At 54.4% G+C, this 258,003-nt stretch overlaps 4 protein-coding genes across 14 annotated transcripts; 3 read left to right on the top strand and 1 right to left on the bottom strand.

Annotated features, from left to right (window-relative positions):
- Nucleotides 1–3,568: 3,568 nt before the first annotated feature.
- Nucleotides 3,569–20,566, top strand: FLCN (folliculin). 6 transcript variants are annotated; one of them, XM_079906020.1, is made up of 12 exons: nt 3,569–3,631; nt 7,732–8,004; nt 9,299–9,445; nt 10,392–10,613; nt 11,450–11,610; nt 13,195–13,286; nt 14,770–14,945; nt 16,314–16,427; nt 17,171–17,294; nt 18,305–18,436; nt 18,550–18,655; nt 19,316–20,566. In XM_079906020.1, exons 2-12 carry the CDS (start codon nt 7,756–7,758, stop codon nt 19,515–19,517), a joined length of 1,725 nt encoding a protein of 574 aa, XP_079762146.1. In that variant the 5' UTR covers nt 3,569–3,631; nt 7,732–7,755; the 3' UTR covers nt 19,518–20,566. The 6 variants fall into 6 exon arrangements, with proteins under 6 accessions (XP_079762146.1, XP_079762144.1, XP_079762141.1 ...); XM_079906018.1 differs by having other exon boundaries at nt 3,578–3,631; nt 7,729–8,004; XM_079906015.1 differs by lacking the exon at nt 3,569–3,631 and adding an exon at nt 3,695–3,770 and having other exon boundaries at nt 7,729–8,004.
- Nucleotides 20,567–31,011: 10,445 nt separating this feature from the next.
- PLD6 (phospholipase D family member 6) lies at nt 31,012–62,545 on the top strand. 4 transcript variants are annotated; one of them, XR_013825133.1, is made up of 3 exons: nt 31,012–31,444; nt 60,413–61,497; nt 62,478–62,545. XR_013825133.1 is itself a non-coding variant. In XM_079905904.1 (2 exons), the coding sequence occupies exons 1-2, from the start codon at nt 31,030–31,032 to the stop codon at nt 52,569–52,571; spliced, it is 420 nt and encodes a 139-aa protein (XP_079762030.1). In that variant the 5' UTR covers nt 31,012–31,029; the 3' UTR covers nt 52,572–52,637. The 4 variants fall into 4 exon arrangements, 3 of the variants coding, with proteins under 3 accessions (XP_079762030.1, XP_079762028.1, XP_079762029.1); XM_079905904.1 differs by lacking the exons at nt 60,413–61,497; nt 62,478–62,545 and adding an exon at nt 52,567–52,637; XM_079905902.1 differs by lacking the exons at nt 60,413–61,497; nt 62,478–62,545 and adding an exon at nt 33,803–39,156.
- MPRIP (myosin phosphatase Rho interacting protein) lies at nt 48,957–180,051 on the bottom strand. 3 transcript variants are annotated; one of them, XM_079905901.1, is made up of 24 exons: nt 179,592–180,051; nt 144,401–144,478; nt 142,422–142,487; nt 98,073–98,224; nt 93,463–93,547; nt 88,150–88,369; nt 86,479–86,992; nt 82,830–82,971; nt 81,917–82,021; nt 80,355–80,411; nt 79,256–79,324; nt 76,817–76,906; nt 72,822–72,931; nt 69,927–70,482; nt 68,237–68,353; nt 61,932–65,654; nt 59,075–59,222; nt 58,289–58,406; nt 57,018–57,177; nt 55,806–55,925; nt 55,052–55,138; nt 54,384–54,546; nt 53,256–53,341; nt 48,957–49,627 (listed from the first exon to the last, which is right to left on the bottom strand). In XM_079905901.1, exons 1-24 carry the CDS (start codon nt 179,712–179,714, stop codon nt 49,556–49,558), a joined length of 7,161 nt encoding a protein of 2,386 aa, XP_079762027.1. In that variant the 5' UTR covers nt 179,715–180,051; the 3' UTR covers nt 48,957–49,555. The 3 variants fall into 3 exon arrangements, with proteins under 3 accessions (XP_079762027.1, XP_079762026.1, XP_079762025.1); XM_079905900.1 differs by lacking the exon at nt 61,932–65,654 and adding an exon at nt 52,731–52,791 and having other exon boundaries at nt 86,833–86,992; nt 179,592–180,044; XM_079905899.1 differs by lacking the exon at nt 61,932–65,654 and having other exon boundaries at nt 86,833–86,992; nt 179,592–180,044.
- Nucleotides 180,052–229,246: 49,195 nt separating this feature from the next.
- TNFRSF13B (TNF receptor superfamily member 13B) lies at nt 229,247–256,463 on the top strand (the record flags this gene model as incomplete). Its single annotated transcript, XM_079905330.1, has 5 exons — nt 229,247–230,798; nt 246,921–247,058; nt 249,558–249,803; nt 255,747–255,932; nt 256,243–256,463. The coding sequence occupies exons 1-5, from the start codon at nt 230,738–230,740 to the stop codon at nt 256,461–256,463; spliced, it is 852 nt and encodes a 283-aa protein (XP_079761456.1). The 5' UTR covers nt 229,247–230,737.
- Nucleotides 256,464–258,003: the final 1,540 nt, after the last annotated feature.

Below are 258,003 nucleotides of genomic sequence, written 5' to 3'. Positions count from 1 at the left end.
CAACTGGCCAGCGGTTTCTCTCCACAGCAGTGGCTTTTGAAAATCTTGGGTCAAGATGAGTGGCCTCGTTTGTTACTAGAAGTGAGCATGAGACCCCACATGCTGAGCAGATGTTGCCTGGCACTGCCTGAGTCTCGTTTTTGAATAGTTACCAGAATCTGTTTGCGTGAATAGTTAAGATAGCCTCAGCCATTCCTTGGAGTTAATTCTCAGCAGCAGCTCCCTTTGTGAACACGTTCACTTATGAATACCTGTAGCATTTTGATGGTGCCTGAAGATGGTGAGCTTGCACCTAGGCAAGTAGGGCAGTTTCTGAGGTCCAAGGATGTAGCCTGGGGTTGGTGTTCATTAGTGGACCTACTGTTTCTCTGTGGACTCTTAAAGTGTGTCTTTTCATGGTGCTCTCAAATGTTAATAAGTACTCCAGATTAACGAGAATAACTGATCACCTTCAGAATTCAGTACTTGCGTTATATGTGTTTCTATTTGTATCGGTGCCCAGTGGGAACCCCCCCGCCTCCCCTCAAAGGGACAGTATTCAGCTTCTAGTCTAGACTTTATTAGGTGAGTAGCTTGGTCTGCGGGGCCTCCAGTTTGAGATATACTGGTATAAGGTATTCTTTAAAGAAACATCTGGTTGCATGTTTTTGAAATGACAGTAGATGTTTTCTGAGCCAAAGAATGGTACTAAATGGGCAATAATGGAATTTTTCTGGCCTGCATGGAAGGCACCTTCTTTACTTTGTTTAGTAAGTACATCGGAATCCCAAGCAAAGCTGGATAATAGAACATTCCTGGGAAGAATCCTAACTAGCCCTAGTAACAGGATATAATGCCTGTGTCATCTAACCAGGGACAAATGCTTTTACTTTTCTAGTACATAATTTAGCAGAGGGTCTTATAAACCTCTCTTAGCTTTTTAAGCGTGGCATTCACAGGTGGACCGTCCTTGTTCACATTCCCTCCTCTGTCTATGCCAATGGTCAACTTGTGTTCTAATTCTCTTCTATTGCTTGCTTTTCAAAGATGCAGTTTTGGATTTGTAAATTCTAAGTTTCCGGGTTGCAACTTGAAACAGTAGCCAATTTGTAGAAGAAAACTGTTATTTGCATGTAAGCCTGAGCAGTTGCGAAGGGCCCAGAGAAAATAAATGACAGGGTAAATCAGATACTTGTGAATGGGGAAATATGATGGCTACTCTTTTTAGGCAGTTAAATTACTTAACGGTGGTGCACAAAGACAAAATCCTATCTGTATCTTGTTCTAAAATCAAAAGCTGAAACCAGAGAACTTTTGCTAATTGTAAAAGGCATTTAATAAGCCTGTATCCATAATGGACTGTTAAAGTTTATTATTAGACTAAAAAGTAGCTGCTTGGGGTTTAAGAAGCAGCTAGTATTAGATTAAAACACAAGCAAGCTATCAGTTGAATTCTAATTGGGGAGGGGAATTAATTTTTTTAAAGTTTCCTGAAAGTGCTGTGATAAAAAATGCAAAATAAACTGTAGGGTTTTTTTTTTTTAATAAGAGATAATATTAGACGACTAGTAATTCTTGCCTTGCAACTGGCCGGACACCTTATACGCAGAGTTGACTGTCTAATATCCCAAAACCTCAACGTGATATACAAGTCCTGCACGAGTTCTCCTTCTGAAATATTACCCATTACTTGCTTGCTGCCGTTCAGCAGCTGGACAGGCTCCCAAACTGTTATACATATCTAAAAATCCAGGGAATGTTGTCTTGGTTGCTCCAAGAAATGAAAGCTGAGATTATTATTTATTCTTATAACAGGGAACCAATTATAGTACCCTTAAAATAATGACACGATTAAAAGTGTTAGATCCAACCTGCCTACAAATAAAACATACCTCTTCCTTCTGAAACTGAAAACTAATTCAGGGACATGGTGGTTTTGACTCAAAGATAAAGCCCAGCTGTATTCTATAGCTACACAAGGGCATATGTTAGGGAGAGTGCACCTGAAAACCTCAAAGGACATTTTCACAGTGAGACTTTTACTTTTCTCTCTTCACTTGGCTCTGTGGTCTTGGCAACTGGCATCCGTGAAGCACCCCCTCAGTCTGGATGCTCAGCTGTCAATACATCCCCAGTAAAGCCCCTTCGTTTGGCAGTAGGAAGGCAGAAAAGCATCAAGAAATCTTTAATTCTGATTGAGCCCATTTCAGTGATGGAAAAACATGTTCTGGACTGTAAATGCCAGGCAAGAGTACATCCAACACTTTTGGTAACATTTCTTAACGTTCCTGTTATGGGATAGAAGCTCTGAGTTTAGCATGGTATTTCATTTAGTTGAGCATTATTGGGGAGTATTGCCACCTATACTTTGTGAACATTGCTGCTGAGTTTTGATCGCCTTTCCCACTGATAAGGTGGGTTACATTTTCTGACCTCTGACATGTCCCTTTTGTTGAATGTCCCTAAAAGTTTATCCTCTGAGTCAGTTTAATTAACCCTTGGTACAATTCACTAATTCAAGGAATTGCCCTGTAGTTGTTACTTTTAAACAGATTTATAGATTTATTTGAGAAAGCACCTCCAAAAGTGGTGCTGTCAAAGATATTAATGGCATAAATGGGGTTGAGCTGCCGTCGAATGCGCGTTGAGTTTTATTGAAAATGTCAGTGGTTGAATAAACCTTCCTTCACTTGGGACCTCCATTAGCCTATCATCATGGAAATAAGGATAATCTGATCAAGATGGTGTCCTCCAGTGACAAACTGAGGAAGTTAATTCCTGGAATTAAAGTTACAAAATGAAAAAGCAATTTTTTTTCTTGGCTTAAAACCCGACTAAACCAATGTTTCAAGAACAACTACCACTAAGAGAAAATGGGAAATAACAAGATTACAGTTGTTGGAAATGTTTTCTTTTACAAGTTGGAAAGGCACAGACATACTAGGAGGCTGCAAACATTTCTGGAACCTTTCCACTAAGGCTTTCAAAGAGCATTTGGCAAACTCAGTAAAATTCATAAGCCAGAGAGAAGCGGCCCCGCAAGTCAACCAGCAGCCCTCGGCCACGTCACATCACGCCCTGAGGGCTTTCGGACTGACCTCTAAGTACACAGGCTGAATAAAAGGCGCCCAGGTTCAAGAAGATTATCACTCGATAACTACGTTTTTTTAAAAAGCTTGACGCGCTGCTGGGTAGGGAAGAGAGGGAGCCAGTCGCGCATGCGCACCCCACCCCGCCTTCCCCGGCGTCGCGCAGTTCGTGCGTCACCGGGCGACCGTCTCCCGCCCCGCCCCCTGCCCGCACGTTCCACCGAAGACTGGTTCCAACGGAAATTTAATGAAAACCAACGGTGAAACCAAAAGGAATTACAGCGTCATTTATAACGTCGCGACGTTCTCTTTCTTTCTTCCTTCGGTGTGGACTGGGAGTCCTAGGATAGATATATTTTTCCTCAAATCTCTTCAAAAACTTTTAATTAAAGCATCCTTCCCCCCTTCTGGAATGGTTTCCTCCGCTGCCCCCGCCCACGCGGGCGGAACCACTCCGGGCTTCTCGGTGGGGGCACGGGCTGGGGCGGCGGAGGGCGTCGGGCAGCTGTTGCAGCGTTCCGCCGGACTTTGGAGCTGCCGGGCTCGTGCTGTCTTCCCGGGCTGTGAGTCTGGTGGGGCTCCGCGCGCCTCGCGGGGTGGGGGCGTCGGACGGCCCGCTCCCCCTCCTCGGCCCGGGCGGTGGTACCTCCCGGCCGAGTCACGCGCCCCGAGGCGGGCGCGGCGGATCTGTGAGGGTACACGGTGAGGAGAGCCACTTTGCGGACCCGGAGGGAGGCCGAGAGAGTGGGGAGGGGGGGAAGGCCGGATACCCAGGAGCGGGGCGCGGCGCGACGCGACGCGACCTGGAGCTTGGAGCCAGGGCGGCTCCCCGGCCTGTCCGGTCAGTCGGGCCGCGCGGTCCAGGGCGAGGGGGGCCGAGCCCGCCGGCCGGGGAAGCCGGGCTGAGGGGCGGGATGGCAGGGTTCGGCGACCCTGGAGCTGAGGGGGCGACCAGTATGGCGGGTACGATCGGGCGCGGCCTGGTTGCGGAAGGGGTGGGTCGCGGTGGCCGGAGGCACTGGGTCCCCAGCGCGGGGATACTTGGCAGACCTGCGGGGGCCCTCGGAGTGGCCGGGGGACCCGGGTCTCCGAGAGGACATGCTGAGGCGCCCGGCTACCAGTGGTTGAGTGACAGTGGCGCGACGCCGCGGTACCTTCGGGTGTCACACGCCTGTCCCCCGTGCACGAGGCCGGGCCGCCGTCGGGGAGCTGCAGCGTGTGTGATGCGGGTCGAGAGCTGCCGGGCTCAGCGCATCCTTAACCTTCCGTGGTCCTCGGGCGGACCGCAGTGGGGTAGAGGGACCCGGGCCAGGGTGCACCGCGGGAGGAGGTCGTGCCCACGTCACTGTCGGCGATGGGAGGGGGCGTGGACAGGACCCTGCCTTTCAGGGTGTAATGTTGAGCCTGTCGGGCGGGGGAGGGTTTTTGCCTCTTGGTTTCTGGAAGGCTGGTTGGAAAGGAAGGACTGTTGGGCATCCGGTAGAGAGAGATGGGAATCCGAGAGTGAGTGGAGACCCGGCCTCATGCTGCCCGAGTTCGGGTGCCATGGGCCGTAGTTCCCTCCCAGGCCTGTGGGGCGCAGCTTTAGGCTAGTGCCGAGAGAGGTATTTGGACCTGTCGGAGGTCACCTGGCTGCTCGGGGCTGGAGACAGACGTTTTTCCGCGTGCGCAGGTCTGGAGAGCTAAGTTTTATCTAGGCTGTGGCACCCCTGATTCCAGTAGTCAGAACTCTTGTCAGACAGGAGTGCTTCCCATTTACAGCAAAGTAAGAGTAGCCTGTCCCACGGGAAGTAGCTTAGCAACATCACCTCTGCTCTCTCCTTTCCATGTAAGGGTGGGCCTGTGGTCGGAAGGGCTAAATGGGCATGACGTGGGTGCTGCCCCCTTATAACCAAGAGCAGGAAGGATGAGGACTTTATATTTTTAAATATCTTACGTTTTATATAGACATTTAAATATAAATATAAGTACCTGTATCACAAGGGCTCCTTTACGAAACATGGCTGTAGACTTTGACCACAACATCGGCTTTCCATCGCTTGCTGCTTACAAGGCAAGTGGCCTGCTGAGCCACTCAGAACCACATCCTCTGTGTGATGTTCTCACTTGAGATTGGCTGTAAGCTGCTTGCATTTTTTTTTTTTTCCCCATGCCCACTGCTCTTAGAATTGGCTCTCATTTTTTTCCTTACCTAGAAAGCGTCAGGTCTTAGAGCTGAGGTATTGACCGCTGTTGCAGTGCCTGACTCGTTTGGAAATGACCTTGCTGGCTGTCACCTGGGCGGGGTGGTGGCTGTTTGGTCCTGCTGGGTGTAGAGGTTCGTGTTGACATCATCCACAAGCATTCCCCTTTCTGTGGCAACAACTGTCCTCTCTCCAGGCAGCTCCTAAATTCACTTGTCTACCCCCCATCAGTTTGGTGCCCACTGTGTGTCGGGAGCTGAGAGAGGTGGCTGGGTGTGAGCACTGCTGAGGGTCCTCTCTGAGCAGAGGGCGTGCAGGGAGAGGCCGCGCGCGCAAGGAGCGAGCCGCTGGAGGGCTGGGGGCGGCGTTCAGGGCCTTCCTCACCGGCCCTGCCCTCCTGGCCCTCTGCTGTTAGAATCTCCATGGAGCTCAAGGTCTTCCAGCTAAATGTCCTCCTGTCTTAGACTGTCTTCTGTCCCACTGCTCAGCTCCCTCCGGGAGCCCTCTGTGCCCTGGCCCGCCATGGCCTCCAGCTGCCCCTCCTATCCCCTGTCTGACCCCCAGATGTCTCCTTTGGGTTGGCCTCTGCCGCTCCTACTAGCCTGTGCGGGCAGGTGGGCGGCCCATGTCAGCTGAGTGGTTGACCGCAGACATCGGGTGGTGGCAGAGCGAGCAGGCGGGTAGCGAAGTGGCTATGAGTGCGGCCGCCAGCGGGAGGCCTCTCGAGGGCCCGTGGAGGGACCCGCCAGGCCCGGTGGGCGAGGGTGCCGCTCCCCGGGACCCGCTCCGCGGACTCCCCGCCCCCGCTGTGCGTGTTCACACTGTCTGCTGCCTTGCCTCTGTCGTCTGGGTTCAGCGTCCCAAGCAGGTGCCTCTGGCTGGCCAGGCCATGCTCAGGCCTGCGCCTGCCGACCAGGGGGTGAGCACAGAGCATGTCTGACCTTTGATTCTGTAATGGGGGCTGGCGTTCTCCAGTGGATCCTGCCGGTGTCCACTACACAGTCAGACGTCAGTAACTGAAATTGTCCTTCACTGTTTTGAGCACGGCTGTCCAAGAGAACTTTCTGTGGTGATAGAAATGGCCCTCCCACGGTCTGTGCTGTCCGTTTAAAATGGTGGCCGCGAGCCGCATGTGGCTGGCGAGACAGGAGGGGGGCTCTTCATCGTCGTTAATTTGGATCTGAGCTGCCACACATGGCTCTTGGATGCTGTGGTCTGGAGAAGACTTGTTCCCACTTTAGCCTGGCTCCCAGGCCCTGCTGTGTCACACGTGTCACGTCGGCTGGGCGGTCACTGTCCCGCCTCTGTTTCTGCACTACCTGCTGGAGCCCAGTGGACAGACGCCCCACCTTTAAGGTTTCCCCGCAGAGGGCAGTGCGCCTGCGTTCCCGCTACGCCCTCCCCGCCCTCTGCTGCCCTCCTCTGGGGCGATTTTGCTCACGTGGTCTCCGGCGTGATACTGGACTTCACCTCACTGCCTGTCCTCCTTTGTCATCTTGACCAGCTCTTCCTCCCTCCCACGTCTGAGCTCTGGGGCCTAGGTCCCCCAGCCCTGGCTGCCCCACTCCCATCTCCCATGGCCTGTCATCATCATCTCCACTGGAGGCTTAGTAGGCGCTGCTCTCGGCCGTCTTCTTCCATCCCCCACGTCCCCCGCTTCCTTCTTTGTGCTCTACAGTCCGCCCGTGAGCAGCGTCTGCATATCTCTTTGGGACGCACTCACGCTCTGAGGGTCCTTAGCGCTTTCCCCCACCCACCCTGGCCCAGGCCAGCTCGCTTCCCTGCGTCCGCCCTGGCTCCTGCACAGTGGCCAGAACGACCTTTTAAAATAACAGTCTAATTTATTGTGTTTCTCATCAGAACCCACCAAAGGTTCTCTGATCTTTGAAGAAAAGTTCAGGGTCTTACCATGGCCTAGAAGGGTCCCTAAAATCCACCTCTTGCTTGTCTTCTGCCCTCACCCCCCGGCTCTGCAGACATTCAGGCCCCGTCACGGCCTCTCCTCAGCCCCCGTGGTGCCCTCTGTTCCTTCCGCTGTCACCTGGGAATCCTTTTGTCCGAAACTACATCCCCCCTCCTCCAGTGTTTCTCTGTCCTGGACCCCTGTCCTTGTCTCCCTAATGCGGTCACCGCACTAGAGGAAGCGGTGTGTGTGTGTGTCTTTGTGTGTCTGTGTGTCCGTCCCCATCTGCCCACCTCGTGGCCCTGCCGGCACAGTCCTGACTGAAGGGTTTCTGTGTGATCCCGCATTAAGTTTCCCCTCCTCTTTGTCCTAACTCCTTGTGGACAGGGACGGTATCTGCTTTGTGTCCCCTGCCGCCGATGCAGTGCTGGCCCAGAGTGGGTGCTGGGCAGTGCTGCCTGGCTGGGTGACCTGCCTCTGCTGGACAGAAGCCCATTGAGGACAGCAGAGGTCACTGGGCTCTGGAGCCGGCAGGTTCTGGGGCTAGCTCATGGCATTTCCCTCCTCTCCCCAGCAGGCCTGGCACAGTCTCCAGGGCGCCATGAACGCCATCGTCGCGCTCTGTCACTTCTGCGAGCTCCACGGCCCCCGCACGCTCTTCTGCACAGAGGTCCTGCACGCCCCGCTTCCGCAAGGGGCGGGGAGCGGGGACGGCCCCGGCCGGGGCGAGCACGCTGAGGAAGAGGAGGGCGGTATCCAGATGAGCAGCCGCCTCCGCGCCCACAGCCCGGCGGAAGGGGCCAGCGCGGAGTCCAGCAGCCCGGGGCCCAAGAAGTCGGACATGTGCGAGGCCAGTGTCTCGTGGGGCGTTGGGGGCGTTTCTTCTCCGCGGAGGCCGCGCGCCGTGGGCGTGGCCTCACGGGCGCCGCCGGAGCTCGGGCTTGACCTCCTGGGGGTGGACAGGAGGCCACACGCCGTGGGCCGTGTGGTGTGCGCTTGCTGCTTTCCTTCCCTCCGGTCCTTTCCCTGCGTCCCAGCTTTAGCTTGTTCAGACCACCCTGGGCCAGCCGATGCTGGCCACCACCGTGGGGCCTGCCCTTTCGGCCTCGCCTCGCTCACTCGTGTCCACGCGCTGCCTTCTCAGCTCCCGTCCGTCAGTCTGGCGTCCTCCTCGCAGGCACCCTGCCCGCTTCGTGAGCTCTGGGGGATGAAGGTTAGGTCCCCGCACCAGGCGGCTGCTTCACCCGGAGCCCTGGGTCGGGATTGGAAATCAGGGTGGCATTGGACCTGTCACTACAGGGTGGACAACAACCCAGCCGTGTTAGCCTCGTTCCGCTGAGAAGCAGTCGCTGAGCTCGAGCTTGACTGGTTCACTGTGAGGGATCGAGGGTGGGGAGCAGAGGTGGGGAGGGCCCTCCGCTGGGAACGCCGCTGCCTGTGATGGAGAGGCAGGCAGGAAGGAGGCCTGCGCGGTGGGGGCCTTGGGGGCGGGTCCTTGAGCTGGAACGGCCTTGGGAGGCGTCCTGCATCGCCCAGGGAGGGGCTGGCTCCGGGGCCTCTGTGCGCAGTCCCAGGTTGGGGGCTGCCGCTGGGGCTCACAGCATTGGCGCCAACGTGACGGTGGCTTCAGAGGGGCAGCAGCCAGGGCCGCCGGTCCGGCCCCTTCCCCATGGCAGGGGGTCTGAGCATGTGTTCTCAGGCGGCCACGCCAGTGCCAGAGTGTGGCAGCCTCTCTTGGCACGAGGTCCCTGCCAAGTGGTCGTGCCCGGATCGAGGACGGAGGCTCCGGGCCTCAGTTTTGCCACCTGTGAGGTGGGGATTCTTCCGGTAACTGTCTCACAGGTTTGCTCCTTGGATTAGGTGAGGTGATGGGTACAGAGCTCTTCGGGATCCCTGCTGCATAAGTGCCAGTAGATGAGGTCCAGTGACCTCTGTGTTCAGTAGATTCGATGCCCTCTGACGACCTTGGTGATGTGTGCATCCTGACTTTCCTACTCGGGAAACACGGAAATCCTCAGTCAAGTATAACTCTAGGAGCCGGTTGTTCTTATGTGAAAACAGATTGAATTTTCTGCTTGAGATTTGCATAAGAGTCAGCAAGCATGTTGCTGGCTTACTGGTTTTCTTCCCTTTCTCGTGGGCAGGGCTGCCGGTCACTTGCAGCAGGGCATCCTGGGTACATCAGCCATGACAAGGAGACCTCGATCAAGTACGTCAGTCACCAGCACCCCAACCACCCCCAGCTCTTCAGCATCGTCCGCCAGGCCTGTGTGCGGAGCCTGAGCTGTGAGGTGAGCACCCGTGACCCGGGGCCTCTGCGAGAGTCGCTCACGTGCGCGCCAGCACGCCCTGAGCAAGCTCGGTGTCGGTTACGGGAAGGAAGGCAGACGGCAGCCCGGAGACGGCCGGGCAGGTCCTGGAGTGAGTCACGTTGCACCCTGGTTCGTTGCTAACTTACCATTTTAAGCACCAGGCTTTCATTATTCGTTCTTCGTGGACGTGTTGCTAAGGTGTGAAGTGTTTGTAGGTGTGTGGCTCCCATCAGATGTCAGCTTCGTGTCGTCTCTGTCACGTCAGAGCCTCAGTGCTCATCACGTGCTCTCTTAGCCGACCGAGGCGTGAGTCTGTGTTTCTAAGACACGTGGCTGCCGTTGTCGAGTTGTCTTAGCCTCTGTGTCTTTGTCACAGAGTTCACAGTCTAGTCGCTCACACTTCCTGTCACTGCCCCACTTGATCGTCCTCACTCACTGCTGCCATGTGCCCGCCTGGCTGTGTCCCTGCTGGTGGGCAGCTGACCGTGTCTGGTGGGGTTGTGTGTAAGAGTGGGTGTGGTGTGAGGGAGACCCAGTTCTCTCCTACACATAACATATGCAGATTTTTTATTACGTGGACTCTGCAGTGGCTGTTTTGACTTGCCAGTTCTCTGGTATGTTCCAGATGAGTGATGTTGGCAAATCTGAGCCTGGGGTAGATGTAATACTTGTATACGAGTTATTTATGACTCAAGGTAAGAAAAATTAACGAACCTACTGGTCCTTGGGTTTCATGGTAACGAACGTTCTCTTTAGGAAGTTCGGTCACGGGAGAGATGAGCAGAGTTTTCCTTTCTCATCCCTGCCCTTTCCACTCTCCCTGTAACTGATGCTGATTAATTAGCGCAGAAAGAAGAGTGAGCACGAGGGTTTGAGTGCAGAGGTGCAGAGGGCGGTGTCCTGCAGCGCTGTCCTTGTGTCCCAGGTGTGCCCCGGCCGCGAGGGCCCCATCTTTTTTGGGGACGAGCAGCACGGCTTTGTGTTCAGCCACACATTCTTCATCAAGGACAGCCTGGCCCGGGGCTTCCAGCGCTGGTACAGCATCATCGCCATCATGATGGACCGCATCTACCTCATCAACTCCTGGCCCTTCCTGCTGGGCAAGATCCGTGGGATCATCGACGAGCTCCAGGGCAAGGCGCTCAAGGTGGCCCCGAGGCAGGGCAGTGGGCGGGGGGAGGGAGGGCTGTGTGCGAGGGGCCAGGAGCAGGGCAGCGTTCCTGCCTGGGGGTCCCCTGGCCGCCGCGGAGTCGGAGTTGCGGCGATAGGCCCGGGGCCAGCCAGTCCTGCTGGCTTCAGTGTCTCTCTCGAGTCTGTCGTTGTCTTGCTTCTCGCTTGGCTCTGCCTTTACTGCAGTCAGAGGCCTGGTTTGATCCCCGCTGTCTCTGCTTCCCCTGACCATCATTTCAGCAGCCTGTCCACTAGTGGTGTGACAGACCTGCACCTACCATGCATCTCCAGCCACGGCCCTGCATCTCCAGGGCCGCCCAGGATAGGCCAGTGGTGCTCTGGGAACAAACAGTGCTTAAGCCCCAGCAGCGTGTTTATGTCCATCGCAGGCAAGCAGGGGTCTGCGCGCTGTGGTCAGGCTGGAGTGGTGTTGCTGCCCAGTTGCCTGCTGGGGTGCACAGGTGGGGCTGGAGGCCAGGCTCCTCTCCCCCATCGCAGGAAGTGGTCACGTGTCCCACCCACACAGGGTCTGAGCAGCAGAAGCCCCCCGTGCCTGGAAACGGGGGTGCCTGGAAAGCGCAGATGCCCCCTGAGCCCCGTCACGTGCCGAAGAGTCGGTGTCGGGGAGGCCGCAGGAGAGACTCTTAACTGAGCCTCTTGTCAGGTGGCTTCTGATCCAGCGGGGGGACAAAGCTGTTCTCTTTGGGATGAGACCCGGGGCCCTTCTTTGCTCTTGGCCCAGAGAGCAGACTGGGGCCTGGGCTGCTGGCTGCTTTTGTCGTTAAGGGTCTTTCCCCTTCCCCTGTGTGTCAGGTGTTTGAGGCGGAGCAGTTTGGGTGCCCACAGCGTGCCCAGAGGATGAACACTGCTTTCACACCGTTCCTGCACCAAAGGAACGGCAACGCTGCCCGCTCGCTGACGTCCTTGACGAACGATGACAGCTTGTGGGCGTGCCTGCACACCTCCTTCGCCTGGTAACCAGACTCGGTCTTCTCGTGGCCACTGGGGCATTGGCTGGACTGTGCCCAGCTTGGGGGGGACAGTTGCTGACAGGTCTGTGCTGTGATGCGTGAGTCCTGAACTGGGTTCAGTCCTTCTCGCCTCTGAGTGCGTGGAAGTCGCGTTAAGGTGGAGCTCCCTTCCCAGCCATAATTTTAAGGTGAAGTTCCTAGACCAAGACCAGTGGTCTCCCTTATTGTGAGCAGCAGTGAGTGCTTGTCTCGCACAGCACTTGTGAGTCAGGACTCAGACAGGGGCTGAGCTGGGCCGTTCTGGCCCTGGTCCTTAGGCGGAGCTGCTGTCGTGTGAAGGCTGGGCTCCTTCGGGGCTGGCAGGTCGGTCTGGCCGTGGGCGGGAGGCCTCTGCTCGCCACGGTCGTGCGGGTGATCCGGGGAGAGCGAGGTGGGCTCTGCTGGCTCTCACGACCCAGCCTCAGCAGCACACGGGCCCTGCCTGCACCTGGTTGTTAGAAGTAGCTCAGCCTAGGCGGGAGGGGAGGACCGGGCCCCGCCGTTGGAAGGGAGGAGTACCGACAGATTTCTGGACATACTTAGAAACCACCACAGTCTGTCCTCCGGCCACAGGTTGTTTCTCTTCCTCCCACTGCAGGATATGTTCCTTCCAAAGACTCCCCAGATTCTCATTCCTGTGCAGCATCACCTAAATCAGGTCCTGGTGTGGGTGACGTTCCTCACATATAATCCTTGAGTGCAGCTTCTGAGAACCTGCAAACTAAAGAGAAAAATATTTGTCTCCTCCACCTGGCAGACAGTTCCTCTTATCTTTTAGAAATTATTATTATTTTGCATTACACGGGCCTCTCACTGTTGTGGCCTCTCCCGTTGCGGAGCACAGGCTCCGGACGCGCAGGCTCAGCGGCCATGGCTCACGGGCCCAGCCGCTCTGCGGCATGCGGGATCCTCCCAGACCATGGCACGAACCCGTGTCCCCTGCATTGGCAGGCGGAGTCTCAACCACTGCGCCACCAGGGAAGCCCCTAGGAATTATTTTAATTTGGGAAAATTTCAGACAGACCCAAAGTATAATACTACAAGGAACTTCACCCCCTCCTACTTCAGCAGTTAGCGACCTTTCACTGATTTTTCATCTGTCCTTCACTTTTTTTTTTCTGGAATGTTTTTTAAAGCAAATCTTAGTTGTACCACTTCAACCAGAAACCCATTATCACATGCAACAGAATGGACTCATTGCTTAGCATCATCCAGTCCAGTCCATGTTCACGTTTCCTGCTTTGCCTCCGAGTTGACTCTGGCATTGGGACCAGCGCACCACCACACAGGCGCGGATCGTGCCAGGCCTCTTAGTCTAGAGCAGCGCCTCGTGCGTCTCTGCCCCAGCCTCCCTGCCTTTTGTTAGAGGCCTGGGCTGTGCGTCCTGTAGGAACCCCTGTGGCTGATCGAATCCTCGTGGTGGTTCTCAACTCGTTCTTTTATGCCCATGTTTTCTGTAAGCAGTCGTTAGCTCAGGAGGGTTGATTGGCTTCAGGTCTAGTTTTCCTTTTGGCGAGAACACTGCATAGGTGGCACTGTGTTTCCCAGGCTCCTGAAGGCGTGCGGCAGCCGGCTGACCGAGAAGCTCCTGGAAGGCGCGCCCACTGAGGACACCTTGGTCCAGATGGAGCAGCTGGCAGGTGAGCTGGGAGGTGCCTGTGCTGGGAGCCTCTGCCGGCGGTGGCCTGGGGTCGGCCCGTGCTTAGCTCCCCTCTCCTCCATCCCAGCAGAGAGAGCTGGTGGAGGGGGCCCCAGGAGCCGTGTCTACAAAAGCTCGCCCTTTGCTCTTCGTGGCTTTATTGTGATTTCCTGCCTCATCTTCCCTGACAGTCACGTGTAAGAGTCTGTCTGGGCAGGTTGGGAAGGACCATCCCCGGGGCTGTCGCTCTGGAGAGGTGGGTTGAGTGAGGCTTTTGTGTCCCTATCGTACAAGAAGCACTTACTCGGCCTGTCTGGATGGGGACCTGCTCTCTGCTCTTCAACAGTAAAATGGTGTCCTTTAGTCGGACCCGAGGTTTTCATCAGGGCGGTGGTTCCCAAGCCTCCTGAACTGGGCGGCCCTCCCCAGGTTTGCAATCAGGTCTCCACATCTGGGTGTTCTACGTAACTGCCCAGGGTTGTCTGGGAGTCTGCTTTTCTTTTGGAGATGGTTGGATTTTCAGTGACATAGGTCCAGGATCTCAAATGTGGGGCGGGGTGAACGAGATTCATGATGCGTCTTGTGTGTCCTCTGTTACAACGTGCTTCTTTTTGCAAACGATTGACCTGAACAAGCTGGAGCTGTTTGGAACTTGTTCCTGTCGTCCGGTGACCTGCACCTGAGCAGGCTTCCCTGCGAAGGGGAGGGTGGGCGGGTTCATCAAGGGCAGGGCTCGCTCAGAGAAGACAGAAGCGCGGTCCACTTCCGCGCCCTCACAGTACGGTCGGCCCGGAACCATTTATCGGAGCGATGACACGTTTCTAGGTTAGTGACGGTGGCAAGGGCAGTCTGCTGGTGAGATTTATTTGCATGGAGAGCTGAGTGCGTCGGGGGAGAGGAGTGCAGGCGTGCGGTGCTCACAGTCTCGTCTTGGGTCGTATTTTGGTCACAGGGTGAGCATAGGGGTTCAGAGCACACGCTGCAGCCTGTACAGACCTGCCTTCAGCTCCAGGCTCCAAGATGTGTGTGTCCTGTGCGCACAGCAAGGCCCCTTCACTCGAGCTGTGCAGTGAGGATGCTGCATTCCTGGGGTTGTCGTGACGATGAATTCAGATAGCAGATATTCCTTTCTGTAAGACGGGGAGAGCAGTACTGACCCAGGGCAGGCGAGAGGATTAAAGGACAGAATGTGTGGACATCTTTAGGGGAGCGCCCACACACTGTTAGCGTCCTTAGCGCTGACTTGACTTTTCCAACCGGCAGTGGACAGAACATAGCAGACTGAACACTCCTGGCCCACCCCAGGACTCCAGTGGCAGCAGGTAGTGTAGACAGCTGGTCCGAACCAGAAATCAGTAGCCTTCTGGCCGGTTTAACCACGAGATGCCTTGGGCTGAAGTGATCGTGTGCAAAGACTTGCATCCAGAGAGCGAAGGAATCTAGGGACGCACATTTCGTAACTGAATTTGTTGTCTGTCTTGCAGACTTGGAAGAGGAATCGGAAAGCTGGGGCAGCTCTGAGGCTGGAGAGGAGGAGAAAGAGGGGGCCGAGGGGCGGGAGCCGACCAAGTGCCCAGCGGATTCGTCCTTGCTCTCAGACTGTGGAAACTGGCAGCCCCGAAAGCTCTCTGTCTTTAAATCCCTTCGGCACATGAGGCAGGTAGGCGATAGAGAGGTAGAGCCCGGATCAGAAACTCAGGACAAGAGCCCCGTCCTCTCCTTCTGGCTCATCTCCATCCAGCACGCCTTTTCCTTTGGGTCTGTTGTGTTCAGGGGTGACCAGGAACCTTCTTGGTGGGTGGCTGAAGATGACAGGGGGCATCTGGGGTGTCTTAGCCCCAGGCTCAGTGAGGATGCAGGGCGTTTCTCTAAAGAAAGGCCCAGCGGCTGGCGTCTCATGGTTCTCTGATCTTGTCATTCTGGAACCTTCTAAGGGAATTGAACAGCATCGTTGGTTTGCACACAGCCTAGATGCTTTGCAAATTGAAAACGGTGGCCTTTCTTACAAAGAACTGGAAACAACCTGAACGTGCGACCCTAGGAGTTGCATCCGCGGGAGCCTGCACCGCGGGGGGGCGGGGCGGGGGCGGGGCTGCTCGCCGCACGGGAGGGCAGCGGGAGTGACCGCTAGATCACGAAGCAGGCTGGCCTTTCGTAGACCCTCTCTCTGTTTACTTTTACATTGAGCATGAATTCTATCAGAAAACAGTTATTTTTACTTTGGAAAATGAAGTAAAGCCTGGTTTACCAGCAGGTGTTCTGTGGGGCTTTGGGGTGAAAACCATTCATTTAAATCGTCCTTGATTTGGCCGCAGTCCTTGTTGATTACAGTGGGTTACAGCTAATGTGGATTACAGCTGGAGGGGATCTTGAATTCCACCGGAGGTGGGAGTCCTTGGGGGCTGGTAGGGTTTGGTAAAAGGCAGTGTCACAGCCACCTCTTTTTTTCTGGCCATTTTCACAAGCCCTAAGACAACAGGCTGAGCTCTTCTAAAATGTCAGTGCCGCGGAGTTAATTGGAATTGATTAAAGCAGGATAAAAACAGGACAGATGAGGAAGTCACAAGCCCTAGATTGAGAGACTCACAGCCCAGAGGACATGGTTAGAGCCGGGGCTCCGGACGGGGGTCCACTCAGCGGGCGGCCCTGGGCTGCCGGCATCTGGACCGAGCTCTCCCTCGGTGCTGAAGACTCACAGCCCTGGCTCGCTCTCAAGCGGTTAGGCCAAAGTTAAGGGTGTAGAGAGAGAGGGTACGTGTTGCAAAAAGCTAACACTTCATCTGCTTCAAATCTTTAAAAATGGGATTGGGGAAAAGATCTTGAAGTGTACAAGAGCCCTGGGGTCGGACCTTCAGGTGTGAGCACAGGGCCATCCCTCCTCCTGGTTTCGGGCACGTCACCCAGCCTCCCCGAGAAGATAGGTGACTTCCGCTCTCCTGCCCGTCTTCCTTCACTCTACGGAGAAAGTTTCTAGACGAACACACAAATAACTTCCTCTGGACAGAAAGCAGTGCACCGTGTTTTTCAGGTCCTGGGTGCCCCATCTTTCCGCACACTGGCCTGGCACGTCCTCATGGGGAACCAGGTGATCTGGAAAAGTAGAGACGCAGACCTTGTCCATTCAGCCTTTGAAGTTCTTCGGGTGAGAGGATCTGCGTTCCTTTGTGTTTTGTGGCAGGACGGTATTGGCCCAGTGGGTTTTTAAAAAACCTGTTAAGATGTGCCAGAGCCTCGTTGCAGAGGTTCACGCCTGAATCTAAGACCTGTGCTTTTCTCCACTGTTAAAAATGGTATTCATCTGTGCTTTCACTGCCGAGGGCCCAGGTTCTGTCCCTGGTCAGGGAACTAAGATTCCACAGGCTGCGCAGCGCGGCCAAAAAAAAAGGTAGTCATTTTTGGCTTTCATTTCGAGTGAGGAGTCTGTGCTGTCCTGACAGACTGATCACTCTCCCATCCGCCCTTCCCCAAGCCCCGCATCCCTTTGAGAAGCCACCTGTGCCACAGAGGCGGGCCTGGGTCCCCACGTGGTCCTCTGCACAGAGCCTGATCGACGGGCTGGCTGGAGTGCACGTGTGGCGTGCTGTCTCCGTCCCACAGGTGTAGGGGGTGCCAAGGCCCAGGTCCGGCTCTAAGCGTGTGTGCATGCCAGCCGTCTGCCTGGGCCCGTGAAGGTACAAGACGAAACAATCTCCCAGACAACTTAGAATCCCTTTGGTGGGTGAGGGAAGAGACGAACGTCTGTGAAGTCGGAGAATGATGGAAGAGTTAACCCTGCAGAGCGGGCCGGGATGCGAGGGCTCTGGACCGAGCTGCAGGGGGCTCGTGGGGTGTGGGTGAGGGACTCGGGTCGGACAGCGCTCAGCTCTGGGTTGTTCCGTCCTTCAGACCATGCTGCCCGTGGGCTGTGTGCGCGTCATCCCTTACAGCAGCCAGTACGAGGAGGCCTACCGCTGCAACTTCCTGGGGCTCGGCCCCCACGTGCAGATCCCTCCCCACGTGCTGGCCTCAGGTACGTGCCGCGCGTCGGTCCGGGCTGAGCCCCTGCATGTCAGGGCTCAGAAGTGAAACCACGTGACTGGACCTCAGCTGTGGGTTTGAGGACGATGCCTGCTGGCCTCAGGCGGGAAGACCCACGTTGCAGGACCAGCTTTCCCTGTGGCGTTGGCTTCTAGTGTCTGTCTTGAAGATGGGTGAGGGTTGGGCTGGGCTGCTCACTGGGGTGTGGCTCTCTGTGGGGCGGGTCCCAGCCCTGGGCCCTGGGGCAGCTCAGGGGGCGCTGGACTGAGCCTCCGCCTCGTGGTCTTCCTTCCTCTCTGTTCTCCTGTGTTCATCTGCCTGAAATCCATCCCCGGTGCTCATCAGCTCCGTGGCCCTTGCTCTGCCCCCCTCCGCCCTCAGGACTGACTGACAAGCTTACTGCTCTAGACAGAGCCAGGAAGCTGATCGACATCCCTCATTCTTGGTCTGGGGGGGTCGGGAGTCAGTACATCCCTTTGTGGGTGCACATCCCCGCATCTGGCACGTCTAGGCCTCCTCCAGGCACATCTGTGAGAGCGGTGGGAAGGTTGATCACAGAGCTGTCACCCTCTCAGCAACCAGGCTGGGCCATGAGTCCAAGAGGCAGTGTTCAGAACACAGGCTCTCGTCTCAGAGATGGGCTTGATATTGTTACCACCACTAGCCATGTGACCTTGTGCAAGTCACTTAGCTTCTCTGAGTCTGTTTCCCCATCTGTAAAATGGGTTGTAGCGGGGCCACTCTCCCAGGGCTGGTTGGTATTAGACCAGTGGAGGTATACGCAGTAATTTGTAGTGATATAATACAGTGCGTTATTAGTTTAACTGAGTCAAAAGTGAACCCTTAACTCTTCACAAGCTACCGAAGATTTTAGGTGCCAGTGGTCAGCTCAGGCGGCTGGAGTTTTCCCCAGATGATCTGAGATGATTGGGAGCTGCAAAGGAGGGGCTTTGTCCCGGGGTGAAGAGCACTTGACGGGCAGCGTGTCTTGTGTCGCTGCAGAGTTTGCTGTGGTGGTGGAAGTGCACACGGCCGCCCGCTCCAGCCTGCAGCCGGCCGGCTGTGAGGACGAGCCGTCCCTCAGCAAGCACGAGTTTGTCGTGACCAGTGGGAGTGCTGTGGCCGCAGACCGAGGTGGGCGCCGCTGAGCAGGGCCTGCTCTCCCCCCGGCGAGCGGGCTGGGGGGCGCTGAGGCCGCCCCTGCCCTCCCCGTGCTGACCCCCCCGCCGTGCCCCGCTTGTCCCCAGCTGGCCCCACCATCCTGAGTAAAGTGGAAGCAGCTTTGACCAACCAGAATCTGTCGGTGGACGTGGTCGACCAGTGCCTCGTCTGCCTCAAGGAAGAGTGGATGAAGTAAGCGGGTGCCACCTCGGCCCCTAGAGTCTGTGCTTTCAGGGGAGGGCTGGGCTGCCGGCAGCAGGAGAAGCAGGAGCCGTGGCCAGAGACAGAGGTGAGGCCGTGGCTGCTGCGGGAGGGGGTGTGGACAAGAGATGCAGGGCTCCACCACGCGCTGACCTGGCTGGGTGGCCTGGAGCAGGTGAGCCCGCACCCCTGAGCCTCAAGCTGCTCTGTGCTCTCCAAGGGAGGCAGTTATTTTGATGCTGAGTTAACTTAAGAATTGGAAGGTCGGGGAGCAGATGTTCCCTCCTTATTAAGCAAGTTACTGTATTTCCTCCCGCCTTCTTAGTAATTTTCTGTCAAATTTAATCAGTCAAACACTGTTCTGATTTCAGACAGTACAATGGCGCCTAGGAGCCACCTGTCCCTTTTATGAATGGGAGGAACATTTGTCTTTTTAATCTCCCTGTTTGGCTGCACCAGCATCAGCAGCGGTGGGGAAACGGGAGACCCTGGGTGCAGGCGCGAGCCGCCGCTCTGCTGTGCTGCCTCTCCTGTCTCAGTTCCCGCTGTGCCTGCCGAGCCGTTGCTGGTCTTGAAGCCGTTTAGGCCCCAGGACCAGAACTCTGCTGACGGTTCTGCGGTAGCTGAGTGTTTGGTTTTGGTCTTCTGCAGCAAAGTGAAGGTCCTCTTTAAGTTCACCAAGGTGGATAGCCGGCCCAAAGAGGACACACAGAAGCTGCTGAGCATCCTCGGGGCGTCCGAGGAGGACAACGTCAAGCTGCTCAAGTTCTGGATGACAGGCCTGAGCAAGACGTACAAGTCGCACCTCCTGTCCACGGTCCGCAGCCCCATGGCCTCAGAGCCTCGCAGCTGACCCCGTCCCGGGACACTGTGTCTGGGTGGGCCTCCCGGGACGCGGTGACGTCCGTCCTTGCCGCGGAGCTCGGACACAGGTCTGTGATGGCGTTCTCAGGCTGTCCTCCCGTTTCCAAACTGCTGGCATGAAGCTGTTTCCTAGTAAGGAGTGGAAACTGTTGGGGCTGAACTTTGCCCTCTGTGTGGGATGCGGGCCTGGTGTAGTTCTTGGCACCATCCCACAAGCTATTTGAATTGCTCCAGCCCTGAAGGGGGCAGTGAGAGACTTGTGACAGTTAGTCCCCTGCATTCGCGCACCCCTGGGAGAGAAGAGCGTGAGGAAGGTGTGCAGCTCGTGCCTCTCATGGGTGCTGATCTCAGAATTTACAGGGAAACGTGTCGGGCCAGCTCCGCCTGGGGTATCTTAGCCGCAGTGTCATACCCTTTCTTGAGGTTGAACCTTTCTGTTCTCAAGTTCAGCAAGGGTTTTCCAGGTAGTGCATGCATATGTGAGTTTTGTGAATTTTCAGGTTATGTTCTGATCTGTAGTCATCGTTAGTAATCTGGTTTTAAGTTAGGGCTCCGGGAATGCCTTTTGGGGTGGAGTGGATGTTTTCCTCCTCTTTGGATCATCTGGAATTCGTGTTCTGAAGTTACCTGATGACCAAGTCTTCTGGCCGTGCTCTTCTGTGGTTGCTTTGAAATTACCCTGTAGCTTGAGGACGAGCCCTGATCTTTTTTACACAAAGAGGATACTTTGCTGAAATGTCAGATGGAGTCGTTTGGCTGGCCTGGCTCACTGGATGTGGAGTTGAGAAGCCCATCATAGTTTTATTCCATATCACTTTGCCCTCTATTGCTTCTTTAAACGTTTACATTTGGCTGCAGTTAAGTTTCAGAGTATGGTAGTTTAAGACTGGTTCATCGCCCCTGTGTACACTTTTAATAAGGATTCATGGTTTGGAAGGATTTTCCGGTAATTTTGCTGATTTGTTTATAGTTTTTTGTGTTTAATTTATATTTAACAGGAAGACCATGTTTATATGACTAGGTATCTGTATCATGCAAGAACATTGAAATAATAAAGATATATTTTTATAAACTGTTGACTACATGGTTTTATTGGTTTGATACCTCAGATTTTCTTGGGATCAGTCATAGAAAATAATATGTTTAAAGTAACACCAGTGATATAACTATTTTGGAACTCTACTCTCCTGAAGGCTTACAGTTTCCAGGGGAAGCCGTAGTAAACAGTTGTAGCTCTTCGTACAGGTGCAGGTTCCTGTGTCCCAGCCCAGCCCCAGGGCAGGGCAGTTGCAGGTTCCTGTGTCCCAGCCCAGCCCCAGGGCAGGGTGTACACGTGTTCTTGGGGCAGCTTGCAGGAGCAGCGTGGGCAAAGAGGATCCTGTCCTCTGAACGTCAGGGCTCGACGCCTCATCGCCGACGGCTGCTTCTGACTAGGGTGCAGACGAAGCGGGGGCAGCCACTGTCGCTGCGCCTCCCTCTCTGGATGGCAGCCTCTCCCTGCTTCATTTTTGCCTTCCACCTCTCAGGAGCCAGACATTAAAGAGTAGGACACTCAAAAACAATTGCATGTATGAGAAAATTGAAAAGTGACTGTGCACATCCAGGGAAGGGCTCAGAAAAAACCTGAGAAAAACTGAAGTTTACATCTCCAGCTGATCCCTGGCAAAGAGCCTACAACAGTAAAAATAAATAACAAACCAGTAAACGCTGGGGAAGGGGGAGAATCTGATTTCCAGAGTTATGCTATTATTAGATTTAAATGTCCAGTGTTCAGCAAAAACAACAACAAAATCACAAGGCATATAAAGAAACAGGAAGGTCTGTTGAAAGGAAAAAAAAGAATTCAGCAGAATCTGTCCGTGAAAGAGATTTAATGGCAGACATATTAGCCAAAGACTTTAAAACAACTGTTAAAGATGCTCAAAGAACTGAAGATGTGGAGAAAGTGAAGAAAATGATGTGTGAACAAAATAGAAATATCAAAGAGAACCAAAAAAAGAAACCAAAAATATGGAGCCGAAAACTGCAGTAACTGAAGTGACAAATTGGCTAGAAGGCTTTAAAGACAATTTGAGCAGGCAGAAGAATCAGTGAACTTCAAGATAGGACAGTGGAAGTTATCGAGGCTAACAGAGCCTAAGAGATCCACGGGACACCATCGGAAGGACCAACATATGCATCGTGGGAGCCTGAGAAGAAGAAAGAAAGAGGCAGAATATGTGAATAAATAATGGCTGAAAATTTTCCAGATTTCGTGAGACACATGAATATAAACATACAGGCATACCTTAGAGATTGTGAGTTTGGTTCCAGACCACTGCAATAAAGCAAATATTGCAATTAAGTGAGTCCACACGAATTTTTGGTTTCCCGTTGCGTATGAAAGTTATGTTCATACTATACTGTGGTCTTTTAAAATAAATTTATTATTTACTTTATGGCTGTGTTGGATCTTTGATGCTATGCGCGGGCTTTCTCTAGTTGCAGCGAGCGGGGGGCTACTCTTCGTTGTGGTGCGTGGGCCTCTCCTTGTGGTGGCTTCACTTGTGGAGCATGGACTCCAGGCACACAGGCCTCAGCGTTTGTGGCACGTGGGCTCAGCAGCTGTGGCTCACAGGCTCTGGAGCACAGACTCAGTAGTCGTAGTGCATGGGCTTAATTGCTCCGCAGCATGTGGGATCCTTCCGGACCAGGGCTCGAACCCGTGTCCCCTGCAATGGCAGGCAGATTCCCAACCACTGTGCCACCAGGGAAGTCCCTATACTGTGGTCTATTAAGTGTGCAATAGCATTGGCTAAAAAAATACTGTCAAAAAAATCCTAACCATCGTCGAGCCTTCACTGAGCTGTAGTGGTAACATCAAATATCACTGATCACAGATCACCAATTCAAATATGATAATAACGAAAAAGTTTGAAATATTGCAAGAAACAGCAAAATGTGACATAAGAGACATGAAGTGAGCAAATGCTGTTGGAATGATGGTGCCAGTAGACTTGCCTGATGCAGGGTTGCCACAAACCTTCAGTTGGTAAAAAAAAAAAAAAAAAAAAAAACCAGTATCTGCAAAGCACAGTAAAATGAAGAATGGCCTGTACAAGAAGCTAAACAAATTCCAAGTAAGATGAACTCCAGAAGATCACAAGACATGCAGTCAAACTTTCAAAAGACAGAGGGCAGACAGCAGAAGCAAGAAGAACTACAATTCTATCGCTTCTCGGCCTTTTGGCTAAGATCAAGTGAAGAAGAACTACAATTTCTGCAGCCTGTAGAGGGAAAACCACATTCACAGAAAGATAGACAAGGTGAAAAGACAGAGGACTTGGTACGAGATGAAGGAATAAGATAAACCCCCAGAAAAACAACTAAATGAAGAGATAGGCAACCTTGCAGAAAAAGAATTCAGGATGATGATAGTGAAGATGAACCAGGACCTTGGAAAAAGAATGGAGGCAAAGATCGAGAAGATGCAAGAAATCTTCAACAAAGACCTAGAAGAATTAAAGAACAAACACCTAGAAGAATTAATGGACAAAAAGACAGAGATGAACAATACAATAACTAAAATGAAAACTACACTAGAAGGAGTCAATAGAATAACTAAGGCAGAGGAGCAGATAAGTGACCTGGGAGACAGAAAGGTGGAATTCACTGCTGCAGAACAGAATAAAGAAAAAGAATGGAGAGAAATGAAGACAGCCTAAGAGACCTCTGGCACAACATTCAATGCAACAATATTCGCATTATAGGAGTCCCAGAAGGAGAAGAGAGAGAGAAAGGACCTGAGAAAATATTTGAGGAGATTATAGGCGAAAACTTCCCTAACATGGGAAAGGAAACAACTACCCAAGTCCAGGAAGCGCAGAGTCCCAGGCAGGATAAACCCAAGGAGAAACACACTGAGACACATAGTAATCAAATGACAAAATTATTGAAAACAAAAAGGGAAAAAACAACAAATAACATATAAGGGAACTCCCATAAGGTTAACAGCTGATTTCTCAGCAGAAATTCTACAAGCCAGAGGGGAGTAGCATGATATATTTAAAGTGATGAAAGGGAAGAACCTACAACCAAGATTACTCTACTCGGCAGGGATCTCATTCAGATTCGTGGGAGAAATCAAAAGCTTTACAGACAAGCAAAAGCTAAGAGAATTCAGCACCACCAAACCAGCTCTACAACAAATGCTAAAGGAACTTCTGTAAGTGGGAAACACAAGAGAAGAAAAGGATCTACAAAAACAAACCCAGAACAATTAAGAAAATGGTCATAGGGACATACACATCGATAATTACCTTAAACGTGAATGGATTAAATGCTCCAGCCGAAAGACAGAGGCTCGCTGAATGGATACAAAAACAAGACCCATATATATGCTGTCTGCGAGAGACCCACTTCAGACCTAGGGACACATACAGACTGAAAGTGAGGGGATGGAAAAAGATATTCCATGCAGATGGAAATCAAAAGAAAGCTGTTGTAGCAGCACTCATATCAGAAAAAAATAGACTTTAAAATAAAGAATGTTACAAGAGACAAGGAAGGACACTACATAATGATCAAGGGATCAATCCAAGAAGAAGATATAACCATTATAAAGATATATGCACCCAACATGGGAGCACCTCAATACATGAGGCAACTGCTAACAGCTATAAAAGAGGAAATCGACAGTAACACAATAATAGTGGGGGACTTTAACACCTCACTTACACCAATGGACAGATCATCCAGACAGAAAATTAATAAACACAAGCTTTAAATGACCAGTAGACCAGATAGATTTAATTGACGTTTATGGGACATTTGGGCTTCCCTGGTGGCGCAGTGGTTGAGAGTCCGCCTGCCGATGCAGGGGACACGGGTTCGTGCCCCGGTCCGGGAAGATCCCACGTGCCACGGAGTGGCTGGGCCCGTGAGCCATGGCCGCTGAGCCTGCGCGTCCGGAGCCTGTGCTCCGCAACGGGAGAGGCCACAGCAGTGAGAGGCCCGCGTACCGCAAAACAAACAAACAACAAAAAACACCTAAATAGACATTTCTCCAAAGAAGACATACAGATGGCCAAGAAGCACATGAAAAGCTGCTCAACATCACTAATCATTAGAGAAATGCAAATCGAAACTACAATGAGGTATCACCTCACACCAGTTAGAATGGGCATCATCAGAAAATCTACAAACAATAAATGCTGGAGAGGGTGTGGAGAAGAGGGAACCCTCTTGCACTGTTGGTGGGAATGTAAATTGATGCAGCCACCATGGAGAACAGTATGGAGGTGCCTTAAAAAACTAAAAATAGAATTACTGTATGATCCAGCAGTCTCACTACTGGCCTATACCCAGAGAAAACCAGAATTCAAAAAGACACATGCACGCCAATGTTCATAGCAGCACTATTTACAATAGCCAGGTCATGGAAGCAACCTAAACGCCCATCGACAGACGAATGGATAAAGAAGATGTAGTACATATATACAATGGAATATTACTCAGCCATAAAAAGGAACGAAATTGGGTCACTTGTAGAGATGTGGATGGACCTAGAGACTGTCGTACAGAGTGAAGTAAGTCAGAAAGAGAAGAACAAATATCGTATATTAATGCATATTCGTGAAACCCAGAAAAAAGGTACAGATGAACTGGTTTGCAGGGCAGAAATAGAGACACAGATGTAGAGAACAAATGTACGAACAACGGGGGAAAGTGGTGGGGGGTTGTTGGTGGTGGGATGAATTGGGAGATTGGGATTGACATATATACACTAATATGTAAACAATAGATAACTAATAAGAACCTACTGTATAATAAAATAAAATTCAAAAGACAATTAAAAAAAAACTTTCAAAAGAGCAAATCTTGAAAACAGCAAGAGAGAAGTGAATCCTCAGTACGAATATCTGCAGAATTCTCATCGGACATTTTGGAGGCCAGAAGACAAGGGGGTTGATATGTTAAAAGTCTACAACAAAAAAGTCAACCGAGAGTCCCTATCCAGCAAATCTGTCCTTCAAAAGTGAGGGAAAAATCAAGACATTACCAGATAAAAGCTGAGAGGTTTGTTGTCATTAGACCTGTCCTGCAAGAACTGCTCAGGGGAGTCCTATAGGATGACATGAAAGGACACTGGACAGTACCTCAAAGCCCTATGGAGAAATAGAGATCTCAATAAAGATAAATACATGGGCAATTATAAAAACCAGAATTACTATAACAATGGTTTGTAACCATACTTTTTGTTTTCTATAACCAAGAAACATACCTTTGAAGAAAAAAATATTAATGTGAAAGCTTGTGTTACTGTAACTTTGGTTTGTAACTCCAAATTGTGTTTTCTACACAGTTTAGGAAATACATTGAGAAGAATTGCTAGTTTCTGTTTTGTGGCACATGATGTATAAAGATGTAACCACCAAAAGGGGTGGGACAGAGCTGTAAAGGAGGAGCATTTTTGTTATTGAAGTTAAGCTGCTATAACTTCAAATTAGAATGTTATAACTTTAGGATGTTAAATGGAATGCTTATGGTAAACACAAGGAAAATGGCTACAGAATATATGGAAGAGGAAGTTAAGAAGGAGTTTAGACAGCTCACTGCCAAAAAACAGAAAGAAAAGGAGACAGGAATGCAAGAAATGAGGAACCAAAAAGCTATAGGGCATACAGAAACATAGGCTGTAAGTCAGAAACGTTTACAAGAGACAAAGAAGGATATTATATATAACAAAAGGCTTCTGTATAATAAAGTACAGCAAGAAGTTATAACAATTATAAACACTTAACATAACTAATGACCATCAAAATATATGAAACAGAAACTGAGAGAATTGAAGGGAGAAATAGTTCTACAATAATCGTTCTACCCCACTCACAATAATGGATTAAAAAAACAGAAGATAAATAAGGAAGAAATACTCAGGGGATAGTCCTATAGTCCTTTAAACACCACAATAAACCAACTAGATCTAACAGACATTTACAGAGCACTCCTCACAACAGCAGCAGCACACACAGTCTTCTCAAGTGCACTTGGGACATTTTCCAGGATAGACCATAGGTTAGACCTCAAATTAAATCTCAGTAGATCTTAACATATAGATATCATACAAAGTATCTTCTCTGACCACAAGATGAAGTTCGAAATCAATAACATAAAACTGGAAAAGTTACAAAATTGGGGAAATTAAACAACACTTTTTTTTTTTGAGTATAGTTGATATACAATGTTGTGTCAGTGTCAGGTGTACAGCCCAGTGATTCAATTGTACATGGACATATATGCATTCTTTTTCAGATTTTCTCATATAGGTTATCACAGAATATTAAATAGAGTTCCCTGTGCTATGCAGTAGGTTCTTGTTGGTTACCTATCTTATATACAGTAGTGTGTGTGTGTTCATCCCAAGCTCCTGATTTATCCCTCCCCTCACGTTTCCCCTTTGGTAACCATAAGTTTGTTTCTGTTTTGTAGATATGTTCATTTGTGTCATATTTTAGATTCCACATGTAAGTGATATCATATGGTATTTGTCTTTCTCTTTCTGACTTACTTTGCATAGTATGATAATCTCTACGTCCATCCATGTTGCTGCACATGGCATTATTTCATTGTCTTTTATGGCTGAGTAATATTCCAGTGTGTATATGTACGACATCTTCTTTATCCATTCCTCTGTCAATGGACATTTAGGTTGTTTCCATGTCCTGGCTATTGTAAATAGTACTGCAATGAACATTGGGGTGCATGTATCTTTTCAGATTATGGTTTTCTCAGGATATATGCCCAGGAGTGGGATTGAAGGATTATATGGTGATTCCATTTTAGTTTTTTGTTGTTGTTGTTGCGGTACGCGGGCCTCTCACTGTTGTGGCCTCTCCTGTTACGGAGCACAGGCTCTGGACGTGCAGGCTCAGTGGCCATGGCTCGCAGGCCCAGCCGCTCTGGAAGATGTGGGATCTTCCCGGACCGGGGCACGAACCCGTGTCCCCTGCCTCGGCAGGTGGACTCTCAACCACTGCACCACCAGGGAAGCCCTCCATTTTAGTTTTTTAAGGAACCTCCATACTGTTCTCCATAGTGGCTGTACCAATTTACATTCCCACCAGGAGTGTAGGAGGGTTCCCTTTTCTCCACACCCTCTCCAGCATTTATTGTTTGTAGACCTTTTGATGATGGCCGTTCTGACCGGTGTGCTGGTGCCCACTGTAGTTTTGTTTTGCATTTTTCTCATAATTACTGATGTTGAGCATCTTTTCATGTGGTTTTTGGCCATCTGTATATCTTCTTTGGAGAAATGTCTGTTTAGATCTTCTGCCCATTTTTTGATTAGGTTGTTTGTTTTTTTGACATAGAGCTACATAAGCTGTGTGTATATTTTGGAGATTAATCTCTTGTTGGTCACTTTGTAAACAATACACTTTTTAAAAAATTGATTTTATTTATTTATTATTTTTGGCTGCGTTGGGTCTTCGTTGCTGTGCGCAGGCTCTCTCTAGTTGCGGTGAGCGATGGCTTCTCATTGTGGTGGCTTCTCTTGTTGCGGAGCACGGGCTCTAGGCACGCAGGCTTCAGTAGTTGCAGCACGTGGGCTCAGTTATTGTGGCTCGTGGGCTCTAGAGCGCAGGCTCAGTAGCCGTGGCTCATGGGCTTAGTTGCTCCGTGGTATGTGGGATCTTCCCGGACCAGGGCTCGAACCCGTGTCCCCTCTATTGGCAGGCATGTTCTTAACCACTGCAGCACCAGGGAAGTCCAACAACACACTTTTTTTTTTTTTTCGGTACACGGGCCTCTCACTGTTGTGGCCTCTACCGTTGCGGAGCACAGGCTCCAGACGCACAGGCTCTGTGGCCATGGCTCACGGGCCCAGCTGCTCCGCGGCATGTGGGATCTTCCCGGACTGGGGCACAAACCTGTATCCTCTGCATCGGCAGGCGGACTCTCAACCACTGCGCCACCAGGGAAGCCCCAACAATACACTTTTAAACAACCAATGGATCAAGAAGAAATTACAAGGGAAATTAGAACAAATGAAAATGAAAACACAACAAAATTTATGGGATGCAGTGAAAGCAGTGCTGAGGAGGAAATTTACAGCTACAAATGCTTATATTAAAAAAGAAGAAAGATCTGAGGTCAATAACCTAACTTTACAACTTAAGGAACTAGAAAACAACAAACTAAACCCAAAGCTAGCAGAAGGAAGGAAATGATATAGATTAGAATAGATTGGAAAACTTAGTATTTTTTGTTGAAAAAAACCTCCTGTTTCTTTGCATGTCTAGTAGGCTTTGGTTGACAACTGGACATTTTTGATAATAGAGTGTAGCAACTCTGGACTTTATTTTTCTGAGGTGGTTGTCCTTTGGAAACTTACCTGGACTTAAACTTCAGCATCTCTTCCCCTGCACTCTGCAGCCACTGGTGTGTCTGCTCGTTTTTTTAAGATTATTTTTATTTATTCGTAGGGGTCACCCCTGAGTCTTTCTAATGTGGTAGTCAGCAGTGATTTTGGTTTAACCCAAATACTCTGAGCCTGTAGGCCTCATACCCTCTGCTGATCAATCTGGGTTGGGGAATGCTTTCAAGCGCCCTTGGCTTTCACTTTTCCCCGTGCTCTCCTGGGTCTCTCCCACTCATACGTTGCTCCCCAGTTAGCCAGGCATGTGGGGAGAACGTAACTCAGCCCTTTTATGGTTTTCTCACTTCCAGGATGTCTGTCACATTTTTGACTGATCTGCTGCTTGCCCTAACTTGGACTGCCTCTTGGGCTGGTGAGGCTGCGTGTTTTGATCATTCATTCACAACTGAATCCACCATTTTTGGCCAGCACAACTGTAGGTTTCTGCAGCCAGTCCCACATTGGTAAGACAGCTACTTTTTCCAACCAGGGTTGAGGGGTGGGTTTTGAAGGGATGGGAGCCTCAGTCCACAGGGCCACGGACTCCTCCTGCTCCTATCCTAAGCACCGCCGGGTTTTAAAAGCGAACACTTCTCATTTTGATGTCTGCCTTTGCGGTATTTCCAATGCCCTGAAGTTGTTGTTCTTGACCATTTCCCCCAGTTTTATGGGGGTTTTTTGGTTTTTGTTCTTTGCTGCACCGCGAGGCTTGTGGGAGTTTAGTTCCCTGACCAGGGATCGAACCCGGGCCCTCAGCACTGAGAGCTCGGAGTCCTAACCACTGGACTGCCAGGGAAGTCCCAATTTGTTTGTTCTTTGCAAGGAGGAATTGAGCACCTCTTTATACTGCCGTGACAGGAAGTCCTTCTTCTCATTCTTTATTATCATTTCAAATGAAGAAAGTGAGGCTCAAAGAGATGAAGCCACTTGCCTGAGGTCCTGCAGTTAGGAAGCAGGGGAGCCAGAGTTAAACTCAGGAACTCTATTAAAAAAGTTTTATTTAAGCCACGTAATTTGACAAGTTTTACATACGAATATGCCCGTGAAACCATCACTACCACCAAGATAATAAACATATCTATCACATGTCTCTTTCTAATCCCTCCTGCCCTTCCCTCACCTCTAGGCAACCAGAGATCTGCTTTCTGTCACTATAGTTTGCATTTCCTAGAATTTTATATAAATGGAATCATAAGTCTGTACTCTTTTTTTCTGGCTTTTTTCAGTCAGCATAATTGAAATCCGTCCATGTGGTAGTATATATCAATAATTTATTTCTTTTTATTGCTAAATATTCTGTTGCATTAATATGCAAAAGTTTATCTGTTGACGGACATTTATGTTGTTTCTAGATTTGAGTTATTACAAGTAAACCTGCTCTGAACATTTGCGTACAGGTCTTTGTGTGGGATACGCTTTCATTTCTCTTTGGTCATACCTAGGAGTGGGACAGCTGGACCATATGGAAGGTGTGTGTTTAACATTTTAAATAAACTTTTAATTCAGAATAATTTTAGATTTACCAAAAAGTTTCAAAGATAGCATCTTCCATTATTGTAATTCATTTGCCAAGGTGAAGAAACTGACATTGGTACATTACTATTAAAGTCCAGACTTTATTTAGATTTCACCAGTTTTTTTTTTTTTTTTTTTTTTTTTGCGGTACGCAGGCCTCTCACCACCGTGGCCTCTCCGCTCCGGATGCGCAGGCTCAGCGGCCATGGCTCACGAGCCCAGCCGCTGCGCGGCATGTGGGATCGTCCCGGACCGGGGCACGAACCCGCATCCCCTGCATCGGCAGGCAGATTCTTAACCACTGCGCCACCAGGGAAGCCCCTGTGGGTTTTCTTTGGTTGCCTCCTGGGTCCTTTGGGCGTTGGGTGCGCAGGCGCAGTGTGGGCGGGCGCACGTAGGCGGCAGGCGGGTGCGCAGGCGCAGTGGGCAATGGGCGCCGAAAGCGCAGGAGCAAGTGCCCCGGGGCGGAGGGCGCACGTGGCCCGTGGACGGCGGGCGCACAGGCGCAGTGGGCGATGGGCGCTGAATGCGCAGGCGCAGTGGGCAGCGGGCGCACGTGGTAGGCGGGGCCTCAGACGCCAAAGGCGAGATGGGGCCGTTACGCTGGCAGGTGGTGGCTGCTGTTGTCGGAGGCCTCGCGCTGGCCCTGGAGGCGCTACCCGCTGTGCTGCGCTGGCTGTGGGCCGGGCGGCGGCCGCCGCGGCGCGAGGTGCTGTTCTTCCCGTCGCAGGTGACGTGCACCGAGGCCCTGTTGCGGGTCCCGGGTACCGCGCCCTCGGGCTGCCCTTGCAACCTGCCCCACGGCGAGAGCTCGCTGAGCCGCCTGTTGCGTGCCCTGCTGGCAGCCCGCGCCAGCCTCGAGCTCTGCCTGTTCGCCTTCTCCAGCCCGCAGCTGGGCCGCGCAGTGCAGCTGCTGCACCAGCGCGGGGTGCGCGTTCGCGTGGTCACCGACTGCGACTACATGGCCCTCAGTGGCTCACAGATTGGGCTGCTCCGCAAGGCAGGTAGGCCGGGCGCGGGGCCTGGGAGGCGGGAGGCAGAGCCAGGATGGCGTGGGTGTTTGGGGCGGGGGCCTGAGGACCGGGGAGACCCTCTCGCGTCCCCTGGCGGCCTTGCAAGGTCTGGGGAAACTCCAAGGTCTCCTCAGGAGCTTCTGTGCAGAGCGTCTGAGCCCGCAACCTGGGCGACAGCCCCGGGAGGGGCCGAGGCTGGAAGCAGGTCTGCCAGCAGAAGCTGGTCAGGGCGCAGGTGTGCAGAGAGGCTGCGTCTGCTTAAAGACCAAAGGGAGGAAAAGGCTTTTCCCCTTAAACTCGTTAGTGAATTTCGTTTTGGAGCTTCTGAAATGAATTTTTTTAAATTTATTTTATTTTATTTTTTGAATGCGTTGGGTCTTCGTTGCTGCGCGTGGGCTTTTCTCTGGTTGCGGCGAGCGGGGACTACTCTTCGTTGTGGTGTGTGGGCTTCTCATTGCGGTGGCTTCTCGTTGCGGAGCACGAGCTCCAGTAGTTGTGGCTCTCGGGCTCTAGAGCGCAGGCTCAGTAGTTGTGGCTCTCGGGCTCTAGAGCGCAGGCTCAGTAGTTGTGGCGCACGGGCTTAGTTGCTCCGCGGCACGTGGGATCTTCCCGGACCAGCTCGAACCCGCGTCCCCTGCATTGGCAGGCGGATTCTTATCCACTGCTCCACCCGGGAAGCCCTGAAATGAATTTTAAAAATACACTACAACGTGGAGCTGAAATGTTTAGTTGGTGACAGTTAATTTGTTTCTCAGGCTACAAAATGTCAGGGAAGTCAGGTCTGTGGCCGGCCTGCCTCTCTCACTGGAGTGGGGACAGATGAACCCGGATGTGTGAATAATTTTGAAGACGTTCTAAATTCACATCCTGCCTTACCTGTGAATTCTGCTTCCTCCTCCTGCCTCAGTGTGACGTTGTGTCTTGCGTGAGCTATTCGGAGTCTGAACCTCGTGCCCGTCTCTCGATCACTGAGGCACCCAGAAAGGACATTCCTGCATCAGCATCTGTTTGACCTGTCGATTCTGGTGGCCGCTGTGGCCGAAAGACGCGTGGGGCCTTTAAGAACTGTCCCGGCTGCTCTCAGCCCAGCTTGCACGGGCCTCTTGCCCGCTCTCCTGATGGGAACGCACTTCAGTCTTCTGCTGCTTTTCCGTCTGCTTCCGCGTGGGCGGGGTTGGAAACCTAGTGTGAATGTTGAGGACCGTTGGCTTTCGCTCTTCCTGGTAGCCGTGTGTTGTCCTGATCTGTTGGCTCTTTCGATGGGGAAACTTGGCTATGTTTCGGCATAGCGGTTTTATTTTGTTTAGGTTTTTAGAGAACCGCAGAACCTCGGGTTTGGGAAGAACCTTAAAGGGCCCCGCGACCAGACCCCGTCTAAACCTTGATACCCCTCTGAGGGCATCCAGGCCGTCGTTTGTCACTCCCTGTTGAACCGGTCTCTCTGTGAGCCTCTATTTGCCTGGACCGGTTCCAGGCTCTGGGGAGACACTGCTGAACGGTGGGAGGCTGACTGCAGCAGGAGTCCTGAGGCGCCAGGAAGGGTCAGGAGATGTCGCAGGACAGCTGCCCGCGACGTGACACGCATGAGGGCCCATGCTGTCGTGTGAGGAGTGGCAGGCGATCCTGTGGTCGAAGGTGGGAGTCACGAGGAGGGGCTGCCGGGTGCACCTTGGGCTCCGTGGCTCCAACAGGCAGAGAGGCTGTGCGAGCGGGGTGGTCACAGGGCCAGAGCCACGGCTTCAGGGCCAGGGCCCGGTGTCTCCTGTGCTGTTCCCTCCCTCCAGGCTTGTCCCCCTTACAAGGTGCTGACTGAAGGGGATCTGCTTCTGGGCCTGAGTGAGACCTTAGGGGCAAGTGAACCCAAGCAGATGGGTTTTGCGCCAGTCACCACTGGATCGTCCTGGAACCAGTAACTGAAGGATGATGCGGGTCGTGTGCCCTGGCGGGGGTGGGGAGCCTGCCCCGGATCAGGGGCTGGGAACAGGGCCTGTTTCCAGAGGAACTGAGTCACGCGTCCCTGCTGCCACCCGGCCCTCGGCTCTGTGGTCCCCCCACCCCGATGCCTCTGTGTCCTCCACGCCTCCTCCTGGGGCTGGTGGGGCGGGTCCCTGCCTGGCTCAGCCGCCGTCACCATCCAGACGTGGTGGTGCCCGCGAAACCGGACACGAGCGCGATCAGTCATGTGAACACATCCATGCTGCAGAAGGAGCCTGAACTGTAGCGATGGGTGGTGAGAGGAGGGGCTGGGGGGAGGGAGCGAGGGGCCCCCGCGTGGGGGTGATGAGATGGAGCGCCCAGCCGGCGGCTCAGTCGGGGTGACAGGCAGCAGTGACGTCTCACTTTTTGCAGGGATCCAGGTCCGGCACGACCAGGATCTGGGCTACATGCACCACAAGTTCGCGATCGTGGACAAGAAGGTGCTGATCACTGGCTCGCTGAACTGGACCACTCAGGCCATTCAGAGCAACCGGGAGAACGTGCTCATCATAGAGGACGAGGAGTGCGTGCGGCTCTTTCTGGAGGAGTTTGAGCGCATCTGGGAGGAGTTTAACCCCACCAAGTACACCTTTTTCCCTCACAAAAAGGGAAGTCGCTGAGACGCCTGCACGTGGGGAGGTGGGGCCGGCGTCCCTCGAGCTGGAGCGACCCTTGGGGGCCACGGCCACATTCCTGCTAGGAGCTGCGCGCTTCCGGGGCCGGAATCCCACGTGTTGTGCAAGGAAAGCCAGTCCCGTTAAATCCTCCTTTGTTAAACGGTACAGTTTCCTAGAGAGTGTTGGGGTTTACGAGGAAGAGGCCGTGCTGTGCAGCGCAAGGGCGGGCTTTTGGACCGGGTGCCGGGTGCCTCCGTCAGGGTTGCGCGTGCAGGGAGGGCCACCACCTCGTCACGGAGGCCGCGCCGAGCCCCTTGCCTGGTTCTGGGGCCTCCCCGGCTTCCCCTGACCCGTCGGTCCAGCCCTCGGGCCCCTCAGTGCTCCCTCAGCCCCCATCCAGCGGGCGGAACCTGGATGGCCAGAGGTGACGGTCCCTCCCTCCCTGCTGCCTCCAGCTCCTGGGGGGAGGGGCGGGGGATGGCACGGCGAGGAGTGGCCGTCATCCTTGGGAATCACTCAGTAGAAGGGATGAGCACTGAGAGCTTGGCGCCTGGCAGCCCCTGGTGTGTGTAAGGTGAAGTGAGCAATCGTAACACGTGGAAACAGGAGTGTCCAGAAGCTGCTCCCGTTTCCACGTGTTAGGATTTTAATTTTTAGCATTCTCACATTCGGAGAAGTTAGGCTGTGTGTGCATTTAGAATTGACCTTCACCGTGACACTCGTGGCTTTGCTCAGTATCACCGAGGCGAGGCGGGTCCCGGGGGTGGCCTCACTGGGCTGTCCTCGTTCCCGGGGCAGGGATGTGACATGTTTGAACTGTCCCGGAGGCAGCTCCGAAGACATCTGGACAGCAGTTGCTCTCTCCTGTCGCTCAGGCCCGGTGGGCACCCCTGGGTCTCCTCCCTCATCTCCCGGCCCCTGGGGACCCCTCCCCCACATGGCATGTTCCTCTCGATTTAAAGTTACCTCTGACTTAGAGTGTCAGATACGTAAACCCGAAACTTAGCTTTCCTTACTTAACCAAAGCTGTATTCTCAGATTGGAAGTCACAGACATGGCTTCACAGTGACCGTGTTTCTCCCGAGCTGGGCCTGCCGCCTCGAATAAACGCGCTCTCCCCTAGTCGACTAGCGTTGTGTGTTTCTGCCTTTTGTTCATTCGAATGGCGGCTACTTATTAAACAAAACTTCTTTTGGTGGTGGTGGTGGGGGAACATCCAGCTATTTAGAAACCGTTGGCCAAGGCAGGAGCCTTTCGAGGAGTGAAGATTTGGGGATGTTGCTTGGGGGACCCCCAGTGTCTTCCGAGTGTCCGCCCGGCCCGCGTGGGGCCTGCGCCTTCCTTCCGGAAGCCGGCAGTGTCCGGAGTCCCAGCACTGTGCGCAGCGGACCATCCAGCCCCACCATCCAGGTTGATGTTGCAGAAGTTGTGAAATGAGCTCATCTCACGTAGTCTTTTACTTAATGTAGTTTTATTTATATTGTTTTAGTTATTGTTATCGTAGCGGTGGGAATTTGAATCGGAGTTAATCAAGTCCCAGATTAACAGCCTTTCTGAAAGGAAAACATTTTCTCTGAGGGCCTTGGTGCTGACGAGGCTGCAGCACTGAGATCAGCCTCCACTTTGGAGGCTGTTCTGTCCCTTGAGGGTGGGTGACCATACGAGGTGACCAGAGCCCCGCTCTGACGGGAGAGGCGTGAGGAGGGGCAGCTGGGCTGGGGGCAGGGCACAGGCCGGCGTGTCTGGTTCTCCAGGAGAGCCAGAGGGGGTCGCGGCCGAGGCTGCGTGGTTCCCGGGTCTCCGGGTTGTGGAAGCAGGTGGGTGGAACCGTCGGTATTTTCGTGATTCAGAAGGTAGTTCAGGCCGAGTCAGTGGCTTGTGCGGAGCGGCAGTTGTCTGGGGGCTCATCCAGTGATGGGCAGGCGCACCGACGAGACCCCCAGAGGTGTGGCTGACATCGGCGGGCAGAGGACACCAGGAGTGACCTGAGCACGGAGGGGAAGAGGCCGGGAGGGGACTTGCGTGGCGTGTCGTCCGAAGCTGCACGCTTTGTCCACAAGATTCTGTCACGAACGGAACCATTACAGGAGGGAATCAACCCCCAGGAGGCTTGGCGGTTGCTCCCTAAGAGGCATCGAGGTCAGCTCCCCTCTTACTGCCCCCCGCCCCCGCCCCACAGGCTCCTGGCCAGCCTCGTGATTTTGGTTCAAAGTCGTCATTTTAACTACGGGGCAGTGATGCAGCTTAAACCTGACAGGCAAAGTTAATTAAACATTGGCACAGTTAACGTGTAAAATATTTTAAACTCATGCAACCCTTGTGGTAAAAAAAAAAATGTCCTGGTAGTAGTTTGTCCCGTAGCTGTCAAATACACGAGAATGTTGGGTTCAAACAATGCAGTTCCATTGTATTTAAAGCACTGTATTGGTTGTACTGAAGTGTTTTTTTTGTTTGTTTTGCGGTAGGCGGGCCTCGCACTGCCGCGGCTTCCCCCGTTGCGGAGCACAGGCTCCGGACGCGCAGGCTCAGTGGCCATGGCTCGTGGGCCCAGCCGCTCCGCGGCATGTGGGATCTTCCCCGACCGGGGCACGAACCCATCGGCAGGCGGACTCTCAACCACTGCGCCACCAGGGAATCCTCTGAATTGGTTTTTAACGCAACTGACTAGTTTAAAAAAACACTTCATTCAGATTCACATACCATAAAACTCATTCTTTTAAAATATGCAGTTCGGTGTATTAACATTCTATTAAGAGATTATCAGTTATTAGTGTATTAACAGAGTTGTTATTTACTACATTACCAGAGTTGTGCAGCCATCACTACTGTCTGCTTTCAGAGTGTTTTCTTCGCTCCAGAAAGAAACCCCGTTTCTGTGGATTTACCTGGTGTGGATGTCTTACATAAATGGAATCCACAACCTGTGGTCTCTGGTCTCTGCCTCCTTTCCCTGAGTGTAGTGCTGTTGAGGGCTGTCCGTGTTGTAGCAGGTGTCAGCATTTTACTTCTTTTATAGCTGAATAATAACGCATTGTATGGACAGAACACATTTTGTTTCCCTGTTTGTCAACTGATGGACATGGGGGTTGTTTCCACCTTTTGTCTGTTACAGATACGATGCTGTGAACATTCACATACGCGTGTTCGTGTGGGCATGTTTTCGTCTCTCTTGAGTGTATACCTAGGAGTGGAATCGTTGGGTCATGTCACTCTGTTTAACCATTTTAGAAACTGCCAGACTGTTTTCCAAAGCAATTGAATCATTTTACATTCCCACCAACAGTGTATCAGGGTTCCTTTTTCTCCACATCCTCACGAACAGAAAGCTATTATTTGACTTTTTAAAAAATTAGTTTTAAAAATGGAGGTATAATTGAGGTACAATATTATGTAAGTTTCAGGTGTGCGACAGTGACTCACAGTATTTAAGGGTTATATTCCATTTGCAGTTATAAAATATTGGCTATATTTCCTGTGTTGTACTAAATATCCTTGTAACTTATTTTGTACATTGAAGTTTGTACCTCTTAATCCCCTACTCTTATCGTGCCCCTCCCCCTCCCATCTTCCCACTGGTAACCACTAGTTCTCTAGATCTGCCTCTTCCTTTTTTGTTATGTTCACTAGTCTATTTGATTTTTTAGATTCCGCATATAAATGATATCATACAGTATTTGTCTTTCTCTGTCTGACTTAGTTCACTGAGCATAATATTCTCCAAGTCCACGCATGTTGTCGCAGATGGCATTAGTTCATTCTCTTTTATGGCTGACTAGTCTTCCATTGCATATATGTACCACAGCTTCTTTAGTCATCTACCTGTTGATGGACACTTAGGTTGCTTCCATATCTTGGCTGTTTTAGATAGTGCTGCTATGAGCATTGGGGTGCGTGTATCTTTTCCGATCAGTTTGTTCATTTCCTTTGGATATGTACCTAGGAGTGCAACTGCTGGGTCACATGGTGGCTCTATTTTTACTTTGTTTAGAAACTGCCAGACTGTTCTCCATAGTGGCTGCACCAATTTGCATCCCCACCAACAGTGTGTGAGGGTTCTCTTTATTTCACATCCTCACCAGAGGGTGTTATTTGTGGTCTTTTTGATGATGGCCATTCTGACTGGCGTGAAGTGGTATCTCATTGTGTTTTTTTGTTTTTTTTTAGTTTATGTATTTATTTTGGGCTGCGTTGGGTCTTCATTGCTGTGCACGGGCTTTCTCTGTGGAGAGTGGGGACTGCTCTTCATTGCGCTGTGAGGGTTTTTCATTTCAGTGGCTTTGCTTGTTGCGAGTACAGGCTTTATGCATACGGACTTCAGTAGTTGCAGCACCTGGGCTTGACAGTTGTGGCTCAGGGGCTCTAGAGCGCAGGCTCAGTAGTTGTGGCACATGGGCTTAGTTGCTCTGTGGCACGTGGGATCTTCCCAGACTGGGGCTCAAACCCGTGTCCCCTACATTGGCAGGTGGATTCTTAACCACTGACCCACCAGGGAAGTCCCATCTCATTGTGGTTTCAATTTGCATTTCCCTGATGGTGGACGATGTTGAGCATCTGCTTATGTGCCGGCTAACCATCTGTGGTTTTTATTTGTAAAAAAACTTCTGTTCAGGTCTTCTCCCCATTTTTTAATTGGGTTGTTTGCTTTTTTGATGTTGAGCTGTATAAACTGTTTATATTGATTATATTTTGCATATTAACCCCTTATCAGTCATATCATTTGCAAATATTTTCTCCCATTCAGTAGCTTGTCTTTATGTTTTGTTGACGGTTTCCTTTGCTGTGCAGTTTTTAAGTTTAATTAGGTTTCATTTGTTTATTTATCTATTTTCTGGGGCTGCGTTGGGTCTTTGTTGCTGCTGTGGGCTTTCTTTCGTTGTGGCGAGCGGGGGCTACTCTTCATTGCGGTGCGCGGGCTTCTCATTGTGGTGGCTTCTCTTGTTGCGGAGCACGGGCTCTAGGCACGTGGACTTCAGTAGTTGTGGCACGTGGGCTCAGTAGTTGTGGCACACGGGCTCTAGAGTGCAGGCTCAGTAGTTGTGGCGTATGGGCTTAGTTGCTCCTTGGCATGTGGGATCTTCAGGGCACGAACCCGTGTCCCCTGCCTTGGAAGGCGGATTCTTAACCACTGTGCCACCAGGGAAGCCCCATTTGTTTATTTTTGCTTTTATTTCCTTTGCTTTAGGAGACAGATCCAAAAAAATATTGCTACAGTTTACATCAAGAGTATTCCACTTACGTTTTCTTTTAGGAGTTTAATGTTTTCTGGTCTTACATTTAGGTCTTTAATCCATTTTTTAAAAATCGAATTATAGTCGATTTACAATGTTGTGTTAGTTTCAGGTGTACATCAAAGTGATTCAGTTATATACATATATACACATTATATATTTTATATGTATTCTTTTTTACATTTTTTCCATTATTTGTTATTACAAGATATTGAATTAGTTACGTGTGCTACACAGTAGGTCCTTGTTGTTTATCTATTTCACATACAGTAATGTTTGTTATTCCCAAACTCCCCTTCCCCTTTGGTAACCATGTTTGTTTTCTGTGTCTGTGAGAGTATTTCTGTTTTGTAAGTAAGTTCATTTGTATCATTTTTTTAGATTCCACATATAAATAATATCTTAAGATATTTGCCTTTCTCTGTCTGACTTACTTCACTTAGTATGATAATCTCTAGGTACATCCATGTTGCTGCAGATGGCATTATTTCATTCTTTTTTTTAAAAAAATACATTTATTTACTTACTTACTTCTGGCTGCGTTGGGTCTTCGTTGCGGTGCGCGGGCTTCTCACTGCGGTGGCTTCTCTTGTTGCAGAGCATGGGCTCTAGGCACACGGGCTTAGTTGCCTCGTGGCATGTGGGATCTTCCCAGACCAGGGATTGAACCCGTGTCCCCCTGTGCTGGCAGGAGGATTCTTAACCACTGTGCCACCAGGGAAGTCCCTCATTCTTTTTTTATGGTTGAGTAATATTCCATTATATATATGTACCACATCTTCTTTATCCATTCATCTGCTGATGGGCATTTAGGATGCTTCCATGTCTTGGCTATTTAAGTAGTGCTGCCACAAACATTGGGGTGCATGTATCTTTTCGAATTAGAGTTTTTGTCTTTCCAGATACATGCCCAGGAGGAGGATCATATGGTAACTATTTTTAGTTTTTTGAGAAACCACCATACTGTTCTTTATAATGGCTGCACCAGTTTACATCCCCACCAACGGTGTAGGGGTGTTCCCTTTTTTACACATCCTCTCCAATAGGTCTTTAATCCATTTTGAGTTTATTGCTGTATATGGTGTGGGAAAATGTTCTTTCGTTCTTTTACATGCAGCTGTCCAGTTTTCCCAGCACCTCTCTGACTTTAATGATAGCCATCCTATTGGGTGTGAGGTGCTGCCTCAAGTGTGGTTTTTTCCTTGTATTTCCTGGATGACTAATGGTGTTGAGCACCACCATGTATTTACTGGTCTTTTATATATCGTCTTTGGAGAAATGTCTATTCAGATCCTTCACCCATTTTTTAAATTGGGTTGCATTTTTATTGTTGAGTTATAAGAGTGTTTGTATATTCTGGATATAAGTCCCTTATCAGAAGTATGATTTGCAGATATTTTCTCCCATCTTTGGGTAGTCATTTCACTTTCTTGCTAGCATGGTTTGCAGCATATATTATTAATTTTGGTATAGTTCAATTTATCTGTTCTTCACCTGTTTGTGCTTTGGTGTCTTAACTAAGGAACCAATGCCCAACCCATTGGTGACAAAGATTTGCTCTTACTTTTTTTCCTGAAAGTCTTATATTTAGGTCTATGAACCATTTTGAGTTATTTTTTAAAATATATTTTCTTTGAACTTTTTTTTTGAATATTTATTTATTTGGTTGTGCTGGGTCTTAGTTGCAGCAGGCAGGCTCCTTAGTTGCGGCCCAGCTGGCTCCCCAGATGCGGCACGCGGGCTCCTTAGTTTTGGCATGCGAACTCCCAGTTGAGGCATGCATGTGGGATCTAGTTCCCTGACGAGGGATCAAACCCGGGCCCCCTGCATTGGGAGCATGGAGTCCTATCCACTACGCCACCAGGGAAGTCCCATTTTGAGTTAATTTTTGTATGTGGTGTGATGTAAGGGATCCGACTTCATTCTTTTGCATGTAGGTAGCTAGTTGTCCCAGCACCACTTGTTGAAGAGAATATTTTTTTCCCTACTGAATGGCTTTGACACCCTTGTCAGAATCAGCTGACTGTAAATGTAAGGGCTTACTTCTGGGTCTCCGTTATCTTCCATTGATCTGATCTGTATGCCAATACCACACTGTGTTGATTACTGAAGCCTTGCAGTGTGTTTTGAAATCCAGCAGAATGAGTCCTCCACCTTTGTTCGTCTTTTCCAACGTGCTTTGGCTGCTCCAGGTACCCCATACATTTCCCTATGAACCTTAGGATCAACTGATCAACTTCTGCAGTAGCAGCTGGGATTTTGATAGGGATTGCCATGAATCTGTAGGTCAAATTGGAGAATATTGCTATTTTAACAGTATTCCATCTTCCAGCGCATGAACATGGGATACTTTTCAATTTATTTAAATCTTCTTTAATTTCTTTAAATAATGTTTCATTGTTTTCAGTGTGCAAGTCTTACACTTCTAAAATGTATTTGTTTCAGATTATTTACTAGTGTAGAGAAATGCAGTTGGTTTTTGTGTGAGTCTTGTATCCTGCACACGTGCTGAGCTCATTTATAGTTTTAATAGTTTTTTTTTTTTTTTTTTGGTGGATTCCTTAGAACTTCTTCTATGCAAGATCCTGTCATCTGCAGGTGGAGGTCGTTTTACTTCTTCTTCCACATGGATGCCTTTCCTTTCTCTTCCTAACTGCTCTGGCTAGTCTCTCAAGCAGTGTTGGACAGATAAGGCGTGAACAGACATCCCTGTCTTGCTCCTGATCTTAGGGGGAAGCTTTCAGTGTTACCATTGAGTGTGATGTTAACTGGGTTTTTCATAGTTATCCTTTATTTATTTATTTATTTATTGGCTGTGTTGGGTCTTCATTGCTGCGCATGGGCTTTTTCTCTCCAGTTGTGGCTAGCAAGAGGGGGCTACTCTTCGTTGCAGTGTGCAGGCTTCTCATTGTGGTGGCTTCTCTCGTTGTGGAGCACAGGCTCTAGGCACATGGGCTTCAGTAGTTGCAGCGCGTGGGCTCAGTAGTTGTGGTTCACGGGCTTAGGTGCTCTGCAGCATGTGGGATCCTCCCAGACCAGGGATCGAGCCCCTGTCCCCTGCATTGGCAGGCGGATTCTAACCGCTGCGCCACCAGGGAAGTCCCTGTCCTTTAATATTGAGGAAGCTCACTTCTGTGCCTAGCTTGTTGAGTGTCTTTACCACTTTTCCAAATGCCTACTGGCTTTTAAAACTGCATGTACATAGCTTTAAAAAAATAGTGTTAAAGCTGTTAAAACACCATTATATTAGACCAGTGTCCTGAAACTATGCTTTGATAAAAATAATTTTTTTAAATGGGTGAAAAACAACTGAAACATCTTTGAACAATTGGAATAGTACTGAAAATGTTTACGTGTCTGTACTCAAGTTGATTTTTGTCAAGTTTTACAGATTCCACAAGTTGATTTCTAATAGGTAGAGTCAGACTTGAATTTGTTTGTGTTTATCTGAGTAAAAGTTTGGATTCTGCAGTCATTGTCACGTTTTACTCCAAAGGTTGTGACAATATTGGGGGGAAAAAAAGTTTCTTATTTTAAATTTACTTAGTGGGTCACAACCAGAATTTTACAAAATGAAATGGGATAGAGACGTCAGTGTGTGTCCTAGGAAGGGTGCATTATTTTGTGAAATGTTGGATTGTGGCTGGGGTGTATGTTTGTGCGTACTGGGTCATGATGAAAAATGCATTTTCTTTTTTCTTCTTTTATTTTTATTTCTTTTTAAATTTTAATTAATTAATTAATTATTTTTGACTGTGTTGGGTCTTCGTTTCTGTGCGAGGGCTTTCTCCAGTTGCGGCGAGCAGGGGCCACTCTTCATCGCGGTGCGCGTGCCTCTCACTGTTGCGGCCTCTCCCGTTGCGGAGCACAGGCTCCAGACGCGCAAGCTCAGTAGTTGTGGCTCACGGGGCTAGTTGCTCCGCGGCATGTGGGATCTTCCCAGACCAGGGCTCGAACCCGTGTCCCCTGCATTGGCAGGCAGATTCCCAACCACTGCGCCACCAGGGAAGCCCGCATTTTCTTTTTTAAACAAAAAGTAAAAATATTGTAAGTAAATCTACGAATGAAGGGGTAGGTATGGGGGAGTTATAGTTCTTTTTCTTGTATTTCTTATTGTCTTTTTGGCCCCCTGAAAGTTTCTGTAACAGAGCCAATGTACCTTAATTAGATTATGGATGTAAAATATTTCTGACTCTTCGTTGTGTGTGAACATGTGAAATCTCCTGATTTTAAAGTGTTGACAACTAATCCAGACACTTAAAAAGCAGGTTTTGTACAAGTAGCACCAAAGCTCCATCATAAATCTCTGGGCTCCTGACCAAGCCCTCTGACTTGTGACCTAAACGCCTGTTTTGCGTCATGTCCTTCCGTTAAACAAAACCTCGTTTACAGCATGCCAAGGGTGATGCAAAAATAGTTTATTATGATATTGTTTATGTAAAGTTAGGTAATATTTACAGTAGAAATGATCAGCTACATCCATGGGAATCTAGCATGTCACACAAAGGAATAAATATTTTGACAAGTAACACTTCAGTTGTAGTGAGCAGTTGATCAGAAATTTTGTATTTAAAAAGGAGCCTCAAACTAAACCGTAGAAGTCTTGAATTGTCAGAGAGCAGCGAGCTGACCAGGCCCTTCTCTTCAAGAGGCCCCTGCAGTCCCACGGGAGATGGGCCCCCTCCTGGGGGCCGGGGGGGGGCACGCGGTGGGTCTCCATGCCACTTCAGCCTGGCGAACATTATGTTAGTACAGAAATTAAACGCCCGTTAAAATTATACAAGCTTATTCTTTGAACATGTACCACCCGTGAAAAAGTAGCTGTGGCAGAAGTGATTGTTGCTGTGAATTATTCCCGAACTTGTCACAGTAGAAGCAGCTACCTACGCTTTTCCACTTTGTTCGTATGCTGCCCCCGCCCAGCCAGCAGCTAGGCATAGTATGCTTTCGTCTCAAGTAGCTGGATTGAGACATTCACCCTGATAGAAGAGCATATCTGTGAGAAAGATCACTGAGGATTCTAATTGTTGAGGAGAAACTTTACGTTTTATAAATATTACTTAGGAAAAGTCTTAATCGCTTAACTGGTTTTGAATCCTAACAGTAAGCCAGTAGATATGTTGTTAATGCTAAAGGTAAATCCTAAAATCCATTTTAATTGGTTTTGTGATACAAGCATAGCACAGGAATGAAGTTAGTGCTCTTCGTAATCTATTTCTAGCTTTCTATAAAATAAAACTGAAATGTGCGACGTAGCTAGCTGTAAAGGGGAGAGGGCGGATGGCTGGAAACGTGATGGGCAGCACGCGCCCGTTCGTCTGAAGGCTGCTCTGCGTGAGCTCAGACTGCCCTCCCGGCTCATCCCACAGGCCTGGATGGTCCAGTTCTCAAGTACGCTTGCCAGCCTGACGGGCGCACATCATAGAATAACAGCCTTACGAGTTCTGCAGCGTCCAAGCCGTCACACAACAACCCGGTGCTTGGCTGGACTCCCACGCAGCCCCCAGTAGGTGGCCACAGGTCACTGACTTAGACGCCAAGGTGCTGGGTCTCCTGCAGGTCCCCAGTCACTGTGTGCAGGGCCCGGGCAGGAGCCCCTCCTGTGTTCCTCCTCCTCCTGATTTTCCTCAGCACTTTGAACGGCTCTGCCAAGAATGAGGAACAAGTACAACCGAGATCTTTCAGGGAAAAACAAAACCACCTGTTAAACGGCCAGAGCTTTATGAAAGGTAACACAAGTCATTAAAAACACTTCCTTGTAATGTTGAGTGGGATTCAGTGTTGTACCCAAAGCTGTTCGTCCTATCTTAGAAAGCAATGCTTGTATGAGGAAAAAAGAAAAAAACCCACAGACTTTGTCACAGAAATCCATGCAGTAACTTCTGAGTAATATTTACACTGCTTGCTCTGAATAATACCCGGTTTTTCTAAATACAGAGGACCTGGGAGCTGCACGGGGTGTGCGGGGTCCCGTGGGCCCTGGAAGGAATGGACACAGTGTGTCTGAGCTGCTCTCGGGGACACAGGTTTAGGCCTGCTCTTCTGAGGGTCTTCTGTTGACAGACCTCAGGGAGGGGAGACTGCTTCCCTTTACAGAGAAACAGGAAGAAACCCACCGTTCTCAAAAGGGCAGAAGAACGAGACCGGTCTTCTCCAGTCAGACAAAACTTGAGAGACTGACAGTTCATCTCCATACTGGGTTTCTGTCCTGTCTTCCTATCAAAGAACCCAAAACACGTGGTTTCTGAGACCTCACTTAAGGCTGCTGCTTATTTAAGTTTTCAGCTGTGGAAAGTATGGCCTTGCGAAAGTGTACACACGTGAAAATACACAAAACTAAAGTGCAGCCCCGCCTCCTGAGAGCAGGCTAAGGAGGGCCGGGCTGGGCCTGCTGCGGCGGGAGTGTCCCTAGCGTCGTGCGCTCAGTGCCGAGAGCAGGGGCGGGCGCTACGTCTCACCTGACCTATGGTGAGGAAGACCTTTCCCAGGCTTGGGAGTCCGACACCTGCGCTCAGGCCTCTCAGCGCCGTCCAGGATCCCCTCTCAGGATGGCGGGATGAAGGAGCGCCCACGATCACAGGTGGACAAGATGGGTGTGCAGATGCCTGCAGTGAAAACCTCTGGAAGAAGTCGGTTCTCAGCAGCACCTCCCAAGTCTTCTAAGGGTGGGGCTGCAGCACCAGGGCGCCGGGACCCTCGTTAGTTTCGGCTGAGTGGAGGAAATGCTAGGGCAACAGGTAAAAGCTGTTCATAAAGCAAATTCCTAGTCAACATGAAACACCAAGAGCTCACTGTCCAGGACTCTGGGGTGTGAGACATTCCGGAATACTGCAGTTTCCAGAGGAGAGAAGCTTCCAGTTAAGGTGCCAGATCTTTTTTCCTTCTAGTATTTCATTCTTTTTAAGTATCATACTACACACTTTCCAGTCCTTTGTAAAACTCTGGCAACAGTTAAGTTTCCTCCCCTTTCTAGGTGATAAAGGTGTCTAGTATTTTTGTTTTATGAAATTGCGTCTTGAAAGTAAGCTTCTTGAGAATGATGATGAGCAAACTTCCTTTCAGGAAAGAGAACTGCTGGCGGGCTGTGTTCATTTTACTCTCTAATGGAAAACAGCTTTGAGTCCCTGGAGAAGACCACGTCAGGAGCGAGCGGCGGCGGGAAGCCTGGCTCGTGGTGCTCCGGCGGGACGCCGCGTCCTCAGGGAGGAGTGGGCGTGAGTTCCTTCGCGAGGAGAACGCGCACGCCTGTCTACCTGCTCCTCCCAGCGGGGGACACCCCGGGGCGCCCGCGCAGGTCTCACCGGCTAGAGCTGGGGGACCCTGGCACCTGGCTGGAGAGGAGGTTCCAGGGTGAGCGCTCACCATACAGGCCCCTCGGAGGGGGCAGGCACTGTGCCGCCTCACCCAGAGGATGTGGAGGGGGCTGCCAGGCGCAGCGATGGAAAGATGGTGTTTCCCTCGCAGAGAAACGGCATTAAATAGACGTCTCTGAGAGTGCTGACGCCGTGGGTCTTGTCTCGTGGCCTCATCTGTCAGAACTGCTCTCAGGCAGCTCCCTCTCTTCCTGAGCCTGGCCTGAGCATGAGGCCTCGGTGCCCAGCTGTCGGGTCAGTGAGCCGCTGCCTGCGTCTGGACACCGTGAACGACAGGCTGCCCGTGACTGGCCAGAGGCTGGGCCTTCCGTCGTCCTCGGTCTCCGCCGGTCACCCCAGCACAGCCATCGCTTCATCCCAGAAAGCCACGCTGGCTCTCGCGCCATGGCACAAGCCCGCGAGGCACTCTGCGGCCAGCACAGTCACCGGAACACTGGCCTCAGACCTGCTTAGGCCCCGGCAGCACGTCGGAGCAGAGGAGGCCGCGAGCCCGGCGCACGTACCCTGCAGTGATGCAGGTGTTCACAGAGCCGTCAGGTGGTGTGAGCCTGTCCAGCCTCCCGCTGGCCTGTCGGGCTCGGCTTAGCTGCAGGTGCTCGCAGGTCCCAGATGCAGGAGAAACGTTTACAGGAAAATATCACTGCTGTGAAGAGACGACCCAGGGAACCTTTTCCTCCCTGGGGACGTGGGGACGCTCCCCATGCTGGGGGAGTGCCGGGAGCACCCTGGGCTTGCGGTCACCTGCGCCTCCCTGTCCACAGCCCCCCGAGGGCCTGTTCTCTGCCAACGCAGACACCGGCTCAACCTCCGCATACGTGTTCTTCCTCCCTTCTGGAGTGCGGCAGCTGAACTGCTGCCTGGGAGCTTGGGTGCTCGCAGGGAGAGTCCGGAGGACGCTGCGTGCCGGGGGCTGAGGTGGGACGGTGAGATGCAGAGCAGAGACCCTCGCCGTCCTGTCCTGCCTGCTCACGCCAGCCCGAAGCTCAGACCTGGTTCCGAACCAGGCGGCGGCCGTCACCACGTGCTGCTGCCCAGCACTGCCGGGGTCGCTGCTCGGCTGGTTGAGCTCTCGCGGTGCATTTCCTGGCCGCCTCTGCCTGCAAGCCCCGGATGCTGCTGCCGCCACCTGTTCCCCAAGATTCCTGAGGGCAGACCTCAAAGGACAACTGAGGAAGACACGTGAATAAAATGCTCTTTTGACCTAATCAGGAGCACTGCACAATCCAAACGCTCACGTCTACGGGCAGACGAAACCCAACTCTGTGCGCGGACCCTGCCCTTCTGGGAGGGCCGGAGATCCCCCCAGGGGCAGCACAGGGCCAACCCGGCCTGACGAGGTGCCTGCTCGGAGGAGGGACACGAAGCCACAGTCATGACACCCGAAGAGCCGCCCGAGCCTGGCAGAGGCCCGCCCAGCAGATCCCCAGGGCACCTGTCACACTGCCCTCGACGACACGCTCACAGACCATTCTGGAGACAGCGCCAGTCTACATGGCGGGGGTGTCTGATGCCAGAATTAAAGGAGCTAATGTTCTCTGCTTTTAAAGACGTGGGAGGATAGCGGCGAAGGAGTGACTGGCGTGGTGGGAGGCTCTGAACAGCTTGTGAGCAGGGAGGGCCCCCTGCAGCCAGGAGCCCTGAGACCATCCAGTGGGAAGACGGCACGGGAGCTGCACTTCTTACACACCCCAGGGCCTCTGTCCTGCCCTTCCAGGACTTTCTCCAAATGACCTCGTGCGTTCACTTAATCTAAAAACTGAGCAAGATGATTTCTACGTTCCACGCCCGAAGCACCCACGTACCCGAGACAGTGGTGCTCACCCAAGCAGCGAGGCCAGGAGGCCTTCGCCCCCGCGCCCGGGGTTGGCTCCCACCTGGTGGGCTTTGTTCACACTCCCCACCCTAACGGGATGAGGAGTTTTCATGGGGCCGTCATAGAACCCCGATTTCAGAGGTTTTCAAGAAGTGCTGTGGAGTGTCTGGTGGCGGTTAAAGAGTTGTTACTCAGACCACTAAGGAAGCAGAGCCGTCGGTCCAGGCCCGGCGCAGGCGCCCCCAGTGCCGCAGGGCCTGAGACCTCAGGTGAACTGAAGGAGGCTTAGGAGCACGTCACGAATGGCCAGTTCTTATCTGGTTCCAACATCTGCTCTAACCTCGGCTTAACACAGGGTCTCCTGTCAACCGTATTCTGAGGGAAAACTCTCTTCATTCTTTGTGATCACAGGTCAGCATCTACCGAGTATGAAAGGACCAGGGTTCCTGGTGACCAAGAAAGAAGCGAGCGTAGGAAGGAATGAGAGGGGCCTGGTTTTGTGCAAGATTTAATAAAAAACAAACAAAAATAGGAATGGCTGCTTTCAACATTTTCCAGGTTGTGAAAGGTTTACCACGAGTATCTGGGGTGTGGTTCTAAGCGGCATTAGTGGAACAAATACAAAATGCTGTCCTCCTCTGAAGCCCAAAGGTGGTACATCCAAGGTTCTAGGCCACGCTCCCCCTCCCCCGCAGGCTACCAGCTATCCGCGCTGGGACCGCAGCGCACGCCTCCACGCCTCGTGGCCGGTTCTCTCCCAGGGACCCGCCCGGGCCCTGACCCCACCGCGCACTGGGCGAGACAGAGCTAGCTTATCGCAGGCTGCTGGGCCTTAATACTGACATGAGCGCGGGGGCGATGGGGGAGAGCCACATGCGCTCGGCCCCTCGGCTGGGCTGGTCGTAGAAAACCATGGGGAAAAGCTTCGGTAAACACAACAGGGGTGATGTGAGCAACCCACAGACCAGTCTCTCATGCATCCATACCACAGTTACTGAGGGCGATAACGACGATAACGATAACAGAAATCGAAGGTACAGACGAGGGTGGCGGCCGCGGGCCAGGGAGGGTGCGTCTGAGCTGCGTGGGAGCAGCTAGTCGCGCTCCAGGTCCCTGGACTCAAAGAGCTTCAGGCGATCTTGCACCGTCAGGCCTTCCTTCAGACTCTGGTGGAGAAACAGACAGGCCGTTAGCCAGCGGCCCCGCTTGGCACGGGCTGCAGTCCGGCGAGAGGCGCGGCTCGGGGCTCCCGGAGGGTTAGTGGGCGTGCTAGAAGGGCCACGACCCCCGAGGTGGTGGTGTTACTAAATGAGAAGGAAACAGAAACAAGACCGACGCTGAGCTTAGGGCTCTCCCGACAAGCAGGGAGCAGACCAGTGGAGCGGGAGAGGAGCCCTGCTAAGAACGTGAAGATGCCCGCTACGTCCGCATCCACGTCCGCTCTCTCGCGACCGCAGGCTGGCGGCACCTGCTGCACCGATCACAAACCCTGTTGGACTCTCACTGCCCCGGGGATTTGGGAACGTGGCGGTGGGAACATGTCGGTTTGTTTTACTGAGTCTCTGAGAACGGAAGCCCATCCTTGTTCATGTGGGACCTCGGCGAAGGTGGGGGACAGAGGATTTCCTGCTTTACTCTGGGAGGCTCTTCACAGAGACTTAATTTCTGGACGAGAAAAGGAGCATCACCTCAGAGCACGACTGGGAACGAAGGTGCCTCGCTGCCATCGGATCTGCGTGGCAAGTCCAGGCTTCACTGAGGCTGCGGAACCGGGGCCGGCCCACAATCAGCAGGTGAGACCGAGCCGAGCCTCCCCCTCAGAGCTGACCCGCGTCCCCTGGGGCCCCAGCTTCACCCAGGACAGCTCTGCCTGCCTGTATTTTTAATTTGGATGCCACTGGTCAGAGGAAGAGGACCAATCCACGTCCCATGCTGACATCCATTAACACACACGACTGCCTCACGTGCTCTCGGGACTCTTCCCAAGTGCGCCTGCTTCAGGTCAGGGCTGCCACCTACACGGCTGCTGTCTACACGGCAGCCAGGCTCATCCGGGGGCTGGGCCCCGTCACCTGCCACGCTGCACCGCTTTAGTTGGGGACTTTCCCTTGGGTGGCAGCAAACCGCCACTGCTGAGTCCTGAGGGACAGAGATTTTCCCTCCGCGCACTGTCACACACGCTTGGTGATCATCCCTGCTGTGCAGCCGCTCACCACAGCTGTGGGGGCGGAGCCTGAGAAGACCCCGTGCTGCCCCACACACCCAGCATCTCCGTGACCCCACGCTCAGGCCGACCAGGCGGGGGCCTCCGGGAGGAGCCTGGGAAACGTCCTCTCTGGTCTCCATCCCAGAAGAGCCCAGCTGCTCTTAGGCAACGAGCTTTCTGACGTGATGGGGGCTGAGCCTTTCTGTCCTGCTGAGGGAGGCAGGTACAGAGACAACACACGTGAAAAGGTAGACATCTGTATACATCAGACCCTGTATCAAAAAGCACCAGTGACAGGTTGTTTTTGGGCAACTTAGTTCCCGTCTTCCTGTGGGAGGTTCCACGGTTTCCAAATACAATCAATCAGGAAAAAGGGCAGCACAGAGCTGTGCAAGTGTCCGTTGACAGCACGTTACAGGCACAGCATCACGGCTGGTGTCCCCGAGGGTGGACCATAAGGGCCCCAGCTTCCTCCTTGGGCCAGCAGGGCTGTCCCCACACACCGAGAGCATTGCTTTTACGTCGCAAACTTGGCAAGCCAAACTCGGACTCAAACGAACACAACTCTGGGAAACCCTGCTCCTGGGCTTCCTCCCCACACTCATCTGGGTCCCGGCCTTGCAGAGAGCCGCAGGCAGACCCTCGTGGGTGTGCCTGATAGTTTCCTCTCTCATTCCCGGCCTCTGCTTTAGCAAGCTGCTGGCCAGCGTAGAAGCCGCCATCTACACGGCCGCACATGTGTGCCAGCACATCTCATGGCCAAAGGCCCTTATTGACAGAGATGTTTCCACTGATCTTCTGGCCCTTTGCCAGAGCCCAAAGTACTGTGCAGCTTGTGGGATCTTAGTCCCCCGACCAAGGATCGAACCCAGGCCCCAGCAGTGAGAGCGCCAAGTCCTAACCACTGGACCACCAGCAGATTCCTGCAAAGCACTTTCCCTCCCCCCGACACACGGTCCGCCTGATGGGGCGGGCTTGCTGGAGCAAGGCTTCCCTGGAAGGGCCCTAGCAGAAGTGTTTGTCATTTTACAGGCAAAAGGCCCAAAGCACTCACGGTGAACTTGCAGCAGCTACAGTTCAGCCTCAGATAGAAGTAAAAATCATCAACAAGAAAACCAAGAACACGTTTCCCTTTTGCTAAACAGAATGTTTTCCACGTTTAAAGAAAAAAGCCCGAACTAAGTTTTGAACAGGCTTAAACGTTTCTGGTGATAAGTGAGCCAGGACTGTAGGGAAATAAACATATCAAGTACAGAACTACTTGGATTTCCTTCCGTAAACTCTCCCTAAACCAAACCCCTCAGCCCGCCAAGTGAGCCGGGCGCACCTGCCAGCGTCCCGTTCTGAGCCCTTCCTGCTGTCCTCAACTTCCTTCTCAGAGGATCAACGAGATCAGGTCAGCCGAGCTGATAAACCCACTAGGGAATGAGTGACTCTGTGCCCCGGATGCCTGGGCCTCGTGGGAGTCGGGAGCGTCCAGGCAGGGTCGGGGTCAGACAGCCTGATGTTTCTGAGCCAGCGCTCATTCAGCCCCTGCTTCCCGTCTTTGGAGGCGCCCGGGGTCCTCAGGGCTGGCAAACGCTCAGCCCCAAGCGCTCGCTGTACTGAGTGGTTTCCGGAGCTGCGTGCGCGAGGTATCAGCTCCCTGGCTTGCTGGGCTCGGGCCTCCTGAGCCTGTTAACAGGGCGGGGGGCGCGGGGCGGGGGCACTTCAGCAGTGGGTGGCTCTGTCAAGTCTGCTTCCCGACGGAGGGCAGCGGTGCCCCCAGAGAACGTGAGCGCACACACCATTCGACATGCATGTGACGGGGCCGAGATGCTGGCCCCACGGGCAGCCCACCAAGCTGGGGGGAACTCCCCTCTGTTAAGAGGTTACAGTGCAGTTAACTCCCCAGAACAGGTTAAGAAACTTCACATGGATCGTGTATGTGCCGGCTGAAGCAGGAGGAATGAAAGTGACCGGAAAACAAGGAGCTCGCTATGGAGGTGTGAGCAGTGTGCATGCAGGTAGCACCCCCTCGAGGGCGGCGGGCGGGTGGGTGGTGGTGAGAGTGGTTTACCTACACGACAAGGGACCGGGAAGCGGGTCGTTTCAGTTATCCCATGAGACCTGCTCAATTACGGACTGTCGGGGGAAAGAGCACAAAACAAAAGACACACACACGATAAATCCTAAATGCAACGTGCTGGTCACCCCCACCCTCCAACCCACCTTCCCACAGAGGGGCACGTGGGGGCGGAGGGCACACGCTGGGGGGGAAGGGGCGCGGGCAGCTTTGTCTCTCGAAGGCAGCTGGCGTCAGCATGAACTAGGGACATGCAAGGAGCAGTCCAGATGGGGCAGGACCGACCCAGCAGGGCGCCGGTCTGAGGGGATTCACCCGAGCCCTGCTTGCTGTGGGCCTGGCCCTCCGCTGTCGCTGGCAGGAGATGGTCCCCCTGCTGGGCGAGGGACACACTCAGTGCGAAGCCCCTGGAACTGGCCCAGCAGGCTAAGCGTGTGGGGCCAGTGAGTTCTGGGACCCTGGGGACCCTCTGCTGTGGCCCTAGGTGGGCTCTACGTACACAGGGGCTGGACCCCAGACTCACCTTGGACCTGATGCTTCTGAGCTGTCGGCTGACGCAGGATCTGTCTTTCTTCAAGAAGTCAGGGTTGCTTTTAGACTTCATTATATCTGAGAAGACAAGCAGACCCAGTGCCTGTTTTGTAAACCCCCTGGGAACAGACTTGGGCTTGAAGGCTTCCAAGGCTTATCATCCTCACCCACACGTGAGACGTTTCCTTCAACAACCCACGAGAACCCCAAACAAAGAGCTGTAAAGCACGAGATCCTTGGAACAGTTGTGGGCGCTGGGAGACCTGGAGGAGGCAGGCGAGGCCCCGGGCCAGGCTCCTCCCCGTTGGCCGGCCGCAGCACCCGTTGCCCCTGGGCTGCTGGGCACACCTGCCGCCCTCCTCCTCCTGAGAGCCCCGGGCTGCTCAGGGTTTTTAACTTCCCATACTTAACGGCGCTCTCCCTCACTTGCTGAGAGCTGTGCAGTGACCTCACGGTTCAGCCCCCCACCGTGGAGGCAGAGCCAGCTCTGTGCTCCTGTGCGTTCAGAAGGGTCACAGGCTGCACGTGCTCACTCCTAACCCTAAATCTCCCGGCCCCCAGACGACTCCTCGGAAGCAGCCAGTGTCACCATCCCGTCCCGGGTCTGATTTGAGCTTCGCTGCACATGGCCTGCCTGCCTTCGGGAAGACCTGTAACGTGCCCGGCCAGCAGCGATGCAAACTGGCGAGGAGGGATCCTTGCCGGCCGAGAGGAAGCGGGTAGTGAGCTAGGGCATCTCTTCAGTAGGCGGCATCCCCCCATCCCCTCCCCCCATGGCCTTCTGCAGATTTTATAGTAAACCCCCAGGATCAATAACCAGCGAGAGCTGCTTACGGAATGAGTGAATTGTTCAGGAAAATGGGGAACACAGCCGGCTGTCACTGTAAACACACACCCCGAGGTATGACTGTCCCTCAGGGCAACCAGTGCAGCGTCGGAGGAGAAGGGCTTCCCAACCAGGAGGGCCCGAGAGCCGGGCGCCTACCACCCCTGCAGCTGTTCCCTACCAGGAAGTTAGTCTGACACAGAAAAGGACCCCTCTGCTTGAATCAAGCGCCAGCAGCTCCAGGACTAAATCGGCGCGAGTTACTGAGTCAGAATCCAGAGCTGGAGGACTCACCGTAGCCGGACACGGGGGTGTGTTCCGGTGACCTTTCACCCAGTGCGTCGGTCGCGGCTTTCAGCTGCTCCTGCAGCCTGCTGACGTCACAGTCGGCCTTCGCCCTCACGATGCTGAGCTCTGTGTAGATGTCCTTGTACTTGTCACTAGCGTACTTCTTGTCCTTGGGGATAGAAGGGCAAAGAGCAGTTACAGCCAGGCTGGGTGGCCCATGCTCCTGGGGCCAGAGCGCTTCGGGGGTGACTGGGGATGGGCCCGGCAGCAGAGAAGGCAGGCCAGCCCCCGCCTTCCAGAGGCAGAAACTGGACACAGAGTGGAACAGGCACAGCAGGGCCCCGGGCTATAGCCAGGCTGGCGCCGCCTTGAGCCCCGAGGACCTCTGTGTGGCTTCAGGCTGGAAAACCCCTGTGCCTTGGATCTCCTAAGTGACTTGGCCTCCAGGAGCGCCCTCAGGAGGCAACAGTGTGCCTGGGTCTCGGGTCCCTGCCCCAGCACGTGGCGGGCACGGGGACAGCCCCTTGTTCCTGCCGCGCCCACCTGCAGGCTGCCATTCTTCTCGTGGAAGCGAAATCTACTTCAGAGCTGCTACATGTGACTCTGGACACGCGTGGCCCCGCCCCATCCGGAGCCCATCCCCCAGGTCCACGGGTCCCGGGGACGTGCGTTACCCGCAGCGCCGTCTGTAGCTCATCCTTGAGGGAGCTGATCTCCTGTTTCAGGTACTGAATTTCTGACTCCTTGACCCGCAATAAGACCTAGAAAGAGAAATTAAGAGACTCACGTTCGGGAGCAGAGGGACGGCCAGGGCCTCGGAAGCAAAGACTGAGCCACACGGAGGACTCGCCTCCACACGCCGGTGGGCAGGCAGCTCTCTCCCGGTCCTTGTCAGGAAGAAACGGCCGTGACCCCTCCTGACCCGAAAGCCTCATCCTCAGCCCGGGAGCTCCTGGCACAGAGCCCAGGAAGGGGTCCTGCAGAGACCTCAGGTCAGCCTCTCCCATCATTTAGGAAGAGATGGTTTCATGAAATTTTAATTGAATGGGGAAAAAATCTAAGTGCTTTCCTAAAAGAACACCTTATACATAAGAAGCAATCATTCTGACTTAAAAATGAACTTTCCTGATCTTGAGTAATACAGCCTTAAGAATCTCAAGCAGCTGCAGTGTTCACAGTTACTCAGTTTCATTTTAGTTGGTCAGTGTTTGTGACGTGGTGGAACAGAGGGGCGGAGGGCAGGTGAGTGAGGATGGGTTAAAGGTCCCTGTGGCCTCGTGAGGGGTCCCACGCTGCCTGGCAGCTAACTCTTCTCTTTTGCGTCCTGGCATGACTCAGGTCTTTCCAGGTTCTCCCCCTCTTGCTGCCCATAAGCTAGGGGCTTGTATGGTGTGAGCTGGTAAAGAGGGACCTGGCTCTGAGCCGTACCTCTAACTCATAGGCGTCCTTGCCCTGCGTGAGAGGTGAACCAGCAGCCTCGCCACCGGCGTCCCCGGTCAGCAGCGTCCGTAGCCGTGAGATTTCAGCAGCCAGGCGGTTGTTCAGCTCCTGGGGGACAGCAACACAACCAAACAGGGTGCTCTACAGAGCTGTTTGACCACGAACACAGGGCGCGGCCAGGGTAGCATGCAGCACGGGAGGCCTGCAGCGGTGCCTGTGCACGGTGGCATCTCAGAGTCAGTGTGGACACCCTTGCCAAAGCCATTTACACGGCCCAATACTTTTGTGGAACTGCAGCTGCAGGATCCATGCTCCTCAGCCCCTTTCTGTCACCGTGACTAGTGTTAATCAGTTCCAGGATTTGTGCTCCTGAGTTTCTGCAGGATCAGGACCTCCTGCCACCCTCACCACTCGCTTTCTGTACCTTCTTTCCAGCCAGCAGGTGGTCGTCTTAGGCCACCGCAGTGACCAAGCAGAACCAGTCCTGCTGGAGTGTCCCCCACATATGGGCAGCTGTGGGCCCACAGAGGCCTCGAGCCTGGGCCAGGCCGACGTGGCTGTCTCCTCAGTGCGGGGGGAGGACGAGGGGTCTTGTACCCACAGAGAAGCTTTTTTGAAACTAGACCTACCTTGAGCTGTTCCATTAGCCAGGATTTTATATGTACCCTAGTTTCCTAAGGAGCAGGCACATTTTTGTTTTTTTTTTTTTTTTGCGGTACGCGGGCCTCTCACCGCTGCGGCCTCTCCCGTTGCTGAGCACAGGCTCTGGACGCGCAGGCTCAGCGGCCATGGCTCACGGGCCCAGCCGCTCCGCGGCATGTGGGATCCTCCCGGACCGGGGCACGAACCCGCGTCCCCTGCATCGGCAGGCGGACTCTCAACCACTGTGCCACCGGGGAAGCCCAGGAGCAGGCACATTCTAAGAGAATAATCTGACAGAATCAAATGCGAGCAGGGTATGGTCTTGACTGGGAGGTGTTTAAACACGGTCCCAGCCGTGGGGACGGGAGACCTGGACCCGTGCCGCCCAGCAACCACGGAGGAGGAACAGACATCTCGGAGCCTCCAGACCCCAAGGCCAGCGGCCAGCTGCAGAGCCGGAGGGGCTCAATCCCAGCAGCTGCAGGGAGCTCCTGTCCACACCCCGGTGATGCCAGACGTCGGGAGATGCCTGCAGGTTGGGGGCCCAGTGCGGCGCACCTGGTTGTGGGCGTTGAGCTCCTGGTTCTCGCGCTGGCACTGCCGCAGGGCCTGCCGCTCGGCCTCCAGCGCCTGGGCCAGGTGGGCGTTCTCCAGGCACTTCTGCGAGTACTGCTCAGAGAGGACCTCCAGCTCGCGCTGCACAGACTGCAGCTCCTCCCTGGGGAGAGGGCACTGCTCACTCCTCTGCCCTCGCCCCAGGGCCCAGGCCTCTAAGAAGCTCAGAGTCCCCTTCGCGAAGCCTCAAGGATGCCGAGACCCACACAGCAGAGCGACCGCGAGCAGAGCCCTGCACCTTGTGGCCATGCAGCTCGGCGGCTCCGTCCCTGTGCTCTTACCAGCAGTCGAAAAGCCCCCACGGGCGGCACTCCTCTCCCAGGGTCAGGAGAGGCCTCACCCACGCACCCCAAAACACGCTGTGTCAGAGAGAGGTCAGACCTGGGACCGTTTCTAGCACTGTGCCAACTCGATCCACGTTCAGAAAACCAAAGCCTCGTGACGTCGTTCTCGGCCACCCTGGACTTGAGAAGGGCTGGTACTGTGGAACCGACACCCCCTCCAGCCGAGGTGAGCTGCTCCCGGCCACCTGCCCACCCACCTGCTCCCTGACTGCACTGCACGGGAGCCCGGGAGAGGAGAGACCCTGACTCTGTGCGTTGCGGAGCCCCATGAAGGCTGGCTCTGCACGGCCCCTGCAGCAGCCAGTCGAGGCGCTCCGAGTGGTGCGAGTTCCACTGAGGGCAAAACTAAAGAGTGGCCGTGCTGGTGAACGCTCCCCATTCCCCTGCCTCTGCAAAGAGAACTGGCACACGCACGTCTTAAAGACGTAGGGGTCGTGGCCACTTCTGCCACGCACAGCCACAGAGCATCTGTGTCATGCGCTACACCGCGTCCCCTCCCCACGAACTCCTGAAGCAGCAGCAGCTGACGGACAGAAGGAATCTGGGGTAGCCTCTGAGGTCGGCCCTGAAGATCCGACAGTATTTATAAAATCTCCTCTGCCACGTCTTATTCTTTACATTTTAGTAACTCGTTTCTGTCTGACTCAGTAACAGGAGCCCACTTGGGCCATGAGAGCAGTGGTTCGCTGACCCCCAGGTTGGTGCTGGGCCCCTCAGGAAGGAGGCTCTGAGCAGCCTCAGCGCCCACGGGCCTCCACCTGCGCCACCCTGGGGACCCGAGTCTCTGTGGCTCTTACAGGGAAGGTGCCGCCCCGCCCCCGAAGGCCCTCCCTCCGGCCCTGCCCGCAAGGGCCACCTCCGGTGACTCACAGGTACTGCCGCTGCAGGGCATCGATGTCCGCATTGACACTGCTGATCTGGGACCGCTGGCTCTTCTCCAGCTCCCGTTCCATCTCCTCGCGGTGGGCATTCTTCATGGCTTCGATGGCTGTGGACAGGATGTGGCCCTCAGCACCCACGGGCTTGGGAGGTGAGACCGACAGGAAGGCGGGACATCCCCCCACTGCTCATGCCAGCCCATTGGCAGTTGGGCCGGGAGGATTCCCGGGGAACTCCCCCATGAAAGGGATGCAGGTGTGTTTTTTTCTTGATGTTAACAGAAAACCAAACTGATTCAATAAATGTCAATGTTAAATCCAAGTATGAGTTTGTAGGACAAGCAGGCTTTCAGGCTAGGCCTGTTTTCTTAGTGCCGAAATCACAAGCACCGCAGGATAGTTACATGAACGGAGGGGACACAGGCCAAAGGCCCAGGGCTCAGTCCGGACGCTCTGGGCTCTCACGGACCAAGGGCCGCGGGCAGAGGTGTCCGCTGCCAGAGCAGTGCCAGCAGACGGGCCGATGAGACCAGGGCAGCCCCTCACAAGCACCAAGGGTGCCGGCGGCCACGGAAAGCGGGAGTGCTGGCGCGGGGCTCTCGGGCTCTCAAAGGGCTCCTCTAACAAGCCTTTCCCCCAAGAGAACTGTCCAAGAATTCTCGTGGGTAGCAAGGCTTCAATCTCAGCCGAAAGACGGTGAGAAGGCCAGTCACTGCTCAGAGCTGTGCGATCAGCTCAGGAAGACCCTGCGGCCCGTCCCGGGGTTAGCGGCTCCCACCTGAGATGGTGGCCGCGGTCTCCTCAGCCAGGAGGCGGTCTTTCTCCTCCCGCAGTTTCTCCAGTTCCCGCTGGTGCTGCCTCTGCAGGTCTTCGATCTTCTTCTGGTGTGTTTCTTCCATGGCTGCAAACCCTCGCTCGCACGTGGCCTGCAAGGTGCACAAGAGGCTTTACGGACTTTTCTTCTGCTATTTACTGAACAGACCTCAGCCCTGCCCTCCAGGCTCCTGGCACAGAGAAGGTGCTCTCTTGAGCTGAGCCCCGCGCCAGCTGTCTGGAGACTCACTCTGCTCCTGCGTGTGTCATGCTCCCAGAGCATTTAGAAAAGGGTGCCTGATTTCTGTGGTTGTTGTGCATCCCATTTCTCTGTAAAAGAGTTGGTATCGTGGGCAGGAAAAGGCCGCAGTAGAATTTAAAATAGCCAATCCTGGACCTTTGTGGACCGACAGGAGGGGGAAGGACAGAGTGAACGGGCAGAGGCTGGCCGTGTCTGGTCTGAGTTTCATGGGCATCAAGCACAGTCATGAACAGTAATGTCTTTGTCAGCCGCAGGGAGGCAAGGCCATCCTGTGAGTGACGGGTAGCGGGTAGCCCAGTGCACGGAGCCAGGGGGCCCAGCCCTGCCACTGCCCAACTTGGCCGCCCTCACCGGGTCACTGAACCTCTCAGGCGTCCGAGAAAATTAGGCTAGGGTGTACAACTTTTCCTTTTCCTTTGGAAGGAGTACAAAGAGGGGGCACTAATTAACGAGTGCCTCTGCTAACTGTACCGAGACCCACGACGGAAGAGCTGCTCTCCAAACCTGTCTGTGCCTCGCTGCAGCCTGGCTTGGTGTTTGACCTAGACGTGGGTGTGGGGAAGGACACAGGCATGACCCAATAAGAAGGGCTCAGACCACCCCACACCCCCTCACTGTGTAGTAGCCCAGGCCTGGCTTATCAGTTGGTCTCACTGATGGGGTGGGTATGAGGGGTGGTCTGTGCAGCTGTTCTGTGCGTGGAGGCACATTTCTTGTCTAAATCCCTTGGAAGATCTGTTTCAAAGTAGGGATCGCGCCTTTCACTGATCCTTAAAAACTGGAAGAATGTGGCCACGTTAATTCCAAACCCAAGTATCCTGTACTTGCACATGAATCAAGGAAGGGTACCAAGAAATCCAGCCTCCGTGTGGGCACCTCTGTCTCAGCCCCCACGGTGACTGAGAGGCCCTTCTGAGACTCTCCAGTCAGTATTTTTCAAACTCACGGTCAGAGTCTGGACTTCCCTGCGACAGATCTGCTTCACTGGGGAAGTGGTCTTAAGTGCTGTGCACCACTCACGGGGCGTTTTTCTTCTTGCAGGGGCTCCACCTGGAAGCTGCTGTCTCCTCTCACTGCCCTCACACCCCGGGACACTGGAGGGTCCTAGCGCTGCCCTCTCACATGCTGTGGTTCAACGTGGACTCTTGGTTAACACATAGCTGCAAGGTCTTAGTTTGATTTGAGGGCTTTAGAATAAAGATAAGGGTCAAAATTCTTCCTACAGAAACACTAAGGTGTCTTTAAAGACTGGCTGCTTCCTTGGAGAGTATACGTGTTTAAGAAACAATCTAATTTTTAAGGCAGTAAGTAATCCCTGGGATCAATCAAAGTTCCTCGGCAACCACTGTGCGGAGTCGTGAGAAAGAGCACCAGCCTTCAGCTATCAAAAGAGGGGCCCTCAGGCCAAGACCCCAGTCTCCCTGACCTCGGCAAAAATCTGCACAAGTAACAGCTGTCAGCCGGGCCCCAGGAGAGCGGTTTGGTTGTAATTTCTGCGTGTCTCACAGGGCCCAACAAGAATAGGCACAGGACAGAGGCCGCCGCCCACAGCAGGCAGCATCCAAGCCCCAGCCTGCATCACTGCCGGGGCAGAGCCTGCCCCCAGTGTCAGCCCAGGGCTTTCCTCCCTCCCGGGTTCGTGCCGATGGGCGTGAGAGCCAGGCTGGGCCTCGTCTGAGTTTCCTGCTGCGCAGACGCGCTGGGTGTTGTGGGAAGCGGCCGGGAAGTTACTTTCAACGCGGCACTGGTATGCGCCGGCCGCACGGGGACTGTGTGGCACTTTCCAACAGCCCTTGAAGCTTCCTTGGGATCCAGAATGGCCTTCAAAAGCTTTGCACTGACTTGGAAACAGCCTGGCAGGCACTAACGGCCCGCCTGCTTGTCGCAGCAGCGCCGGGCTGCCCTCAGGACTGGACGCACTGCCGGCTCACAGCTGGAGGACGGGGCTGGGGACGGAGGGCACGGGAAGAGCCTGGCGTCTACTGGATGCAGCTCAAGGGATGGCGAGAAGCCCGAGAGGATGAAGCCCAGAGCCCAGGCTGCCCTGATGGCTCCACACAGCCCAACGCCCCAGGGCCCGAAACGTCACCTTGATGGGCCAGGGCCTGGGAATCCTGTCTACCAAGGTGGGTGTGAAACGGGGTCGGGGTGTGGTGGGAAGGTCACTTCTCAAAACCCCTGGAGCAAATAAGGCTGTGCTCCCTGTAAGAGCAGCCGTTCCCACCAGACGTCTGTCCCCACAGAACTGGGGCGGGGAGTGGCCCTCAACACCCCACTGCAAACATTCTAGCCTTTGGGAAGCCCAACTCTGCTCTCCTAGGACAGCAGGAAGAAGAGGACCCTCCCCAGGTCCAGGTCTGCACAGCCTGGAGGTGGGGGCAGTGGGGGAGCTTCCCCACCACCCTGCCTCGCCAAGCCCTGCTGGGACCCCACCGCAGCCAGTGGGAGGTCAAGCGGGGAACAGCCCATCAGCTCCTTCTGCTGTTCGGTGACTTGGAGCCAAGAACCGTGTCCCAGCTCCGCCTGCACTGGACGCCCCCCGACCGCTCTGCTTCGAAACCTTGAGGCTCTCAAAGTCCCTCTGGCGCTCTTCCCGCAGTGAGGCCGCGCCACCCGCCAGGTCCTTGTGCTCCAGCGCTTCCCGCAGGACGTCCACCTGGGCCTCCAACTCCTGGATGCGCCCCTTCAGCCCCATCATGGAGTCGGCCTCCCCCTCAGCTGGCCGGCTGGAGGACGGGGGTCCGTGGGCTGGTGGGGCGGCAGGGGGCCGCCCCTGGTAGTGGTGCAGGGTCTCCTGCAGGCACCGCAGCGTCTGAGAGTAATGCTCCTGCAGGGCCCGCAGCTCCTCCTCATGGATGGCCTGCAGCTCCCTGATCTTGAGCTGGAACTTGTCCTCCAGGGTCTGCACCTGGTCCACAGGCTGCCTCTCCAGGTCCTGCCTGTCCCCCGCCAAGGCATCCAGCTGGCTCAGGACCCTGCCGCGCGCGGTCTGCGGCGCACCCTCCGCCCGGCTCAGCCGCTCCCCTGTGTAGCTGACCTTCCACTCCTCAAACCACCCTCGTGGGGCAGCCAGGCTCTCACGGCGCTCACTCTGCCCCTCTTCCAGACGCCTCTGCTGCTGGCCCAGCTGGGCGACCTTGGTCTTGAGCTCCGCGTTCTCCCGTTCAACGATGGCGATCAGCTCCAGGTACTCGCTCTTCTGCTTGCGGAGAAGCCCCTCGTACTCCTCCCTCAGGGCCCCCACAGCGTGCTCGTGCTCCTGACAGGAGGCCCCCCCGCCCGACCAGGACTCCCTGTAGCCCCGGAGCTCCTTTTCATACTCCAGGCGGATCCTGCAGGCTGTGTAACACACCTGAGCCTGAATAATCGCATCTTGAACTAATAAGGAAGAATACTGGCCGAGGCCTCCCAGACAAGCGCTACGGGAGAGATGCCGGGATGCCTGGAGAAGCTTCTGACAGTCTCGCACTGCCTCCACAGAGAGAAGTGAGGTTAAAGTGGCAGAGATCTCTCCCAAGAGACTGGCCTTATCCTTAAGCTGCAGGGCGAGCTCTTCCTGAATAGCAACCAAGGCCCCAGAGCTCTGGCTGGACAAGGGACAGAGAGCCTGCGAGCCAGCTGGGTCCGGATGACTTGGTACTTCTTCTGGCAGGCTCCCAGTCCAGGACACCTGGACACCATCTCCGGCACCTGCTGGAAGCTGGAGGGTTTCCGAGACCTGCAGCATCACTCTCTCGAAGTCGGGTGTCTGGTAGGCCCCTAGGATCTCCCCCAGCATGCGCTTGTGCTGCTGCAGGGCTGCCTGTGTCCCCTGCAGGGTCTCCTGGATGCTCTGCAGCCTGCGCTGGAGGGACCCCCTCACCGAATGCACGGCAAGGCTGAGCTCCGCCCTGACCCACGTGGCGTCGGCCAGGGCAGCGACCGGGGCTGGCGGGGCGTTTGGCCGCCCACCTCCCGAGGCACTGGCTGCCTCTCCGCCCAGCGTCTCCAGGTGCCGGCTCAGGGACTCGACCTGGCTCCAGAATTCTCCATCCACCAGCACCTTCTTGGCCCAGGCATCCACTGGGGCCCCAGGACAGGCCACGGTACTTTCGGACTCCAGCGGCCACTTTCCGGACTGAGAGATCTCGAGGAACACGTGCGAGATATCGGAGGTGGTGTTCTTCAGTGAGTCTGCTATCTGGTCTATCAGCGTGGCTTCCAGAGCTATCTGATCAGAAAGGAGCTGGAGCTGCTCCTGGTCGCTCAGCTCTGGCAGGTATGGTGGCTGCCGTGAGGTCGCTTTTTCTTCCTCCGAGAAACCCGCCTCCCCTGTGGGAGGTGGCTGGTGACACAGGGCCTGGATGGCACCGACCAGCAAGCTTTCCACGCCGGCCAGGAGCCCTGCCCCCGCGTCAGCCGGCAGCGACCGCAGCTGTTCCCGGCAGCTTTCCAGGCAAGCCAGGGCCTGGCTGTTCTTCACCCGGAAGTCACCGAGCTCCTCCACGTGGTTCTCAACCACCTCCGCCCTCGCCTGTCTCTCCTGCTCCAGCTGGGAGGCCAGCGCGGCGACCTGGAGCAGGCTGGCACGGAGCTGCTCGCGCAGCCGCGCCTCGGTGCCAGCCCACTGTTGGTGCAGAGCGAGCAGGGCCTCCTGGCTCTGGCCCTGCTGGCTCTCCAGCTTCACTGTCACATCTTTGAGCTTCTCCTCGGTGACGTAGAGCTTGGTCTCCAGGGAGTGGATGATGGACAGGTAGGTGTCCGAGTCGCTGGTCGCTGGGAGCGAGCTGGGGGTGGCCTCCGACGACATGCTCTCCTCCGAGGGTGAGCGGTCCTGACTGGTGTCAGAGGACGTGCTGCTGGTCCAGGTCCTCTCAGACCCGTCAGGGTGGGTGTACTTTTGGCACTGGATCGTGGAGAACCGGATTCTTTGCCTCTTAAGGCCCGGTGCTCCCTGGTCGGGCTTTGAGGTGCTCTGCAGGTGCCCCTCCCTGTCGGACACTTCTGACCTTGGGGGCACTGGGCTCTTCTCTCTCCTGGGGCTGCTGTCCCTGTGCTCCTCCCCCAGGGCAGCCCCCGGAGGCGCGCTGGCAGCCTGGAGCTGTGGGCCCGAACGCGCGACGCCGTCCTCCTCCTCGGCTTCTTCCAAGAAGCTCCGTGGCTCCTCGGCGTCCTCTGAGGACTCCCTGGCCTGGAGCTTCACTTCTGTTTCCTCTAAGCTGCTCCCCAAGACAGTCATCTTAACCAGCACATCCTGGAGATCCCGCTCTTTCCTCGCCAGCGCCTTCTCGTGCGTGTCCTGGATGCACCTCAGCTCCTCCTCCTTCTCCCGGAGCCGCGTGTGCGCGCCCTGGAGCTGGCTGGCCACCCTCCTGTAGGAGCGCTCCAGGCTTTGGTAGTCAGCCTCCCTCCCCTTCAGCTTCTCCTCAAGCGCAGCCACGTCCCCGTCGGACAAGGCGACACGGCCCATCAGCTCTTGGAAGCGCTGTCGGATCAGGTCCCGCTCGTCTCGGAGGCTCTGGACGTGCTCGGCCAGCTTCTGGATGCTGGCCTCCTTCATCTCCAGCTGCTCCTCCAGCCGGTGCACCACCTCACTGCCCTCGGACTTGGCACTCAGCTTCTCCTTCTGCAGGACCTCCATCTGCTGCTCGTGGTCCTGGAGCCGGTCCTCGAAGGCGCTGGCCCTGTCCTCTGCCTCCTTCAGGCTCTGCAGAAGCTCCTGCTTCTCCCGCTCACAGCTCCCCAGCAGCAGCTCGTAGTTCCTCTGCAGCTTCTCCTCCATCAGCCTCTGGGCCCGCTCGCTGGCGCTGAGCTGCTGGCTGAGGTCGGCGATGCGCTCCTGCAGCCTCTGCACCTCCTTCTGCCGGTCCCGCTGCAGCGCCTGTTGCCTCTCCAGGTCCCGCAGCTCCTGCGTCCTCCCCAGCAGCAGGGCCTCCGCGCTCTGGAGCTTCCGCTCGCTGGCGCGCAGCTGGGCGTTGAGCGCGGCTTCGCTGTGCTGCCGCTCCTCCAGCTGCTCGCGGACCTTGTCCTTCTCCAGCTTCAGCTCGCCCTGGAGCTTGGCCAGTGCCTGCTCCTTGATGGTGAGCTCGGCGGCGGCATTGCCAAGCCGCGCCTGGAGGCTCCGGATCTCGGCCTCGTGGTGCCGGATCGCGTCCTTGGCCTCCCCGTAGCTGCGCTTCAGGGCCTGGATCTGCCGCGTGATGAGCTCCTGGCGCTGGCACTGGGCCTCCAGCTCGCCGTGCAGATCCTGGTTGACTCTGTGGAGCCTCTGCCAGGCGCCGGACGGGGAGGTGGCCACTTCAGTCTTAAAAAAACCGATGAAATACGGGTTAGTAACACTCGGCCTCCCAGTTCTGAGTGTCACACCTCTGGCCAGGGTCAACCACAGAAAGGCTCCTTGGTGGGTCTGCCTTTTATCCTCTGCACAATTTTATTTTCATTTAAAAAAAAGAAAAACACCTAACAAATCGTCTGTTTTTTTTTTTTTTTTTGGTAAGTAGCTGCTTCCAGGTAAACAGAAAACATGGACATTAACATTCAAAACAGCTCTAACCGAACAGCTTCTAGGAGAAATAAACCAAACAAAACTGAATAATGGAGCACACTGATAAGCAAAACGAAGACTGAGGGACGAGAGACTCCAGCAAGAGGGACGGGCAGGAGCAGAGCAAAGCATCCGTTTGTTTGTTTTGCAAAACAAAAGGCACACAGCTCCAGACCACAAACCCCACCAAAGCGCAGGACCGGTGACGACGCCACTTCCTTCTGGGACAGGGGAGAAGGAAGGGAGGCACCGCTGGCGGATGTCAGCGAGGTGACATCCGAAACATTTTCCTGTGAGAGGTGGAGCCCGTCCTCTACAGTAACAGGAAGAACTAATCTCTACCTGCAAGAAGACAAAACGAAGGGGAAAACGCAAACCATGGAGTGAAATATGAGAGTTAACAAAACAAACAAACCTTTGTGGCATATTCAAAATAAGAAAGTGAAGCATGCAGAAAATAAAACACAATTGGAACAAAACTCCCCGAACTAAAAGGCACGCAGAGCAGACAGAACTAATGAACGCAGGAAAAAAGAAGAACGTGAAAGGAGTGAGGACAGCTCAGCCTAAGCACTGGCCTGCCTGTGGCTCCCTCCAGGTGTGCTGGTGGGGAAGCCACAGATGTGACACTCAGTTACGGTAAGTTAGACACTCCACGTCCACACCCTGCCAGCTCCTCCCGGCCATCGGCGCGGAGCCCACCCCCAGCTGCAGATCCTTCTCACCCTTAACCCCAAAGCCCCTTGCTCATTCAGACTTTTGATAATAAGAATTGTCAAAGCACATAGGGAGGTTAAAAGTAAACTGTCCTTTGACCTGGCGGGGAGGTGTCAGCGTGTCAGCTGACGGATGGGCTTCAGTGCGGGCTCATGCAATCGTCCAGGTCAGACACAGGACAGGGTAGTAATGTTCGAACTCTGCTGCCAGGATTTTTACCACCTGGTGTGAAATGAGTGCGTGTAGGATGGCGGCCCAAACCAGGGTTTAAAAAGATGCTTCCCAAACCTGCGAGGTCTGCACAAATGACTCAGAAAGCCCCGGAGTGAGACATGCAGGAAAGAGGGGTGCCCCCCATCACCAGGTTCCAGTACCTCAAGAGTCTGAACTGGGCATGGCGACAACTATGGTTGAAGGGCTAAGGAGGAGGGTCCAGGGGACACGGGGTGCCCAGGGCCATGGCCAAAGCTTAGGGGGAAAGGAAGGCAGAAGAAACGTGCCACAAAAAGGGCATGGAGAGAGGTAGGAGGGCAGACTCCGCCCAGAAGATCCACTTGGACCAAGGAAGCTAGTGTGCTGCAGTCTGGAAATGCTGATGCATTTCACAGAGATTCTGGGTCCTTGAGAGTCTGAAGAGCCCTCGGGGACGAAGTCTAGGTCTACACAGGCAAGGAGGCTGATGCTGCAGGGGAGGGGCGCCGCGGGTTCTGGTCAGTGCAGGACCCTGACTTGAACGCTGTGCCTTCAGCCTTGGCCAAGAGCTCGAGTTCTCCGTCCCATCGCCCTGTCTTGCTTTCCCCCCGGCACTCATCTGTGAATCACCTCTCCCCACTGCACATTGGCTGAAGGGGCAGGAGAGTGTTGTTTTATACCCCAGAACTAGAGCAGGGCCTGAAACGCTGCGGAAGAGTTGGCTCACGTCGGCCTGCTCCATCCAGGTGACCTCCTGCCTGACAAGATGCCTGTGGCATGCCCGCTGCTGCATGGGGGTGGCGGGGGGCGGCACTCTGGCACAGAGGCCTCTGCAGGAAGACGCTAGGTTTGGACTCTCAGCTCAGGACTCAGGCTGCTGCCCTCCCTCCCCTCCACACCACTGGGCAGGCTGGCTCAGGGCTGGGCGGCCATGTTTCCCCCTCAAACTTCAGCCTAGGCAGAAAGTAAGAAATGGGCCACTAGGCTAGTGGTAACAGTCCCAGGCTGCCTTGTAGGTGTGGTACAGACACGGTCAGGGGCAGGAAACCAGTTCTAGCTCTGCCATGGGCATGTGGCTGTTACTCAAGTTCTTAAATTTGTAAAATGGGACTAATGCTGCCACTGTGAAAAAAGTTAGAAACAACATGCAAACGTGATGTTGATAATAAATATATATTGGACTCTTTGGAAGCCAAAGAGAAAGACTACTACCGAAAACATCTAAATAACCCTTCGACGTAGAGGGCTCAGGCAGATCCTCCAACTTGTTGCACAAGGAGGAGACCCAGGCAGCCCACTGCCCAGGGAGCCCGCTCCAGTGGCACAGAAGTCCAGAGGCCTGGCACTCAGTTTTGCACGTTCCTAGCCTGCCTGGGTCCTGCACACTGAAGCCCGAGGGCGCCTGGAGGGCCGTGGCGGCCCCGCAGCCCTACCTGTAGCACATAGCCCTCCCGGGCGCTCTGCTCCCGGCCCAGAGCCACCCTCAGCTGGTCCTGCAGCAGCCGGTTCTGCTCTAGAAGGTCTGAGGCCTCCTTCTGGCTCTGCTCCAACTGTTGGCAAAAAGACACACGTTTTTAAGCAAAATGGCGGTAACAGGAGCAGCAGCATGGCACGGGCGCTCGGTGGCGTGCCCAGTTCCAGCTGGGCTGGAGCTCAGTGGCGCCTCCGAGGGCCTTGCAGGCGGCCACACCTGGGTGGATGTGCTCGTCAGGTCTTCACCCAAGGTTCCAGCTCAAGCTGTGAATCAACCTGGGCAGCCACGTAAGCTCCACACCTGCTTGAGGATCCACCAGGTGCAGACCCACCAGGAAATGAGGACTTCGTGCCCCTGTCAGAGGGAAGACTGCCCACTGGGGCCTTTGGGTGTTCTCAGCGTGGCCAAGCACGCCCGTGCTGCCCCAGGGCAGGCCTCACGCCAGGCTCGACCTTGGCTTCTGGGGAAACCCTGTTTGACCAGTTGGGTACAATGGATTTCATATAAAATTCTTTTTGTGAGAAGAGGTCCTCAAGAGTTGAGCTGCTTCACACTCTTGCTGTCACTGGCTGTGAATCCAGCCGTCACCCGTCTGCCCCCTTCTGGAACCTTACCTACGTGCCCTCAGCTGCTGGGCCGTGGCAAGCAGGGAGCTGGGTGTGCAGCAGACTGTGCTGACCGGCACGCGGACCTTGGTTTTCAGACCTTGCTGTCTGAAACAAACTCAGGGTCCAGTGTGTGGCCTGCTGACTTGCAGGCTCGTTTTGGCTGTTTAGAGCAACGTGAGTTTGAACTGTTACTCTTCCACATCTTGCCTCTATTACTGTATTAACAGGCATAGAAAATGGAAAAAACTGGGAAAAAATCCAAGTGTTGATGCTAGTGATAAACGTCAGCCTCGTGAATCTAACCAAATAAGAAGAGGATGAGAGGTGGGCAGGCCAGTGGCCAAGCTGTGATTTCGTCAGCCACCCAAGTCAAGCGCACACGTGAATCGCATCCTTGAGGACTCCTGAGAGGCAGCTGGAACTCCACCTCCTTGGCCGTGGCACCTCTGCTCAGACTCACAAACCCACGGCCCAGCTTCTGCAGATTTGACTTCTGGGCGCTTCCTCATGAAGGGAAATGTCACGTTACCAAGTGCAGGGACCGCTCACCCACCTCTGCATCCGGAGGAGGCTCGTGCCAGGCCCCCCAGCAGGCCCGTCCTGCCCCCAATACCTAGAATCAGCGCCGCCTCCTGCTGCCTGCCCCGCACCCATCAGGTCTCACTGAGGGTCGCAAGGCTGCCCAGTCCAGACAGAAAGCTAACTCTGTTCACATGTCTCTTCTGCCCCCAGCCTCTAGTGCGTGGCGGAAGCAGGGCAGACGGGGCCCCACCTGGCCTGCAGCCCACCCGCCTCATCTCTGGCACCTCTGGCTCTCAGTGTCAGCGCCACTCCTCTGGTCTCCAGAAGGGTCCGGTGCCCTCCCTGCCACCCCCCACCCCAGCGTGCCTCAGGCCTGCACTGCGCTCGGCGGGGAGGCGGGGGGGCTGTCGCGTGTCTGTCTGCCTGAGGGCCTGCAAGCTCCTGGGGCGGGTTAGGCACAGCGGGTGCCCGGGAAGGTGGCTGCACGGAGCTGCCCTGCCCATGCCGCCCGGCCATTACCTCCTTCTCCAGCACAGAGGTCAGCTCGGGAGTGGACAGTCGGTCGCTTCCATCCTCAGAGGACAAGTGCAGGGGGGCGATGGGCACTTGTTTCTCCTCCCGGAGAGGGGTGGTCTCCACCTGATGCCACCGCTGCTCGATCTCCACGTGCACGTTCTGGGTCCTGAGGTCGGCGGTCGCGGGCGGCCCCGGGCCCCGGTCGACCTCCATGCGCAAGGCCGTGTCGTCGATGCTGGGCCCGTCAGCCACGTCCACCGCCCCAAAGCGCTTGCGCCGTTCCTCCCGCCGCCGCGCACGCTCCCTCTCCAGCTCGCCGGGCTCCGCCTCGGGCCGTGTGGTGGCAGGCCCCGGGGCGCTGGCTCTCTGCTGGGCCAGGGCCTGCTGGATGGGGCGGAACTCGGCCCAGTCGAAGGTCTTGGAGCGGCCCTCCCGCCTGCGCTCACGGGCCCGGCTCCGCTTCTGCTCGGGGTCTGGCTCCCCGGGCTCCCCGTCCTGCTTCTCCCGCAGCCTCGTCTCCGAGGGGGAGCTGCTCCGGTCTTTGCCCTGCGGCAGCGAGCTGGGGCGGGGGAGACAGTTGGTCAGGCGGGGCTCCCGGCGACAGGGCCCAGCTCCCTGCTGTCACCACATGCCTTTTTCTACGCGGCTGTGGCTCCCACAAGGAAGGGGGAGACTCTGCCTTGACTCACTGACACGTCTGTGGACGGAACCCCAAGTGGCACTGAGTGGTGACAGCAGAAAAGGAGCCGCAGACAACAGCCCAGAGGTCTCCCGCAGGATGATAATGGGGGGGCCGCGAGCCCCTTCAGGCTGCGCCGGGCACGGCCACACCCACACAAGGCCACGTGGGAGGTAGACCCCACGGCACGCAGGCACTGGGCCGGCGGTGACGGAACAAGCGAGACCAACCACCGCTTCCCTCGAAAGGCTCATGGGTTTTTAAAAAGCAGGTATGTAACACGGTCAGGTCTGTGTTTTAAAAAACCACTCTGGGTGGCTGGCGTGACAGACGGATCAGAGTGATGGCCCTGGGACCACCTGTGGGCCAGTGAGCTCGATGGCCCAGGTGGCACCCACGAGCCGGCACCAGGCAGGGGCTCACTGAACAGGACTTGAGAGGACTTGGTGGCCCACCCGGGGCAGAGGTGAGCAGGAAGCAGGACACTCGAGGGCACCTCTTCCTGCCCAGCAGCTGGATGCGCCTCCCCCACCTGCCCCACAGCGGAGGTCCCCGGGCAGGGTGCTGTAGGGCACTGGTTGTGGCCGTCCGAGGCAGAGGTCTCCGGGCTCCAAGGACGAGAGCCTGCGACCCTGGCCTGAGCTGACTGGCCTCTGGTCCCCCCCAAGCCCTCAAAACAGGGTGGGAAGACCCCCAGCGCGGCGAGGGCTGGGCCTTGGGGACTCCAGGGAGCATCTGTGTTTGAAAGGTGGCCAAAGAGAAGGGAGCCTGCAGAAGAAGCATCCTCCCTGTCCCGGGAGGTGGCCCTGGGAGCTTCCAAGTCAAGACCACACGCTTGCACACAGTTTCTCCAGAACGGACCTTTTCAACAATGCCACTGAACTGAGAGCTGGCCCAGGCCTCGGACTGCATAAGCCATTAGGATGACACAACAAGCCGGACCCGCCACTATCCGCAGGAGAAGAAGCCCCTGCGACTCCCCACCAGACTTGGGGGGGCCGCGGTGTGCAGCTCAAACCCACACTTCTGACATCTGTACCTGTTTCCAATAACTTTCCCGGGACATGGCCTTGCTGCACTAAAAAAATCCATCTTTTCTCAAAGTATAAAAGCCCACACAGAACAAACTGGGTGAGGCAAGCACCCCGGCTGTGAGGCGGCTGACCCTGGAGTGCACTGCTCATCAGGAGGACACTGTCCCCATGGGCTGTGGCCCCAACACGGAGGGGAGGCGCCTCTCCCAAGCCATGTGTCGCCTGAGCGCGTTCTTCCTGCCCTTTCTGAGGCCAGAGCCACACACCTGCGACATCCCAAGGCTAACGAACCCAGCCGGGCCCCGACCCACCGCACGGCAGCCTCCTCAAAGTACCCGGAAAGAGCTTTGGTCTCTGCTCCTGGTCGTAGAGACTCGGGAACAACCAGGTATTCTGTTCGTGCAATAAAGGAAGGAATGAACAAACAATCGAACAGACAACACAGGACGGAAGGACTAGAGAGAAGAGTCCTCCATTTAGGGTCCCTTCCTGCCTTCTTGTTCAAAGAGGTGCAGGTCACTAGCAAGGAGGCCAGAACTTGACCAAGGTGTGAGGCCGCCCTAGGCCAAGGAGCGCTCCGTGGGCACCAGGGTCGCCCCCTGGGCGCAACCTCCAACGCAAGAGAGTCACTCAAGAAGCATTTAAACGACCGGACCGAAAACCGCAAGCAAGAGGCTCTCAGAACCGGCAAGGCGCCGAAGCCGTGAGGGTCAGGGCAGCAGAGTTCTCGACATCACAGCACCAGCCACACACAGGGAGCTTCTCTGCTTTTTGTAAAATGAAAACTTCAGGTTTCTAACCATCAGGGCAGGAGGAGGAAGGTGTGGGGCGAATCACGAGGTTTATGAAGCATGGATGTTGACACGGGGAACCGTTTCCCAACTTTGGCCTCCAGCACCAAGAGATGCAAAGAGAGCTTTGTCACAGCTGCACGGAAATCCAGCAGATTCAGGAGTGAGGCAGAAGGATCAAGAAAAGGAAACGCTAAGGTGGCCTGTGAATGCGGCATCGGAGCCGCCCTCACCCAGCCGTGGCTCAGTGCCCGGGCCCTGGGGAGCTTCTCCCGCGGCCAGGCCTGAGGGGGAAGGGTAACCTCCCAGGAGGCCAAGTGGAGAGTGAGAGGGCGGCGGACTGAAGGCCGGGGGGCAGGCTGTGCTGGGCCCCTCGGGCACCCTCCCGGCTCACCTGGTCACGTCGGGGGCAGAGATCGGGTGGACGTGCTTCATGATGGTCTGGATCCAATTCCGCCGGATTCCAGACGTCATAGCAGAGAGGGTGAAGGCGCCCTCCTTTGTCTACACAGAAGACGAGGAGTTAGCAGTGACTGGCACCTCCCCACCCCCGAAGAAGGCCCCGCAGGGAGGCTGGCGGCCAGGTGACCGTCCCAGGAGTGCGGTATGTGCCTCACTCAGGATGCACAGAGCTGGAGGGCAAAGGAGAGAGCAAAGCCGCGAACACTGTCATGGCTGTGGCTAACCCGGGCGTCCCCTCCCCATGGGACCCAGCAGGCCTTTACTTTTACTGACACTCCCTGCTCTTTAAGGAGCTCGCAGACTGGAAGGAAGGAGAACGTGCGTGCGGGGAGCAGCGGGAAGGGGCCAGGGCATGGCAGGGCTAGGGAGGGTGGGCGAGTGGACGGGGAAGGGGTGCATGACCCAGGTGGAGGGAGTGGGCCTGGGGCGTGCAACCACGCACAACAGGCTCACAGGGTGACCGGGGACAGGAGTGGCAGGCACGAGGCTCAGTGGTGGCTGGGGCCCGATGGGGGCTGTGTCTGTTGGGCTGAGGAGGGGCAGGGAGACCTGCTGGGCGGCCGGGCTGGTTGTTCAGGTGATGAGAGGGGCTTCAGAGAGGTGGAGGAGGTGGCATGCACAGCACAGCACTGACAGGCTTGTGGGGGGGGGGCACCTCAAGGACAATCCCTGGACCCCCACACACACACTTGGGTGAGTTGGTGGGATGCCAATCAAGATGAAGGACATCACAGGAGGGGGCGGCATGGGCAGTGGGTGATGAGTGGCCTGGAGACACAGTCCCTGTGGCCCTGAGCGGCCCACGCGGCTCCAGCAAAGCTGAGGAGGGGTGGGGATGCGGGTGAGGATGTGGCGGTGGCTGCACAGAGTCCACTCCCCTGCCTCTGAGCCCATGGGCTCCTGTCTTACAGAAGTGAGGGCATCAGAACTCTTCAAGCTGCTCAGGCTACTCATAAATGGACCCACGAGACGTCAGCAAAACAGCTGATGGGAAGACACTGTTAGCAAGATGGGTTCGGGACAGGAGCTGGCATGGCCAGGGGCCAAAACTAAGAGAGCATCAGGGCATGCAGAGCACAGCACAGCACGGGGTGACCTCGGCCCACCCCAGACCCCACCTGGCGCCCCATCTAGACCACAGCCCACCACCCACGTCCACTCCTCTCTCCCTCCGGTTCCCCCCAAAGCAGGCCAACCGGGGTGGGGGGGGGGCGTGGCCTCCAGGCTCCCTGAAGTGCTGGCCCCCGGGCCGCCTCCTGCTCCTGGTGTGCTGTTTATGGAGTGTGACCTCGGCCACCTTCTCCCACAACCTCGGTTCTCAGCTGCCACGAGCTCTCTCCCGGCCCCAGGCCCACACGCTGGCTGCTTGTCTACCAGTCTCAGAGGGCCCATCTCGGCCTCAAACGCACCACGGGCCAGGACGCTGCAGGCTCCGCCAACTCCCGCACACGGCTCGCCGCACTCTGGGTCTCCAGCCCTTGACCCTGCCCCTCCCTCTCCCGGGCGCCCCGCACTTGCCAGACACCTGGCCTCCCGTCCCTGCTGCCCCACCAGATGCGTCTCACAGACACTCAGCTGCCTCCACATTCCGGTGCTTTCCACAACTCGGGGCAAGGCTGACTCTCAACTCGGCACTCAGGGCTCCCCCATGCTACCCCGCCAGCTTTTGCACTCAGCCCCCTGGTAGATGCCACCAGGTCTGGTGGCCAGGCCAGGGACAGCTTTGCCCCTCGAGATCCTAAAGCTCCCTAGTGAGCCAGGCCGAGTCCCGCCAGGAAGCTGGCCTCCCGTGCTGGGCGCCATCTCTCCCGACTTAGAACTCCCAGTCCACGGGGCTCATGAGAAAGCCCCAGAACTCATAAGCTCACTGCCCCCCACCCAGGTAAAGTGACGAGGGGTCAGGCTGGTGGACGACATCAGCCAGGGAGCACAGGTGACTCAGAAACGCCCCATCTGTGACCAGGAGAGTCCCAGGTCACGGCCTTACTGCACAGAAAGTGACCCTAGAACGTGATGATGTAACCTGCTCAGTGATGGGAATGGACGCATACCCCCAGGGTGCCCTGCCCAGAGAAGCCTGCCCTTCAAGATGGGGAGGTGAGAGGCTTCCCTGGTGGCACAGTGGTTAGGAATCCGCCTGCCAACGCAGGGCACACGGGTTCAAGCCCTGGTCCGGGAAGATCCCACATGCTATGGAGCAACTAAGCCCGTGCACCACAACTACTGAGCCTGCACTCTAGAGCCCATGAGCCACAACTACCGAAGCCTGCGTGCCTAGAGCCCATGCTCCACAACAAGAGAAGCCACTGCCATGAGAAGCCCGCTCGCCGCAACTAGAGAAAGTCCGCGCGCAGCAACGCAACCAAAAATAAATTAAAAAGAAAAAAGATGGGGGGGGGGGCTCAGCGTGCGGCCCACAATGCCAGAACTTGGCACCGTCCCCAAATCTGTCCACAGAGAGGAGGCTAGAGGTCTAGCTCACTGAGCATATCTTTTCCTCCTAAAGGGATGAGGGGCAGAAGGGCATCACGGTGGGACGGCACGGGCTGTCAGATCGGCGCCACCTTCAGCTATGACTTGGTGCCCCCCACAGATGCCCTGCAGCCTGGTGGACTGGGGGCTGGATTTTTCCTTTTAATGAATTCATTGGCCTTCAGATCTGAACTCACTCCTCTGAGTTTGGTTAATATTAGTCATTGCCACATGCTGCATCTAGGCTGAATCCAGAGATACAGCTGAGTCTCTGGGCCCAAATGTCAGAAGGTGACGCTGCAGGAGTCCCAGCCGGGGAGCCCCAGTGTGACAGCTGTCAGGCCACTTGGTTCCTATCGCACGCCTAAGGCTCTCATGGGGGAAGAATTAGCTTTCCCCAAAGGGAGGTCTGGCCTTTGCCCTGTGTCCTTGTGATGCACAGTGGGGCTAGCCAGACCAGAAAGACCAGCCATGCGGTGAAGGGCTGGGGCTCTGGCCATGCGCCATCAGCCAGGCTCTGGGGGACAGGGGGCTGGCACCTGCATTTGACCATGTGGACAGCAGTTCAGTTGATCAGTTATGAAGCCTCTATAAAAACTCTGGACACAGAGGCTTGGGCCTGGCACCAGGCCTGAAGCTTGGGCGAGCTTCCCATGTTGGAAGCTGTGTGTGTCATCACACGTCAGCGCCAAGAGGGAAACACGTCCCAAGGGCACGAAAGCTTCACTTAGGGCCCTCCTGTTCAGTCCAGTTCACCACGCGTTGCTTCCTTGGGCTGGTACCAATCTGTGTCCCTCTGCTAAAATAAATCTACAGTCCTAAGTACGGTGTTTTCCTGTGTTCTGTGAGTCCTTCTGGCAAATTATCAAATGTGAGGGTGGTCTGGGGCACCCTCAGACTTATAGGTGGCATCAGAGTGAGGGCAGACACGGTAGCCGGGGGCCGGTGCCCTCACCACGAGCCTGGCTACCTCTGAGCAGCCCTTGGAGCCCGAGCTTTGATGACATGGCCAGTGAGGACTGTTTCATCTGTCCGATCAGATTATTTTTTTGAGGACGGGGCAATGCCTTGCTCGTTGGGAGGTCTTCACAAGATTGTGGGGAGAAAGGACTCCAGTGAGTGGGTAAGTGGATGAATGAAGGACAGAGCAAGTGCATAAAAACCCAGCACCCTGAGAGTTAAGAACTCAACACTTTCACTCTAACTTCCCACATCCTTCCAACTGGCCCGAACTCCAGCGTTTAAAAAATGGGAGAAAAAGAAAGAACCTTTGGTAAAAAACCCTTTTAGACAGCCTTGAGAGAGATGCTAATGTCTTAATGTTTGCCGAGACCACAGATTGGGGGTGGGGTGAGGAGCTCCAGGGCAGAGGAGGGGACAGGATGAGGCACCAGCTGGTCAGGCCCACGGCCCCACCCTTGCACTCAGCCTCCCTGCAAACCCCACCCAGCTCACATGGATCTGGAAGCCATAGTTTCTCTGCACTGGGTACTCCGTGACATCATAACATGTAGACAAGTCTATCTCCCCATCCAAGTCGGCCGCCTGCGGAGAAAATGAGGGATTTAGAAAGTAAAGGCCAGTGCCCCGTGAACTGTACATGCTCACAGGCAGGGCGCCGCCTACCCCACGCCACCTAGAACCATCCACACCACCATTTTTCACACATCCTGCCAAAGACATCCCATGCCCGTGGTTCTCAAACCTCCTTTACACTCCTAAAAATTGATGGTGCCAAAGAGCTTGTTTATGTGGGTTGTACATACTGATGATATCTGCCTTATTAGAAATTAGGAAAAAAATTGAAAAAAAAATTTATGCATTGAAGTACACAAACCCATTTCATTTTTTAACAAAAAGTATCATTTAAAAAAAACAGCAAGAGATTTTTGCAACTCTCTTTAATGCTTAACTTCCGAGGACAGCTGGTTTCTCACACCCGTCTCTGCACTCAAGTCTGTTTGTTGACATGTTTTTTTTTGTTTTTTTGTTTTGGCGGTACACGGGCCTCTCACTGTTGTGTGCTCTCCCGTTGCGAAGCACAGGCTCCGGACGCACAGGCTCAGCGGCCATGGCTCACGGGTCCAGCTGCTCCGCGGCATGTGGGATCTTCCTGGACCGGGGCACGAACCCGCGTCCCCTGCATCGGCAGGCGGGCTCTCAACCACTGCGCCACCAGGGAAGCCCTGTTGACATGTTTTGGTTGAAGCATATGAAGACGGTCTGGCCTCACACAGATACGAGATTGGAAAAGGGAAGTGAATTTTAAGTCTTTTCAAAAAGACAGTTGTGGCTGTTCTCCTTTGACAAGTGGTAGTTTCTTGAAGGTGAACTGCGAAGGGGATGCTTTCTGTCCTCTGCTGCATTAGAACCCATGGTTCTACCCTGCTCCTTGAGGGGGTCTTTCACCCCCACATGATCTGGTGACACTGTCTCGTCCTCTGGAAGAGCCCCCAGATACTGACGTTTCCTTGTACAGGAGCAAACACTGCATTTGTTATTATCACCACCTGTTCAGTCAGGAGAGACTGTAAGCTCGGGGGAGACTGTCAAGTTAGTGATGGTGAACACAAGTTTTCCAAAGTTCCAGTTTTGCTTGGAAGCTCAAACTGAATCACTGGTAACAATTCTGTCGGTCGTTTTCCTTGAAGGAAGAGACTCACTTGGTTCATTTTTAAGAAAACGTCTGCCGAACACCCAAACCGAGCGAGCACTTGTGCGTCGTACATTCAGGCAGAGGCGGTGGGCCGCGAGGAGAGGTGGCCGGCGCGGCGGGCAGCGCAGGCAGCGGGCGAGTGCTCCCCCGGGACGGCCGTCACACCTGGACAAGCAGCAGGAGCAACCTCTGCCAACCTCCCGTCTCACATCACAGAGTATTACCGAAGTGGGCACCTTTCCTGCTCTGTTAAGGCCCTTTCTGTAACTTCACAGTGTGTGGCGGTGAAGGATGCACGGGGGCCAGCCACCTGCTCCTGCAGCGTGACCAGGCTGAGGCACCCATCAGTGCAAAGGCCAACACAACGGAAAAAGGAAATGGCATCATAGTTTTATGACACTATTTTTGTTACAGAAGAATCCCTGAACGGGTCTCCAGGGGTCCACAGACCACACTCAGAACAGCCCAACACCCATGCTCCTGTGGCCCCTGACTTTAGGCTCCCCCAGAGACCCACCACCCACACTGCTCTACATCTGTGCCTGTGTCACCAACGTCCTTCCACTGCAGTCCAGACAGAACTTAGTGTCAGGGTCTATAAGCAGCCCCTAGCGTTAGACATTTAGGTTCCTTCAGGTCTCCTGCTGTTACAGAAGCGCAGGCACCACTGACATGGAACACATCTCTTTCTTCACATGTGGGAGTATATCTGAAGGATTCCTGGAGTGGAATGCAAGGGAAAAGGTGCAGAAACAGACTTCCAAGTTGCTCAAAACAGATGATTTTTTTTGTAGGTGAAGAAAAAAAGAGCCCCTTCTGTTTGGTGTTCGACCGTGGAATCAGGACTCTCAACCAGGCTGGCCAAGTTCACCTGCCACGTCCCATCCTTGTCCAGAAAACAAGGGGCAAGATTTAGTTCAGTTCTTTAAAGACTCAATTCACCACAAAATCTCTGTATAGAAAGAACAAAACCACTCACCCTGAGTTTTAAAACAAGACGTCTTTCAGTGTTCTTCAAAGAACACAGACAAGAAAAGCCACTGAAACCCCCGTACCTGGGTGCTGAAAGCAGGGCCTAGAGAGCCCACTTTCCAGCAGGAACCAGCCCCGGGAACATCAGACTCCTCTGCAGATCTGGACTGGGCTACCCGTCCACCCGGAGGGGACTTTGGCCCAGGAACAGCGGTGCCACCTGGACCTCCCCTGTCCCTATAGAGGAACGGAGCTGAGACACTCACCTCCTCAGCCACCGAGTCCCTGTAGAACCTCAGGCTTTGATCAGCAAGGACAAACCAGTGTTTCTTCCACTGAAAGAGAAGGGAAAACCAAGACTCAACTCCCACCCTTCCCGCTCTGAGGCACCCAACAGCCAGGGTCCTGGGGCACCTCACTGGGCACAGGTAACGCAGAGGGCAGGCGGCCCCTTCCGCTGGGGGCAGACACACACAGGACTCCACTCGGGCCATGGGCAGCCATGCGCGCACAACCTCTCCCCGGCGACGAGGCGGTGCGGACAGCTGTGGTGGGCCACGGGCTGCGTGTGCTCCACCCGCAGAGGCGTGGCTGCTGAGCGGGGCTGCGGCTCCAGAGGCTGCAGATAGGGGCTGGGCCCCCAGAGCCAAAAGGAGGCCACCTGCAAGCCACGGCCACTCCCTGGCTAACCAGAGGGGCGCCCACCTGCCACTGGCAGGAGCAACCCAACCAGCTGGCCTCCCAAATCTTCACTGTGAGGAGCAAGGCGGGGAGGCTCGAGGCTCCAGGCAGGGCCGAGGGGATTGATGTGGTAGAGAGAGAAGAGGGCATTTGGGCACGGTCACTCAGGAAGCGGGGAGGGGACTCTACGGGCCTCTCGGTGGGACCCGCAGGCTCATCCTCCTGCCTCCTGGGAGGCTCCACCCCAGCAGCCACGAATGGCTCGATCTTCCTGCTCAAGTCCACTGCTCCCCGCAGGGCCGCGGCTGCACCCTGGCTACTGGCTCCACCCCACAACCAGAAGGCCCTCCTGTCCTGGGGAAGCCTGGGCTCTCGGGAAACTTCTGGGAAAGGTCACCAGGTGGGGAGCCAGTGCTGCAGCACGTCCCCAGGCCTGATGCTGAGACCCCGTCGGGAGCAGAACAGTCCCTGTGCTGGCAGCGGGCAGGCCGGCGGCCCCCACCCCCACTGCACCCCCAGTTCTGAGGAGATGGGGTCTTGGCCACGACCCTGGTCCCCAAGATGAGGGGGTGTGCTGGAGGCGGGGGACAGGGCCAGCGCTCATACACCCGCAGGGACAAGGCCAGCTGGACCTCACGCCTGCTCCCCGGCGCCTCAGGAACCACAGCAGCTCTGGCCACTCACCTGGCCATCCTCATACTGCCTGGTCAGCCAGCCTTTCTTGAAGTTCAGCAGGTCGGGCTAAGAAAGGAAAAAAAAGAACAGTTGAGAGGAAAGCAGCGGTGTCCCGGTTCTGGGTAAAGGGTGACTGGCAAGGCAGCTGTCTCTCCCCCAATGAGGGGGCCCCGGAAAGGGGCTTATCCACCTGCCAGAGGAGCCCCCGTGGCCCCTCGCCCTGGCAGGGGCTGCCAGAGCTGCTCCCCGGACGCGCGTCTTCGAGGAGCGCGAGGCCCCCTCACCCCGTGAGCAGCACAAGTGGGGCAGCCTGACTGCTGCGCCCGCAGGGCCGCCCGGAAGGCAGAGAAGAACGGCCCAGACAGAGTCACCCGGCATTTCGCGTGGAGGGAAGCTGTGCAGCGATGGCTGAAAGGAGAGCTGAGAAGTTCTCACAGAGGCCACAGGAAGACTGAGAGCAGAGACCACGCCCGGTGTGAAGCAAGACGCAGCAGCAAACCTGCCAAGACCCTCAGGCCACTGACCTGCCAAGATGAGTCTGAGTCTCCGTTTCCCTACAAGAAGCAGAACCAGGGCCGCAGGCACCGAACGCGGCGCTGTCCCTGCTGTTCCCTCTGGCACCTGTGCGCCAGAGCCTGAGGAGCAGCCTGAGAGCACCTTGAGGGCCGCAGGCAGGCAGCCCCCTGGGCCTGGCTTGTGTCACACATCGGGGCGCAGGCAAGGCCAGTGTGGAAAGAGATGTGGCCCACTGCTCCCCTCGGCCCATGTGCTCTTCCACAGCCATCGCGACCAGAACGGGGCTGTGTTTTTATATTCCAAGGACCCAAGGATGGTTTAAGAGAACACATGCCACGTAGTGGGACACCAGTCAGCCACACGCGTCCTGGAGCCTCTGCTCCAAACCCGCGAGCGAAACCCAGACTCCAGGCAAGAAAGCCTCCACCCTGGCCCCACGGCTCCAAGTCAGGTTGCCGCTGGAGGCCCCACGCCTGGGAGGGGCGGCATCAGCCCCAGGCTCCTCGGAAGGCTGAGGACAAAGCAGAGGAGGGCCCATACAGCTGCCAGCTGTCCTCACTCCTGGGACGTTGGCCTGCCACGCGGGGCTCCCCAAGGGAGGGACGGGCCCGCTCGACCCGCCTGACCACTCCCTACCTGCACCCGATGGCCACGGCTCCCATGCCCTGGAGCAAAGGCTGGGCTCCCTCCGTGGTGACCCCACGAACAAGACAAGTGCCCAGCAAGAGGGGGGCTCCCGACTCCAAAATGTCACAGAAACAAACACCCAAAACAAGAAGAACGGAGGTTCGTCCTGTGGCCCTGATTCCCCGGAGCCAGAATTCCGCTGCTCTGGCCAGATGGCCTCCTCTGCTGCGGACCTCAGAGCTCAGGATGCCCACGCAGCCCAGAGAAGGGGCAGAAACACGGCACCTGCTTCCCACGCACGGATGTGAGGGCCCGTGCACAGAAAGGACGCCAGCGCGGAGGCACAGGCAGCAGCAGCAAAGAGCCCAGGGGACAGAAGCAGCAGGAGCAGCGTCTCCAGGCCTCGGAGCGCGGGCGCCCGGGCTCACCGTCAGGGAGGGCTCCGTGGACCTCCTGTCCAGTGACTTGGCTCTTCGGTGTGGAGACAGGGGGGAGGCCGAGGCGTCCGGGAGAGGAGCTTCGCTGGGGAGGTCCTGTGGCAGAGAGCAGCCCCGTCAGCACCAGCCAGCCCCTGGGCAGCCGGAGCCGCGGGAGGGCCGGGCTGCAGGGCCATGTTCCGGACGAGGAGGGGGCGCTCTGCCGTCTGGGCTCCCTCAGCACCTCTGCCCGTGAGGACAGGACCTGCGCCCAGACTCCTAGTCCCACGCCTCCAGCTGCCCGCGGCCCGGGCCGAGCCACCCTGGTGGGAGAGCAGCCTTTTCTTGCAGACGCACCAGCCATGTGGCTCTCCTGGCCCCCGTCCTCCCCGGGCCTCGTGGGGTCACAGAGGAAAGACGCTGGGCTCTGTGCAGTGAGCACTAGGGCCCCTCTGAGCCCAGAGAGAACAGGAGGAAGACGGAGGGCAGACTCAGGGGGGCCACGAGAGGTGGGTGGCCCAGGAGAGGTGGGTTTCAGAAGCGGAATCCACCTTGGGGACTGGGCGGAGAGAAACTGGGGCTGTGGCCACCACCCGAAAGAGAGAGGAAGGAGAAGTATTCAGCCTCGCGGCCCGACTGCCTCAGAGAGGAAGAGACTGGCTCTGGTTACGACCTGGGACCAAAAAAAGGCTCACGAGAGCAGCTTTCAGCAGAGACGGACGGAGCTCCGAGAGGAAGACGCAGAAGACAGGCCTCACCCTCAAGATGTCCACTCAATGGGGAAGGAGATGAGAGACCCGAGAGAGAACCAGGAGATGCGAGTGGGAGGCCGGGCAGAAGAGCGTCCGGGTGTGAGTGGGGCCTCGGTGGGTGTGGGGGCCTCGTGCTGACCCTGCCCCCGCCGCCCCGGAGCCTGAACGCTCACCCGCTTCCGGGGGAAGGCCCTCTTCTCGCTCCGGCCCTGGCGAGTGTCGCTGGACAGCGAGGGCCCGGCTGACACGTTGGTCTCCATGTGCTCTGCCTTCTCGATGTCCAAGGCCTCAAATTTCTCTATTACCTGGGACCTCCTGCAAGAGAGAGCATGAGGCGGCTGAGGGGGAGACAGGGTCCCCCAGAGCCCGAGGGGACGTGGTCCGGAGTCTCGGAGGGGCTCCCATAGCCAACACCCCACGCCTGGCTCGCGCAGGGCCCCGGCAGTGCACACCGCTCGCTCAGCCAGCTCGCCTCGGACACCCCTGCTCCCTCTCCCACCTCCGCTGAGGGGGGTCTTTTGGGGGGCTGCCAGCAGTTCACGGGCAAGGCCCTTCCCTTCCACCAGACGCTTCCTTGCCCTCTGCCTCCCAGCCCCCACACTGGAGTCCCCGCACACTCTGTCGCTCTGTCGTGCTGACGAACTCGGCAGTCACATGCTCAGCGCTCGGCACCCTCTCCTGAGCCAGACGCATCAGAAGGCAGCCAGCACCTCGGAGGGCACCGTCCTCATCACATTCCTCAGCATATCTGATGCGGCCCCCACCCCAGGGCATCCAAAATTTAGCAAGAAAAAGACCCACGAATTAACATTGTTTCTGCCAACAGTAAAAAGAATCAAAACCCAAATTAAAAACAAAGCAAGTTGATTTCGTGTGAAAGGGCGGGCGGCATCGTCAGGCCATCTACGGCTGGAGACGGAGCTGAGATGGGAGCGAAGCAGGCGGAGGAGGGGCGAGTAACGTCACACAGCGACACAGCAGGAGGAGGTGGAGAGGGGCAAGACCTGAAAGAAAATAAGGCTGGAGAATGAATAAACAGAAAAGGACGGCTTGTAAAAATCAAATCATGGTAAATCAAAATTATTCAAAGAATTAAAGTAGCAAAAACCCGAGGTGATCACTGAGGAGCGCGACCAGTGAGGAGCCGCGAGCAGCCGCATGGGGGACACGCCCTCGGGGGCTGTCCGCGTGTCTCCGGCCAGAGGCCTGTCCTCCCGGAGATGCCGCCCAGGCAGGCGCCCCGAGATCGCCTCACACGGAGGGCTGTCCTTGCATCTGGACGAGCAGCAGAGTCGAGGGCACCTAGTGAGGGGCCGCTGGGCCCAGAAGCCTAAAGTCTAACTCCGTGAGGAAGTGGGGGAACCGGCCCCCATCCCGAGGCCCCGGAGGCCAGCTCGCCCTCGGGAGGCGCACAGTACAGGTGGCTCTCAGGGCTTCTTCCTCAGGAAGGCAGAACTCCTGGGGACCCGGCTCCCTGTGAAGCCAGGGCCTGCGGCGCTCTCAGCTCCTGCGGAGTCTCCTCCAAGGACAGAGCTGTCCGCAGGCAGCCTGCGGGGCCAGCAGCGGTGCGGCCGAGGGGGCAGCAGGGGAGCGAGCGAGCGCGGGAAGCCGGGGCGGCGGGAGGGCCTGGGAACCACGGGGAGCTCTCGCGGGTGCTCGGGCTGGCCGGGCGGCTGAGGTGGCCTGTCCCCAGCCGACCTGCCGGGTTTAGAGGACACTCCAGGCCCGCTCGCAGGCCTCGGTGCCGCCACATGCAGAACGAGAGCTCTTCCAACGACCCCGGGGCCAGAAGCCCCAGGAAGGCCTTGAGCAGCAGCGCCCGGCAAGGCACAGGCAATCGCATGCTGCGAGCCGGCCATGGCCGCGAGGGGGTCAGAGGAGCGGACAGGGCGGCGCCACCTGCCAGGGAGTCAGCCACGGTTGACTCTGCCAAGTGGGGCCTTTGAAACTTGGGTCCATTGAAGCCCTGCAGGTGTGACAGCAAAGGCCTCCCAGGTGGGCCAGTGATGGGACGGAACCCGACCTCTCCAGGCTGCCAGCCAAGGCGCAGACAGGACCGCCGGCAGCTGGTTCTGGGGTCAGTCACCAGCAGTTCAACCAGGGCCAGGGCCCCCCACGCTCAGTCGGCAGCAGCTCGCCATCCGAGAAGGATTACTTCCGGGCCAGGGCTCGTCAGGAAACCCACCCCTGAGGCCCCCCAGTCGGGCCCCCGGGCAGCTGCCACTCTGGGTAGCTGTGGCCGGCGTCCTGCCCACGTGGGGTTCTGTTCTACATCACCAGAGACAGGAATCCAGTCCAGCACTGGGAGGGGCGGCTACTCAGGACCAGAAAGCAGGCCTCGGAGAGTGACAGCAGCCAGTCAGATGTCATGAGGGGTCAGTAGGAAAGTGACGTGACAGTGTTAGGATGCAGCGCGGAGGGGCCCCAGGGCAGCCTGCACCAGGTGAAAGCACATCCCGTGGTAGCGAAGAGCAGGCGGAAGCAAAGCCCCAGAGATGCCGTGTAGCCTGGGCTGCTAGCTGAGAGGGAACTCCAAGCCAAGCAGGTGCGCTGAATGTTAATTCTTTGGTCCCCGCCAAACCAGGTGTGGCTGCCCACTCAGGGGCCTCCAGGATGCAGCAAGAAGACTGGCCGCCTACATCTGGCAAGTCCGTTGACTTATACTTCTGGCAAGTCCATTCACTTATACTTAAGTGCGCTCAGGACAGCCTCGGCCCTATCCCGGGTCCATCCTGGCAGCAGGGCCCTCCCGTTCCCAGGTCCGGCCTGGGGTTTATGTCGTGGCTCTGCTGTCCCAGGCAGTTCCCGTGAGGAGCCGCCCTGCTTCTGCGCCCCCGTCTCTGCCCCTGCATACCAGGGTGGTCATACATCTCTCAAGGTTACTAATGAACCAGGCGGACAGACACTGGAGGGCGCCCCCCAGTACAGGTAAGCTTCCCCCTCCCCAGCACTGAGGCACCTTGTTTCCTTCTCTCTCTTCCTAGTGCTGGAGGGCACATTTGGGAGAGCAGGTGGTGCTAAGAAGCAAGAGAGCAGGAGAGCAAAGCAACCTGCTCCCAGCCAACCCCTCGAGGGGGAGCCCAGGGCCACCCAGTCTGTCCCCAAAGCTCGCCCCAACCCTGAGCTGGGCTTGGGCAGGGGGAGGGCGGCAGCAGGACACTCCACAGACACTTGTGGAACTTGGGTCTGAACCTCTTTCTTAGAAAACAACTTCTTTGGAAATGTAATGAAAACTATGGATTTTCTTTTTCCAGAACATGAATCGTTTGGAGAGGTTCACATCCCGCCAGCAGCCCACGCAGCTGGGTGCGAACCCTCTTGCTGGGCAGACGCCCCATTTATAGACTCAGGAGTGGAAGCTCCTACTGGCAGGGGCACTGGGGCACTCTGGGCCGGGCCTGGGCCTGAAGCCTCCAAGATGGAACCTTGCAAGATCTTGCCCCCCACTCTCCAGGGGAACGAGGGAAGGGCCCTCCTACCCTCAGACCACAGTCAAGTCCCACACCTCCACCAGCCCTGGCCCAGGCCCATCTCCAAACCCTGTCTCTCCCCAGGCACTCGTGTGTGTGTGTGTGTGTGTGTGTGTGTGTGTTTGTGTGTGTGTGTGTGTGTGTTGGGGCGGGGGGGGGCGCAGGGAGGAAACATGTAACAAAGTGTGTGAGGGTGTACGAGAATGTGACGGAATGCACGTGTGTGAGGGTGCACAGGTGGGTGTGTGTCTAAGAGAATGTGAGTGTGCACGGCAGGGGCTGCAAGGGTGGGAGAGTGTGCACCCACGTTTGCGAGCACATGGCCCTCCAGTCGCCCCCCCACCGCCCTTACCTCCGCTCGTTGCCAAACAGACGGGCCACCTCTTCCCTGCCAGGGCTTCGGGCCCGAGTCCTACGCTCCAGCCGCCTTCTCTCCACCTGGAAAGCTTCTCGGTGGCTGATCCTGATGGCCTTAGGGACGTCGGCCAGGGTGGCATACTGCCTGCTGGCTTTAAAGGCAGAGGCGCGCCCCGGTCTCTCTGCACCCCGCCCCCCAGCGCTGCCGGAGTCCACGTGGGTAGGGGGCCGGCTGGCTGTGTCCAGGGAGCCGAAGGAGCCACTGCAGACGGTTCGGCCAGAGGGCTGAGGACCTGGGGGAGGAAGGGGACGGCCAAGCTCCCGGGAGGGCGGGCCGGAGCCACTGTACCTGTTGGTGGGAGTGCCGGGGCTGGGCGGGGAGAGCGGCGGCGGCAGCGGCTGCTCCTCGGCCTTCGCGTCCTGCTTGGTCTTCTCCAGGGAGAAGTAGCCGCTCTCCACCCGGACCTTGCGGCCACAGTCCACACGCTCGCTGCTCGAGGTGCTCTCCTCTGGAAGAGGGGCAGGAGACATGCTGGGCCGGCTGCCACCTCTGGTTGAGGACTTTCCAAGAAGGCACGCAGATCCAAACAGGCCACCTCTCTACCTCCCACCTCCAAAGGCTGGCGTGGCCCCCCCAGGGCAGAGCCCCAGGAGAGGAACCTACCCTTATCTGCCTCTCCCTACCGGGCTGCCGCTGACAGACTGTCAGGGGCTCCCTGAGCTTCTAGACTGGGGGCTCCGCTGGGAGAGCAGGATTCTCCCAGGAGAGACGTCCCAGCAACAACTACTTCCTACCGAACATCAAGGAGGAATCCAGGGGCCAACTAGCCACGCAACCTTTTAGTACATTTTTGGAGGGACGGGCAGAGAAGCACCTTGGCAGGAGTGAGAGGAGTGAACGGTTCTGGATGTGGATGGGCGTGTGCTGCCTGGGGAGGGCTGAGGGACCTTCTATCCAGAGCCCGTACAAGATGCATTTCACCTGAACGAGCTGGGTCCCAACTGTCCATGCGCCTCTAGTGGCCTGGACAGGTGTAAAGGGAAAAGCCAGCCTGTCTCGTGCAGAGCCCTCTAGGGCCTGGACGAGGGAGGCTGAGGCTGCCGCCCCGCTTCTGCTCAGGCAACTCCAAGTGCTAGGTGGAGAAGCGCAGTCATGTCAACCATTTCCTCCCCAGCATCCTCTTCCCCTGCTTCACCCAGGCGCCTGGGCAGAATGGGACAGAGCAGGACGAGACAGCCCTCACTGCTGCTGCTCTCAGGACACAGTGGGCTTCCAGAGATAACGGGGACTTGAAGACGAAGCAGCCATGAGACACAGGAACCAGAGGCCCCCTTGTACACAGACCTCGTTACAGAGCATCCTGATTACACGACACCTGCCTGGGGCTCACAGAGCAGGTGCTGTCTTCCTCCTTTACAGGTAGGACTAAAAGAGCTACAGGGGAGGGGCAGGGCAATGGCTGGAGGCCAGCGACCCAGGTCCCACACCAGGCCAGGCCCAGCCCGGGGCTGACGGACACAAGGTGAGGGAGCCTGAGGCCCGGGGCTCACGATCGGCTCAGAGGCCCCGAGTCCCAGAACCAGCTCTGTCGGGAGGCCCATTCTAGTGCTTCCAGCTGGGGCACCAGGACAGGTGGGCCCGAGGGCCAGCCCGGCCACCACTTACCATCTCTGCTCTCCAGCCCTGGCTCCCTCAGGGTGCTGGCCACAGGAGGCTGGCTCTGGCTGGGACTCTGAGCTGGACTCGGGCTGCTCCCATCGGGCTGGTCCTTGGCCCTCATTTCTTCCTGCCAGAGTGTGGACTTGGTGGTGGGAACCTTCTCAGCACTGGGGATGCTGCTGCTGCTGCTGCTGCTGGTGACAGCCATCTTGGCCGGCCCTGGCTCCTGCAGGGGAGAGCGGTGTCCGTGCGGGCCTGGGAGCACACGGGCTGAGCCGCCCGGGTACCTGGCTACCAAGGTCAACTACACCATGTCAGAGGCCCAGAATGCCAGAAGGGAAGGCTCAGAACAGAGATGTCCTGGTTGGGCTGGAAGCTTTTTCTCTTCTGCAGCCCCAACTAGCACCCCAGGTGGGAACCCAGGCCAGAGCTGGTGCTGCCCCAAGGGAGAAGCATTTGTGCGAGAGGTACTTAGCCAGACACAGAGTCCAAGGCCAGAGCACACAGAGAACCGTAACTCCACACTGCAAGCCTAGAGCCCAGACAGGGCAGGGCTGGGACCCCCGCCACCATGCAGCACCTGCTCGGGCCCTGGGCCCGAGTCCCTGCCCACCCAGAGCACTGGGGTGCCTGCTGCTGAGGGGCTGCCAGCAGGATGGCTCTGGGTGCCCCCAGAAATGAGGCACATCTCAGCTGTCTTTCCCCAAAACACAGGGACCACCTGCTGGGCTCTCGGGGCGCCGCACCCTCCAGCCCTCACCAACCACCCCGCAGGGGAGGATGCCTGGGCTGAGAGGAGGCGGCAGCCCACGCTCGCCCGGCCAGTAAGAGGCAGAGTGGGGCTCTGAGCACTTTCCACCACCAGGCACCCCGGGAGCAGGAGAAAGGCCCAAGAGGGGGCTTCACGTTGTACGGGCACCCCTGAGGAGCCACCAAGCAGCCCAGGCACCCTGTGTCCCAAAGTGAGAGACAGGCATTTCACCAGGTCCAAAGTTTCCTTAGTTCTGCAAGGATCTCAGGCTTCCTGGGATGGGATAAAGCCAGGATGACTCTTCCCACAGACCCAGGATACACCTGACCGCCCATTCAGGCAGAGCCATTAGCAGACCTGACTCCCCAGCTGGAGATTCCCGAGAGCTCTGACCCACCATGGAAGAAGTGGACTTGGAAGAACATGGTGTGGTTTCTGACAGTTTCCTGACACTAAAACAGAACCAGCTCCAATGACCCGAGAAAGCCTGGCCCTGGGGCCCCTGCTCCACACCCCAGCGGTGACGCTTTCCTAAGCAGAAGCCGTTCTGGGTGCCACTGCCCTGCCCCCTCCCAACAACCTGAGGTTTGTGCTCAGAGGCTGGGCGTGGCTCTGCCGGGCCCAGGGTGGCACTGAGATTCCTCCTGCAGAGCTGGGCGGGGGTGACCTGAAGACCTTGCTCGGTGCATCTGTCCCCTCTGTGGAGGGGAGGCTGGACCAAGGGAGACAACCAAGGGAGACAGAGGCCGCCAAAAAGGGTTGAGGGGGAGGGGCGGCGCTGTGCCCATGATGGAAGGCCCTTCCTGCCAGTGCTCTCAGCCCCACGCCATGAGTGTAGCACCCTGGCACATGCATACCCCTCTCTGATGCCTGGGGTGAGCCCAGCACTGGGTAGGGAGTGGGCTTGCAAGGATCCTCAAGAGGCAGAGGAAATTCCAGGCCTGACATGCAAGGGGCAGTGACTGGGAGCTTAAGGAACACATTTCCCAGCACCAAGCGCTCCCAGACCTGCCTCCTGGGCCTGGGCCCTCAACCTGCACAGGGCTGGTTGCACCCACAGATCCCTCCCAGGCTCCCACTTCTGGGGACTCACCCCAGAGAACAGGGGCCCTGGGGTTCTCTGGACGGCGGCCAAGGCCCACAGGGAGCTTTTTTCTCCTTTTGGTAGCCCTGCTTTCTCCTGCCTCTATGCCAAGCCTCACCGAGTCAGCAGGGACAGGAGGGCAGTCTAGCGGCAGGAACAAAGCCACTGTGGCTTGCAGGAGAGGGGCTGGTTTCTAAGTAAAGTCGCTTCTCTCCAGCGCAGCTGGGTGGACAGCAGACTTCGCAGGGGCTGGGCCAGGGCCACACGGCACCACCCCCACCCCCCAGGCGTCACCATCACGGGAGGGAGGGTGCCGGGGCGCACGCCAACACAGATCCCTGGTGCCTGTGTGAGAGGAAAGAGGGGACACCCAGGCTCCCAGGTGCTGTCTCTGTGTGGCTGGGACAGCTGCACGTCCAGGGCTGTCAGTGCCATAATAAAGTCTGTGCTGTTTGGCTGCTCAGAAAGGGTTTTCAAAGCAGAGACGAAAGAGGAAGCAGGGCAGGAAGGCAGGCCCCAGTCAAGGGGCCTCTGAAGCCTCCACATGCTAAGCAGGCCCCTCTGGAGGGAGTTTCACAGAAAGCCTTGCTTTCTACCTCCAGGGCATGGAAGCTGAGCAGGGACCCAGTGAGAAGGAGGGTCCTGACCCGGAGTGGGTACGGCAGCAAGCACCCAAGTGGAAAATAAGATACCTGAGAAGAGGTGGCAGCTGACAGCACACGTATGGCCCTGAGGTGGGCCGGGCCCTGGACCTGACGTGGGGCCTCACTCATGGAGAAAGGTCTGCTGTTTTATGGGTCTTTGAAGAAGCGCCAAGAAGCAAGGGCCAAGAGCCTGAGCAGGTAGGGAGACAGAGGATCCAGCCCCTGGCCTGCACACGGGGCTGGGAGACACATGGCCCCTGGCCTCACCCGAGTCCCAGCTCTGGGCTTTGGGGAGAGGGAGGCAAGGGCCGCTGGTTACACCCTGAGTGGATGATCACTCCTCCTCTCCAGGCACCTCGTTACCAGGAAGTCTTTCCTCAAACAGCCTGAGCAAGAAGCAGCTCCCGGGAGCCTGTGCCTCTCAGGCTCCAGCCTCGGAGACTCTGGTCAGGGCCAGCCTGTCTCCCCCACTGCGCTGGGCTCTGCTGGGACCCCCGCCCCCGGCAGAGAGGACGTCTGCTCTCCCCCACAGCCCAATCCTCATCCCCCCTCATGCCTGAGGGGTGCCTGCACGCTCCAAGGCCCCAGCTCCCAAATGCCTCGACACCCTCCTCGAAACAGGACTCCGGGCTCCCCTGCCCGCCTGAGTTCCTAGAGCATGGGGTGCAGCAAAGGGACACCTCCAGCCCCCAGCTGGTTTGATCCCAAACTCCGGGGCCATGAGAAAAAGGCTAGGTATGGGGTCTTGGGTTCTTGTCTCTATGGGGGCCCCTAAGGCATTAGGCTTTTCCCACAGCTGCATCTTGGGCTGTGGAGGGGAGGCCTGCCCAGAGACCCTCCCCCGCCCCCCGGACCCAAGTCTCCTCTGGACAGGCCCCACAGCCCTCCACGAGACTGACTGACAGGGGGTTGTCCCTGATGAAGGCTCACAGCTTCCAGAAATCAGCAGCCTTGAATGGGATGCTCAGGGGAGCCAGGGCAGAAGGAAGAGACACCCTGCCTGCCGTAGGTCGAGCAGAGGAGGCTAGGACCTCAGTACCCTGGGCTCTAAGAGACCCTCAGGGAAGAGGGTGATCTCCCCACCCTGCAATCACATGGCTCCTGCTACCAACCCAAAATGTGAAGCAGCATTTGCGGGGAGAGGATGTCACAGGGGAAGGGACAACTGGGCAGGGACACAACCAAATTCCCCGGCCTGGTTGAAAGTGCCTTCTGTATGTGTATTTGCCTTATTTGGAGGCAGGAGCTCTGCTCCAACACTGTTTCCAAGGCATCGCTATGGAAACGCGATGGAACTCTAAACACCCTTATTCCGCCTGGGGTTTTCTCTCAAATCAGGAAGCTTTGGGGGATTTGCCTGTGTGTCTGCTGTTCCCCAGCAGGAAGCTCCACCTTCTGTCTCTAGGAACGCGTGCAATTCCATTTTGCCGACTTCCTGCCAGGGACACTACCTTCCAGGGGGATGCTGGCCTGGGACCCTTCGGGGAGGGTGGGCAGAAGGCAGACAAGGACCATCGGCTGAGAGCAGGCCGGGGCCACACTCCATCAGCAGGAGGGCCTGTGCAGCAGCCCAGAGCAGGCGTGGCCAGGGGAGTCTTGAGGGGGCGTGCAGGAGAAAGGGGACCGGGCCAGCACACACCTCCCTCTCCTGCCCAGACCTCTGTCACCCAGGGAAGCCCAGAGGAGCCAGCAGGGACTGATGAGCCCCAGAGGGTAGCCAGGTTCTCCACGGGAGGGCTGTCAGGCTCTGGGGCTTGTGAGATGCTCACGGGACCCCCGATCACCATCCTGTTCACTCTCAGGGGTGCTGTGAGGCTCAATCAGGCAAGACAACTGAGTAACAGGAAAGTTTGGGGCAGAGAGGAAAGGAATCACATGTACAGTTGGCCCTTTGAACAAGCAGGGGTTGGAGCGCTGCCCCCTCTGAGCGGTCAAATATCCAGCACGACTTAGAGTCGGCTCTCTGTATCCGCGGTTCCTCCATGTCCGCGGCTCCAACCAACCGCGGACCGTGTAGTCCTGCAGGATTTACTATTGAAAACAACCCACATAAAGTGGGCCCACAGAGCTCAAGCCCATGTGTTCCAGGGTCAACTGCACTGAGCACCCAGGACGGGCCCAGTACTTCCTTCCACACACACGAGTAGCCGAGAACTAGACTTCAACAGGCCCATTTTGCAAATCAGCTCACTGAGTCCCTGAATCCCTCCAGTGCCCTGAGCCCCTACAGGCCAGCCAGGGAGGGAAGGGCTGGACCTGGTGGGACCACCCCAGCCACCTCCCACTCTGGTCTCATGGGATCTGAGGCAGAGGCACAAAATCAAGGCCAGTGCCAGTGTTTTCCATTTATGGTCAACCCAGAGCATAAGTGGGGCCCCTCAAGAGCCCCTCACTTGGCTGGGACACTCTAGGACCCCCCTGCCCAGCCCCCCTGTTCAGCCTGCTGTCTGCAGAATCATCTCTGTGTGGGAAGTGGAGCTGAGCTGAAACCTTTCCTCCCGGCTCCCCAGCAGCTGGCAGGACGGTCGGGGGAGGGACACGCACTGTGCTACTGCTGCGAACCCCCTGCCTGCAGGGTGGATGCCTCTGGGGGCAGCTCCACAGCAGGCCACCCCCTCCCAGTAGGGGTCCTGCCTTGTGGCTCGGAGAGGAGTGTGCAGCTCACAGACCAACAGAAGGAAGGAAAGGACCCCAGGGCTGATGGCCACCTCACCCCTGACGTGACCCCTTTCCCTTGCACCCTATTCTAGGCTGGGTACTGAAGCCCCCCAACCTCCTAGGGCGCACTCTCTTTGCCCCAGCTCCACCAAGGGGATGCCAGCTGGCAGCCCCGCCCTCACCTGTGGTGTGGGGGGCTCCACCTTCCGCTTCTTCTTCTGGTTCTGCTTGTTGGTCCTGGGATAGACTGTGAGCATCTCCAGCCAGCTGGGGAAAGAGGAGGGGGGAGCGCCAGTCAGACCCTGCTCTCAGGGACCAGGACCCCGCCGGTGCCCACCCAGCCTCCAGGCACCAGAGCAAGGCAGAGCACCACTCAGATCAGAGCTGTCACTGCCAGGGCAGGAAACCCAGCAGCGCAGCCGGGACGAGCACAGACTGAGCCGAGGCCACTCCCAGGCGCTGACCCCACGATGACCACAGCGCAGGCGGGGAGGCCCTTCAGGCCTTGAGATGGGGCGGGCTCCACGCTGGTGCGGCGGGAGGCCTGACCGCAGGCCCCTGCCAAGGACTCGGCACTGTTTCTACTACTGACCTTCCTCTGGGGCCTGGACTCCACTCGAGGAAGGAACCCGGGACTCTGCTACTGAACTTCCCCACAGCGGGTCACTTCAGGGGGCTGCGCATCTGACCTCCCAGACTCATTCGCTCACCTCTGGGCCCGACTTGCACAGGGAGGGCGCTGGGCACCTCGGTTTTGGGGAAGGCCCAGCAGAGCTGCCCAGGGACCCTGTCCAGGGACCCATACCAGGGCCCACATGCTGGACCAGCAGCAGGGAAGGCCACGGGGGAGCGTGGGAAGAACAGGGAATGAGGCAGGAGGCTTGGATTCAGATCTGGCTCTGCCACCCCCAAACCATGACCCCAGGTGGCTCCCAGGCCTCTGGGCTTCTGTCTCCTGGTCTCTGATGCCAGGGGCTGGATTAGGCCGTGACATGACCACTGCTTGCCTCACTGGAGCTTCGTAATAGCTGGGAAGGTTGGAGGAAGGGGAAAGAAGGAGGTGTGGTGGCGAAGGGCAGCCCCAGTGCTTTCTCCACAGGGGAAGGTACTGCAGGAGACACTGGGCCACTTCTTCCCAGAACCCCAGGGTCCGTGTTGGGCCTGCTGCCAGCCTAGGCTGACGACCTGGTGGCGCTGGCTGAGCTGCTGTACAAGGCAGGGTCTGCACGGTCAGGGCCCTGGCTGTAGCAATGACCGGCACCCCAAGCCTGGGGCAGGGAGAAGGGGTCTGGTCTTTAGTTCTCAGAGGTGCTTCTTTCATTTGCGGGGGAGGGGGGCGGGGTGGAGGCTGGTCATAGTCGGCTTCTGGGACAGCCTAGGGGGCTGTGCTGGTCGTGCTGCTGACAGCTGTCAGCTGGGAGAGCAGGATTGGGTGTGGGGCATCCCAGCATCCGAGGTGAGGCCCAGCCCAGCAAGAGCAGGGCATTCTCAGTTTGCTGAGAGAATGAACAATCCCTGCACTGTGCAGACCTGACGCACAGGTCCTGCGCCTGTGGTCCTCGAAGCAAGAAAGGAGGCCACGGCTGAATCTGCACAGCAGCAGACGAGCACTCTCCAAGGCCTTCCTTCAGGTAACCTAAGGAGTTCGCGTGCTTGTGGGGTTAAGAGACCTGCTTTCTAGCCTGCCACGGGGGCTGAATTTCCTCTGGGAAGTTCACACCAAGGAACCACGCCTGCTGAGGGCCCCTCTTCAAGCTTTACCGGGGAAGGGAGGGGAGGGGAGGAGAGACTGCTCGGCAAAGTCACCTCATCCCGCAGGGCCCCAGGAGTGGGGGCCGTGGCAGGGAGGGGCAGAGCCTTCGGGGTGCCCGGAGCCTCTGCACGCTGGCCCAGTCGCTCTTGAATGGCAACACTAACGAGCTGGGCAAACCTGTGCACCTCGCAGGACAGGGCCTCACGGGAAAGGAGAGAAGATCTGCCCCGCGGCTACGCTGCTGACTAAGTGGAGCCCCCGGAGACTCAGGGATGGAGCGCAGGGCGAGGGTGGGCCCGGCCTGCCCCACTCAGCGGTGCCGTGGCCAGAGGTTGGGGGATGCCCAGTCCAGGCACAGATAATGGGCCGTGTCCCCTGTACTGGGGTTCCTCACAGCAGCCCAGCAGCATGTGTCTGGTGCTACCCAGATGGGTTACAGACGTTAAAATACACCCAGGAAAGAGATGAGTGCGGGGAATGAACACACGCGGCTGGTGGTGAATGTGGGCGCCAGGGACACGGTAGAGGGGCCCCTCAACTCTGAGGGCAGAGCTCAAAGGCAGCGGTATGGAGAGGAGGGGCAGCTGGGACCCAGCCCCGCCAGAGGCACTGAAGAGCCCCCTTGCCAACTCCTGCCAAATCTCACCTCCTCTGAAGAGCCAGGTGGAGCGGCACCTCCTGCTGTGAGGGGACAGGGAAAGACTCTCGCCATCAGCTCTGGGACAGACGCGGCTGCCTCTGGCCATCCAGGGGTCTCCATTCAGAGAAGACCCCGGAAAGAAGGCAGAAGGGACTGTTCTCTACTCCTCTCCCTTGAAGTCAGCACCTCTTTAGGGACTCATGTGGGGGCCCCAGAGCCCACAGATGAGGTTACCCAGCAAGGAGCCTTGCCAGGTGCTCAGACCCAGGAGGCCAAGGGCAGGGCAGAGGAGGGAGAGAAGATGCAGACACAGTCTGTCCCCAGGGTTGCAGGAGCCCTCGCACTGGGCAGGAAGCAGCGAGGCCCAGCCCAGGATGAGGGGAGGGGAAGAGTGCCAGGTAACTGGCTCCGGCTCTGGGTTTGCCACCAAGCCACGACACTAGGCTCCAGCCTCAGGACCCCCAGGACACACAGCTGGTATCTCACCCGCTAACGACCTTGTCTACCCACGCTGCACAGGAATGGCAGGCCCTGTACATGCATATAGGAGTGACTGTGGGAAAGGGGCTCAGGGACTGAGACGAGGACCCTGCCAAGTGCCTGACGGAGGGTCCCATCAGAGAGGCCAGAGACCACATGGCACGCCACTACATCACTGACCTTGGGCCCCAGCTCACATGCTCCCTGTTGTCCTGGGGACCTCAGACACCCCTTTCCCATCCAACGTCACCCAGACCCCTCCCTAGGACCCAGCTCCCAAGTGGCAGGGAACAGATCTCCTCAAGGAATCCAGTTGGGCAATGGAACCTCGGCCAGGCGTGCCTGCCAGACAAGGCCATGGCAGCAAGTGTGAACCAGGACGTGCAAATGGCTCCGTGCTGTCACTCACGCCTGGAGTGACTAGGCTCCCTTCATGTCCTGGACCTCAGTCTCCCAACCGCAGAACGAGGGCTTGTAAAACCCTTTACACTCTTAAACCACAAGGTTCTAAGACGAGGATTAAGGAGTAGCAGTGAAAGTGGTCCTTCTGTTAGGCCCTAGAGTCAGAAACGCAAACCTGCCTCTGCCCAGGAGACGAGGACTTGGGGTGAGCTGGTACCCCGGAGGGGGCCTCTGAGCCCCTTGGCAGCACGAGTCTGGCCTCTGCTCCACGCCCACCTCAGCAAGAACAGGGTCTCCTGGCCACACTCTCACTTTCTCACTCAGCAGCCTTGGGCAGGCTGCAGCTGAAGCCCTGAACCCCAGGCCAGGGCTCTCAGCAGCCTTCAATCTGTTGAAAGCAAAGTGTCTGACATTCTAATTCTCTGTCTTCTGTGCTGTAATAATCAGCCCAGTCCCCCAACCCCTCTGGTTCACTTTTTCATTTTCACCTTAAAGGATGACGGGATTCTGCATGACCCAGCACCCAAGCTCCCGGCAGGGCCGGGGCACCTGCTCGCTGTCATGTACCATGTCACGTACCGTGTCACGAACCGTGTCACGTACCGTGTGTGGCTGGGTGCACAGGACTGGTGGCAGGTGCCCCAGGAGCAGGGCTCCCAGAAGGCAGATGTGGCAGGGCTCAGAGCACAGAGCTCAGCCCGCTGGCCTATTGGCTGCCTGAAAATCTGGGCCCCTCTACTTCCTAGGGCTTCCCCAAGCCTCTTGCCAAGGCATGCTGGGGGAGCAGGTGACCCAGAACTCTGTCCCTTCCCCTCGGCTGAGGAAGGCAGTGCGTGCGGTCACCCTGCGGTGACTCCCATAGGCAGGCACGGGGCACACGAGGGAGACACAGGCCTCCTCCACTCAGACAAGCCCCGCCCTTTATGAGCGCCAGCTGATGGAGCCACACGCGTCGCAGTGGAGGGCTTCCCAGAGACGTCACAGCTTTGGGGACAGAGGGTCACTGCAGACAGAGGGGAGGGCGGGAACGAAGGCGAGGAGCTGGGGCGAGGCAGCAGGGGGCGTGCGGTGACAAGCAGCTCAGCAAGGAGGGACAGGGCGGTGGGGGCAAAGGCTGCGGGGCTGAGAAGGGCCCCAGGGGCTTTCAGGCAGGAGGGAGGCGAGGTCGGATGAGCTCTGGAAACTGAGCCCCTCGTGGCTGAGCGATAGATGGTTGGAGCGCAGTGAGAATGGAGCGCAGACCCCAGAGAGAGGCTGGGAAGATGCGCCAGCGCCAGCAGAGGGAGGCCGCTGGGGGAGCAGGACATGCAGGGGCAGCCTGGCGAGTGTGTGGACATGGGGATGAAGCAAAGGTGGGTGGAGGGTGAGGCCAGTGTGGGTGAAGAGAGGGACTCAGAAGAGGAAACACACGGGGCAGAAAGTGAGGGCAACGCCAGCTGTCGTGCCTAAGAGTCCTGGTCCAAGGAGCTGCTGGCAGGCGAGGGCCCCTCTTCCCAAGACGTGCAGAGCGAACTCACCCGCTGATGATCTCCTTGGTCTCTGCCCGGATGAAGTGCTCCTTCTCGGGGGTCAGAATGCACAGGGAGAACTTCTGGCCCGTGCGGCCCTCCCCATCCACCACGTCTGTGCACTGGTTCATGTTGATGGTGCCCTGAGGGAGGGTTGTGGGCTGCGAGAGGAAGAAGATGGGGCAGGGAGTCAGTCACTCTGGGGGCAGAGGAAGGCAGCAGGGAGTGTCCCTGCATCCCACGGTCCTTTCTGACCCTCTGTGCTTCTCCTCAGTCACCTGGACCTCTCACAGCTGTGCAGACAGCTGATTACAGCAGAGGACAGGGTGTGCACTGCCTCAGCCCGGCCCTCACAGCCCGCCTTCCCACTGACCCATCTCCAGGGAGGAGCGGTGACAGGCCTGCTCTTCTCAGAGGATATCCAGCTGGGCGGGGGGAGGGCGGGGGGCTGGGGGGTGGGGACAGGCAGGAGACACTCCTTTAAGACAGCTGGGACGACAGAGGCAGCCAGGAGCCTGGTCTCAGAGGGTGACTGATCCAGGAAAGCAGGGAGAAAAGCTCCGGAGGAGGTGGTTTCAAAATAGCAAGGTTACTTTTAGAGGCAAGAGGGGGCCAGAGAGAAGCACATCTTGATGGCGGGCTGTGGGGCAGGCAGGCCACCTCCAGGGCTGCCCATGAGGAGCACCGCCAGGCTGCCTGGCCAGGGCCAGAATAACAACTTCCCCCCTCTTTTCTATCAGCTAGGCTATTAGACACTGATATCAGGGAGAGAAACCCAGAAATAAGAAAAGATGGTTTTAAGAAGTTCCTACTGAGGGGAAGGGTGAGGACCTCCCCCAAACATGAGGAGGCTTATGGGCGGGGGAGGCAGGTGGCCATGGCTGCCACCACACCAGGTGCAAAGACCCCGCTGAGGGCTCTCACAGGGAGACGAGCCCCAGCTCCGACTCCCACCTCCACCTCCAGGGCAGCTGCCAGCTCCCCCAGCTGCCCCACGGAGCCCTCCCCAAGCGCTCGGCGCTTCCCAGGTCCTGGAGGAGCAGCAGGGAGAAAAGGCAATGGTGGCTGCTGGACTAGGGGCTGCCTCGTCCGTGCTCCCTCCCTCCCACCTGCCAGCAGAGGAGGGGGGCCCCGAGCTCTTCTGACCCACCACCACCTCCCTTCTTATCCACTGGGGCCCGACCCCAGGAGCCAGACCCAAGGGGCACTGGGTTCCCCGAGTTCTGGCCCTGACGTGGCCGCGGGCTTGCTGGGCCACCGCAGGGGAAGGACTAAGCTCCCTGGCTCCCAGAAGCCTTTCTGTGGGGGGCCTCTGGGATCAGCCTGTCCTCCTTGGGCCCAGCTCAGAAGGGAGGTGGCAGGGCAGGAGGGCTGGCCGTGAGCCCACAACAGGGAAATAGCATGCACCCTTGCTGTGTATTCAAAGTGTGTCCCGTCTCCGAACTGCCCCCCAGGTGGGGACATGACAAGGGGCCACACCCACGCCAAGCCTAGTGCCCTTGTTGAGTGAAGTGACCTGGTAGCATCTCTCCTGGGGGCTCCTGGACGGCCCTTGAGCTGGGAAAGGGGAGCTTGGGTGGGTTGTCCTCAACCAAGCAGAGGGGGTCCCTTGGGAGCAGCGGACAAGGGAGGTGGCCTGGGTTCCCCACCCCGGATGAGTGTGTCTTCCCCCACTTCCTGCCCCGGCCCCAGCCCCTGCTCCCTTCAGAGGGTCTAACACTGGGCCTTCCCCGGCATCGTGCCAGTGCCCTTCGGAACCATCTCTGGGTGGCGACCTCTGCCCTCTCTGGAGCCAGACTCCCGCAGGCGGGAACACTCAATCCCCACTGGCCCTGACAAGGCACACGGCCTCTATGAGGCAGGTCCTCAGGGAGGACCCTGATGCCACGAGGAGTAAGGCACGAGCTGAAAGCACAGGCGCGCCTGGTGCACTCCTTTCCTGAGAGAGCCGGACAGGAGCAGAGGGGCTCTTCCTCCTTCATCCACCATGCTGCCGGCACAGGCGCACGGCCCTGAAGAGTTACCCGTCTGTTACACACACAATACACACAGGTAAGTTCAATGGGAACCATAAAAGACATCATCAAAAGTTCTAGAGTTTTCTTCTCACTAGACCACGTAGTGGGCCCCCTGGAGGCACACGTTCCTCTTTAGAGACCACTGCTCCAGGGCTCGGGGTACCAAGCTGCTCACTGGCCCCTTCTGCACAGTGAGTAGGTTCCCAGGTGAGGTTTCCCTGCCGGCCCTGCAGCTCCGTGTGGTCACAGGACTCACTCGCCAACTGCACCATGAGACTTCTGGCAACCTCTCCCTGACACGAAGGCTCTACCTCCTTCCGGAAAAGCTTTCAGAAAGGCCAATGAAAGGCAAAAACGTAACAAGCTAGGGCTGAAGGACATGGAAGTTTCTTTACCACCTCTGTGTCAGGATCTTCCAGTTACAACCTCTTTCCTGCTTCCTTAAATGTGGCTTACCACAAGGCGGGCATTATCTAATCCTGTTACACAAGCAGGAGAGGGAGCAGAGAGTAAACAGCGGTCATCAACAGAAGGGAGAACTGGCAAACCGGTCCAGGTTCACAGGGACCTGCCCGTGACGGCTCCTTCGGGGTCTCAACAGCGCCACCCAGGGGAAGAGGCAGCACCCGCACACCGCTGCGCGTTCACTGACCGCTCCCATCACCCGCACCTGCCCCTTCACTGCTCTGCCTTCAACTGCATCTCTCGCACTCACAGCTCGGGCAGACTCAACCAAGGGTCTCCAGGGAGTCCCAGGCTGAGGTCTGACCCTCCCCACCTCTGTCCAGGAGCAGAGCACACCCACCTGCATGCTCAGCATTGGGGAGAGAAGAGAGCACACTCCATATAACAACCCCTTTCCTGGCTAGGCGGCCCTGGTGCTGGGAGAGCCAGGGTGAGTACCTAGGCTGTAATGCAGCCCTCACCCCTGGCACTGTCAGAAGAGAAACCAGCCCAGTCCAGCGAGCTCCCGGCCCTCATCCTGCAATTCAAGAGGTTAGGAATCCAGGCCTTCCCCAAGGCTGGGCATCACCTAGTTTTGCTCATTTCACTTTCCAAAAAAGGAATGGCTGTCGGAAGGCCAACCGATGCGGCTGTGTTGCCAAGTTATGGGTTCAGTCCTCACCCGGCAATGTCACTGGACGGCCCTCCAGCCATCTGGGGGCCTCTGATCCTCCTCTGGCTTCCACACTGCACCAGCTAAGATGGCAGAGCTGCGACAGGGCTGAAGATCCTCTAAGAATGAGGTGGCCAAGCAGGAGAGCACAAGACAAGGGCCTCTGTCTGGGGATGTGACCACGCTCTACCGAGAAGCCAGCTTTCCTGCCTGTCGTCTGCTCGCTGGCTCACAGGAGGCCCACTCAGGAAACTCCTGAGCAGCAGCCTCACCCCCACCCTCGGCCCAAGCAGGTGCCATTCAGGGAAAACAGCCCTTGTCCATTTCTTGCCGGATCCTGGAAGTTTGGGAAGCAGTGAGCTTCTAAGAGCCTGAGAAAAAGAAGAGGAAAGTTGGACAGAAACACAGAGGAGGGCCCTTGAGACCTTTCAGCAGGACCGTCCCACCAGGCAGCTGTGCTTGCAGACCCAGAGGGGAGGCAGCTCGAAGGCGAGACTCAGCTGGGATGGGAATCCGCCATTTTACCCCTCACTCCCCTAGTCAGAGGGGAAAATGGAGACCCACAGAAGCAAAGGGCAAAGAAGCACTCTCAAGGGCGGAAGGTACTTCTCAAGGGAGCCCAACCCCGTCCACTGTCTGAGGTCCTAGCTTGCTTAGGCCACTCAAGCCCGGTCCAAGCAGAGCCCACATCCTTTCTTTGGGATTGAGGAGGTGGGACCTGAGTCCTCTACAGAAGCGAGGTGGTCCTGGGGAGCACCTCATCCAGTTGCAGGCGCCCCCAGAGCCCCACGTCCCTGGAGAAGCAGGTGCTGGTCAGGCTCACAGAGGCCGTCTCCTGGCTCTTCCCACTCCCGCCAAGCTGTCCACAGAGCCCCAAGCCTAGCACACCATGAATCCTTCTCTCAAGAGGCAGCGCTGGTGACCGCCCCAAGCGCCACCCAGGCCGCAGTCCAGCCCAGCAGCCAGCACTCTCCAGATGGATATCCCCAAAGCCCAGGTTCCCCAAGGAAACTGTAAAGGCTCTTGGAAAAGGGGTCTTGAGGCGCACCCATGAGATCACGATCCCACCAGGACCCGGAGTGAGCCAAGCCCCTGCCCGGACCCAGCAGCTCAGAGAGGCCTCTGCCAATCTCGGCCAGGGCCCCGGAGCAGTGGGGGTGGACAAGAGGCTACAGGAGGTGCCCGCCCAGCAGAACTTCCTTCCTCCCGTTCCTCTTGTTGCCAGCAGCCAGCTGTGCCCAGTCGTGCTGTGAGCTTCCCCCATGTTCCACGTCGTGGTCCACAGGGGGCTCACAGCCATCCTGCAGAGCAGCCCAGGCCAAGCTGTGCCCACAGTCTCACTGCCAGTCCCCAGGCGTCGGGTCTGTGTCCTTGCTGTCACCTGATCTCCTCCCAGGGAGCCCTGACTCTGCACCCTCCCTGCCCCTTAGATCTCCAGTGTGAACCTGCCTGCTCCAACTCACTGCCCTGGAGGATGCTTGGCCAGCCAGGCTAGGGGCTATGGCACAGGGGACCTGCCACCTGACCACCCATCACCCCAGGACAGGAGGGAGTGCTGGTGCCAAACACCGACCTCACTCCCAGCCCCCTCCTTCCCGCAGAGATTGGAGGGGCTAAGCTAAACTCTGGGCCTTAGGTTTCCAGAACCCACTGGCCAAGAGGAGCCCCAGCCTTGGACCAGAATCCTAACTGTGCCGCCACCACCTCTGTGACCTTGGGCAACGTGTACATTGTGAGCCTCAGTTTCCACAGGTATAAAGTGGGAGTAACAGTATGCCCACTCCAGATGTAAAATGGAGTAGCTGCTGTGGAAAACAGTGTGGAAGTTCCTCAAAAAGTTAAACATGGAGTCACCTTATGACCCGGAGAGGAGATGTTAAGTCACTGCATTTTCCCTGAGTGCTGCCACGGGAAGAAGGGATGCAAGTGTTGGCCACGTGTGCCTCCTACCCTGGGGCACAGAGGGGGCCACAGGGTGAAGGGAGAGAGCTGACCTGCTGGGCGGGAGGGACCTCCAGGCCTCATCCTGTCCCTGAGACGGGAGGGAAAGCCTGGCCTCCTGCCTGCTGGCCCTAAGGTGACCAACAAATGGCTCTTAAAAATGACGGGCCACACCAAGGGGTTTACCCGAGGGTGGCGAGCAGCTCACGCCTATCCTCCGTGCCTCGTCAGCCCCCATCTTAAGGCCCTGGGGAAGATCTAGCTCTGGTTCCCCAGCCACACTCTGCAGGGAGAGCTGGGGGAAGGTGCGGGGAGGCAGGGCTCTGCCCTCTGCCCAGCACCGACCCCCTCCCCGGTGCAGCATCCCCGCCCTCCTCCCCGTGGGCTCCCTGGAGCAGGGGGTCCAGCTGTGAGGGCTGCATCCCCCTCGAATCAAGTCAGGAAGGTGGGAGCCCCGAGCCTGGGGTCTGTTCAGTGGCGGCTCTGTGGCTTCGGCTCCTCGGCCAGCTCCTCGGGAAGAGCCCAGGCCTCGCCAGACCTCCTCACCTCAGCCGCTCCTACAGCCTTGGGCCCAAGCCCTCCGCCCCGAGTCTGAGGTCCTTGACCACTCCGGCCTCCCCTCCTGTCCCTGCCCGCAGGTCTAGGCAACTGCGGCCACTCGCTGAACAGGTCACCTCTTGCACGGCCATTCCCTGCCGGAAGCGCCTGCCTTACCTCCCTCACCACCAGGATGGTCGCCCTGTCCCCTCTGGAGGGGAGGGCCCTGTGTGTAGTCCCCGGTCCACGCATGGGCCTGGATAAAACTAACTGGATTCTCCTCCACATACCTACGCTGGCACTGCCCAAAATGAGCTTCAGTACACATTTTCTAATGACAGACGAAACAAACCAACCCGTCTAAGTTTATATTGCATAAATATTTATGCCTTATTTGTAAAGAAGTTACACTTTATTTATAAAATAGGAATACCCAATCTTACCAAATCTCATGTTTGTTAAGCAGACAGCAGAGGACACAAGTGCAAAGGCCACAGTGACAAGTCCTCCACAGTTGAGGAGCCTGAGGGAGAGGAGTTAGCTGGAGGGAGATGCAGGGCCCAGAAAGGGAACCCCGCCTCCAGGAGCCCAGGGCCCTGCTCTGTGGCCACCAGCCCTGGGTCCAGAACTGTAGCAAGTTGCAGACGACAGAGTAGAAAGGCAAGAGATGGGGTGGTGACACTGCAATGATCTCATCTACAACACATGTCCAGAGTACACAGAGAGACAGAAGGACGACAAGGCTGGGGAGGACTGAAGGTGACAGCTGAGGAGTACAGAGCTTCTTTGGAGGGGGTGGTGAAAACAGTTCTCAGATTAGACTGTGGTGATGGTCATACACAACCCTGCGAATACACTAAAAGACAATGACCTGTATACCTAAAAACAAAACAAAACACTGCGCAAACGTGGAAAATAACAAGGAGGGCTTGTGGCCAGCTAGTCCTGGCCCCAGTCAGGGTCCTGCGGGAGGAGCACTCCTCGCCCATGGCCTCCAGCCCAGGCCTGGAAGGTGACAGAGGCCCAGGACGGCAGGTGGACTGAAGCCCAGGTGCCCGGCTCCTCAGCTACCTCTGCATGGCCTCAACCGCAGGAAGAGCAGGGCAGCTCAGTGGAGCAGCCTGAGGGCCAACTTCAGTCTCCCGGCTCTGACGACACGCGTCTGCTGGAGACGACACATGAGCAGCTGCTCCCATCCCCAGGAGGCCCCCTTCCAAGATCCGGCCCTGGGCCCACCCAGGGGTAGCGTGGGCCTCCATGGACTCAGCACAGAGGGGCCCACAGGACGCAGGACAGGCCCGCTGGGGCGGCAGCCTGGCAGCTGTTGGAAGAGGAGAGGGCCGAGGAGCCCAACGTCGCACAAGTGCCGTGGTCTGGGGGAGATGGCGGTGATGACCTGTTCTGGGCTTTGTCGACCAGCAAACTCCTTGCCTTCACGGGGCATTGGTAGGGTCAGCGAAACTTATTTCTTAAGGAAGAAAAAAACACAAGGACCCTTTCCACTTGCTGCTGATGCCAGGAAGTTCCTTCCCACACCTGCGGGGCAGGACTGGCTGCTGGCTGGGCAGCCCTCAGGCTCCTGGCCAAGGCCCACCTACTCCTCAGATGGGGCTGGGAGCGCAGGGAAGGACAGCTCTCCCCACGCAGCCAGCATGGCAACAGCACTGCACAAGAGCCAGGTGCCTGCTATACCACACATGACAGCTGACTCACACTGGATCAAACACCCAAATGTAAAAGCAGAAACTATAAACCTCTTAGAAGAAGACCAAGGACAACAGCTTTATAACAGTGGATTTGACAATGACTTCTCGGACGTGACATCAAAAGCACAGGCAACAAAAAAAATAAGCTGGACTCCATCAAAATTAGAAACTTCTGTGCATCTAAGAACACAATGAAGAGAGTAAAAAGGCAACCCACAGAATGGAAGAAAACATTTGCAAATCACATATCTGATAAAGGATTAATATCCAGAATACATAAAGAACCCTTACAACTCAACAGCAAAAACACGGACAATTAATAAATGAGCTAAAGGGACTTCCCTGGCAGTGCAGTGGTTAAGAATCTGCCTGCCAATGCAGGGGACACGGGTTTGAGCCCTGGTCCGGGATGATCCCACATGCCGCGGAGCAACTAAGCTCGTGAGCCACAACTACTGAGCCTGCGTGCTGCAACTACTGAAGTCCACGCACCTAGAGCCCGTGCTCTGCAACAAGAAAAGCCACTGCAATGGGAAGCCCACGCAATGCAATGAAGAGTAGCCCCCGCTCGCTCCAACTAGAGAAAGCCCGCGTGCAGCAACAGAGACCCAATGCAGCCAAAAATAAAATAAATAAACAAAATAAATTTTCTTAAAAATAAATGAGCTAAAGACCTGAACGGACGTTTCTCCAAAGAAGACATACAAATGGTCAACAAGCACATGAAAAGATGTGCAACATCATTAGTTATTTGGAAAACGCAAATTAAAACCACAATGAGGGCTTCCCTGGTGGTACAGTGGTTGAGAGTCCGCCTGCCGATGCAGGGGACACGGGTTCGTGCCGCGGTCTGGGAAGATCCCACATGCCGCAGAGCAGCTAGGCCCGTAAGCCATGGCCGCTGAGCCTGTGCGTCCGGAGCCTGTGCTCCGCAACAGTGAGAGGCCCGCGTACCGCAAAACAAACAAACAAACAAACAAAAAAACACAATGAGATACCACTTTGCACCTATTAGGATGGTTATAATTTTTTTAAAAAAGCTGAAAGTAATGAGTGTTGACAAGGATGTGGAAAAACTGGAACCCATGGTGCGTTGCTGGTGGAAGAGAAAATGGTGCTGCCACTGTGGAAAACAGTCTGGCAGTTCCTCAGAAAATCAAACATAGACTCATCTTATCATCTAGTAATTCCACTTCTAGGTATATACCCAGAAGAACTGAAAGCAGGAACTCAGGTATTTGCACACCCACATACATAGCAACATTATTCACAGGAGCCCAAAGGTAGAAACAACCCAAGTGTCCACTGAGATAAACAAAGCATGGTTTATCCAAACAATGGAATATTATTCATTATAAAAAGGAATAAATGGGACATCCCTGATGGCACAGTGGTTAAGACTCTGTCTGCCAATGCAGGGGACAGGGGTTCGAGCCCTGGTCCAGGAGGATCCCACATGCCGTGAAGCAACTAAGCCTGTGCACCACAACTACTGAGCCTGCACTCTAGAGCCCAAGAACCACACCTACTGAGCCTGCGTGCCGCAACTACTGAAGCCCGTGCGCCTAGAGCCTGTGCTCCCCAACAAAGAGAAGCCACCACAATGAGAAGCCCGCACACCACAACAAAGAGTAGCCCCCGCTCGCCGCAACTAGAGAAAGCCCACGTGCAGCAACAAAGACCCAACGCAGCCAAAAATAAATAAATATATTTTAAAAGAAGGACTGAAATTCTGACACGTGCTACAAAATGGATGAACCTTGAAAACATTATGTTAAGTGAAATACACGAGACACAAAAGGACAAATATCAGTGTTTAACTGGTATGGAGTTTCAATCTGGGAAGACGAAAAATTCCAAAGATGGATGATGGTGATAGTTACACAACAGTGTGATGTATTTAATGCCACTGAGCTGCACACTTGAAAATGCTCAAGATGGTAAGTTTTATGTTATCTGTATCTGAACACACACGCGTACACACACATACATATACCCCAAGAAACAGTGCCCAGGCCAACTTGGATTCCCACCTTGGGAGTGAAAACACGCACGGCAGTAACCGACGCAGGGAAAGAGGCAAAAAGAAACACTGCATTTAGGCCAACAGGCTCCCTGAGTGGAAGTGGTCGTTCTATGGATGGAGCCCAGCCAAGTCACCCAACGCACAGTGGCCTCCTGCGAGGCCCTCCCCAACATGCACAGAACAGAACAACGGGCGCGGACCTCAACCCTCTCACCCCCAGCCCCCTACCTTTCCCCATTCCCAATCCTCGTCCCGGGGCGGGAGAAGCACCCCACACAGGCAGCACAGGGCCCGGGACCCTGCTGCTCCCCTCTCGTACAGGGGTCAGTGCCCCACACCTCAGCCAGACCTGGACGACGTAAGAACTATCTTCCTGGAAGGTGTGGTGACCTCAGGCACAAATTACGTACGAAAGAGCAACCAGGACAGGTGAGCCTTCTGACTCCAACAGGACTGGGGCAGCTGAGCACAATGGCCGGGTCCACCCCAGGGCCAGGAGGCTCACTTCCTTAGCTCCAGCCCTTGAAGTAAATCAGTCTCCTTCCCCATCAGCAGAACCACTAAAGCCGACCTTTACATTCTGCCTTGCCCGGTTCCCGCCCGGCACCCACACCCCTATCCCCGTTCTTCTGCGGGCCTGCACAGTGTCCCTCGTATCGACCTCTGCTCCTGGAGACTTGCGGCAGTCTTTGGGAGCCGACCGAGGACACTGCTGGAGGAAATACGTCCTTGCCTGCCTGACTCACACCTGGTGCTGTACTCACACCTGCCTAAGTTCTGGGTTCTGACCAGATCCACTTGACAGTTATAATCACATCTACTGAGGGAGAGAGAGGAGAAGCCCTCGAGTCCTGCCTGAAAGACCCCAGGGTCACCTTAGAACGCACAGGCAAAAGTCTGGATTCAGACAACAGGTGTTTACTGAGCCCCTGCTTTGTGCCAGGGACAGAGGTAAGAACAGGACAGACAGAATGTCACCTTTACAAAAGTTCACTTTACTCTCGTGGTGACGAAGGGAAATAAAAAGAACAAAGAACGATCCCATTTCAAGTAGGGGTAAGTGACAGGAATACAAGGACAGCAGGTATGGGGCTGGGAGCGCCTGGGGAGGCGACGCGCTCACAGAACCCCAGCAGAGGCCGTGTGGAGGAGAAAGCGAGCGCTCAGGTCACCCGACAGGGACGAGCAGGGTCTGGCCCACGGAAGCCAGAGGGCAGGCCTGCTGGTAGGACTGGAACAAAGGGGCCCGGGGTGGCCACAGCCTGCAGGGCCCGAGGACGTGGTCTGCTGCGGAGGGGGGCCCAGGAGAGGGAGACCGCTTGACTGTGGCTCTGACCCTGGACAAGATGCTAAACTCAAGAACTGAATTTCTTTTCTTTTCTGCACTTGGCTTATATTCCAGCTACTTTTCACGGGCAATTCTATCCCCCGCCTTCATAGAAAATGGACCCTTTTAGGCTAATGACACAAGCGACGGGACTCAGACAGGCAGGAGCAGGAAAGGCAGAGACAGCAGAGGACGGAGGTCAGCAGCTGGCTGGAAGGCAAGGTCACCAGCTGGCTTCATGAAGAAAGCAAGCTGCCAACCACAGCCTTTGCTACGGCCACCCCTGGGGCACAAGACAGTTCTGGCAGCAACGCTGGGAGAGGTCCCCCATACGATGGTACCTAAAGATCAGGGGAGCTGGAGGGACAGAGAACCCAAGGACCATCTGACTGTTGGAGCTGGAAAGGCCTCTCAGAGGCAGCTCAGGGCTGAGAGCAGAGCCTTGCTGGGGCAGGAGTGCGGCAGGAAAGGGGCGCAAGACAGAGCAGAAACAGTCCCGAGGGGCAGAGCTGGGGGGCTGAGGAGGACACACATCAAGAAAGGGACTTGAACTCCACTTTCTTCTGAGATGTAAAGGAGATGGAGCCAGTGTCCCTGTCCCCAGCCCTATCACTTCTCAGCAGAGACAGTTTCCTTCTGGCAAAGACTCACATCCATCAGAGCAGGAGGCCTGAGACATCAGGTATCCAGTGGGCAAGGAAGCAGACCCACGAGGGGTCACACGGCCCAAGGGAGCACAGACCCACAGGGGTCACACGGCCCATGGGCAGCACCATGAAGCCCAGGGCCACCAGGTGGCTTCCTGGAGCCAGGGGAAGGACGTGGCAAGGGGGGAGTAGAAAGGCTAGTGTTGGCGCCCCTGACAGAAATGTGCGGGATGGGGGCGGGGCAGGACGCTGCAGCTCACACAGCCAGCAGCTGTCCCCCCTTCACCCCTCAGCCCCCATGTGCTGCTCTGAAATGCCGCTCCAGGCTCCGCAGCCGCAGCCCGAGGAGGCCACCTTGCTCCAGTGGAGGGTGTTTCAGGGATGGGACGCACTTAAGTCAGGACTCGACAAAGACCAGAAATAAACAGAACTTGGTTCATAGGAGTGGCAAGCGGTGCAGACAGGCTCCTGAGATGAGTCCCACAGGAGCAGACTGAAGGCGCCCAGGCTGCTGAGCCTAGAGGAGGAGGGCTGGGGCGGAGGGGCTGGGGACACAGGACAGGGCCTCGTCTCTGAAAGCATCCACTCGACAAGCATCCACACGGGACGCCAGGCCCCGGGGACACAGCACCACCACGGTGAGTTCAGCACTGCAGTAAAGGCATGAGCAGAGCCTACGGGGAGGAGGGAAGGAGGCCGGGAATGCAGGAGCCAAGTCTAAAAGGCTTCTTGTGGCCCAGGACCAGGCTGGTCTGGCAAGGCCCAGGGAAGAGCCAGGCTCAGGGGCAGAAGCCGCAGGTGTGGAGCTCAGCTGGAGCCGAGGACATGCAGACGCTAAGGGGTCCCTTGATAAATGGACATTTTGTCCCCATAAACCTGGGGCTGGCACCACCTCCACTGTAGATAAAGGCAAAGCGCCGCTCCCAACAGCATTTGCCGCTCAGGAGGAACTCGCCGAGCACCTACTTACTCTGTGCCGGGCTCCACTGTGGGCACTGGGGATGCAGCGACAAACAGAACTGACCACCATCTCTGTCCTCACCGAGCTGACCGTGCGGTCTCAGAGTCAAACAAGTCAGATGGACGGAGTCAATAATGTGTGAGGTGGCAGTGAAGGGCCACAGTGGGGAGTGAAGTGGGAGTGAGGACAGAGGACGAGGGGGACCCGCCATGCCCACGCGTGGGAAGGTGGGAAGGCGCCAGTCCTCCCGGTGCCAATGGATGAGTAAGCCTCAAGCCCCGTTCCGGTCCTGCTGCCCTGATTTAATCAGGCAAAGAGTCTGAAGGAGAGTCTAGTAACTAAAGTACAAGGAGTCCTGAGAAGGTGCTAGTTTACGCCTCAACAGCCGTTCCCAGTGCAGCCTCAGACTCACCACCGTCACTGGCCTCCCGACACCAGGTCACAGCAGCAGGTGCCCAGGGCAGCAGGGGATGAGCGAAGCCCGTGGTACTTTCCGACTGTGACCTGAGCCCACCCACCTTCTGGCTTTGCTCCCATGACCTGAGCCCCCCGTCCTGCACTGGACACCAGCCCGGGCTTCCCTGCCAGTGGTCAGGGTACCCCCTTCCTCCAGCTGCCCTCCAAGGGCAGCTCCAGAGGCACTGCATTTCCCGGCCCTTCCCAGCTGCCTGGCCTGGAGAAACCTCCTCTTTCTCCCAGTTTCTTTGGTACTGCTTCTTCCTTTTTATTTTTAAAATGAACTTCTAATTCTAGGATACATTTAGGTTTACAGAAAGCTGTGAAGACAGCAGAGAGCTCTCGGTTCCCCTTCCTAGTAATGTCTCACATCAGTGTGGTATGTTCATCACAGTCACGGAACCAATACTGATCCGGGACGGTTAACTGGAGTCCATCCTTTACTCACATTTCCCTAGATTCTCCTCACGTCCTTTTCTGTCCCAGACCCCACAGGATGTGCAGTTGTCGTGTCACCTTAGCTCCTCTCCGCTGTAACACTTTCTCAGACTTGCCTTATTCGTGGTAACACTGACCGCCAGGTGTGTGGTGGAAGGTCCCTCAGTTGGGGTGTTGCCTCATGGTTACACCGGGGTTGTGGGTCTGGGGAGGAGACCGCAGAGAGGCAGCGCAGTTCTCCCCACATCACGTCCAGGGCGCAGGACCTTCCACTGTCAACGCTGACCCTGAGTGCCCGGCTGAGGCTGCGTTCATCACTGTTGCCCCCTGTCCACACTGTCCTTCTAGGAGGGACGTCGCTGTGAGCGGCCCACACGTAAGGAGTGGGGGGTGAGCGCCACCTCTTTGAGGGCGGAGTCACCACACAGATTGCCTGGAATCCTTCTGCACAGGAGATTTTGTGTCTTGTCCCCCACTTATTTCTTCATTCACTCATTCCTGACTCATGGTACCTATTTTATAGTGTAAATTATAATCCAATACCACACTATTATTTTGTTGCTCAAGCTGTTCTGGCCTTGATCACGTGGCCCCATGTCTCCTGGACGTGCCCCACCAGCGTGTGCATGTCCCACTGTCTGGCATGACAAGGTGCCCCAGGCTCAGCTTGTGTGTACCTGCCCTGGTCCTAGAGTCAGCCGTTTCTCCAAGGACCCCTGGTTCCTTTCATCAGAGAACAGAATTAGAAATCAATACCTAGGTGCTAGGTATGCTCATGGCTATTGGGATGTTGCTGCCTCTAGGCCTTCTCAGCTGACAGAACAAAGAAATACATGTGCATATAACCTATGTACAGTCACGTATCTACATCCACTCCCCTCCCCCCACCTATCTATGTATCCCTCTCCATCTATCTCTCTCTCCCTCCTCACATGTCTCTCTTAAGCTAAACATACTGGTGCCCCCAACTTTAACCCAAGACCACACGGATCACTCTAGCCTCTCCCTTCGCTTGCCCGTACCCCTCAACCCCATCCCAGCACACGCACAGTGGCTCGGAACTGTAAATCAATGCTCCACGGGGGCCACTTCACCAGCTAGCGCATGGCGCGCACGCACCACGCACCACGTGCACCACGTGCATGTTCCTCTTGCCTTCGGCTGTGCAGACTCCACTGGTGTCCGAGGGCACATGCTTCCTTTCACGCACCACCTGGACTCTCTGCAGGGAGAAGAACCTAAGAGCCCAGTGAGGGAGCAGACACTATCGCACACTTTCTGCCTCCAGCATGGCTCCTGAGCCCCTCTGCCAGGGCACGCTAAGGAGGGGGGCACCAGAGGAAGGAGGAGACACAGAGGGCGAAAGGCACCTCCTGGCAGAAGCTGCCCTTCCAGCCTAGCCAGAGACCAGGGCAGGTGGGAGGGAGCTGCTCCGGAGAGGCGGCAAGGGCTGGCAGGAAGGCAGCAGGCCGGGGGAGTGACGGTGCCTTATATGGAGATTCCCACATCCCAGCTCTGGTCTTCAGCTGCTGCCGCCCCTGCAAGTCTGCCTCAGCCAGGGAGGCAGGGAGTGCTGCGGTGCTACGGGGTTTGACTGCTCTCCTGCCCAAAGGCCTGCCAGGTAGATCCAGAGAAAACAAGCTGCTGTTTGCTACAGATGGACTAAAAGCCATGCAGCTGTTGGGGCCATAACATTCACCAAGCCCCACCTGCAGCTCCCTTCTGCTCACCCCCAATACTGGGGTCTGAAGCAGCTAGAAGAGGCTCTCGGGGACCAGACCCCATGGGAGAGGCTGGAAAGAAGGCGAGCGGTCTTAAACTTTAAGGTCTTAGAGCTTAAAGCAATCAGAGCTTAAAGCAATGGTTTTCAACTTTTGCTGAATAAAGGAATCACCTGGGAAGATCCTTAAATGGAGGTTCCCTGCCCAGAGACTCAGATTTAAATTTTCTGGGGTGGGGCTTGGGCATCAGAATTACTAAAAAGTCCCCTCATGCTTCTAACGTCCAGCTGAGGCTGGGAACAACTCCCTAGAGAGGAGACCTATCCGTTTGCTGCCACAGCAGGTCTGGCGGCTGGCTGGCTGGCCCAAGCCCTGGCCAGCTGTACTAGGTCACTGGCAGCTTTTGGCCGGGCCAAAGAGGACCTAATGAAAGCAGTGACAGAGAGGAGAGGAGAGACAAAACACAGCTGTCGCAAGCCTGCTGGGTGTGGGGGCCGATGGGGTGCACAGGAGAGTGGGCGCTACTGGAGATGCGGTATCGTAAGGGGCCCCAGCACCCACGGCTCGTGTTAGCACCCCCAAAAGGCTCGCCAGCCACAACTAGGAAGAAAACGAAACCCCGAGCAGCCTGAGGGGACGGGGGGAGGGACGGCGGTCCTCTCCTCCCTGGTGACACTGTGAGACTCTCGGCAGACTGAGAAAGTGGAGACCATGCCAGGCAACCCCACCACCCACAGGAGCCAGGTGGGAGGTGAGGCCTGTGGCCGGGGCTACCATGCTCCGTGTAACGAGAGGGGGAGGGCCCCAGGTGACCAGCAACGCAGGCACAGGCTCCTGCCTCCACCGTCCCTGCCGTGAGCACTAGGTCTGGCTCCTCTGGCTGGAACACAGCACAGGGGGAGCTCGCAGGCAGCACAGGGGATGCGCTGAGCCACAGAGCACGCAGGCAGTGCGCGCACGCACACACACACACACGCGCACACACACGCACACGCACGCGCGCGCGCACACACACACACACACACACACACACCTTGAAACCAAGCAGGCCTGGCGCTACCACAGGGCTTGGCTGAGCAGGACCCACAGAAGCTGGAAGCCCAAAGGACTTCAAATAGCACTTCACGGAGAAATTCTCTGATTTATTTCAAGAAGCCACACAACCTAGAGAGAGAGAAGCCCTGATCTGAGCTCACACCACATCAGGAATCACTGAGCCTCCCCTGCCATCCAGGTTTTGGAACGCAAGGGAGCAGAGCGGGTAACGAGAGCTTCCGGCAAGGGACCCTCGGCCTGGATACAGGCCAGGCACAGCCACAGCTCTCCAGCCCTTCCCATGGCCCCCAGGGACCCCAGATTCCAGGGAAACTCGGGCATCCAGGATCGAGGGCAGAGGAAGCCTGCTCTGAGGTCAGACGCAGGCGTCCACCTGCAGCAGTGGTGCCAGGTCCAGGGCGCACCTGCTGCAGGCCTGGAGAAGGGAAACCGGCCTGGGGCTGAGAGCCCCAACCCCTCTAAGGACAGGCGCTGTGCCCACATGCCACGGGGCTGGAGCAATGTGAACGGGGACCCAGCCCACCTTGGTTCCTCCCCACTCTGTCCAAACCCGGCCGCAGGACCAAAGCCCCATCCTGTGCAGGCTCCTTGGGGCTGGTCAGCAGGAGGGGCTGGAGCCCCCGTGCGAGACCAGGGCCCTGGGACACGCACCCTGTTCTTCCCAGACTGAAGTGCTTCTCCACGATCCACAGAGAGAACCCACAAACACCAACTCCCTCCCTCTCAGGGTAGGGAGCCTGGAGCTCACCAAAGCCGGACACCCTCCTGGTTACACTTCCATACAGCGGGAGCAGAAGTGAGGAGGAGGAAAACCTCCAGAGAGGAGGGGGCTCGACCACAAGGTTCTCTTCCCCTCATTCTCTGCTTCCAAAGACTTCCCCGCCCCAATAAATGGGCTTGTGAAGAGCTGAGGCCCCTGCGTGTATGGCAGGGCCTGCATCTGAGAAAGGATGCTCTCACTTGTCTCTTTGCTACTGGAAATTCCCAATCAATTTCTCAGAAATTTGCACTTCCTGGGGCTCTGCATTGACCTGGCAACGTTTTAAGGTCCATCTTTATAATTTGCCGTTCCCAACATGTCCTTCCAAGACTGAGAAAACTTACAGATCGGTTATGGAGACCTAGCAGCCATCTGTGTGCCAGCATGAGGTCCTTCATGATGCTCCTTAACCCCAGGGAAGCCCCAGCCTCAGAAGGAAACAGGGGCTGCCTGGGCCCCGTGCACCGCGCTCCACCCTGAATCTCTGCAGCTGCTCAGAGCACAGGGGCGTTCGGAGGAGCGGGCCTCCTGAGCCCTGTGGCAGGCCTCATCCGGGCCCCGGCGCCCAGCTTGGCGCGGGGCTGGGAAGGGAGGGTGTGGGGAGAGTGGTCTCCAGAGTGTCCCTGGCCCCGAACAAGCTCAGGCTCGCTGGCAAAGACTCACAGCAGGGGGACCAAGGCTGCTTTCAGTCCTCTGGCCACTGGATGTACAGTACTGAGCACCAGCAGGGCTGGAGGACATGAGGGTGGGGCACCCAGGACGGCACCCCACAGATGTTTACCTCAAGGAGCTAGGTGCTGGCGGCACGGGTACCCCAGGCATGTGAACGTTCACCCAGCCGGACCTTGTAATGGGCACGCTTCTCTATATGTACACTGTACTCCAATACTTAAAAACCTGCCTTTGGGTAGAATATGCCCCATACAGGGCTGGAATTACCATTTTAAAAACCCAAGCACTGAAGTGTAGAGAGGCCTGCCAGGTCACAGAGCACCCCTTCTTCAAGGAGACATGGTTCCCAGAGGAACAGCCCTGGCTTGAAAGCACCTCCTCCTGACAGGATTTCAGATCGTCAGAAACGGCCTCTCCTGTGCCAGGGTCTCCAAAGAACCACCACCTCCAAGGAACTAACCAGCCCCCTGCCTAAGCCTGTCTCGGATGGGGCCCTCCCCGCACCACATTCTCAGAGGCCAGAGCAGTCCTGCCCCAGCAAGGGCAGCACAGGGAGGAAGGGGTCCCCACTCAGTTTCAAGAGCACCCGCCCACCTTCCTCTGCCACAGCCAGGGCCACAGGAGGCGGCGGCACAGCCCCAGGGAGCTCCCACCGGCAGCAGCACCGCAGGGTGGTGAAGCCTGCACGCTGACTGGAAACCATGCCCATCTCAGGTAATGCTGAGCGAGATGAGTGTCCGCTCAAGGATGAACAGCAAGTCTGTGTCTAGGCTTTTTGTGTGAGGCTTCTGGCCTTAATGCAGGGAAAGCATGATACAGGAGGAAATACAGGAAAGCACCAGAACACACATGGCAGAAGTTTGGGACTGTCCCACAGATGTACTTGAAAGCAACAAGGCACCCTGCAGCCCCACCAATGTCAGCCACTCCCCAAACAGTAAGAACCTCAACAGAGTAAGCTTCTCTCGAGACAGAAAGCCTTGCCAAGTGGTCCTCAGCAGGGCCCCAGGGCATCTCAGGGGAAGCAGAGTGGAGTAGGGCTGGGCAAGTCGGGGGCGGGTAAGACTGGAGGGCCGGCGCTCTCTGGAGCAGGCTTGCTGGCCCCGCACCGGCTTGCCCACCAGACCACTACGGGTGACCTGAGGAGAGAGGCACCAGGAGGACGCGGCTAAAGGAAAACAATCGGGTCTCTGTCCCTGTGACGCAGGACAGGTACTCTGCCAGTAGGCAGGGGAGGAAGGTGACAGGGACAAAGGAAGGATGAATAGTTCTGCCTTAGTGATCTCCCACCCAGACCTGATTGCCGGAAGTGCTTAGCAGGAAAGAAGGATGAAAGGGCCACCCAGCAACAGGGACAACTTGTGTGTCCTTCATGGTACATCTCCTCTACCAGGACACAGAAGTCATTCTCTATCGGGAAAAGAAAAACAAATTCTGGTAATTCACAAGGCCAAAGACGCAGGGCCGCAAACCCGTGAATGTGCGGCCCGAGCAGGCACGCCTGGCACACTTCACCAAGTGCACCCAGGAAGTGCCAGGCACCGTGTTAGTTCATCACACAGCTGCAGAGCAGCGTGGCCTTGGGCAAGAGACCTAAGCTCTCCAAGCCTCAGTTTTTCCATCTACAAAATGGCTTCATAAATGAGCCACAGGGCACGGAGCACTTCAGAGCAGACAGGAAATGCCATACGAATACCTGATAAATAAAACAGACATTCTTCATTACCATCACAGTTCTGCTCATGAGAACACACATTCAAACCCGTGAGTCGAGACCACTTCACACCCACGAGGACAAGCGTCATGAGCACAGTGTGAAAGATGGATAGGGGCGTGCTGGGGAGGACGTGGAGAAACTGGAACCTTCCCTCACTGGTCAGGATGTAAGATGGGGCAGTCGCTGCAGGAACAGTGTGGAGAGCCCTCAGAAGGTCGGACAGAGTTACCACGTGGCCCAGCGATTCCACTCCCTGACAGACATCCAAGAAACTGCAACACAGGTGCAAACCTGTCCACGGGCATCCGCAACAGCACAACAGCCAAAGCAGCAACAGCACGATGTCCACCAGCAGATGAACAAATACACAAAACGTGGTTCAGCCAAACAACAGAAGATCCTACAGCTTTAAGAAGGAATGAAATTCTGACAACACGGGGTAACCTTGAAGACGGGATGCTGGGTGAGAGAAGCAGGCACAAAGGCCACCTGTTGTATGATTCCATTTACATAAACTGTCCAGAACAGGCAGGTCCACAGAGCGGCTGGGGGGTGCCTGAAGGAAACGGGCAATAACTGCTGAAGGGCACAGGGTTTTTCTCTTTGGGGTGATGAAAATGTTCTAAAATTGACTGTGTTAAATAATGGTTGTATAACTCTGTCAATACACTAAGAACCACTGAATTGTTTACATTAAGGCATGAATTGCATGGTGTATGAACTATATATCTCAATAAAAAGGTTAACAAAAATTTTTTTTTTTTACTTGAGGTTACACAGTTAGCAAGTTGGCAGGCCAGGGCCTGGGCCACCCTTCTGTGTCCCCTCACAGGCCTCGTTCCAGGGTTTTCTGGGCATGAAGGCCACCTGTCCATATCTCCACGCATCAGAATTTAGGAGAACACACGCAGCCCACACCAGAGAGAAAGTCAGAAAATGTTACGTTTGCCATGGGGAGGCTTTATATTAACAAGCACACCTGCCACCCTGCCCTCACCTCATCCGTCCAACCTCGGTACTGTCCCTGGAGGCTTCAGCAGATCGCTCCCACGAGCAGCCCTGGACCATGTCCTCTCTGTACAAGTGAAACCAGGTTCTCAGCCAGGACATGGCAGTTGGAGGAGGGAAGAGGTAAGACGCACGCACGCACACACAGGCTCTCACGCACTCCCCACCCGGCTAAACCACGTGGATGGGAAGGAGTCTCCTCCTTGCCTTCGGCACGGACCGCAGGCCCCCAAGGCTCCACCAGGCAGGCTGGTCTATCCCCTCCGTCCCCTCTGCCCGGGGATCTGAAAACTCCTGCCTCACCTCCTCCAGGTCCAATTCAGCAGCGCCCCACCCCCACCCCCGCTGCCACCCCCGCCCCAGGAGCCCCGCCGCTACCACTAGGCTCTCTTCCCACCCACACCTGGCACCTGGGAGTGTGTGTCTGCCTCCTAGCGAAGCCTCAAGCTCCCTGACTTGGGAGGAAGCACCCCACCCCATTTCCTAGCTCAACAGCAGAAACGCAGTTGACGCTCAGAGATCACCAAACATACGAGAGAGCAAACAGCACAGCACTTCCTTTCCAACAGAGAAGGTAAGGCCTTAGTGCTCAGCTCCTGTGACTACCTCGGAGCCCTGGTCGGGGCAGTCACTGAACAACGAGGCTCCACCTGGAAGGGCCGGAGAGCATCACCGGCCAGAAATGCCCCTGGACCCGAGGCCCACTAGGAGGCATCGGCTGGCGTGACCTCTGTATCCTCGCCCTTGCGCGCCCTGGCACAAGAGAGGACAGGTCCTCGTCTCGTGACAGAGCATGTCCCCAGCCTGCCCCGGCCAGGAGGCGCCACCTGGGCCGCGGAACACTTTTCAGATTTACCCCTCATCAGCGTGAAGAGGTAAGGCTCAGGCCTGCTGGGAAGCTGGGAGGACCGTGCAAGTCAGGAAGCAGTGGAACTGGGCTCAGGGCCCCAGTCTCCTCGAAAGCCCCAGGCCCAGAGAGCGCCGGCTGCCCGACGAGCCGCTGGAATAGGCTGCATCCCTAGAAGCGTCCTGGGGAGTCCTCTCCCTGCTGCTGCCACGGAGGTCCCTCTTGCCTTCTAACGACCCTCCCAACCCTACACATCAGGACCCCTCCCAGTCCAACACTCACATTCTACCCCCCTCCCCTCGGAAGCTACTGAAATGCCTTGAGTTAATTTTAGTTCCAGGATTTCTGTACTTGGGATGAGCCAAGAGGCCGGGGGAACTTCCTGGATGACCTGGACTGTCTCCAGAGCATCAGCCCCCAACTCCACTTGGTGTGGGGGGGTCACAGGGTAAGAGCCCTCACTCAGGTTGTGAGCGTATTCTCCACACTAACCCCACAGCTGCTGGAGCCATAAAACGTTCCTCCCCTTTAAGGAAAAGTTAAATGATGATTGTTCCCAAGAAAACATCCTGCCTCACGTCCTATGAGATGTCCTGTTGCTAACAAGAAACAAAGCAGCTTTACTCAAGGATTTGATTATTCCAGCTTAAAATAAAACGGGGGCATCAGAAGTCAGGGAAATCGTGTGCAAAGCACCATTGTCTGAGGCAGGATGTAAGGAGAGCATATCTGAAACCAAACTGTTTTCCTGCAGTTATGCTTCCATCTTTTTCAATAGTCTTTTCACTCCTGTGATGTCCTGATGCAGCAGATAAGAGAGGGAGCCTATCAGGAAGGCAGCAGCGTCAGTGCAGACAGCCCACTGTGGACCCTGTAAGAGACAGAGCAGGGGCCGTGGGAGGCCAGCCTTCAGCAGCGACAGCCTTTGTCTTCAGCGAACGCAGCTTTGCTTCGGTTGGGGCACGAACTTCAACCCTCTTCATGTAAACAGAGGAGGCCAGACACAAGGATCACAGCACAGGTGAGCTGGAGAAGCTCCACCTGGGCCTCCAATCAGGCAGCTTTTACTAAAAATAAAGGCCACTGCCTCCAAAACAGCCAGAGCAGCTGGATACCGACGGTGCTGAGGCTGCCCCAGGATCAGAAGATATGGTCTGTGCTTCCCTCCAGCAGGGTGGCTGGCGAGCACAGGGCCCCAGAGCCAGCGGGGCCGAGGACAGGTCAAGGTCACGGTGACAGGTTCCTCTGCACAGGAAGCTGGCTGGACCACAGAAGGAAGCGAATGAGGCCTCCTTAGCTCTACGCTTGGCCAGTACTTTTACTCTTAACTTTCACCAACGCGCATCTGACCCAGGCCGGGGCGTGGCAGTGACTTTGTCCACGGCTGCCCAGAGTGACCAGGCCTTCGGACTCTCAGTCTGGTGTTCGCTCTACCGCACCGCCCTGCCTCAAGGGAGATAAGACCCCCCCGGGGTGGGGGGGGGGCAGGGACGATGAAACACCTGTGGGTAAGGGGAGAGGGACTGACTCGCAGGAGGACCCCAGCACAGCTGCACCTGGACTTGGGCACACGCGGGCCTTCCAAGCTGTGGACGTCAGTGCCAACTGCAGGGGCACATGCTAGACAGAGTGGTCACACGAGGGATAAATAAAGGAGGTCAAGTCACGGAAGGGCATTGGGTTCGTTCAGTTGGGTAAGGGCAGGAAAAAGAATCACGTCTGACTCTTTTTTCCCAGAGGTGAGCCCAGAGCAGAGGGCACAGGACACTACGCTGCCCGGTGGGTCCAAATGGCCTCAGGGAAGCTTCTTGAGGCTTGGGCGCACAGCATTCTCCAGGACCAGCGCCTGTTGGCTGGTGTGGGGACGCAGAAGACAGGGAGGGAGATGTGCCACCAGCAGATGCCGCCGGGCCACAGAGGTGCGCATACCTCACGCCGGGCACGCAACCCCGTCTCCTGAACCCCTCGGGACCCTGAGGAGGAGACTGTCACCGCTGCAGAAAGTAATTTCAAAAACGAGGAAAACATAGACATAGAATTGGAGTCCTTGCTGTTGTCAACGCGACTGTCAAAATGCTTCTGAAATTTTTTTCTTTTAAAAAACATAGAAAATACATATTTTTAAAAATCTGGATGTACTATTTCAAAACGTTCAATTCTCTTCTTAACCAGGTGACAGGTGTCCCTAGATCTGAGAGGGAGGGGCTCCTTCAGGGGAAGCATGCCTTTGCTTTGACGGTGGAGCTGGACCCCCCTCCACTCCCCCCAGCGCCTGAGATGAACCCCCAGTGAGACAGGAGGGCGGCAGGGAGACAGGACACTCAGCTCCACGGAGCTCTGGTCCAACGTCCACACTCATCCTGAAAAGCACTTCTCTCCCCACACCACAGATGAGAACACTGAGATGTACGAGGCTACAGAAAGTGACCACGGACAGCTAGCAGATGCAGCTGGAATTCAACCCACACACATCAATCCAGGTATTTTCTGACAAAATGCTTGAGGACCGACCAATTCAGTTTCATTTTGACAGGTTCCACAAGGGGGAAAAGTCCAGCCCAAAACAAGCCCAGCCTTGCTCCCCTGGGCAAGACTGACTGGGGCATTTGCGGGGGTGTGGGGCAAGGCGCCCCGGACAAGCCGGACCTCGAGGCAGAAGCCCTTTGGTATGCAGGGACATAGGTTTCCAGGCTAACTTGCCACCACCCCACACCCAGGACAGCTGCAGCGCAGAGGTGGAGCCTGGCCAGAGTCACCGAAGGGCCTCTTTATGAACCGAATGTTAGTGACACCCTCAAAATTTCTACGTTGAAACCCTACCCCCCAGTGGGATGGTATTGGGAGGTGGGGCCTCTGGGAGGTGGTAGCATTGGATGAGGTCATGAGGGCAGAGCATGTATGAATGGCGTTAGTAGCCTGCATGCTCTCTCTGCCACGCGAGGACACAAGGAGCAATCTGGAACACAGAAGACGGCCCTCACCAGGACCCGACCATGCTGAACCCCTCCAGCCTCCAGAACTTTGAGAAACAAACTACATAAGCCACTCAGTCAATGGTACTCGTCACAGCAGCCCAAACGGAGCCTCTGCAAGTCAGCCCACCTTCCAGCACCCCCGAGGAGGGACACCCTGCAGGACATCCACTTCACCCTTTGCTGACTACCCGTGTGACAGGCTGGCAACAGAGATGTGATGCCTGGAAGGATTTCTCCTGTGGGAATAACTCTGAGCAAGGAAACCAAAAAGGGCCTCTTGGGCTTCCCTGGTGGCGCAGTGGTTGAGAGTCCGCCTGCCGATGCAGGGTACGCGGGTTCGTGCCCCGGTCCGGGAAGATCCCACATGCCGCGGAGCGGCTGGGCCCGTGAGCCGTGGCCGCTGAGCCTGCGCGTCCGGAGCCTGTGCTCCGCAACGGGAGAGGCCACAACAGTGAGAGGCCTGCGTACCGCAAGAAAAAAAAAAAGGGCCTCTCATCATTTAAACCCCAAAAGTTCACATCAGAGAATTTTTTCTGAATAGTCAGTATATTTTCATCTTTGTGCTTTCCTGTTTTCACAAGATTTGTACAATGAGCATGTTACTTTTATAACTGGGAAAAAGGGACTTCCCTGGTGGTGCAGTGGTTAACAATCTACCTGCCAATGCAGGGGACGTGGGTTCAAGCCCTGGTCCAGGAAGATCCCACATGCCGTGGAGCAACTAAGCCCACGAGCCACAACCACTGAAGCCCGCGGGCCTAGAGCCCATGCTCCGCAAGAGAAGCCACCGCCATGAGAAGCCTGCGCACCGCAACGAAGAGTAGCCCCCGCTCGCCGAAACTAGAGAAAGCCCACGTGCAGCAACCAAGACCCAATGCAGTTAAAAATAAATAAATAAATAAATTTATAATTGGGAAAAACATTTGTAATAGCAAACAGTTTTTGTGGCATTTACTCTCTTGCATATGACCACTCCCCTTGGTTTCAAGATCCAATCCAGTCTTTACATATTTTTTAGTGTCTACATTTTAGCTATAGATTTGCTTCATTTTAAGAAATCTTAATAGGCAAATTCAAAGTTAGAAGGAAAGTAAATGCAGGGGTGACTTTTTACACTAAGATACGGCTGCAAGGCAGTACATTCAGACTTCCCCACAGGCACCAGCAAGGACACAGTACTGGGTGGCTCAGTCCTCCTATGACTGGGCAGGAGCTTGGAAAGAAGGGGCCTGGGAGGAAGAGGAGAGGAAGAGGGAGGGGCTGAGAAGCAAATGACTTTCAGCTGGCTCCAAGCTCACAAGGCTTGTGTCTTTGACATGGCTATTTTTGGGTTTCTGAGTGGGGAGAAAAAAAGAAATTCTTCCCACCACTGCCTAGCTTGGCAGCCCCTTTGCCCTGGCTCCCCGTCCCTGCCCCTCCCTGCTCCACAGCCCCTCGGGGATGAAGGAAGCCCACCCTGGAGTATTTCTCTCCCCCCAGCCACCCCTTACCACCCCCCATGCTCTTAGGAGTATCGGGAGGCATCACCCACTTGCTTGTCTCTTTATACAGAGCTGGGAAAATGTGGAAATAAATGAAGCCTCAATTAGGCAGGCATCCAACGTTTGGGGATGGGGCGGGGGAGGGAACCGAGGCTCCGTCCCAATCCAGGAATGCCTGAGAAAGCTCCAGGAGCCTCCAGCAGCCTCCGAGAGTGGAGGCTTCCCACAGACTCCTTTTCGGTCCTCACTGATCAGGCGGCCAGAGGCCTGGGAGGCCAGCTTCATTCCCACAGCAACTCACTTCAGGAGGCCTGCCCGCTGCAGGAGGGCTGGCCCCCCTGCGCCACCCCACGCACAGAAGGAAGGGAGGACTCCTGCCCCCTCCTTCTTCCTCCCTGGTGCCCTTCCCAGTGCAGGAGAGGCAGGACCCTAAGAGTGTGGACCCAGACCCAGGCGCGCTGGCAGCCCTCCAGGCCGAACAAAGGCAGTTTTCCCCTTTTAACTGTGGAAACTCAGCGTTTCTTATTTATTCCATTCTGAGCCTGGAAAGAGCAATGAAACGGAGATCTTGTTTCTTCCCCTGAGTGGTGGGGTGCAGGGAGAGAGGCGGATTCTGTAGGGAGGAGACTGGGCAGGAAGAAGTTCACAGATATTTTTAGAGACATGGGAATTAAGCAAGCAGGGACCTTCTGGGGCCGGAAACGTTTCTGTTTCCATCCCAACTCTGAAAGGCCAGTGGGTGATAGAGAGTGAGGGCCCAGGAGGCAGAGCGTGGCAGGGAGGAAGCATCAGACTCCAAGGAAAGGAGAAACAAGCGGGGAGCCGAGGTCCCTGAGGGCCACTTCGCTGCTACCGCGCTTACACAAGTTGGGCAAATGTCACGACTACACAGCAGCGTGGGGTGGCACAGAACACTGGCACCGGGCCCCCAGCAGGGCCACCCCTCGGCTACCTGCTCTTAGCCCCCAGCTCTCATTAGTACGGGGAGGTGGTGAGGGGCCAGGGTGAGATGCTGATCACCCCAACTTCCTTTGCTGCTGGTTCTGGTTTGACTGTGGGGAAATGAAATGGAAGCTAAAATAAGGATTTTCAATTACCTCCAGCCTTCCGATGAGTCAGGCTATCTCAGTTCTTTAAGACCACAAATATGGTCTTAACCGTCTGTGGGGTGCCTCACTCAGAAAGCATCTCTCTACAGCCTCCGGAATAGCCACACAAATCTGGGTACAGGACGTGGAGAGAGGAAAATAGAGAACAAAGCGGGCGACCTTGGATGCCCTCCTCCCACTGATGCGGTGCGGCGTTTCCAGAGTGCAATCCGGCAGTAACTAACTATCGACTACCTCAAAAACGTTCACATCCTGGACCCAGCGATTCTGCTTCTGGGAATGTCTGCTGAAGCATTATATTAAGAAAAAAAAGAAAGAAAGAAAAAGAAAACACTTAAAAGCAACTTGAAGGCCCACAGTATGGAAATGAGTAAACACGGCTACCTTATGGCATAGTACATAGCTATTAAAGACTGCACTTCAAAGGGTGACATGAGGAACTGTTAAACAGAAGAGTTTTATTAAATGTAACAATCTTACTTTTAGGCCTCACATAAGTATACAACTACACATCCTAAGAGGACGCATAAACCATGAAATTGACAGATTTTGATCTCTTGGTATAGGGCAGCTTTTTTTGCATGCTTTTTGTGTGCTTCCCAAAATTTTCATCATGAACATATTTTACTTCTGGCCTTGGGGAGCAAAAATCACTACTTCTTTAACCCCATCTTCTACCACCATCTCTGTGCTTTGACCAATCCTGCACCTCCACCTCCAGATTACTCCTAATTTGTTCTTTCCCAGAGAGACCCAGAGCTTGGCAGGAGCACTCCTGGGGCCGCGCAGGGTGTGTGTGTCTGTCTCTCTCAGCACTATGCCCCCGTGCTGGCTAACCCCTCCTTCCTGACTATGGACTATGAGATCCTGGAGGGCAGGACCCTTCCTCATCTTTATTTTTCCAACTCCCAGCCCATCCATGGTGTACAACAAGCAAGCAATGAGTGAATGAATGAATTCAACCTCTCTCCTGGTTTCCTAAGATTCCAGGAAGTCATCAGGAAAACATGTGGCGTGGGGAGAAGGAAAACACGATAGTGTATGAGGCCCTGGAATAAGGACAGGCCCAAGCCCCAGATCCCCTGACGGTCTTTCTCAAGGCAGCCAGAATATCAGTTACAGAGCCTGCCCAGCCCATGACAACAAGGGTCTTATTGTTGGTACAAGTAGGTGACTGGGCCCAGTCAGTCAAGGGCCTTATTCACCAGAGGGAGATTAGACAGACTATCTCCCTCTAACTTTTCTGGAACAGCAGTCATCATTAACCCCTGGGTTTCCGACCAGAGAATCAAGAATTTCAACTATCTATGAAAGTATCTCTTCCTCATAAAAGGTGCTGAAGCAAATTATAGATTGAACACAATTCAGGAGGCAAACACACATACACCCGCAGCAGGCAGGTGTACATTCACTCTCAAGCACGCCACACACATCCCACTAGGCACACATGAAGAGCTATGCAGACCCAGGGTAACAACTGACCCACACAGGACAAATCAAGGAGAGAACAGAAGGGAAGAGCAGCCTAGAAACAGAGGAGTGGGGCAGGCAGGAGGGAGTGCCCACACACATGCCCTCTGTGCAGACCGATTCCTGAAATGCGTGAGGGGGTCTCCAGTCAAACGCTGCCACAATCACACAGTGACACGTTTGAGTTGCTGATAAAACCCGAATCAAAATGACCACAGAGAAGCTTTAAAAGGCATAAACTCTCAAAGACGAAAAACTGGAGAGGAGATAGCAGCAGATGTGGGATATTAAATAAATTTTGAAACTTGGGAAGTGGGTGTGCATACACGGAGAGTGACCAGGTGAAGCAGAGAAGCTTCTGGAGGGAAACCAGGAGGAGGAGGCTGATGCTGTCCCAGAAGAGCAGCAAGCTCAGGGCCTAGAGGCCCCAGGCACCTCTGACCAAGGAGGCAAGGCCGAGAGCAGGAGGCCTGGCCAGCCCGTTCAAGGAGCAGTGAGACCCTGGCCCAGCCCTCGCCAGCAGCGCCCGGAAGGTACTCTCTGAAAAGGCTCTGGACGTGGGGCAGCAGGCACCACGGCGGGGGGCGGGGGGGCGGGGTGGAAGATGCCATGAAAGTCTGCATCCTGAAAGTGGAGGTCTCCCTAACACCACGTTCTTCTGCTGCCCACAGGGCTCCCAGGCTGGAGAGCAGAGGATTTGGATCTGGGGACTCGCCAGTTCCCTGCCTGACTGTCCTTCTAAGATGAAGCCAACCAGTCACCCACGTATACCCCACACACACACAGTCTCGTTCCTAAACACAAACGTACAGCCAAGGGCCACAACTCGGATGAGGAAGCCCAAGACCAAAACAGGCAGAAAGGGACCTAAGAAGAAAGTAAGTCAGACCAGAGACAGAACAGAATTTCAAAATAACTGAAATTATAAGAGAAAGTATCGCATCCATGAAACATGAATAAGATGCTATAAAAAGGGACACAGAGAGAACATGAAAATGAGCCCTAAGAAACTAAAAATACGATAGCTGACCTAAGAACCAGAATAAAAATAAGAGAACAGGATAGCTGGGATCAGAAATAGAAGGGTTTATGGCAAGGTTAATGAAATCTCCGACACGACAAAGCCATGCAAAAAGACAATAAAATCAGAGCCTGTCCAAAAGGACCAACAGCCAAATAACAGGAGCTCTGAGAGTAAAGACCAGGGAAAACGAGGCAAAAGAAATTACCACAGGAAAAAAAAATACAAGAAAACTTTCTGGACCAGAAGGACAGAACTTTCCTCATTGAAAGGTACACAGGCTTCTGACTCAATGAAAGAACCAGAGCCACGCCAAAGCACACCTTCATGAAATTTTAGAACTCAAGAGGTGATGAGAAGCTCCTAAAAGTTTTCAGAGGGAAAATTCCATTCATTTACAAAGGGTCGGGAATCAGATCCTTTGTACATGAACTCTCAATAGCAATGGTAGAAATTAAAAACAAACAACAAAGCCTTCAAAATTCCAAGGGAAAATTATTTCCAGCCTGACATCCTACAACCAGTCCAGCTATCAATCGAGAGTGTGGGTAGGAAAGGCATTTTTAGACATGCAAGGTCTCAAAACTTTTTTTCCCTGTGCCCTTCTCAAGAGGCTTTACCAAATGGAGAAGCAAACCAAAAAAGAAGAGATCCATCTAAGAAACTCAGGAGAAGGAGGAAGGGAACTCCCAAGTCAAGAGCTAAGCAGCGGGCCTGGAGAAGAGCCAAATGGGAACAAGAGGAGAAAAGGCTCCATGAGGGATCTGACCATGGAAAAAAAAAGAGCCACTGACCTAGGGACTTGCCCTCACTAAGAGGAGTTTTGTAGTTCTGTCAGAAAGTTTAAAGTTCAATCAAGCTTAGTTAAATACAAATCAAACAAACGAAGGGGGGGAGGGCAATTATCAACTGCAAGAGAAATCAAATGTGAAAGGAAGCACAGTCATGGTGTACTACACGGCTTGGATGCGCACGCTTCTTACAGTGTCATAATAACATAAACACTACTGCCTTAACCCTACTGTTCACTGCCCTGCACCTGTGTCGGCAGGACGGGGGGGACGAGAGAGGGTGTGAGGCAGGCACATGCCCGCACACACTGACGTGTGGGGAGGTGGGGGTGGCAAAGCCAGCAGGCGCAAGAACCAAACCCTACGGTGTGGGGAATGAAATCCACAGACACCGCCTTCCGAAACTCAAGAAATGACAGGATACGTGTGTTATTTACAAACACAGAGGTAAGTACTGAAATCCTCCAGCTACAAGAACTGGCAGTGGCCTCCTGCGGGAACAGGCACAGGAGGAAGGAGTGGGGCAGGGTGGTGCGCGTTTCTGCATAACAAGTGTTGAGGCTACAGACTTGACTTTTTAAACTATGTATGTATATTATTAAAAAAAAAAAATTAAAGCCCCCATGATGGTTTAAAATTCCCATCTGGCCCATTTTCAGGCTTCACGTATGTCAGGGAGCACAGAGATCCCAGGGTAAATACTGAGTTACTGGTTGGAAACGGACACACAACTTTCAAAAGACTGCTCGCCATCACCCCCACAGGTCCAGGAGGCCGACCCCCAGGGTCTTCAGACAAGTCAGTTAGCTCTGGATGCAACTTCTCTTTAGGGTGTGTTCATATATTATGTCCTCCCTGGGCAAGGCTGTTAGAAATAAACGACTGTTTTTCCGAAGTCAAAAACCTCAAACACGGCCTTCGCTGGAGGAGAGTTCACGTGTCTCCCAAAGTAATTACGGAAAGATCATTTCTAAGGTTGTGACGGTTTGAACACTGGACTTGGGGTTTAATGTAAAGTTTAAACTGAATAACCAGGTGTGTTCTAAAATCAGGCACATGCTTTTCTCCCTGATGGGACGCGGCTAACAATCCATGGAAGAAGCCGGCATGGATGAAAATCCTACCGAGCTCGCAGGTGTCCACACTATTAAACCACCAGGCTGGCGCTCCACACGGCGACTCTCCCTCTTCCAACCTTTCAAGCATCCTTTAGGAACCAACGCCCCGTGACCTGGCAAATCGTTAGTGAGTGGATAAGTGAACAAAGCAGGAGTGCTTCCACACCCACTCCTTCTGCAGAGAACTGGCCCTGCCCTGCCCTCCAGGCAGTGGTGGCCGCCCTCACCTGGCCCACACCAGCAGGACAAGGGGTCCCATCTAAGAAGACATTCCAATGTCTGTCAATGTCACCTACATGGGCCTACTTAGACAAAGAAGATAAAATGGCTTGGCACCCCTAAGAGGACACTTTCACCCTGCTTTTCCTGGTTTGGAAAGGCAGGGCTTGTGTTTACTTCAGCAACAGAAGGGCAGATAAGAAGCTGGGCACGGTGACTCGGTCCAGTGGCCAAGGGAAGCCCATGAAGAGAAAGGAAAGGAAGGCGCATCAGGGAACATTCGAGAATTCCCACCAACAATGTGGGGTCGGGCTGTTTTCCTAACCTCTTCTCACAGAGCAGGAATTGTGTGCTCTTCTCTGTCTCGGACGGAAGCCCCCAAAAGATCAGAAGCCTTGAAGCGTCCTCTCGACACTCACGCCGCACCTCCTACCTCAAGATGGGGTTGGCACCCCAGCCTGTCTTGGGCCTGCTCCCCACCTTCCTCCACCGGGTGGGCAGAGAGGCCTGACTGAGAGCCAGTTACAGACGCGAGGGTCTGCTGGTGTGAGAATGGGGTGCGTGTCCATCCCTCAGGAGCTCACAGCTCCTGTTCACACGCAACCCTGACTCCAGGCAGTGAGAGCCCCCGCGTGGAGGCGCAGCCGTGTCTCTGAACCTGCTGGAGGGTGACGACAGAGACCCCTCCTGCCCTCTGCGCCTCAGTTTCCTCATCTGTCAAAGGTGAGGGCTGAAGGAGAGGATGCCTTCGAGGACCCTCAACACCACCCAACATCTACCACTCCCCGGCCCCTCAACCACCGGCACCCGAATATGTGGCGGTGCTGGTAGGTCTCCTCCTGAGAAAGCGCTGGAAGGTAGGGCCAGGCGTGTCCTCCACACCAGGCACAAGTCTGGCCTCCACCCAGCAGGGAATTCTTCAGACACTGGCTGCCTTACGGGAGGGACGGAGGAGAAAAGGCTGCCTGGCCCTTTTCTGCCCATCACAGCCCTGTGCGCTCAGCAGGCGTCAGTACCCATCACACCACGTTAACCAGGCAGAGCTCCGGCACCAAGTGCTGGGAGGGGGATCTGGGCTCGGCTCACAGCACAGGAGCCAGAGCAGCTCCACCCACCAGGCCTCCCACCCACGGCTCAAGGCCAGAAGCCCAGCTCTGCGGGGGGGGGGGGGGGGGGGGGGGGGGAGAACCTCACCTTGGGCAAGGTTCACCTTGGGCTCTCCCCACAGAACCATTTTCAGGATTAAATGGGAACCCAGTGAGAGCAGCTAGTACAGTGATTGCTGTGATTTTTTTTTTTTAGCTCTGCATTTATCAGAGGCTAGCTGGTTCCAAAAAATGTACATGGCTACGTGGAAGAAGTGAGCCTCGGGCTTCTGCCCCAGTGGCAGCCACCACGCCCTTAGACAGACAGCCTGATGCCACTGATGAGCGTCCGTGTACACGGCCTTTCAGCTGGGGCCTGGGCACCGCAAAGCAATGTCGGGCCCCCAAATCCTCACTGGTCAGCGGGGAGACAGGTACAACCCCCACCAGTGGGTTCAGAGGGAAAAGTGAATCACTCATAGTGGACTTGGACGAACAGCCCAGTGCATCCACCAGGCAGAGGTACAGACAGAAACCCAAAAGGAAGGTGACCTGAGGAGGGACAGAGAGCAGGTGCAGCAGAAGCTGGCTGGAATCCCGGCCTTGCAATGAGGCCGCAAGGACCCTTCTCCGCTGCTCGAGGACGAGCATGCTCCCGTGCGGCTGGAGGTGGGCCACAACTGCCAGGGTACAAAGTTCTTCAGCGCCTCCCTCCACGGTTTGGGGGGTTTCTGTTCCCTCCACCTGCGCTGCCCCATTCCCGCACCTCACGGTCCCACTGGCTGGGTCAGCAATACCACCCTCGTTACAAGTCACAGAGAACCAGCCTCGCCAACAGGACGCCATGGGATTCCCGCTTCCCTCATCTCGCCCTGCGGGCCAGCTCGATGAGAGGGATGCCAGCCGCGCTGGCTGCGGAACCTTCGGCCGGGAGGGCTGTGTCAAGGAGCTGACCCCATAACCTGGGCAACGTCACCTCTCCATCCCCTCATGGGTACAGGGCTGGTCCTTCCCCACGCTGCACCCGTGCCCAGCTCACTCTGGAAACACAGCGCATCTGTGCCGTTGGGGACAACCATGGGTGGGCCCATCATTCTCCTTTTCGTCTTCCATGTACTGCCTTTCTCTGTTCCCATCTCCTGTGCCTGTCTCAAGCCCGGCAGGGACATCCACAAGTACCACCTAATCCTGCCCAGAACTGGAGCTGAGGACAGAAGGAGGGAGGAAGACAAAGTCAAGAGCCAGCCATGCCCACTGTCTCCCCGCCCCATCCCAGGCAAAGCCCTCCAGCCCTAAGACCCGGCCCAGCTCCTCTCTGCTGTGAAACCTTCCAGGCAGAACCAGCTTGCCCTGCTCTGTATCTAGAGCACTCTGCATTAGGTCCCTCTGATCACACCCTTTGTGGCCGCTGGATAATGGCCCCAGAGATATCCACACCCCAATCCCCAGAACCTGGAGTGTGACCTCAGATGTCAGAAGGGACTCTGCAGGTGTGATTAAAGATCCTGAGATGTGGGGATGATCCCACCTTATGCGGGTGGGCTTTACATGTCATCACAAGTGTCCTTTCAGGAGAGAAGCGGGGGAGAACTGACACAGGTGAGGAGAGGTGACGATGCAAGCAGAGAGGCAAGGAAGCGGCCACGAGCCGAAGGGCGCAGGCGGCTCCTGGAATCTGAAAAGGGCGAGACACCACCGTCGCCTGGAGCCGCAGGGATGCTGAGCTGGACTCCTGACCTCCAGGACCGTGGGAGCAAGTCATGCTGTCTTAAAACAGTAGGTCAGTGGCAGTGGTCACGGCAGCCACGGGAGACTAATACACTTACACATTGTATATCACCATCAGAATCCTCTGCCCAGAATGAAGCCACCTTGGGCTCACTTCTGACACTCGAGAGACATCTGTGAATGGTCAGTTCATCAACGTGCACATGCACATGGCCTGGATCAGCCCTTCAGAGTAAGTCATCACATGGTACCAAGTGAGGTACCTTCCTTAAGAAACCCCACCTGCCATCTGTGAGATTCTATGAGTGGAATCATGCCCTGGGTTCAGAGGGCTTTTCCACCAAAAAGAACATCCCCTTCCCTTCCCTGTCCAAGAAAAGATTCTTCTGAAAAAGTGTTGTGGAGGGAAGGAGAGCAGGAGAGATTAAGACACTAACATATTAAGCTGCCTACCCACAATTAATGCCTTAAGTGGATTGGCTTATCAGACTGTTTGTGTTGCCAATTTCCCAGGAAAGTCCAAAGGAAGGAGATGGTCAGGTGGGGAGGGCTGGGTGCATGACAGAGTGCTGAGTGGGGGCAGAGTGAGGAGCCCGAGAAGTCGGGGTGCAGGGGCTATGCCCTGGCGGTCTCTGCAGCCTGGCTTCATGCCGTCCAGCCCTGCATAGGCGCGTGTGGGCACCGTGGGCTCACACGTGGACACACCAGTACCAGTCACTTGGCTTTGTTTCTTGGACTCCAAATGTTTTCTGCTGCTGACTCGCATAAAATGACCCATTTTTTGACAGTTCTCTCCCTGCTGCCACTTAATTAGTTTCCTAACCAATTATTCCCAGCTGCTCACTTTCCTAAAACCCAAAGTCACTCCACTCCCGTCTCTGCATGAGAGCCAGAGCTGCCCAGCCCATTACCACAGACGCTCACCCTCCAGGCCACAGTTGCAGCTGCCACAGAAGTCCCCCCACAGCTCTGAAGACCTCCAACAAGGACACCCACCACTGCCCGGCCTCAGCTGCTATCCCAGCGCAGAGTGAGGGCCACAGAACTCCCTCCCCCAACTCAACAAAACTGCTGCTCCAACCGCCCCCATCACCTCCTCCCATCATTGAAAGAGCTGTGTGCGTGCTGCGGGCCGGACAGGGGAACCAAGTGGACAAGAGGACGTAGAACCTCCTGCAGCCTCCTCTGTTCACAAGTCGTATGTGTCCCCTCAGCAGCTGCGGGCACCCTGGGAGAAGCAGAGAGAAGACCGTGGGTTCTCACTAGGCTCAGGGGCACCAGACACAGGCAGGTAGCTGATCCCTATTCTGCTGTCCTTGACTCAGCACTCAGGCAATTGGGAAGGAAGGAAAGTACACGGGACGGTCCCAGTAACACAGAAAGGCACTCACGGGGCAACCCGGTCACCAAGTCCTCTCACTCTGGTCTGAAAGTCAAAGAAGGAGGATTCCCGGGGGGCGGCGTTCTTAAACGTTTACGACAAAGACTCAAGCGCAGAGTCAAGGAGGACAGCAGACCGATTCCCCACTCGGTCAGCCAACAGGTGCCGAGCTTCTCCCACAGCCGCGTGTATTATGTAAGGTCCCACCTATGCAGGCAAATAGCAGCCTCTGCCTCGAGGTGCTCACTGCCCTGTAGAGGGAGACCCACACGGAAACATGCGCCCTGGGGACAAGGGACAGAGGAAGGAGATCGGTCTGACCTGGACCCACCTGGGAGTGGTGCCTGTGTCTTCTCCTGGTTCTTGTGAATGATTCAGGGTTACCTGTAGAGCCTTCCTGGCCCACCTGGCAGGTATGTATTTGCTCCCTTCTACCTGACCCTCTGTAGCCACTCATTCCCATGTGTTCTTCTCTAACTTCTTTCCTCTACAAGGCTCAGGCCACCAGGTGACAGACCCTAACACTGAAAGCACAGAACATCTGCCCTGCCCCAGACTCAGGCCCCCCATGCTAACAGTTAGCCCTTCCCTTTGGGACGAGGCAACCAGGAACCTGACTGCTTGCCCCACACCTACTGATTGAGCCCCTCCTCGCTGGGTTTCCCCAGCCACAAATGGACATCTGGACCAGCTCATCTCTAGAAACCTCTGTTCTTCATCCCAAACAGCCCCATAATTAACTGCTGGTGGCCTCCATCCCCCAGCTGTTCCATACTGAGAAATGTCAGCCAAGTCAGCATGCAGAGTGGTAAATGCCAACAAAAAGCTACCAGAGGCAGAACGCTGCACCTTCCAACAGACACCAGGCTCAGACATCGTAACAAGCCCGTGTCTCCAAGCTCCTCCTCAACTCAGTAAAAAGGAGGGGAGTGCAGGGAAGGACTTAAAGTTCGGCCACCAGTTTCCAGGGAACAACATCTGTACACAGGGATGCTTCATTCTAATGGGTGAAGTCTCCTGCGTCCCAGTGAGTCAAACTTGAGGAAAGAAGGCATGTGACACTTGTGAGTTTCACCGCTAACCCCTGACCTTTTGACAAGAAGGCTGTGCTGTCAGTTGGGAGGGGTTCCCAGTCCCAACTGGGTTCATCTTGCCCTTCCTTGCTCACTCACTGTAACATTTCCAAGTAACTGGAAGTTGACCCAAAGATGCTCTAGGGCAAAGCGGCCTGCAGGAAGCCCAGAGGCAGAGCTCAGGGTCCTCTCTGCACCCACCCCTCATGCTGTCATCCACACCCGCCCCAAGAGACTACACACACCTCCAGCCAAGGAAGCCCTTGCATACAGAATACACATTTACAGACTGTATTTTATCCGCAACATACGTAAGGGTCATTAAGGAATTAAATGCTACAACATCCCTCCCAAAGAGGTGAAAATGATGTGTAGCTTGTCATGATTAAGTAAAGATAGGGTAAGCCCCCTATCTACAGCCCCCAAGTCTAGAAAATTAAAGCAGGCAGGAGTAAAACACCTCAACACCCTGGAATCACCTTCTAGACAGCCCAGCGGGTGCATGACTCCTGAGCTCTCCCCCAGGCTGAGCCACTGAGGGTGGAGAGCCACTCTCTGCTTTTCCTCACGAACAACAGCCCCTGCAGAGGCCTCAGAGTTTACCTTGAAAGATGGGTGTTGTTCACACATCCAGCAACACTGGCAAAGCACTTACCGCTTCTGCAAATGTTTTTTTAAAAGTTCATTATTTTGGAAAACTAAGTTAATTAAATGGTCGACACAGAAGAGGTGCCTTGCTCATGCAGGCTAGTGGACTGGGCCTTCAGACACCCAGATGATTCTACCTCAGAAGCAGGTCTGTCCAGTCAAGGCATATTCTTCTCTGCAGCTGGGGGGTGGGGTGGGGGGGTGGTGAAGGAGGGGTGGGAGTATCCCACAATTTCAACTAAAGTAGCGCCAGACTGTATCAGTTTTAAAACTTGTATTAAGTTTCTGTGCAGAATTCCACTGAAAGACAGAGGTCTCCCAACCTGTCTGTGACAGCACCAGGAGGCCCAGTGGAACGTGGTGCATCTGCAGGGCCCGGGAACGGCTTCTGCTCTGTAACAGCCCGCATCTTGCTCACAGGCTAGCGTAAGGATGAGAACACTTCCAAGTTCAAAGCTATTTTTCAAAACTACCAGTTTTACCACGGCAAGCACAGGACTGCAGAAGAGCAGCTGAGCAGAGGAAGGGACGGAAGGAAGCCCAGGTTCACTGTGGGCCCAACACCACCACGAGGTTTCTGTGGAGGGAAATCAGGCAGGGAGGAGGCCCTGCTCAAGGACACTCAGTCAGAAAGAGAGGAACCAGAGTAAAACCCTTAGTTACTGGACCCCAAACCAACGCTCTCTCCCTACACCCTTCAGTTTCCCGGCACCCTGACACAGCAGGCCTGCCTCTGTGCCCTGGAGGCTGAAACTGCGTGGAAAAGTACGAAGGCCGAAGCCAGGCCAAACACATGACGGGTTTAAAAATAAATCTAAAGACATGAGACTAATCCGTAAAACATCAGACGTGGGGAAGCTTCTCCGCAGCTCAGACCGGCACGGAGCTGAGTACTGTTCTGATTTCTACACATCTCTGAACGTACGTCCACACACCTGGACTACAGGCCTGAAGTTAGTTTAGTTCAGCGAGCTGGAAGGCACATGAGAACCTCCTAGAGCTGCACAGACCCGAGGGGTGGGCAGGAGGCCAAGAGCCAGCCTGGCCCTCGGCCAGCGCCACCTCCCACACGGCACGCAGAGCCGCCCATCACTAGACACAGCAAGGGAAGGACCCCGTCATTCTCCCAGAAGGCGTCTCACCAGTTCACAAATCCCAGTTCTGTCACTCGTAAGTTGAGTGATGCCACCATCTCTCGGGGCCTCAGTTTCTTCCGTGAAACAGAGTAACAGTATCTGTCAAGCAATACTGACGTGACCATCACGTTAGAGGTCGTGCCTGAAGAACAAACACAGAGCACCGGGCTGAGCATGCGCCCCCTCCCCAACCCTGTGACCAGCAGGATGGTGGCCAAGGCCCCCTCTCTCCTCCTAGAAGACTCCTCTGACTCCCCAGTCATCCCCTGCCCTGAAGAGCATGTGCACTGAGGTTGGCTTGGTATTTAACCTTCACACGTCCACGTGGGTCCCAACAGGCTGTGAGCGTCACCGTGAGAGGAACCTTCTTTTGGCCGTGTGTTCTCCCCCCACGGCCCTTTGCTACGGACACAACAGCCACTGTGGTTACCACTGACTCAGACGCATCGGCCTGCCTAGCAAGGGGGAGGAGAGCCAGCGCTTAAAGCAGGGCTTCTCCAATGTCTGTGCTTCTTAAAATCGCAGGAAATGGTTATTTAAACTGTGGCTACCTGGGCCTTGCCCTCAGGAGGTTCTGAGCAGGGGATGCGATGGGGACTCAGCTGCAGAGGAGCGAGAGAACCTCAAAGACAGTCCCCACTGGCAGCAGGGCCAAGGTGAGTCCCTCCCCATGCTCCCCTGGGGCCCAAATTCATTGAGAATGAAGTAGGCAAACGTCCTGGGATCAAAGCAACCTCCAAGACTTGGTCCTACAGGAAGGAAAATGTAAAGGAGCCAGAACCCTACCCTGTTAGCACTCAGCATCCTCTGAAGAGCGTTCAGACCAAGCCCACCACTTCACATGCGAGCACAGACCCCAAGGGTGACTTCTCAGGCTGGAGCGTCTCCTCCTAGGGGGCTGAAAACCCACAGCTGCCCTCGAACAAGGCACCCAAGGGCGAAAAGTGTTCTCCCTGCTATGTGTAGGGATGTGAAGCACACTGAAGCCCTTGCAGCATGGCCCCTGTGAAGGCGCAAAGCTCTGGTCTGTCCTGACTTTCTAGGACTCTCAGGGCAGAGGATGGGGGAGACACCCCACACACCTGCCGTGGAAGCATGGGTACAACCTCTACACGCTTCCCACAAAGGAAAGACCCAGGGTCAGTTTGTTTCAGAGCAGAAAGAGTTCAACAGCATTAGACCTGCCAGAATTTTGTTTTTTTTTTTTTTAAATAAGGAGATTCTGGGACTTCCCTGGTGGTCCAGTGGTTAAGACTTCGCACTCCCAATGCAGGGGGCCTGGGTTCAATCCCTGGTCAGGGAACTAGATCCCACATGCCGCAGCTAAGACCCAGCACAACCAAATTAAATAAATAGATAATTTTTTTAATAAAATAAAATAAAGTAAGGAGATTCTGACATATGCTCTGACATGAATGAACCTTGAGGACATTATGCTAAGTGAAATACGCCAGACACAGAAGGACAAATACCATATGACCCCACTTACAGGAGGTCCCTGGAGTCCTCAAATCCGTAGAGGCAGGAAGCAGAAGGGTATGTGGTGGGGGCTGGGGGAGGGATGGGGAGTGAGGGCTTAACGGGGACAGAGTTTCAGCCTAGAAGATGGAAGGGGTTCTAGAGAGGGATGGTGGTGATGGCTGCACAACAATGTGAACGTGCTTAATGCCACTGAACTATAATCTTAAAAATGGCTAGGGCTTCCCTGGTGGCGCAGTGGTTGAGAGTCCGCCTATCAATGCAGGGGACGCAGGTTCGTGCCCCGGTCCAGGAGGATCCCACGTGCCGTGGAGCGGCTGGGCCCGTGAGCCATGACCGCTGGGCCTGCACGTCCGGAGCCTGTGCTCCGCAGCGGGAGAGGCCACAGCAGTGAGAGGCCCGCGTACCGCAAAAAACATAACAAAACAAAAATGGCTAAAATGGTGTATTTTGTTGCACATATTTTACCACAGTTTAAAAGCAAACAACAACAACAAAACATGTTTTGGCCTGGCTTCCAGGAGGAGAAAGGAAGAGAAGACGAAATCGAGAGACAAGGCTGCCAGAGCTCATCGGACACAGTCCCCCCGGAGCCCCAGAGCCTCACAGCCCAGCGGCTCCACCTGAAACTCGGGGCCCTGGATCCCCCTCTGGATGAGGAGCTTCTTCAGGAAAGCCTTCTAGTGACCCCAGCACCTTAGCTTTACATCAGTCCCCAAAAGCTCAAGGAAAGTGGCAGAATTTGGTAAACAAACAGGCAGAGCACAGAGGGAAAAACAAAAGCAGAGGAGAGAGAGAGGCAGCAGCCTGGGTTTCTAGATTCTTCACTCTGTCCACTCCTGAAGAAACAGAGGCGCAGCCAAACTATTCAGGCTCCCACTTGTCTGTGAGGCTGCCCTGAGCCCACCTCACCTCGGCCTGCGTTTGAGATTTTTTTTTTCCTTTTTTGGGCAATTTGCCTCTCCTCCACACCCAACGGTTACAGGGTATGTGGGTGTATCGAGAAAGAAATTTCCCAAAAAAGGAAAAGTGACTCCCGGAGGTTAGTCCCATCTCAGAGCTGCCTGGAAGAGAAGGCAACAGTCACCCCGGGAGCCAGACTAGCCTGAGGCCCCAGACCCAGCAGAAGAGCCCACGCAGGAGGGCCCCTCGATACAGCCCTCCAGGCAGGCGCTGACCCGGGGACTGCAGCCCTCCTCCTCCGGGCCTCCTGGCCACCACGATGCCCCTCCGGGTCCCCGCCCTATGCTCTGGAGCGCATCCTCCCTTCTGCTGAGGAACCGCTAAGAGCTTCGATGCAAAGCGCACCTAACCCCTCCCCCAGGAGCGCCCAGGCCCCCCCCCACCCCCCCCACCCCCGCCCCGCGCTGAGACAGAGATCCTGCAGCAACGCATTTACAAACGTTTACGAGGTCTGCGCTACCCAAACCCCAGGTCAGATAATACGAAGGTACCAAAAACGTATCCAAAAACTATCGGGGGCCCAGCACTGACGAAAAAAGGTACCATCCGGTAGGTAAGATAACATTTAAGCAAATGAAAACAAATAGTAATACTGTATAAAAGTCCAAATAACAATTTGAAACAGATTGTCACTAAGTGTTAAGGTCCCAGCCATAAAACGCTAATTTATTACATGCAGTAGATTCGCTGGGGAGGGATGGGGCGGGTGGGGGAAGGGGGAGAGCTAAAGCTAAACTTGGCAGCAGTGGCACGATCAGCAGTGGCTACCGGCTGCTCAGAGCTGCTGCTCTTGGAGACCAACACCAAGATGGGCCTATTATACAGGTACAGAGGTCTGAACTGCCCTGAGCTGCCACAGGAAGCGGTGCCTATCCACTCCCCGGCAGAGAGCCACACAAGCAGTTCTGCTGGCCCTGTGGTCGTCTGATGTGCAAGAACACCCCACAGAAACCCCTCCCCACCAGGAACAGGCCCATTCCTATTCCAGGCGCAGCACGCACCATCCCAGCCAGCAGGCTAACCCTGCCCATCACCTCCCTCACTCCCAGGAAATCTGAGGGGTAGGGCCTTCTGAACCTTTTAAGAACCGGGATGATAGCAAGTCAAACAATTAAAAAAAAAAAAGTAAGCCACGGACCAGGTCACACAGGGTCTCTCAGCCCAGCACTGTGGACTTGGGGCTGGATCACCTTCTGCTGTGGGGCCATCCTGGGCATCACACTCTGTTTCGCAGCACCCTGGCCTCCACCCACTAGACGCCAATAGCACCTCTGCACCCTCGTGCAGCTGTGAGACTCAAAGATGACTCCAGACATTGCCGGGCAGCCCCGGGAGGCACAAGGTGCCCAGTTGAGGACCACGGCTCCACTTCTAGGTACTCAGAGAGGAAAATTCTGGCACGACTGGAACTTGGTTCACACACAAGTCTGCACGCATGGTGTTCTGCTCCAGGTGGAGGCGGGAGTCTAGGCTTCAGGAAAACTGGCCTCTGGGTTGGGGAGCGGCCACGAAGAACAAGGCCTGACGCAGACCACGGGGTGGGAGAGGCCACTCCAGCCCCACAAGGAGGAGCCCACCCGCAAGCCCCCACGGCAACGGCCGCCAACGCCAACCACCGGGCGGCCGGCACCTGACCGTCCCTCAGCAGCCTCCTCGCGCACACGGCCCGGAGGCTTCCTCAGAACTTCTCCCACGGGGCCTTCCTAACGCAACAGGGAAAACCACGCCGCTCTAAAGGTATTTCAACACAACTGCTACTCTTTCCTGTCACTCACAGAAATGATGCCCCTTCACCTCGGGAGGGCCGTGTCCCTGCACTGCAGTCTGGGCCACAGAGCAGCACCGGTCAGTCTCTTCATCCCCACGGGGATCTGCCAGAGTGACCTGAGCCCATCCCTCCACTCTGGGCACCCCGAACACCCTCTCCGCAGCCCCGGTTTTCCCCGGCTTCCTTCTTCTCCATGGCTGGCACGTCCCACCTCCGCCCGAGCAGCACAGGACGGGCAGGTTGTGGGGAGACCGGAAGGCACGGCCGGGTGTCGCCCACGGCTCACAGTCCCAGTCGTGCAGGAGCAGCTCTCGGACCAGCGTGTGCTGTGCATTTGTGCCCAGCAGCCGCCCTCAGGCTCGTGCAGCTGAAGAGAACCATGGACTATACCGGACTCCAGCTGGACCTAAAGAAAGATTTCCTGACGAGAAGAATCAGCCTCCAAGCCGAGTCCAGAAAATTCTGTTTTTTGGGCTGGTTCATGGCCCGGCCCAGCCTGGATGTCATCCAGTGACCTCCAAGGCCCCTTCTCTATGGTTAGTCTTTGCGGAACTTAACAGCAGTCAGACAGGCACAGGGAGGACAAAGTAAACCTCCAGGCAGGTCGGAGCCCACCTCCCGCCCCAGGGCGCCTGCTGACAAGACGGTCAAGTCAGGAGAACACAGAGGGCAGTGCTGAGTCACCAAAGGAAATGAGTGTCCAGGTGAATCCGCCCCACTGCTCCTGCCTCTAGTAAATTCTACCACCACCGGTGGTACCAACCCAGTCGCCTCAAACTACTCTGGACCACAGACGTTTCCACGGCAAAAACCCTCTGTGGACCACCCACGTTGTACAAATATGCTCATCAGAAAGAATGAAAAAGAAGAAAATTCTTTTTTTGAAGGAACCAATGAGGCAAAATAGTCAACACAGAACTAGGTATCATACCTATTAATTCCCATTCCTAGATATCATACCCATTAACTTGTCCCACAAACAAAATGGAAAACGCATCACAAAGATTAAGACCCCACATGGAAACGGAAACACCGATGGCCTGGTCACGTATCAGCTGTGATAACCACCGAACATCCAAGTGTCCCAACAGACTACAAGGTGCTGTGCTCACACTTCCAGAACCCTGCTCTCACCCCTGCAGCAAGGAAATGAACTCTGAAAGGGGTGGGGTCAACCTGTCTTACATGGTGTGAACAGATGTTCTTGGACAGTCCCAGTTTAACAATGCTGCCCACACAAAGGTACGCACGCACACACACACACACGCCAATGGAACAGGAAAAGGCACTCAAAGCTTCCACCTTCAATCCTTTATAAAGCTTGGAACTCAGTCATACTTTAGATTAGTTAGGACAGACTGATCTCCTTTAGAAAAAAGTCAGGAGACAAAATGGGTGGGAAAAGAAAAGCCAGAATATTCTACCTGGTTGGTAAATACTCATCCAGCCCAGGAAACAAATCAGGTGGGTGACAGGACAGGATGGAGCCCGTACACCCTGGCTCCGTGACCAGAACACTAACCCTGTGGCCAGGAGACCTCTGAACATCAAATACGATGAGCGACACCAATTCCAGCAACGGACCTGAGAGGAGCCCTGCACTACGCACGGATCCGCGGGGGTCAGCTGGCACCCGCCCACCCAGGGCGGCCGCACCTGCTCCCGCGGGCCCGCAACCTCCTCCGCTTCTCTCTAACCAGGCGCTCCTACCACCCTGAACAGAAGTGACTTCCTCCCTCACCGTGACTCTCACCCGTGGCCACTGAAGGCGCCTCGAGGCAAAGGTCGGGGCTGTGAGGGCTGCTGCAACCAGCTGCCACACGGGCTTCCACATCTCCAGCCTCCCGAGCAGAAGCCGAAGCAAGAGCACACAGCTGCCACAAGGCCGACACCACCGCGACGAAGGGGCCTGGCGAAGGCCGGGGCAGGAGAGGGGAGGGGCGGAGGAGGACACTCACCATCTCATCCAGGGCGTAGCGCAAGAGGCCGTGCTCGTAGAGGATGAAGAACCGGCGCTGCCATTTCTGCAACGGAACACAGAGGGTGTCGGGAGGGTTCTGGCCCGTCTCCACTTGCCGAGCCCCTGCGCCTGACAAGCCTGCCTCTGAGGCACGCTGGCTGCACAGCTTCCATTTCTGGGGCCCAGGGGTAGAAGAACAGTGCCTCGTCAGCCAGGATTGGGCCAGTGGAGAGGCCCAAACCACCCAGTGTGTTCCCAATCACTGAGATTTTAAAAGATGCCTGATCTAGTTTAATCTGTAAGCTCCTCAGAAAAAGGAGCAGAGGCAATGTCTGGGTCACCTTTTTGTATTCTTTATGTACCAAGCACAGAGCTCATTACTAATAATGTGTCAATATTAATTTGATGAATTACCTGACATGACATGGGATAACCTGAGAATGCCAAGCACTGATTCCCCACTTTTGAAAAAATCTGGAAAAATGGTATAAAAGGGTTGGTTGTTCCAGTGACCCACAGGGAGGTTGAAAAAGGGAAAAAGCCAGCCGGGCACCAGTATTCACTGAAGGGGACAGAAGTAACAAAAATCAAAACTGAGGAGGGAGGCCAGTGGGAACAACTCTGACATCCAGGGAGGGAGTGACCGGCAAAGGGTGCCCCTGCCCCCTCGCTGCCCTCCACCCAAAGGCTAGGCCACCAGCGGCTGATGGAGGTCCAATGGCACTGACAGTGGAATGGAAAGGCCCTTCCTTTTTGTGGGGGGGAAATGTCTAGAACGTGAGACTGCTGGTCCCCAAATCCCAAAAATCATCATGAAGATCCGTGACCTATTTTCAACATTTCCAAAAGCCCAACAAAATTCATACTTTTACTGGCAATAAGGCCACAAGAACTAACTAAAATATCATGTCTCTTTGCTTTGGGCCAGAATTATATCATTTGTAATAATGATTTTCCCATCAGAAGCTGAAAATGGCAATTCTGTATGACCTAAATACAAAAGAGGAAAGAGGGCTGTTCCCTGGTTACTGCAGCCACTGGAACACAGTCGCTCTGGCTGTCCTCACGCCTGGGTGGCAGGAACAGGGCACTCACATGGCCTTGCAAAGAGGACCTGTAGAGGCTGGGCCACTGGACTCTTCCCAAGAAATATTTCCAAGGCTCCTATTTGTTGTTTTTAAAATTAAAACCCATTCTGGAAGGAAGCCCAAAGATCCCAGATACAAAGCAAGTTCTGTGGGGTACCAAGGCCCCACCCCAGAGTGTAACATTCAGGCTGGGGGCAGCAGAGACCCAGAGGCAGGGCAGAGGCCCTGGGGAAGGGGGCAGGCGGCAGTACCTGGAGGAAAGCGTGTGGAAAAAGAAAGCATGTTTTAATTGGAGTCAAATCCAAAGGGGCTCCCTGACAGAGGAACAAGCCACTGACCCGGGACGATTCTGGTTTGACCATCTCGCTGCTCCAGCTGAGACCTGGCCAAGCAGTAGCCTGTGTCCAGCAGGACCCACCCGGGGCTGGGTGCCCAGGAGAGATGGGACGCAAGCAAAGTTGGCCCTTAAGGCCTGCCTCCCCTCACTCCTGCTCATCTGCTGAGCTCCCAGCTGGGGAGGAAGGGAGGGGAAAGAGCGGGGGGCTACAGGAAGCAGAACATTGGCCCTGAAAGAACTCGGACCCTAATTAGCATAATGCAAATGTGCGCTGAACTGCCCTTAGGTCTTTTCCATTTAACTGTTTCTAGAGTGGAGCTGACCCACAAAACAGGTAGCACCATGCGAGTGCATCTCTTTTGAATGGAGGGCGAGGCATAATAACTACTGGGACCTGCAAGTTCACCAAATAGGTAGGGGTTCCCTGCTGATCCGCCATCCCAGGATCCACCATTCAACCCCCCATCTCCGTCCTCCACTCGGTCAATCTGCCTTAGGTGGGCCCCTCTCTTGGTGAATTCTCCACCCAAGAATTCACTCTGATGCCCTTACCCGAGATCGGTGCACTGGGTTATCAAAGTCAGTCCCATCTGGAGCCAGGAGCAGCCAGCCACCATAAATGGGTTTTGCCTGGAGGAGAAAAAGGAGGGCAGGTCATCAGTGGCCTTGGACAGTTTCAACGGTCAAGTTAATGACAAGCTGACAAGCGCTCGCTGGAAAAAGAATCCACCTCTGCTCCACACACTCCATGCATCCCATTCCCCAGCCCCAGGCCAAGTTGCCAAGAGAGATGTTGGAGAGCCTCCTGGCAGGTCTGTAGCATCTGCTGTGGGAGAAGAATGCAAACCCAGCAAGAGTCTGAAACACCGGAGAATATAGGAACTCCTAAGAAACAGATACCTCCCCCTCAAGTTTCTTATCAAGCCACCAGGATCAGGGGAAAATGGCATTTTCTTCATAACCATGCGAGTGCCAATATGTGCAGGCACTAGGGATATCATGTGACCAGCACAGTCAAAGCCCCTCATCCTGATGGTACAGAACAGGGCCTGGGAGCAGAGACACTGCTTTAGCGATCATCATTAGCACTGGCCAAAGAATCACCAACTCGCTGGTTGTATGACCCTGGGCTGAAAACCCTTCGAGTTTCTATCTTCCCGTTTGAAAGGTGAGAGTGATGATAATTAATCTACACCTCATGAATCTTATGTGAGGACTGAAGAGACAATCCAAGTAAAACACAGCCCAGCACAGGAATGCAATACAGTGCGGCTACTGGGGAAGAGTCTGGCAGTTCCTCAAAAGGTTAAACTCAGAAATCCCTATGACCCAGAATTCCACTCCTAGGTATATACAACCCCAAGAAAACTGGAAGCAGGTGCTCAAGTAAAAACTTGGACATGACCGTTCACAGCAGCACTATACACAATAGCCGGAAGGTAGAAACAACCCCAATGTCCATAGCAGATGAATGGATAAAGAAAATGTGGTCCATCCAAACAATGTAACGTCATTCAGAAATAAAAAGGCATGAAGTACTGACACGCTACAACATGGTTGAACCTTTCACTTAAAGACGTTATGCTTTAAGTGAAAGAAGACAGACACAAAAGACCACAAACTGCATGATTCCAGTTATATGAAAGGTCCAAAATAAGGAACTCCACAGAAGCAGAAGTAGCCAGGATGTGGAGGGAGCAGGAAATGGGGAGTGGCTGCTAACAGGTATGGGGTTTCTTTGGGGGTGATGAAAATGTTCTGGAATTAGACAGTGGAGTCAGCTGCATGAACTTGTGAGTACGCTAAAAATTACTAAATCGTATGCTTTAAACGAGTGAATTTTGGGACTTCCCTTGTGGTCCAGTGGGTAAGACTCCACACTCCCAATGCAGGGGGGCCAGGTTCGATCCCTGGTCAGGGCACTAGATCCCGCATGCCTGCCACAACTAGGAGTCCACGTGCTGCAACTAAGACCCGGAGCAGCCAAAATAAGCAAGTAAGTAAATAAATATCTTTTAAAGAGTGAATTTTATGGTATATGAATTATCTCAAAAATTGCACGAGAAAAAATATACCTGAGCACAGCGTGTGGCCTAAAATACTTAATAAATGCTGGCCATTTTTATATTTTTTATATCCAAAGCGTCCCCCTGGCCCCCCAGATACTGGCAGTAGGAGTTCAACAGGAGCTAAAAGATAAAGACAGACACTCAAGACTCCACCTCCCTTTTTTTAAGCCATACCCAGCTCCTGAGAAAGGGCTGGGAAAGGCACAACAAGGCCAATGTGTGCACTGCCCTTTGGAGGGCAGCAACACAAATTAAAGCCCAAACCCTCTGCCTGCTATTTACACACATAGACTATCTCCGGGTAAGCCCTAGGGGTCCTCTTAGCATGCTTTTTATTCAACATTTCCAAACTGGGAGGCCCTGTCACACCACCTCATTTTGAAAAGCTGTGTAGTCTGTGACTCACAGAGGGAAGGTCACTTGCCAGAGGTCACAGAGCATGGGGGGTGAGCCTCTTTTCTTGGCTTCTGCAGGGTCCTCAGGCCCCCAGGGGAAGCACTGGCTTTTCCCTGTGAACAGAAAGAAGGGCTTCGGGCAAGGGGTATGGAGTCGGCTGAAGGAAAGAAGCGAGACTGGCGTTGATGAAACATGGGGGGGCTTCCCTGGTGGCGCAGTGGTTAAGAATCCGCCTGCCAGCACAGGGGACGCGGGTTCGAGCCCTGGTCCGGGAAGATCCCACGTGCCACGGAGCAACTAAGCCCGTGCGCCACAACTACTGAGCCCACATGCCACAACTACTGAAGCCCGCACGCCTAGAGCCCGTGCTCCACAACAAAGAAAAGCCACAGCAGTGAGAAGCCTGCGCGCCGCAAAGAAGAGTAGCCCCCGTACCCTGCGATTAGAGAAAGCCCACACGCAGCAATGAAGACCCAACACAGCCATAAATAAATAAACAAATTAATTTTTTAAAAAAGATATACTAATGTCTATAGGCAGGAAAAAACATTAAAAAAAGAAAAGAAAGCAAGCAACAGGGGAGTGGGTGCTGGCAGGGGACCAAGAGTTAGAGGGACATGACTCAGAAGGACCATGGGGTGTGTGGAATGAAATGCTGCCTGGGAAAGCAGAAGCAAAGAGAATAGAGGTCTGTTTTCTCAGCAAACACCAGCGGCACCCAGCCATCCCCCAGGCATGCGAGCACACTTGGCCTCTCTCTGCACACAGGGCGGAGAGGTCTGTGCTGGGGGACGACCCCATGTGTACCCCGGCCAGGTGACTCCCCCACATGGCCGCTGGGCCTGCAGTTCCCTGACCTGTAAAATCAGGAGGTTAGACCCCAAGGCCGTGTCTCCTCCGTTTCTGTCTGGCTTTGATCGTACATCACCCTCCTCATTTCTGGCTGCAGGGCTTTGGGGCGACTTCACATTATCAGCTACACCTACCTGCCCTTTCCTCAAAAGGGGCAGTGGGAGACCTGCGACTGGCACAAGTCCCTCAGAACCTGGCCCGAAATCAGCATCGTTATTCGCTCAACAACCATCTACTCAGGGAGCCTGCCAGCATCCACCTCACTTGGCCAAGACTTCCATATACGGATCACCCCAAAGGGGACCCATCTCAGGTGGGCAGGTCGTCCTAAAAGGTGGGAAGGCTGGGCCAGTAGAGGGCACAGGGCAAGAAACAAGTACTCTAGCAGCCTGGGAAGTGGGTAACGTTCCACAAGAGCATTTACCAAGGCAAATCCATAGTGACAGAAGGCAGACGGGGGTTGCCCAGGGCAGAGGGGATGGAAGGATTGTGGGGAGTGACAGCTACAGGGTTTCTTTTGGGGATGATGAAAGCATTCTAAAATTGATTGTGATGACAGTTGCACATCTCTGGGAGTATACTAAAACCATCAAATTGTACACTTTAAGTAGGTCAATTGTATATGGTATGTGAAGAATTATCTCAATAAAGCTGTTTAAAAAAAAACATTTACAAATGTTTGTAAGGCAAACATGTAAGGCAGTGGGGAAGCAGAGATAAATAAGAAACTGCTCCTACCTTCATGGGTTCACAGTCCACAGGAAATGTAAACTAATGAGTCCTTCTCCCAAAGCCAAGAAAAGCCAAGTCTAAGCTAAGAAAGCCAAGTCTAAGGAAGCGGGGGGGGGGAAGGTTGCGGGGGCAGGGATTCGCTACGTAAGTTTTCAAGTGACTCTGTGCTCTGCGCCCCCCACCCCCAGCCAGATTTGGGAAACTTCAGTCAAAGAGACAGGGACAAAAGTTTCCAAGGACAATGAGCTGGTCCCCTGGTTTGTAGCAAGCGAGCTAGAACATACTAGACAGCATCCAGAGGGAAGCCCAAGGCAGCAGCTCAGGTCTGCTGGGGCCGGGAGTGGGGCAAAGGGCTAACAGGGCAGACTTGGCGTCCACAGCTGGGTGACGAGAACCTCCAGATGTCCAGTGCGCAACGCTAGGGTCGTCAGGGGACAGGAAGGTACCTGCCACCCTGCACTGCCATCCAAGCAAGCAAACAAACAGGGAACAACCAACCTGTGAGAAGGAGGGTGGCCTGGGGCGGAGAGGACTCGCTGGCACGGGCACAGCTAAAGTGAAGACAGAGGCAGGAGCCCGTCCACCAGTGCAGCGCGGCTTGGCTGCCGCCCTCCTTCAACTCATCAGCACCTGGAACCCCGTCCACAGGCCTGGAGAGCCACACACCAGGACACCCCGCTCTCTCAGGTAACCCCATAGGCATGGAAGGGCGCCCCAGAGGAGCTGCTGCTCCCACTATTTCTCAGACTGTCTAAAAATGGCAACAGCAGACCCAGCCATGCCAGTGAGTCCAGAAACACCCACCACAGCCTCTGTCCCCATGGGAGAGGCTCACAAGCAGACAGAGGTTTTGTAGGGCAGCATTCCTCCCTCTCTTGCCTCATCTTTTCTGGGGCGGGGCGGGGCCTCTGACAGGACCGAAGGCACCCTCTTCCTGGGAGCCCCCCAAAAACCTGACGTACGAACTGTGGCAACCCCAAAGGCGGCTGGCACAGGAAGTGGGCTCTAGAAACTCTTAATGGTATGTAGTTCTGCTGCTGTTTTCTGGCTGGGCAGCTGGGGTTTTACTTTAAGGGGCAGCGGGAAAAGGAGAAGCAGGTAACTCTTGTCAACACTGAGGACCCAAAAGATGGGACTGAGTTCTGCTTCAGGCAGGCCACCTGGGAAGAAGCACCAGACCTGTGCAGAAGTCACCACCTGAGAGCACCCGCTGAGCCTCTTCCCTTCCGATTAAACTGAGCCATGCCCTGCAAACCCAATAAACCAGAGGCTACGCTTCCGGCTGATCTCTGGGAAGAGACTGCTGGTGGCCTAGGCATTCTCCTCAGCCCGAAGCCCTTCTGAAAATGGTCACTGGAAATTTCTGCTTCAAGATAGGGTAGATGTAAATGTTCCCTATGCCTCCCACTAAGTACAAATAAAACCCTGGACACTGTATATAAGACAAACCTAAGAAGACTCGAAAAGATGGAGAGTAGAAGGCAGAGGGGCTGGGAACCTCGAGACCCAAGGAACCATACAGAGGTGTAACGCCCTGGATTTCTTTCTGCCTCACTGTCCCAGACTGGAGTCTGGAGGAGGGGCAACTTGGAAGTGCCAACGGGCGCAGACCAAAAACACAGAAGCCCCAGTAAAGGCCCTATCTGGCTGAAGAACCGGGGAAGAACAACTTGGCAAGACAGAGAACTCTTAGACAATAACTGTCCTACTCCAGCCGGACACCAAAGAACAGAGAGCCACACCCTCACCCCCACCAGCAGAAGCCAGACTTCCCTTTGCCGGCCAAGAGGCGCCCCAGCACCCCTACCAGGGAGGTGTCAGGCAGTCAGGCAGGGAGCTGGGACTTTCAGCCCCACCCAGCAGTAACAGGTCTCCTCCCTCTCCCTCCTGGTACAACGTCAGAGGAGGACACCTGGGGAGCTGAACCCCACACCCTGCATCAGTAACAAGGGATCTCCTGCCTCAAGTATCACTGGAGCCCAAGTGAGGAGCCAGATTTCTACCTCCACCTAAAAGTAAAAGGCAGCAGCCCTGCTTCCCCTGCTGCATCAGTGTTAGAAAAAGCCGACTGAAAGAGAAGGAAGGGTCAAACACAACCTGCAGTCACCTAATGTGACACAAAAATGTCCAGATTTCAATTGAAAAATCACCATGATACCAAGAACCAGGAAGGTTGCAAACTGAATGAACGAAGACAGATGCCAACACCGAGGTGACAGGCATGTCACAGTTATCTGATGAAGATTTAAAACAGCCATGCTAAATGGTTCAACAAGAAATTATGAACATGCTTGGAATAAACAAAAAACACAGATAGCCTGAGCAAAGAAACAGAAGCTATAAGAGCCATACGGAAATTCTGAAACTGAAAAATACAATAACTGAAATTAAAAGTTCAATGGATGGGCTCAACAGCAGAATGATGGGAACCATGGAATGAATCAGTGAGCTGGAATACAAAAGCACAGAAATTACCCAATCAAATAACAGAGAGAAAACAGACTGAAAAAAATAAGTAAGAGAAGAACAGAGTCTCAGGGACCTGTGGGACTATAACAAAAGATCTAACATTTGTGTCATCAGAGTCCTGGAAGGAAAGAAGGGTAGGGTACAAATATACTCAGAGAGAGAATAACTGAAAACTTCCCAAACTTGGCAAGAATGGTAACCTATAAATTCAAGAAGCTGAGTGAACTCCAAAGGATAAATCCAAAAAAATCCACACCAAGACACATTAAAACAAATTTCTGAAAACTAAAGCCCAAGAAAAAATCTTGAAAGTAACCAGAGAAAAACAACAGGTTTTGGATAGGAGAAACCAAATATAATGATTTGGGCTTAACCACAAAGGCCAGAGGGAAGTAGCACAATACTTTTCAGGTGCTAAAAGAAAACAACTGTCAACCCAGAATCCTGTAACCAATAAAAATATCTTTCAGGAACAAAAGGGAAATCAAGACATTCTCAGATGAAGGAAAACTAAGAGAAATAGTTAGCAGACCTACATTTACAAAATGGTTACAGGAAGTTCTCTAAACAGAAAGGAAATGATAAAAGAAGGAAACCTGAGTAAGCAAAACTACCTGTAACCAGGCTTTCCTTGAGTTTTCTAGATTATGCTTGATGAACAAAGCAAAAATTATAACACTATCTAATGTGGTTCTGAATCATGTAGAGGAAATATTTAAGACACTTACATAGGGAATGGTAAAAGGAGGTAAAGGGAGGTACTCCCTTTACTTGAACTGGTAAAATGACACCACCAACAGAGCGTGTAAGTTATGCATATACAATGAAACTCCTAGAGCAGCCACTAAAAAAAATCTACACTGAAAAAATCACCATAGATAAATCTTGAAATTTATCGTAAAAAAAAAAAAGAAATTCGAAAAAAAACCCAAAAGATCAAGCAGGAAGAGAAATAAAAATCAAAGAGGGGTTTCCCTGGTGGCACAGTGGTTAAGAATCCGCCTGCCAATGCAGGGGACATGGGTTCGAGCCCTGGTCCAGGAAGATACCACAGAGCAACTAAGCCCATGTGCCACTACTACTGAGCCTGCGCGCGAGAACCCATAAGCCACAACTACTGAGCCCATGTGCCACAACTACTGAAGCCCATGTGCCTAGAGCCCATGCTCTGCAACAAGAGAAGTCACCGCAGTGAGAAGCCCGCACACCACAACGAAGAGTAGCACCCACTTGCCCCAACTAGAGAAAGCCCTCGTGTAGCAATGAAGACCCAATGCAGCCAAAAATAAATAAATAAATTTATTTAAAAAAAAAAAAGATAACGAAGGACTATTACAAACAATTCTACAAACTTTAACTTGACAACTTAGATGAAACGGACCAACTTCTCAAAAAACATAGACAATCTGAATGACCCTATAACTATTAAAGAAACTAAGTATGTAATTTAAAAATTCCCCAAAAAAGAAATCTCCAGGCTCAGAGGGTTTCATTGGAGAATTCTACCAAATGTCTAAAGAAGAATTAACACCAATTCTACACAGTCTTTTCTAGAAAAAGAAAAAGTAAGAAACACTGCCCAATTCATTTTATGAAGACAGTATTAACTAGATATCACAATCAGACACGATACCAAAAAAGGGGACAAAAAAGAACAACTATGGACCAATATCCCTCATGAATATAGATGCAAAAATCAACAAAGAATTAGCAAATAGAAGTCCGCAATATATTTAAAGCATTATACACCATGACCAAGTGGGGTTTATTCCAGGGATGCAAGGCTGGTTTACTATTTAAAAATCAATCAGTGTTATCCACCATAATAACAGGCTAAAGAAGAAAAATTCTGTGGTCACATCAATTAATGCAGAAAAAGCATTTGACAAAATTCAACACCCATTCATTTAAAAAACATGAACAACAACAAAACCCCTCAGAAAAGTAGAAATAGAAAGGAACTTCCTCAACTGACAAAGAGCATCTACAAAAAACCTAGAGCTGACATTATACATAATGGTGAAAGACTAAATGCTTCCCCTCTAAGATCAGAAACTAGGCAATGTTGTCCATTCTTAGAACTCTTATTCAACATAGTGCTAGACTATCTAGCCAGTGCAATAAGGCAAGTAAAGGAAATAAAAGACACAGATTGGGAAGAAGAAATAAAGTATTTACAGATGACACAACTGTCTATGTAGAAAATCACAAGGAATCTATTTTAAAAAAAGAACTCCTAGAACTAGTGAGTTCAACAGGTTATAGTATATAAGATCGGTATATGAAAATCAACTGTATTTCTACATATTAGTAATGAATATGTGGACACCAAAATTAAAAATAAAATACCCCCAGAGATAAACCCACGCACATATGGTCACCTTATCTTTGACAAAGGAGGCAGAAATGTACAGTGGAGAAAGGACAGACTATTCAATAAGTGGTGCTGGGAAAACTGGACAGCTACATGTAAAAGTATGAGATTAGATCACTCCCTAACACCATACACAAAAGTAAGCTCAAAATGGATTAAAGACCTAAATGTAAGGCCAGAAACTATCAAACTCTTAGAGGAAAACATAGGCAGAACACTCTATGACATAAATCACAGCAAGGTCCTTTTTGACCCACCTCCTAGAGAAATGGAAATAAAAACAAAAGTAAACAAATGGGACCTAATGAAACTTAAAAGCTTTTGCGCAGCAAAGGAAACCATAAAGAAGACCAAAAGACAACCCTCAGAATGGGAGAAAATATTTGCAAATGAAGCAACGGACAAAGGATTAATCTCCAAAATTTATAAGCAGCTCATGCAGCTTAATAACAAAAAAACAAACAACCCAATCCAAAAATGGGCAGAAGACCTAAATAGACATTTCTCCAAAGAAGATATACAGAGTGCCAACAAACACATGAAAGAATGCTCAACATCACTAATCATTAGAGAAATGCAAATCAAAACTACAATGAGATATCATCTCACACCAGTCAGAATGGCCATCATCAAAAAATCTAGAAACAATAAATGCTGGAGAGGGTGTGGAGAAAAGGGAACCCTCTTACACTGTTGGTGGGAATGTAAATTGATACAGCCACTGTGGAGAACAGTATGGAGGTTCCTTAAAAAGCTACAAATAGAACTACCATATGACCCAGCAATCCCACTACTGGGCATATACCCTGAGAAAACCATAATTCAAAAAGAGTCATGTACCAAAATGTTCATTGCAGCTCTATTTACAATAGCCCAGAGATGGAAACAACCTAAGTGTCCATCATCGGATGAATGGATAAAGAAGATGTGGCACATATATACAATGGAATATTACTCAGCCATACAAAGAGACGAAATTGAGCTATTTGTAATGAGGTGGATAGACCTAGAGTCTGTCATACAGAGTGAAGTAAGTCAGAAAGAGAGAGACAAATACCGTATGCTAACACATATATATGGAATTTAAAAAAAAAATGTCATGAAAAACCTAGGGGTGAAACAGGAATAAAGACACAGACTTACTAGAGAATGGACTTGAGGCTATGGGGAGGGGGAAGGGTAAACGGTGACAAAGCGATAAAGAGGCATGGACATATATACACTACCAAAAGTAAGGTAGTTAGCTAGTGGGAAGCAGCCGCACAGCACAGGGAGATCAGCTCGGTGCTTTGTGACCGCCTGGAGGGGTGGGATAGGGAGGGTGGGAGGGAGGGAGACGCAAGCGGGAAGAGATATGGTAATATATGTATATATATAACTGATTCATTTTGTTGTGAAGCTGAAACTAACATACCATTGTAAAGCAATTATACTCCAATAAAGATGTTAAAAAATAAATTAATTAATTAATTAAAAAAAAATTAAAAAAAATAAAATACCACTTGCAATTGTTAAAAAAAATGAAATACTTAGGTGTAAATCTAACAAAACATGTACAGGAACTGCATGCTGAAAACTACACAATGCTGATGAAAAATCAAAGAAGACATAAATAAATGGGAGAGACATATTGTGTTCATAGACTGGACGATTCTAAATTGTCAATAGTCCCCAAACTGATACATAAGCTTAATTCAATTCCTAACAAAAGCTCACAAAGACTTTTTTGCAGATATAGACAAGATTATTCTAAAATTTATACGGAAAGGCAAAGGAACTATGTTTAATTAAAAAGAAGAAGACAGAGGGAGGAATCCATCTATCTGATTATAAGATTTATTATATATCCACAGTAATCAAAGCTGTGGTATTAATGGAAAGTTAGACACATAGATTAATGGAACAGACTGGAAAACCCAGAAACAGACCCACACAAATGTGCCCAATTTAACTTTGAACAAAGGTGCTAAAAGGGACTTCCCTGGTGGTCCAGTGGTTAAGACTCCGCACTCCCAATGCAGGGGGCCCAGGTTCAATCCCTGGTCAGGGAACTAGATCCTGCATGCCACAACTAAGACCTGGTGCAACCAAATAAAAAAATAAATATATTTTTTTAAAAAGATACTCCATGCGTCCACTGCAGGGGCACAGGTTGATCCCTGGTTGAGGAACTGAGATCCCACGTGCTGCACGGCGAGGCACCCCCCCACAAAAAAAAAACAAAGGTGCTAAAAATTTCAGGGGAGGAGTGACAGTCTTTCAACAAATGGTACTGTAGCAACTGGACATCCATAGGCAAAAAATAAATAAAGCTCAATCCTACACAAAAATTAACTCAAAATGGAGCACACACTTAAATTGGCAATTTGGACCACATTAAAATTTAAAATATTTGTTTTACAAAAGGCCCTACTAGGAGGGTGAAAAAATAAGAGTGGGATAAAATATTTGCAAACCACATATCTAACAAAGGATTAGTATCTAGAATATATAAAGACCTCTCAAAACTCAATAATAAAAAAAACCAAACAACCCAGTTAGAACATGGGCAAAAGACATGAAAAGATATTTCACAGAAGATATACATACGGCAAATAAATACATGAAAAGATGTTCAACATCATTAGCTATTAGGGAAATGCAAATTAAAACCACATGAGAGGGACTTCCCTGGTGGTGCAGTGGTTAAGAATCCGCCTGCCAATGCAGGGTACACGGGTTCAAGCCCTGGTCCAGGAAAATCCCACATGCCACGGAGCGGCTAAGCCCGTGCACCACAACTACTGAGCCTGCGCTCTAGAGTTCACGAGCCACAACTACTGAAGCCCACGCGCCTAGAGCCCGTGCTCTGCCTGCGCACCTCAACGAAGAGCAGCCCCCGCTCGCCACAACTAGAGAAGGCCCACACGCAGCAACAAAGACCCAACGCAGCCAAAAATAAATAAATAAATTTATTTTTTTAAAAGAATGAGATACTACTACACACCTATCAGAATGACTAAAATTAACAATGGTGACAACGGGGCTTCCCTGGTGGCGCAGGGGTTGAGAGTCCGTCTGCCGATGCAGGGGACACGGGTTCATGCCCCGGTCCGAGAAGATCCCACATGCCGCAGAGCGGCTGGGCCCACGAGCCATGGCTGCTGAGCCTGCACATCCAGAGCCTGCGCTCCGCAACGGGAGAGGCCACAACAGTGAGAGGCCTGCGTACCGCAAAAGAAAAAGAAAAAAATGGTGACAACACCAAATGCTGACAAGGATGTGAAGAAACTCGTATGTTGTTGGAGGGAATATAAAATGGTACAGCCACTCTGAAAAACAGTTTAGCAGGTTCTTTAAACACTAAACATGCGACTACAACATAATCCAGGAACCGCATTCCTGGGCATTTATTACAGAGAAATAAAAGCTTACACTCACACAAAAACTGTACATGAGTGGCTACTGCATTTTTATCTGTAAAGGCCAAAAAAAACCCTGGAAGCAATGCAGATGTCCTTCAGCGAATGAGTGGTTAAGCCGTGTACACCATGGAATACTAGTAAGCAATAAAAAGGAAACAACTGGTGATGCACACAACCTGGATGAATCTCCAGAGAATTAGGATGAGTGAAAAAAGTCAATCCTTGAAAGGTTACATGATGTATGATTCCACGGATATAGCATCCTTGAAATGTGGAATTTCTAGAAATGGAGAACAGATTTGCGGCTGCCAGGAGTTAAGGAGGCAACAAGGGTAGGAGGTGCAGGACGTGTGGTTGTGAGGGACCCTGCGGGGGTGCAAGCATCCTGCATCTTGACTGCAGGGATGTTGAGATCCTGCTGACTGTGACATTGTGCTGTAATTTTACAAGATGTTACCACTGGGGAAAACTGGGGAAAGAGTACACAGGATCTCTCTGGATTGTATCTTACAACTGCATGCAAAACTACAATTATCTCAAAATAAAAAGTTTAATTTAAAAACAGTCTACAGGGCTTCCCTGGTGGCGCAGTGGTTAAGAATCCACCTGCCAATCAATGCAGGGAACACAGGTTCGAGCCCTGGTCGGGGAAGATCCCACATGTCGCGGAGCAACTAAGCCCGTGTGCCACAACTACTGAGCCTGTGCTCTAGAGCCCACGAGCCACAACTACTGAAGCCCATGCACCACAACTACTGAAGCCCGTGTGCCTACAGCCCATGCTCTGCAACAAGAGAAGCCACTGCAATGAGAAGCCCATGTACCACAACGAAGATCCAATGCAGCCAAAAATAAATAAATAAAACAACTAAATTTTAAAAATATATATTTTTTTAAAAATCTACAAACAACAAATGCTGGAGAGGATGTGGAGAAAAGGGAACCCTCTTGCACTGTTGGTGGGAATGTAAATTGATACAGCTACTATGGAGAACACTATGGAGGTTCCTTAAAAAACTAAAAATAGAATTACCATATGACCCAGCAATCCCACTACAGGGCATATATCCAGAGAAAATCGTAATTCAAAAAGACACATGCACCCCAATGTTCACTGCAGCACTATTTATAGTAGCCAGGTCATGGAAGCAACCTAAATGCCCATCGACAGACGAATGGATAAAGAAGATGTGGTACATGTATACAGTGGAATATTAGCCATAAAAAGGAATGAAATTGGGTCATTCGTAGAGACGTGGATGGACCTAGAGACTGTCATACAGAGTGAAGTAAGTCTGAAAGAGAGAAACAAATATCGTATATTAACACATATATGGGGAATCTAGAAAAATGGTACAGATGAACCGTTTTGCAAGGCAGAAATTGAGACACAGATGCAGAGAACAAATGTATGGACACCAAGGGAGGAAAGTGTGTGCGGGGGGAATGAACTGGAGACTGGGATTGACATATATATGCTAATATGTATAAAACAGATAACTAATAAGAACCTGCTGTATAAAAAATAAATATAATAAAATTCAAACGAACAAAAAAAACCTGTTACTTCAGAATACTCCCTGCACCCACATATGAGCGTTTACCCCTGGAAGGGGACCCATCGCAGCCCCAGAGCACAGAGGCTCCAGCCACAAAAGCCTCTGCAGTCCAGAGGGGTCACGCCCAGGCAAGGCGGCCCTGCATGGCCCTCAGCTGTGCTGCATGAGCTCCACTGGCCTTTCCACCAGCTTCTCCTGAGGCCACAGGCACACATGCATACACCTTCTCTGAGGCCTGTGGACTTGACCATGGCGAGATTCTTCAGCCCCTTTCCCCCTCGCCACCCTCCTCAGGCAGATCTGCGTTGCATCAAGGACAGCCTGATGTCTCGACTCAGGCCAAGTGGGTGGGCTGCAGGCAGGTGAAGGAGCAAACACCCTGGCTGGCTTTATACAGCGTGGTCAAGCTGCCACACGGATGCCTCCCAGACACATCCAGGCCTCTGCACACAGCTGCCCGATCACAACCAGCTCCAAGGCGTCCAGAACATTACATGCACGTCTCTCAGTTTCACCGTGCCCATCTGAGGCTCAAAGAGAGCAGACATCAGTGACAGATTTCTGCCAGGCGGTGAAGCTCAGTTTTCTGTCCCCTCAGATTCACCCGCCCTCAGAGTGCACAGGGCATTGAGAAAGGCAGTCAGACACGCCACACAGTATGGCAACATAGAGGGAGCACCCAAAACTATCCCTGCAGAAATGTGGGTACCACCTTCCGACCCCCTGCTAACACCCCATCATCCTAAAGGCGCTCTACGGACTGGGGCCCCTCACTTCCAAAGCTGACCCCCCGACACAAACACCTCTACTCCACGGACTAGGGTAATTCCCTGTCCCCTGTGCAGGTCCCCTCAAAATCCCATGCCCAGGGGGCTTCCCTGGTAGTCCAGTGGATAAGACTCCACTCTCCCAATGCAGGGGGCATGGGTTCAGTCCCTGGTCAGGGAACTAGATCCCACATGCATGCCATAACTAAGAGTTCACATGCCACAATAAGGAGCTGCTGAGCCGCAACTAAGGAGCCCATGTGCCGCAACCAAGGAGCCAGCGAACCACAACTAAGGAGCCTGCCTGCCGCAACTAAGACCCAATGCAACCTAAATAAATAAATAAATATTAAATAAAAAAAGAAAAAATCCCACGCCTGGGTCTTCCCTGGTGGTCCAGTGGTTAAGAATCCGCCTTCCAATGCAGGGGACACGGGTCTGACCCCTGGTCAGGGAACTATGATCCCACATGCTGCGGGACAGCTAAGCCCGTGCACTCTAGAGCCCACGTGCCACAACTAGAGAGCCTCAGCACTGCAACTACTGAGCCCACGCAGCACAACTAAAGAGAATTCCCGCATGCTGCAACGAAGATCCTGCCTGCCACAACTAAGACCCGATGAAGCCAAATAATTAATAAATAAATAAATATATATATATTTTTAAAACGCAAGCCCCCTTCAAGTACAGTAACCAACCCAAAGCCAGATGCTTACTGAGAACTTCCTGGGGCTCCTCCTGCTGAGCTGCTCTTACACTTACACCTCCCCGTGGAAAGAAAACCACCTTAGGCCTCTGGGCTTTGCACAGCAGTTCTCTGCGTGGAGGGCTCTTCACCACATCCTGCTGGCAACGGTCTGCTCGCCCCTAAGACCCATCTCCCAGCCCCGCGCCATCTCCATCCCTCCCGTTTCCACACCTTCGCCCAGCGAGGTGCCCAGTGCAAAGCAGGGCCGAGTGATCGGGATGAGTCAGTGGACACACTGATGCGTCACCCAACTGCTCCCTACTTGTTCTCTGGGTGCTGCTGTGAGGGCTCCCGGCCAAGGCTGGGTGAGCCCGGGCCACACCTCTGCCTTCCACACTCAGAGCCCGGTCACCGGGAGGAACCGGTCCACCCCCGACACTAAGGGACAAACCAGCACGCTGAGGAGCACACAGACAGGCTGACCTCCAACCGTCTCTCCCTTTCCTGAATCCAATCCCCAACCAACACTGTGTGCGCCACGCTGGCCTCGACAAAAGGCAGAAACACCACAGGGAAGCCAGCACTCTCGGGGAGCAGCCACGCGGCCACATGTGGCAAGAACCATGGTATTTCCATGCTCCTGCCCCCAGGAATCCCACCAGCCAGAAATGGAGTCTAAAGAAATAACACAGAGCAACAAACAGCTCCACTCACGACTTGGGAGCAACTTGCTGTCCAACAAGTCAATGGCTAAATGAATGCTGATCTATCAACTCTCTAAAATATTACACAGCAATCAGTTATAATTAATTAATTATAGATAACTATGAGGAAGTCAAGAAACCCTCTAGAGTATGAACCCACAGGACTCCCATCAAGTCAGTGCTCCCCACCCAGAGCTGGGGGCTTTTCTCTGCCTCCTGGGTGATCAGAGCCCTCTGGAAGTGTTCAGCAGAATTTCCCCACAAGCTGCTCTGAAGCTGCAATCACTCAAGGTATCAGATATAAAAACATGAAACACATATAGTCCCCAAGGGGCATTCAGTCTAGTGAAGGGGACCAGGGATGTCTCCTTCAGGGAACCAAGGCAGGATGTGAAAATGTGGCCTATGATTTAAAAATACAGCAGGACTGAGTAAGATTGGGAGTCAACAAGAAAACAGCTATTGCGTTCACTGTTGGGATCATGAACAACTCTTGGGGGTTTTTGTTTGTTTACTTAACATCATTTTTTGTAAACTAATGCTACTATATAGCACTTACCAGATTTTTTGTTTTAATTAATTTATTTATTTATTTTAGTTATTTTTGGCTGCGTTGGGTCTTCGTTGCTGTGCGCGGGCTTTCTCTAGTTGCAGCGAGCGGGGGCTACTCTTTGTTGCAGTGCACGGTCTTCTCACAGTGGTAGCGTCTCTTGTTGCAGAGCACCGGCTCTAGGGTGCGCGGGCTTCAGTAAGTTGTGGCTCGCGGGCTCTAGAGCACAGGCTCAATAGTTGTGGTGCACGGGCTCAGTTGCTCAGCAGCATGTGGGATCTTCCCGGACCAGGGCTCAAACCCATGTCTCCTGCATTGGCAGGCAGATTCTTAACCGCTGCACCACCAGGGAAACCCCTAGATATTATTTTTTAAAAGGAAGGGAAGATGTTTGACTGCCCATGTATGCACGCCTTCTGATACAGCCTTGATCATTCCCAGCAGAAGATGAGGTTAGGGAACCCCTGTACTGCACTCTCCACCAACATGACCTAACAGTTCTGGGTAGTCAGTGTAAAGACCCCGGCCTGGGAGCCAGGAGGCCCAAGTTCAAGTCCTGGTTCCTTGACTTCATCACTGTGTAGCCCAGAACAAGACGCTACGGCTGTGAATCTCAGTTTCAACATCTACAATAAAAGGAAAATATATATATCCTTGCCATTAAAAAATTTTTAAATGACATCAGACACAAACACACACTGAGTCACTAAACAATCAATGCCTGAGAGTCAGGGACATAAATCCCAGCATCTACTCAGGCCCATGCACACAGCTGGTGTGTAGAGGCCAGCAGTGCTCAGGGGAATGAACCCCAAGTGTGAAGGGTAAGACTGTAGAGTATTCAAGGCCAGTCCAGATGGACCCCAGGACTCCTGACTCTGAGGGGAGGGGCAAAGCATGCAAACCCCACACAGGCTCCCGCACACAAGCCTGAACATATAACCTCCAAGCACAATGACCATCCCCATGAAAGTTCTTCAAGAAGAACAATCTCCAAGCAACCTTGAAGAAGGATCCATACCTATGGGGGCCAGTATCCCAGCTTCGGGGAGATTCCTGGGGCAAAGATTTCTCTGGGCCCGATGTGGGGGGTTGAGGAGCTGCACTCAAGCATGAGGTGAGGGCAAATGGCCCTTTGGTAGAAGATTCACTGAAAGATCTATGGGCAGAAGGTGTGTAAATTGCAGCTAATATATCTTCTGTGGTTTTGAGGTTGGTTCCTTGACCTTCTTTTCCACAAAAGAGTTTCTGTGGAAACGCTTCCACACTCATAGCAAACAGGATGTATAATATTTTCTGCATTTCAATTCCAAAAGGAGAAACGATGCCTGGGTAGCAGCCGTCTGGCCATCTTTACAAGCTTGTAAATCATGGGAGATTCCAAGGTTGCCTGTCTCTTCTGGGATGTGTAGATGTTAAGTTAGTAAAAGGAAATGTGAGCAAATGTCCAAGTCAGTCGGACGCCTTGCCCCCGCCAAAACCTCGCTGTGTCCCGGCCACCCAAAGAACACTTCATCCAAGCACACCGCAGAGGGAGGCCTGTCAGCGGAGCTTGTGCCCACCTGCCTGACCCACACCTGGGTTAGCACACACCTCTACAGGCCAGTAGGGCCAAGACCCCAGGAACGTGGGGCTTCTCTTTTAGGACAAACCCGTCAGGGCCAACCAGCGTCAGCCATCACTGCAGATCCCTCAAGAGGCCACACCAGGCTTCTCCTCCCAATGCCACGTGGACCAAACTGTGTTGGAACTCGTCTCTAAGCCTCGTCCAAGGTGTCTCAATCAAGTCCTGGAGAATACTGTCCTATTGCTTTACAGACATTCAGTTCTAGACCCAAACTACATTCCTCCACGTGGGCACCACCTGCCGGCACGAGCGCCCAGGGCCTGTCATCTGCCTCTGAAAGTCAGGAGAGGACCGTCAGCTGCTGCGAAGATACGCACGATCGTGGGGCAGCCACCGTATGCAACTCAATGCCATCAGGGCCTAGGGCGAAGCCCAGCTTCCGAGAAAGGAAAGCATCAGGTATGTGGCCCTGAAGAAACACGTTCCCTCTGAGTGAGCACATGGGAAGTCTGCTTGAAATGCCCATCGGTTTGCTCTGTTAGTCACAGCTGTCCCCACTGTCACCACAGCCAACGCTCACGGCTTACGAGGCGAGTCACTGCTCCAGGCACTTCACATCATGTACCCTGTGCCACTCTTCCATTTCACATACAAGGAAACCACAGTGTCTAAGCAGGTGTGAGTCAAGGCCACCTGGCCCCATATCTTGCCTTTAACCTCTCGACACCGCCCATCAGTGAGCCACTCCCAAAAGTAAAGGCTGGTACTATCCCAGCAGGATGCACGTTCCCAAGTGGGTGACTCTCCTTGGGGGTCTAGTCCTGACCAGCACCTCACTCAGGGCCTCCCCTAGACATCCCTGCAGCTGAGGCCTGGGGCCTGTGTGTAGTGCCAATGCATGGTCCCCGTAAGGAGTTCACTAGAGGATGAACCTCCACAAACCACCCTTCATGAAGCCGCCCACCCAGCTTGGCCAGGCACTACGGGCTGTGAAGGCATTTGGGGAGTGGACAGAGACCATGGGGCTCTTCTCCAGAAGGAGGAGTCTTTCGTACCTGTGGATGAAAGACGTAAGTGTGAGCACAGGCTCCCACCTCCACCCAGAGAAAGTAGAGCCTCAAATGTAGAGTAACCCTGTACATTTATCATCCAAACTGGGATACTTTGGGGAATGAGTAGGGAGCCTACTAATTACACAAGGACATGTGGCCCAGAAGAAAGAAACTTACAAGAAATGCAGTTTACCCATCTTTGCTGTCAAATGTCAGGATGCCAAGACAACAAAGCCACTGAGAATACCCACAACGAGACAAAGACACAAAAACTGGAGCTAAGGGTAAGGAACTCAGCACCAGGGAGCACAGAGGAGGGATCTGGGAGAGACCTCCGTGAGAAGCGAGCAAAGGCAACCTCAGAAATGGAGGTCAGGGGACATGCGACAGGGAGGCCGGCTGGCATGTGCAGAGGCCCACACTTCCCTCCAGAGGCCGCCAAGCCTCACACACTGCCTCATGCCGCCCACCCGGCAGCATGTTATGGCGCGGGGTTCCAAGGGGAGAGGGCACACCCCCAAAATACCATAAGGCCCAGTGTCTTTGGGGGCCCCCTCCTCCAGAGCTCTAAACCTCGAGATAAAGTCCCACCCTTCAGCCAAATCAGAAGTAGCACTGGGTGGAGACAAAGACAATAAATACTTGGTGAAACAATGAACCGAACTCCAAATAAAGTTATCTGATGGCCAGTTGCTTTCAGCACAGAACACGTCCACGCTGCTGCCATGCAGCTGCCACGAACTTGACCACGGCTGAGCCCCAAGCTGTGCGTGCACACACACGCACACGTGGGTGTAAGAGGGCGAGGCCAACACCATGCCCGTCCAGCATGCTCCTGGGGGCCTGGGGTAACCAGGACAGAGCGCAGGATGGAGGTAGAATCTGAGGTGTTAGCTACTCATGGGTAGCAGATGTCAAACCAAAAATGACAAAAAGACAGGAAACAAAGATGTCAAATAAAGGTTTGGCAAAATGTGAATTACAGGGACTTCCCTGGTGGTGCAGTGGTTAAGAATCCACCTGCCGGGACTTCCCTGGTGGCGCAGTGTATAAGACTCCACACTCCCAGTGCAGGGGGCCCAGGGTTTGATCCCTGGTCAGGGAACTAGATCCCACGTGCATGCTGCAACTAAGAGTTTGCACAAACTAAGAGTTTGCATGCCACAACTAAGGAGCCTGCCTGCTGCAGCTAAGACCCGGAGCAACCAAATAAATAAATAAAATATTAAAAAAAAGAAAAATCCACCTGCCAATGCAGGGGACACGGGTTCAAGCCCTGGTCCGGGAAGATCCCACATGCCACGGAGCAACGAAGCCCGTACGCCACAACTACTGAGCCTGCACTCTAGAGCCCGCGAGCCACACCTACTGAGCCCGCGCACCTAGAGCCCGTGCTCCACAGCAAGAGAAGCTGCTGCAATGAGAAGCCTGCGCACTGCAACAAAGAGTAGCCCCTGCTCACCACAACTAGAGAAAGCCCACAGGCAGCAACGAAAACCCAACGCAACCAAAAATAAATAAATTTTTTTAAAAAATATGAATTATAAGCACAAACCAAAAACGGGGGGGGCGGTGCGGGTAATAACTGTTTTGGTGTATTTTTGTAATAACTTACTTTTTTGAGATATAATTCACATACCATACAACTCACCCATTTAAAAGTGTACAAGTCAATGGTTTGTAGTGCATCCACCACCATAATCAAATCTATCCCAAAAAGAAGCCCTGTATACTTTAGCTATCATTCCCCACACACTCCCCGCTCCAGTCCCCAGCAACCACTAATCTGCTTTATGTCTCTACAGATTTGCCTAGTCTGGACGCTTCACATGAATGGAATCAGGTAACACATGGTCTTTTGTGTCTGGCTTCTCCCACTGAGCGGATGTTTTCAACGGTCATCCATGCTGTAGTTGTTGGTTGTACCACACTCCTTTTCATGGCCAAGTAATATTCCATTGTGTGGATGGACCACATCTGTTTATTGATGACAGTGGGGTTGTTTCCCCCTTTTGGTGGCTGTGAACATTCATATCCAAGTTTGGTGACTGTTGTTAAAACTCCTTTAGGAGAGACCAAAGAGGTAAACACCACATGTCATGTGAAGTCTGAACAATCAGCTCTTCAAAAGCTGCAAAGGGAAAAGGGTTGAATGGGGTGCTGCAAGGGAGTCCTGAGAGGCTCCCTGAAAGCAGACTGGGGGGCAGCAGCCCCAAGTGCTCAGATCAAGCTCAAGCTGGAAGCCTCCACGTGCCGGCCACACACGGGCTGGACAGGGCGGGGCAACCAGTGCACAAGAAGGGAGGGGCAAAGAAATATTTTCTTTAACAGAGGCCATACGATATAGTCACAGCAGAAACTGTGGTATAACTAAAAGGTCTAAGTCTATGGGGATATCTTCTCATCTAACATTAAAGATGCTGAAATTCCGGGACTTCCCTGAGTGTCCAGTAGTTAAAACTCCACGCTTCCAGTGCTTCCACTGCAGGGGGTGCGGGTTCAATCCCTGGTTGGGGAACTAAGATCCCACATGTCGTGAGGTGCAGCCAAAAATTTTTTTTAAAGAAAGACAACTAAATTCCTGCCAGCTACCAAATCCAAGGGGCAGGACCCGGCTAAGGAGCACTTTAACCCCAAACAGAAGAGGTAATTTTCCTCCTCCAAGGAAAATCCTGAGGGTTGATCCAAGCTTCTTCCCCCAAAATAGAATTTAAAAATCCCTATTGTGTCACCTGAGACCTCTGGGGGCCTCCGAGACTCTCATGAATCCCCTTCCCGCCAACATGCTTCAAGAGCGCAGGACTCGACTGACCGTCACTCCAAGAGCGAGGAATCCTAATCTCCCTCTCCACCCTGACTTCCCACCCAAGCCCCAACGCTGTGCCTCCAGGGTCTCGGAATGTGTCAAGCAGCACTAGGGGAAAAGAGTGAGGTCACCTTGCCTTCTGGCTGCCGAGCAAACCAGCGGCAGAGCCCAAGGAGGACTGCCTGCCCTGCTCCGCAGTCCTCAGCCACCTCTCACGCCACACATCACGGTGGCACCAGCCCCAGCACTGCAGGCTCCATCCTAAAACCTCCGGTCATCTCCACCCTCCCTCCTGAGAGCTGCAGAGCCTAGTGGGGAGATGTGACAGCAAAACAACTTCGCCAAGCCTCAGAATAAACATTCCCTGTGTGTCACGTCGACTCCCCACCACATGCCGTGTGCCTTACCCACACTTTATTTATTCCACGGACAGCCCTTGGCAGCAGGAGGCAAGGGTGGCTGCTTATGCCTCCCGCTCCATCCTCTACCCACCACAGCACTCTGAGCACCGCCTGGGGCTCTGCCCGTCCTGACAGACGTCCTCACTGCCGCTCCCATGGGGCATTCGGGGCCTTCAAGCAAATGGCCCAGCTTGAGCCAGACCAGTGGTCCTCAAAGGGATGGCCCTTTTAAGGGCGCCCTGAGACCCTTTTAAGGGGTCCATGAGCCAAAACTATTTTTACAAAAATACTAAGTCATCATTTGCCCTTTTTGCACTCATTCTTTCACTAGCATATAGGCTTTTCCAGAGGCTACACGACAGGATATCACAACAGATCATGTGCAAAAGATATGAGAATCCAACTGTCTTCCATTAAGATAGATGGTACAGAGATCTGCAAAGGTAAAATGATGCGACTCTTCTAAACAAAACTTTTTTTGTTTTGGAAAAGTTATTTTTCAGAATATACCTGTTATTTATGTGAACATGTAACAAGTTTATTTTATTTTTTAATGAATTAATAAAATTTTTAAAATGTCTCGTTTTAATTTCTCATACAGTTAAATACCATTGGATGTAACCGACATAAACAAAAGCCCTTTGAAGACCTCAGTAATCAAAAGCATAAAGGGGCCCAAAAACAACAACTCTGGGAACCACTGACCTAGCCAGCCGCCCCACCCCCAGCCAGCCCGTCCTCAGATCAGCCCTCCTGGTTCTCGGGGGCCCTGCTCACACGCTGGCTCTGTCAGCCCAAACACACAAGCCTTCAGGTCTGTCTCCAGGTCTCCACACAGAGTCCTTTCTCCTCAACAGCACTATCTTAACGGGTCGCATCTCATACCAGACTTGCTCCCAGCAGCTGCCTTAAGGTCCATCTGGAACTGGAAGACTCCTGCACACATCTGGGCAGGGAGACCTTCCTCTCGAGAGGCGAGCCTCTGCATGGAGAGGAAGTCTGCAGAGGGGGCTGGGCCCAACAACGGGGCAACACCTACTTGTGGTCCCCTCCCCTGGATCCCAGCATCTGGGAGGCTGACACAGCAGAAACACCAGCACCTCGAACATTCAGCAGGAAGGCTGCACCTATGCTGTACACACACGCCACTGAAGTTCTTCCGTATATATCAAATATTTCATTCTATTAACAAATTTTAATGCAAGGGTTAGAGTCAATCAGTGGTTTTCAAACAGTGCTTCAGGGCCACTGCAGACCATGGGGTGGGGCAGGCGGCTGGAGAACCATCCCTTCCCCCCTCCGGGGACTTCACATGGGCAAGTTCCGCGTTCCATTTCAAGGGGCTCCATGCTCCATGGCTAAAGAAATAAAGTTTGAAAACTGGTAATAAGAGTAGTAAACAGGGGCTTCCCTGGTGGCGCAGTGGTTGAGAGTCCGCCTGCTGATGCAGGGGATGCGGGTTCGTGCCCTGGTCTGGGAAGATCCCACATGCCGCGGAGCGACCGGGCCCGTGAGCCATGGCCGCTGGGCCTGCGCGTCCAGAGCCTGTGCTCTGCAGCGGGAGAGGCCACAACAGTGAGAGGCCCGCGTAACGCAAAAACTAAAAGTAAAAATAAAAAGTAGTAAACAGGCCAGATCAGGTCGGAGACTGGCTCTCAGCAGCTCCTCCGCACCTCACCACCCTGGGGTGCACCGGTGTCTCCCTACACGGCCTGGCCTTCAGCTCCCACGCCCCCTCGGCCCTCTTCCCCACAACTCTGAAGCCCCAGCTTAGCTCCTTCTCGGCAGCTAGGCTGATACTCAGGAGGGAGCAGAGCTCCAGGTGGCTCGGCCAGCCCTGTACACGGGCTCAGCGCCTCTGCCACAGACCCCAGGTCCCCATCCCAGGCTCCTGCACCCGCCCAGCGCCGTATCTGCCCGCCCACCCCACAGTCCGCAGTGCTGAGGTCTGGCTTAATGTGCCGCTTCCCAACGCGGTTCACAACAGAATTCCACAGGACCCAACAATTCCTCCCCTGGTCTCCACCTAGAAGAGCTGAAAGGAGGGTTAGACAGAAGTGTGCATGTGGGTGTTCACAGCAGCACTAGTCACAACAGCCAGAAGGCAGGACAGCCCAAGGGTCCATCTACAGACAAAGAGATAAACAAGATGCGCTATGCCACATAATGCAATACTCGGCCAGAAACAAGCAGTGAACACAGGTTCATGCTACCACATGAACCCTGAAAACATGCTCGGTGCAAAAAGCCAGACAAAAGGGGTCACAATTTCTACGGTTCCATTTTGGTGAAATTTCCAAAAGAGGTAAATCCATAGGGAAGAAAAGCAGACTGGTGGTTGCTGAGGATGGGGGTAGGGAGTGGAGCCTAACTCTTCAATAGTAATGGCGTGTTCTTTTGGGGTGATGAAATGTTTTAAATTACAGACTGCTGGTGAATTTAGCATATTGTGAATGTGCTAAACGCAACTGAACAGTACACTTTATTTATTTATTTATTTTTGGTTGCGTTGGGTCTTTGTTGCTGCACGCCAGCTTTCTCTTGTTGCAGCAAGCGGGACTACTCTTTTGGTGTGCAGGTTTCTCACTGTGGTGGCCTCTCTTGTTGTGGAGCACGGGCTCTAGGCACGCGGGCTTCAGTAGTTGTGGCGCACGGGCTCAGCAGTTGTGGCGCATGGGGTTAGTTGCTCCGTGGCATGTGGGATCTTCCCGGACCAGGGCTCAAACCTGTGTCCCCTGCATTGGCAGGCGGATTCTTAACCACTGCGCCACCAGGGAAGTCCTGAACTGTATGCTTTAAAGTGATTAATTTTACGTTCCATGAATTTTATCTCAAAAAACCAAGAACAAACAAAAACCCACACGCAGACCTCACTAGATCTCAGGCCTAGAGACGGGAGGGCACGAGGCCACTGGCCTGCTGGCCATCCTCCCTCCCACGCCCCAGCTCAGCTGCCCACTCACCCCTCTGCCCACACACATGCCCTGCAAGCCCAGCCCATGCCCAGGGCTCCTCCCTGGACAGCAGCAGCTGCAGGAAGAGGGGAAAGGGACACTTTAGAAAGCCCCTTCCCTGTTTGGGCTTGACAAGGAGCCGATGGCCGTGGGATTTCTGGAACATGACGCCACTTGTGGCAAAGGGAGGAATGCTAGAGAATGCGTGGGGACAAATTTCTGAGGCAACGGCTTTGCAGGAAAAATATCACACCCTGTCCCTCAAAAAGCTGTGCTTCCTATAAAGTAACAGGTAGGACAGGAAAGTCCAATGGAAGGAAAAAAAAAAGAGACAGGAAATTTAACAAGTTCAGCCCCAGCCTCATCCTCCAGCCCCACCCTTCCCAGCACATATACCCCTGGCAGGGCAGCCCCTGGCTGCTGGACACGAGGGGCCAAGGGACACACACAGCTAGAGATCTAAGGTCCAGAAAGCCTACTTGAGCCCACCCAGGTCCACAAGGGGAACAGTGGGAGGAGGCCAAGTCAGACTATCTGGGTTTGCGTCCCACCTCTGCCACTTGCTGTGTCACCCCCGGGACAAGTTCTAGGACCTCTTTCCATCTCAGTTTTCTTATCTCTCTACTTCATAAGGCTGTTATGAATATAAATGAGTTAACAGTGGCCTGGCACACAGCAGTTATTGTTAGCTATGAATGCTACCACTGACCACTGCCACAATAACTAATCTCAGAGCATGTCAACTGCTCCTTCGATTTAAGTATAGAAAGCCACACCAGACAAGGCTCGCCCAGTTCCCAGGAAGATCCTCCAAGCTCACAGGGTTTCTAGGAGGGAAGGGAGACGTGGGGATGAGAGTCAACGGGCTGTGTGCCAAGATGGCATCTGCCTGTTAGAAGAGCTTGCTCACAGGCTCTCGCAAGGAGCCACATCTGCTTGTTTAGACCCCACGGAACGCTCCACCCCCTGGAAGAGTGTGTGATCTGTAAAGGATGTGGGACAGCAGGGGAGGAAGCTGGAGAACCCACCTGCCAGCTGAAGTGAGTTAATCAATGCTGGCGACCAAAGGGCCTGGCCAGACCTCCTGCTCACTGCCCAGTGATTCAGGACTGGGCCCAGGCTGCTCTCTACCCGCCTCTGCCCATTTCCCCCAGGCCCACGGGCAAGAAAACTTGGATTCCCAGACAACTGCTCCCAGGGACACCAGCAGGATAAGCAGCTTCTCTTAACCCTCTCCCACCTTGCTGACGGCCACTCAGACACTTCCATGCACAGTGACTTCTGAAATCGGGATGTGCCACTGCCATTCACGGGACGTGCACTGTGCACTTCTCTGGGCTTGGCAGGTGCTCGGGGTGGCTGTCACGCTGGCTGCTGGCCTCTGGAGCAGCCCACACCCTCTAATGGTAAGTCTCAGCCTGATGGTACCTGGCCTCTTCGCTTTTTTTGGAGGGGGGCCACGCTGCATGGCCTATGGCATCTTAGTTCCCTGACTAGGGATCGAACCCATGCCCCCTGCAATGGAAGTGCAGAGTCTTAACCACTGGACCACCAGGGAAGTCCCGACTCTTCGCTTCTTATACTCTAAAAATTCTTCAAATCAGTTCACTCTTTACACTTAAACATGTTCTGAAAATCAAACCCACATAAGGAAACCCACAAGGCCCTTCCAATCCCTCGGGGCTGAAGTGGGGAAGCTGCTAGGGTGATGCCAAGCAGCTCGCAGGAGAGTAGGCGGCCTGGGCCCCTGCCCTGTGGGGACAGGGCAGACAGAAAGAGAGTCTGAGGGCCAGCCATCCCACGTGCTAGCACCTCGCCACAGAGGTGGCTCCCCTCTCTGGGTCAGTGCTGATGAAACGAACCCCGTATACTGAGCGCCCACTACACACCCAAGCATTCACAGATTTGGCACTCTTGCTATTTCCTGCATCTTCCACCATCCTCACAGGCGCCCACAGACATGACTCTTGTTGCAGCCCCCGTTTTCAGAGGAGGGATGCAGACTCTTAAATTCTGAGTAAGTTGCTCAAGCAGCATAAGACCCAAATCTGAGCTGAAAGCCCCCTCCCTCAACCCTCCCATTCCCTTACCTGAGCACGTGTAACTGTGTCAGATTTCTAGGTCAGGGCGGTCCCTAAGCGGAAGACCCGCCAGCCCCAGGTAGACAGGCTCTGAGTGCGGCACCCGGGAGACCTGGACTCTTTCTCTGGTTCAGCTGGGACTCCCAGCAGCTGCTCCCCCGCCCAGCCCCTTTAGCTGTGGGCCAGGATACTAGGAGGGGAGAGACGGGACCGCAGGTGCACATGGAGTCTCCCCGGTCTGCCTGTTCCAACCAGTGTTTTAGGACCTAGGGATCAAGGACACAACTACTTCCTGATTCTGAACCCCTCAGGGGAAAACAGTGCTTCCTGTTCAGGGCTGCACCAAAGGTGTGGTCACTGCAACAGGCCAGCAGCCTGTCCAGGGGACGTGAGACACCCCAAGGCTGAGATGTTAGGACCTGCAGGAGGACCTGTAAAATGCTCTGCCTGCCCCATGCGCCCCCAGCAACCAAGGAATTCAAGTCAGGGTAAGGCCCTGTTTCTGACAGCAAAGGTTAATGCATGTTAGCAGACACAGGGAGGGCCAAGAAAAACTTTGAAAAAACCCACACTGGCCTTCCTGTGACCTAGGCTGCACCTCCCTGGGTCTCAGTGGCTCCACCTGCTAATGGGGACAATCCTTCACCTGCTCAAGGGTGGGGGGATCCCCCAGCCCCTCAGGCCCCTCCTCCCAGGGGAAGGAATTAGAGCTCCATTAAACAGCTCTAACTCAGCTTGCAATACCCCAGCCTCCTACTGAAACAGTACCACGTTAACAAGTCAAAGCGGCCTTGCCAGGAGGAGGGAGGGCAGGTTCCCGGCCGCACGAAGGCTGGTGTGTGAACCATGTGGCACACAGCCCCATCCGCAGGCAGCTCCGTGACCTAGGGCAGGCACCCAACCTCTCTGAAACTCGACGTCCCCTACACTCCACAGGTGGCCATGTTGCCACCAGCCCTGCTCGCCTCCCCAGCCGCCAGCGGTGGCAGGAAGTCACAGTACACACAACACCTGATCCAGTGCGAAGCAGGCTCAGGAGGACTCCACAGGCCCGTCCACTCGTTCTCACCGCGAGCTGCCCCAAGCACTGGGCAGGAGACCGTCCAGCGCAGCACACACACCAAGCTGAGCGAGGAGAGGAAGGAGCTGGAAGGGTTACAGACTCCAGGCAAGAACCAGGCTGTGGTTTCATGTGAACTAGGATGACCCTGACTGAGAAAACCAGCAAGTGGTTTGGAAGATTCTAGTTCCAGGCTTCAGAAACAAAATGGCAGCGAATCAATCCTCTGGCTCTCTCGCCCCAAAAGGAAGTGACAGTATAATGGGAGTCGTGGGGATGGGCATTCAGGGGTCCCATCCCAGGGCAGCTGAGAAAGAGCTGCAGACAATTTCACAGAGCCCTCAGCTGCTCAAACTGAAGGGACCACGAAATCTAGGGCAGAGTTTTCAAACCTGCCCCTCGCAGACCTCAGAAATGACTGGAGGTCCCATGGGTGGGAAACAGATGGCTGAGAGGCCAAGCTCTGACCCCGTGTCGCCCAGAACAGTGTCACTTTTTCTGTTTCATACACAATATTTCTGTACGAGATTCCTTTGAGTAAAAGGCCCCACAATTTAAAGTTTGAAAACCACTGACCTGGTCCAACCATGTCGTTTCAGATGAGAAAGTGATGCTTGGAGAGTGAGTTTCCAAGGATAAACGAAAAGCCTGTTTTCTCAGATTAAATGCTTCGAAATTGGCACCCAGTGCTCACCACGCCTCCCTGTGTGCCAAGCTCCCCCACAGGACGAGGATGTGGGCAGTAGGATATTACTTCCCTCTTGTCTCTTTTCCCTGATTGCAATGCTCTCTCCTCTCCTTCAAGTCTAGCTGGCAGCTTGGGAACAATTTAAAGATAAATATTCCAAGTCAAATTTATTTCAGCTACACAACATCAGGGTCCTAGTGATCAGGTGAGAGCAGATCTGTTCCCCACAGGAGAGACCGTCAGCATGCTTCTTGGAATATTAATTACCACAAACGGGGTTCAGGAGTCTCCATCCATCCCATTAGTGGACACTCCCTGTGTACAGAACGTGGGCACCTGCTTTACAGGTGGGAAACCGAGGCCGGGAGAATGTAAGTAACCTTTCTGGGTCACACTGCCACGTCTGTGCCAAGAACAGAACACAGGTCGTCGACTGTAGTCCTTCTGCGTGGCAAGGGCACAGGAACTCAGAAAGAAAGGTCAAGTAGCAGGCTAGAACACAGGGAAAAAGGCAGCTAGGATACAGCGGCAAAACACTCAGCAAATACAAAGGGTTGTGCAGAATGCAGTCACCACGTCCTGCCATGTGCCTGGAGGGACATGTAAGCCTGTCCCCACCCCCCCACCCCGGGCTCTCATTCACTCCCCACAGCATAGGTCCACTAAGCCCTGACCAGCAAACACCCTTCTCTCTTCTGCCCTGCAGGGAGTAGGGATCAGAGCCCCAGAGCTCTAAAACACAGTAAAAGGAGTCACCAAAAAAGAAGTGACATTCAAAGAAAGAACCCCCTGAAGTTGGCAAAAAGACATCAAGAGGGGGATGCAAACAGGAGTAACAGCACGAGAGAGCCAACATTCCAGGAATCCGAATGCAGGCCAAGGAGAAAAACCCACAAGCGCAGCCTTCCCACCCTGGACTTCCCCCAAGGGTCTCAGGCCAGGCCACTGCAGCCAGAGCCGCCCATCCACCACTGTAGGCGCCAGCCACACGTGGCTACCGAGCACTGGGAAAGTGGCTAGTCCGGACCAAAGGTGCTGTAAAGGTAGAAGTGTATATAACAGCCTCGTTACATGTTGAAATGATAATATTTTGGATACGTTAAATAAAACGTAACGTTAATTTCACCTGTTTCTTTTTACTTTTTAAATGTGGCAACTAGACAATTTTAAATTACATATGTTGCTCGCATTACACTTCTATTGGACAGGGCTGGTCTAACCCAGGGGGGTTGGCAAGCTATGTATGCTCGTTCCATTGACCAAATCTAGCCCATTGGCTATTATTTTAAGGTCTCAAAACCAAGAATGGTTTTTACATTTTCCAAGAGTTATATAAGTACCTACTTAAATTCCTCGATTTTTCCTATGGGCCTGCAAAGCCTAAAATATATACTATCTGGCCCTTTAAGAAAAAATTTGCCAATCCCTTGTCTAGACTCTAGAAACAATCGGATATTCACTCCAATGACACAAGGAGCAGGGGGCAGGTTTGGAATTTGTGTGTGTGTGTGATTTTTGCACGTTTATTTTTTTAACTGAGATAAAATTCACATCACATAAAATTAACCACTTTAAAATGCATAATTCAGTGGCATTTAGTAATTTCCTCATGTTATATAAACAGCATCTCTATCTAATTCTAAAACATTTCATTACCCGAAAACAGAACCCCAACCCCATCAGCAGGCACTCCCCATTCCCCCCTTACCAGAACCTTGGCAACCACTAACTTGCTTTCTGTTTTTACAGATTTACCTGTTGTAGACATTTCATATAAGTGGAATCATACAGTATGTGACCTTTAGAGTCTGATTCTTTTCACTTAATATCATGTTTCTGAGGGTCCATCATGTTGTAGCATGTCTCAGTACTTCGTTCCTTTTTATGACTGAATGATATTCCATTGTATGGATTAGACCACAATTTGTTTATCTATTCATCCACTGATCAATATTTGGGTTGTTGCTACTTTTTAGATATTGTGAATAGCGCTCTTACAAACATATGCATAAAACTATTTGTTTGAATACCTGTTTTCAATTCTTTTGGGTATATGCTAGCAATGGAATCACTGAGTCATACGCTAATTGTTCTGATGAACTGCCAAACTGACTTCCACAGCGGCTGTACCATTTTACATTCCCACGAGCAATGCACAAGGGCTCCAATTTCTCCACATTTTCACCACACTTAATACTTCCCCTTTTCTACTAAAGCCATCCTAGTAGGTGTGAAGTAGTACCTCATTATGGTTTCAATTTGCATTTCCCTAATGACTAATGATGATAACCATCTTTTCATGTGCTTATTGGCCATTTGTAAGGTCTGGAACTTCTGACACACCCCTTGCCAAACTACCTACCAATCTGTGAATAATCACAAATCTTCTAAAAAGGGTGGGCATGGAATCTTCCCATTGTTTCTGAGATGAATGTTAAGTCAAATAAAGAAGTTCCATACCATGGAACTTCTAAGAAAGTCACAGGAACAAAGGGAAATGATGAAATGATTGACTGAAATGACTGATGAAATGATTCACTGAGGCCAACTCCTGGCCCACCCACCTCTATGTCTGGGATTCCTACACCAAGGCCCCAGCAGTCCCAGCAACGGAGTATGGACACAGCAAGGGGCAGAATTAGACCAGGAGGGCTGAGGGGGGACAAAGAAGGACTGAAGAGCTGGGAAAGATCAAGACCAACCTGCTCATTCTCCAGGAAGGAGAAACAACCCAGCCAAGGTCCCACAACAAAACAATGCTAGACCAGGGACTAGAACTGAAGTTTGGTACTCCTTCCACAAAAAGTGATTCCTAATAGTGCACGAGTCAGCAGGAGAATGAGACATCATGTCAGGTCAATACCCACCAGGAACCCTGGCTAGGATGAGGACCTGGAAGCCAAGAACCCTAGTTCCAGACCTGCTGCTCTGCTCCCTCTATTCTCATTTCACTCTACACAGCCTCCTGAGTGACTCCATTCACTCCCATGACATCAGAATTCCCACCTGGTCCCCACCCCTCCTCCAGCTCTAACCGCCTACTGCCTTAAGTGGGTGATTCCACCTAAGGACCAAATTGGACCTCTACCTCCTCCAAGTCAAACTTACCACACTATTTTTACTCCTCCCCGCTCCCTCAAATCTACTCCAAATCTGCTATTCTCAACTGCCGTTAAGGGTACTTTTATCCACACAGGTTTCCTCAATCCCCACTCCGATCAACTGCCAATATCCTGTCCCTGGTGTCTGACGACTCCTTTCCCTCCTGGCCAGCACTGACCTAGAGAAGACCTTTACTGACATTTAATTGGACTTCTTCAAGAGCATCTATTAGAACTTCTGCCTTTAGCCAGAATTATCTTCCTAAAACACAAATCCAATGGATTAAAAAGCTAAGCATAGGAAATTCCCTGGAGGTCCAGTGGTTAGGACTCCACGCTTTCACTGCCAAGGGCCTGGGTTCGATCCCTGGTCAGGGAACTAAGGTCCCACAAGCCATGCGGTGCAGCCAAAAACCAAACGAACAAGCAAAGCTAAGCATAAAAATAACTATAAAAGAACTAAGAAAAACATCAGAGACTACTTTATAACATTGGAAAGAACACCTTCATAAGAATGAGAATAAAACTACAAACTATAAAGAAAAACATGGGAATTAAACTGTCACATTTAAAACTACCACATGAGAAAGAGAAATGACCATACAATTAAAGACAATGTATGACAGGTGCCAGATTAACATCTAGAGCAGGAGTCGGCAAACCATGGCTCACAGGCCGATCCTGCCAGCTACCTATTTTTGTAAATAAAAGTTTCACTGGAAAGAGCCATACCCCTTAGTGTATGTCTTGTATACAGCAACTTCACACACCGGCTTTTGTGCTACAATGGCAACGCTACGTAGTAGCCACTAAGATCTTATGGCCCACAAGGCTGAAATATTTACTATCTGACCTTTAGGAAAAGTTTGTGGACCGCTGACCTAGGGTATATACAGAAGCTCCTACAAATCAATGGTGGGGGGGCCCTAACCCGATAGAAAAATGAGCAAATAATATGAAAATCCACGAAAGAACAAAATATAGTCAATAAATATTACTAAAAGAGGCTTAATCTCACTGGTAACTAGGGAAATTATTAAAGAATTAAATAATTTGATAATACCCAATCCTGGCAATGGTATGATACAGCCTTTTTTGGAAGACAATTTGGTGATTATCTGTAGAAAAAAAAAAATTTAATGCACTTGATGTCAACCTAGCTATTCTATTTTTACGTATCTGCCCCCAGAGAAATACTTGCTTTCGTGTGCGCACGCACATGCATTCTCGCGCTCTCACTCTCTCTCTCTCTCTCACACACACACATACACACACACGCACGCACACACACACACACACACACACACACACACACACACCCAAAAGCAGTTAGAAAGCTGTTCGTTGAGGCATTCACTGTCTATAATGACAAAACCTGGAAGTAACCTTGCTGTCCACCAATAAGGGAATGGTTAAACTATGGTACATCCCTGATGGTACAATATGCAAAATATCCCTGATGGTACAATGTGCAAAAAACAAGTTTGGTATATTGATATGTATTACCATGAAAATGGCTATAAAACATCATTAAGCAGAAAAAACAAAATATATTTCAGAGCAAAAACGCACATACAGTTTAGGTTTAAATAGGTTTTTTAACTGTACTTGAGTCTGCATGTATGCAGAGAAATGCATAGGAGAAGGACTAAAGGATAAATGCCTTAAAGAGGAGGTGGCCTCAATGATCACTGATCTATCTTCCAGCCTTGATGGTCTAAAATAAGCTCAGGGTGGGAGGGGCAACAGGAAGCAGGGGCTTGAAGGAGACTGATGGGAACCGATTGGCTGAGGTTTTCTAATGGAGCCATGAGGATGAGAGTAAGAGGCTGGGGGAGGGCCGGATGCAGGGAGCAGCAGCTAAGGCTGCTGGCAACAGCCCTGAGTCTCCCTCCGTCTCTCTTCAAAAACAGTTTCTTCCTGAAAGATCCCAAGAGGTAGAAGGCTGGCCTAGTCTCTCCCAGCACAAATAACCCCACTCATTTCAGAAACGACCATTCCACTTGTGCCCTGGAGGGCCCAGGCCTATTTCAAAACCCACAATTCAACTGTGAATACAGTGCAAGATTAAGGTACTTTTAAATTTGTGACATCCCCCTCCCCACCAAATCCAATTAATAATCAGCATTTTAAAAACAGACTCAATTCAAATATGCAGATTCCACTCTAATTCATCTAAGTTTAAGAATCGGAAAACAAGCCCTAGGAGGTGTAAACACCCAATTTAGGCAGCTGCCTGGAATAACCAGAAAACTCTCTCAGAATAACCCTTGCCAAACCAGAAACTTCCTAAATCCAAGCTTACTGTTCTGTAGGTGATTCCTGTTCATTTGTTTTTTAAACTGCAAGAAGAAAAAGTTTCATACGATGTCATGCCTTGCTTTTCACAACAGCCTAGTGAGGCAGGAGAGCCAGGGATCCCTGCTCCCAATTTACAGAGAAGGAAAATAAATTATAACGAGGCAAAGGGACTTGTTCAAGGTCACGCAGCTGCAAGTGATAGCCAAGCCTAGAAGTTCAGTCCCCTGACTCCTGGTCCAGGACCCTCATGGCCACATGAACTGCTTCCCAGGGCAAGGCGTCCAGTGGAGAGGAGAGCATCTCCCTCAGAAGCCCACTACAGCCCGGCACACCACCAGGACACGGACCCTGCCGTCCTAACGCTCTGACTCCGCAGCCCTGGGTGCGGGGTGAAGCTCTGGGTCTCGGGTACCAGAAGTTTCTTTCTGGCCACTGGGGAAGGCAGCCGGTCCCAGGCCGTCACCCCTGCCCTGCCACCCACTCGGCCGGCCGTGTAAACACTTCGCAGCAAGAGAAACGGCCAGGCCAGTCCACTCCAAAGCAGCGTGTCGGTGGAAGGAGCGCCCACGACGAAGTCAGCTGGGCTGGAACGGGAAGGGGCTCCCGGCCTCGCGCAAAGGGACCAAGGGAAGCTCGTGGCGGCTGGGGGGACGGAGGCTTGGGGGGGGGACGGAGGCTGGGGAGAGGCCGGGGGTGGGGGGGGGCGGGGCCGACCGGGAAAGCGGGAGTGGCCGCGCGGGGCCGCAGAGCCCAGCTCCGGAAGGGCCGGCCGGGCCCTGGACCCGCGCCGGGGCACGCGGGACGGCCCGGCGCCGCGCTGTGGGCGGGTTTCCGCCGCCAAAGCGTGCGAAACCCCCCAGGGACGAGGGACAGAGACTCGGCCGGGAGCGGCGACCCTGGGGGCGGGGAGGCCGTGCGAGCCCCTCCCCCGCCGGCGGCCCCGGGTCGCGGCCCAGAGCGAGACCCGGACCCAGGCCGCCCCCGCCCGGTGGCCGCCGGTGGGAGAGGGCGCGGAGCCGGGCGGCCGAGTGTGGCCCCGCGCTTTGTTCCCGCGCTCGGCCGGGCGCCTCGAGACGCCGAAACGCATGAGTCACCGGGCGGCGAGCGGAGGGCGCCGCTCAGTCCCGCGGGCGCCGCTTTGTCCGCCCCGCCCGTGCCGCCCGCTCACCTGCGTCAGGTCCTCGTCGTTGAGCAGATGCGACTCGCGGGGCTTGAAACAGTTCTGACACTTGCTCTTGTTGAAGATGTTGGCCTGGAATTTCCTGCACGGGTTCTCCTTGGCCGCCGACATGGCCGGGAACGGGCTCAGGCCGGGCACCGCCGCATCCCCGGCCGCCGCCTCCAGCCGCGCACGCAGGCCGGCGCCTCACAGAGCGCGCGGCCCCCGCCGCCCGCCCGCGCCGCCGCCGCCGCCGCCGCCCGCCGGTCCCGGGCCCATGGACGCGGCCTCGCGCGCCCACTCCCACTCCCGCCGCCGCCCCGCCGATCCCCGCGCTCGGTGCCCGCACCGCCCTCGGCCGCAGCGAAGGGGAGCGGAACGCCGGGCGCACTCCAGGGCGGCAGGCGCGCGCGAGGGAGCGACAGGCCAGCGCGCGGGGCGTGGCGGTGCGCGGGGCGGGGCCGCTTCCCGGCGCGATCGGCGGCCCGGCGGGTCAATGGCAGCGACGCGTCCTGGCTAACAAAGAAACGCCCTGGCCAATGGGAGCCGGGGGTGGGACAAAAGGCGGCCAGGCGCAAGGTAACTTGTGTAGGCGAAGTAAGGCGGGGCGTGGTGGGGAGTTCAGGCTTGGTGGACGGGCGCGCGGCCGCCGGTCCTGACAGCTGCGTGGGCGGGGCCTGCGGGAGGGGGGGCGCGGCCTGCGGGAGGGGCGGGGCCTGAAGGCGGGGCGGGGCCTGAAGGCGGGGCGGGGCCTGCAGGCGGGGGCGGAGGCGGGGGCGGGGGCGGAGGCGGGGCGGGGGCGGGGGCGGGGGCGGGGACGGCGGGCTGGCTCTGCAAACAGTTCCTGCAACCTCGCGGTCCCGCGCCCACGCGGAGACGATTAGTTTGGCACCCACTATGCGCCGGCCCCGCGTGGCGGTCAGCAAGGCTACATACTGTTCCAAGTACTTGATATGCATGAGCTCAGCGAAGGCTCACAGCCTCCCCATCCCCATCCCCATCTTACGAGGGCGGACACTGAGGCGCAGAGAAGTTAAGGAGAGGGACGTAGGGTTTTGAGCGGCGGGGGGTGACTAAGAGATGTCAGCCCGGAAGAGCTGTCAGTTCTATTGCAGAAGATTAGTAAGGGCTGACGCGGTGCCAGGTACTGAGCCAGGCATTCCTGTCCCCACTACGTGCTTGAGGAAAATAAGGCTCCGATGTGTGCGTGTGCGGGGTCTACTAGGCGGCCCAACTGTCACTCCAATCGTCCACTATCCAGCCTCCTGGCCAGAAGACCACTTGGAGAAGACTGTAAAGGGGGCGCAGGCAGAAGGCTCAGCAGCCAAGAGAGGGGGGCTCCTTGGGGAAATTAGGGGTGGCTTCAGAGAGGAGGGGAAATTCAAGCAGAAGGTGAGAGGTCGAGAGGGGCTGGGGTGGAGGTAGCAGAGGAAGGAGCAGGACGGATGAGGCTGAGGGATTCCCGAGGGCCAGGGCACCCCACGCCTCGGGTTCCAAGCTCGGGCGCGCGTAAAGGTCATCCTGCCGGCAGCCAGGAGTCTACCACGGGAGTTTCCAAACAGGGGGTGAGCCAACTCAGCCCTCACAGAGGAGGCGACACTGAAGCATGTTTTAGTGGCAGCGACAGCAGCTGTTGCTAAGGGAATGGAAGGTTTTAGGAGAAGCAGCAACTGCTTCCAGGGCTGTGTACTTTTCCATTGAGCATCCGGTGAACAACCCGGGGAGGTGAATTTCAAGTCAGTGTAAGAAAATACTTTCCTCCCAAGAGAGCTGAAGAAAGGTGGATCAAACTCCTGTGGTCACCTAAGGGGGAAGGCCAGCTCTTGACCTTGGTTGAGTGCCTTCACCTACCCGCTGCCTCAGTTACCTCATCTACAAAATTGGCATGATTGTGTGCTTATTGTTAGCATTACATGATATAATGCCTATCAAATATTTAGCATAATGTGCCAGAATGTTAATTGGTGAATCCAAGCAAAAGGTGTTTATTGTCCGATCCTTGCAAATTTTCTGTTGGTTTAAATTTTTGCAAAATAAAAAAGTGTGTGTGTGGTGGGGAAGACAGACAATTGCACAGAATACTCAGAAACTGACACCAATGGTGGCCTCTGGGGAGGGAGCTGGGTGGTGAGAGGTGACCTACTTTTAATTTTCACTGTGAGCCCTTTTGTTTCTTTGGATTTGATATTGTGTGCATGTATAACTTGTTTTAAAGTAACTTTTTAAAGTCCTACTTTGGATTTGATATTGTGTGCATGTGTAACTTGTTTTAAAATAACTTTTTGAAGTCCTACCCATGCCTCAAGGCCAACTCAAAGGCCCCTTCCCTTAAGAAAATCCTTGGGGGACTTCCCTGCAGGTCCAGTGGTTAAGACTCCGTGCTTCCACTGCAGGGGCCATGGGTGCGATCCCTAGTTGGGGAACTAAGATCCCGCATGCCACATGGGGTGGCCAAATAAATAAATAATAAAAAGAAAAAAGAAGATGCTTGGCAGGTTCCGCTCAAGTCAGCCGACACATCCAGTGCCTGCCTTGAATGGCAAGGGTCTGCAGCTGGGGAAATAAAGAGGCATTTGATTCGGGCCTGCCTGGGAGGAGCTCACACTTGAGCAAGCGGAGACAAATAAGAACAGAGGGCAGACAGACAAATTCAATCCGGGGTGTTGTGAGGGTCCAGTCAAGGGCACCCAGCTCTGTCTGTGGCTTCAGGGAGGGCTCCTTGGTGGAGGCAGTGCCAGGCTGAGACCTGAGCTGAATAAGAACCAGCCAGGAGAAGGCAAAGGGAAGTCACTCCAGACAGAAGTAGCACAGAGAGGTGAGAGTGAGGGGGAACAGTAAACAGATGGTGCTCGCACAGGTTTAGCCCTCGCTGAACGAATACCTATTACGGCAGATTAAAGCTCACCGTCTTCAGGGAGATGGGCGATGTTGGTGTTTATTATTATTGTTGTTTTGTCTCCATCTTACAGAAAACACACATGAGGCTCAGGGCGTTTGAAGAACTTGCCTGTGGTCCCAACATGCACTCTCCAAGTGAGGATTCAAGCCCACACAGACTGACCCCAGAGCTGCCTGGGCAGTAGGGAACCATTAAGTGAAATCTTTAGATTGAACACTTAAGAAGGGCTATTGGCCTGGAGAATGAAGCAGAGGTGGAGACCAGAAACATGACTGATTAGGAAACTACTCCGACAGGCCACAGAGCAGCGAAGGTAGAGGCTTGAATTAGGACAGAGTCAGTGGGAGACTTCGGGAAATATTCAGGACGGACGGGTGTACTTAACCCTTCCAAGTGGGGCTCTCCAGACCTGACCAGACTGTGGCACTGTCCGAGCAGGGCTGGGTTGTGGTTCCGGCTGCATTTCCGCGCCTGCTTCACCGCCTGGCATGTGGTAGGCACTCACAAAGTGTGAACCAACGAAAACTGACCGTTCTGTCTCGTATTGTTGTCTCTCCCCCACCAGAGTATAAAACCCACGCGAACAGGGTGTCTTCCAGCCTTGGTTTCCGTTTCCGGGATCCTAGAACAGCACTTGGGACAAGGTCAAATACTGCACATGAACACAGAAACATTCATCGGGCTGTACACTTATGATCTGTTCACTGCAGACATCTCTGTGGATAACGCAGAGCTCAAATAGGCAATAAACAGGCAAGCAAGCAAAGCTCTCTCACCTGGGCCCCAAATGCAGGCAAGTCGTGCTCTGCACACCTGACAGCATCCTGTAAGGAGCGGGACTTGTGTGTGCACACGTGTGCGTATCCGCTCTTAGACCCAGCTGTGGAACCCCCGCGTGGACACACTCACAGAGGTAACTGCTCTAATCTCGGTCACCGCGGATCAGTCTACTCGGCCCTTGAACCGCGTGTGAGTGGAATGTGCACTCTGTGTCTGGCTTTCTCACTCACCCGTGGGTCTGTGCACCCTGTGCCGTCACGTGTGTCAGTGCCTCACGATTTCTCACCGCTGCCGCAGAGTCCACTGGCTGGGCGGCCCCGCGAATGTCCCCAGTCTGGGCCGTGGTGAGTGAGGCTCGGAGGGGCACCCTTTGGCCTGACTCTGGCCCACATAAGCACTTACTTCTGTTGGGACCACCCAAGAGGGCACAGCTGGGGATTTGGTGAGCCTGTGTTTCACAGAACAGGAAACTCCCGGACAGTCCTCCCATCTGGGGGCTGGCCCTCCTCTCCCCCTCCGCTTCTTAACTTGGTAATAAGATTCACCTGGGGGATGTGTTGCTTCTCCAGCTCACGGGGCCTTCCCTGGAAATGCCGAACCAGGGCCTGTCGGTACTCTGGAAGCCATGGGTTGCCAGGCCCGCCTGACCTTTAGGCGAGTTTTGGAAACAGTGATGGAGCTGTGGTTCTCCAGTCTTGAGCGATTTAAAAAATACCTACTCTGGGCCCCGATTCCCAGATATTCGGATTTAATCGGCATCTGGAAAAACTCCTCGAGGGAGTTACTGTAGGGGCAGGGGCACGGCCCACTGGTTCAGGGAGAGTGGGAGGGACAGCCCACGAGGTCGCCAGCCCAGGAGGGCCCAGGAGGTCACAGGGCTGCACGAAACCACCCACCGACCCAGCGCCACCGGCTGCTGCTTTATTGCCTCTCTAGGTTGTGCGGGCTGACTGGGCCCCGGCTCTGTCCTGCTGGCCTGGCCTGGGGGTCTAGTGTGAGCCCAGTGAGATGGTGCCCGGGCTCTCCCCACAGCTCAGGGATCCCCAAAGTGCTCCAGGAGGGGGAGGCAGAAGCCAGCAGGGTCTCAAAGTCCCTCCGCCTTCTATGAGCCAGCACAGCTGCCCCAGCCCCAGGCACTGCCCCAGGGCCTCAGCCCCCTTTCCGTGAGCTTCACCGGGGGCCCCCTTGAGACTGGCTGCCACAAACAGTGTTTACTCATAGGTTATTGTGTGAGGACAAAATATATTAATACACGTGACGTGTCTAGTTTGGTATCTGAAACAGTAACTGCTCCGAAACTTTCAGCTTTTATTATGCCTAGAACCTCTATGTCGGGGTTGGTGAGCTTGTATTTTAGGCTTTGCAGGCTCCGTGGTCTCTGTCGCAAGTTAACCCCCTCTTGCTGTTGTCCCGTGGAGGCTTCATAGACAATACATAAGTACGTGGGCGAGGCTGTGTTCCAATAAAACTTTATTTACAATAACAAGCGGGGGGCCAGGTCGGCCCTCTTCCTTGGGTCCCCTCTTTTCCTCTCGGTCGGGCCTCCCTGTCCTGGCCAGTCTCTCAGGAAGGTGGGTCTCCCTGGTCCTGGTCTAGCCCCTGTCAGCCATCACGTCGGCTCTCGGGGTTCCATGGTCATGGAGCGCTGTCAGTGTGCCCTAGGCTGGATGCTAGGTTCCATCACATATAAGCGCACTGAACCCAACTACCACCATTGGAAGGCAGTTCTGGCAGTGCCAAGTGGTGCCTGATGGGGGTCACTGTTAACCTCCCATCCCCCAGCTGTCCCCCAAAGCCACCCCAAATGGTCCAAATGCAGCTTACTAGCCCCTCCCTGACTGCCGCCTGGGGTTAGTATTACTCCCAGCTTACAGGTGAGGAAACTGAGGCCCAGGAAGGTCGAGGACAGCATTCAAGGTCGTACAACCAGTAAACGGTGAGGCCTAATTCAGACGTGGGCAGCATATCCATAACCACTGCCCTACCCGACCCCGGCCAAGGGTGCTGTGGGCAGGCGGGCCCCGCCCTTCCCCGGGGCTCAGGTGCGGCTGCCCTGGAAGGAGATCAGAGGATCATGGAGGCCCCTTCCAGCTCTGACTCCTGCAGACACCGAATGACAACAGTCCTCAAAAATGCACTTGAAGAGAATGACAGGCACTGGACATACAAAGTCCGGCAGGAGGGCAATTTCGCCATTCGATTAAAATTTTAAGCATGCACACCCTTTGACCTAGTGATTCCCTCTAGAAAGACAGGTGTGGAGTTGCTCACGTGCACAAAGGTATGTTACACACAAGGATGCGTCCCTGTTCTCAAGAGCAGAACCGCGGAGACATGCCAGCTGGCCACCACCGGAGGATCCAATAAATAAATGATGGTTCTTTGATACAGGGGAGCACCGCGAAGCTAGTAAAGAATGAGAGGGTTGAAGCGGCCAGCCGTCTGCAACGTAAGGTGAAGTTTAAAAGCTGGTAGGAAAATGGTGTGTGTCTTGGTAGCTCCCTCCTGTCTTAAGTGGATACAGAGACAACATACACAGTATTTGCACAGAGAAGTTCTAGAGGCGCAGACACCAAACTGCTGAAATTAACCCTGGGAGGGACAAGAACGTGGACTCTCAGCTAAGCTATTGATTTATATCATGTGTGTAAATTTTTGAAAACAAACTTTTGGTTTTTATAGAGAGTCATGTGATGAAGGTTGGTGTCCCCACCCCCAGCTTCCACAGTCCAGCTCAGGAAGAGCCTCCTTTCAGGCACCCTCCTCCCCTCCCCTCCCCTCCCATATTATATTAGAGCAGACCCCAAACTCATACCATTCTTCAGTAAGTACTTCAACGTGTGCAAAGATCATACACAGGCATACCTTGGAGATACTGCGGGTTTGGTTCCAGACCACTGCAATAAAATATTGCGATAAAGGAAGTTGCACAACAACAACAACAAAAATACTTCAACGTGTGTCTCTAAAAGATAAGGACTATTTCTTTTTAAGAATTTTTGTTTTAACATTTATTTATTTATTTGGTTGCACTGGGTCTTAGTTGCAGCACGCAGGCTCCTTAGTGGAGGCATGCGAACTCCCAGTTGAGGCATGCGAACTCCCAGCTGCGGCATGCATGTAGGATCTAATTCCCCGACCAGGGATCAAACCTGGGGCCCCTGCATTGGGAGCATGGAGCCTTAACCACTGTACCACCAGGCAAGTCCCAAGGACTATTTTTTTAGAACAGCCACAAACCATGATCACACCTAAAAAAATAATAATTCTTTAATATGTTCGGTAACTTCCAGTTATCTCAAAAAAATGTGAGTTATTTTCATAATAATAATAAAGGTTGAAAACGAAAAGGAAGCCAATCCAGGGGACAGACAGACTGGTACAACTCTCCTGCAGGTTTGTTTAGTGACACTTATCAAAAGCCTTAAAAATATGCTTATCTCTGACCCTGCAATCCCAACCCATGAATTTGTTCTAGGAAAACAAGATGAAAGAGAGAGGCGGACACTGTTGCCGGGTGTGCCGCGCGCCTGCCACAGAGAGGCTGCTTGGAAAATATTTGTTGAATGTGAGGTTGAGCTCCAGCGTTGTTCTTTGCTGCTTTGTTTGTAAAAGGAAAAACCGAAAGCAACAGAAGAAGTGTAAGACATTAGGGTCCCAGCTCAACAAACGACGACAGAACCATACAATGGAGTGTTGTCCCTGTCATTTGAAACCAGGTCGTGGTAACGCGCACAATACTCCCCCTGCCCTCGAGCGTGGCTTGACTTCACGATTGACATCCAGAGCATGGAGCAGGAATGCAACAACAGTAGTTTACAGTGGAGAAGCCCAGCAGATGCTCCGCCCCTGGACACCAGCAGTGATAAATCATGTGGACGTCAGGTACCCGGATGGGATGCCCCGAGAAGGGTCTCCCCCACAAAACCATTACCGCAGTCTCATCGTGAGAAAAACATCAGACAAACCCAATGGACCCACATTCTACAAGACGCCTGAGCGGTGCCCTTCAAAATTGTCAAGGTCACAAAACAGGAGGAAAGGTAACAGCTTGGCCTGAATGCCGTATGGGGTCCTGGACAGGGTCTTGGAACAGGAAAAGGACAGTCGTGGAAGAACTTGCAAAATCCTAATAAAGCCCCTAGTTTAGTTAACAATAATTTACTAATGTTGGGACTTCCCTGGTGGTCCAGTGGTTAAGAATCTACCTTCCACTGCCAGGGACATGGGTTCGACCCCTGTTTGGGGACCTGAGATCCCACATGCTGCAGGGCAACTAAGCCCGTGCACTCTAGAGCCAGCGTGCCACAACTAGAGAGCCCGCGTGCCACAACGAAGAGCCCATGTACCGCAACTAAGACCCAACACAGCCAAATAAATAAGTAAATAAATATTTTTTTAAATAATAATAATTCACTGATGTTAATTTTTTAGTTTCGGCAAATGTGCCACGGTTAAGTAAGACATTCACATTCAGGGAAGCTGGGTAAAGCGTGGACAGGAGCCCTTTGTGCTCTCTTTGCTGCAAATCTAAATTGTTCCAAAACGTAGTAGTATTTTAAAGAGCCAGAAGGTAGGTATTTCCTTTTTTTTTTTTTCTTTTTTTTTATGGCCCCACCCCTCGACTTCCAGGACAGTTTCCCAACCAGGGATCAAACCCAGGCCGGGCGGTGAAAGCTCGGAGTCCTAACCACTGGACGGCCGGGGAATTCCTGAAGGTAGATATTTTTTAGCGTAAGAATGTACACATGATATATTAAAGGGGAAATCTGTGTCTGGTCTCATACAGTTTTTGCTGAACGAGCCCATTTTTGTAAAAATATCACTGAGAAGGTGTGTGCATATAGGTGAATGGGTGTGCACGTACACACACGCAGGAGAATAGGTCTGGGTGCACAGACTCCCGGTGCTGCAGCCCCAGGGCAAGGGGGAGAGGTGGGCTGGTGCCCGCCGTCCTTCTGAAATGTCCTACGGGACCTGGAACCAGTCCCGACGGATCTTCTCATTCTCCAAAAGAAATCGAAATCCAGGCTGCTACCCAAATTTCTAGGACCCACTCGGCCGTGGGGAGAAGGCCTCCAGGGTCACACAGCCAAGGAGAAGAGGGCTTGGGTGCCAAGAGGCAGGCAACCCGGGCGTCAGCGGGGCCGCCCCACCTTGGCCCCCTCTGCTCCTGGGCCTGGAGGACCGCCAGCTCCCCGGGGTGGGGGCTGGGGAGCTGCCACTTTCCCGGCCTCGGCCCTGCACGCGGCCAGGCTGGGACGGAGGTCTGCTCGGGGCCCACGGGGCCGGTGCTGACCCTCTGTTGGGCAGGTCACTGTGCATGTGTGTGCGCGCATGCGTGTGAGTGATGGATCCGGCATCCCCTCGGGTGTCCGTGTCTGTGCACGTCTGGGTGGGTCTGGCCGTCTTTCAGAGTGTCCACAGGCATGGCCATGCTGTGTACCTACATGAGTAGTGGCACGTTCATCCGTGGGTCCACAACCGTGAGTGTGAGGGCGCATCGTGCAGATGTGCACACCTGTGTCTCTGTTGTATGCGTGTGAGATGATCCTCTGTGTTTATGTGTCTGTGGGCAGGGGCCCTGGCTGGCTGGCCCCAATGCCTACATATCTGTGTTTCTGTGGGACTGCCTGTGTGTTTATACCATGTGTGTACACGTGCGCACATGTGTGTGTGTGTCTACTCTGTTCAGTTGTGTTTGCTTGTATGTCTATTGTATGTATGGGCGTCTCGGGTGTGTCTGTGCCTCTGTGTGAGTGTATGTTAGTGTCTGTAACTGTGTGCGTGTCCACTGAGTGTACATATGTGTGCATGTATGTGGGAGTGTTGGATACTGGAGGTCAGGAGTCAGGGTTTGGGGGTTAGAGGTCACAATCATCACCAGCTTCTCAATTCCCTGGTTCCTGCAGGTCCCCGTGAGAAGCACGTAGGTCCAAGCACCCCCTCCAGCTCCCGAGCCCGAGGCACAGGGTGAGAAGGCCAAGGGTGGGCCAGCAGCAGAGTCCAGGCTTGGAGGCCCCAGAGTACACTCTTTTGTGTCCCCTCCACACATTGCAGCCACCAGTCTGCCTTGGCGTGGCTCCTGGGGGCCCCTTGCCTTTGGCCTTCGAAGAGTCTTTGCTCCAAGACACAGCCCCCACAGCCCACCAAGGTACTGCCTGAAGGCCTTTTGTTTACAGGTGAGCTGGGGGGGCTGGGGGAGGGTTGGGGGATTGAGGCGATGGGTGAATGGGGGGTCAGCTGGGGTGAGTAACAGACGCAGGAAGCCTCAGAGCCTTAGGCCAGAGGGACCCTTGGAGACCCTCTGGTCCAGTCCCCTGTTTTACAGATGAGGACACTGAGCCCAGAGAGGGCAAGATCCTGACCTGAGGTCACACAGCAATTCCCCAGCAGAACTGGCCTTCCCTTCAGAGAGCTGGGTAGCACCAGGGTTCACAGGAGTCATTCATTCATTCAACAAACATGTACTGAGCACCTACTGTAGCCAGGCCCTGGGGATACAGGCACGGACCAGACAGACACAACCCTTGCCCTCATGGAGCTTATACGCTAGTCACAGAGACAGACCATAAGCATAGCAAAGGTTCACTCGATCCCCAAGCTCCTTTCTCTCCTCTCAGTTACTGGGCACTCACTTGAACACCCTCACTAGTACCATCCACCTGTTTCCCCTCCCCCACAGGCTGACTGAAAGCCCTCCAGTCCCCGTCCGGAGCGCTCAGACCAGTTCCCCAGCCTCCCCTCGCTGCCCTGGGTCCAGTTGCTCTTCCAGAGTTTGGCTCCTCTCACTGCGTCCGAGGCTGATAAAACAGGCCCATCTGGTTGTCTTGGGTTCATGGGCAGATGCTTTAGGTCACCGGGTGTTCCATTCACTTCCCCACCACGATGGTCACCTTGGAGCCGGTGAGGAGGTGGCGGCAGGAGCCAGCTTGCTCTGGGTCCAGGGGGCCTAGAAGGGAGGCTGAGGTTTCACGTCGAGGGGAGAGGCTTTGGTTCCATCTTAGGAAGAACGTCCTCTCTAAAAACAGCGGATGGCATGGCCGTACGTCACTAGTGGAGGGGCCCCCAAGGCCCTAAGAACGGGACAGGTAAGCCCTGTCCTCAGCGGTGGGCAGAGGCCTGCTGTCTGCCCCCCCAAACGCCCGACACTCCCTCCCCCAGGACCTTTGCCCCACCCCTCTCTCTGCCTGGAACGGCTCCCAGGGCCCTTCTCACCCTCATGGGTTGGCACCTCACTCTGAAATCTCCTGCCTCCCGTACCGGACGGTCTGCTCTGTGCGGACGGAGCTGTTGTGCAACTTGCTTCCTTCTGTACGACACCCCCTCCCCAAGTTTCCTTCTAAAACCGCCTGGGCCGTGGGAGAGGCTCGGAGGCTCCTGGAGTGACCGGATGGCCCAGGGGAGCAGGGCACGCTGTCACCACCCCCAACGGCCTGGAGGGAGGGGTCCTGGCTCTGAGGGAGCGGGAGGGGTGGGAGGTCACTGGCCCAGGTGCCTAGGGTGTGCAGCGGGCCTGGCCTGGAGGGGCCCGGCTGGTCCCAGAGCCAGCAGCTGGCGAGGCTGCGGGCACACCTCCCACGTGACAGCTCTCCCCTCAGCCTCAGGCCTCCACTTCCTGCCCTGCCCAACCTCGGGGCTGACCTCAGGTGTGGCCTCTCCAGGGGACTGGCCTGCGGTTCAGGATGGGGACCCTGAAGCTCAGAGTCACGCAGCCAAGGAAAGAGGCACAACTGGGAGTCGTACCCGCGGTGGCCTCAGCTGGGCCGCCTGGCAGCCCGAGCCCTGGGCAGGCGTGTGGCTCCCTGGGTCACGGGGCTGCAGACCTGCCCCCTGCGTGCACTTGGCTGCACCCCAGGCATACATCAGCGGGGTGGACTGTGGACGGGGCAACCTCTCCAAAGAATGCGGCTCATTGTGAGCCGCCTCCCAGGATTCCTTCCTGACCCCACCCGGAGGTGAAGGTGGAGGCCGTCAGACCATCCAGGCCGAGAGGGCAGCCCCAACCAAGACCGTCTGGGCAGCTCCAGGAATAAAGATCATTATCTGATCTTTCCACCACACGCTGAGACTTTATAATGAGAGTAAAAAGCAATCCGTGGGGCTTCCCTGGTGGCGCAGCGGTTAAGAATCCGTCTGCCAATGCAGGGGACGCGGGTTCGAGCCCTGGTCCAGGAAGATCCCACATGCCGCGGAGCAACTAAGCCCGTGGGCCACAGCTACTGAGCCCACGTGCCACAACTACTGAGCCCGTGTGCCACAACTACTGAAGCCCGCGTGCCTAGAGCCCGTGCTCCGCAACAAGAGAGGCCACTGCAATGAGAAGCCCACGCACCGGAACGAAGAGCAGCCCCCGCTTGCCACAACCAGAGAAAGCCTGCGTGCAGCAATGGAGACTCAATGACAAAGACCCAACGCAGCCAAAAATAAAATACTAAATAAAATAAATAAATTTATTTTAAAACATAAAAATAATAAATAAAAAACAACCCGTGTTATAAAATCATGTGCGTGGGCTTCCCTGGTGGCGCAGTGGTTGAGAGTCCGCCTGCCGATGCAGGGGACACGGGTTCGTGCCCCGGTCCGGGAAGATCCCACATGCCGCGGAGCGGCTGGGCCCGTGAGCCATGGCCGCTGAGCCTGCGCGTCCGGAGCCTGTGTTCCGCAACGGGAGAGGCCGCAACAGTGAGAGGCCCGCGTACCACAAAAAAATTAATTAATTAATTAATTAAATAAAATCATGTGTGGAACACTTCCCCAACGCAGGCATCTTCTAGCCCTTCTGACACCCCTGAGGAGGACGTGCTGTCATCATGCCCCTTCTGCAGACGGGGAAGTGGAGGCCTGGGACACCTGCCCCCTTTCGCAGAGCTAGTGCACAGGGAGCCGGGACTCACAGCCAGCACAGCCCCTAGCAGACAGCTCTCAGCATCACGGTGAGCCCAGATCCTACCCAGACGGAGCACATGGTGGCCCCAGAGAACATGGGGCTTGAGTCCCAGCACTGTCCTGCTCTTGCTGTGACACCGTAGGTCTCACTTCCTCACCTGCAAAGGGAGGGGTCAGGATAAATGCTGGTGAACCAACAGCAAGGACAGAGCTCAAAGAAGACGCTGGGTCCCCATCTGGGTGCCACGCGCGTGTGAGCTACACACCAGATCTATGCGCTTTACGGTGTGGAAGTTACGAGTTTTTAAAATGAGTAACTCTGAAAAAAGCAGCACAGGCTCTGGAGCCTGGCTTCAATCTTGCTGCTCCTTTGAGCAGCGGCCTTGGGGAGGCACCACCCCTGCCAGGCTGGGCCCCCACCTCTGGGGGGAGGGGTGAGCCCACTCCTGGACAATGGGGTCCCGCAGGGAGGGTCGGGAGTAAAGCACTGAGCAGGGGGCCTGGCCTGGAGAGCAGTCCAGTGACTGACTGTCATCAATGAGGGAAGATTTATACCATGAGCCGTGAGACGCTTATTCCACACGTGTTCACTCGGCAATCTGCGGGCGGACGCTGGGCTCGGCTGGGCTGGGCTGGACGGAGCAGATGCTGCCTACTTGGCCTCTTGCCAGGGGCCAACAGCCTTCCTCCGTCAGGACGTGACTTCCCCAAGTTGCACAGTTCGTGAGGGCCTCGACCAGGCCGGTTCCTCCGGGTGTCCCGGCCCTCAATCCTCTGGACTCTGTGTCAATAACCACGTGCCGGGAAGGGTGATAATGTCTCCTTACTTGGAGATGGGGCCTTTACAGGACTCATGAGGTTAAAACGAGGTCATTAAGGTGGCGCCCTAATCCAACATAACAGGTGCCCTTTGAAAAAGGGGAAATTTGGACACAGAGACAGACATGCGTCAAAGAAGACGGCCGTCTGCAGTCCCGGGGGCGAGACTGGGGAGGCTCCTCCCGTCACGGCCGCAGCAGGACCAGCCCTGCGACACCTGGATGGGCTCCGGCCTCCAGACGGGGGACAGGAGGTTGCGCTGTTGAAGCCGCGCAGCGTGCGGGGCTTTGTTACAGCAGCCCCAGCAAACTGACACGTGTCTTCACTGAGGTGTAAGTCACACGTGACAGAATTCACTCCTCTAATTCTGTTCACAGATTTGCACACCTCTCATCCTGATCGAAATTTACAGCATTTTCTTCACCCCAAGAGGAAAGCCTGGACCCGTTAAGCGGTCATTGCTCAGGCTCCCCACACACCGCCACGCCCAGACACTACTCATCCGCTTTCTGTCTCGATGCATTTGCCTATTCCGGACACTTCGCACGTGTGGCATCACGAGCTGTGTGGCCTTCTGTGACTGGCTTCTTTCACTTAGTACAATGCGTTCAACGTTCATCCACGTTGTAGCACGTGTCAGTGCTTCCTTTCTTTTTGAGGCTGAATGATTTTCCGTTATATGGATGGAATACATTTGACTTATCAACCCATCTCTGATGTGCAGTCTAATTTTGTTTTGGAAAGAAGACCATTTGTTAAGTCCAAGGGGTGAGAACGTCGATATTTGTTATGGATGTCCGAAAGGTTTCATAATTTTTTAGTGCTAATCAATATATTTTGAAAATATAGGGCTTCCCCCGTCACATAAAGACACATACTGTATGATCCCACTCACATGCAGTTCCTAGAGGAGCCCAACCCAGAGAGACAGAAAGCAGAATGGTGGGTGCCAGGGGCTGGGGAGGAGTGGTGATGGGGAGTTGTAATGGGTACAGAGTTCCAGTTTCCGAGGAGGAAAAAGTTCTGGAGGTGGATGGGGCTGACGGTTGCACGATGATGTGGACGTGTTTATTAAGGCCACTGAACTGTACACTTAAAAATGGCTAAGAAAAAATAAAATATAAAAAATAATAATAAAAATGGCTAAGATGGTAAATCTTATATTGTGTAATTTCACCACAATAAAAAAAATGAGAAAAGATATATATATATAGGACTTCCCTGGTGGTGCAGTGGATAAGGAATCCACCTGCCAATTCAGGGGACACAGGGTCGACCCCTGGTCCGGGAAGATGCCACGTGCCTCGGCGCAACCAAGCCCATGCGCCACAACTACTGAGCCTGCGCTCTAGAGTCCACGGGCCACAACGACTGCAGCCCACGTGCCTAGAGCCCGTGCTCCACAACAAGAGAAGCCACTGCCATGAGAAGCCCGCGCGCTGCAACAAAGAGTAGCCCCCGCTCGCCGCAACTAGAGAAAGCCCACGTGCAGCAACGAAGACCCAACGCAGCCAAAAATAAATTTTTTTAAAATTTTAAAAAATATAACTATTTTAAATATATATATATATATGTACACTGGGGACTTCCCTGGTGGCTCAGGGGGTAAGACTCCACGCTCCCAATGCAGGGGGCCTGGGTTCGATCCCTGGTCAGGGAACTAGATCCCACATGCATGCCGCAACTAAGAGTTCGCCTGCCACAACTAAGGAGCCTGCCTGCCACAACTAAGACGCAGTGCAACCAATTAAATAAATAAATAAATAATATATATATATATATATACACACACACACATATATAGAAAGAGTCAGAGAATGAGTCTCCGGGCATTGAAGGGAGATAATGGTTGCTGACATACTAAAGAACAGAAGGGTCTAACACTAAGGAAAAAGAAAAAGGATTCCTGAACGTCTCTCCCAAGTTCCTGCTTTCCTCCTGACCCCAGTGTCACAGCGACAGGGATGCTACTGAACAGCCCCGCCGTGAGCCCCGCCTGCCAGGTCTTTGGCTGCCTTCCCAGCAGGCCCAGACCAGGGGCAGCCCTCAGAGGAAGTGTGGATATCTTCTGAGCGTGGTGGGCTTGGACCGTGTGGGAAGGGGCCCACCAGGCTCCCATGGCCCTGCCTGGGTCCCCAGCCACTGCAGCCTCCCCCTCCGCCACCAGAGGCCACTCCAGCCAGACCCTGGTGACCTGCCTCACCCACCGACGGGGAGTTCACCCTCTTGCAAGGGGGTCATCCCACTGCCAAGCACCGTTGGGCGCGCCCCATGGAAAAGGGCTCGGGGGTCAAACGGGCTTGGGGGCCACGTGCAGCTTACGGCGTCACCAGCGTTCACTGAGCACCAAGCGTGTGTCCGGCCCTGGCTCCGGCTTCGGCCCCTGCTCCCAGCAGCTCTGAGAGGAGGACCACAGTGACGCCCTTTGAAAGACGGTGCTCAGTGGGGCAAAGGTGGCTGAGGTCCCACGGGGGGCGGGGGCACTCAGGGCTTCCGTTTACCCCACACCCATACCTCCTGGCACCAGAAGCCGACGGAAGGCCCCGGGACACCGCCCTAACGCATCTGGGGTCCCCGCTCCCCTAACCCATGGGAGCATCCTTCAGGGCCCTCCTTGGGCAAGGCAGCCCTGGGCTGGACCAGCTCCATCTGTCAGGCTTGCTTGTTTAAAGCAGCTTTTTCTGGGTGTTCGCAGCCGGGCGTCGGAGCAAAGCGGCCGGTTTCCTTGAGCCCGTTTCGATTCCATCCTGCTTGCATTTCACAGTAGGGAAACCTACGTTTTTCACCCAAGGTGATGCCTTACCTGGCAAGAACTGTGCCTCGAGGGTGGAATTTTAGGCACGGAGGCTGAACTGCATCCCTAGGCCTAGGGGAGAGGCCGGGCTGGAGGTGGTAGGGAGGGGAGTGGTCCTGCACCGTGCCCCCCACCCGCTAGATGGGATGAGCCCAGAAACGACGCCAGCGGGTCCCATCCTCCAGGGAGAAGGTACAATAGCGCTGCTCAGGAGCGAGCTTCAGAGGGACCCAGCTGGGGGTGGGCCCAGGGCAGCCACGCCTCCCCTCCTACACCACTTGGCATTCTTTCCGGGAAACCTTGCAAAATAAGACTGTGGCCGCCCTCTGTGGCCGGCGCGTCGCGGCATCGCTGAAATGCCAGGAGGGTGGTGCCCTGGCGGCCCGGAGCCCAGGCCGCTGCCCCCCACCTCCGGGGCCCCGACAGCGCAGCTGAGCGGCCAGGCCCCTCCTCCCACCCACAGCCTCGTCAGCCTGGCCTTTCTCAGGATCGCGGGACAAAGGGCGTGGGCGGTCCCGGGACTCCAAGGGATTCTGGGAATGCATCCCAGCCTCCCAGACCCCTCATCCACCCCTCACTGCAGGGGAAACTGAGGTCTGGAGGGGACAGGAGCTTCCTTAGTGAAAGAGACCCTTGCTGTCGGCCTTCTCCCTGGGGTAGGACGCACCAGCCCCGGGGGCCACGACAGGGGTCCCAGCCCCACGGAAGCCCAGCTGCCGGGGCCTCGGTGGGAGGCACCCCGTGGGGCTGACGGGCGAGGGGCCAGGAGCCACTGGCCGGGCTTCAGCCCCTGCTTGCTGGAAGGATCTCTAAGGATCCTCTCATTCCAGTTGGGAGCCTGGAGGCCGAAGGGGTCAGGAAGGCCCATACAAGAGAGTACCGGGAGGAGGTGAGGTCAGACCCAAGGTCCCGTCACCCGGCCTCGTGAGTGGGGTCGGACCTCGATCAGCAGAGGAGGACGCCTCCGCGTGCACTCCTTTATCTGCTGGTCGGCTCCGCGGCCCGGCCGGTCCCCTGTCCTTGCGTGTTCTTGCTTCCTGGCCAGCACGGACAGCACACTGATCAAGCCAAGCCGTGAGAACACGGAACACGGTGGGGCAGGGCTGCAGGCCGGGGCTCGTGTGGGCAAACCCCTCCCTCCTCCGTCCCCCACCTTGGGGACACAGATGCCCTGGCCACGTGAGGCCCGCCATCAAGACGTCGGGGGAGGCAGAGAACAGCCTGGCATCGGGGGCTGCAGGGTGCTGCTGGGGGAACCGGGGAAATTCCCTCCTGTCTCCAAGCCTCAGTTTCCTCGACTGTGAAGTGGGCAGAGGGCAGCTGTGTGAGGCCTGTTCATGCCCACGCCCCTCCCAGGGCCTGCGTCTCAAGAACGGTCACAGCCTGGCTCCCCATCCGCTTCCGCTCACAGCACACCCAGAAGCACTCCTGGTGGGCCCCCAGGCTCCACCTGCACCCCCCCCCACTCCCCGCTTCCCCCCCTGCCTCACTTCTCTCCCCTCCGGCCTCCCTTTGGGGTCTCAAAATGCCTGCTCTTTCCTGCCTCAGGGCCTTGGCACTCGCCTCCGCCGGGCCCAAACTAGTCTTTGCAGGCCGCCCTCTTTGAGCCACCTTCCCATCTGCCCCCACACCGGCCCCTCTGTCCTCGGCCCTCAGAGCTGCCCACTCATTCCCTGCCCAGCACTGGAGGCTTTGAGAACGGGACACACGATCCAGGCTGGGCTCCCCTAGGAGGCCAGAAACCCCATGACATCCTGCTACCCATCATTGTGTCCTCATCCCCAGCCTGGTGTCCAGCGTACTGGATGTGTTCAGTGACGACCAGCAAACTCTAGAGTCCATTCTGGGTTTGTAGAAGAACTAGGCCGTCCCAGGGTATGGCCCCCAGGCAGATCTGGAGGGGGGCTCTGTCCAGGGAGGGGCCCAGCAGTGGAAATGCCTCTGTGGGCCTTGCCTGACGCCACGGCCCCTGAGTGGGAGGACCGAGGTCCCAGGGGCCTTGCACCCAGCCAGACAGGTTCCAGCCGGTTTGGCGGGATTGCTGCAGACAGAACTCAGCCCTGCAGAACGGCCGCCCGACTCCTGTGGCCAGCTCACCTGGGGAAAGGCCTCAGTCCCCCAGGGGCCCCCCCCCACCCCCGCCAACTTCTCTGCAGGAGCCCCAGCCCAACACCACCCACCAGGTGCCTCCTACCAGGGCTGGGGGCCAGCAACGAGCAAGAAGGGGCTGGTTCCGATTCTGCGGAATTTACGGGTCAGGAGCGTCGGATTACACCTCGTGGCTCGGGCGGGTAGGGGGAGAACCAGGGCTCCTGCGCGAGCTCCTCTGGCTCTGCGGTCCCCTAGCCTGAGACAGGTTCTGAGGGCGGGTGGCCTGGGTGGAGGGGATCCGGAAAACTGTAGGTGAGTGGAAGGGAAGGAGCCCCGGTGGGCTCCCCCGCCTGCAGGAGCCCCCAGTCACCAGCCCACTGGCCGTCAGGATACTGATCCGCCAATTCCCACCAGGCCTTGGCTGCTGGCCGCCCCACGCTGGGGCTGCTGGGTGAGTTCTGCACTTCCCCAGGGGAGGGGTGTCACAGAGAAAGCGCTCAGGGGAGGCCTGGATGGGCTACGCAGTGGCCACGTAAGGCGGGGTGGTTCCCGCGAAGAGTCACGCCTCCTCCAAGCCAGCACCAAGCTTTCCCACGAAGCCTTTAAGGGGCGGCCAGTCCTTCCCCGCGAAAGCCAACCTCTGGCCACTGCATCTCCTCCATCCACAGAGGCAGCCAGCCCCAGGCTCCCTGAGGCCCATGGGCTCTGACCTTGAGATTCTGGGGTACAGTCATCAAGGGGCACCCGCCATCCACATTCCCAGAGCCGGAAGCACAAACCATCTCTGAGCCCAGGCCCTGCCACCACCTCCTAAGTAAAGAGAGCAGCAGCCCCGGCCAGGACGAGGGGATGGGACACAGGAAGCTGCAGACGCTTGTTAGGGTCTCCAGGCACCTGGGACCTGGGAATCAGGGGGCAGCAGAGGAAGCAGGGAGTCCAGGAGGGAGAACACCCCCTCAGACCCTTCCTGGGACCTCTACCTTGCGGGGGGGAGAAGGCAGACACATCACAGTTCATTAAATCACTGAACTCCATTCTGGTGAATGAAGCCAAAACAAAAACGAGCAGGGGGTGTACTTGGCTCACAGGAGCAAAAGAATAAGTGGCAAGAACACGTCTGGCCAGAGATTCAGGAAACAACTCACGGGCAGCCTCAGGGAAGAACGTTCCCCCTCTGCTGCCATCCTTGCGTCCTTCTGTTCGAGACTCACCTTTCCGTAATAGTAAAGAGTTTCCACAAGCCAATAAGACGAACAAAAATTGCAACAGAAAAGTAAGCACGAATGTGACCAGACAGCCCACAGAACAGGAAATACAACTGAGTCTCAAACTTTTGAAAAGATGTTTAGTCTTATTCAAAATAGAAGTGCAAATTGGAAGTACAGTCCAACTCCATTTCTCACCTCTGGGTTGGCAGTGATGACGCTGCTGGTGTTGGTGTGGGGCACAAGCCCTCACACGTTGCTGGTGGGAGTGCACTTTTTTTTTTGGCCGCGCCAGGTGGCATGTGGAATCTTAGTTCCCCGACCAGGGATCAGACACGTGCCCCCTGCAGTGGAAGCACCAAATCCTAACCACTGGACCGCCAGGGGAGTCCCATTTTTTTCATGCACGTGCCTTTTGACCTAAAAACTCCCTCCTAGGAATTTATCCTGCAGGGACATTTGCACGTGTACAAACGACACTAGTACAAGGATTTTTATTGCAGGCAAGGACGCTCAGCCTCCTAGCTCAGGCTCACTCCCCTGCGGGGTCGCTGCGGCGATGTCCCCGAGACACACGGCGTGAATCTAATCACCAGAAAACACCAGACAGACCCGAAGACAGACTTTATACAAAGCAACTGACCACGGTGACCCAAGGTGAAGGGTGTCACGGAAGTTTTTTTTTTTTTTTTTTTTGGCTGTAATGGGTCTTCATTGCTGCACACTGGCTTTCTCCAGTTGAGGCAAACAGGGCTACTCTTCACTGCAGTGTGAGGGCTTCTCACTGCCGTGGCTTCTCTTGTTGTGGAGCACGGGCTCTAGGCGCACGGGCCTCAGTAGTTGTGGCACACAGGCTCAGCAGTTGTGGCTCGCAGGCTCAGTAGTTGTGGCGCATGGGCTTAGTTGCTCTGCGGCATGTGGGATCTTCCCAGACCAGGGCTCGAACCCGTGTCCCCTGCATTGGCAGGCTGATTCTTAACCACTGCGCCACCAGGGAAGCCCCGGAAGTTCTTTTTTTTTACTCTTAATAATTTTCTGTAGGTTTGGAATTATTTCAGAAGAGAAACTTTTAAAATAATTCATGTAGGGACTTCCCTGGCGGTCCAGTGGTTAAGACTCCACGCTTCCACTACAGGGGCATGGGTTCCAGCCCTGGTTGGGGAACTAAGGTCGCACATGCCGCGCAAAATAATAATAATAATAATAATAATAATAATAATAATAATAATAATAATACATGTACACGACAGAGATCTCAGCCGTTCACAAGGCAGGGAAGCGGGTCTCCCGGCCCTGGTACCTGGTGCCTTAGTCCTCAGGAAGGCACCCCGTTCACCCACTCAACGCCTGGCTCGCAAGCAATCACGTACCCTCTTTCCCTAAACACACACAGTTGTGTATCCTGGTCTTTTCGTGTAACATTATATCATGAGCATTTTCCTGTGTAACAAAACTTCCCTCCAAAGCATCCCTTTGCGTGGCTCCCCAGCAGCCTGCCCACGATTTCCTTTTAATTTGTGTATTTTTCGCCTGCGTAAGCAATGCTTTATCCGTTCATCTCTGCCGCGCGCCTCTGAGCAGGCTCTTCGGGGAGATTCTAAGGTGGGAGGACTGGGGGGACACTGCTGGTGTTTAAGGGCATTTGGCGGGTCCTGCCTGGTGGCAGGCGTCTCGGCATTCCAGAAGGGTTATACCACCGCCACACCCACCACGCCCACCACGCCCACCACGCCCGCCACGCTCGCCACGCCCACCACGCGGGGCACCTGCCCCAGGCTCCCCGGCCGCGGACTCCCTGGAAACCATTAAGACATGAGCCAGTCCGGCATGTCCCAACTGGGCCTCGCTGTTTCCCTTGAATGCAGGGGTACCCATTTGGCGTTCTTTCCTTCTGTGCATCGTCTGTGTCCTTGGTCTGTTTTCCGCCATTTGTCACCGCCTGTCGGTCATTAGGACTGACGTGAGGGTAGCACAGGGAGGCCAGGGCACTGCTTCCCTCGGAGTCCAGCTCTGGCTCTGCTGCCCACGCGGCACCCCAGGCCTCCTCCTCCATGAGCACCCGGGGAGCCACCGCGAAGAGGGCTTGGGACCAGGCCCCCCTGACCGAGCGCCCCGTGGCGAGACCGTTACTGGTACAGGAGGGGAATCAGCCCTTTGTCCCGTGTGTTGGCAATCGTTCCCTCCCCAGTGCGAAGGCTTTCGGAGAGGCTGAGCAGGCGGCCCCCCAGGAAGGGGTGAGGAACCCGGGAGTCTAGTGTTCATGAAGCCACGTCACGGAAGGAATGTCTACCGCCGGGAACGTTCTCAGAGCCATAAAGAGAGGCCTGGTTGGCCCCGAACCAAAACCCAAATTAGTCCCAAGGAAGATTTCGCAACTTCCTCTGAGAGCAGCCTCCCAGCAGTCAGTCGGGGGTCCTGCCTGAGGGCTCCCCCGGCCCCTCCCTGCCCACCCGCGTGTCTCCCCCTCCTCTGGGGGACGCGGCAGGGGCTTTATCCCCAAAGAGAGTCCCCACCCAGGGTCTGGCAGGTGGGACTCACCTGGGAGCCAGGTGAGGCCCCAGGAGGAAGACCGGGGCCTCTGGGCTCAGCCCGTGCCCTTCCCGTGACTCAGGAGGGGAGGCCTAGCGCCCTCGTTCCCGAGGAGTCCCCCGGTCCGCCTGAAGGGCGTCCAGCTTGGGGTGGTTTGCGGCGGCCACGCTGGCCCTGACCGCTCGGCCTCTGGAGAGCTAGCGGCTGGAGCTGCATCTCGGCCCCGGGTCACCAACCCTCCCGGGTGGCCCTCCTGATGGCAGCTACACCGTCATGGGGAAAAGCGTTTCTTAGGGGTCCCCATGCCAAGCCCCCCAGTCCTGGAGATGGGGCCGAAAGAATGCCATCAGCCTCGGACCCCGGCCCAAGAAAGCCACACGCCTCAGGCCTCCTGGGCCACGGCGCCCAGGGCTCTGGCCCGGCTCGGCCCCAGAGGACAGGACTGACCACCTCCCAGCTGGTGTGGGAGGGACCCGGCCCTGTCAGGGCTCAGGCTCCAAGTACGTTAAAAACGAGTTAAAAGGTCATGTGTAGGGCTTCCCTGGTGGCGCAGCGGTTGAGAGTCCGCCTGCCGATGCAGGGCACGCGGGTTCGTGCCCCGGTCCGGGAAGATCCCACATGCCGCGGAGCGACTGGACCCGTGAGCCATGGCCGCTGAGCCTGCGCATCCGGAGCCTGTGCTCCGCAACGGGAGAGGCCACAACAGTGAGAGGCCCGCGTACCGCAAAAAAAAAAAAAAAAAAAAAAGGTCATGTGTAGAATTAACCTGTTATATAGCGATTCCACTTACAGGTATAAATATACCCAAAAGAAAAGAGAGCAGGGACTCAAAGAGATACTTGTACACCCATGTGCACAGTGGCATCAGTCAACCGAAGATAGAAACCACCCAGTGTCACCGACAAATGACTGGACGACAAAATAGGGTCCATCCACACAACGGAATATTACTCAGCCTTAAAAAGGAAGGAGACTGACACCTGCTAGAACATGGATGAACCCTGAGGACGTTACTGAAATAAGCAAGACATGCAAGGACAAACGCAGTATGATTCCGCTCATAGGAGGTCCCTAGAGTCCCAATCCAGAGACAGGAAGTAGAAGGGCGGGTCACAGGGGCTGGGGGAGGGGTGGGAGTGAGGGCATAACGGGGGCAGAGTTTCAGCCTAGAAGATGAGAAAGTTCTGGAGTTGATGGTGGTGATGGCTGCACGACAACATGAATGTACTTAAAGCCACTGAACTAAACACTTACAACGGCTAAAGTGGCAAATTTTACAGTGTGTATATTTTACCAATAGAAAACGTCATCGTGTGCCCCAAAGGAGTTCCACCCTCGTCCTCCCTCCCCCCAACTAAGCTTCTGTGCTAAGGGCTGGGGCTTGGGGGCTGATGGGATCTTTTCCAGCCACTGTCTGTTGGACAGAGTCCTGTTGTGGACAAAAAGAATGGGATCCCTGGGACTTCCCTGGTGGCACAGTGGTTGAGAATCCACCTGCAAATGCAGGGGACACAGGTTCGAGCCCTGGTCCGGGAAGATCCCACATGCCGCGGAGCAACTGGGCCTATGCGCCACAACTACTGAGCCTGCGCTCTAGAGCCTGCGAGCCACAACAACTGAAGCCTGCATGCCTGGAGCCTGAGCTCTGCAACGGGAGAGGCCACCGCAGTGAGAAGCCCATGAACCACAACGGAGAGTGGCCCCCGCTGACCGCAACTAGAGAAAGCCCACGAGCAGCAACGAAGGCCCAACAACAAAGACCCAATGCAGCCATAAATTAATTAATTAAATTTTTTTTAAAAAAAGAATGCGATCCCTCTATTTAGGATATAGGGTCTGTCTCCTGTAACACCAGTGGCTGAAACAGACAGCATCCACCTCTCCTGCACCTGGTCTGGAGGGAGGCTGTGCAGGGCTGGCGTGGAGACTCTGCTCGGCAGTCGCTGGGCCCCGGCTCCTCTCCGGCCACCCCTAGGGCGTTTGTCTTGCCACGAGGCTCGAGATGGTTCACCACCACATCCCTGTCCTTAGCAGCAGGGAGCAAAGGAGGGAGGAGGGGTGCCTTCCTTCCAGACGCTGGCACCGGCCTCTATACCAGAAGGAGGATGCGGCTGGTATGCTGTCTGCCCCCTGCAACCTGGGAGGATATCAGCTGCACACCATCTCGCCGTGGCAGCCGGGGTGGGGTGTGCTGCGCAGGCAATGCCCCTTCCAGAGACGCTGCCACAAGAAGTGCTGTCAGCCGACAGCCTGCAGCTGCACCGCTGGCCTGGCCGAGGCCCCTGCTGGCCCTCCCACAGACTCCTCTGTGGGCTGGGGCCACCCCCTGCTTGCTCAGGCCCCCTTCCCACTTACTGCAGGGGGGTCCCCCAATGTTCCTTGCATTTCTAGCTCGTCTTGTTGCCGGCTTCCGGGAGGACACAAAGTGACATCTTTGCTCAAGGCTGCATCCCCAGCCCGTAGAAGAGAGCCCAGCATATAGCAGGCACTCGGCAAAGCAGAAGCAAGGGTCGGGGTCATAGAAGAAATAAAAGCAGGCACTCCGCAAGATCTCCCACGGGAACCAAGAAGATACAGTGGATGCTGCAGAAATGTGCGCTGACCTGAGCCGGCTGCCAAGCAGCTGGGAACCAGGCACCCGCCGGCGCACCTGAGAGGGGGCTCCCCACCACATCGGCTGGGGCCCTTTGCCAATGAAAACAGGAGGGGAAGGTGAGGACCAGACTGGCCATGGCTGCAGGGGCCCCCTGCCTGCCACCTGCAGGGCGGGGTCTTCCGGAGCCCACAGAGGGCATGGAGGGGAACAGCTGCTCCTGGCCACGCAGGCCACCCTGGCACGGGCACCAGGAGCTCCGGGCATGGTCCCGGGAGCCAGGAGCAACGAGGAGGCTGCCAGGTCCCGGCCTGGGAGCCGACCCGGCGTGATGTGGTTCATTGACAGCGACCTTTTTCCTACAGCTGCTCCATCCGTGGAGATATTTGCAGGGCCGCCCGAGCTCCCTACGCACCCTGCCTCTGGCCAGCAGGGGAGGAGAGGACCACAGAGCCCGCTGCAGGAGCTCGCACGGCATGCTTCTCTGGACTCCTGTCCGCAAGCTTGTGACAAGCCTGGTCTGTAGGTGAAGTGTTCCATCACGGGCAGCGGGACAGACACGGGGGAGTTCGGCCTGAGAAGGCAGGAAGGAGGCACCAGCAGGGCAGACCTGGGGCAAAGCCACAGGTGATTCTAGATCATTCCCGAATCATCTGGACAACCCGATGACTCCCTTCTGGAGAAATAATGACCTTGCATGCTGACTCCTGGCCCAGGCTGGGCGGTGCTGGTGAGCAGGTGTGTTGAGCTTTGCTGTCAGGTCAGGGAGGGGCGACCAGGCTGGGCTCTGAGGCTCCAGAGAGGAGGAAAGTGAGAGGTGGACCCCAAGGTGGATCAGAGAAGTGGACGGGAGGGTGGAGGGTCCTGGACGGGGTGCTTGGAGTTTGCTCTTGTGGAACAGGGGGAAGAGAATGGCCACCTGGCTTTCCATGAAGGGCCAGAGAGAATGGGATGCGGGCGAGTCAACCTAGAGAGAATGGCAGGCCAGTCTGAAGCGGGAGGCCAAGAATGTAGCCTAAGAGTGGGGATTCCTAATACAGAAACCAGAAATGACAGAGGGAAAGAATGACACATCTGATTACGTGAGCATGAAACGCTCCCAAAGGCCAAACACAGGGCAAAACAAATGCACAAACCCCCGTCAACAGGGCTGGAAGTGAGATGATCAACTAAGAAAACGTCAGTAACCAGTCAACCAGGACAGAGGGTTAACATCCACTAGGTAAAAAGGCTGTACAAATCAGCAAGAAACAGGCAAACAAATCGCAATGCGGGAAAGGACACCAAGAGGCGACGTGCGCAAATGCCCCCGGCCATCAGACACACACGAGAGCACACGTGACCCGGGAGCAGAGAAGCAGGAGCAAATGGACAAGATGCCACGGGCCCACCAGGTTGGTGCAGACTGATAAGCAAACTCGGACATCACCAAGGATGTGGGGAGAGAGCCCTGGGGTGAAAGCCTCACGGTGCAGAGCTACCGGTGGGCACTGGCACACCCACCGAGTTACAGGATCCGCGCGCGTGCTCCCCTCTGTCCCAGATGCCCGCTGTGAGAAGCAGCCCGGGAGGAGTATCTGCCCTGCTGTGCAAAGGTCCACACACGCGGCCTTCCGTCAAGTTGGTAACAATTCAGATTTCTATCAAAAGGAAAATAAATGATAGTATGTTCACAATATGGGAAACCGCATAGCCGCTACGAATTGTGGGGTGGATCTATGTGGACGCCTCCTTTCCCCCCTTCTCCCCTCCCCCCTTCCCCCTTCCCCTTCTCCCCTTCCTTCTCTCTCTTACTCTCTCGTTAAGCCCGTTTGAGTTGATTTTCTTCACTTGCAACCAAAAGAACCCTGATTAACACTCTGATTGCAATGGTAATAACTACCTTAGGCAATTATCGTAAAGAGACCTAAGGTGTATAGTAGAGCCGTGCCTAGGATGTAGGATGCGTACTACACGGGGTTTCCTGCCACTGCCCCAGCCCCATCACCCACAGACAAGCTGGGCCTCTCAGGTGGGGGGCTGGGAAGGACCGCCGGTGCTGTTTGTGTGGGGGGGGGGTCTAGGCTGCCTGCCCAGGCACATACCATCCACCCCCGCCACCTTGCACTGGCCACGGCGCCCCAAGTGCCACAGCGACGGCCCCTCTCCTGAGCGAGGCTCCTTTTCAAAGCTGACCCACGTTGGGATTTCCCTGGCAGTCCAGTGGTTAAGAACCTGAGCTTCCACTGCAGGTGGTGAGGGTTCGATCCCTGGTCAGGGAACTAAGATCTGCATGCCACGCGGTGCAGCAAAAAAAAAAAAAAAAGCTGACCTACACCTTAGGGAGCACCCAGCCCTTTCCACCGAGAGTTCCACTCGGGCCACTTATTGAGACCCCACCACGTGCTGAGCCTGCTTTGTGTTACATCTGCCAAACTAGGTCACCTCCCTCCTCTGGGTCCATCACCACCAATTCTCTGTAAGTTCAACCCACACGCAGACATTTGCACAAATCGTAATTATGCAGCTCACTGAATCTCAAAAGTGACCACGCTTGTGGGACCACAGCCCAGAGCCCCCTTCGCCCCACTACTGCCTTTCCCAAGGGTAACGGCCATCCTGATTTCCCACCCGCACATCGGTTTTGCCGGGTTTTGAACTTCATGTTCAGAATGAAATCACACAGCCGACAGTCACCCGTATCCAGTGTCTTCTCTGGACGCCACGCCTGCAAGAGGTGTGTTTCCGCGAGCAGCAGCAGACGTTCAGTGACGTCGTGCCCACCGGGTGAAGACACACAAGTGACCCATCTTACTGCTCGTGGGCATGTGGCTGTTCCCAGGGTTTTTCCCACTATTATGAACAGTGCCGCTCCGGCACTTTGACTCTCTGTCACTGTCATTCATTAGATGGAGATGGTAAAGCCCTGGATTGTGTCCACTTTCGTTTCCCCCTTTTCTGTGCAGAACCAGGAAGTCCCCACTCTGGCCCTAGGCTAGAAGGTGCAATTCTCCGATTGTCTTAAGCAGTCCTGGGCCGCAGGGTTGGTGTAGTTTTCTCGGTGATATGAACGGTCACCTGCTCCTTCTAGTCAAGTCTCTGTGAGCAGGGCCAGGTGAAGGGCCTGGTGAAGGAGAGACGGGGAAGAGAGAACCCTGTTTCACTTCGGATCAAAACTGTAGACATGGGCTTCCCTGGTGGCGCAGTGGTTGAGAGTCCGCCTGCCGATGCAGGGGACACGGGTTCGTGCCTCGGTCCGAGAGGATCCCACATGCCGCGGAGCGGCTGGACCCGTGAGCCATGGCCGCTGAGCCTGCGCGTCCGGAGCCTGTGCTCCGCAACGGGAGAGGCCACAACAGTGAGAGGGCCGCGTACCGCAAAAAAAACAAAAAAAAACACAAAAAAACAAACTGTAGATGTGTGGTAACATCTATACTAGTTAGAAACTGTATTTAGCTATAAGTAGCAGAAACCTGGGAAATAGGGGCTCAGATAAAATAGAGGTTTATTCTCACAGATCAAAGAAGTCAGGGACTCCCAGGACAGGTGTGATAATTCTAGCGCATCATCGGGAACCCCCAATCCTTTCTGTTCTGCCATATTTAGAGTTTGGCTCCACCCTCAAGGTCACAAAATGGCCTCTGGAGGGCCAGCCATCACGTATACGTTCCAGGCAGGCAGAAAAAGGAAGAAAATAAGAGGAGCGCACACGAGCTCTTTAGGAGCTTTATTGGAAGTCCTGCCCAACAACTTCTGCTTGTATGTCATTAGCCAACCTGTTTGCTAGGGAAGCGGGAAAGGCAGTCTTAGCTGCTCACCTGGTCACCTTGAGAGAAGGGGAGATTAGATATTGCGCAGGCAATGAGCAGGCTCTTGTGCTCAACATCCAAGCCCAGTTTCCTTCTGCCTTATTTGGGATATCGAGAGACAAGGGACTTTCCAATGCCAGCCACTGCTAGAAGCAGGTGAGTTTGATCCCTAAAACCAAGTGCTTTAAACGGGCTTTGCCGGTGTTGCTGGTTCTCCTGCTTCGTTAGAGCCACGCGGTGCCCCTCGGGAAGGGGCATGGCCTCTCCTCCAGAACGGCAGGTAAACACCAGAGCCTATTAACCACAGGTCCTTTCCGAGATAAGCAATAAGGAAAGTTCTATTACAGGGTCACGTCAGGTGGGCTCAAGCTCTGTGGGGGGCTGATTCTGGAAGGAGCCCATCGACAAGTACTGGTGTGAGTGGTTTATTCAGGAGAAGCCCCACCCCAGCTGGATGCTGCAGGTGGCTCAGGGCATAAATTCCATCTCGGGGAAGTAGGTGGGACCTGGGCTTTCAACTCCAGCCCTCGTCAGTCACTAGCTGAGGACAGGGGTGGATGAGGGGCCACCCACAGTTCAGCGGCTCCGCCCCAGGAGCCCAGGCCAGGGTGCAGGAGTGAGCCCTGCAGGTGAGCACACACGGTAGCTCGGGCGGCACATGGGTCTGACGAAAGGGACCCGGCGGGTGTGGGCGAGCATTAACCGCATCCACGGCACCCCTGAGAGGTCCGGGGGGGAAACTGAGGCCCAAGGAAGGAACGTGGCCTGTTCAAGTGTCAGAGCTGGGAGGCTGCCCCTGACCTGAAGGTCACTGAAGACCCAGGCTACTGCCAGAGCGTACATCCCTCGCTTGCTCATGCCTGATGTAGGCAAAGCCCGAGCTGGCCCTCCAGATGGGGGTGACTGCCCCAGGTGCTCCTCCCGGGGTGAGCCTCAGACTCATCTGGTCACTGTCTCCCACGACGTCGCCAGGAAGCAGGCAATCTAAGAAGTAACCATAGCGTGTGTGTGTGTGTAAACTCGGGGCCTCCCGAAGAGAGGGCTTGCGGAAAGGCGGGTGACGACAACTGGCGAGGGGCTCTGGGAGGAGACAGGCTGCAGAGGTCTGCGGGCGGACCCCAGCGGTAACCAGGCCGGAACCAGCTCCTCCTTGGAATGAAGGAGGTGACTCATCACTGACGCAGCCTGTGGTCAAGAAGGTGTCGCTGGCAGAGGGCTCGAAGGGCTGTGGGTCCCATCACAGCAGAGGTGGGGGCTGCAGGCAGCCGGCTTGCGCACAGGCACGCAGAGCTGGAGCCCCCACAAATCTCAGCTTTACTGGATTTTACCACTGATCTGCTGTGTGACCTTAGGCAAGTTAACGAACCTCTCTGGGCCTCCATTTCCTTAGAATGGAGGGCTGGGGAGGATTCAGTGAGTTACTGAAATAGTACTTGGCACACAGCAGACTCCCACAGGGATGACGACAGTGGTGGTGATGGTTCAAGTAGGACAGGACTGTCTAGAGTGGAGGCCCTTCCTTCCCGGCTGTGGGAAAGGCTCACTGTCACCTCCATCAAAACATCCTCCACCTGGGTCCCGTCCTGCCTCACAAAGGGGTTGGACCCAGATTCCTGGGTTCCAGAATCCACGTTCTTAACACAGCTCTCCTGCCAGGAGCACATGCCTCGGACGGCCCTCCCTACAGGGCCCTCGTGCAGCAGCTAGTGTCGTTATTTGCTCTGCTGTTGTCCGGGTGGATGCTGCCTCCCAAGGCTCTGTAGAGTCAAGGCAGCGTGGCGAACACCATTCCTTCAGAAGCATCAACACTGCTGGGCCACCGAGGTCCTCCAAGAACCACCCCCCGTTCTCTGCCTGTCATAGTATCCCTCACCAATGGTCTTTTAGTCTCTACTTGCATACCTCTGGGGACACGGGGCTCACCACCTCTCAAGGTCATTTCTCTAGTCATTTGAAAGCTTGTCTCTGTCCTGAGCCAACATCTGCCTCTCCACTGGCTGGCTTTGCTTTCCAGGAGGCAGTGAAAATCCTGCTGGTGTGCGAGAGCGGAGGCCCACGCAGTGCAACCGCTGAGTGGTCAGTGCCCGTCCCCCAGCTGGTCTCGGACTGCTGGGCTGTGGACAGATAAGGCACAGCAGATCTTCACGTCTTCTCCCTCCTTCTCTGCCCCTGAACGCACCAGGCAGCTTGGAAGCCTTTATGTGTCACGTGAACACAGTTACATAAATATTACATGTGCATGATTTTAAGGATCATAAGCGATGAGGTTTCAAGGTGAAAAGATTCTTTGCCTTTCTTTTGGAGAAGCTCTTTGAACGCGGTGCCTTTTCAGGAAGAAGAGTGGCAGGCGCAGGTGGTTCTGCCTCAGAAACCTTCTCGGCTCAGCCGGGCGCCTGCAGGATGAACGAGCTGCAAATCCGCGTATGCTCTCCCAGCCCGGGTGTGGGACGCACGTTGCAAACACAGGCCACACCTGATGCCAGGGCGTGTGCTTGTCCTACGATGGCGGCACCCACACTTCCGGGGGCCCTTCAGAGGCAGGCCCTGGGAAGACAGGTGCCTCCCATATGTACCTGCCCACAGATGTTCAGAGCAGCACAATTCACAGCAGCCAAAAGGTGGAAGCAAGCAAATGTCTGTCCACAGATGAACAAAGTGTGGTCTACGCATGCAACGGAATAATATCATTCAGCCTGGAAAGAAAGGAGATTCAGACACAGGCTCCAACACCCGTGAAGCTGAAGCCATTTTGCCGAGTGAAACAAGCCCGGCACAAAAGGACAAGTACTGCACGATCCCACTTACGTAAGACACCTAGAGTCCCAATCCACACAGGCAGCAAGTGGAAGGGTGGTTCTCGGGGGCTGGGGGAGGGGTGGGGAGTGAGGGTTTGATGGGGACAGAGTGTCAGTTTGGGAAGATGAATAATTTCTGGAGATGATGGCGGTGATGGCTGTGCAACAACGTGAACATTAATGCCACCGAACTGTACACTTTAAAATGGTAAATGTGACGTTCCGTATACTTTACCACAATAAAAATACTAAAACAACAACCCCCCAAAATAAAAACCAAGACCACGTGCAGAGGTTCCTCTGCTGTCGGCCCGGGTCTGTGGGCAGAGCCGCGCGCGTGCACAAGCTCCGTGGAGCGCAGCTCAGGCCAGTGTCACCAGGGAAACTGAGGCTGGGGTGGGGGGCGCTGGGGTGGGCTGCGGGGGTGGAGCTGGACCTGGCTCCGCGCGCTCCTTCCCGAACCCCGATGTCCTTTGGCGGCCGGCCCGGAGGGAGGACGGCGGACTGGTTCCCCCCGCAGGGGCGACCCCCCCTCCTCACGCAGGTGGATCAGGTCGGGGGGCCCTGACACGGGCCTCAGCATCAGGGTGGCCCGGGCGGAGCCGGCACCGCGCACCCCAGCCCCGCGGACGCCACTCTCATGCCACACCGGCCACACCCGGGCTGCGCGGCCGCCGAACGGGCGGGGCGCCACCTGCTGGCGGAGGCGGGGGGGGGGCGGCGCGCGGGTGCGTTCAGGGCCGGGCTTCCTGCGGGTGCGGGCGGGGTCTGCGCGGTTCCGCAACCCAACCCGGGGGTGAGAGCTACAGAATTTTATCCCTCCCAGGGCCGAGCCCAGAGGCCCCCCTCCCCGAAATCCGGGGCCAGGGAGTTCCCGGGCTCCCTAGCTCCCGGGGGTGGCGGCCCCCTGCTCCACCTCTGCTCAGTCCTCACAGGACGACGCCTCCCCGTGCATCTGCGTCCACGCTCCCCTCTTCCCCTGAGGACACAAGTCATCGGATCCAGTACGCCTCATTCTTAACTCGATCACATCTACAAAGACCCCATTTCCAAATGAGATCACATCACAGGCCAGGGGGACGTGAATTTGGGTGCATTCTATTGAGCTCAGCAGAGGCCCCTGACGCAGCCTTCCCTGACCACCACCAGGACCAGCCCCTGTCCTCCGCGCCCAGCAGAGCACATGGGCCGCTGGGTGGGGTCTGCACCGCACTGCTCTGAACCTGCTGGCTGGGAAGCATGTTCCCACCTACACTCACCTCTACAACGATATCCCAGCACAACTCTGGGGAGTCAGAGCCCCTGCCCCGTCCTGCCCCATCCTTATGCAGCAGGAATGGGCCATCCCCACTTTGGTATTAAAACTGCAGCAAGGGGACTTCCCTGGTGGCGCAGTGGTTAAGAATCTGCCTGCCAATGCAGGGGACACGGGTTCGAGCCCTTGTCCGGGAAGATCCTACAAGCCCCAGAGCAACTAAGCCTGTGTGCCACAACTACTGAGCCTGCGCTCTACAGCCCGTGAGCCACAACTACTGAAGCCCACGCACCACAACTACTGAAGCCCACGCACCACAACTACTGAAGCCCGCGCACCCAGAGCCCGTGCTCTGCAACAAGAGAAGCCACCGCAGTGAGAAGCCCGCGCACCACTATGAAGACCCAACGCAGCCAAAACTAAATAAATTTTTTAAAAAAACAGAAAACTGCAGCAGGATTTTTTTTTTTTCTTATTAAGGCACCATCATGGATACCTAGACCTGGAATACTCAAAATGGAATTCAGGATTTACAGGATGAACCCACGGAAAGAACTATCAGGTCTCTGTGGTGTGGCACGTTTCATAAAGTAATAAATCTCAAGGCCAGCCTTTATCCAAGCCGCTTAGTGTTAAGGCTACAGTTTAAATGGCCAAAATCAGCACAGAGGGGACACTGTTGTACTTGGTGTTTAATTCTTAAACAGGTGTGGGTCCCTGGCGGCCAGTCACGCCAAAAACCACAATCCAGATGGTTTTTGCTTCAAGTGCTTATAAAGGACAGGGATGTTTGGGGCCGAGGGACGGATTTCTGCCCAAAGCAATTAATGTATAATGACCCACCAGCAAACGGAGGTGGACCACGTAAGCAGCAAAATGGAAATTGGTGTATGGAAATGCGCTCCTGAGATTCAAATGTTTTCAAATGTGAATCAAATGCAGAAAGTGCCAAAAAGAAGGGTTGTTCGCCTGGGTCTGTTGCTGGCCCCCCATCTTCACAAAAACCTCCCTGAAGTGGCGGTAAAGCCTGGTTCCCTGGCAAACACGGCACCCTTAGACCTCCACTGCTGGGTGTTCAGGAACTTTCCGACTTCAGGCTTTAAAAATGACACTCAAGGGCTTCCCTGGTGGCGCAGTGGTTGGGAGTCCGCCTGCCGATGCAGGGGACACGGGTTCGTGCCCCGGTCCGGGAAGATCCCACATGCCGCGGAGCGGCTGGGCCCGTGAGCCATGGCCGCTGTGCTGGCGCGTCCGGAGCCTGCGCTCCGCAACAGGAGAGGCCACAACAGTGAGAGGCCCGCGTACCGCAAAAAAATAAAAATAAAAATGACACTCAAGTGTAGGTTTAAAACTTTGCCTGTATTTTGGATTACTTCTTCGGGATGGATCCCTGGAAGTGGAATTCCTAAGGCAAAGGGCAGAATAATGTTTAAGTTTCTCGATCAGAGATTTCAAACTGGTGGCCCCAGAGACAATTTGGCTCTCAGCTGACTTTGATTTGGCCCGTGCAATTTTTTTACGCATGTCATCGTTTCAAAGAAAGAAGATTTCCCATTGGAATTCAGATTTCCAGCTTATCTTGTAAAATCAGAGCTACCCAATCTATCAATGTAATACACCACATTAACAGAACGAAGGGAAAAGGCCACGCGATCATCTCAGCTGACACAGAAAATGCATTTCACAAAAGCCAACACCCCTTATGATAAAACACTCACCAAACTGGGAATAGAGGAAAATTCCTAAGTGTGATAAAGGATGTTTTCGAAGAGCCCAGAGCTGACATCATACTCAATGGTGTAAGACGGAAAGCTTTCCCCCTAAGACAGAAACAAGAAGAGTATGCCGGCTTTTACCACTGCTATTCAACATAGTGGTGGAATCCTTGCCAGAGCAATTAGGCAAAAAAAAAAAAAAAAAGAAACAAAAGATATCCAAACTGAAAAGCAAAAAGTAAAACTATCTCTGTTCATAGATAACATGACCTTACATATAGAGAATTCAAAAACTCCACTGAGTAACTATTACTGCTAGTAAACAAATTTAGCAAAGTTGCCAGGTACAGGATCAGCACACAAAGATCAGTTGTATTTCTATACACTATGAACAGTCCAAACAGCAGTGAACAATCCAAAAAGGAAATTAAGAAAATAATTCCACTTACAATGGCATCAAAAAGAATAACATACTTTGGAATAACTTTTACCAAGTAGGCGAAAGACTTGTACACTGAAACCTACAAAACATTGCTGAAAGACATTAAAGAAGACCTAAATACACGGGAAGACATCTTGTGTTTATAGACTGGAAGATTTAATATTGTTCAGATGCAATACTGCCCAGAGCAATAAACAGATTCAATGCAATTTTCATCAAAATCCCAATGGCCTTTTTTTTTTTTTTTTTTTTTTGCGGTACGCGGGCGTCTCACTGTTGTGGCCTCTCCCGCTGCGGAGCACAGGCTCCAGACACGCAGGCTCAGTGGCCATGGCTCACAGGCCCAGCCGCTCCGCGGCACGTGGGATCTTCCCGGACCGGGGCATGAACCAGTGTCCCCTGCATTGGCAGGTGGACTCTCAACCACTGCGCCACCAGGGAAGCCCAAGAGAGACACCGAATTTTTAACTTCACTTAATTTTAATTTTTTTTTTCGATCCTAAAGTCAAGTGCAATTATTGAGAGATGCACACTTTTTCAAAATATATTTATTTATTTGGCTGTGCCAGGTCTTTTTTTTATAACAACACCTTTTATTAATTAATTAATTAATTTTTGCTGTGTTGGGTCTTGGTTTCTGTGCGAGGGCTTTCTCTAGTTGTGGAGAGCGGGGGCCACTCTTCACCGGGGTGCGCGGGCCTCTCACTGTCGCGGCCTCTCTTGTTGCGGAGCACAAGCTCCAGACGCGCAGGCTCAGTAGTTGTGGCGCACGGGCCTAGCTGCTCCGCGGCATGTGGGATCCTCCCAGACCAGGGCCCGAACCCGTGTCCCCCGCATTAGCAGGCGGATTCTCAACCACTGCGCCACCAGGGAAGCCCTGCGCCAGGTCTTAGTTGCAGCACGTGGGATCCAGTTCCCTGACCAGGGATCAAACCTGGGCGGCCTGCGTTGGGAGTGTGGAGTCTCAACCACGGGACCGCCAAGGAAGTCCCACTTAATTTGAATTTAAATGTAAATCTCTCAAGACTCTAGCAGCCGCGTCCGGAGAGCGCCAGTTCGGCAGCTCCACCTGGTGGCTCCCCTTCCCCAGCCTCAACCCAGCCCCAGCGGGAGCCAGACAGGCCGTTTCCCCGCCCAGCCCTGCGGTCCGAGCCTTGGGGTCAGCACACCACCACGCCCCGCCCTGAGTGGGCAGCCAGCAGATCTTCCCATCCTACTAAATCATCACTCTGTTTGCCCCCAAGTCCAAGTCTCGCTCTCTGCGGCCGGCTAGGCATCTGGTCTCCCACACATCTGCTGCTCTCGTGGCCGGAGCCTGGGAAGCCGGTCAGAACGAAACCCGCAGCCTCCGCAGATGTGCTCCTCTGACATGGGCACCCGCCCGTCTTTCCTGTCAGGAGCCAAGAATACTCAGGCTGCTAATTTGAACAGAAACAGTGAAGTTCTCTCTCTCGCCTCTTTGGGCACTTATTCCGCAATTTCAGTTTTCAGAAACAAAACCCTCCCGTATGCAAAATTCGTAGATGGCTGTGGTCTCCAGGATGTTCCTCGTAAAACAAATGCGTCTTGCCTGTGGTTTTACAGTTTCATGATCATCCCACGTCGCAGGGGCACAGTTCCGACGGAAGGCTGGCACAGAGCCGCCGGTGAAAGGGCGCGAATGCGGCGTGTTTAGACCAGCAGCGAGTATAGACCAGGGTGTCTCAGCATCAGCGCGATTCCCATTTGGGCTGGATCATTCTTTCCTGTGAGGCCGTCCTGTGCACTGTCGGATGTTTGCTAGCGTCCCTGGCCTCCACCCCCCACACCACCACACCACCCTTGAGACAAGCAAAAATGTCTCCAGACATTGTCACACGTCCCCTGGCGGGGGGCAGAATCGCGTGGGTTGTAGACAAAACCTGGGGAAAGAGGAGCGGGCCGAGTAAGACTCCGCGGTCACCCCTCTTGGGGAGCAAAGTGCAAAGCCTCTGGACCCCAGAGAGCAAGCTGAACCCCTAGACAGCGTTGCGTGTGGGTTCCTGGCCTTGAACAGGAGAGACTCACGCCGACATTTGTCATGCCTTGTTCTGCCTGTCAGGTGCTGGCAGTGTGGGGATGAACGAGCAGATAAGCTTATTATTTCACTCAACAAGTATTTATTGCCTACTATGTGCCGGGCACTGTTCTAAGCACTGGTTGTATTAGTCAAAGTTCTCCAGAGAGACAGAAACAATAGAATTGAAATATACAGATATATAGACATATATATACACACGTATCCTACTCATGCGGAAACGCAAAGAAGCTAGAATATTCAAAACAACTCTGAGAAAAGAGCAAAGTTGGAGCACTGACACCAGCTTGCTTAAAGCTACGGTAATCAAGAGAGTGTGGTATTGGTGTGGAGCAGACAACTAGGTCAGTGGAACAGAACAGAGAGTCTAGAAAGAGACCCACAGATCTGGACAAGTGAATTGCAACAAAGGTGCAAAGGAAATGCAGTGAAGAAAGGCTAGCCTTTCAACAAATGGTGCTGGAACAATTGAAGTCTGTATGCAAAAAAAAAAAAACAAAAAAAACCTTGGATCCATATATAAAAATTAATAGGGGGAGGGATAGATTGGGAGTTTGGGATTGACATGTACACACTGCTACATTTAAAACAGACAACCAACAAGGACCTACTGTAAATAAATATTAATACAAAATATTGTTAATACATCATTACACAAAAATCAACATAATACACAAAAATCAACACAAAAGAGGTCATGGACCTAGATGTAAAGCCTAAAAGTATAAACTTCTAGAAAAATATACGAGAAGACCTTGGTTAGGCCAAGATTTCTTAGATACGACACCAGAAGCACGAACCATAAAAGAAAAAAAATGGTAAATCGATTTCATTCAAATAAAACACTTCTGCTCTTCGGTAGATGCTGTTCAAGAGAATGAAAAGACGAGCCACAGACAGGAGAAAATACTTGCAAATCAAATCTCTGATGAAAGACTTTTATGCAGAATATGTAAAGAACACTCCTATCCAATAATAAGAAAATAAGCAACCCAATTTTTTAAAGTGGGCGAAAGCTTTGAACAGACACTTCATCAAAGAAGATACACAACGGCCAGTAAGCACATGAGAACATGCTCAACGTCATTCGTCGTTAGGGAAACGCGACTTAGACCCCTAAGGGGACACATCTGCCCACCTATCAGAATGGCTGCCACACTGAGTGCCGGTGAGGACACATGGAAGCGCGGGACTCAAAACACAGACTGTGTGACCATTTTGGTAAATAATACGGCAGATTCTGGACATTTTAAACATGCGCCTACAGTGTGTGATCCAGCGATTCCACTCCTAGACATGCACCCAAGGGAAACGAAAGAACATGTCCATGCAAATGCGGACGCCACGCAAACACGCAGCTCTCTTGGTAACCTCCCAAACCTGGAAATAGCTGAGGTGCCTCGAACTTGCCCGGCCGCTCCCTCTGCCTGGGATGTGCCTCCGAAGAGAACCACGCGCCTCCCTTTCCTGCCCCTCGGGCCTTCATCCAAACATCACACTGTCGCGAGGTCTCCCAGACAAACATGCTGACCCCGAAGGCCTGCAGGGCCGGCCCCCTGGGCCTGCGAGATTCCCGCAGATGACAAAGGCGCTTCGCAGACGCGATTACACTGAGGATCTCGAGATGCGGAGGTGGGCCCGGGATACCCAGGTGGACCCGAAATGGGATCTCCAGTGTCCCGTGAGGGGCAGGCAGAAGCAGCAGGTTCTGTGGCCGAAGCAGGATGCCCGGCTGCTGGCTGGGAGATGCCCGACAGGCCGAGGGCTGCGAGGAGTGCAGCTCAGGAGGCTGAAAAGGCAGAGAAGGGTCTCTGCCCGGGGGGCTCCAGGAGGAGCCAGCCCTGCCCACGCCTTCTCCTGGGCCCAGGGGTGCGGGGCCGGGGCTTCTGGACTTCTGAACGGTGAGGGGATAAGTGCGCGTCGTCTGAGTTGCCAAGACAGTGGACCTCCCCACGGCAGCCACAGGGACAGACGCTCTCCCCGTCTTGCTGCTGTCCCCAGGGCCCCACTCCTGCCCTTCTCAGCACCCGACACGCTTCCCATGTTCTTTGTTCGTCTCGTTTACCGTGTGTCTCTCTAAGGGGACCATGAACTTGGAGGGGGGCGGGAGACTTGCTCTGCTCTGCCCACACTCTCTGCCCTGCAGCCCAGTATATAGTCGGGCTCAGCAAACTCCGTGCTGGAATTCAACAGTGGAACAATAGCCCAGAAGACTTTTAATATTCATTGTACTGCAGGACGTAATTTACCAAATCCCCAGATGGGCCTTGTGTACAACGGGCTGTGTGTGTGCTCCGTGTTTTTCTGTCCCACTCCCTCTGACCACGCCCGCCGGTGCCATTTCGCCTCCCAGAGGTAACCATGCCTGTAGTCTGGGTCGTGCGCTCCTGGCCCGTGTTTTACATTTTACACCTGTATGGAAGTGTGTAGGGGTTACACCCGGTGCTCCTTGGGGTCTGTGTTTAAAGTTCACACAAATGGAGCGACTTTTCTTCAGGCCGCAGGGGACACACGAGGATCTCCTTCCTTTTCCTGCCGTGCAGTGTTCCATTGTCAGGACCTGCAGCACGTTATTCATCCCGCACCCTGCTGCTGCACCGGGCAGAGTCCGGGCCAGAAAAGGAGGGACCACCCAAAACAAGGAGGAGCTGAATGAAGGTGGACGGGGCCCGCGAGAGCCACACACTCACACCCTCCCCGTCGCCTCTGCTCCCACCGGCTCTGCAAGGACCGTCGTTGTCCTTGGGTCCTGGGACCGTGTGTACAAGCTCCTCCGAAGTCCCCACGAGGGGCCTGGCTGGCCAGGCGACTCTGCACTACCCCGGCCAGTTTAACGTAAGAAAGGCAGGGTGACTATTTGGACCTACAAGTGAAGGTACCTCACAAAGGGATTTACCCTGAGTCACCTGCTCCTGGAGGGTCACTAGGAGGACCCCCGTGGGGCTTTCTTTCCACAGTTTTGTCAGCACGACCCCCTTGAACTCCGGCGAGCCACAGAATGATACAGGACAGAGTCCTAGGTCCAGTCTCTGCCGCATCCCTTGTGAGTGTGACTGTACTTCTGTCTCTTCACCCGTCCGCTTGGGGGCATCACAGGTGGAGTCGGCCCACACCCGCCCCAGAGAACCGGCGGGGAGGGGCCAGGCCTGCGCCCGGCAGATACTTAGAAACAGCTCCTTTCTGTAGAAAGAACGGAAGTGCCCGCCTTTCTCTCACTTCCTTTCTGGGGCCTGGGCGGGTTGGCCTGTGAGTGGCCAGCTGTTATTTTTGGGCCTCGGTTGCTCCGTGTGAAACCCCGGTCCCCCCAGAGAGGAAGGGGGGCACCAGGTGACCTCGCCCTTGGTCTGGGGTGCAGCCGGCCCAGGTGCAGCGGTTACTGCCTCAGAGTGAAACCCACACTGGTCAGGCTGGTTCTGCGGCCAGGTTTCCTAGCAGATAAGCACCGTGTGCGGTATTTACAGACACTCAGAACGCAGAGGGGCTGCGGTCCGCTCCCCCGGTTTTGACAGGAGGGAAACTGGGGCCCAGCACCTCAAGCGCCTGCTCTGAGGTCACACACGGAGCTTGGGACACCAACAGGACCAGCGTCCAGAGTCTGGACCCCTCCGAGGGGCGGCAGGCTTGCCCGTTTGGAGCAGAACGGGCTGAGCTTTGAGGACCCTGAGCATCTCCTCCGCCCACCCCGTTGTTCCCAGAGTCCTGGGCCTCCTGGTGGGTGGGCAGGGCTGAGCCTCAGGGGGAGGCAGGGCCATGAGACTGTGTGCCGTCTGGGGTCCCAGAGTCCGCGTCAGGGCAGACGGGGAGAGCCACCTCCGTCCCCCTCACACCCATTCATGGTGGCCTTTAGCGGTCTTCCCTGCTGCGCCATCTGGGCTGCTCTTTGGCGATCCCCGTGACCCGACTTCACCGCACTGAAAGCGGCTGTGTGGTGACCCCGCACCCCCACACTTGTTGAGCTTGTGCCACAAGCCAGACGTGGTCAGGGCTGTCCTCACGGACAGGGTGAGGTGCCAACAAAGCTTTGCAGGAGCCGACGGGTCCCCCTAGCAGGTATCTGGGCACAGAGCTCTCCCGGCCCAGGGACTGCACAGCAAGGCCCTGACGTGCTTGAGGCCCAGAAAGGGAGCCCGTGTGCGGGGTCGTGCGGCTCCTAGAGGGAAGGGTCCGGGTGCAGGGACCTGGCCTCAGGCTCCCACTCCGAGGGCTCTGGCAGAGGACGACGAAGCAGTGACCTGGGCTACAGGTGGCACTGGGCCCGGGCGGGGATCCCACGGACGAGGGCGCAGGCAGGAGAGAGGCCACCTGGCCCAGCCAGGTGAGGGGGGAAGTGGCTCGAAGCAGGCGGGGCAGGAGAAGGTGGGAGGTGGTGGTCTCAGAATCACCGTGAAGGGGACCCCTGAACCTTCCAACAGATGTGGGTGGGCCGTGGAGGGAAGCGGGGCGTCTGAGCCGCTCGGGGCCGGGTGCCCGTACCGCCCTCCCAGCCAGCCTCCCAGAGCCCCAACAGGCTGCAAGTGAACGAGGCCGCCCACGGGCCTGGCGCTCTGCTCGGCGAGGGCTCGGACACGGTTCTGAGGGTGACGACACCAGAGTCACCGCTCACGGGGACCTCGGGCAAGTCTCCCATCTCCACATCCGTGTTCCTCGTGAGACAGGCATTGATGGGTCTCTCCTCTCCTCCCCAGATCCCTCCCGAGGAGACAGGTGGCTACACATCAGGGGCTGAAACACGGGGCGAGCAGGGCTGGGCCCGGGGGGCTGAGGGGCTGCCCTGGGGCCATGGTGGCCGAGAGGGGGTTCCCTCCCGACGGCAGAGGCAGAGCTGAGGCGCAAGGAAGACAGAGCATCAGGCGGGCGGAGGGAGGGAAGAGTGTTTCAAGCAAAAGGAACAGCATGTGTGAGGGCCCTGAGCCAGCACAGGGGGTGGCAGCTGAGGAACGAAAAGGGGTTTACAGGCAGAGAAGTGCTGGCTGGTGGGCCAGTGGTGACACAGGTGTGCTTGTGACACAGGTGTGGGCGTGCTGGTGACACAGGTCTGGCGTGGTGGTGACACAGGTGTGGCGTGGTGGTGATTCAGGTGGTGGTTGTGACACAGGTGTGGGCGTGGTGGTGACACAGGTGGTGGTTGTGACACAGGTGTGGGCGTGGTGGTGACACAGGTGTGGGCATGGTGGTGACAAAGGTGTGGCATGGTGGTGACTCAGGTGGTGGTTGTGACACAGGTGTGGGCATGGTGGTGACACAGGTGTGGCGTGGTGGTGACACAGGTGGTGGTTTTGACACAGTGTGGGCATATGGTGACACAGGTGTGGCGTGGTGGTGACAAAGGTGTGGCGTGGTGGTGACTCAGCTGGTGGTGGTGACACAGGTGTGGGCATGGTGGTGACACAGGTGTGGGCGTGGTGGTGACACAGGTGTGGCGTGGTGGTGACACAGGTGTGGGCATGGTGGTGACACAGGTGTGGGCGTGGTGGTGACTCAGGTGGTGGTTGTGACAGGTGTGGGCGTGGTGGTGACACAGGTGTGGGCATGGTGGTGACACAGGTGTGGCATGGTGGTGACACGTGTGGGCATGGTGGTGACACAGGTGTGGGCATGGTGGTGACACAGGTGTGGCGTGGTGGTGACACAGGTGTGGGCGTGGTGGTGACACAGGTGTGGCGTGGTGGTGACACAGGTGTGGGCGTGGTGGTGACACAGGTGTGGCGTGGTGGTGACACAGGTGTGGGCGTGCTGACACAGGTGTGGTGTGGTGGTGACACAGGTGTGGGCGTGGTGGTGACACAGGTGTGGTGTGGTGGTGACACAGGTGTGGGCGTGGTGGTGACACAGGTGTGGCGTGGTGGTGACAGGTGTGGCGTGGTGGTGACACAGGTGTGGCGTGGTGGTGACACAGGTGTGGCCATCTCTGCTCGTCATCCCCAGCGTGGTTCCCAGCAAGGTCTCCCCAGCCCCCACCAACCCGGGCAGTGAGTGGCGTGGAGCGGCAGCCGGGAGGGGCCCTGGGCCGGGGTGGCAGGGACTCGGGGGGCAGGGCCCTGTGCCCTTCTGCTTTGGGCCCAGCGGCGCTCCACGTCACATGCGGGGATGGTGGTGCGGAGGCTGGCCCATGAAGCCCCTTCCCCCAGAGTGGAGTCAGAGCCATCCTGACCCCACAGGTGTTGTTTCTGGAAGAAGGATCCAGGGTTTACCCTGCTGGGACGGGTGAGACCCGCCCCTCGCACCACCACCCAAGCCCACCGGGCCACGGAGGGCATCCTGTGGGCTCTGAGGAGGGGGCAGGGGTCACTCTTGGGGAAGAGGTTGAGGCCTTCATCTCACCCCATCCTCGCCGCCCCACTCTACAGATGAAGAAACTGAGGCTAGGAGAAGGGAGGCGTGGGCCCAAAGCGGGGCCTGGCCAGTGTGTCTGATGCTGTCCTCGCTGGGTGACGGGGCCACGGGCTTCGGCCTCCCCCGAGCTCGCGATTTCACTCCCGGGTAAACCTTCCGGTAGAACAACGTTCACGGCAGCTGTCTGTAACGGCCCCAAACTGAACTTCCCAAGTGTCCATCAGCCTGAGGACACAGCCCGGGAACGCAGTGGGTGACCTACCGACACACGCGACGCAGGTGGAGCGAGGGGCCCAGAGTACCGGCACAGACGCCCTGTGAGCGCCTCTGTGCGAAGTCCACGGTCAGGCAAAGTGAGTCTGGGGAGAGGTGACACGGCCGGAGGGGCTGGAAACCATCAGCCTGGGTGCCGGGGAGCAGGACACTGGGGACCGGAGCGCCCCGCACTCCAGTCACCCCCAGCACCAGAAGACGCCTGCACCCCGGCCGCCCCATCCTGCCGTCCACGGGGTCGCACGGGTCACGGGAAAGGGATCCCGGCTCCCCGGCACCTCACAGCACATGCCCGGCACGGCCGTGGTGGGGCCTGGGTGGTGACCGGGGACCTCAGGGCAGACACGCAGCTGCTTGGGGAGGGGGGGCGCTCAGATAAGGGATATCCATCGCTGGAGGTGTCTGGAACTTTCTGGAAAACCCGCCGCAGGGTGCAGAACCAGCCTGACGTGACCCTCCCCCCATCCCCCCACCTCTGGATGAAGACTTGGGCCGAGTACAGCTTTTCTCGCCGTGAAAAGCCCTCCGGATACTTTAGCTAAGAACAATTCTCCACTCAGTCCTTGACAGGCTCCAGGTCACGGCAGGGTGGGCCCCGTGCAGAGTGTCCCTCTACATCATCTCCAGCAGCCCCCAGCTCGGCCCCAGAGGCAGATGCCACCAGTCACTCCACTTCATGGAGGAGAAAACCGAGGCTCGGAGGGGGAGTCCCTGTAGGGGGGAACGGGGGAGCGAGGACCCAAGCCCCCAGGCTCTCTAACAAGGGCTCTCATCGTGTGCTCTGGGGACCCCGGTGGGACCCCAGGCCTTTCCGGGGGACCTGCCATCCAGCCTTGCCAGCCACAGATCCCAGTGCAGCCCAGTTTCTTCAACAGGTTCTTCCAATACACAGTCGATTTCTCATAACGGACCATGTAGCAGTCAAGACGAAGCCCTGGCCTTCCGGGGAGGAAGCGTGCGACCAGCTCAGAGGGAAGCACACCAGGTCCCTGGTGGGGGGGGGTCTGGCTGGGAGGCGGCTGGGAGGCGGGGACAGGCCCCCTGAGAAAGTGCTGTCTGAGTGTTCCCGGCAGGAAGCGCACGGGTGGGGGGCGGGGCTGGAAGGACAGCAGGGAGGCGGGGGGCCAGCCGGGCGGCGCCTCGTCCAATGCCGTCCCCACGTCTGCGCTCCTGCCCGCACAGGACGTCCGCCAGCCCGTGGACCGCGACGCGTGCTCGCTGAGTCACCGCCACCTCCCGCGGGGCCCGGCGCCATCTTCTCACGAAGGCCTCGCCTCGTTGATCCTACGCCTCTCCCTCCACCCCGCAGAACCCAAAGGGCCAAAAGCTTGAGAGTGCGTTTGCTTTTAACTTCCAACCTTCTTGTCCATTCATTTATTCACTCGACCAACGCGTGTGCCGCGGTGCTGAGTGCACAGCTGGGCTCTGAGGAGAAGCAGCCCGGAGTCTCCCTTCCCACCTGTAACCTGGGCCGGCTGCACCTGAGCCCGCCTCAGACGCCGCTCTCCTAGAGCCCCGATGCTGGGGGGGGCCTGGAAGCATCTCCCCCAACATCACGTGTGTGTGACACGAGCTGGGGGGAGGCGGGAGGGAGGGGGAGGGCTTCCTCTTGCTCTCAAACCTAAGATGCAACCAGCTGTTGAGTGTGGAGCCTCGCAGCTCCGCCCCGCACCTACCCAGGCTACAAACGATCCAAACACTGCAAGAAATTAAGAGATCACCAACCCACCTCTCCCTCCTGAGCTGCCTGGAGAGAAGCACTCTCCCGCCTTCTCTGTCTTCTGGGCCCGAGGGCTGGGAACTATTTGCAAGGTTGCACATTTCAGTTAACAAACAAGTTCTTTGCTCACAGCCAAGGGGAGGGGCAGCAAAACCTGAGCCTGACTCTTCTTTCTCTGAGAAGCCATTGTTTATCCCCTCTGGGAACTTCCCCACGGGTGGGAGGGGCCGCGGCGCGGAGGGAAGGGTTTGGGACTGGAGACGGTGCGCTTACCAGCTCTCAGGCAGGTCAGTGCACCTCGCGGACCCCCCCGTGTCCCCTTCAGCAAAATAGGAATAATATTAAATGCATTCCCGAGAGAATTAAATGAGATCTGATTAAGTACAGTGCCTGGTGCACGGTAAGCCAGGCATGGGCGGCAAGCGTTTCTATTAATAGAAATACGGGAGCCTTAGGAACTGAGAATAATCACACTCCCTCCACGACGCCCACCCTCCACGATGCCCACCTGACAGTCGCAGTATCCGCTGGCCTCGGGGGCCCAGGTGCACTCCCCGGGCCTCTTCCTTCCCCCTGAGTGACCGCAGGCCTTCTCCCAATGGCCAATAAGCACGTGTGCACAGCCTTGCCAGCAATGAGGAAATTAAGGCAGCAAGATACACTTCTCACCTGTGAGGTTGCCAAAAAATCTAAATGAAACAGCCTGACCCTGTCCTGTGCAGATAAAGTCGAGGAGGGACGAGGAAGGTCACCCCTTGCCACTGGGAGTGAGTAGGAGTGTGGCCAGTTTGGCGACAGCCACTGAAGTCGGGGCATGCGGACCCTGCAGGTCAGAGGTCCTGCTGGACAACATCCGCCCAGGAGAGACGCTCGTGTGTTTGCGCAAAGAGGCTGCACGTCTGCCCAGGATGGCGTTGCTCACACCACCAAGGAATCGGAAGCAACCTAGATGTTCCTCACTTGAGGAGGGATGGGAGTGGGTGCGGGGCTCCAGACAGTGGTGAAAAAGAACACAGCAGAACACACCGGAACACACCAGGACCACAGCAGCACCACACCAGGAATGCACTAGCCGTGTGCGCGCTAACGCGAGTTGATCACAACAACGCTGGGTGAAAACAGGAAGACATATGATGATACACACCAGAGTACTATTTATACGAAAAATTTAAAAATAACATGCAAAACAGTGCTGTGTACTGTATGTTCATAGATAAACACATTCTTCTGAAGGTATAAAAATAAGCCTGGAGGACGGAGCCGTGTTCATGACGGTGGTTCCTTCTGGCGACGGGAGGGGTAGGGTTAGGGCAGGAGATTGCAGAGCTTTCCCTGTCATCTTTTCCTTTTTAAAAGAAAAACTTGAAGGTGAATATGCCAACCTCATAACATGCGATTCCAGGTGGTGAAAATACAGGTTTTGTTACATTATTCATGGTTATTTTCTGTATTTTTTTTCTTTCAAAAAGGGAAACAAAAAGGAAGTTCTCCTTCCTAGAGAACGCAGGCTGGGAAACGTGGGAGGAGTGGCAGGTTTGGAAAGCCACCACCCTCAGTGAAAGCTGAAGCCATCTACCGAGGCGGCTGGGAACCAGGACGCTCAAGATACCAAGGCATCAGCCGCCAGTGACTAGTTGGGGGGACGCCGGGGCCTATACGTGGGGACACCTAGTGTCACCACCTCCTGTCAGTGTCACTGCGGGGGGGGGGGGAGGTGAGCTGACACCAGGCTCCACTTGATGAGATGCAACAGGAAGGACACCCATCACCTAGGGCTCTTCTCCCCAAAGTGTGTGATCCAGGGGAGCCGTCAGAGCCACCATTCAGCTTTCAGGACTCACAGAGGATGAGCACGGTGTTAAACCACACAGGGAGAAAGCAAGCAGAGAAGGGGCCGTAGGACACTCCACACGACAGGCTGCGTCCATGTCAAACCAAGAGAAGACAGGAAAAGAAGACAGAAGAAAAGGAAAAAGCAAAAGCGAGGGGATGATTCTAGAAGAAAAATGGCTAGAGACAAACCGATGCCACGTGTGACCCTCGCTGGATCCTGAATCACAGGAAGCAGCCACGGGCTTCCCTGGTGGTGCAGTGGTTAAGAATCCACCTGCCAATGCGGGGAACACGGGTTCGAGCCCTGGTCTGGGAAGATCCCACATGCCGCGGAGCAACTAAGCCCGTGCGCCACAACTACTGAGCCTGCGCTCGAGAGCCCACAAGCCACACCTACTGAGCCCACGTGCTGCAACTACTGAAGCCCGCGCACCTAGAACCCGTGCTCTGCAACGAGAAGCCACTGCAACGAGAAGCCCTTGCACCGCAACGAAGTGTAGCCCCCGCTCACTACAACTAGAGTAAGCCCGCGCGCAGCAACGAAGACCCAACACAGCCAAAAATAAATAAAATTAAAAATAAATTTAGTAAGAAAAAAGGAAGCAGCCACAAAAGCTTCTTAGGACAATTGGGAAACTTAAATACAGACTTGATATTAGATGATGCCCTTAAATTATCACTGATTTTCTTAGGTGTGAAAACGACAGTCTGTGTGAGAGACGGTCCATCTTCTCTGAAGACGCTGCAAAGCATCTAGAAGGGGTGTTCTAAGGTCCGCAGAAGGTACAGGCAGAGAGAGCGTGTGGATGACAGACACCAATGTGAACACCGGTCAACCCGCTGGAGCTCCCGGGGGTATTCATTTCACCTTTCTTTTAACTTTTCTCTGAGGTTTGAAGTTTTCATAATAAAAAGTTTTGAGGGGAAAATTTTTTTAATGGGAAATAGGTCTTCCCACAAAAGGTTGGGAATTCACTGTGAAGAAGCCGCTTTGAAGTGGGTTTTTTCCTTCTTTGAAGTGGGTTTTGCTAAAGTACCGGTCTCTAGCATTTCTGAGAAATTAGTACAAATCAAAGCCACGTAGGAAATTCGGCACATCTGAGTCGTATATGTAAATTGGCGTCATGAAAATCAGGGCTTTCGCTGCATTTCTAAGAAATGTCCTTTTTTGGACTCTTGCTTTTGTCTTGCCTCTGGAACTCTCTCAGAGAAGACTCAGCCACGTGGCCTCACGGGGGCAGCGGACACCAGGCCCCAGGGAGGCACACACAAGGTCTGGGGGCAGGGAGCTCTGGGCCCAAACCTCACAGGCACATGCGGACAGTGGAGCAGTCCCACCGGAACGTTCATTTGGCCAAGTAACTCCACTTAAGGAATTCAAGCCATTGCATGAGACACGGAGAAGGTAAATCATGTAGGAAATGAAGGCGGGGAATGTTTAGAATAGCGTCTGCAATGCTGTTTTGTTTTGCCTGGTGACCACTGAAGAGCTCATTTAAAAAGATAAGGACTTGATTGATAGGATATATTCAGTGAAAAAAGGAGCCTGTTAACAGTGTGTTTATTCATCTGTAAGAAAAAAACGGGAGGGTGATAAGGCAAACCCCATCACATGGCGGCAGGTACACGCGTGCGCCCAGATCAGCTCACGGGCCCGCAGCCAAGCCTCCCGCTGGGAGGGAGAGGTTCTGTGCTGCATTTCCTCGTACAGCGCCTGAACTTCTCTTCACTGCGTGCTCATTCCACCTTTTTAAGGACATATGTAACAGAGCCAGCTCCCAACCTTGAGGTAACAGAGTCTCTGCTCCAGGTCCCAAAACTCTTCTGTCCCCTTGACTGTGGAGCTTAGAATTAGATACCGAGCCTCCCGCGAGACGGCTGAGAAAGGGCTGGTTTCAGAATGAGGCTCAGAAGCCTCGGCACCTGTTCTGAGGGAGCCCAGCACGGGGGGTCCCACGGGACAATCCCTGCGGCACGGTGGGGGAGAGGTCCCATGGGCTGCGGTTCTGTTTGAGCTCCATGATCATCGTTTGGGCAGAGGAAAATAAGGCCCCCAGAGACCCCCCAAAGGTCCCCCAGCTTGTTCTGTCTGGTGTCCTAAAATCTAACTTGGAGCAAAGAGGCCAGAAAAAAAGCAGTGGACCATCTTGTTTGTATGTTCCCTGTTCAGGAACGGCCAAAATGCATCTGTGGTGACAGACGTCAGAATACTGGTTATGCTGGGTGGGGTGGGGTGTGCTGCTTCTGGGGCTGCAAATGCTCTAGGTCTTGATCTGGGGAGTGCTGCCTGGGTTCGCGCACAGGTAAGCGTCACTGGCCTGCCCACTGAGAATACTGCCTCTTACCGCGCGTACGTTACACCTCTAATTAAAGAACACAGAAAGTCGATACAATCCATTAATTGCAAACAGCGTTTAAGCAAAAGCATTAAAAAGCTGTGATTAGCAGTGAGACGCTGGGGACCCCATCATTCCATTCTCGCCGCCCAAAGCCAGGCTGGATTTTGTTTGGTTTTCATTTCATGGGTAACTGCGCCGGTGTTAAAATTCCAAAGGGCGGTCTCACCGGGCGAGACCGCGTGTGACTGTGGAAACTGAGGCACAGTCGGCTCACCCCCTGGGAGCCAGCTGCTCCGTGAGGCGGTGAGAGCCCCGGCCCCGGGGGTGTGCAAGCAGAAGGGGCGGAGGGACGCGGTGGGGTCATCCCACAGGGACGCTGGGCTTGCCCCTCTCCAACAGGCGACAGCATCTGTGGTTGCCCCGGCCCACAAAACCCCACACAGCCCAGCCGTGGGCTTGTTACTTTCCACTGACACAAGGAATATGTACCTCTGTGTAAAAATAAAAACGTTACAAACAGGGCTGAAGCCCCTCGGACCCCATCCCCAACCTGGTCCCCTCCTGCCCTACCCAGCAGGATCACTGTCATCGTGCCCATCCTCTTCATAGCTCTGCCACGCCTGTGCGCACACAATCGTAGGCAAGGAGGCCTGTTCGTCTTTGTCTCACGGAAAGGCCCCTTACTGCAAGAACCATGCCACAAACTACTTTTCTTCACTCAACCATCGGTCTTGACAATCTCTCCACGTCACTGCGTACAGACCTGTCTCACTCTGTTTGATGGCTGCGTAGTATTCCTGGTTATGGCCCTCGAGCTTCACGTGCTCGGCCATCGCTGCCGGGGGGGGGGGGCACTGGCTCTGTTTCCATTGCTCCACACTCGTGCGTCTGTGGCCCCTGGAGGAGAGCTTCTGGGGTCAGGGATCAGGCGTAGGTTCTCCATCTTACGGGACCCTGGCAGGTCCCCTTCCACACAGAGGTACCAACACGCTCCCTCCCGCAGGCCCAAGCTCAGGCTTCCCCCGATCTCCTCCTCTCGGTATTACCGCGCTTTAAGACTTTGCCGACCGGGTGGATGAAAACCAGCTTTTCTGATTATTGATGAGACTGGGTGCTTTTTAGGTCATCCAGTCATTCGTATTTTCTCTGCCACGCGACCCACCACTCACAGCAGCCCTGCCCTACATCTTCCTGGGCCGCCTGGTCTCTCCCTCCACCCTGAGTCCCCCTCAAACTCCACGGGCTTCCTGTGACTCCTGAACGTGCCGTCCTCCAGCCCTGTCCCCGCGGAGGCTGGGAAGGCGGGAATAAAGTGACCACTGACGAGGGCAGCAGTGCTCGTCTGGACACCGAGCCCTGAGAACTCGCTGCGCCAGGAAAGTGCTCTGAGGCCTGAACTGAGCACACATCCCGTTCTCATCTCCACCTGGACCTTCATACCCACTTCACAGAAGAGGAAACAGAGGCACCAAGACGTTAAGTAAATTGTCACCAAGGCTTCCTGCCGGTACGTGGCTGAGCCGAGACTCCAGTTCAGCCGCTCAAGGGCTCTGACGGGGGTAAGGCCGGGGCTCAGGAAGCAGAGAACGGGCACCTCACCCGGCCTCGGGCAGTCAGGAACGGCTTCCCAGAGAAACTGACACCTCAGTGGAGCCTGAAGGAAGGAGCAGAGGAGCTGACGGGGCAGTGAAATAGGAAAGGGCTGTAAAGGGGGAAGGGCCCTGAGCAATGCCTGGAGGCTAGGCCACCCTGGCTGCAGCCTGGGGTGTGTGATGGGGCAGGAGACCAGGCCCATGGGCAGTGCACCCTGGGGGCTCAGCGGACAGCGTGGTGGTGGGGGGGCTCCTGGAGCATCGGGCTGGGCCCACACCCCTCAGCTCCCGAGACAGAGGGCGCAAGCGCGGAGGGAGGGGAGCCACTGATTTACATCCTACAGCTGGGGGGGAAACCCAGGAAGTGCAGCCCGGGCACTAATCAAATCTAGGCTAATAATAAACGTCCTGAGTAATGAGTGGCCTGGGCCGGAGCAGGCGAGGTGGCCGGAGCTGGGAGGGCCAGGAGGAGCCATGTGAGTAGCCGGGGAGGTGGGGGTGGGCGCAAGGGGCTCCGCCTGGGTCTCTGCATGGCATTGGGGACGCAGGGGAAGCGGCCCACAGCAGACGGGCAAGTTCGGGCTGCCCCGGGGCCTCCCGCGCCTGTGCACGTGGAGAGCCCTGGGTCTGGGGCCCTGGGGGTCTGGCCTTGCGTTCCCGAGAGCAGCCGCAAGGTTGGAGGGTCGCTCTCACAGGCAGGAAGTCCCTCTCCCTCCCACCCCAAGCTGGCCCCAGGACCCACAGCCAGATGGGCCAGGACGTGTTTTAAACATCAGGAGTGTCTAACAGGCCCTCCTACAGATGTCGACCACTGTCCACACTTCCAGGATTACCCACAGCCCGCTGGATCACTTTAGAGACAAGTCCAAACAGTGCGTTTTTGATCTGTAAATACCTCTGTATGTCTCCCTTAAAAAGAAAAACTCCTTAAAAAACAACCCCCCCCCCCAAAACTCTCATGCCATGATGACTTCTGCGAAGAACGATTCCTTTGTGTCACCAAAGCGCCCATGTTCAGACTTCCCCGACTGTCTTGTCAATGTCTTTTCCAGATGATTTGTTCCAATCAGGATCCAAACACCATCATTTTGGCTATATGTTTTAAACTAGAACATTCCCACTCTGTCTCGTGTTTTCCCTTGCTGTTTTTTAAATTTTTTTTTATCAAAGAAACCGGATCATTTATCCTATAGAATTTCTATCAGGGCAGGTTTTGAAGGTTTGTTCAGAGGCCCCAATCTGGAAGCGTGGGTGCTAAGGCAGGTGGAAGGGTCCAGGCCCCTCGCTGTGCAGATAGGACCCACGGCCGGGTTGGAGGGGCCACGGCTGCTCTGTCCACCACACGCCTGGCAGGGAGCACATCTCCTCCGTGAATCCTCCGGATGGGAATCCTTTGTGTCAAGCAACCACCTCCCCAGATGTGTTCCCAGCTAAGGGCTCGGATGTTTAAGATTTCTGAGAAAGTTGGACCAGGAAGGAACAAGAGGTCGCCTTGACACAGGATGGAACCGCCCAGGCCCAGGCCCACGAGTCGGGAACCTGTCAGAACTGGGACCTGGCACTGACAGAGGCCGCCAGGAGCAGCGGAGTCGGGCCTGCCTCCCCTTGTCCACCGACTCGCTGTGTGACCTTGGAGGAGCCCCTTCACCTCTCTGGGCTCCATTTCCTCGGTCGTAAAATGAAGGAGAGCCTCTCCCCCAGCAGAAGTCCCTGAGAAAGACACAGAAAGGCCTTGAACCTGCCTGAGCCCCTCCTGAAGGGCCACAAGCAAAGGCGCTGAGAAGGGCTGCACTTAAAAACAACAAAACTTTGGCTTTCTTTAGCCCAATGTTTTTCAAACTAATTGGACCACAGAGGCCTTTCTTGGTCCAGCGCCTACAGAGCCAGGCATGTGAGGGAGACGGGCAGACAGCCGGGACGCAGGAGAGCCCGGGCCATGAGCCCAGCCCACAAACCCAGGCCTGCGAGAGCTCTCCCCTTCTCCCCGTGGTCAACACGGCTTCTGTTCTGCTGGCCAGTGTCAATATGGGGCTTTTCCTGCCCTCCTTTGGGGCTGGATGATGGCTCTGGGACTTTATGTAGGTTCCGGTGGTGTTGGAGGAGGGGTGGGCAGGGACAGCGCAGACATCCGGTCAGCTGGGTGTCTGCCATCTGGCCGAGTGGGCTCTTGTGTCCCTGTCAGGTCCAGTGGCTCGGTGCCCTCTGACCGGGAATGGGTCTTTGAGGCTTCCTAGGCTGCCCTCGTCCGATCCAACCTGCTGTCCACTGGCCAGCGCTTCCCTGTGGGTGGGGTGGGGAAAGCTTCCACCCTCCTCTCCCCAAATGGGAGAAGGCTCAGGGGTCTCTTCAGTTTTGTGTGGTCCTCTGCTTATCTTCTTTTAATTGAAGTACAGTTGATTCACAATGCTGTGTTAGTTTCTGATGTAAAGTGACTCAGTTATACACCTATATATTCTTTTCCTATTCTTTTCCATTACGGTTTATCACAGGATGTTGGATACAGATTCCTGTGCTCTACAGTAGGAGCTTGTTGTTTATTTTATATATAGTAGTGTGTACCTGCCAATCCCAAACTCCTCATTTAGGTCCTCTTGCTTTTCTTTCTTTCTTTATATATATTTTTTGGCTGTGCCGTGTGGCTTGTGGGATCTTAGTTCCGCGACCAGGGATCGACTTGGGGCCCCGGCAGTGAAAGCAACGAGCCCTAACCACTGGACCGCCAGGGGATTCCCAGCCTCTTGCTTTATAAGTCTGCTTTGTGAGTAGATGGTAGTCACAGGCTGGAAGCCCACAAAGTATAAAAAGGTACCTCACACAGCCTTCCTGCCCTCCTGGTCATCTGTCCGCCCAGCTCTCCTGCCCCCTCTAGAATAAACGGCTCTGTTCAGATGCTTGACGTGCCACGAAGTTCACCTGCTTAAGAGCTGTGCAACCATCACTATAATCTAATCTTAGAACATTATCGTCACCCCCAAAAAACCCCTGTCACTCCTCATACCTCCCCACCCCCAGCCCTAGGCTGGCCCTGACCTACTTTCTCTCGCTACAGATTTGCCTACTTTGGACATTTTATAGAAATGGAATGTGCTGTCTATGACTAGCTTCTTCCAGGAGCATGTTTTTGAGGTTCAGCCATGTGGTAGGGTGTCAGTACTTTATACCTTTTTGTGGCCAAATAACATTCCGTTGTATGGATGGACCATTTTACTCATCCATTCATCAGTTGACGGACATTTGGGTTGTTTCTACTTTTTGGCTACTATGAACAATGCTGCTGTGACCGTTCATGTACAAGTATCTGGGTGGACATGTTTTCATTTCTCTTAGGAGTGGAATTGCTGGGCCATATGGTAGTTCTGTGTTTAACGTTCTGAGGAGCTGCCAGACTGTTTTCCAAAGCAGCTGCACTGTTCTTTGTTTGTTTGTTTGTTTGCGGTATGCGGGCCTCTCACTGCCGTGGCCTCTCCCGTTGCGGAGCACAGGCTCCGGACGCACAGGCTCAGCAGCCATGGCTCACGGGCCCAGCCGCTCCGCGGCATGTGGGATCCTCCCGGCCGGGGCACGAACCCGTGTCCCCTGCATCGGCAGGCGGACTCTCAACCACTGCGCCACCAGGGAAGCCCCCTAACCCATTTTTAAACTGGGTTATTTGTCTTTTCATTATTCAGTTGTAAACGTTCTTTATATATTCTGGATACAAATCCCTTATCAGATATATGATTTGGAAATATTTCCTCCAAGTCCGTGGAATATCATTTTATTCTCTTGATGGTGTTCTGTGAAACACAAAAGTTTAAAATTTTTATGAAGTCCAGTCTCTCAAGCTTCTTCTGAATCATTTGTGCATTCCGTCTCACTGCCTAACCCCAAATCATGAAGATTTACTCCTGTTTTCTTCTAAAACTTGTCTAGTTACATTTAGGTCTGTGACCCACTGTGAGTTACCTTCTGTGTATGGTGTAAGTTAGGGGTCCACATTCATTCTTTTGAAGGTGGCTTACCCAGTTGTCTCAGCACTATTTGTCGAAAAGACTATCCTTTTTCCCGTTGAATCTTCTTGGTATCTTTGTTGAAAATCAATTGACCATAAATGTTAGGCTTTAGTTTTTGACTCTAAAGTCTACTCTACTGACTCACGTCTGTCCTTATGCCAGTACTACACTGTCTTATTTACTGTTGGTTTGTAGTAAGTTTTGAAATTGGGAAGTGTGAGTCCTACAACTTTGTTCTCTTTCAAAAGTGTTTTAGCTCTTCTGGGTCTCTTGCATTTCCAGATGATTTTAGGATCAGCTTTTCAAATTTTGCAGAAAAGCCAGCTGGGAATTTGATTGGGATTGCATTGAATCTGCAGAATTATTTGAGGAGCACTGCTATCTTAACAATATTAAGTCTTTCCATCCATGAATATGGAATATCTTTCCATTTATTTAGGTCTTCTTTCAGGAATGTTTTGTAGTTTTCAATGTGCAAGTTTTGTACTTCTTTTGTTCAATTTATTCTTCAGTATTTTATTTAAAACACTGTTTTTGGTTTTGTATGTTTCCTTACAGTGTTTCTTTATGTATATACTAATACCTATAAATCTAGATTAGAACTTTCTCCTTTTTTGCAGAGAGAAAGGGAGACTGTGAGCCATGCTGTTATGGACCTTGTTTTGTTTTTATTTTTTTATTATTAAAAAAAATATTTATTTATTTGGTTGTGCCGGGTCTTAGTTGTGGCAGGCGGGCTCCTTAGTTATGGCAGGTGAACTCTTAGTTGCGGCATGCACGTGGTCTCTAGTTCCCTGACCAGGGATCGAACCTGGGCCCCCTGCATTGGGAGCGTGGAGTCTTAACCACTGTGCCACCATGGAAGCTCCTTGTGTTTGTTTTTCCACTTAATATATCTTGGAGTTCTTTCTAAAGCAACATACAGAGAGCTTCCTCACCCCTTTTCTATAACTGCATAATAGTCCAGTGTATATACTCAGTCAATCCCCTACTGATGGACATTTGTGCTACTTCCAATCTTCTGCTATTACAAACATTGCTGCAATGAATTATCATTTTGCACTCTGAAATAAATCCCAGAGATTAATCACTGTATCAGCAGGTAAAAACATCAGTCATTTTGACTAATGTTGCCAAATCTCCCCCCTTGAGGGTTATCCCTATTCCTCTCCTTCCAGAGTGAATGAGTGCCACTCTCCTTGTGACCTTGCCAACAGGAGGTGTTAGTAAACTTCTGGATTTTTAGCAATCTATTAGGGAGAAGATGGTCTCAGTGTAGTTCAAATTTGCTTGTTTCCCAGGAATGAGACCAGACAAATTTATGCTGTTTGTCCCTGTCTGTGAACTGTCTGTTCATTACCTTTGCCCAATTTTCTGTCGAGTGGCTGGCCTTTTCCTTTCTGCTTACTCTTTCTTCATACATGTGTTTCTCCTTTTGTATTATTTATTTATTTTATTTATTTATGGCTGTGTTGGGTTTTTGTTGCTGCATGTGGGCTTTCACTAGTTGTGGCGAGCGGGGGCTACTCTTCATTGCAGGTGCGCAGGCTTCTCATTGCGGTGGCTTCTCTTGTTGCACAGCACGGGCTCTAGGTGCGCGGGCTTCAGTAGTTGCGGCACTTGGGTTCAGTAGTTGTGGCTCATGGGCTCTAGAGCACAGGCTTAGGAGTTGCGGGGCATGGGCTTAGTTGTTCTGCAGCATGTGGGATCTTCCCAGACCGGGGCTCGAACCCGTGTCCCCTGCACTGGCAGGCGGATTCTTAACCACTGCGCCACCAGGGAAGCCCGTCTGCTTACTCTTTAGATACAAGTTGCAAGTGTTTTTGTTCCCGTTTTTGTCTTTGGACTTTCCTCCTTAGGCTGTTTTTTGCCATGCAGAAGTTGTTTGTTTTGTGTAGTCTATTTTATCAATTTTGTATTTTATAGAGTTTGGATTTGGGGTCACAGTTAGAAAGGCCTTTCATACTCCAAGGTTATAAAGAAGTTATCGAATGGTTTCTTCTCTAGAAGTTTTTAAAATTTTATTCTATTTCACGCTTAAATCTTCGGGCTGTTTTTTTCAATCTAGGAGAAATTATTTTCTGTGCTGTTTTCTGGCCCAATCATTTTGTGCCAAAAATCCTTTCCTCTAAGTTCTGAAAGCAAAAGCCAGGGTTTCTGCTCTTCCCACCCCACCCCCCAACCTCAGGACACCTCTGCCCTGAGTCCTACTTGAAGGGAGGAGATGCAGGCAGGGGAGGGGGCAGAACAAAACTCAGACATTATGCAATGTTAACACAGCACAAGCACGAGGGTTGCTTACCACTCCACATGTCTTCACTGAGGACAGCTCTGTATAAAGTATTTGGTTATTTGTGACCATTGGCCGAGGACCTACTGTGTGTCTGGTATTACAGAAGCACTGGGCTCGGAGATGAATGAGACAGCGTAAGGAGGTAGATGGCTACACCCTCAGACGTCAAATTACAAAATAAGAAACATTACCAGGTAGAAGGTGCTCAGGCCACATGGCCATCCAGGAAGGCACACCTGAGACATCTCAGAGGAGAGGTCAGGTGACACGGCAGCGTACAGGGACAAGTGTCTTTGGGAAGTTATGGTGCTTCAGCCGCAAGCTGAGGTTCTGGGGGCAGTTCCCAGGCCTGGAGTGCAGATTTGCTGATTATGAAATGATTATAATTAATCCATTATATTTTAAACCACTTTATCCAAATAACTACCACTTGGCAACGGCACCTCGGGCCAGTTCCACGCGTGTCATGTGCACGTCCTCGAGGAAACCTGCTCTGCAAAGGAGCACCCATAGTCCCCGTTTACAGAAAAGAAAACCCGAGGCTGTGCTGCCGGCCTTTCCTAAGCTGGCTGGCTGGTGACTCAGAGCTGTGCTTCCTCCACAGGCACGGCTGCGCTCACACACATTTTGTCACTGAACCATGGGAAATCGGTTTTCAGAATGAGTCGACAGGAGGCAGAAATTACAATGGGAAGAAACGGTCATCCCCACCTTTCTCTCTTCCTCCTCCTTCCCGATTCATAAAAGAGAGACTGTAAATGATCACTGTAATTCTCTGACCTGTCACCCAGAATGTGGAAGCTCCTGAAACTCTCTCAGACCCCCTAGCCCACCACGTGCTCAAGGAGAGATCACCCTCTTTGCTGCCAGCTAACCCATTTGCCCCCTATGCAAAACCCTCTGCAGTTTTTCTCCCTCCTTCCTTCCTGTCTTATAAGTCCTGTCATTGCCCTGTTCACTGACAGTGGTCTAGGGGTGTCCCCTCTCACAAGTGAGTGACTATTGTAGACACAAAGTCAGAGTTATTCCCTGATTGTAGTTCACTTCAACATGACGATGTAAACTTTGTTCACAGCTGAGCCATGTGACCTCCCTGGAGTTGAAACTCCTTGGTTTTCTCTGTATGTCTCAGGAACTCACCCCCAGCTCTGGGGCAGATCCAGCCTGTCAACTGGTCAAGCAGACTCGCTTATATACGGTTCCCTGTTTCTACTGGAGATGTTCCTTCCGCTTTTCTCCTATTTTAGTTGAGACAGGGCTCCCCCTTGGCCTCCAGGGCGTGTCCCAGGGACTCCCTTCACCATCATTCTGAGAACTTCTATCTTTCCCTCTTGACTGAGACGGACCCTGCTTTCCCCCCTCCTCCATCAGTTGAAAATCAACTGACCATAGATGGAGAGCTTATTTCTGGGTTCTATTCTATTCCACTGCTCTGAGTATCTGTCTTTATTCCATTATCACACTGTTTACTTTAGCTTTGAATTTTTTTTTTTTTTTTTTTTTTTTTTGCGGTACACGGGCCTCTCACTGTTGTGGCCTGTCCCGTTGCGGAGCAACAGGCTCCGGACGCGCAGGCTCAGCGGCCATGGCTCACGGGCGCAGCCGCTCCGCGGCATGTGGGATCCTCCCGGACCGGGGCACGAACCCGTGTCCCCTGTATCGGCAGGCGGACTCCCAACCACTGCGCCACCAGGGAAGCCCTGTAGTAAGTTTTGAAGTCAGGGTATGAGTCCTCCAACTTTGTTGTTCTTCTTCAAGATTGTTTTGACTATTCAGGGTCAAATGAATTTTTAAGACGGGTTTTTCTATTTGTGTAAAAACATCACTGGGATTTTGTTAGGGATTGTATTGACATCTTAACATCGTCTTTCAATCCATGAACATGGGATGTCTTTTATTTAGATCTTCTCTGATTTCAGCAACGTTTTGTAGTTTTCAGGGTATACTTCTTTCACCACCTTGGTTAAATTCATTCCTAAGTATTTTATTCATTTTTGTCTCTGAACATGGATTTGTTTTCTTAATTTCCTTTTAGGATCGTTCATTGCAAGTATATGAAAAATGCAACTGATTTTTTGTGTTGCTTTTGTATCTGCAACTTTGCTGAATATTTAACAGTGTTTAGTGTGTGAAATTTTTAGAGATTTTACATATAAGATCATGTCACCTATGAACAGATAATTTTACTTTCTCCTCTCCAATTTGAATACATTTCTTTCTTTTTCTTGCCTAATTGCTCTTCCAGTACTATGTTGAACTGAAGTAGTAAGAGTGGGCATTCTTGTTTTGTTACTAGTCATAGGAGAGACGCTTTCAGTCTTTCACCACTGAGTGTGATGTCAACTGTGGGTTTTTCATACATGGTTGTTATCATGTAGAGGAGGTTGTCTTCTATTCCTACTTTACTGAATGTTTTTATCATGAAAAGGTGCTGAATTTTGTTAAATGCTTTTTCTGCCTCAAAATGATCATGTCGTTTTTTCCTTCATTCTTGAAGTGTATTACATCTATTGATTTTCTTTTTTTTAATTTTTTGGTGGTACGCGGGCCTCTCACTGTTGTGGCCTCTCCCGTTGCGGAGCACAGGCTCCGGACGCACAGGTTCAGCGGCCACGGCTCACGGGCCCAGCCGCTCCGCGGCATGTGGGATCCTCCCGGACCGGGGCACAAACCCGTGTCCCCTGCATCGGCAGGCGGACTCTCAACCACCGTGCCACCAGGGAAGCCCACATCTATTGATTTTCATGTGTTGAACTATTACTGCATTCTGGAAATGAATCCCACTAGGTTATAATGTATGATCCTTTGGCACATGGGCTTCAGTAGTTGTGGCACACAGGCTCAGTAGTTGTAGCTCACAGGCTCTAGAGCGCAGGCTCAGTAGTTGTGGCGCACGGGCTTAGCTGCTCCACAGCATGTGGGATCTTCCCAGACCAGGGCTCAAACCCGCGTCCCCTGCATTGGCAGGTGGATTCTTAACCACTGTGCCTCCAGGGAAGCCCTGGTCCTGGGCTTTTTGTTGGGAGGTTTCTTATTAGTGATTCAATCTCCTTACCTGTTATAGGTCTATTCAGATATTCTTTCTTCATGTATCAGTTTTTGTAGATTGTATGTTTCCAGAACTGTCCATTTAGACTACCTGATTTGTTGGTGCACAATTGTTCACAGTACTCTCTTATAATCTAAAAAATATGTATCAATGCCCCACTTTCATTTCTGATTTTAGTAATTTGAGTTTCGTCTCTTTTTCTTAATCAATCCAGCTAAGGGTCTGTTGGTTTTGTAAATCTATTCAAAAACCCAACTTTTGGCTTTGTTGATTTTCTCTATTACAGTTTTTCTTTTAAATTTATTATTATTATTTTAATCAATTCTATCTTTATTTGGCTGCATCAGGTCTTAGTTGCAGCATGCAGGATCTTGGCCACGGCACGTGGGCTCTTTGTTGCGGTATGCGGGCTCCAGAGTGTGCGGGCTCAGTAGTTGTGGCACGCAGGCTTAGTTGCCCCACGGCACGTGGGATCTTAGTTCCCAAACCAGGGATTGAACCTGCGTCCCCTGCATTGGAAGGTGGACTCTTAACCACTGGACCACCAGGGAAGTCCATATTGCAGCTTTTCTATTCTCTTTTTTGTCTCCGCTCTAATCTTTCCTTATGCTTGCTTTGGGTTTAGTTTGCTTATCTTTTTCTAGTTCCTCATGGTATACAGATAGGTCAAGATCTGAAAGATTCTTCTTTTTTTAGTGTACCCATTTATATCTATAAATTTCCCTCTCAGCATTACATTTACTGTATCCCATAACTTCTGGTACATTGTGTTTTCATATTCATTTATCTCAAGATATTTTCTAATACCTCTTGTGACTTCTTCTTTGACCCATTGGTTGTTTAAGAGTGTTTTGGGGGGAATTCCCTGGTGGTCCAGCAGTTAGGACTCTTTGCTCCCAATGCAAGGGGCCCAGGTTCAATCCCTGGTCTGGGAACTAGATGCTGCATGCTGCAATGAAGATCCAGTGTGCTGCAACGAAGACCCGGCACAGCCAAATAAATTAAAAAAAAAAAAAAGTGTGTTGTTGAAGTTCCACATATTTGTGAACCTTCCAATTTTCCTTCTGTTATTGGCTTTTAGTTTCATTCCACTTCGATCAGAAAAGATTCTTTGAATTACTTTTATCTTTTAGAACCTATTAAGACTTGTTTTGTGACCTGATATGTGTGTGTCCAGGAGTATGTTCCATGGACACTTTAGAAGAATGTGTAGTCTGTGTCGCTGAGTGCAGTGTCGTGTATATGTCTGTTATATGGTTGCTTTACACAGTTGCTCAAGTCATCTTGTCCTCATTGATCTTTTGTCCAGTTCTCCTACCCACTACTGCAAGTGGGGAATCGAAATATCCAAATATTGTCACAGAACTATTTCTCCCTTCAATTCCGTCAACTTTTGTTTCATATGTTTGCACTCTGTTGTAACACACATATGTGTTTATAACTGTTAAATCTTCTTGCTGTATCAAACTTTTAATCAATATATCTTGTCTTTGTCTCTTGTAACCTCTTTTGATTAAACTACTTTGTCTTATAATAATATAGCCCCCTCAGTTCTCTTTTGGTTATTATTTGCATGGACGATATTTGTCCATTGTTTTACTTTCAAGCTCGTGTCCTTTTATGTAAAGTAAGTCTCTTATGAACAGGATATAGATGAATACTGTTTTTTTAATCCAATCTCCCAGTCTCTGCCTTTTGTAATAGCAGAGTTTAGTCCATTGACATTAATATGATTACTGATAAAGGAGTTACTTCTGCCATTTATCTCTGTTTTCTGTATGTCTCACGTTTGCTGTCCCTCAGTTCCTCCACTACTGACTTTTCTTTTGTATTTAGTTGATTACTTGTACTGTGCCATTTTTACTCCCTTTTTCTTTCAGTTTCTGTATGTTTTTAGTTATTTTTTTAAGTGATTACCCTGAGGATTACAACTAATGTCTTAAACCTCTAACAACTTAGTTTCAATAATACCTAGTTTCAGTAGTGTACAAACACTGTTCTATATCTCTGTCCCTTCCTATTGATATTGATATTGTCATAGATTTCCTTTACCAATGCTCCTTCTTTTTTCTTATGACTTCAAGTTACTGTCTAGTGCACTTTCATTTCCGCATGAAGGACAACTCCCTTTAGCATTTCTTGTAGGACAGGTCTACTGGTAACAAACTCTCTCAGCTTTTGCTTATCTGGAAATGTCTTAACTTCTCCTTCATTCCTTCTCCTTCATCAACTTCTCCTTCATGAAAGGTAGTTTTGCCAGATACGCAATTCTTGGTTGATAGTTTTTTTTTTTTTTCTTTTTGGACTTTAAATGTAACAGCTCACTTCCAGCCTCCATGATTTCTAAGGAGAAACCAGCTATTCATTTTATGAGGATCCCCTGTATATGACAATTGTTTCTTTGTTGCTGCGTTCACAATTCTCTCATCTTTGGGTTTCCACAATTTTATTACAGTGTGTCTCAATGTGGGCGTCTTTGAATTTATCCTGCTTATTCATGGACATTCTCAGACATGTATATTCATGTCTTTCCTAAGATTTGGGAAGTCTCCAGCCATTATTTCTTCAAATATTTTCTCTCTCTCTTCTCTCTGAAATTCCTATGTGCATACGCTGTTACATCTGATGGGCTCCCACGAGTCCCTCAGGTTCTGTTTATTTTTTCTCATTCTTTTAAATTTCTGATTCCTATCCTAAATAATTTCAATAGTCTTATCTCCAGGCTCACTGGTCCTTTCCTTCTGGCTGCTCGGATCTGCTACTGAACCCCTCTAGGGAGTCTTTTCATTTCAGTTACTGGACTTCTCAATTCCAGAATTTCAGTTTGTTTCCATTTTTTAATAGATTATTTAGAGTGGTTTGAGGTTCACAGAAAAATGGAATGGAAATTACAGAGAATTCCCATATACCCCCTGTCCCCAAACATGCACAGCCTCCCTATCCATATCCTGCACTAAAGTGGCACATGCACTACAATTGAGTAACTACATTAATACATCATTATTGTCCAAACTCCACAGTTTACACTGGGGTTCACTCTCGGTCTTGTACTTTCCATGGGATTTGACAAATGTATCATGACTTGCATCCAGTTTCACTGCTCTGTATAATCCCCTGTGCTCCACCTTTATCTCTCCCTCCCCCTCAACCCCTGACAACCACTGATCTTTCTTCTGTTTCCAGAATGTCACAGAGCTGGGATCATACAGCGTGGAGCCTTTTTAGCGTGGCTTTTCTCAGTCACATGCATTTAAGATCCCTCCATGTCTTTTCACGGTTTGAGGTCCCATTGTCTGGATGACACAGTTTATTTATCAGTTCACCTACTAAAGGGTATCTGGATTGCCTCCAAGTTTTGGTTCCTTTTTTACAACCTCTATTTCTTTATTCATATCCTCATTTTGTTCTTACATCATTTTCCTGATCTCCTTTAGTTCTTTGTCTGTGGTTTCCTGTAGCTCATGGAACGTATTTAAGACAGTTGACTTAACATCTTCGACTGATACTTCCAATGTCTAGGCTTCCTCAGGGATAGTTTCTGTCAAAGGCTTTTTTTCTGTGAATGTGCCGTATTTTCCTGTTTCTCTGTACGTTTTGTTAAGTTTTTTGAGAACTGAACATTTTGAGCATTACACTGTGGTAAGTCTGGAAATTTAACTCTCTCACTCCTCAGGGATTGCTGAAGTTTTTGTTGCTGAGAGCTGGAGTCTGTTTGTGACTCTTCCAAACTATTTTTGCAAAGTAGGTATTCCTTGTGTGTGGTCACCAAAGTTTCTGGTCCTTCGTCTCTGCAGTCAGCCAGCGACCTGACAAAGACTTTCCTAAATGTGTGACTCCCCAAATGGGGGGCAGTAGATCTCTTCCAAGCCCCTGGGAGCCACTTCAACCAGGGAGGTTGAAACAATGCCCACCACCCTCTGTGCTGGCTCCTCAGTGATCAAAAGCGGCAACCAGCAGTTAGAACCCACAATCCCAACATTCAGAGGACAAGGTCCTTACTGCCCATCCAGGTCCCAGCAAGTGGCCCCAGGGACATGAACAGCCACCACCCCACGATAGGCTGAAAGGTACCAAAACTCCCCAAATCTACCAGCCTCTTTGCCCAACTGTCCCATAGACAACCCCAGAGCTCCAATATCGTTACTTCGGCCAAGGCTGCCAGCTTGATGGCCGCTAGGGCAGAAGCAGGTCGCTGGGGCTTCCTCCTGGCCATCTTCCCTGGCATCGCTCACGCCCCCGCTTTGATTTGAAATGTCCATAGAGTTCCTAACTCACACAGCCCTCCCTGTAGGTGAGCTGGTTGTTCTCAAGGAGGCTTAAGAGTCTCCTCCAAGTCTCTGTTGCTCCTGAATTTCACGATGGTGGGTCTTGTGGTTTGAGAGAATTTATTGTGCAGGACACCTGATTGGCTCTTTGAATCTGGAGGCTGTCTTTCAAATCTGTTTTCTCTGGAACTCCCATCAGTCAACCTCCAGACGTCCTGATGTAATTCCATATTTTTCACATCTTTTCCGATGTTCTGGGATATTTCTTCAATTACATCTGATAACCCTTCAACAGATGTTTTTATTCTGGCTATTATATTTTAAAATTTCTAGTCATTCTTAGTTGTTCTATGCATACAATTCTTTAAAAGTAGCACATCACTGGGCTTCCCTGGTGGCGCAGTGGTTGAGAGTCCGCCTGCTGATGCAGGGGACGCGGGTTCATGCCCCGGTCTGGGAAGATCCCACATGCCGCGGAGCGGCTGGGCCCGTGAGCCATGGCCGCTGAGCCTGCGCATCCGGAACCTGTGCTCCACAACGGGAGAGGCCACAGCAGTGAGAGGCCCGCGTACCGCAAAAAAAATTTAAAAAGTAGCACATCACTGAGAATTCCCTGGCGGTCCAGTGACTGGGACTCCACACTTTCACTGCTGAGGGCCCGGGTTTTTTTTTGTTTTTTGTTTTATAAATTATTTATTTATTTATTTATGTTTGGCTGTGTTGGGTCTTCGTTTCTGTGCGAGGGCTTTCTCTAGTTGCGGTGAGCGGGGGCCACTCTTCATCACGGTGCGCGGGCCTCTCACTGTCGCGGCCTCTCTTGTTGCGGAGCACGGGTTCCAGACGCGCAGGCTCAGTAGTTGTGGCTCATGGGCCCAGTCGCTCCGCGGCATGTGGGATCTTCCCAGACCAGGGCTCAAACCCGTGTCCCCTGCATTGGCAGGCAGATTCTCAACCACTGCGGAGGGCCCAGGTTTGATCCCTGGTTGGGGAACTAAGATCCCACAAGCCGGAAAAAAAAAAAAAATGAGCACACCATTCTTTCTCGTGGATATAAAAGTTCTCTTCTCTTTCCAAGGATGTCTTGCCGTCATCTTGTAGTTTTCTTCTGTTCCCTGCATTGTCTCTATTGGCACTGGGTGGATTTCTTCTGCTTGCATCGTCCAAGGTCTCTTTCATGCAGAGGTGGTGCTCCAATATCAGGTGACCCTTGGCTGCAGTTCACAATTCACACTGAGGCACTAATGGCTGATTGGAAGTTCCGGGTAAATGGACGGCGTTTTCCCACAGAAGCTTTGCTGTAGTGGTCAGGCAGCAGCACGGTCACTTTCTTGAAAGAATCTCCCAGTCAGTGCCTCCAGGGCTTTTCCTTTGGGTCAGCTTTTCCAGAGCAGAGTCTGCTGGCTTCCTGCCAGTTGCAGGATGGGGAAGGACACATCTTTTACAAACCTGGCCACAGCACTCCTGAGGTATGGCTGGGGGGATAGTGGACCTCACTGCCACCCCTCCTCAGTTGTGTCTGAGGAGACCCCAACCTCCTGCTCGGGTGGGTGAGGGGCCGTCGCCTGCCTGGGGTCAAGCCCTCTTGACGTAAGTCTCCATCCAACCCTGTTTCACTGCTCTGCCCTCCCATCCCCCACGGCCAGAGGTCCTAGTGCCCCAGTTCCAGGAGGTTCCTAGCATTCGGTGACGCAATTCCGCTTCCTCCCCGTGAGCTTCAACCGAGAGAGATCTTCAACTGAAGCCTGTCACCCCAGGCCCTCTGCCTTCCGTCTTCCAAAACGTTGCTGACGCCTGTCCCCTGCTGCAGTCACTTCTTCCATTCCACCTTCGAGGACAACTATCCTTTCCTGCCCTTTCAGTTTGGTTCCAAGAGGGAAGGAGGATAAACCCAGGTGGTTAAGCTGCCAGGTCGAGGGGGAGCCGCTGGTCTTTCCTCAGTGGACTCTCATTAAAGAATAAACAAGTGCCTCAAAAAATGTTTAAAAGAAGTTGTTTGTTGGGGAGGAAAATGCCATGAAATTAGGCAGAAAATTACAGAAGACTCAGCAACACACAACCATCTGGAATGAGTCCCAGATGCCTTGCAGAGCCAAAGAATCCAGACAATGAAAGTTCAGGAACAGGCAGTAACAGCAGCCTCTGGCCCTGTGGCGTTCAACTCAGAACAGAAGTCACCTCTGGGGGTGGATGTTGGGTGGGAGGGGCCCGTGGGAGTCATCAGGGAGCAAGAAATGTTCACCACCTTGACGCGGTGGTCGTGACACAGGCGTGTACACGTGCAAAGATTTGTCAAGCTGTACTCTTGAGATTTGTCATTGTGTGTGTCTCACATCTCAGCAAAAGAGCAAGGGAAGGAAACGGACATTTATTGAGTGCTTGCTGTTTGCTAGGCACTGGCTAGCTCTGCTTTTCTAATTCATTCATTTAATGAGCACCTACTATGTCCTGGGCACTATCTAGGTTCTGAGGACCCAGCAGCAAACAAATCAATTAGCATCTATGCCTGCGTGATGCTCCCAGTTAATGGGGAGACACTATCAAATAACTGCATCACAAAAGTCAAGTGACAACAGTGACAAGTGCAGAAGAAGGAGCAAGTCCCAATCCGGGGTGGGAGGGTGTCAGAAAGGCTTCCCTGAAAAAACGAAGTTGCAACAGAGATCTGAGGGGTCAGGAGGAAATGACCAGTCGTGAAGCATGAAGAGCATGGGGTGCAAAGGGACCAGCACGTGCAAAGACCCCGTGGCAGGAGGCGTGTGCACGTTCATGAGGGTAGAGAACAGGGCCGAGCAGGGCTCCACTGATGCCAGAGGGGCCTCAGAACTGCCGTGCCCCAGACGGGAAACTGAGGCTCAGGGTGTCAGCCCCGGATTGCCCAGCAAGTATAACTGGGGTAGAAACCAACCCTGTCTGTTCCCCCTAGGGAACGTGAGCGGGAGAGGCCGCCTGGGCTCCGGCCTCCAGTGGTGCCAGCTGCCCTCACGTTCCCTGCCTCTCAGCCCCACAGGGCCTGCGGCTGGGGGTGGCCATGCAGCCCTGCCCCGAAGAGCAGTACTGGGACCCGCTGCTGAACACCTGCGTCTCCTGCAAAACCATCTGCAGCAATCAGAATCCACGCACCTGTGCAGCCTTCTGCAGTGAGTTCTGGGGCCCGAGCCTGGGCTGGATGCCCCTCCTGCCCCCGGGGGTCCCCCTGGCCTGCACTTGGGGCCTGAGGAGGGGTGGAGGGAGACGGACAGTGTGGCACCTTCTACCTTTCGACCCTCCTACCCTCCTTGCAGCTTCCCAAGCATGCTCTGTTCCTTCCTGCCTCAGGGCCTTTGCACAGGGATGCATTTCCCCACCTTCTCCCCTGGGCTCCCTCCTACCCGGCCTTCAGGTCTCAGCCCCAAATCAAGAGGTCCTCTCTGACTGCCGGATGGAAAGTGGGCCCTCCTTCATCATTCTCTGCTCTTTCTTCTGAAACTTTTTATTATAGAAATTATGACAGAGAGAGAGGACAGCACGATAAACCTGTCTACCCATCAGCAGCTTTAGAAATGCCACCTTTACAGTCCCCAATTTTTTTACTTGTGTATTTTAAAGCCAATCCAAGAACTCGTATTATTTTATGTGTAAATACTGGATCACGAACGCCTAAAACATAAGGGCCTTTAAAATATAACCTCAATATTTTATCACCCCCAGCAATAATTCCTTAATATCATCTGCACTCAGGCCATATCCAGTTTTCTCTAATTGTCTTTTGCTTGCTTTTTCATAACTTGTTCTTTCCCTGATGGAACTTATCACAGCTTATACCACACGTTCTTTCCTGTGTGTTCATGTGTCTCAACCACCCGACTGAGAGCTCAATTCCTTTCTTAAGCCTAGCACAGTGCCTGACACATAGTAAGTACTTCATAAATACTGGCTGAGTGGGGCTCAGAGAGGCTGAGTGACTTGCCCAAGATCACACAGCACAATAGTGGAAGAGTTAGGATTTGAACAACAACTTTCTGAGTCTGCAACACCATGGCTCTGAGCCACTATCCATTAATGAGGTGGACATTCAGTGCTGACCCACAAACCCCTGGAAAGAGGAATCTGACAGACCCTTCAAGGAGGTTACTATCTAGTGGGAGAAATGACTCCACTTCATGGTAAAAAGGTGAACTACCGTAAAACGCCACAGCTGGGAGAGACCACGTCCGGCTGATGGGTTGGGGAGTGAGGAAGTTTTCTGGTAAGAAGCGCCCCCTGCGATGGATTGTTAAGAGTCCACAGATGCAGAAGTCAGATGGGGGGACGGCACCCCTGGAGGGACCAGCGTGGACAAAGGCGTGGAGGCGGGAAAATACAACAGGGAATATCGAGGCCCAGAGGGGAGGTTGTGAGGTCAGGCAGTGAGGGCTGGTGGTCTGTGGAGCTCTGTCACCTGCACAGCCACATGGGGGTTCCCAAGGACGAGAGGAGGTCACGGCAAGCCCGGGAACACTGCTGCCATCAGGCTAACTCCACCTTGTGAGTGTCGGGGTCAGGAGGGTCCAGGGGCCACAGCAGGGTAAGGGCAAGGGGTGGTCACTGGTCCTGACAGGATCACCCGAGTCTCCCGAGGTCCCAAATGCAGGCCTTCCTGGTTTTGTCTTCTACTCTGAAAAGGATGTACGCGTTGGCGTGTTTGCATCGCAGAGGCACAGGTGAATATTCTATTTAAACCCTGAGCATTATTCATTATGTGTCAGGCACTGTGCCGGGGACCTCAAATCCCCGTAACAACCGTAAGAAATCACCATTGTTATAACTATTCCTCTCCTGGAAAACAGGAGACCGAGGTATGGAGGGGCCAAGCCCACCACGTGAAGCGGCGGACCAGAGCTTCCCCAAGCCCGCGTGGCTTCAAGGTCTGGGTTCTTGGCCTCTGTCTTGTGCTGCCTCCAAGATGCGCTCTGAAAACCTGCATGCGAGTCACATTTTCATATGAATGAACCTTAGAGACAAGGGAAACCTACCCTGTGAAAGTACAGGTTTCTGTATGGCACTCAAAACTGCTCTCTCCAGCAAGGGTGAATGGGCTTCAGTTTGCTTGGCTTCTGCCCCTTGGCACTGATGCCTGGTTAAGCTCCTAAAATTCTCATTTATTATTAAGACAGAAAAAACTATTAATCTGAGCTTTCTCACCTTCCTTCCAGTCCCCTTCCCCAACTTGCTAAGGCAGATTCTGGCTTTGTTCTCCATTCCTTATGTTTATATGAAATATGTTTCTCCCTTATGAGGTTTGAAAAACCCAAGTAAAGAAGTTATGTGACAATGTAATAACTTAAAAGATAACTAGAAAACCCTTATACAGTTAGTACTAAGAAATGCTCTTTTAAATTATAGGTCAAAGGAGAAATAATAGTGAAAAATAAGAACATTCTAAACTAGGTACAGAAAAAATACTACATGTCAAAATGTGTGTGATGCAGCTAAAACAGTACTTAGAGGACAACGTATAGTCTTACATTTGCATACTGGAAGAGGACTTGGATTACTCTGGAATTGCTTTTGGGGAACTGGACTAGGATTTTTTTTTAACTTTGATACCCTTTGAGGCCAGACCCCCAGTTTCTGCCTGTGTCTGTCACCCAGCAGCATCATGCATCTCTGTCTCCCAGAGTCACTCAGCTGCCGCAAAGAGCAAGGCAGGTACTATGACCAGCTCCTGGGGGACTGTATCAGCTGTGCCTCCATCTGTGGACGTCACCCCAAGCAATGCACACACTTCTGTGAGAACAAGTTCAGGAGTCAAGTGAACCTCCCACCAGAGGTCAGGAGACAGCGGACCGGAGAGGCCTCGACCCGGGCAGACAACCTAGGGAGGTACCAGGGACCAGAGCACAGAGGCTCGGATGTGGGTCCAGGTAAGCCACCTAAGGTTGGCCTGCGCGGTGTCCAAGGGTCAGAGTGGGTGGAAGGCAGGCACCAGGCCTCAATAAGGAGAGGCTGCAAAGCAGGAAGTCCAGTGCAGGCAAATGGCCAGAAACCAGGGGGGTGGGGGGATCATCACAGGATAGAAAAAAAAAATTAAGCAAAGTGTACAGAAGTCTGTGGGCAAGAAGGAAGCAAAAGAAGAAAAAAGACCTGACAGTTGGGAGTCTCATAATGGTGGCTGAATGAATTCTCAGAACACAGGGCAGCGAGTGGATAGCACAGCTAACCTGTGAGCAAGACCCCCACTCCATTTAGAGGCAATGGAGACTTCCCAAGAATGAGAAAGAAAAGTACTATCAAAAAAGCTCACGGTGGAGATGGGCCTCCTTAGATATGTGAGAGGGGTCCCTTGAACTAGGCACTTACTAAGTGCCGAGCACTGGAAATGACCTAATTAATCCTCCCAGAAAATACCTCTTGGCTCAGCTACTCTGCTCTGTGGTGTCAGAGAGGACGCGGCTTGGGTGGGGATGTGGACCCGCAAACGCTTGATATTTATGGTGCTCTTGGTCTGCCAGGTGCCGGCTGGTTTTCCTCCTTTTCTGTGACTTTCCTCATGACGTCACTTCCATGAGAACAGGCTTCATGTGTCCTGATAACGAAGTGCCCAGCCTGGTTCTTCTCGGTTAGACTGTTGTCTCTTACTCTGCTCTGCTCTCCTGTCAGTAAGCTGCTGCCACGTAACAAACAGCCCCCAGATTCCATGGCATGTTATTCCTCATGGCATAGGGCTTGGCTGGAGTCAGCTGGAGGGGCTCTGCTCCTGAGTCTCTCATCCTCCCCTGGGACCAGCGGGTGGGCAGCAGCATCAGAGGTGACACACAGGCCTCTGAACCTCTCGGCCAAGAGCTGGCACCCATCATCTGCTGCATCCTATCCCTCCAGATGCAAAGCCAGCCAGATTCAAGGCGGGGGAGACAGACCCCACTCTCGGCTGGAGGAGAGGCGAAGGATTTGTAGCTGTGGGGGGTTTGTGGCCGGTTTTTATCCAGCACAGCCTCTTGTGAGAGGAAATGCAGATTCACACACAGAGAGCGTGGATACGGGTGGAGGGGGTGACGAACGGGACCACAAAGGGGGCTGCTCTCCAAGGTCTTGTGACCCCCGCGCCTTCCCTGCAGTGACGTATTTGACTCTTCCAGCCAAACCCAGAACCCCGTCCACCTCCGATGCCACAGATTCCCCTTTACAGACAGAGAAATTGAGTCTCAAAACCTGGAGAGTCAGTGCACAGCTGAGCGGGGACTCGGGCCCGGCCTGCGGGTCCCAAAGTTTGTCTGCTCTGCAAGAGCCAATCCCCGGAGCAGTGTTCTGTGGTGCCGTCGCCCACTTAGGGGGACCTCTTGCCAGTGTGACACCGTTAGCCCTTCCTGTCTGTGACCACCAGCCAAGGCCCCTCCCCAGAGGGCCTGGGGTGGACCCTCCAGGTACGAATCCCCCAGGAAGTGTGGACAGACATTCCAGGAGCCAGTGGGGTCAGCGTGACCACGTCTGACCTGACCGCTGTCCCAGTCGTTCCATGGTGCGGCCTCCCGAGCCTCGGAGGGCTGGGTGACGCCTCGCCATACCCGCCCCCTGCCGCGTGTCCCTCTGGAGGTCTGGGGCTTACGTGTGTCCCGCTGTGTCCTGATACCTGCGTGCAGGTGGGGCGAGAGCTGGGTTTGGTGGGGACTGCGAACAGAAGTGCCGGGCCCACACCCTGGGTGTTAAGGGCAGGGCGTGCAGAACACTGCCCGTGGCAGCGGGGCTGACCTGTCCCCCCACTCACTCCCCGCCCTGCCAGCCCCCACCCTTGGTCCCTCCACGTCTCTCGGAATGGCCGTTCCTTCATTTGACGGTAACTGTGGAGGGCTCAGCTGTGCCTGGGGGGACGGGTCCAAGAGTCAGGCAGACCCTGTCGCTGACCCCATGGAAGTTACAGTCTGATGGGAGAGACAAGACAAATGACTGAGTAACCTCAGTGCGTGGCGACATCCCCCAGCCAGGGTGCAATGGGGCGAGAAGGTTTCCCCGAGGAGAGGCCCTCAAGGCAGACTGGGGGCCAGACCCCTGGTTCCATCTCCCACCAACTGTGTGACCTTGAGCAAGTCACTTAACCTCTCTGAGGTTAAGTGTTTCCGTAAGACTGAGATCACCTGCCTTCACGGGGTTGCTGCACTGAGTGTCAGGATCAGCACGTAGTAACTGCTCATTTAAAAGGAAAGCATACATCTAAGAGACGACGTGGAGAAAGGTGTTCCAGGCAGAGGGCACAGCATGTGCAGGTGCTGGGAGGGGCTGGGAGCGGAAACACACGGATTCTCTGTGGACAGGGTACAGCCACTGCTAGGACCACTGGGGCTGTGACTGCTACAAACAGTGGGAGCAAAGGCTAAGCTTTAGTGAAAATTAAGGTTTGCTTTTCTTATCCGAGCCCACGGAGCCCCCAGGCCCTATTCAAGGGCCTCCTGGGTCCCGGGTTCAGAGCTCCAGGTGGCGTGAGCACGGGTGACCTGGGACGTCTCCAGACTCTGTATCTCCCTGTCCCCACTGGGGACAGGCAGCCTGGCACCCCCCTCACAGGGCTCTCGCAGGGCCTCAGCGACCCTGGGCCTTGATGCTCCAAACCCTTAACTTGATTACATCTGCAAAGGCTTTTTCCCCAAATCAGGTCATAAGGTCCCACGTGCAGGTTACCAGACCCCTTGTGGGAGGGCGATGCCCGCCTTGGGAGCACATCCTGCACGGCGGCCTGGGGGTTGGTCTCGTCTCTGGCTTTTCATCTCAGGGTGTGGAGTGTTTTCTCCCCACACACGCCACCTCCCATCCGCCCCCGACGGCTGCAAGAGATGTCACCGTGGCGGCTGCCCCAGGCCCCCTCTGCATCCCCAGGGCTGAGGCCAGGGGAGGAGGGCAGAAAGCCTCGGGAGCCCACCTCACCCCTCCCCTGACCTGCCTGCTCGCTGGGCTGGGGCCGTGGGGATGCTGGCGGAACGTTCCACTGGGTCGAGCTGCTACCAACAGCGCGGAGGCCGGAGCGTCCACCCCGTTTCACCAGGAGGCAGGCCTGACCGTGAGCGAGGGTGGCCGCAGGGCCCAGGCTCAGAACCTGCCCTGCCCCGGCTACACCAAGGCCCCTCAGGACAGGTCACAGCACTGCCCGCCCGGCCAGCCTAAGCTCCAGCCCAGCAGCAGCAGTCGGGGAAATCCTGTTTCTAGGCGAGATTGACTCTGAAAACAGTACAAGCACGGAACAAATCTAATGGAAAACCCGCTTGGAAATAAACCATCCGCGGTGCCCCCTGGTGGCGGTGCTCAGAACTGCGCCGCAGGCCTGGCTCTCTGACAAGGACAGAGCTCACATCCATTCCCGACTGAAGCCCCTGCACCCACCGGGGTCAGCAGACAGGGAGGCACTGGGCGAGGCCGCTCCGCTCCGGGGCCAGGTCACTGAGGGCCGACAGAGGTCAGCGACCGAGCTTGCAGACCTGAACAGCTGGTGACTGAACAGAGGAAGCACAGCGGTGGCTGGGGACCCCGTCCCCGCACCTGGCCAGCCTCTGACTAGGCTTCAACAAGTGAGGCAGCCAGCATGCTCCTTGCCGTTCCCGCAAACGGACGACACACGGGGATCGCGACGGAAGAAAGAAGGTATTAAAAAGCCAGGTTTGGGGAAAGTCTCTCCCCAGGAGCAACACCTGCCGCGGCCTGGGTTTGTCGGTTCCCACATGCTCTTGTCTAAGCACATCTCACACCAGGGAGAACCCCGAGCGCCCACCTCTCTCTCCCTGTTCACTTCCTGCCCCTGAGGCTCAGCCCATCTCAGGACCCACCAGGGAGCTGGTCTCCGGCTCTCACTGTAAACAGAGCCCAGCAAATGCCTGCATCCACGTGCCTAGAAGTGAAGGCAGTGAGTCCACAAGCCTGAAGGGGCGTGTCCGTGTTGGCAGGTGGTTGCATGTGGCCCTCAGAGGAGACCACCCCACCCAGATGTGCCTGTGTCGCCAGCCTGGGACAGAGGCGGAAGGTGACATCTTTCGCAGTTTTAACTGCACCTCTCCTCCGGATCCAGGGCCTCTGCGAAGCACGCTCTACGAGCGGGTCACCAGGCAGGAACTGGTTCCGTTTCCCTCAGGAAGCCCCAAATCACCCTCCTCACGTGGTGGCTCCGGGCGCCCGGGAGAGCAGAGCAGAGGCTGCCAGGCCTCGTCATGGCACCGGCCAGGCCCTGCGTCCCCTGTACTGCGCACTGCTGGGTGCAGGGGGCCCGGCCAGGCCCTGCGTCCCCTGTACTGCGTACTGCTGGGTGCAGGGGGGCCCGGCCCAGCCCGACTTGAAGGGCAGGAATCAAGGACCGTCTCCAAATGCCAGCAGCCAGCCTCGAGGTAGTTAGAGTTCAGCTGAAGACACCTGAAATCCACCCAGCACTTCACTGTGTACTTAGCAGCGTCTGGTAGCTGGGAATTCCACCTCCCACGCGAAAGCTGCCAGCCTCTCCCCCGCTAATCCGGCCAGGCCGACGGCTTTATTTTATCCCAGGGACGCACAGGAGCCGGTGAGCAGATGGGGGCCCGGGAGCTGGGACACACGGACGTCGCCGGCCGGGGGGTGGCACCAACAGCCCACCCAGAGCTCTGTGAACGTCAGGGTAGCACCAGCCAGCTGTCACTTCATAAAATTCTGCCCCTAAGGAGGCTGCGTAAGGAAGAGGGACAGTGTCCACCTTGCCATCTGTGCGCGGCCGGCGTGGAGCCCCGGCGTGGAGCCCATCAGACCTGCCCCCAGGTGCAGCTCTGCAACTGTGACCAGATCTGAGGCTGAGTTTTGTCATCTGAAATACAGACTGTAAGGCGGTGTGGCCACAGCGGGAACAGCCTGCAGGATCCTCAAACAGCTCAGCAAGGAGGCGCCACCTGACCCGGCAACTACGCTCGTGGGACGCGTCCACGAGAGCAGCACACACACGTGCACACGGAAACCTGCACGCAAGCCTTCACAGCCGCCCAAGGGTGGAAACAACCGAAATGCTTGCTCGTCGTGGACAAACAAACACGATGTGGTGCATCCACACGGTGGACGTTACTCAGACCCAACACACGTGCCACACGCCTGAGCCTTGGAAACACGCCGAGAGGCCAGACGTGAAGGTCCCGTGCTGCACAATTCCACTGGTATGAAGTGTCCAGGACAGGCGACAGAGACAGCGTGGTGGTGCCCGGGGCGGACGGGGGGCGTCATGCGGTGCCGGACACACCTCAGGTGCACAGGCAGCAGCTGCACGAGCCTGAGAACACACTAACCACCCCCCCTCATCTTCAGGGCCGTGAACCTGGCAGCACGTGGACTACACCGCAACCTGTAAAGGGGGCGAGCGCCCCTCCTTCACAGAAGCGCGAGGGTCAGGGACACACTAGAGAAAGTGTTGCGTGCAGCAAGACCAGCAGGCGGCCGGCAGCCCTTCCTCCCGGGCTGGGGGCGCCCGATCCCAGGGCCCGGGACAGATTTCGAGGGCAGGGCTTTGGCTCGGGGCCCTGAGCGGGGCCAGCGCCCCATTTCCCCAGGCCCCCCTGGTGTACATCTGCCCCTCAGGCTCAGGAGCAACACCACCGTCTCTCTCCAAGCACGCGCTCCCTGGTCAAACACCCTCCCTGGACAACTGTCCACCTGCTCGCCCGTCCACCTCTGGTACTGTCCCAAGCTACACCCCACAGTGAGAGAGAACGACAAAGGGCGTGCAGCTCCGGGGTCCCCCGGCCCTCCGAGGGGGCGTGGGGGTGACCGCATGGCTTGTTTGGGGCTCACAAGGAGGAAGCGAGGACGAGGGGCTGCTGGCCGGAGGGGGGGTGCTTCAGGGAGGGGCCCCTCCTGACTCTGGGTCCCCCGCTGTCTTGCAGCCCCCCCAGGGCTAAAGCTGAGCGCCGACCAGCTGGCCCTGGTCTACAGCACGCTGGGGCTCTGCCTCTGCGCCATCATCTGCTGCTTCCTGCTGGCCGTGGCCTGTTTCCTGAAGAGGAGGGGGGACCAGGTCTCCTGCCAGCCACCCCCAGGGCCATGTCGGATGCGGGCCAAGTCCTCCAAGGGTGAGCACGCAGGGGGGTCCTGGACATCCCTCTGTCCTGGTTCTGCCCCCGTTTCTAAGTGGAGAGCGGTTGCCGGTCCTCCCGGGGAGCAGCCTGGCGCCAGTTCCTACAGTTTCCTATCTGTCCTGGTGAAATCGGGTCAAACACCAAGGCAAGAAGAGACAGGGCCCTGAGGAAGGGTGGGTGTTGGGCCCTGGGGCTTGCCCCACTTGCCAGGACAGGGCGGCTAACACCGGAGGTGGTCCCCTGGGGGTGCAGGGCGGGGGAGGAGGGGTCCAGGCCGAGGCCAACGCCCTCTCCCCCTCAGCAGATCACTGGATGGAAGCGGGCAGCGCTGCAGGGGCAACGCCCGAGCCGACGGAGACGTGCAGCTTCTGCTTCACGGAGTGCAGGGAGCCCGAGCGTGCCGGGAGGTGGGCGCGCCACGGCCAGAGCGCAGCCGGACAGCCCTGCGTGCGCGCCCCGAACGGTGGCCTCTGCGGCATTGAGGTCGTGTGCACGCCCGCCCAAGAAGGAGGCCTGGCCACATGAACCTGGGGGGCTGGGGGGAATGGTGATGGGAGAGAGAAATGACGGTGGGGGAGACTGGCGAGAGAGGAATAGAGCAAGGGGAAAGGACAGGGAAGGGGGAGGGGAGTGGAGGAACAGCTGGCAGAAGGGCCAGGGCCACCGTATTGACCCCAGGCGTCCACTGTAGGTCACCGGCACCTACACGCACCTGCAGCAAAAGCACCCACACCTGCTGGACCCAGCCCCGGGGACCCTTGGCAGAAATAAAACCTCCCGCACTGCCCACTCCTCACTGCAGCTGGTCTGGGTCGCGTCTCCCCGTGGTGACTGCCCCATCCCACCTCTCCCGCTGCCCCTGGGCTCCAGGCCTGCTTTCCAAGGATCTGAGCGGGTGTGTGGACCGAGAAGCAGGCTCTGCTGTCCCCTGTCGCCTAAGAGGAGAAAGCAGCCGGCTGATGGGGGGCCCACCATCAGGGCTGGGCCCACCATCAGGGTTGGGCCCACCATCAGGGCTGGACCCACCATCAGGGCTGGGCCCCCCATCAGGGTTAGGCCCACCATCAGGGCTGGGCCCACCATCAGGGCTGGGCCCACCATCAGGGTTAGGCCCACCATCAGGGCTGGGCCCACCTGCGTCGATCTCGGAAAACCAATTTCCTCCCGTGTCTCCTCAGAAAGGCGTGAAGCAGTGTGACTGTGTGTGCCCGTGTACAGTCACGCGTGTGCACGCATGCGCTGCTCCCACGTGTGTCACGGGGCGCGGGGCGGACAGAGGGCAGGCGGGCTGAGCCCAGGCGTCAGGCTGCTCTCAGAGCCCAGGACCACGTCCTGCATCACCTCAGGAGTGCTCTCATTTGGACACCAACCTGCTACTGTTTAGTATTTTTCTTTACATCAGCCGACCTTTCCTTCCAGACCTACACGCTACATTTTTCGGATTCTGGCCGGTAACACTGTATCTGAGCTTTCACAATTTGTTTTCTTGGCTACACCACGCGGCTTGTGGGATCTCAGCTCCCTGACCAGGGATTAAACCCGCACCCCCTGCAATGGAAGCGCAGTCTTGGCCACTGGACCGCCAGGGAAGTCCCACATTCACAAATTTTTGATACTACATATATTTTATACCTGTATTTGCAGTGAAACCTATATGTTAGGAGCATTTAAGCCTGAAAATACGTAACTGCTGTAAGCAGCAGCCACACAGATAAACACAAGATTATGCAAATCATTCATCCGGAAACCACCTGGCGTACCCACGTGCACCAAAGGTTCACACAACACGCTCTGGGAGGTGTACACAAGAAGCCTGAGGCTCCATCCTTCCTTCATCCACTGGCTAACGGGCCCTGTCACCTTCCCAGGCTGCTGGACAAAGCCCCACACGCTGTGCGGCTTCAACACTGGAACCTCCTGTCCCCCGTCTGGAGGCCGGAGCCCACCCAGGTGTCACAGGGCTGGTCCTGCTGCGGCCGTGACGGGCGAACTGCCCCGGCCTCGCCCCCAGGGCTGCAGATGGCCGTCTTCCCTTGATGCGTGTCTGTCTGTCCAAATCTTCCCT

Source organism: Stenella coeruleoalba (assembly GCF_951394435.1).
Source record: "Stenella coeruleoalba genome assembly, chromosome: 19".
NCBI lineage: Eukaryota > Metazoa > Chordata > Mammalia > Artiodactyla > Delphinidae > Stenella > Stenella coeruleoalba.
The sequence above is the reverse complement of the archived record's forward strand: the minus strand, read 5'-3'. Positions and strand labels throughout refer to the sequence as shown.

What these genes read in the sequence shown, in the direction of transcription:
- FLCN (XM_079906020.1), top strand. Translation starts at nt 7,756, where the DNA reads ATGAACGCCATCGTCGCGCTCTGTCACTTCTGCGAGCTCCACGGCCCC. An exon ending in TGCTGTGGCCGCAGACCGAG is followed by an intron (nt 18,437 to 18,549) that starts GTGGGCGCCGCT and finishes GCTTGTCCCCAG; the next exon opens with CTGGCCCCACCATCCTGAGT. An exon ending in CTCAAGGAAGAGTGGATGAA is followed by an intron (nt 18,656 to 19,315) that starts GTAAGCGGGTGC and finishes GGTCTTCTGCAG; the next exon opens with CAAAGTGAAGGTCCTCTTTA.
- MPRIP (XM_079905901.1), bottom strand. Translation starts at nt 179,714, where the DNA reads ATGTCGGCGGCCAAGGAGAACCCGTGCAGGAAATTCCAGGCCAACATC. An exon ending in GGGAGGGCTATGTGCTACAG is followed by an intron (nt 65,655 to 68,236) that starts GTAGGGCTGCGG and finishes GGTTTTTTTAAG; the next exon opens with ACTGAAGTGGCCACCTCCCC. An exon ending in AGCTACAGACGGCGCTGCGG is followed by an intron (nt 54,547 to 55,051) that starts GTAACGCACGTC and finishes TCTATCCCCAAG; the next exon opens with GACAAGAAGTACGCTAGTGA.
- PLD6 (XM_079905902.1), top strand. Translation starts at nt 31,030, where the DNA reads ATGGGGCCGTTACGCTGGCAGGTGGTGGCTGCTGTTGTCGGAGGCCTC. An exon ending in TGGGCTGCTCCGCAAGGCAG is followed by an intron (nt 31,445 to 33,802) that starts GTAGGCCGGGCG and finishes CACTTTTTGCAG; the next exon opens with GGATCCAGGTCCGGCACGAC.